At 44.3% G+C, this 288,358-nt stretch overlaps 1 protein-coding gene across 1 annotated transcript; it reads right to left on the minus strand.

Moving 5' to 3' along the window:
- Positions 1–71,140: 71,140 nt before the first annotated feature.
- Positions 71,141–208,103, minus strand: LOC134570838 (inactive rhomboid protein 1-like). Its single transcript, XM_063428821.1, has 2 exons — positions 207,957–208,103; positions 71,141–71,712 (listed from the first exon to the last, which is right to left on the minus strand). Exons 1-2 carry the CDS (start codon positions 208,074–208,076, stop codon positions 71,293–71,295), a joined length of 540 nt encoding a protein of 179 aa, XP_063284891.1. The 5' UTR covers positions 208,077–208,103; the 3' UTR covers positions 71,141–71,292.
- Positions 208,104–288,358: the final 80,255 nt, after the last annotated feature.

The raw sequence follows: 288,358 nt of genomic DNA on the forward strand, positions 1-288,358 counted from the left end.
TAGCTTAAGCTTTAGATTAAAAAAAATATTTTTTTCACTGTAATAGAAGAGCAGTTGCCTGCCTGCCAGCTTCTTTGTGAGGTTCACATTGGATAATGTGCCCACTTGCCCAGTGCCACCACTCATATCTGTTTTTACAATAGCTTAAGCTTTAGATTAAATTTTTTTCACTGTAATAGAAGAGCAGTTGCCTGCCTGCCAGCTTCTGTGTGAGGTTCACATTGGATACTGTGCCCACTTGCCCAGTGCCACCACTCATATCTGTTTTACAATAGGTTAAGCTTTAGATTTAAAAAAAATATTTTTTTCACTGTAATAGAAGAGCAGTTGCCTGCCTGCCAGCTTCTGTGTGAGGTTCACATTGGATACTGTGCCCACTTGCCCAGTGCCACCACTCATATCTGTTTTTACAATAGCTTAAGCTTTAGATTAAAATAAATATTTTTTTTCACTGTAATAGAAGAGCAGTTGCCTGCCTGCCAGCTTCTGTGTGAGGTTCACATTGGATACTGTGCCCACTTGCCCAGTGCCACCACTCATATCTGTTTTTACAATAGGTTAAGCTTTAGATTAAAAAAAATATTTTTTTCACTGTAATAGAAGAGCAGTTGCCTGCCTGCCAGCTTCTGTGTGAGGTTCACATTGGATACTGTGCCCACTTGCCCAGTGCCACCACTCATATCTGTTTTTACAATAGCTTAAGCTTTAGATTAAAAAAAATATTTTTTTCACTGTAATAGAAGAGCAGTTGCCTGCCTGCCAGCTTCTTTGTGAGGTTCACATTGGATAATGTGCCCACTTGCCCAGTGCCACCACTCATATCTGTTTTTACAATAGCTTAAGCTTTAGATTAAATTTTTTTCACTGTAATAGAAGAGCAGTTGCCTGCCTGCCAGCTTCTGTGTGAGGTTCACATTGGATACTGTGCCCACTTGCCCAGTGCCACCACTCATATCTGTTTTTACAATAGGTTAAGCTTTAGATTAAAAAAAAATATTTTTTTCACTGTAATAGAAGAGCAGTTGCCTGCCTGCCAGCTTCTGTGTGAGGTTCACATTGGATACTGTGCCCACTTGCCCAGTGCCACCACTCATATCTGTTTTTACAATAGGTTAAGCTTTAGATTTAAAAGAAATATTTTTTTTTCACTGTAATAGAAGAGCAGTTGCCTGCCTGCCAGCTTCTGTGTGAGGTTCACATTGGATACTGTGCCCACTTGCCCAGTGCCAAAACTCATATCTGTTTTTACAATAGCTTAAGCTTTAGATTAAAATAAATATTTTTTTCCACTGTAATAGAAGAGCAGTTGCCTGCCTGCCAGCTTCTGTGTGAGGTTCACATTGGATACTGTGCCCACTTGCCCAGTGCCAAAACTCATATCTGTTTTTACAATAGCTTAAGCTTTAGATTTAAAAAATATATATTTTTTTTCACTGTAATAGAAGAGCAGTTGCCTGCCTGCCAGCTTCTGTGTGAGGTTCACATTGGATACTGTGCCCACTTGCCCAGTGCCACCACTCATATCTGTTTTTACAATAGGTTAAGCTTTAGATTTAAAAGAAATAATTATTTTCACTGTAATAGAAGAGCAGTTGCCTGCCTGCCAGCTTCTGTGTGAGGTTCACATTGGATACTGTGCCCACTTGCCCAGTGCCACCACTCATATCTGTTTTTACAATAGCTTAAGCTTTAGATTAAAATAAATATTTTTTTCACTGTAATAGAAGAGCAGTTGCCTGCCTGCCAGCTTCTGTGTGAGGATCACATTGGATACTGTGCCCACTTGCCCAGTGCCACCACTCATATCTGTTTTTACAATAGCTTAAGCTTTAGATTAAAAAACATATTTTTTTTCACTGTAATAGAAGAGCAGTTGCCTGCCTGCCAGCTTCTGTGTGGGGTTCACATTGGATACTGTGCCCACTTGCCCAGTGCCACCACTCATATCTGTTTTTACAATAGGTTAAACTTTAGATTTAAAAGAAATAATTTTTTTTCACTGTAATAGAAGAGCAGTTGCCTGCCTGCCAGCTTCTGTGTGAGGTTCACATTGGATACCGTGCCCACTTGCCCAGTGCCACAACTCATATCTGTTTTTACAATAGCTTAAGCTTTAGATTAAAATAAATATTTTTTTTCACTGTAATAGAAGAGCAGTTGCCTGCCTGCCAGCTTCTGTGTGAGGTTCACATTGGATACTGTGCCCACTTGCCCAGTGCCACCACTCATATCTGTTTTTACAATAGGATAAGCTTTAGATTTAAAAGAAATGTATTTTTTTTCACTGTAATAGAAGAGCAGTTGCCTGCCTGCCAGCTTCTGTGTGAGGTTCACATTGGATACTGTGCCCACTTGCCCAGTGCCACCACTCATATCTGTTTTTACAATAGGTTAAGCTTTAGATTTAAAAGAAATAATTATTTTCACTGTAATAGAAGAGCAGTTGCCTGCCTGCCAGCTTCTGTGTGAGGTTCACATTGGATACTGTGCCAACTTGCCCAGTGCCACCACTCATATCTGTTTTTACAATAGCTTAAGCTTTAGATTTAAAATAAATAATTTTTTTTCACTGTAATAGAAGAGCAGTTAGTTGTCTGCAAGCGTCTGGGTGTCAGGCCTCCTTCAGCGTGTGCTCTGCAGACCTGTGCCAGCGTACTTTGACAGTTGCCAATCATATCTGGTGTTTCTTTAGCGTGCTGTTACAAAGAAAAAAGGTTTCCAGTGTAAGCTAATAGCAGCCAGTCAGTGTCCTTCAAGCGGCTCTGTCAGGCCTACAGTGTGTGCTCTCCAGAACTGTTCAAGTGCACATTGCCAATCATATCTGGTGTATCTATAGCGTGCTTTTAAAACCAAAATTTTGTTTCTACTGTAATAGAAGAGCAGTTGCCTGCCTGCCAGCTTCTGTGTGAGGTTCACATTGGATAGTGTGCCCACTTGCCCAGTGCCACCACTCATATCTGTTTTTTACAATAGCTTAAGCTTTAGATTAAATTTTTTTTCACTGTAATAGAAGAGCAGTTGCCTGCCTGCCAGCTTCTGTGTGAGGTTCACATCGGATACTGTGCCCACTTGCCCAGTGCCACCACTCATATCTGTTTTTACAATAGCTTAAGCTTTAGATTTAAAATAAATATTTTTTTCACTGTAATAGAAGAGCAGTTGCCTGCCTGCCAGCTTCTGTGTGAGGTTCACATTGGATACTATGCCCACTTGCCCAGTGCCACCACTCATATCTGTTTTTACAATAGGTTAAGCTTTAGATTAAAATAAATATTTTTTTTCACTGTAATAGAAGAGCAGTTGCCTGCCTGCCAGCTTCTGTGTGAGGTTCACATTGGATACTGTGCCCACTTGCCCAGTGCCACCACTCATATCTGTTTTTAAAATAGCTTAAGCTTTAGATTAAAATAAATACTTTTTTTCACTGTAATAGAAGAGCAGTTGCCTGCCTGCCAGCTTCTGTGTGAGGTTCACATTGGATAATGTGCCCACTTGCCCAGTGCCACCACTCATATCTGTTTTTACAATAGGTTAAGCTTTAGATTTAAAATGAATAATTTTTTTTCACAGTAATAGAAGAGCAGTTGCCTGCCTGCCAGCTTCTGTGTGAGGTTCACATTGGATACTGTGCCCACTTGCCCAGTGCCACCACTCATATCTGTTTTTACAATAGGTTAAGCTTTAGATTAAAAAAAAATATTTTTTTCACTGTAATAGAAGAGCAGTTGCCTGCCTGCCAGCTTCTGTGTGAGGTTCACATTGGATACTGTGCCCACTTGCCCAGTGCCACCACTCATATCTGTTTTTACAATAGGTTAAGCTTTAGATTTAAAAGAAATATTTTTTTTCACTGTAATAGAAGAGCAGTTGCCTGCCTGCCAGCTTCTGTGTGAGGTTCACATTGGATACTGTGCCCACTTGCCCAGTGCCACCACTCATATCTGTTTTTACAATAGCTTAAGCTTTAGATTAAAATAAATATTTTTTTTCACTGTAATAGAAGAGCAGTTGCCTGCCTGCCAGCTTCTGTGTGAGGTTCACATTGGATACTGTGCCCACTTGCCCAGTGCCACCACTCATATCTGTTTTTACAATAGGTTAAGCTTTAGATTTAAAAGAAATATTTTTTTTTCACTGTAATAGAAGAGCAGTTGCCTGCCTGCCAGCTTCTGTGTGAGGTTCACATTGGATACTGTGCCCACTTGCACAGTGCCACCACTCATATCTGTTTTTACAATAGCTTAAGCTTTAGATTAAAATAAATATTTTTTTTCACTGTAATAGAAGAGCAGTTGCCTGCCTGCCAGCTTCTGTGTGAGGTTCACATTGGATACTGTGCCCACTTGCCCAGTGCCACCACTAATATCTGTTTTTACAATAGCTTAAGCTTTAGATTAAAATAAATATTTGTTTCCACTGTAATAGAAGAGCAGTTGCCTGCCTGCCAGCTTCTGTGTGAGGTTCACATTGGATACTGTGCCCACTTGCCCAGTGCCAAAACTCATATCTGTTTTTACAATAGCTTAAGCTTTAGATTTAAAAAATATATATTTTTTTTCACTGTAATAGAAGAGCAGTTGCCTGCCTGCCAGCTTCTGTGTGAGGTTCACATTGGATACTGTGCCCACTTGCCCAGTGCCACCACTCATATCTGTTTTTACAGTAGCTTAAGCTTTAGATTAAAAAAAACTAGTTTTTTTCACTGTAATAGAAGAGCAGTTGCCTGCCTGCCTGCCAGCTTCTGTGTGAGGTTCACATTGGATACTGTGCCCACTTGCCCAGTGCCACCACTCATATCTGTTTTTACAATAGGTTAAGCTTTAGATTAAAAAAAAATATTTTTTTCACTGTAATAGAAGAGCAGTTGCCTGCCTGACAGCTTCTGTGTGAGGTTCACATTGGATACTGTGCCCACTTGCCCAGTGCCACCACTCATATCTGTTTTTACAATAGGTTAAGCTTTAGATTTAAAAGAAATATTTTTTTTTCACTGTAATAGAAGAGCAGTTGCCTGCCTGCCAGCTTCTGTGTGAGGTTCACATTGGATACTGTGCCCACTTGCCCAGTGCCACCACTCATATCTGTTTTTACAATAGTTTAAGCTTTAGATTAAAATAAATACTTTTTTTCACTGTAATAGAAGAGCAGTTGCCTGCCTGCCAGCTTCTGTGTGAGGTTCACATTGGATACTGTGCCCACTTGCCCAGTGCCACCACTCATATCTGTTTTTACAATAGGTTAAGCTTTAGATTTAAAAGAAATATTTTTTTTTCACTGTAATAGAAGAGCAGTTGCCTGCCTGCCAGCTTCTGTGTGAGGTTCACATTGGATACTGTGCCCACTTGCCCAGTGCCACCACTCATATCTGTTTTTACAATAGCTTAAGCTTTAGATTAAAATAAATATTTTTTTCACTGTAATAGAAGAGCAGTTGCCTGCCTGCCAGCTTCTGTGTGAGGTTCACATTGGATACTGTGCCCACTTGCCCAGTGCCACCACTCATATCTGTTTTTACAATAGCTTAAGCTTTTGATTTAAAAAAAAAAATGTTTTCACTGTAATAGAAGAGCAGTTGCCTGCCTGCCACCTTCTGCGTGAGGTTCACATTGGATACTGTGCCCACTTGCCCAGTGCCACCACTCATATCTGTTTTTACAATAGCTTAAGCTTTAGATTTAAAAGAAATAATTTTTTTTCACTGTAATACAAGAGCAGTTGCCTGCCTGCCAGCTTCTGTGTGAGGTTCACATTGGATACTGTGCCCACTTGCCCAGTGCCACCACTCATATCTGTTTTTACAATAGCTTAAGCTTTAGATTTAAAATAAATATTTTTTTTTCACTGTAATAGAAGAGCAGTTAGTTGTCTGCAAGCTTCTGAGTGTCAGGCCTCCTTCAGCATGTGCTCTGCAGACCTGTGCCAGCGTACTTTGACAGTTGCCAATCATATCTGGTGTCTCTTTAGCGTGCTTTTACAAAGAAAAAAGGTTTCCAGTGTAAGCAAATAGCAGCCAGTCAGTGTCCTTCAAGCGGCTCTGTCAGGCCTACAGTGTGTGCTCTCCAGAACTGTTCAAGTGCACATTGCCAATCATATCTGGTGTCTCTATAGCGTGCTTTTAAAACCAAAATTTTGTTTCCTCTGTAATAGAAGAGCAGTTGCCTGCCTGCCAGCTTCTGTGTGAGGTTCACAGTGGATACTGTGCCCTCTTGCCCAGTGCCACCACTCATATTGTGGTGGAATCTCTGTAAAAATAAATTTAGTAGGCCGAGATTACCACGTGGCATGTGTACGTGCATATGCTGACGTATCGATCAGTTAGTTGCACGTGGCAAGATACGATCAGTAGTGTACGGAGCATGTGCGAGAATACAGGATGTAGTATTCCCCTCCTCCATTGTGCTGGACAGGCCATGCGGTCAAGCAGGAAGTTAATTCTAATTTGTGTTGATTGGTCAAGAGAATGTGCGGGTGGAGCTTAATATGGGAGGAGTTATATGCCTATATAAGGAGCCTGCACTATTGTCCGGGGCTCAGAACTTGCTGTATTTTGGTGACATTAGTCCCTCTGAGTCCCGATCGGTGAACCGAATAAAGAATCTCTTCCTTTAGAGGGAGTAATGGTAACAGAGGAAGTGTAAGAGAAGACAGGTACTATCCAGCAGCGCAAAGGTCCCGCGATAGAGAAGGTAGGGACTTTGTAGGATTGGCTGACACGGTCATGGAGGACTATTGATACCCACCGGGCTCCATCCCCCTTGGTCGAGCGGAGCCTATGGTCGATGTATCAATAGGGGGAAAAAGGAGTGCATTCATGATCGACACTGGTGCTGAACATTCGGTGGTGACTAACCTAGTTGCTCCTCCATCTGGAAGAACTATTACCGTAATAGGAGCAACTGGAAGAAGTGCTGCAAAACCGGTTCTTAAAAGTCGACTCTGTACATTGGGAGGCCACGTAGTAAAACATCAGTTCCTTTACATGCCTGAATGTCCAGTCCAATTGTTGGGACGTGATTTGCTATCTAAATTACAAGCGCAGATTACGTTCCTACCAAACGGAACAACATCCTTAAAGTTTAATGGACCTTCAGGTATTATGACATTATCCGTACCAAAGGAAGAAGAGTGGCGACTTTATACAGCGTTGACTAGCCAAAACCCTAGGAGTGATGAATCCTTATTCAACATACCAGGAGTTTGGGCAGAGAACAACCCACCAGGACTGGCCCGCAATATTCCACCTTTTAAGATCGAACTAAAACTTGGGGTTTATCCAGTGAGCCTACGGCAATATCACATCCCGCAGAAGGCTAAGAAGAACATTCAATCTTATCTGGATAAGTTCATACGGTATGGTATCCTAAAATTCTGTACTTCCCCCTGGAACACCCCATTGCTGCCTGTTCAAAAGCCCGGTACAGATGAGTATCGACCTGTGCAGGACTTGAGAGCAGTCAATGATGCGGTTGTTAGTATACATCCAGTTGTACCCAATCCGTATAACCTGCTTGCTTTAATTCCGGGCGGGGCAACCTATTTTACAGTCTTAGACCTCAAAGATGCCTTCTTTTGCCTCCGAATTGCCGCAGAAAGCCAATGTATCTTCGCTTTCCAATGGGAAAACGCTGTAACGGGCTCAAAACGCCAAATGACCTGGACAAGACTGCCCCAAGGGTTTAAAAATTCACCTACCCTATTTGGTTCAGCTCTAAGTCAAGATCTACTGGATTTCGAGTCCATCCCAGGAGAGTGTGTATTGTTACAATATGTAGACGACTTGTTGATAGCAGCAGTTACAAAGGAAATATGTCAGCAAGCAACGCACGATCTACTACACATTCTCTGGAAGGCAGGATACAAGGTGTCTAGAAAGAAGGCTCAGTTGTGTTTGCCAACTGTCAAATATCTGAGATTCCATATCTCTGAAGGTCAAAGAATTATGGGGCCAGAGAGAAAAGAAGCTGTGTGCCAAATACCGATACCCAAGAATAGAAGACAAGTGCGAGAATTCTTGGGGGCAGCAGGCTTCTGTAGGATATGGATTCCCAGTTACGCGATACTGGCAAAACCTCTGTATGCAGCTATCAAAGGTACAGAGCACGACCCCTTCTTATGGACTCAAGAACAACAGACGGCATTTGAAGATGTGAAGAAGGCTTTGATGAGTGCCCCAGCATTAGGCCTGCCTGATCATACACGACCATTCTACCTGTATGTACACGAGCAAAGAAGAATGGCTGTGGGAGTATTGACACAGTACTTGGGATCATGGCAAAGACCTGTTGCCTATATGTCTAAACAATTGGATGCAGTGGCCAGCGGACTTCCACCTTGTCTAAGAGCCGTAGCTGCAGCCGCCCTGCTAGTAGCTGAAGCCGATAAACTCACTCTGGGTCAAGAACTTTCTGTACGAGTCCCACATGCAGTACAGACGTTGTTGGATTACAAAGGAAATCATTGGTTTAGTAACAGCCGTATGACCAAGTATCACTCAATGTTGTGTGAAAACCCAAGAGTGCATTTAGAGACTGTAAATACCTTAAATCCAGCTACCCTTTTGCCACAACCTACTGAAAGTCAACATGATTGTTTGGAGGTGATGGATGAAGTATTTTCAAGTAGACCAGATCTTCGTGATTTTCCTATCCAGAACCCCGATGTTCAATATTACACAGACGGCAGTAGTTATGTGAAAGAAGGGATCCGCTATGCAGAATATGCAGTAACAACAATAGACAAGGTGATAGAAGCTCGGCCACTGGCAAAAGGAACATCAGCACAAAAGGCAGAATTGATAGCACTGACACGAGCGTTACAATTGGCTGAAGGTTTAAGAGTGAACATCTACACGGACTCCAAGTATGCGTTTTTAACCACTCATGCCCACGGAGCTTTGTATAAAGAAAGAGGACTATTGAATTCAGAAGGCAAAGAAATCAAGTACGCAGCTGAAATCCTACAACTATTGGAAGCAGTGTGGGAGCCGAAAGAAGTCGGTATCATACATTGTCGAGCGCATCTGAGAGGAGATGGTGACGTGACCAAAGGAAATCGGATGGCAGATAATGCAGCTAAGCGTGCCGCTGAATCAGGAAGACAGGAATATGTGGAGCATATAGCTGCTCTTATACCAACTCCACTGTCTCAATGGACTCCAGTTTATACAGCTCAAGAAGAGGAGTGGTTAAAGACTGAACCTGGAAAGTATTTGGAGAACAAATGGTATCAGTTAGAAGATGGGAGAATAGTCATTCCAGCATCACTAGCGGTAGAAATTGTCCAAAACTATCACAACGGGACACATTCTGGGAGAGATAGTACAGAAGAATCTCTCAGAAAACATTTCTACATACCAAGATTGTCCAACTTGACTCAGGCCATTGTACGAAGATGTGTAACGTGTGCTAAAAATAATGCAAGGCAAGGACCAGTAAAGCCACCAGGAGTTCAGTTTATGGGGGGACTCCCCATGTCCGTTCTACAAATTGACTATACAGCAATGCCTAAATCTGGTGGACATCGCTACCTACTGGTAGTTGTGTGCACCTATTCAGGCTGGGTAGAAGCATGTCCTACTCGTACAGAGAAAGCAGGAGAAGTTGTGAGATTCCTGCTACGAGAAATAATACCCCGATATGGACTACCCTGCTCTATAGGATCGGACAATGGTCCAGCTTTTGTTCATCAGTGCCTACAACAACTGACTCATATGCTTGGTATAAAGTGGAGGCTTCATACGGCATATAGACCCCAGAGTTCTGGTAAGGTAGAGAGAATGAATAGAACTATTAAGAACCAGTTGGCAAAAATGTGTCAGGAAACCCAACTTAAGTGGAACGTTCTTTTGCCCATAGCTCTATTGCGAATCCGCAGTACACCTACCAGAAGGATGGGCCTCTCTCCTTTTGAAATCATGTATGGGCGACCACCTCCCGTACTTGGTAACTTAAGGGGGTTTTGAGTCAGTTGGGAGAAGGAATTACCCGGCAGCAGGTTGTAGAGTTGGGTAAGACTATGGAGGAGGTACAGAAATGGGTACAAGATAGATTACCTGTGAATATTTATCCCCCAGTTCATAGTTACCACCCAGGAGACCAAGTGTGGATTAAAGAGTGGAATAATGTACCGTTAGGGCCCAAGTGGAGAGGTCCTTATGTTGTTCTTTTGTCTACCCCTACAGCGATAAAAGTGGCCGAAGTGACTCCGTGGATACATCACTCCAGGGTTAAACCAGCAGCGGTCGATTCTTGGCAAGCTACAGCAGATCCAGAGAATCCCTGCAAGATCCGGTTAAAGCGCACGACTCAGTCGGAGTGACGAGGAACCTTGTGGATTACAAATTTTATTGTTTCAGAGATTGGTAAGTGAGTGAGAAGGCCATAATAAAGCCTGTCCGCTCACCAACGTGTAGTTTAAATGTCAGGAAAAGTCTCGAAGAGAACCCTGTGAAGACGAGCAGAACTCCATTCCCTGCAGCCCTTACATCCTGGAAGCTGAGGTGCCATCGCACGGACGAAGACTGAGGATGATGACGAAAGATGTGTTTTTGATAATGTTTTTATATGTGTATTTTTATATTCAGGAAGGTAGAGGTACCAACACTCCTAGCTGTGAGGTATGCATTAAGACTACAAGAACAGGTAACCATATTTCCCAGACCTTATTTGGCATTCGCAATACGAGTGTAAAGGAGATGTATCAAGATGTAGATACTTAAATATAGAATATAGTGTGTGCCATTTAGGAGTAGGAGAACTTCAGTCCAGAGTATCAACCCCGTACAATTTGGTTGATTCTCAGGAATGGAGATCCTCAGGGGACCCTAATTAAGAAAACGGTATTAGAATCCATACATTCTTCGGGTGTTCTGCTATTTGATGCATGTAAGGCGATATCAAGTGGTAGAAAGCCGTGGAATGTATGTGGGGATCTTAGATGGGAGAGAACGTATGGGTCTAACGATAAATATATTTGTCCCAGCAGTAAAAATAAATATGTGAGTCCTAGATGCCCAAATAGAGATTATAACTTTCGCCCATATTGGTCTTGTGTGGGGTGGGCAACTTGGGGACAGACAGCAGACAAGGACATGATTGTGACTAAGTTGCCTACCAATCCATACTGTAAGTCTATGGAATGCAATCCAGTCCATATACTGATAAATAACCCCGATAAGTTCTTAGACAAGTATGGTAATTTATTTGGGTTTCAAATATATGGGATGGGTTTAGACCCTGGGACAGTACTGTTTATAGGGATAGAGACCGATACGGTAACCTCCCAAACTCATCAGGTATACCATTCCTTCTATGAAGAAATGAGTATAGATAATAAGATCCCCCATAATGCTAAAAACCTGTTCATTGATTTAGCTGAAAGTATTGCCGGTAGTCTTAATGTTACCAACTGCTATGTGTGTGGAGGTACTAACATGGGAGACCAATGGCCTTGGGAAGCAAAGGAGGTAATGTCCGGTTCTGAGGCAGTTGAACAATTAATATCTTCACAAGCCGATTATCATATGAGTGTTAGAGGTAAATCTGAGTGGAGATTAAAGACCTCCATCATAGGTTATGTTTGCATAGCGAGGAAAGGAATGATGTATAATACTTCTGTAGGAGAGTTAACTTGTCTAGGGCAAAAAGCTTATGATGATGATACAAAGAATACAACTTTGTGGTCGGCTTCAAATGTCTCAGAACCATCTAACCCGTTTGCAAGATATGCCAATTTAAAGGACGTGTGGTTTGATTTATCCATCACATCTAGTTGGAGAGCCCCAGCAAATTTGTACTGGATCTGTGGTAAGAAAGCCTATTCGGAGTTGCCACAGGACTGGGAAGGGGCATGTGTGTTGGGTATGCTCAAACCATCCTTCTTCTTGTTACCTATTGAAACAGGTGAGACTTTAGGTGTTAAAGTGTATGATGTGAATCATAGGAAGAAAAGGGGACCCATAGAGATAGGCGCCTGGGAAGATGATGAATGGCCTCCCCAGCGTATTATAGATTACTATGGGCCAGCCACGTGGGCAGAGGATGGTACCTTTGGATATAGAACCCCAATTCATATGCTCAACCGTATTATAAGGTTACAGGCGGTGGTTGAGATTATTACTAATGAGACCTCACAAGCGCTCAATCTTCTAGCGAAGCATAATACCAGGATGAGGACAGCAGTATACCAAAATAGATTAGCCTTGGATTACCTATTGGCAGTAGATGGAGGTGTATGTGGGAAGTTTAACCTGAGCAATTGCTGTCTTCAAATAGATGACGAAGGGCAAGCAATAGCTGAGCTTACTAGTCATATGGTTAAACTAGCACATGTGCCTACTCAGGTATGGAAAGGGTACAATCCAAGTAGTTGGTTTGGTAGCTGGTATGAGCAGTTTGGAGGGCTTAAGGCATTGGTAGGTGGAGTCCTACTGATTTTAATGTTGTGTCTACTCCTGCCATGTCTTATACCCTTAGTAGTTAGGTCTGTGCAAAGCCTGATAGAAAATATAGCAGAGAGGAAGGCTGCTGCACAGATAATGGCAATTTATAAATATAAGGCTCTAGATCAGGGAGAACCAATGCAGGAAGATGAGTATTGAAAGAATCACATCATAGACAAGTCTGGTCTGGTTCATGGTAACTTGCGGTGTATGCAAACCAAGGTTAAGTGATGCCTCAAGTAATTGTGAAATATCAAGAGGCATCAAAGGGGGGAATGTGGTGGAATCTCTGTAAAAATAAATTTAGTAGGCTGAGATTACCACGTGGCATGTGTACGTGCATATGCTGACGTATCGATCAGTTAGTTGCACGTGGCAAGATACGATCAGTAGTGTATGGAGCATGTGCGAGAATACAGGATGTAGTATTCCCCTCCTCCATTGTGCTGGACAGGCCATGCGGTCAAGCAGGAAGTTAATTCTAATTTGTGTTGATTGGTCAAGAGAATGTGCGGGTGGAGCTTAATATGGGAGGAGTTATATGCCTATATAAGGAGCCTGCACTATTGTCTGGGGCTCAGAACTTGCTGTATTTTGGTGACATTAGTCCCTCTGATTCCCGATCGGTGAACCGAATAAAGAATCTCTTCCTTCCTGAAGAAACCTGTGTCCATCTCTCTGTGCTTGGCTTCCGTCAGTTTCTCCGGTATCAATATCTGTTTTTACAATAGCTTAAGCTTTAGATTTAAAATAAATAAATAAATTTTTTTCACTGTAATAGAAGAGCAGTTTGTTATCTGCAAGCGTGTGGGTGTCAGGCCTCCTTCAGCGTGTGCTCTGCAGACCTGTGCCAGCGTACTTTGACAGTTGCCAATCATATCTGGTGTCTCTTTAGCGTGCTTTTACAAAGAAAAAAGGTTTCCAGTGTAAGCTAATAGCAGCCAGTCAGTGTCCTTCAAGCGGCTCTGTCAGGCCTACAGTGTGTGCTCTCCAGAACTGTTCAAGTGCACATTGCCAATCATATCTGGTGTCTCTATAGCGTGCTTTTAAAACCAAAATTTGTTTTTCACTGTTATAGATTGAATAGCAGTTACTTGTCTTCAAGCGGGTGTGTCAGGCCTACAGTGTGTGCTCTGCAGAACTGTTACAGTTCACATTGCCTATCATATCTGGTCTCACAGTAGCTTGCACGCATAGTACCACTAATCCCCCAAAAAATGACAGGCAGAGGCAGGCCACCCCGCAGGCGCTGTCGTGGTCATGGTGCTGTGATTCCCTTTTGCCCTAGAATAATGCCCAGTTTTCAGAAGCCACGTACCCTGAACTTGAAAAGTTCTGAGGACATAGTTGACTGGCTAACACAGGACACCCAATCTTGTACAGCCTCCGCTCGGAACCTTGATGCACCATCCTCCTCCAGCTTAGCTTCAGGCACCTCTCAAGATACCACTCACCCGTCTGCCGCCACCACCAAAACTAGCACCACAGCCGCTTTACTTGGTATGTCAGAGGAGTTATTCACACACCCGTTTGAAGAAATGAGTGATGCGCAACCATTATTGCTAGAGAATGTAGATAACAGGGATATGTCTCAGGCAGGCAGCATTAAACACATGGAGGTACGGTGTGATGATGATGATGTTGTACCCGCTGCTGCTTCCTTTTCTGAGTTGTCAGATACAAGCGAAGCGGTTGATGATGACGATGCGTCCATGGATGTCACGTGGGTGCCCGCTCGGCAAGAAGAAGAACAGGGCGAAAGTTCAGATGGGGAGACAGAGAGGAGGAGGAGGAGACGAGTTGGAAGCAGGGGGGGGTCGTCGCAAGGAGCTAGTGGCACAGTCAGACAGCATGCATCGGCACCCGGGGTCAGCCCGACAGCACGCCAAACAACGCATGCTGTGTCCACCACCAGAATGCCGTCATTGCAGAGCTCAGCAGTGTGGCATTTTTTTGTGTGTCTGCCTCTGACAACAGCGATGCCATTTGCAACCTGTGCCAAAGGAAACTGAGTCGTGGGAGGTCCAACACCCACCTAGGTACAACTGCTTTGCGTAGGCACATGATCTCACATCACAAACGCCTATGGGATCAACACATAAGTACAAGCAGCACGCCTACTCTAAGCCGCCATCCTCCTCCTGGTCCTGCATCTTCAGCCACGTCAACCACTGCTGTCCTCCTTCGCCCCTCTCAACCATCCGCCACTCCGTCTCCCGCCTTGAGCAGTTCCCGCTTATCTGCCCACAGTCATGTGTCTGTCAAGGACATGTTTGAGCGTAAGAAGCCAATGTCACCAAGTCACCCCCTTGCCCAGCGTCTGACAGCTGGCTTGTCCGAACTATTAGCCCGCCAGCTTTTACCATACAATCTGGTTGAGTCTGAGGCGTTCAAAAAATTTGTAGCTATTGGGACACCGCAGTGGAAGGTACCCGGCCGGAATTTCTTTTCACAAAAGGCAATCCCCAACCTGTACTCGATTGTGCAAAAGGAAGTCATGGCATGTCTGGCACACAGTGTTGGGGCAAGGGTCCATCTGACCACTGATACCTGGTCTGCAAAGCATGGTCAGGGCAGGTATATCACCTACACTGCGCATTGGGTAAACCTGCTGACGGCTGACAAGCAAGGAATGCGTGGCATTGCAGAGGAGTTGGTGACACCGCCACGACTTGCAGGCAGTCCTGCTGCCACCTCCTCAACTCCTCCTACTCCATCCTCTTCCATAACCTCCTCGGCTGAGTCCTCTTGTGCTGCTGCGTCTTGCTCCACATCAACGGCACCCCCCAGCTCCCCAGGTACTATTCCACATCCCGGATACGTCAGTGTCACGCCGTCTTGGGTTTGACTTGCTTGAAAGCAGAGAGTCACACCGGACAAGCACTCCTGTCCGCCCTGAACGCACAGGTGGAAAAGTGGCTGACTCCGCAGCAACTGTATATCGGCAAAGTGGTGTGTGACAACGGAAAAAATTTGATAGCGGCATTGAAGTTGGGCAAGTTGACACATGTGCCGTGCATGGCACATGTGTGTAATCTGATCGTACAACGCTTTGTGCATAAGTACACAGGCTTACAGGACGTCCTGAAGCAGGCCAGGAAGGTGTGTGGCCATTTCAGGCGTTCCTACACGGCCATGGCTCACTTTGCCGATATCCATCGGCGTAACAACATGCCAGTGAGGCGCTTGATTTGCGACAGCCCTACACGTTGGAATTCAACACTCCTAATGTTCGACCGCCTACTCCAACAAGAAAAAGCTGTTAATGAATATTTGTATGACCGGGGTGCTAGGACAGCCTCTGGGGAGCTGGTAATTTTTTGCCACATTACTGGACGCTCATGCGCAATGCCTGTAGGCTCATGCGTCCTTTTGAGGAGGTGACAAACCTAGTCAGTCGCAACGAAGGCACCATCAGCGACATCATACCATTTGTTTTCTTCCTGGAGCGTGCCCTGCGAAGAGTGCTGGATCAGGCCGTAGATGAGCGTGAAGAGGAAGAGGAAGAGTTGTGGTCACCATCACCACCAGAAACAGCCTTATCAGCATCGCTTGCTGTACCTGCGGCAACGCTGGAAGAGGATTGTGAGGAAGAGGAGTCAGAGGAGGAATGTAGCTTTGAGGAGGAGGATGAGGAGCAAGACCAAACACAACAAGCATCCCAGGGTGCTCGTTGTCACCTATCTGGTACCCGTGGTGTTGTACGTGGCTGGGGGGGAAGAACATATCTTCAATGACATCAGTGAGGAGGAGGAACGGGAAATGAGTAGCTCGGCATCCAACCTTGTGCAAATGGGGTCTTTCATGCTGTCCTGCCTGTTGAGGGACCCTCGTATAAAAAGGCTGAAGGAGAACGACCTGTACTGGGTGTCCACGCTACTAGACCCCCGGTATAAGCAGAAAGTGGCGGAAATGTTACCGAATTACAACAAGTCAGAAAGGATGCAGCATTTGCAAAATAAATTAAAAAGTATGCTTTACACAGCGTATAAGGGTGATGTCACAGCACAACGGGAATCTAACAGGGGGAGAGGTGTAAGTCATCCTCCTCCTCCCACGACCACGCCGGCAAGGACAGGACGCTTTAAAGACGTGTTGTTGATGGATCGCCACAGCCCTTCGGGATCCACCCTCAGAGAGCGACTCGACCGACAGGTAGCAGACTACCTCGCCTTAACTGCAGATATCGACACTCTGAGGAGCGATGACTACTGGGTGTGCAGGCTTGACCTGTGGCCTGAGCTATCCCAATTTGCGATAGAACTTCTGGCCTGCCCCGCTTCAAGTGTCCTGTCAGAAAGGACCTTCAGTGCAGCAGGAGGTATTGTAACTGAGAAGAGAAGTCGCCTAGGTCAAAAAAGTCTAGATTACCTCACCTTTATTAAGATGAATGAGGGATGGATCCCGAAGGGACTGACACTGGGCGATACATTCGATTAAAAAAGGCCTGATGAGATGAGCTGCCTTGGGCTAAAAATGGTCCATACGCTGCTGTATTTTTTATTTTTTTTAAATTCTTTATTTTTGCGGTGCTTTGCATGACAGTAAAACAGTACATTGCAAGTCAGAATTTCCAGTATATAGCATCAACATATTTATCTTGCATCTTGTGAGACCACCAATTATATAATTTTATAAAATACAAGCAATAACTTGGATCATTAACCGCTTAACCTGTGTTATTTGTGTGTTTGAGTCGTATATTCGGTGCATGTATCCGCGTTCCGTGTGTGAAGTAGTTATGGAGTATGTGGTGCCTCCATGGTTATGACACTTGGGTGTGCCTGTATGTGTCGGTATGGTGTCCCGTGGGCATATTGATGGGTGTGTACTAGTGAGTGACTTCTGAAGCGTGTGGGCTGTCCAGTGCTGCCTCCTGCCGTGAGTGTGGTCTCTGCCTCACGTGATCGAAACTCCTAACCTAGGGAGTCAAGGGGGGGGGGGTCGTGGTAAGAGTGTAGCAGTCACTCCATTAAGCATTTGTGGTATGTCCCCGTCTTAGGTGTACCAGTCGTGCGAGAGGGGGTCCCGTTGAGCCTGTGGTGTCAGTCAAGTACGGTCCATGTCAGGGTTAGGCCTGTCGATTGTTGTACGTGTGTCAGTCTTCTAGTAGGGATCGCAACAACATAAACAGTAAACCGTTTAAACGTCCTTTTGTAACTCAGGTATGGTGTGAAGTTAGATAGGTTTCTCCTGACCTATGCTTTTGTATGCAATTCTTGACTCGTTTTAGACTTCACAAACCCTCGAGCTTAAAGCTCTACACCCACTAAGAGTGCAGGACAAACCCTAATCTTTGCAGAATAATGTACGTTGCCATATTGTGGTGGAATCTCGGTAAAAATAAATTTAGTAGGCCGAGATTACCACGTGGCATGTGTACGTGCATATGCTGACGTATCGATCAGTTGGTTGCACGAGGCAAGATACGATCAGTAGTGTACGGAGCATGTGCAAGAATACAGGATGTAGTATTCCCCTCCTCCATTGTGCTGGACAAGCCATGCGGTCAAGCAGGAAGTTAATTCTTATTTGTATTGATTGGTCAAGAGAATGTGCGGGTGGAGCTTAATATGGGAGGAGTTATGTGCCTATATAAGGAGCCTGCACTATTGTCCGGGGCTCAGAACTTGTTGTATTTTGGTGACGTTAGTCCCTCTGAGTCCCGATCGGTGATCCAATAAAGAATCTCTTCCTTCCTGAAGAAACCTGTGTCCATCTCTCTGTGCTTCGCTTCCGTCAGTTTCTCCGGTATCATTTGGTGCATTGGCCGGGAAGCTCATCGTTCAACGGTAGCTGAGAGGCAGAGGCGTGAGACGGTCTATCTTTGCCCACGTTCTCTACGGCTGCACCCCTGAACTTCTGCGTGGACCTCCCTTCGTCTCGGCGCCACTGGTCTGTTGTCCAGGAGATCATCGGCCTCTACGTAAGAAGTGCTGGGGTGTCCCCGTCGATGAGTGTGAACTCAGGTTCAGGAACGAGGAGGTAAGACAACTGCTGTTTTAGACGGCAGACCCACTAGGGGTATACCGATTGTGCGGTAGGCCCATCAGGGTTTTGAATTGTGTATGGAATCTGCCCCCTCTGTCGGAGGGAAGGAGCGAAGGCGCACCGCTCGATCGAACGCTCTTTAGTCAGACCGTTTGATTTTGTTAGTCAGGCGGGGCTCTGGTGTAAATAGCCCTAGCCGGACACCGGTGTCTTGTCTAGACTAGCGTTCTAGGGTGTATATTTTGTTCGCTAGGCCGGAGGGACCGGGAGACTAAGCGGCGTCTGTGTAAATTCGGTTCGCTAGCTCTCAACCTATCTTGGCTAAGTGGGAAGGCGTGTAAATTTGGAACCCACTAGATTTTTTATAGTAATCGACTAAGAGGCGTCTGTGTAAATTCGGTCCTCTAGCTCGCTATATGTGGTGCTTGGGCAGTGTGGCTAACCAAAACGTATGTAGATAGTTTTTGGTAGTCCATTCAAGGTACTGGCCAATAGTTTAGTTGGGAATTGTAACTGTGATAAAGATTGTTTAGTAAAGTGTATATCTTGTTAGATAGCGCGAGCTCAGCCGTCTAGCGAGAGTGTTAATAGTGTGTTGCTGTATTATAGTGCACGGTACCATAACCCTGTATATTTACTGACACTGTATATAAGTACTAATCATTGTCGTCCATTGCATGTTTAACACCATAACCACTAATAATTGTATTGTGACCTTAAATTGTGCTTTGACCTATGCTAACCGTACTGTAACCGCTATTTGTAAAAGACAATGTTACTGGGGTGTGTTATAGACGGGTAATTCGTATATAGAGAATTATAGCGTGGGTGACTGTATAGTTTCGCCAAAGGGCATAATATTGATTATCTAGTGACTGGTGTAACAGCTGTGTGTGTACGGGAATTCCCTGAGTGTTTATTGTGTTATTGTGTACGCTTCACTTGGTAACTGTACCACGTGGTGCTGTTGCCAGAGGAAACGGGTGTGACTGTTGAATAGTACGCGTGCATAGTATTCGTTGTCAACGACGTTCCATTGATAAGTATGGGCGCGTCGCAGTCAACGATTCCGGATCCCTTAGGTTGTATGGTGAAGAATTTTAAAAAGGGATTCAAAACTTGTGATTTTGGGGTTAAAATGTCTCCTGTACGTTTGGTCACTTTGTGTACTAGGGAGTGGCCTACTTTGGTTGCGGCATGGCCGCCACGTGGCAGTTTGGATCCAACTCTGGTACAGCGCTTACACGTGGCTGTATCAGGTAGGCCTGAACTTTACGGGCAGTTTCCTTATATTGATTGTTGGAGACAGGCCGTAAATGACTCGCCAAAATGGATTCAGACATGCCACGAGGAGCAATGTCGCCTCATGGTGGCTAGGACTTGTTTGTCCACTAGGACTGGTGTTAGGCCCATTTTGGACACGCCCCCTGAGTCCGAGATCCCTTTGCCGCCCCCTTACTTTCCGTTAAGAGGAAGTGACGCAAATGCAGGAAGTCCTGCACCCCTTCCCTCATTGCCCTCATCTACTTCCGCTTCCTCCTCCAGTACAGAATCCACCCCCTCTCGTACTAAATCTCCCCTTCCGGAACCAGAGCCAACCCCCATTAAATCTGAATATCCTGATTTGGCGCCACTTCAGACTTCCGGTCAAGCTTCTTCTAGCTCGGCTCGAAGTGTTTTATTTACTACCTTTTCCCAAAACCAAGCTCCCACATCCTCATGTTTTATTACCCCCCGACCGGAACCTCTAACTGACGCCCCTCCACGTAGCCCCATACTAACCCGACAACTGACTGGTACCCAACAATTAAAACATTATCAGATGCCTCTTCGTCTGAATCCCGGGTCAGCTTATATCGATGCCGCAGGTCAAATGGCACATGCTGACCCAGTCGAATAAGGTGTATATAAGGTGTATAAGGTGTATATGAACAGGGAAACAGAAAGTAAGAAAGAGGAAGAGCGCAAGATGCGTAGAAAGGCAGATATGCTAGCGGTAGCATCGCAGGCGTAGATAGACAGGGCCCAGATAGAGGCGATAGTAAGTGGAATGAGGAACCTCTAAGTAGAAATCAGTGCGCATACTGTAGGGAAGAAGGGCATTGGAGAAATGAGTGTCCTCGAAGAGAACAGTGTGAGAGAGACAGACCTAGGACAGGTTATGGAAACTTTAGAGGCAGAGCGAGAGGTAGAGGAGGCCCCAGAGGGAGTAATGGTAATAGAGGGAGCAATGGGAACAGAGGAAGTGTTAGGGAAGATAGGTATTTCCCAGCAGCGCAAAGGTCCCGCGATAGAGAAGGCAGGGACTTTGTAGGATTGGCTGACACGGTCATGGAGGACTATTGATACCGACCGGGCTCCATCCCCCTTGGTCGAGCGGAGCCTATGGTCGATGTATCAATAGGGGGAAAAAGGAGTGCGTTCATGATCGACACTGGTGCTGAACATTCAGTGGTGACTAATCTAGTTGCTCCTCCATCTGGAAGGACTATTACTGTAATAGGAGCAACTGGAAGAAGTGCTGAAAAACCGGTTCTTAAAAGTCGACTCTGTACATTGGGAGGCCACGTAGTAAAACATCAATTCCTTTATATGCCTGAATGTCCAGTCCAATTGCTGGGACGTGATATGCTATCAAAATTACAAGCGCAGATTACGTTCCTACCAAATGGAACAACATCCTTAAAGTTTAATGGACCTTCAGGTATTATGACATTATCCGTACCAAAGGAAGAAGAGTGGCGACTTTATACAGCGTTGACTAGCCAAAACCCTAGGAGTGATGAGTCCTTATTCAACATACCAGGAGTTTGGGCAGAGAACAACCCACCAGGACTGGCCCGCAATATTCCACCTATTAAAATTGAACTAAAACTTGGGGTTTATCCAGTGAGCCTAAGACAATATCACATCCCGCAGAAGGCTAAGAAGAACATACAATCTTATCTGGATAAGTTCATACGGTATGGTATCCTAAAATTCTGTACTTCCCCCTGGAACACCCCATTGCTGCCTGTTCAAAAGCCCGGTACAGATGAGTATCGACCTGTGCAGGACTTGAGAGCAGTCAATGATGCGGTTGTTAGTATACATCCAGTTGTACCCAATCCATATAACCTGCTTGCTTTAATTCCAGGCGGGGCTACTTACTTTACAGTCTTAGACCTCAAAGATGCTTTCTTTTGCCTCCGAATTGCCGCAAAAAGTCAATGTATCTTCGCTTTCCAATGGGAGAACGCTGTAACGGGCTCAAAACGCCAAATGACCTGGACAAGACTGCCCCAAGGGTTTAAAAATTCACCTACCCTATTTGGTTCAGCTCTAAGTCAAGATCTACTGGATTTCGAGTCCATCCCAGGAGAGTGTGTATTGTTACAGTATGTAGATGACTTGTTGATAGCAGCAGTTACAAAAGAAATATGTCAGCAAGCAACGCACGATCTACTACACATTCTCTGGAAGGCAGGATACAAGGTGTCTAGAAAGAAGGCTCAGTTGTGTTTGCCAACTGTCAAATATCTGGGATTCCATATCTCTGAAGGTCAAAGAATTATGGGGCCAGAGAGAAAAGAAGCTGTGTGCCAAATACCGATACCCAAAAATAGAAGACAAGTGCGAGAATTCTTGGGGGCAGCAGGCTTCTGTAGGATATGGATTCCCAGCTACGCGATACTGGCAAAACCTCTGTACGCAGCTATCAAAGGTACAGAGCACGACCCCTTCTTATGGACTCAAGAACAGCAAACGGCATTTGAAGATGTGAAGAAGGCTTTGATGAGTGCCCCAGCATTAGGTCTACCTGATCACACACGACCATTCTACCTGTATGTACATGAGCAAAGAAGAATGGCTGTGGGAGTATTGACACAGTACTTGGGATCATGGCAAAGACCTGTTGCCTACATGTCTAAACAACTGGATGCAGTGGCCAGCGGACTTCCACCTTGTCTAAGAGCCGTAGCTGCAGCCGCCCTGCTAGTAGCTGAAGCTGATAAACTCACTCTGGGTCAAGAACTTTATGTACGAGTCCCACATGCAGTACAGACGTTGTTGGATTACAAAGGAAATCATTGGTTTAGTAATAGCCGTATGACCAAGTATCAAGCAATGTTGTGTGAAAACCCAAGAGTGCATTTAGAGACTGTAAACACCTTAAATCCAGCTACCCTTTTGCCACAACCTACTGAAAGTCAACATGATTGTTTGGAAGTAATGGATGAAGTATTCTCAAGTAGACCAGATCTTCGTGATTTTCCCATCCAGAACCCCGATGTTCAATATTATACCGACGGCAGTAGTTATGTGAAAGAAGGGATCCGCTATGCAGGATATGCAGTAACAACAATAGACAAGGTGATAGAAGCTCGGCCACTGGCGAAAGGAACATCAGCACAAAAGGCAGAATTGATAGCACTGACACGAGCGTTACAATTGGCTGAAGGTTTAAGAGTGAACATCTATACGGACTCCAAGTATGCGTTTTTAACCACTCATGCCCACGGAGCTTTGTATAAAGAAAGAGGACTACTGAATTCAGAAGGCAAAGAAATCAAGTACGCAGCTGAAATCCTACAACTATTGGAAGCAGTGTGGGAGCCGAAAGAAGTCGGTATCATACATTGCCGAGCGCATCTGAGAGGAGATGGTGATGTAACTAAAGGAAATCGGATGGCAGACAGTACAGCTAAGCGTGCCGCTGAATCGGGAAGACAGGAATGTGGGGCATATAGCTGCTCTTATACCAACTCCACTGTCTCAATGGACTCCAGTTTATACAGCTCAAGAAGAGGAGTGGTTAAAGACTGAACCTGGAAAGTATTTGGAGAACAAATGGTATCAGTTAGAAGATGGAAGAATAGTCATTCCAGCATCACTAGCGGTAGAAATTGTCCAAAATTATCACAACGGGACACATTCTGGGAGAGACAGCACAGAAGAATCTCTCAGAAAACATTTCTACATACCAAGATTGTCCAACTTGACTCAGGCCATTGTACGAAGATGTGTAACGTGTGCTAAAAATAATGCAAGACAAGGACCAGTAAAGCCACCAGGAGTCCAGTTTATGGGGGGACTCCCCATGTCCGATTTACAAATTGACTATACAGTGATGCCTAAATCGGGTGGACATCGTTACCTGTTGGTAATTGTGTGCACCTATTCAGGCTGGGTAGAAGCATGTCCTACTCGTACAGAGAAAGCAGGAGAAGTTGTGAGATTCCTGCTACGAGAAATAATACCCCGATATGGACTACCCTGCTCTATAGGATCGGACAATGGTCCAGCTTTTGTTCATCAGTGCCTACAACAACTGACTCATATGCTTGGTATAAAGTGGAGGCTTCATACGGCATATAGACCCCAGAGTTCTGGTAAGGTAGAGAGTATGAATAGAACTATTAAGAATCAGTTGGCTAAAATGTGTCAGGAAACCCAACTTAAGTGGAACGTTCTCTTACCCATAGCTTTATTGCGAATCCGCAGTACCCCTACCAGAAGGATGGGCCTCTCTCCTTTTGAAATCATGTATGGGCGACCACCTCCCGTACTTGGTAACTTTTTTTTTGAATTTGACAATTTTTATTTTGTGGTCAAGGGTAAGGGATACAGAAGGCAAGATGGGATGGGGTTCAGTGTATATTCATACTCATTATTTCAATAAAGTTATACATAAGGGTAGGAGGGTACAGAAGGCAAGAGGGAGACAAGGGGGGTTATTCACATATCCATGTTCAACTTTTCCCCATAAAGGGGATTTCCTGCCCAGATGTGTACGTATATTGTCTATTAGTTCGTGCTAGGGCTATCATTGGTCGTAAGTAATTTCTTAGTAAAGTAAGCCATCCCTGTTTCTGTGTGTGCTGTGTCTTCTTTGTGGTTCGGGCTGGTGTGGATTATGGGTGTAGGGCAGTCTTCATTATCGGTGGTGGACATGTAGGGTTCAGAAGGTCGGGTTGTGAGGGAGTTAAGTATGAAGCATGTGGATTCGGTGGGTGTGTGGTTACAGAGCTTGTTTGGTCATATCAGTGTGTGTAGTCTCAGTGTAGGTGCTATGTGGGTGTGATGCGTGCGTGTTGTGTGTGTGTGTGTACGAGCCAGTATGTGCATTGCTAGGTCGCCTCCTATCGGGGAGACTTTTCATTTGAGAGGGTTCTGTCGCCAGTGTTTCAATGAGGGTCTGGTGGTTTGTTTCGGTCCCATAGATTCCATGCTTCAATCCAATAGGGATTCGTTCTGCTGGATTTCCGTGCCATTATTTCATACGTTTTGGATGTTTCCACTGCTGTGATGCATTGGGTGATCGTTGGGGCTTTAGATTGTTTCCAATGTCTACTAATAGTGGCAAGGGCCGCTATACAGATGTGGTATAATAGATATTTAGTGTGTATATGCTGCGTTGGAGGTAATAGTAATAGTAGGAATGTTTCTGGCGTGAGGGAGACACGTAGTTTGGTACAGTTCGTTATTAATTCTAGGACTTGTGTCCAAAATTGCAGCAATGACGGGCAGTGCCACCAGATATGCAGAAAGGTACCTCGGTCTTTTTGACATCGCCAGCATACATCTTTCGCCTTCGGGTAGCTGTGTTTGAGTATTGTTGGGACTAGGTACCATCTATATAGTATTTTGCGGGAGAGTTCCATGTGTGTTGTGCACAGGGTAAGTTTTTTGTTAGCGTGAAATATGGTTCTCCATTGGTCTTGTGTGAATTTACGACCAATGTCCCTTTCCCATGATTTTTGGAAGGAGGTCTGAGCCACCGGAGTTTCGGAGGTTGTGGAGGCATAGATCTGTGAGATGAGTTTCGTTGCCGGCTTGGCTTTAGTGCATATTTGTACTAATTTGGCCCAATGTGGGTCCGTTGGTGTTGTGATATGTTGTGGCCTGTTGAGATTGATCCATGATTGCATCTGGATATAGGAGAAGATCGCTGTATTGGTTAACTTGTATTCTTCGCAGAGATCTGAGAGGGGTTTAAGGTGGTTTCCTTGTAGTATTTGTGATAGTGTGTATATGCCATGTCTCTGCCAGAGTTTGTGATTAAAGTCCGGAATCAGTTGCCGTATTGTTTCAATCGGGGTTGCTGTTGAAAAGGGTAGCGTTATCCCCTTCTTTCGGCAATAATCATCCCACACTGAGAGTGTTAGTTTGGTGGGAGGTAATAAGTCTGACGGTTTCGGTCTGAGGCTGTTCGGGAGCCATGCTAGTGCTGGAAGGGAGATCCCTTTGGCATGATGTCTCTCCATTTCCTCCCAAGTCAGGGGGATTTGTCGGTGTGACGCTGCAATAAGTGGGGTCATGTTGGCTGCTCTGTAGTATTTCTCTATATCCGGTAGGCCCATTCCGCCCTGATCATGGGGCTTGTACATCGTGGTCATAGCCACTCTTGGCTTCTTGTAGTCCCATATATACCTGTTTATACTGCGTTGCAGGTCCTTTAAGTAGGTTTTGTTGAGTTTGAGTGGGAGCGAGCGGAATAAGTATTGGATTTTTGGCATGATCACCATTTTAACAGAGGCTATCCTGCCTGTCCACGATATATATTTCCCCTTCCAACTGTGCAGCAGAGCCTTAATTTCTTTGTGTAGTTTGGTATAGTTTGCTTTGAATAGGGTATTGGTCGATGGGGTGAAGTAAATTCCAAGGAATTTAACATGGTCATGTCTCCAGTCATATTTAAAGTTCTCCTGAAGAGCCGTTAGGGCTGGTTTCGGGATATGAATGCCTAGAGCTAGGGTTTTGGAGACATTTAGCTTGTAGTATGAACATGCACTGAAGCGGGATAGGATGTTGTGAAAGTTGGGTAAAGATATGTGCGGCTGCTCCAATGTGAGCAGGATGTCATCCGCAAAAAGTGACATCTTGTATTCTTGGCCTTTGGATTTTATCCCATGTATATTCGGGTCGTTTCTGATTAGTTGTGTGAGGGGTTCAAGCGCCAGTATGTATAGTAGTGGGGAGAGTGGGCAACCCTGTCTAGATCCGTTGGAAATGGTAAATGGTTTTGAGGCAAACCCACCATTGACTACCCTGGCTGTTGGTGTGGAGTATAGTGCTTGAATGGTGGCTAGGAACTGTGGTGGGAATTCGAATTTTCGAAGTACCGCATTCAGGAAGGGCCAGTGGAGCCTATCGAAGGCTTTTTCCGCATCAAGGGACAGCAGGACACTAGGGTTTCTGCTCTCTTGTATCGCATAGAGCAAGTCTAGGGTTTTCCTAGTGCCGTCTGTTCCCTGTCTGCCCCCGACAAACCCCACCTGGTCCTCCCGAATTAGTGAGGGTATTATTTGTGCTAGCCTGTTGGAGAAGATCTTTGCTATAATTTTAATGTCCGTATTTAGTAGGGAGATAGGGCGGAGGTTTTGGCTCCTGGTCGGGGGTTTCCCTGGCTTGGGAAGAGTGGCAACATGGGCCATCAGCATCTCTTGTGGTAGTTGCCCTACTTGTATGGCGTGATGGTAAACCTTTTGCAGGTAAGGAGCTAATATTGGTGCGAATTGCTTGTAATAGGCTGTAACGGAGCTCCGTGTACTCCGACCGAGTACCCTCCGTTGATGGATGCTCCTAGCGCTCTCAGAGGACTCCAAGCACTGCAGACGACACCACAACCACCGCAGGCTCCACAACCGCCGTAGCTTAACTGGAGCCGCGCCGTCTTCCTTCCACCCTGGATCGGCTTCTGTCCTCCAGGACCGTGTGGGGAAGACCTCTCCTCCAGGAGAGCGTAACAGGAACAAGCTCTTAAAAGAGCTAAGTGATTAAGAGCTCAGGGGAATATGCAGCGCATAGCAATCCCCAGTGTGATATAGCAGTTCCCTCCAATAACGAGACACGGCTACGTATTGAGGGTCAGAAGAGGTCTGAGGACTGGAACACCCAGCCTGCTTTTTATTAGGATCAGGTACATACAGGACACTCCCAGGGGGAGGATGAAATTGACCAATCACATGCATGGTAACACCCCCACGTCTCCTCCCCTCAGATAAACACATAACCTAATTAAAACATACATTATTTTACCCAAGTTCTGGATGTACCCCAAAAACAGGGGGTACAGCTTTAAATCTGGTATCCCCAAATAGCCCTTGTTCAGGGGAACAGTCTGTCCAAAAATCAGCCCATTCGGATGGATGGTTCGGGAGATACAGGGCTCCAAAGTTTTGACCGACCGCACAGACCAACTAGCCGAAAATAGTTCCATGAGTTTTGGCCTTGCGGTCGGTCTCCGTTCGCACGGTAAAATAGACGAAATTCTTGCCATCCATTCGCATCTTTGTGGTCGCTAGAATCCCCATACTAAGTTAAGTATAACTACCGAACGGCCGGTCGTTCGGTAGTTTCCGTGCGTAATTCTGGATGTCTGGAGGTCTTAGCGGTATTCGCCTGTTTGCGCTTCCGATTTCAGTTCCATGCGTTCACAGGCAAACACCGCTGTTCGCACGCAAGATGGCCGCGAACACGTGGAAAAGTCCCGAAATGGCGGCCACCTATTCAGAGCACAAAGAATTCGCATGAAATCATGCGAACGGCCGTATTCTCCAGTAATGTGATTCTTATGCAATATATTCGCCTAAATCTCCTGGCTGTTAGGTTATATTAGTAGTCCAAACCTACAGCATAGATAAAGGGAAAAAGACAGTCTAATACAAGCCCATATGCCTGAATACAGGGTTTGCAGTGCAATATAGTCCAGGACCATAGTCACAGGGGAGGAGGCAGGCAAGCAGGCCTCTCCAGGACAAAGTGGCGAAGGGCACTTCGTCACATAGGCATTGGTCATTCCGTCTGGGCCAGGGGATTTCCCTGATGGTAGTGAGGTGATAGTGTCTATGATTTCTTGTATAGTAATCTGGTGTTGTATGTCGTCTTTTTGGGTGGTGGAAAGTGTTGGGAGTTCTACCGTTTGGAGAAAGTCCTCTATTTCCCTGAGAGTCGGTTGATGCAAGTTGGGGTCTAGTTTAAGATTGTAGAGGGAGTGGTAGTAGTCTGCCATACAGTCATTGATGTCTTGCGGGTTATGTATTTTGTCTCCTGCGGTTGTGATCAGATGTGGTATTTTAGAGTTAGTCTGTTGTTTTTTAAGTAGGTTGGCTAAAAGTTTCCCTGCCCTGTTGCCTTGTGTGTACGTTCTCAATTTCAGTTTTGCTATGGTATGGGACGTTTTTTGGAATGTCAATGTGTTGATTTGGTTGGTGATGGCCACTATTTCTTTAGCTTGAGCCTCAGTAGGATTCAGCATGTGTGCAGAAGTGGTATCTCTCAGTTTCCTTAGTAGTTCCAAGTGTTCCTTTTCACGTTTACGTTTTAGGTGCGATGCCCGACTGATGAAATGGCCTCTCATGACTGTTTTATGGGCCTGCCATATTGAGAATATGGAGGCCTCTGCGTTGTCATTGGTCTCGAAGAAGTCTTCTAACTCAGACGTCATCGATGCTGTGAAGTCTTTGTCAAGGAGGAGGGATTCATTGAGGCGCCATGGTGGCTTTCCTCGGTGCAGGTAATTGTTGTTTAGTGTCATTGTCAGTGGGGCATGGTCAGACCATACTATGTTGCCTATAGAGCAATCTTCTATACGGGGAAGCAGGTTGCCAGAGGTTAGTATATGATCTATTCTTGAGTATGTTTTGTGCACTTGTGAGAAGAATGTGTAGTTCCTGTCCGTAGGGTGTTTTGTTCTCCAGACATCATATAAACTGTTTTCATGGATGAGTTTTGCAAATGCCTTATTGTTCGGGCCTAGTTTAAAGTGTTTGTCCGAAGTGCTTGGGGTTGTCGAGTCCAAACGGGTATCCATCGTGTGGTTGTAGTCCCCACATAGGATTTGGGGGTCGTTCGTGTCATTTGGTAGTTTATTGAGGACCTTGTGGAGAAAGTTGCGTTGGTGGTCGTTGGGGCTGTACAAGCATGCTAGGATGTATGGGTGGTCATTGATTCTACAGTGTAAGATAAGGTATCGTCCTTGGGCATCCTTCTTAATTCGTAGAGTTTCTACTGTTAGTGAGTTATGGAATAGTATAGAAACTCCTCTGGATTTAGAGGTGTGAGTTGCATGGTATTGCGTAGGGTAGTCTCTGCGGGCGAAGTTAGGGACCCTATTTGTTACGAAGTGCGTTTCTTGGACGCAAACCACATCTGCTTTGAGTCTTGTTATATCATCTAGTAGCATACGTCGTTTATGTGGTGTGTTGAGGCCTTTGGTATTATGTGAGTAGATTATCATGTTTGGTGGTATTTATTGTGGCGTGTGAGGGTTTTGTCTGTAAGTTCAGTAGTGTTGACTGGCTCTTGCGGGTGACTGTGATGATGAGGGGGTACTGGTGGTGGTGGTGTGGGCGGGGTTGGGGTGTTAAAGTAACACGGGTACTATTTACAGAGACCGTACGGTCTGGCACGCTACTCGCGCCGTGGGGTTAAGGAGCTAGAGCTTCCAAGTACGTGGCTAACGGGCTCCAGTATGTGTTTTGATGCGGAGCTGAAACCATGTGTAATAAAATGATAATATAAACCTGATAGTATAACATAATAACATTAGAAAATAACAGTAAATAACCTTGCGAGGTGGTAAATAAACAGCAATATGTCCTTCAACATTATAGGTTAATCTAAATTTTGCATGTCCTATTCTTTTGAGTGTCGCAAGTACACCCAGCTTCCCAAACCCTAGTGACGGCCTGCTGACCTGCGGGTGTCCCTTGGCATCATGGGGTGGTGAGAGCATATGGCCATTGATCTTCCCGTGCCCAAGGGTGTAGCGTTGTAGCTGAGGGCGAGGTACATGCCTGTCAATATGGTATGGTAAACGGTGCGTAGGCATCCTCCATTTGGAACCTCTTTACTGAGCCCCGGGCTTCTGTTATTGTGATTAGTGAGTAAGCTAGGTGTTTTAGCGATAAGAGTGTGCCTTTCGCAGTACTTATAAAGCAGATATAGTCTGTCTTAGATTTCTAAGCTTGGCATTCCCCTCTTTATATGCCTCCGCACACCCTACTTACAGCGGTAGTTTGCAATACAGTTACCTCGGGTCTAGGGGATAGTCTGGGGTGGGCAGCTCAATCTTTCGTCAGTATACTGCCTAGCTGGCCCCCCTGCAGCAGCCGGGCCTAACCCATGAGAGTCTGATGGGCTTCGGATGCTCGCAGGGGCACCCGGCCAGCGGCAAGTGCACATTAGTAGGGAGGACATGCTATATACGTGGCATAAAAACAGTATGCATATACATTTAAATAGCAACCTATTTGCAAAGAAACACTTGTGGTTAGTCAATGATACTTGCGGTAAGCGCCTTCAGCGCCTCCTGATAATTATGTCAGTTCATGTTTGTTGGTCTGTGGAGACTGCGGTCGGTGGAAAGGGTGTCCTCAGGAGGTTCCCTCAGTAGACCCCACTTTTCCATGAGTTGCGTGCCTTCCTCCGGGGATGATATGGCAAACGTTTTCCCTTGTCTTGACAGGATCAGTTTCGTGGGGAAGCCCCACCTGTAGCGTATTCCTTTGTTGCGGAGTATAGTGGTGGTCTGGGTGTAGTCTTTTCTCCGGCGTAGAGTAGCCGATGAGATATCCGCCATGAGGCGCACCGTTGGGAAATCTTCGTGCGGAGCGTCCCTGCTGCGATAGGAACGGAGGATCAGCTCCTTAATGTGGAAGTAGTGAGCTCGCAGAAGGACATCGCGTGGGATTGAGTCGGGTAAATTTTTAGGTTTCGCCACCCTGTGTATTCTGTCTATCAGGAGCATGTCCGCAGGAATATCTGGGGCATAGGCCTTCATGAGGCCTCGTGCATGTGCTTGCAGATCGTCTGGGAGGACTGACTCGGGCACTCCCCGGAGCCTTAGATTGTTTCTTCGAGCTCTATCCTCGTGGTCCGCCATGCGCATTTCAATTATTTCCATTTTGCAGCTTAACTCCTGGAGGTGCTGCGAAACTTCGGATTGTGTGGAGGCTAGCTCCTGGCATTGTTTTTCAACTACGGAGGTTCTGGTAGTGAGGTCCCTCACCTCCTTCTTTATCTGGTCAGCCGTCGTCTGCCATGTGGAGATCAATCTTGTTGCCATTGCTTCCATAGCTTGCTCGAATTTGCTCTGCGTTAAGTAGTCCACAGACTTAGGATTCTCCGGCCTTGTCGGTGTCGGGCTGGGAGTGGTGTCCTCCGCGCCCTCGTGTTCCGCCGTCCGCATAGTCTCTGCTGTAGAGGCGGTTTTGTGTCCGAAAAAGTTCAGTTTTTCTGCCTTGAGTGCAGCCTTCCTCGCTTTGGTTGATGCCATCAGTTTTTGATCAAATTATAGGTTTCAGCTCATTGAATATCGTTATTTAGCGGAGCCCTCGTGCCGGAGCAGAGATTCAGACGTCCATCTTGCTCGGCGGTTAGCCACGCCCCCCCGTACTTGGTAACTTAAGGGGGGACTTGAGTCAGTTGGGAGAAGGAATTACCCGGCAGCAGGTTGTAGAGTTGGGTAAGACTATGGAGGAGGTACAGAAATGGGTACAAGATAGATTACCTGTGAATATTTATCCCCCTGTTCATAGTTACCATCCAGGAGACCAAGTGTGGATTAAAGAGTGGAATAATGTACCGTTAGGGCCCAAGTGGAGAGGTCCTTATGTTGTTCTTTTGTCTACCCCTACAGCGATAAAAGTAGCCGAAGTGACTCCGTGGATACATCACTCCAGGGTTAAGCCAGCAGCAGTTGATTCTTGGCCAGTTACAGCAGATCCAGAGAATCCCTGCAAGATCCGGTTAAAACGCACGACTCAGTCGGAGTAACGAGGAACTTGTGTGGATTACAAAATTTTATTGTTTCAGGGATTTGGTGCGTGAGTGAGAAGGCCATAATAAAGCCTGTCCGCCCACCGACGTATAGTATATAAGCCAGGGAAAGTCTCGAAGGGACTCCTGTGACGACGAGCAGAACTCCATTCCCTGCAGCCCTTACACCTGGAAGCTGAGGTGCCTTCGCACGGACGAAGACTGAGGATGACGGCGAAAGATGTGTTCTTGATAATGTTTATTTATGTGTATTTTTATATTCAGGAAGGTAGAGGTACCGACACTCCTAGCTGTGAGGTATGCATTAAGACTACAAGAACAGGTAACCATATTTCCCAAACCCTAATTTGGCATTCACAATACGAGTGTAAAGGAGATGTATCAAGATGTAGATACCTAAATATAGAATATAGTGTGTGCCATTTAGGAATAGGAGAACCTAAGTGCTTCAGTCCGGAGTATCAACCTCGTACAATTTGGTTGACTCTCAGGAATGGAGATCCTCAGGGGACCCTAATTAATAAGACGGTGTTAGAATCCGTACATTCTTCGGGTGTTCTGCTATTTGATGCGTGTAAGGCGATATCAAGTGGTAGAAAGCCGTGGAATGTATGTGGGGATCTTAGATGGGAGAGGACGTATGGGTCTAACGATAAATATATTTGTCCCAGTAGTAAAAATAAATATGTGAGTCCTAGATGCCCAAATAGAGATTATAACTTTTGCCCATATTGGTCTTGTGTGGGGTGGGCAACTTGGGGACAGACAGTAGACAAAGACATGATAGTGACTAAGTTGCCTACCAGCCCATATTGTAAGTCTATGGAATGCAATCCAGTCCATATACTTATAAATAACCCCGACAAGTTCTTAGACAAGTATGGTAATTTATTTGGGTTTCAAATATATGGGACGGGTTTAGATCCTGGGACAGTATAGTTTATAGGGATAGAGACTGATACGGTATCCTCCCAAACTCATCAAGTATACCATTCCTTTTATGAAGAGATGAGTATAGATAATAAGATCCCCCATAATGCTAAAAACCTGTTCATTGATTTAGCCGAAAGTATTGCCGGTAGTCTTAATGTTACCAACTGCTATGTGTGTGGAGGTACTAACATGGAAGACCAATGGCCTTGGGAAGCAAAGGAGGTAATGTCCGGTTCTGAGGCAGTTGACCAATTAATATCTACACAAGCCGATTATCATATGAGTGTTAGAGGTAAATCTGAGTGGAGATTAAAGACCTCCATCATAGGTTATGTTTGCATAGCAAGGAAAGGAATAATGTATAATACTTCTGTAGGAGAATTAACTTGTCTAGGGCAAAAAGCTTATGATGATGATACGAAGAATACAACTTGGTGGTCGGCTTCAAATGTCTCAGAACCATCTAACCCGTTTGCTAGATACGCCAATTTAAAGGATGTGTGGTTTGATCTATCCATCACATCTACCTGGAGAGCCCCAGCAAATTTGTACTGGATCTGTGGTAAGAAAGCCTATTCGGAGTTGCCACAGGACTGGGAAGGGGCATGTGTGTTGGGTATGCTCAAACCATCCTTCTTCTTGTTACCTATTGAAACAGGTGAGACTTTGGGAGTTAAAGTGTATGATGTGAATCATAGGAAGAAAAGGGGACCCATAGAGATAGGCGCCTGGGAAGATAATGAATGGCCTCCCCAGCGTATTATAGATTATTATGGGCCAGCCACGTGGGCAGAAGATGGTACCTTTGGTTATAGAACCCCTATTTATATGCTCAACCGTATTATAAGATTACAGGCGGTGGTTGAGATTATTACTAACGAGACATCACAAGCGCTCAATCTTCTAGCGAAGCATAATACCAGGATGAGGACAGCGGTCTACCAAAATAGATTAGCCTTGGATTACCTTTTGGCAGTAGAGGGAGGTGTATGTGGGAAGTTTAACCTGAGCAATTGCTGTCTTCAAATAGATGACGAAGGGCAAGCAATAGCTGAGCTTACTAGCCATATGGTTACACTAGCGCATGTGCCTACTCAGGTATGGAAAGGGTATAATCCAAGTAGTTGGTTTGGTAGCTGGTATGAGTGGTTTGGAGGGCTTAAGGCAGTGGTAGGTGGAGTCCTGCTGATTTTAATGTTGTGTCTACTCCTGCCATGTCTTATACCCTTAGTAGTTAGGTCTGTGCAAAGCCTGATAGAAAATATAGCAGAGAGGAAGGCTGCTGCACAGATAATGGCAATTTATAAATATGAGGCTCTAGATCAGGGAGAACCAATGCAGGAAGATGAGTGTTGAAGATTCACATCATAAGATAAGTCTGGTTTGATTCAAGGTAACTTGCGGTGTATGCAAACTAAGGTTAAGTGATGCCTCAAGTAATTGTGAAATATCAAGAGGCATCAAAGGGGGGAATGTGGTGGAATCTCGGTAAAAATAAATTTAGTAGGCCGAGATTACCACGTGGCATGTGTACGTGCATATGCTGACGTATCGATCAGTTGGTTGCACGAGGCAAGATACGATCAGTAGTGTACGGAGCATGTGCAAGAATACAGGATGTAGTATTCCCCTCCTCCATTGTGCTGGACAAGCCATGCGGTCAAGCAGGAAGTTAATTCTTATTTGTATTGATTGGTCAAGAGAATGTGCGGGTGGAGCTTAATATGGGAGGAGTTATGTGCCTATATAAGGAGCCTGCACTATTGTCCGGGGCTCAGAACTTGTTGTATTTTGGTGACGTTAGTCCCTCTGAGTCCCGATCGGTGATCCAATAAAGAATCTCTTCCTTCCTGAAGAAACCTGTGTCCATCTCTCTGTGCTTCGCTTCCGTCAGTTTCTCCGGTATCATTATGGATACTTTGACGGTAGGTAATGGGTCGTATACAACCTGTACCTTTACTATGCTGCCCTCTTAAAGGCCGGCTACTGTTCAGTATTCTAGATTAGTCATCTATATAAGGTCAGCATTTAATGGGCTTTAGCAATAAATACATTTTGTCAGACCATTTAATCTTGTTTTTGTAGCTTGAAAGTAGTGAGGTGTGTTTATTAAATTTTAGTGCCCCTATTCAGCCTTAGGAGGGTAATGTCCCCTAGTCATGGGACACTGAGCTTGGCTTTAACCTCTATCAGATGTTTGGAGACCTTACAAACTGACAGCCACCGGCTCAAAAACAGGGTTCAGGAGAAAGAACAAGGTAATAAACAATTGTGATTTTCGTATTGAGTGTACGAACTGTAGGAATTATGGTAACGTTTCCAAAACGGCACTTGGTTACCAAAATTGGGCTCACAAAAAAAAAAAAATATATATATATATATTGTTGCCCTCAAGAACAATGAGGTACTATAAGAAATGTTAAACGTTCAATGAAAATAACTGCAGTCTTTAGACCTGAGGTAAAGGTGAGCGCTGGGAAGGTGTCCCTACTGTGCCTCATTGTCAGCCAGTCCCTTGAGGCTGTCTTGGGTACGAGGACCGAGGGCTTCTGTTCCGCGGTACAAACGTTGCGGTGCGCTCTGGGTCCCAATTGGTAGTAGAGGGTCTTGAGGGTGAGTTGGCGGTCGGTGGGTCCAGTCCCAAGGCCTGTATTATTGTGGGTGCCTCTTCCATGGAGGCAAGTGTGAGTTGGGATCCGTTCTGTGGTATCACCAGGGATCCGTGTGCCCCCCATCGATAGGTGATGTCTGCTGCCCTCAGTCTGTTGGTGACCCCCGGCTCCAACCAATTGACTGAAATCCTCCAAGATGGCACCAATATACCAGTGGTCTAAGCATCTTCCCACCTTGGCCTAAAAAGGGGAGGTGATTCCACAATTAAAAATCGCTGCCATATACACGTCCACTGATAGGAGACGCGGAAGGTATTAAACTGATATGAACAATACTAAACTCACCACTCCTATCTGGTGGCACATTAGCTTGCCCGCGCAGTGCCCCAAATTTCAAGTAAGAGGACCGACCAAGCATCTTCTTCCATCTCCCTGTTACATAAATCAATGCCATATCCATAGAAATTGTAGAGAATATCCAGGATAGTTTTACAGGGCCAAATCATGTCGCCTGTTGAAAGAGGTGACCTTGCTCGGGTCCCAGGTGTGCGGTTCCTAAAATGGCTGCCATATACATGTCCACTGATAGGAGACGAGGAAGGTATTAAACTGATATGAACATTTACTAAACTCACCACTCCGAGTGCTGTTATTTATTTAATTTTTTTGTGGTGAGGCTTTACAGGACAGAGTGCTTCTCCACGGGACATGTTAACTCACGGGCAGCTGGCTCATCAAGGAACAAGAGCAGCTTGCGATTCCTAAAATGTCTGCCATATACACGTCCACTGATAGGAGACGCGGAAGGTATTAAACTGATATGAACAATACTCCACTCCTATCAGTAGGTCCGTCCCATTGTGATTTATGCCCCCCCACCCACCGCGCAGGGATGGGGGCCGGGGGGAGGAAAGTAGGCCCCCCCCACAGTAGCTCCCCCCAGTGTGTATCATGGGCTTTGAGGACAGGTGTCAATCCATACCTGCCAAGTGACCCTATGTAGGGGGAACAGTCTCTAGTCTGCTCTGTGTCAGTGTGTATCATGGTCTCTGTGGACAGGGAACAGTCTCCATTCTGCTCTGTGTCAGTGTGTATCATGGTCTCTGTGGACAGGGAACAGTCTCTATTCTGCTCTGTGTCAGTGTGTATCATGGTCTCTGTGGACAGGGAACAGTCTCTATTCTGCTCTGTGTCAGTGTGTATCAGGGGCTTTGAGGACAGGTGTCAATCCATATCTGCCAAGTGACCCTATGTAGGAGGAACAGTCCCTATTCTGCTCTGTGTCAGTGTGTATCAGGGGTTTTGAGGACAGGTGTCAATCCATATCTGCCAAGTGACCCTATGTAGGGGGAACAGTCCCTATTCTGCTCTGTGTCAGTGTGTATCAGGGCTCATTAGGATAGGTGTCAATCCATATCTGCCAAGTGACCCTATGTAGGGGGGGCAGTCCCTATTCTGCTCTGTGTCAGTGTGTATCAGTGGCTTTGAGGACAGGTGTCAATCCATATCTGCCAAGTGACCCTATGTAGGGGGAACAGTCCCTATTCTGCTCTGTGTCAGTGTGTATCAGGGATGATTAGGATAGGTGTCAATCCATATCTGCCAAGTGACCCTATGTAGGGGGAACAGTCCATATTCTGCTCTGTGTCAGTGTGTATCAGGGGCTTTGAGGACAGGTGTCAATCCATACCTGCCAAGTGACCCTATGTAGGGGGAACAGTCTCTATTCTGCTCTGTGTCAGTGTGTATCATGGTCTCTGTGGACGGGGAACAGTCTCTATTCTGCTCTGTGTCAGTGTGTATCAGGGGCTTTGAGGACAGGTGTCAATCCATATCTGCCAAGTGACCCTATGTAGGGGGAACAGTCCCTATTCTGCTCTGTGTCAGTGTGTATCAGGGCTCATTAGGATAGGTGTCAATCCATATCTGCCAAGTGACCCTATGTAGGGGGGGCAGTCCCTATTCTGCTCTATGTCAGTGTGTATCAGTGGCTTTGAGGACAGGTGTCAATCCATATCTGCCAAGTGACCCTATGTAGGGGGAACAGTCCCTATTCTGCTCTGTGTCAGTGTGTATCAGGGATGATTAGGATAGGTGTCAATCCATATCTGCCAAGTGACCCTATGTAGGGGGAACAGTCCATATTCTGCTCTGTGTCAGTGTGTATCAGGGGCTTTGAGGACAGGTGTCAATCCATACCTGCCAAGTGACCCTATGTAGGGGGAACAGTCTCTATTCTGCTCTGTGTCAGTGTGTATCATGGTCTCTGTGGACGGGGAACAGTCTCTATTCTGCTCTGTGTCAGTGTGTATCAGGGGCTTTGAGGACAGGTGTCAATCCATATCTGCCAAGTGACCCTATGTAGGGGGAACAGTCTCTATTCTGCTCTGTGTCAGTGTGTATCATGGTCTCTGTGGACGGGGAACAGTCTCTATTCTGCTCTGTGTCAGTGTGTATCAGGGGCTTTGAGGACAGGTGTCAATCCATATCTGCCAAGTGACCGTATGTAGGAGGAACAGTCCATATTCTGCTCTGTGTCAGTGTGTATCAGGGGTTTTGAGGACAGGTGTCAATCCATATCTGCCAAGTGACCCTATGTAGGGGGAACAGTCCCTATTCTGCTCTGTGTCAGTGTGTATCAGGGATCCTTAGGATAGGTGTCAATCCATATCTGCCAAGTGACCCTATGTAGGGGGAACAGTCCCTATTCTGCTCTGTGTCAGTGTGTATCAGGGGTTTTGAGGACAGGTGTCAATCCATATCTGCCAAGTGACCCTATGTAGGGGGAACAGTCCCTATTCTGCTCTGTGTCAGTGTGTATCAGGGGTTTTGAGGACAGGTGTCAATCCATATCTGCCAAGTGACCCTATGTAGGGGGAACAGTCCCTATTCTGCTCTGTGTCAGTGTGTATCAGGGCTCATTAGGATAGGTGTCAATCCATATCTGCCAAGTGACCCTATGTAGGGGGGGCAGTCCCTATTCTGCTCTATGTCAGTGTGTATCAGTGGCTTTGAGGACAGGTGTCAATCCATATCTGCCAAGTGACCCTATGTAGGGGGAACAGTCCCTATTCTGCTCTGTGTCAGTGTGTATCAGGGATGATTAGGATAGGTGTCAATCCATATCTGCCAAGTGACCCTATGTAGGGGGAACAGTCCATATTCTGCTCTGTGTCAGTGTGTATCAGGGGCTTTGAGGACAGGTGTCAATCCATACCTGCCAAGTGACCCTATGTAGGGGGAACAGTCTCTATTCTGCTCTGTGTCAGTGTGTATCATGGTCTCTGTGGACGGGGAACAGTCTCTATTCTGCTCTGTGTCAGTGTGTATCAGGGGCTTTGAGGACAGGTGTCAATCCATATCTGCCAAGTGACCCTATGTAGGGGGAACAGTCTCTATTCTGCTCTGTGTCAGTGTGTATCATGGTCTCTGTGGACGGGGAACAGTCTCTATTCTGCTCTGTGTCAGTGTGTATCAGGGGCTTTGAGGACAGGTGTCAATCCATATCTGCCAAGTGACCGTATGTAGGAGGAACAGTCCATATTCTGCTCTGTGTCAGTGTGTATCAGGGGTTTTGAGGACAGGTGTCAATCCATATCTGCCAAGTGACCCTATGTAGGGGGAACAGTCCCTATTCTGCTCTGTGTCAGTGTGTATCAGGGATCCTTAGGATAGGTGTCAATCCATATCTGCCAAGTGACCCTATGTAGGGGGAACAGTCCCTATTCTGCTCTGTGTCAGTGTGTATCAGGGGTTTTGAGGACAGGTGTCAATCCATATCTGCCAAGTGACCCTATGTAGGGGGAACAGTCCCTATTCTGCTCTGTGTCAGTGTGTATCAGGGGTTTTGAGGACAGGTGTCAATCCATATCTGCCAAGTGACCCTATGTAGGGGGAACCGTCTCTATTCTGCTCTGTGTTAGTGTGTATCAGGGATCATTAGGATAGGTGTCAATCCATATCTGCCAAGTGACCCTTTGTAGGGGGAACAGTTCCTATTCTGCTCTGTGTCAGTGTGTATCAGGGATTTGACTATCTTTATTCAGATTCAAAAATTACAATTCCAGGAAAAATTTAACAAACATTGACAAAAACATGTTATGCACATCATAGAAACAACGTGAACCTCTTTAAAGCCACAAACTTAAGACAAAAAATACGTACACACAATGTGTAAGGGTTTGAAAGAATATTCTGAATCCTTACATGTTTACTTTATCGTTTGTTTGATTTTTGTGAACCATATATAAACTACAAGCAGCGTGAAAACTATAAAAACTCAAGTGGCCATGCTGATCAAATTAAAAAGTATGCTTTACACAGCGTATAAGGGTGATGTCACAGCACAACGGGAATCTAACAGGGGAAGAGGTGAAACTCATCCTCCCCCTCCCACGACCCCACCATATTTGCCAAGTGACCCTATGTAGGGGGAACAGTCTCTATTCTGCTCTGTGTCAGTGTGTATCAGGGGTTTTGAGGACAGGTGTCAATCCATATCTGCCAAGTGACCCTATGTAGGGGGAACAGTCCCTATTCTGCTCTGTGTGAGGAGGAGGAACGGGAAATGAGTAGCTCGGCATCCAACCTTGTGCAAATGGGGTCTTTCATGCTGTCGTGCCTGTTGAGGGACCCTCGTATAAAAAGGCTAAAGGAGAACGACCTGTGCTGGGTGTCCACGCTACTAGACCCCCGGTCTCTATTCTGCTCTGTGTCAGTGTGTATCATGGTCTCTGAGGACGGGGAACTGTCTCTATTCTGCTCTGTGTCAGTGTATCAGGGGCTTTGAGGACAGGTGTCAATGTTAGGTGATTTCTGCCCTTTATGGATTAAAAGCAGACTCTGCATCAGCTGTGTAATTTTCCATGGGAGTTTTGCCATGGATCCCCCTCCGGCATGCCACAGTCCAGGTGTTAGTCCCCTTGAAACAACTTTTCCATCACTTTTGTGGCCAGAAAGAGTCCCTGTTGGTTTTAAAATTCGCCTGCCCATTGAAGTCAATGGCGGTTCGCGAACATTTGAGGACAGGTGTCAATCCATATCTGCCAAGTGACCCTATGTAGGGGGAACAGTCCCTATTCTGCTCTGTGTCAGTGTGTATCAGGGGTTTTGAGGACAGGTGTGTAACGGCTACCCAGATAGAGAGAGGGTTTCTGCCGTTGAAGGTGTCCTTTTTCCCTGCAAGCTGCTGTGGAGAAGTAGGCTGATGTAATCCCATCCACGATATCCAGAGTGAGGAGCAGGTTCAGCTGTAAACAGGAGCAGAATAATATTCCCAAATAATCCCCTTACAAGAACGAGACGAGGCTACGTTTTGAAGGGTCAAGATGAACTGAGGACTGGAACACCCAGCCTGCTTTTTATTAGAAATAGATACACACAGAACACTCCCAGGGGGAGGATGAAAACAACCAATAATACAGATGGTAACACCCCCACGTCTCCTCCCCTCAGATAACTACATAACCCAATTAAAATGTCCACATTTTTCCACCAGTTCTGGATGTACCCCAAAAACAGGGGGTACAGCTTTAAATCCGGTAGCGCTGGATAGCTCTCCTTCAGGGGGACAATATATCCAAAAATCACCCCATTCGGATGTACAGTTCGGGAGATACAACGTTCCAAAGTTTTGACCGACCGCACAGACCAACTAGCCGAAATTAGTTCCATGAGTTTTGGCCTTGCGGTCGGTCTCCGTTCGCACGGTAAAAAGGTATGATACTCTGGCCATCCATGCGAATCGCGGGGTTCGCTGGAATCCCCATAGATGATTGCATATAACTACCGAACGAGGGGACGTTCGGTAGTTTCCGTACGAACTTATGGAGGTCTGGAGGATTCAGCGGTGTTCGCCTGTTTGCGTATCCGTTTTCAGTTCCATGCGGTTACAGGCAAACACCGCTGTTCGCACACAAGATGGCCGCGAACACGTGGAAAGTCCCGAAATGGCGGCCACCTCTGCATTACACGTGAAATTCGCACGGAACCAGACGAACAGAGGAATGGAACGAATGGATGTGTAAGTTGTAATTCCCTTGTTTGTTTCACATCCACCAGAGGTTGGTAGGGATCTGTTACACTGCTCCCCTTTTGTGGAACACTCCGGCAGACCCGGATTGATCCTTTTCGGGTCAACTTGGGGCTGTCCGGTCCTTTGTTAGGGCAATAGTTCTGTTTGTCTGGACAGACCGTCCGCGTTCCCATTAAACTTGCCAGGGCGGTATTGGATGGAGAAATTGTATGGCTGTAGTGCGAGACTCCATCTCAGTAAGCGTCCATTATCTCCAGCTACTCTGTTCAGCCATACAAGGGGGTTATGATCAGTAATTAAGGTGAATTCTTGACCGTACAGATATGGGGTTAATTTCTTTAGGGCCCAGACCAGGGCTAAGCACTCTTTTTCCACTGCCGCGTAACTCACTTCTCTAGGTAACAGTTTTCTGCTGAGATACGCGACAGGGTGTTCGCCCCCGTCTTCGCCGACCTGGCTTAGCACTGCCCCCAGTCCGTACATGGACGCATCTGTGTGGACGACAAATCTTTTGTTAGGGACGGGGGCAGATAAAACAGGTGCATTGATCAAGGCTTGTTTCAAGGTTTGGAATGCTGTTTCACAGGCGGGAGACCACAGGACTACTCTAGGTAAATTCTTCTTTGTCAAATCTGTCAAGGGTTTGGCGATGGCGCTGTAGTCAGGGACAAATCTCCTGTAGTACCCTGCTGTCCCTAAAAATGCTAACACTTGTGTCTTAGTGTGGGGTGTGGGCCAATTGGCTACGGCCTCTACTTTAGCGGGTTCTGGTCGTTGTTTCCCACACCCCACCCGGTGTCCCAAATACTGGACTTCAGCCATGCCAAAGTTACACTTCTCCGGCTTTAGAGTTAGGCCGGCGGCCCTAATCTGATCCAACACAGTCTCTATGTGTTGTAGGTGTTCCCCCCAAGTCTCGCTATAGATCGCAATGTCATCCAGGTATGCGCAAGCGAAGTCCTGGAAGCCATCAAGAAGGCGGTCCACTAAGCGCTGAAAAGTAGCTGGGGCGTTTTTCATCCCGAAAGGCATGACCTTAAACTGGTACAGGCCAAACGGGGTGACAAACGCCGACTTAGGGATCGCGTCCTTGGCCAGGGGAATCTGCCAGTACCCCTTGCACAAGTCAATGGTGGTCAGATAGCGTCCCCTGGCAATGCGATCTAATAGCTCGTCTACTCGGGGCATGGGGTATGCGTCTGTCACAGTCCGGTCGTTGAGGCGTCGGTAATCGACACAGAACCGGGTCGTCCCGTCCTTTTTGGGGACTAGGACGACGGGAGATGCCCAGGGACTGTCGGATGGCTCTATAACCCCTAGTTTTAACATCTCCTGAATCTCCTTCCTCATCTCTTCTTTTACAGCCTCGGGAATTCTATAGGGGGTTTGTCGGAGCGGGGCTTGTCCTGGGGTTTCTACGTAATGGGTCGCTACAGGTGTGTAACCTGGCTCCTGGGAAAAGGTTAATCTCTTTTCAACTAGTAGTTGCTGGAGTTGTTCTCGTTCTGGGGGAGTTAATCGCTCCCCTAGCTGTACTGTATTAAGCAGAGTTTTGGACTCGGGGTTGGCTAATAGATCAGGGATGGGGAGACTGTCAGGGTCCTCAGTGGCGGGGATGCATATGGCGGCTATGTCTTCGGGCCGTTCTTGGTATTCCTTTAATAGGTTTATATGAAAGGACTTCTGTATCTTTTCGTCCTTGCTACTGGCAATGATATAGGTGGTGTCACAGACCTGGGCTACTACTTTGTAGGGGCCTTGCCAGGAGGTCTGCAATTTATTTCCTCGAACGGGTTTAAGTACTAGAACTTTCTGTCCTACCTGGAATGTTCTCAGCCTAGCGTTCCGATCGTACCAATGTTTCTGCCGACCCTGGGCCGCATGGAGATGATCCCGGGCCATCCGGGCTAACTGTTCCATACGGTCCCGCATTTCTAGCACATATGGTACGATGGGGACACCTTCGTGTTCCGTCTCTCCCTCCCAGTGCTCTCGGATGAGGTCGAGAGGGCCTCGCACCCTCCGTCCATAGAGCAGTTCAAAGGGAGAGAACCCAGTGGACTCCTGCGGTACCTCCCGGTAAGCAAACAGGAGGTGTGGCAAAAATCGCTCCCAGTCTCTGTATTCCGCCGTAAAGGTCCGTAGCAATTGCTTTAGGGTACCATTAAAGCGTTCACAGAGACCGTTAGTCTGGGGGTGGTACGGTGAACTAAGTAGGGGCTTAATACCACAGACCTTCCACAACTGCTGGGTTAAGTCTGCGGTAAACTGGGTCCCTCTGTCCGACAAGATTTCCTGGGGAAATCCTACTCTGGTGAATATCCCGACTAGCGCACTGGCGACAGTGTCAGCCTGGATATTCGTCAGAGCGACGGCTTCTGGGTAGCGGGTGGCATAGTCCACCACGGTAAGAATGTATTTCTTACCAGAGGGACTGGGGTTAGGTAGGGGTCCTACTAGATCGACTGCCACCCTGCTAAATGGTTCCTCGATCACAGGCATAGGGGACAGTCGAGCTTTCGGATGATCCCCTCTCTTCCCCACCCTCTGGCATATATCACACGTGCTACAGTAACGGCGCACGTCCTTCGAGATTCCTGGCCAAAAGAAGGTCTGAGTGATTCTGTAGGTTGTGCGGTTACCCCCTAGATGTCCTGCTAACGGAATGTCGTGGCCAATTCGGAGAAGCTCCAATCGGTACTTTCTAGGTACCACTAATTGGCGCTTCTGCGAAGGAGCACAGCCTCTCTTCCTGCCTTCGGTTAATCTGTATAATCTGTCCCCCTCCCATATAAAACGTTCCCGCTCATCCCCTCTATTGTCAGCTAGTTCTCGGTACTTTCGGAGGGTGGGGTCCTGTCTAGTTTCCCTCCCAAACTCCTCTGGGGTGTCCCAAGCTAGCGGTCTATCTGTAGTGTCACTGCTAGGTGTCTGTCGGTGGCTTACCTGGGTCTCCCGACCTGTTGGCGGATCGTCCTCGATACGGGTCTGTGAGCGGGTGGTCACGGGGCAAGCCGCAGCAGTAGTGGGTAAGAAGGCCGAGGCTAGAGGGCCAATATCATTGCCCAACACGACCTCAGCGGGTAGGTTGTCCATAATGCCCACCGTGGTCTTTCCTGACCCGACTCCCCAATCCAAGTGTACCCGGGCGGTGGGTAAGCGAAAAACAGCCCCCCCTGCGACCCGAACAGCAACAGTACGGTTAGACACAAGTTCTGGTTTCACCAGATGCTTTTGTATTAAGGTGATGGTAGCGCCAGTGTCCCTTAGGCCTTGTGCTATCTGTCCATTTACACGCACCTCCTGACGGTGGTGCTGGCGATTATCTGGGGAAGCCGCTTGTATGGGGTTGGCCTCATATAATATTCCCAGGCATTCCTCAGGGCTCCCTTCAATCTCCAGGCAATGAGCAGCAGCGGGGCGTGAAGATGGGCTTTCGGTGTTAGATGTGCGCCTCCAATTATTATTGGCTGATCCCAACGGGCAAACACGGGCAATATGTCCCAGGTTGCCGCAGCGATGACACGTCACTCTGTAGGATTCCCGGGGGTGGTTGTTAGACCCTTGAGGACGTGGAGGTCCTGGGGGTACCGGGGCCCGGAATTCTGTGCGTGCAGCGTGGGTTGGGTTGCGGGCCTCTGTTCTAGGTGCTGGTCGCGTAGTACCTTGGCTCACTTTTCTCGTTTCCACATATTCGTCCGCTAGTCGTGCTGCCTCATTTAAGTTGGCTGGGCGGCGATCTCTCACCCAATCCTGTGTATCTGCCGCCAAATCTTGGAAGAAATGTTCCATCAGGAACAATTGTAGCACTTCTTCTCCGGTGTTAGCATTGCACCCTTGCATCCAATGTGATGCCACCCTTTGTAGCTTGTTTGCCCATTCCATGTGGGAGTCCGCTGCCTTCTTTTTGGACTCCCGGAAGCGACGGCGATACGCCTCTGGGGTGACTGCGTATCGGGTGAGTAGTGCGGCTTTCACCCGCTGATATTGTGTGATATCTTCGGCCGTGAGTGCCCGAAAAGCCTCATTTGCTTTTCCTGAAAGTTTTCCAGCCAGAATAGTAACCCATTGGTCTGGGGGTATCTGGTGCAGTGAGCACTGCCGCTCAAAATCTGCCAAATACCCATCAATCTCTTCCTCATTTTCTGCAAACGCTTTAAATGCAGTAAATGGTATTTTCCTCCCTGCAGCAACGGGAGGAGGAGTAGGAACTATATGTGTACTAGCTTGTTGCGCCAATACATGTTCCGTGTCTTGCCTCCTCTTAGTCTCGATCTCCTCTTTTGCGTTCTTGAACAGTCTGTCTAATAGCTCCGTGGTCCTTTCCGGATATAATGCTAATCTTCGCTGTACAATAGCAGTGAGTACATCGTTCTCGCTGACCGGTGCAATAGGTTCAGTTACCTCCATGGATCTATCCATTTCGTCCAGCTCCAGTAGGTCAGCTATCAGCTCTCTCCTTGGTCTGTTACTAGCACTCCTACCACGATTTTCCAATAGATCTTTCAGTGTGGGTCTTTTCAGCTTGGCATACTGAGACTCCATTCAGCACTTGCTCCTTGGGCAAAAAGAACCATCCCACCGCTGCCAACCAATGTAACGGCTACCCAGATAGAGAGAGGGTTTCTGCCGTTGAAGGTGTCCTTTTTCCCTGCAAGCTGCTGTGGAGAAGTAGGCTGATGTAATCCCATCCACGATATCCAGAGTGAGGAGCAGGTTCAGCTGTAAACAGGAGCAGAATAATATTCCCAAATAATCCCCTTACAAGAACGAGACGAGGCTACGTTTTGAAGGGTCAAGATGAACTGAGGACTGGAACACCCAGCCTGCTTTTTATTAGAAATAGATACACACAGAACACTCCCAGGGGGAGGATGAAAACAACCAATAATACAGATGGTAACACCCCCACGTCTCCTCCCCTCAGATAACTACATAACCCAATTAAAATGTCCACATTTTTCCACCAGTTCTGGATGTACCCCAAAAACAGGGGGTACAGCTTTAAATCCGGTAGCGCTGGATAGCTCTCCTTCAGGGGGACAATATATCCAAAAATCACCCCATTCGGATGTACAGTTCGGGAGATACAACGTTCCAAAGTTTTGACCGACCGCACAGACCAACTAGCCGAAATTAGTTCCATGAGTTTTGGCCTTGCGGTCGGTCTCCGTTCGCACGGTAAAAAGGTATGATACTCTGGCCATCCATGCGAATCGCGGGGTTCGCTGGAATCCCCATAGATGATTGCATATAACTACCGAACGAGGGGACGTTCGGTAGTTTCCGTACGAACTTATGGAGGTCTGGAGGATTCAGCGGTGTTCGCCTGTTTGCGTATCCGTTTTCAGTTCCATGCGGTTACAGGCAAACACCGCTGTTCGCACACAAGATGGCCGCGAACACGTGGAAAGTCCCGAAATGGCGGCCACCTCTGCATTACACGTGAAATTCGCACGGAACCAGACGAACAGAGGAATGGAACGAATGGATGTGTAAGTTGTAATTCCCTTGTTTGTTTCACATCCACCAGAGGTTGGTAGGGATCTGTTACAAGGTGTCAATCCATATCTGCCAAGTGACCCTATGTAGGGGGAACCGTCTCTATTCTGCTCTGTGTTAGTGTGTATCAGGGATCATTAGGATAGGTGTCAATCCATATCTGCCAAGTGACCCTTTGTAGGGGGAACAGTTCCTATTCTGCTCTGTGTCAGTGTGTATCAGGGATTTGACTATCTTTATTCAGATTCAAAAATTACAATTCCAGGAAAAATTTAACAAACATTGACAAAAACATGTTATGCACATCATAGAAACAACGTGAACCTCTTTAAAGCCACAAACTTAAGACAAAAAATACGTACACACAATGTGTAAGGGTTTGAAAGAATATTCTGAATCCTTACATGTTTACTTTATCGTTTGTTTGATTTTTGTGAACCATATATAAACTACAAGCAGCGTGAAAACTATAAAAACTCAAGTGGCCATGCTGATCAAATTAAAAAGTATGCTTTACACAGCGTATAAGGGTGATGTCACAGCACAACGGGAATCTAACAGGGGAAGAGGTGAAACTCATCCTCCCCCTCCCACGACCCCACCATATTTGCCAAGTGACCCTATGTAGGGGGAACAGTCTCTATTCTGCTCTGTGTCAGTGTGTATCAGGGGTTTTGAGGACAGGTGTCAATCCATATCTGCCAAGTGACCCTATGTAGGGGGAACAGTCCCTATTCTGCTCTGTGTGAGGAGGAGGAACGGGAAATGAGTAGCTCGGCATCCAACCTTGTGCAAATGGGGTCTTTCATGCTGTCGTGCCTGTTGAGGGACCCTCGTATAAAAAGGCTAAAGGAGAACAACCTGTGCTGGGTGTCCACGCTACTAGACCCCCGGTCTCTATTCTGCTCTGTGTCAGTGTGTATCATGGTCTCTGAGGACGGGGAACTGTCTCTATTCTGCTCTGTGTCAGTGTATCAGGGGCTTTGAGGACAGGTGTCAATGTTAGGTGATTTCTGCCCTTTATGGATTAAAAGCAGACTCTGCATCAGCTGTGTAATTTTCCATGGGAGTTTTGCCATGGATCCCCCTCCGGCATGCCACAGTCCAGGTGTTAGTCCCCTTGAAACAACTTTTCCATCACTTTTGTGGCCAGAAAGAGTCCCTGTTGGTTTTAAAATTCGCCTGCCCATTGAAGTCAATGGCGGTTCGCGAACATTTGTGGAAGTTCGCGTTCGCCGTTCGCGAACCGAAAATTTCGGGTTCGCGACAACACTATTTGTTACACCTATTCACCCCAGAGTTAATATACCGGAGAGTGTTAAAGTATCTGAAGAGGAACCTATGCAATTAGGGGTTGCCAAACTCTCTGATAATTAAAAATGACATAGGAGAAGGGAGGGACTCTGCCTATATTGTGGTAGGAGAGACCATATGGTAAAGGAATGTCCTTTGCTCCCGGAAAACTCTTGCACCTAAGACCTTATAGGGGACTGGCCTTGGGTGTGATTTCTAAGTCTCCTACATTGCCTCCTAACCGACTGCTTCTCCCTGTTTCTTTACATATGGGAGAGAGTTGTATAGTTGAAAATATATACGCTCTGGTTGACTCTGGGGCAGCTGAGAATTTTATAGACTCTGGTTTTGTAAAAAAAAACAACATTCCCATCAGAGAGAAGGAGATACCCTTGGCCGTTGAGGCCATAGATGGTAGACCATTGATATCTCCAGTTGTAACTCATGAGACTGCACCGTTACCAGGGGAGGGCTGGCAGCCTTAGGCCTGGGGGGCAAATCCAGTCAAGTGGCCCATTGCACCAAGAGGAGAGTAAAACCACCTTTCCCATGTGATTGAAAGTGTGTGTGTGTGGGGGGGGGGGGGGGGAGGGGGGGAAGCAGTCACCTAAACAGACAATCAATGACAGGCACACACACTTGCTGATTTGGCACACACTAAAAAACACACACTCACTGACAGGCACAGAAGGACACATTGTTACAGGCATACTGACTCAGACAGACAGACATACTGACACACACAGGCATACTGGCTGACACAGACACAGACAAACTGGCACACACAGACAGACATACTCATACACACACACACAGACATACTGATGCGCACACACACAGACATACTGACACACACAGACATACTCATACACACAGACATACTCAGGCATACTGACTCAGACAGACAGACATACTGACACACACAGGCATACTGGCTGACACAGACAAATTGGCACACACACAGAGACATACTTGCACACAGACATACTGACACACACACAGAGATACATACTGGTACTCACACAGACACACACAGAAAGACACACTGTTACAGGCATACTGACTCAGACAGACAGACATACTGACACACACACACACACAGGCATACTGGCTGACACACACACAGACAAACTGGCACACACAGACAGACATACTCATACACACACACACAGACATACTGATGCGCACACACACAGACATACTGACACACACAGACATACTCATACACACAGACATACTCATACACACAGACATACTCATACACACAGACATACTCATACACACAGACATACTGACACACACAGACATACTGACACACATAGACATACTGACACACACAGACATACTGACACACACAGACATACTGACACACACAGACATACTCATACACACAGACATACTCATACACACAGACATACTCATACACACACACCCAAACTTTACACTTTTAAAACCAGTGGACAGGGGCTGAGTCAGGGGACAGGGCTGAGGAAGGGTGACGGGGCTGAGGAGAGGACAGGGGCTGAGGAGGGGGCATGGGCTGAGGAGGGGGCAGGGGCTGAGGAGGGGGCAGGGGCTGACTAAGGCTAAGGTGGGGACAGGGGCTGAGGTGGGGACAGGGGCTGAGGTGGGGACAGGGGCTGAGATGGGGACAGGGGCTGACTAAGGGGACAGGGGCTGACTAAGGGCACAGGGTTGAGGCAGGGGCTGAGGAGGGGGCAGGGGCTGACTAAGGGGACAGGGACTAAGGAGGGGAATAAAAAAAACACTAAAGTGTATTTCCCCCCCCTCCCTGAGTCTTACCTTAGGCCAGGGAGGGGTGGGCAGCAGCCAGCAGCAGCCAGTGAAGTCAGCCTCTCCTGATGTCAGGAGGAGGGGGAGTGACTTCCTCTGCTCTTCTCCCAGACTCCCCAGCGGTCCTGTGAGAAGAGCAGTGGAAGTCATGCCCCCTCCTCCTGACATCATCAGGAGAGGCCGGCCGACTCCACTGACTGCAGACTGCAGGAAGAGTGAGGTAAGTTGAAAAATCTGACTCCTCAGCCAGGAGCAGGGGATTCAGATTTTTCCTTTTTTTTGCTGGGTGTGGGCGGCCCTGGGTTTAGGGCGGCCTGGGGGGCAATTGCCCCACTGCCCCCCTTCCCAGCCCGCCCCTGAACGTTACACATGTACACAGGGGTTTTACACTATGAAACCATTCGGTTCCAGGTCATCATCTCTCCCTCTTCACAATTAGTGTTAGGGTATCCATGGTTACGTGCCCACAATCCCATTTTTGACTGGGAGACAGGGCAGATAAAATCATGGAGTGAAGCCTGCCACAAGTCATGTACTATTGAAGTCACGCCTGTGAATTCTATTAATGTTCCTACCATTCCTCCTTTGTCTACGGCTATACCCTCTCAGTACTTATCTCTAAAAACTGTCTTTGATAAAAGGGAAGCCGACAAATTACCGCCTCACAGACCCTACGATTGTGCTATTGACTTGTTGCCTGGCACTATACCTCCAAAGGGCAGGGTGTACCCTTTATCTGTTCAAGAAAACCGTGTCATGGAGGAATACATTAAGGTATCATTAGACAAGGGATTTATTAGGAGATCCTCTTCTCCGTCTGGAGCGGGGTTCTTCTTTGTATCGAAGAAAGAAGGTGATTTAAGACCTTGTATTGATTATAGAGGTCTAAATAAAATCACCATCAAAAATGCTTACCCTATACCATTAATAACAGAATTGTTTGACAGGCTCAAACATGCTACGGTATTCACCAAACTAGATCTTAGAGGAGCATACAATTTGATACGTATAAAAAAGGACCACGAATGGAAGACAGCATTCAACACTAGGTCAGGTCATTATGAGTATACCGTCATGCCATTTGGGCTTTGCAATGCCCCAGCAGTATTCCAAGAATTTATTAATGATGTCTTAAGAGACTTTATTCACTCGTTTGTTATTGTGTACTTGGACGACATTTTAATATATTCTACAAATCTACACGCTCATCACAGACATGTTACGACAGTTCTGAAGACCCTTCTTGCTAATGGTCTTTATTGTAAACTAGAAAAATGTCTATTCGACCAATCCGAAGTCCAGTTTTTGGGGTATTTGATTTCCGCTAAGGGTTTTTGTATGGATCCCCGGAAGCTCGCTGCTGTCATAGAATGGCCTCTGCCGCAAGGTCTGAAAGCCATCCAGCGTTTTCTGGGTTTCTCTAATTATTATAGACGTTTTATCAAAGGTTTTTCGTCTATTGTGGCACCTATTACTCGTATGACAAAAAAGGATGGCAATACTCGTGTCTGGTCTACCGAGGTACTTCAATCTTTTGACTTTCTTAAGACTACGTTCGCCTCTGCACCTATTTTACAGCATCCTGTCCCCTCATTGCCCTATATACTTGAAGTTGATGCTTCCGATATCGGGGTAGGTGCTGTCTTATCTCAAAGAGAGTCTCCTGAAAAGCCATTGCATCCTTGTGGCTTCTTTTCTAAACAAATGTCCAAAGCAGAGACGAATTATGATGTGGGTAATCGCAAACTCCTTGCTATCATTTTAGCACTCAAAGAATGGAGACATTTGTTAGAAGGCACTAAGGATCCCATCCTCATATTTACGGATCATAAGAACCTATCCTACCTTAGCGAAGCTAAAAGATTGTCTTCAGGCAGGCTAGGTGGTCACTGTTCTTGTCCCATTTCAATTATATAATCACCTTTAGTCCAGGTGATCGAAACACTAAAGCGGACGCTCTGTCCAGACAGTTTGAAACTATTGACAAACAGGAAATTGATGTTACTCCTGTCATTCCCCCAGACAGGATAATAGCAACTACTATATTGTCTATTTCCTCGTCCCTCTTGCAGGCCATACATGAGAAACAAAGCATGGCACCTAGCGAGAGGCCTAATGATAAATTGTTCGTTGACGTTCCCGAGAGACGGGATATTCTGTCACTATATCATGATACTAAGACTGCTGGACATCCTGGTATTTCCAAAACAGTGTCAGCTGTTTCTCTGTATTTTTGGTGGGATTCCTTACGAAAGGATGTCACTGACTATATAAGTGCTTGTACTACTTGTGCCTGTATGAAATCCTCTCGTTGAGTTCCTTGTGGGCTGTTGCATCCGTTACCCGTTCCCGAGAGGCCTTGGTCCAACCTATCAATGGATTTTATTGTTGAATTACCCCCTTCGAATGGTAACACAGTCATCCTGATGATAGTTGATCGGTTTTCCAAAATGGCTCACTTTGTGTCTCTTCGCAAGTTGCCCACATCCAAGGAACTGGCCCTTATCTTCGCTAGAGAAGTATTTCGGTTACATGGCATTCCCTTATCTATTGTGTCCGATAGGGGTAGCCAATTTATTTCCAGGTTCTGGAAAGCCTTTTGTTCATAAATGGGTATTTCTCTCTCGTTTTCTTCCGCTTACCATCCCCAGTCTAATGGAGCTGCTGAACGTGCCAACCAGTCTCTGGAGCAGTACCTCCGTTGTTTTGTGTCTCACCATCAGGACAATTGGTCTGACCTGCTACCTTGGGCTGAATTTGCTCGGAATAACGCCACTCATGATTCTTCTGGCAAAAGCCCTTTTTACGTCGTCTATGGCCAGCATCCCGTTGTTCTCCCGGCTGCATTCTCCTCACAGGGCATGCCAGTTCTGGATGAGCATTTGGCTGGTTTGCGTAATACTTGGTTGACTCTGCTGCTCGCCAGAAGGCTCAGGCTGACAAGCATCGCAGAGCGGCTCCTTCCTATGTTGTGGGGGACAGAGTTTTGCTTTCCACGCAGAATATTCACCTCCGGGTGCCTTCTATGAAATTGGCTCCCCACTTCATTGGTCCTTATCGTATTATACATAAGGTTAATCCCGTTTCTTATGCCTTGGGTCTGCCTAAGAATCTGCGCATACCTAATGTTTTTCACACCTCATTGTTGAAGCCTTACGTGTGCAACCGCTATACCCGGCATGCTTCCCCCTTCGCCCCCTCCTGTCTCTGTGGAGGGTCATGAGGAATTCGAAGTGTCTGCTGTTCTTGACTCTCGTTTCCTTAGGGGTCGGCTTCAGTACTTGGTACATTGGAAGGGTTATGGGCCTGAGGAGCGCAGTTGGATTTCTGCTGATGCTATTCAAGCTCCCCGCCTTGTGCGTTCTTTCCATTCACGTTTTCCTGCCAGACCTGGTCCTGCCCGCCCGGAGGGTGTGTCCTCGGGGGGGGTACTGTAGCGTTACTCACCTTTCCCAGGGGCCGGCCACGGTCCTCTCTTCAAGCCGCGCGCGGTCCTGCGGCTGCACGAGCCGCGCGCGGCTCATCCGACGCTTCTGGCAGGAAGGCGGGCAGTGACCGCGAGATGCAGGCACATGTCCCGCCTGAATCTAAGAGCGCGCCGTGAGTCTCGGGTGCGCTCTTAAAGAGACAGTGGGAGCCTAAATTGCCAAAAGGCTCCCATTGGCCCCTGTCATCCCACACACCCCATACACTTACCTTTTGGGGGTGTGGAAGTGACAGGAGCCAATCACATTAGTTTTGAAGCTACTTATACTTACCCTTTTCCCTTAGTTCCTTGCCCTATCGTGGTTTCTGTTTCAGTTCCCTTTAGCGCTTGTTGTGTTCAGTTGTGTTCCTCCGTATTTGACCTTGGCTTTGTATTCTGACTTCGTTTTCGCTTTATCCTTGTCTGTTCTGTTTGCCGGCTTGCTGATTCCTGTGTACCAGACCCCGGCTAGTTCTCGTTTTCGCTGTCTCTTTGTGCCCTTGACCTCGGATCGTTCCTGACTCTGTACTTCTCCTATATACGTCGAGTCCGGCCATTCTAAGGTCCGGTAGACGTATCTCTCCTCTGTGCTGTCTTCTGTTTAGCTGTATCCTGCGTGTAGGGGTATATTCTCGTTACAAAAATGAGGAGGAGGTGAAAGGGTTATGGATGGAGCTTTAAACACCGGTGGCGGAGCAGCCGGCAGTTCCTGAGGTGACTCAAGATGAGCCATGCGTTGTAGCAATGTCTGAAATGCTTGGACAAATTGGTCTAGCCTGTGATCCATATCCTCCACCCTGCTCTCACAGGATATCATTTGTTTACATAGTTCTGCAGGATCCATGTCCCTGTCGTTATGTCACGACAACTATACGATCCAACACACAGAACTATGTAACATCTACATAGAATAGGAAAACAGACAGAACATAAACCGGTCCTTAGAATGGCCGGGTTAATACTTTGAAAAATAGAGAATAGTCAAGTGAACGCCGAGGCAAGGGAGCCAGAAATACACAAGATCGATAAGAAAGCCAAGTCAGGGAAACCAGAAATTCGAATAGTCAGGAATAGCAGAAGTCAAAAACCAGGAATATCAATAACAAGACAGGAACGGAACGGAAACCGCGACAGGGCAATAAGCTAAGATTTTCTGGGCTTTAAAAACCCTTCCTTGGGCTGCGATTGGTCAGAGCTTGGCCTCTGACCCCAGAACGTGCATGTGCGTTGACGTTGTGACGTCACATGCACATTCGCGTAATTTTTGAAAGCTGGGCTACAAATGGACACGACCTTGCAGTCAACGCCATTTTGGCTTCTGCATGTGAAGGGGATGGCGCCCTAATGGTCCGGCTCCCAGCTCGATGCTGCACAGGTAATTCCTTAGTGTGGTCACACCAATCGGGTGTGACCACGAGCCGGGGCCCGTGACACTAGTGAAAAATTGTACTCATAGCCTCTGCCATTAACACCAACTTGGAATCACCAATATAAAGTTGTTGTTGTTGTTTTTTTTTGTTTACTATTTCAAGAAAGATAATACTTTTTTTAGTGGGAATGTTCAGAAATAAAAAAAAGAAACCGTTTTTCTCTTCTAGCTACTCTCACAAACTTTGAGTGACAGAGATGCCTCAATGCAAGTAAAATAGGTCATCCTTAAGCTGCAAAACAAATGAAAAATCCATCAGAGAGATAGACATTAGGAGTGGCTGAATCAACAATTTCGTACATTCTGAGAAAAAAAAAAAAGAATGCACTGTGAGCTCTGCAACACAAAAAGTGTTGCAACACAAAAAGTGTCCATGGAAAACAACAGTGGTGGATGATCATATGATCTTTTCCATGGTAAAGAAAACCCCCTTAACAACATCCAGCCAAGTAAATAACAATCTCCTGGAAGTAAGCATATCATTATCCAAATCTACCATAAAAAGAAGACTTCACAAAAGCAAATGTAGAGGGTGCATACTCAGGAGGAGGGTGCCACAATAATCTCTCCCGGCACTCTGTTAGTAAGTCAGAGCACATGAGGGGATCCCCAGCCTGTGTTCTGACACTGAGCTGCAAAGAGGTTAATAACCTCCCTGCCATATACACCCCACTTTGTCATAATATTATTTTTGCCACATACACCCCATTTTTGTCATAATACCTTCCCAGACATATACACCCCCGCCTTGTCATAATACCCTTCCTGCCATAAATCCACCATTTGGTCATAATTGTTACCCTGGTATATACCCTTCTGCATGTCATATAATACCCAGTCTGCTATAATACCCTCTCTGCCATAATACTCACTTACATATACCTCCATGTCATCAAGTTGCCCCATGCAATATCTCACACTAAGTTACAGACCCCAACCTACTCCGTCCCACCCAAGCACATACAACTGTTCCCCCATTGTAACAGACACATTACACACAGGCAGCAGCCAGTGGCGTACATACCAGGGTCGCAGGGGTCGCGGCTGCGACCGGGCCCGGCCCACCAGGGGGCCCGGCCACCCTGCGACCCAGGTATGTACCCACAGGGCCAGCCTCTTCTGCTGGGGGGCCCAGGAGCCGGCCACCTCCGGGCCCCCCGAGGCTGGCCCTGCTGTCACCCGGCTGGCTGTCGGGCGCGCGAGGGAGCACTGTCCCCTGGGTGCTCCCTCTTCAGCTCCCTCGCGCACCGCACTGAAACCGGAGCCGGAAGATGACGTCATCTTCCGGCTTCGGCATCAGTACGCGGCGCGCGAGGGAGCTGAAGAGGGAGCACACAGGGGACAGTGCTCCCTCGCGCGCCCGACAGCCAGCCGGGTGACAGCCTGGCCAGCAACACCACTGGACCCCAGGGAATTCCCCCAGCTCTCCCACAGGTAAGGAGGCTGGGGGGATTAAATAAAAAAAAAAGTTTGAGTGTGTTAGTGTTAGTGTGTGTGTTAGTGTTAGTGAGTGTGTGTGTGTGTTAGTGAGTGTGTTAGTGAGTGTGTTAGTGAGTGTGTTAGTGTAGTGAGTGTGTTAGTGTTAGTGAGTGTGTGTGTTAGTGAGTGTGTTAGTGTTAGTGAGTGTGTGTGTTAGTGTTAGTGAGTGTGTTAGTGTTAGTGAGTGTGTGTGTTAGTGAGTGTAACGGATCACCTGGCACCCCGACTTGGTACCTCCGTTAATGGATGCTCCTAGTGCTTCCTGAGGACTCCAAGCACTCTGGCAGACACCACAATCACCGAATCCGAGAAACCTTTAAATTCTCCCAAGCGTATGAATGCTGTAGACCATTGAATAGGAACCATACGAATAGGCTTGTACCCCTAGCAGTCAACTGGAACAGCATACAATAAATCCTTCCCCCAATAATGAGACGACACATCACTTTGAGGTTAAAACAGGAACTCTGGACTGGTTCATCCAGCCTGGCTTTTATTACACTAATCCACATACAGGCCACACCCAGGGGGAGGCATAAAATAACCAATCACATACATGGTTCAGCCCACACATCCCCTCCCCTCAGATAACATTAAACTCAATTATCCGGTACACTTTTTCAGCCAAGTTCTGGATGTACCCCAAAACCCGGGGGTACACCTTTAAATCCAGCATCGCTGGATAGCCCTTATTCAGGGGGACAACATATCCAAAATTCAAGTAATTCGGATGAATGGTTCGTGAGATATGGGGTTCCAAAGATTTGACCGACCGCATGGGTAAAGTATCCGAAAACAGTTCCATGCATTTTGGCCCTGCGGTCGGTCACAAACAAGGGAATGAAAACAGACGAATTGCCTGTGTTATAGAGCCTGGAGAGGGTTTGAATGAATTCCCTTGTTTATGGGGTTCTTTCTACCGAACGGCGGGTCATTCGGTAGTTTCCATACGAATTTCTGGAAGTATGGAGGTCTCAGCGGTGTTTGCCTAGTCAAGTGTCCGATTTTAGTTCCAGACACTCGACGGCAAAACACCGCTGTTCAGTAGTTTAAGATGGCCGCCGCCACGTGTTTGTTTCCCGAATGGCGGCCACCCAGAGGACAAAGAATACATTACACTGATTGCCAATTACCCGTTTGCAACATTGTTGCAAACTGTAATTGGAGGCACACTTATTCCTGGGTGGTCTGGTTGTTCGGTAGTTTCACTCAATATAATAAATGGAGTGATTCTACCGAACAATCAGATGAATGCTGCATACATATCCCAGGTTAAACTTAATACACATATAATATTACAGGCAGTACACTAGAATATGTATCACAGTCTTAAAGGGACAGTAGTCCCAAAAGTCCCAATATGTCCATAGATGCTGTTAAAAGGGCCAGTAGCAGCAATATACAGTACAATATGCCCCAAATAACCCAGGGGCCATAGTCAGCAGGTAGGAGGCTAGCAAACCGGCTTCTCCAGGGCCCAGTGGCGAGGTTGGTTTCGCCACAGTGAGTGTGTTAGTGAGTGTGTTAGTGTTAGTGAGTGTGTTAGTGTTAGTGAGTGTGTGTGTTAGTGTTAGTGAGTGTGTGTGTTAGTGTTAGTGAGTGTGTTAGTGTTAGTGAGTGTGTTAGTGTCAGTGAGTGTGTTAGTGTTAGTGAGTGTGTGTGTTAGTGAGTGTGTGTGTTAGTGAGTGTGTGTGTTAGTGAGTGTGTGTGTTAGTGAGTGAGTGTGTTAGTGAGTGAGTGTGTTAGTGAGTGTGTGTGTTAGTGTTAGTGAGTGTGTGTTAGTCAGTGTGTTAGTGAGTGTGTGTGTTCGTTTTAGTGAGTGTATGTGTTAGTGTTAGTGAGTGTGTGTGTTAGTGAGTGTGTGTGTTAGTGAGTTAGTGTTAGTGAGTGTGTGTGCTAGTGAGTGTGTGTGTTAGTGAGTGTGTTAGTGTTAGTGTTAGTGAGTGTGTTAGTGTTAGTGAGTGTGTGTGTTAGTGTTAGAGTGTGTGTGTTAGTGTTAGTGAGTGTGTGTGTTAGTGTTAGTGAGTGTGTGTGTTAGTGTTAGTGAGTGTGTGTGTTAGTGTTAGTGTGTGTTAGTGTGTGTGTTAGAGTGTGTGTGTTAGTGTGTGTGTCTGTTACTGAGTATGTTTGTGTGAGTCTGTCAGTAAATGTGTGCGTCTGTTCATGAGAGTGTGTGTGTGTGTGTCTTCAGCACTTACCTTTCTCCAGCGCCGGACTCCCTTAACGCTGGGGATCTCTCCGTCCCCATCCGCCTCTCAGCTCCGAATGCACATGCGTGGCAAGAGCCACGCGCGCATTCAAACCACCCATAGGAAAGCATTACTCAATGCTTTCCTATGGACGTTCAGCGTCTTCTCACTGTGATTTTCACATTGAGAATCGCAGAAAATCCTCTAGCGGCTGTCAAGGAGACAGCCACTAGAGGCTGGATTAACCCTCAGTGAAACATAGCAGTTTCTCTGAAACTGCTATGTTTTCAGCTGCAGGGTTAAAACTAGAGAGACCTGGCACCCAGACCACTTCATTGAGCTGATGTGATCTGGGTGTCTGTAGTGGTCCTTTAAGTGTATGTGTTTATGCATGCACTGACGTACATACCGCGGTCGCACAGGTCGCAGCCCTGCGACCAGGTGCCCGCCGCCATGTGTTGCGGCCCCAGCCTGCGCAGAGTAAGCGCTCGCGCGGGGGGAGGGGGGACCCCGGATCAGTTTTCGCACCGGGGCCCCATGGGTTGTGTGTACGCCACTGGCAGCAGCGTACATACCGCGGTCGCAGGGGTCGAAGCTCCAACCGGGTATCAGGCCTGCTGCCACATTTTGCTGCATATGGAGAGGGCCACCCAATGGACATGGATTGTAAGGGGGCCCGGTCTGCGCTGGGCGCTTTAAGAGCGCGACCGGGCCCCCTGTGATTACATCAGAGCTGGGAGGAAGTGACTGCACGTCACTCCTCCCAGCATGCTGAGAGCCCGCGCGGAAGGAAGAAGGAGGAGGGAGTCAGAGTGGGAACTCTGACTCCCATCAGGCTGAGCCCCCAATGGACCCCAGGGAAAGTAACAAGGTAGTGTATTTGTGTATGTGTCTCTGTATGTGTATGTGGCTCTGTATGTGTATATATGTGTGCCTCTGTATATGTGTGTGTCTCTGTATGTGTGTGTGTCTGTGTCTCTGTGTTTCTGTATGTTTGTATGTGTGTCTGTGTCTCTGTCTGTGTGTGTGTGTCTCTGTATGTATGTGTGTGTGTCTCTGTATGTATGTGTGTGTCTATGTATGCAGTGGCGTACACACAATCCATGGGGCCCCGTATGTATGTGTCTGTGTGTGTGTGCCTGTGCCTCTGTATGTATGTGTCTGTGTGTATATATGTATGTGTGTCTGTATGTAGGTGTCTGTTGAGGGATGTATGTGTGCGTGTGTCTGTCTGTTTGTGTGTGTGTCTGTATGTATGTATGTATGTGTCAGGGGAGATGGGGGGAGGCACGGATCGGGGGAGAGAGGGGAGGGAGCCCACTTATCAGTTTCACACCGGGGCCCCATGGATTGTTTGTACGCCACTGCACACAGACTCACATTCACGGATTACATATGCAATCACACACATTACACTTACATACACTGTCATAAATATACATTTTCACACAAGGGACAAGAACAGATATATAGTGGGAGGCAGTGAGCTGAAATATTCTTTATGGACTACATAGGAGTCTGTGCGCTCCCTGCTGTGAGCTGGCAGCTGGGATATGATGTCATCCTGGCATCGGCATTAATACTGGGTGTGTGAAGGAGCTGTGCAGGAAGAGCACAGAGATCCCGGTCGAGCAGCAACCGCTAGTCATCAGGGGGAGGATGCACTCCAGCCCTCACAGAGCAAGGATGGACCTCTTACTTACTAAATGTGTGTGTATGAATGTGATTTTTGCGTGTATGTCACTAATTATGTGTGTATGTGATTGTGTTTGTGTATGTCTGTGATTATGTGTGTGGTTAAGTGTGTATTTGTTTTGATTGTGTGTGTCTGTGACTATGTGTATGACTGTGGTTATGTAGAAGTATGTCTGCGATTGTGTGTGTATATGAATGTGTATGTGTTTAGCAATTAGCTCCCTTATTTGGTGTCCTTAAATATGTCAATTCCATATAAGGATAACACATGAGGGAGTTATCTACTAAACAACTGAAAGGTTAAAATGAAGGAAAAGGCTGTTTACATTAAGATATTTTAGCTGTTTAGTAGATAATTCCCTAAATTTTGAGATTCCATTTTCAAATATACCAAATTAGGGTGCTGTTTAGGAGATAACTCCCTTATTTGGTGTCCTTAAATATGTCAATCTCACTATGATAGCAAATAGGGGAGTTATCCGTTAAACAGCAGTAGAAGTTAAAAGGCGTTAGTCAGCCGAGAACAAGAAATCTGGGTGGCTAATGTGAATTCTTTGCAAATGTGTATCCCCTATTGAATATTATTAATGACCCCCAGTCTATTTGGGTTTATTGATGATGTGACAGAAGACAGAAGCTCAGAAGTTGATTGGACAGCACTTCACTTTACAGATGGACATTGACCCAAATCATACCGTGAAAGCAAAAGCAAAACGCAAAACAAAGACCCATGAACAAACAACTGAAGACCGTAAAGGCCTGGCAAAGGATCACAAAGAAGGAAACATATTGTTTGGTGATGTCCATGCATTCCAGATTTCATGCAGTAATTGCCTGCAAAGGATTCTCAACAAAGTATTAAAAAAAACAACAACAAAAAAACCTTTTATTCATGATTGTGTTAATTTGTTGGAGACCCTGATTGAAGGGGACTATATATGAAATGGTTGCAATTCCTAAACATTTCATAAAATATTTTTGTTCAATCCCTTGAATTAAAGTCAGAAGTCTGCACTTTAATTGCCCCTCTGTTGTTTCATTTCAAATCCATCCATCCAGAGTCAAAATTATGAAAATGGTGTCATTGTCCAAATATTTCTATATCTAACTGTAAGTGTGTATTACTGATGTAAAAAGCAGAACATGAAAGTACTAGGACATGCAGCAGGTCCAATGGTGCTGTATCTGATTCTGTGCAGTTGTCACAGCATACCCCTAACAGTACCTAACTGTGACAGACCCATCCCGCTGGACTAAACCTATTGGGTTCGTCTGATTTGCCCAGTACTTGTGGTCCCTGAGAGATCCTGCGGAGAGTTGTGACTTTGCACAACTAACAGTTCGAATACAGCAGAAACCAACGAAGCGCTAAAGCTACCAAAGCCTCGTGGTGGCCGACATCGGACAAAGGGCCACGTGGCGGCGGCCATTTTAACTTCGAATCCGCCGACCCGTACTATCGACGATACTTCGACAGTACAACGTAAGTCGAAGTACCGGTCCACTTCGAACAGGACGTAGACATTTTTAGGCCAACAAGTGACCGACCGTATAGCCCGAATCCAGGGAACTCTTTTGGGCACGAAACGGTATCTGCGGTCGGTCATAAACGGACTTTCGAGTAACTTTGGATTCACTGAAGGGATTGGTGTGATTTTTGAGACTGTTTATGATTTAAGTATGCTGAATCTGAATATGTGCCTTTTATGTGAATATGATGGATGGATTTGGAGTTATGAAAGTTGTATAAAAATATATTCTAAACTGCCTGTATAATAAGATTATGTGTCACACCAAGGGGAGGGAATGTGTGGGATGTACCATCGATGCCAGTGGTTGTTTTATGCCTCCCCTTGGGTGTGGCCTGTGTGTGTGAAATGCAAATAAAAGGCAGGCTGGCTGTTCCAGTCCTTAGTTCATGTTTTACCCTCATAATGGAGCTTGGTCTCGTTATTGGGGGAACCGGGAATACAAGTGACTAACGACTGTGTCTGGAGCTCGGAAGGTGGTACCGTAACAACTGGTGGCAAGCGACGGGATGATCTTCAACGCCCAAAGAAACCGCTACGACCAAGAATAAATGGAACTACAATACCAAAACCTGAGAAGAGCTACCTTAAAAGACTTATTGGAACAAAGGGGCGGACAGGCCAGTAACCTCAAGAAGAGGGACATTATTGCTTTATTGCTGGAAATGGATGGAGTACCAGCGGCAGAGGGAACCAATGGACCCGTGCCCAGACCCGTGCCACTGAGGCCGGCCCACCTGCTGTTGAGACCCAGGTAAGACTCTCTACCCCGACTTGTACCTTAGACCAGGCCCCGTTCGGCTGGGATACCCCAGAAATGTACGGGAAGGAAACTAGGGAGGACCCGACGTTAGCCAAGTACAGAGCCAGGGCCGACGCTGGGGAAGAAGGAGTAGGTGGGGAACACTACGAGTGGGTGGGGGATAGGCTGTACAGGATCCCGAAACCTTCCCCGAAACCGAATGCCCCTCCGCAGAAACGACAACTAGTAGTACCTGCAAAGTATCGGCAGGAGATTCTGCGGATTGGGCATGACGTGCCGTTAGCAGGTCATCTAGGTTCCCACCGCACAGCTCATAGAATCACCCAAAACTTTTTCTGGCCCAATTTTAACCGAGATGTGCGGATGTATTGTAGCACGTGCGACACTTGTCAACGGGTAGGTAAGCGGGGAGATCATCCAAAAGCTAGGCTACAGCCGATGCCTATCATTGGAGAGCCCTTTTCCCGCATAGCCGTTGACATTGTGGGTCCACTGGCCAGGGCTAGTCCATCCGGTAAGAAATATATTCTTACTGTGGTAGACTACGCCACCCGTTACCCAGAGGCAGTAGCGCTGTCTAATATAGAGGCAGAGACGGTTGCTGATGCCCTGGTTAAAGTCTTTACTAGGGTCGGGTTCCCTCAGGAGATCCTCTCTGATCAGGGAACCCAATTTACCGTTGTGCTCACCCAGCAGCTGTGGAAGGTGTGCGGCATCAACCCGCTACTTAGTTCACCCTATCACCCACAGACTAACGGTCTCTGCGAGCGATTTAATGGTACCCTCAAACAGATGCTGAGGACCTTTACTGACACCTGCAGAGACTGGGAGCGATTCCTGCCTCATCTGCTATTTGCATACAGAGAGGTGCCCCAGGAATCAACTGGGTTCTCCCCCTTTGAGTTACTCTATGGGAGAAGGGTTCGTGGACCCCTAGATCTCATTAGAGGACACTGGGAGGGGGAGACGGAGCAAGAAGGGACCCCCATAGTACCGTATGTGCTGGAACTCCGGGACCGTATGGAGAAACTATCCCTGATGGTAAGGGAAAATCTCCGGGCGGCCCAGGGGAAACAGAAACGATGGTACGATCGGGGTGCTCGACAGCGGGTCTTCCAGGTTGGGCAGAAGGTCCTAGTGCTCAAACCTGTGAAGGCAAACAAGATGCAAGCATCTTGGCAGGGCCCGTACAAGGTGTTAGCTCAGGTATGCGATACTACCTATCTCATAGCCAGCTGTTCGGATGAAAGGGTACAACGATCCTTTCATGTGAACATGCTCAAGGAGTATCAGGAACGACCCGAAGATGTTGCAGCAGTTTGTGCCCCAGCTACCGACGACCCCGAGAACTTACCTTTACCTGACTCTGAAACCAGACAAGTGCCATTTAGGCATGGCAGAAGTGCAGTACTTGGGTCACCGGGTGGGTTGTGGGAGCCAGAGACCCGAACCGGCCAAGGTGGAAGCAGTAGCTAACTGGCCCACACCTATCACCAAGACCCAAGTACTTGCCTTCCTAGGGACAGCGGGTTACTATCGACGTTTTGTCCCCGACTACAGCATGATTGCCAAGCCCCTAACTGATTTGACTAAAAAGAATTTACCTAGGCAGGTCCTGTGGTCTCCAGCTTGTGAAGCCGCGTTTCAAGCCCTGAAGCAGGCTCTTGTGAATGCCCCTGTCCTGGCTGCCCCAGTCCCTAACAAACGTTTTCTTGTCCACACAGACGCTTCCATGTATGGACTGGGGGCTGTGCTGAGCCAGGTCGGGGAGGATGGCGGAGAACACCCTGTCGCATATCTCAGCAGAAAGTTACTACCTCGAGAAGTGAGTTATGCGGCAGTAGAGAAAGAGTGTTTAGCCCTGGTCTGGGCACTGAAGAAACTGAGCCCCTACCTATACGGACAAGAATTTTCCCTCGTAACAGACCACAACCCCCTCGTCTGGCTTAACCGGGTCTCTGGGGACAATGGCAGACTGCTGAGGTGGAGTTTGGCCTTGCAGCCTTATAATTTCACTATCAGCTACCGGCCCGGTAAGCAGAATGGGAATGCGGATGGGTTATCCCGGCAAATAGACGTCCCTATTCTCTCTAAGTCCGGTCATCCCCAAGTTGACCCGCCACAGGGTCAAGCCGGGTCTGCCGGAGTGTTCCACAAGGAGGGAGCCATGTGACAGACCCATCCCGCTGGACTAAACCTATTGGGTTCGTCTGATTTGCCCAGTACTTGTGGTCCCTGAGAGATCCTGCGGAGAGTTGTGACTTTGCACAACTAACAGTTCGAATACAGCAGAAACCAACGAAGCGCTAAAGCTACCAAAGCCTCGTGGTGGCCGACATCGGACAAAGGGCCACGTGGCGGCGGCCATTTTAACTTCGAATCCGCCGACCCGTACTATCGACGATACTTCGACAGTACAACGTAAGTCGAAGTACCGGTCCACTTCGAACAGGACGTAGACATTTTTAGGCCAACAAGTGACCGACCGTATAGCCCGAATCCAGGGAACTCTTTTGGGCACGAAACGGTATCTGCGGTCGGTCATAAACGGACTTTCGAGTAACTTTGGATTCACTGAAGGGATTGGTGTGATTTTTGAGACTGTTTATGATTTAAGTATGCTGAATCTGAATATGTGCCTTTTATGTGAATATGATGGATGGATTTGGAGTTATGAAAGTTGTATAAAAATATATTCTAAACTGCCTGTATAATAAGATTATGTGTCACACCAAGGGGAGGGAATGTGTGGGATGTACCATCGATGCCAGTGGTTGTTTTATGCCTCCCCTTGGGTGTGGCCTGTGTGTGTGAAATGCAAATAAAAGGCAGGCTGGCTGTTCCAGTCCTTAGTTCATGTTTTACCCTCATAATGGAGCTTGGTCTCGTTATTGGGGGAACCGGGAATACAAGTGACTAACGACTGTGTCTGGAGCTCGGAAGGTGGTACCGTAACACTAACCACTACTACTACCACCACCACCTTTAGACAGAGCATAGTGGATGGTGAGGGTAGTGCCAATAGTTGACAGATAGAGGCGGTTTGGACAGGAATAGTCAGACACCTGATCTAGAAAATAGAATTGTTCTCTGATTTGTAATTATTTTTTTGTTTTATTTCAAATGTGGCAATAATATGATTGCAGGCAGGGTACAGATTCATTAAAGATGGATAATCAGTTCACAAAAGCTTTTATTTTCTTTAACAGTGTGCTGTGCAAACATAATAACATAACAGTAGTAGTAAATTCACAAAGCAGCAACCCATATTTTAACACAACCATAAGGCAGGGTGAAACCTCTACAATGACAGGCATTTTAGAAAAGGGGGAAAGAGGGGAGCAACAGCAGCAATACCTTTTCCAGTACTACCATCCATTGGAAAAGCAGGGAGTATGTTGACAGTCAGGTCAGTCATCAACAGAGGCAAGTTGGACAGGGACAGTTGGACTCCTGATCATCCCAGGGCTGTGTCCACCAGTCCACTCTTGATCATTATGTTGAATTTAATTTTAGCTTCATGTCAAAACAGCAGGATAGCAAAATCACCTGCCTGGTAGCCCAGATTTATGGAGTGCTGTAAATGGAAAGCCTTTCTTTCGTTGAAGGCATACGAATGGGCGGCCCGGGGTGTCTTTGTAGGGTGGTGTAGTGGAGAAGATCTGGACAACAGCCGCCAGAGGTGTGTTTAACCCTGCAATGCAAGCAGTGCTGTTTCTACAAAACTGCCATGTTTTTCAGTGTAAGGTTAAAAACTACAGGGTCACTGCACCCAGACCACTTCATTGAGACGGGATCGAACAAGGCTTCACAATGATACAAACAAAATTAGGAGTACCTGCAATGCCACATATTATTTGTATGTGAGTGCAAAAAATGAGTGCAAAAAATGTGAATGTGTGTGTATATATATATATATATATATATATATATATATATATGCATGCAGTGAGGGAAAAAGTATTTGATCCCTTGCTGATTTTGAATGTTTTTCCACTGACAAAGAAATGATCAGTGTATAATTCTAATGGAATGTGTATTTTAAACGTGAGAGACAGAATAACAATAAAAAAATCCAGAAAAACGCATTTCAAAAAAGTTATAAATTGGGGCGTGGCAGCCATCCTGATCAGACACGATTTCAGCTGGCTCCCTAAAAAACTTTAAAACAATCTGCCACTGAGGGGCGTGGCCAAGCAGCGCAACGAGCAAGACGTGTCTGTGTGGAGCTCCTGCTCATAACACACAAAAACTTACTAAAACGCCACAAAATCGCGGCACAAAGACCTCTGATTCGAGGAACAACTAGTGCTGAACCCCCCACAGAGAGATGGGGCGAAAAAACAAGAAACTCACCCGTATGGAGGGCTCCTTCCAACCCGACATCAGGCGGCAGCACCTTCCGCAGCCAAAAATAGTGCTGGACAGGGCCAACAGCGCCAGCAAGTCGTATGCGTCTAGTGAGGACGGAGACCCCCAGCCCAGGCACTTAGACACCGCAGTATACACACAAGGGGACTCCGACTCAGATGACTCACCCTCCACGAAAGGAGCCTTAACCAGGCCAACGGACCGGCACCCACCATATCTATGACATAAGCGTCTAACAACAATACCATTGTATACCCTTTACATAGTAAAGATTGCCATATGACAAGCAATACCAATTGGTCCCAGGGCGCACACACGAGTCATAGGCCAACGCCTTTAACCTCAGAGACCATTACTTCAACGAACTTTCATATCCTGATAACGTACATATCTGCTTACATAAATCTCAAACCAATGTTATACGCAAAGTTAAGCTTGTTCATAAAAAACTTGTGCCGACTTTCAGTATACCTGTTATGTCATGTTTAACTGGCTGGTATTTGCTATTGCGGCACTACCGGCACTATGTACTAATTTGTCTGCATTCAAAAATAAAGAATTATAAAAAAAAAAAACAATCTGCCACTAATCTGCTTCCCCAAGCCCCATCGATCCCAGAAAATCGACTCACAACATCCAGAAAAGCTCACAGCACCATCCGATGCTGTTCTTCCAGACCCCCAAACAACCCAGGCAACGGAGAAAACCTGCGGCCTACCGTGCCACGCCACATCTAAAATTTGGGGCCTACCTCGGCGGTAGCTACCCGGAGCACTCCCTCCTCGACCCTGAAACACTTGATATGGGTCGCCGGTCACAGAAGCAAACGGCTGGCACCAGCTTGCAGGTCAGGGACATAGGGGCGATGTTGCTCCGGTCCGAGCAACCGGAACCGGAATGGGCCGCGCACTCACCGAGCAGCGGATCGTCGGAATCAGCAGGGAGTGCGCCGACAACTTCAATGGCCCCCCCAGCAGAACACACACCTCAGCCTGAGCCCCAAGACGACTCAGCCCCCACTACTAAAGGGGACCTTAAGTCCCTACTAGTTCACATACAGAAATTGCTGGCAGCAGACGTGGCACTGGTAAGAGCTGACATCCAGCATGTTGTAGAAAGGGTCAGAGTCACAGAGGACGACATTAACAGTATCCAAGATACGGTGGGCACCCTTTAAAAATGCACTCCAGCAACTCCAGACAGAGCAGCATGGACTAGCAGCTCAGATGATGTACCTGGAGGATAGACAGCGCCGGACACATATTACAATCCGGGGTGTACCAGCCACAATTCTAACAGAGGAACTGCCACATTACACACGGCGCCTGCTTTCCACTATATTGACACCGACCATAGCAAAGAAAATCGTTTTAGATGGAATTTACCGAGTCATGAGCGCAGTCCGCATTCCACCCAACACACCTAGAGACGTAATTCTGCACGGTATAACCGTCCATGACAAAATACAAATTATGACCGCGCTGAAGGGGAAAACGCCACTGGACTTTGAAGGCTCCCAACTATTGTTTTTCCAGGCTGCTTGATCCAAGGAGACATCTGACTGCTATTTTGGGTTTAAGAAGGAATTTTCTTCTGGGTTTTTTGCCTTCTTTTGGATCAGCAGCAAAAACATATGTGAGGAAGGCTAAACTTGATGGACGCAAGTCTCTTTTCAGCTATGTAACTATGTAACTATATGTAACATTACAAGGGCCACTCTGCTGAGACGCAAGACACTCGGACCAGCAACTATGACACTCCGCAAAGCTGGAATTGCATATAGGTGGGGAAACACGGGGTCTCTGCTGGTTCACCATCAAGGGACTACACACACCCTTACATCCCTAGCGGGAGTACCAGCCTTCCTGAACGCACTGGGACTACAACCCCCATGAACCCACACCACATCAGCAAGCCAACCAGAGAACAGGGACCCAGAAGACGGAAACTTTCCTGTCACCCCAGCATGGGAACCGCAGACCCCAAACACCTGAACTTTCCCAAGCGCTCATACAAACCATCAATAACTCAAGCCCTACTGCCACTAAAGCCGACTGGGCTCTGCATGGGACTCCCATACCGACCCCCACCCGAAACCACCTTTACACATGTTCTTTTTATATGTTTTTTATGATATGTTCTCTACATATGTTCTTTATGCCTTTCAGTCTGGATATGGCATAGAATCTACGGGAGATGTCCACACACAACAGGGGCAAGCAGAACACCTTATAACCGACAATAGGGAGAAGCCAATCACAACTTAGCTCCCTTCTCCCGTCACCCCAAAGGTACGGGGACTTAGCAGGAGAGCCACAATGTGCAACATAAATGCAGGAGTTAAATACCCACATGTTACCCACCTGCACCCAAACACGACAAGACCCCCATAACGGGGCACATATAGGCCTTCAAACATATTCACCTGAACTAGCCTGACTCACACATACTTGTGCTCATACACGCACCATAACACCAAGATAGAAATAACGAGCACTCTCACACCCATACACTTGGAGTATCCCAGGGAATAACACAAGAACTATCACACTTGCCACAACCACACCTACCCAGGGGTATGTAATCACACCTGTCTGTTATGAATAATAGTGCTGACAACCTTCAAGTTCATGCTTTCTTTTCATGCTGAATGTCAAGTTACATGCAAAACAAAATGTTATATTACTGTACCACTAGGTTTGACGCACGAAAAATAAAGAATTAATAAAAAAAAAAGTATTTAATCATCAATCAAGATTTCTGTCTCCCAGGTGTCTTTTATACATATAACGAGTTAAGATTAGGAGCACTCTCTTAAAGGGAGTGCTTCTAATCTCAGCTTGTTACCTGTATAAAAGACACCTGTCCACAGAAGCAATCAATCAGATTCCAAACTCTCCACCATGACCAAGACCAAAGAGCTGTCCAAGGATGTCAGGGACAAGATTGTAGACCTACACAAGGCTGGAATGGGCTACAAGACCATTGCCAAGCAGCTTGGTGAGATGGTGACAACAGTTGGTGAGATTTTTCGCAAATGGAAGAAACACAAAATAATTGTCAGTCTCCCTTGGTCTGCTGCTCCATGCAAGATCTCACCTCGTGGAGTTTCAATGATCATGAGAACGGTGAGGAATCAGCCCAGAACTACATGGGAGGATCTTGTTAATGATCTCAAGGCAGCTGGGACCATAGTGACCAAGAAAACAATTGGTAACACACTAGGTCGTGAAGGACTGAAATCCTGCAGCGCCCACAAGGTCCCCCTGCTTAAGAAAGCACATGTACAGACTGGCTGAAAGTGTTGTGGTCAGATGAAATCAAAATCGTGCTCTTTGGCATCAACTCAACTCGCTGTGTTTGGAGGAGGAGGAATGCTGCCTATGACCCCAAGAACAAAATCCCCACCGTCAAACATGGAGGTGGAAACATTATGCTTTGGGGGATTTTCAGCTAAGGAGACAGGACAACTGCACCGCACCAAAGGGACAATGGACAGGGCCATGTACCATCAAATCTTGGGTGAGAACTTTCTTCCCTCAGCCAGAACATTGAAAATGGGTATTCCAACATGACAACGGAGTGGCCTAGCAGGTCTCCAGACCTTTATCCCATAGAAAATCTGTGGAGGGAGCTGAAGGTTCGAGTAGCCAAACGCCAGCCTCGAAACCTTAATGACTTGGAGAGGATCTGCAAAGAGGAGTGCGACAAAATCCCTCCTGACATGTGTGGAAACCTGGTGGCCAACTACAAGAAATGTCTGACCTCTGTGATTGCCAACAAGGGTTTTGCCACCAAGTACTATGTCAACTGGGTCAAAGTTCCTTTTTCACTCATTGACATGCAAATTATTTATAACTTTTTTGACATGCGTTTTTCTGGATATATATATATATTTTTTTGCTATTCTGCTTCACTGTTAAAATACACTACCATATCATAAGTTAAACATTGTGTTTATGTGTATGGAAATATTGTTTATATAGAAGTAAACTTCTAATGACATGTGTCAATGAAGTTGTGCATCAAGGTCATATTTCTCACAGAATTTATCTGTAAATGGAATACAGGTCAAATATTCACAAAAATCACACTTAATAGGGTAAAAATAAAATAATACTACTAGACCAGAGAATAGCCCAACAAATATTAAAAGGAATATAATAATTTGACATCTCTTGCGGTACATGTCAAACCTACCAAAACTAATATATGGGAGAAACGCAAAGGATAAGAAGAAACCACTGACAAAGCCAGAAAAATGAGCAAAATTGTCAATCCAAGGAAGAAGGCCAAAAGTAAAGAGGAAAATAACAACAGCAAACAGTTTGAAGAAGGCTCTCCATGGTCTTGCTAGAATTTGCCAGCTTTGAAAAAGTTCCACAAACAGGCACGCCAATATACCAAACTGTGATCCAGCAGGTCCAACCTAAATCATAAAATAAAATTAGTATTTGATACTACAGAAAACATGAAAAGCAGAATAAGAATATTTTTATTGACAGCAGCTAACTAAATTACACATAATGTGAAAGTAAACAATATTTGAAACATGGAAGTAAACTCCTTAAAACATGCAAAGTGTGCAAAGCTCTTTAAAGTGTCAAATGTAATTCAAATTAATATCTTCCAACATAGACAAGGTTATTTACTAAACTAACAATTGTTGTGAATCCCAAGTGAATTTCAAATTTAAGGTCAAAGTCTTCCAGTTTGGTTATTTATACATTCAGTTTTAAATTCACTTTCAGTTCTCAACAATTCTCACTTTAGTAGATAACCCCAGGAATGCATTTTTTTTTTATTTTAATTAAAACTGTCCCCACTGATGCACATTGAGGAAGCTGCATTTGCGCCCAGTGACATTTTTAACCCCTTAAGGACACATGACATGTGTGACATGTCATGATTCCCTTTTATTCCAGAAGTTTGGTCCTTAAGGGGTTAAAAGGTACCCTTGAGTATTTACCATAAAGGCTTTTGCACTTCTTTGCCTGTTTATGTTAAAGAGATTTGTTGCATTTATTCACTTGACTGAAGTACCAAGGAGTCAGAATTCTGTAAAGATATATATTTTTCTTCAATAGTTCTATTGAAGTTTTTAACAGACAATACAGAAAGGATATGAGGAACAGTACATGTGTGCTTACATAGTACATAATACAATATGTAATACTTATGTTTATAAGATCAATAAAATCAACATAATAAACCATATTATTTCACATCTCATATATTTATATATGAAACATAATTTAATATGAATAAAATCTACATAAACGTTTGATCAATTAAGAAATTGTTATTTTCTAAGTTCTGCATTACATTCTAACTCTGAATGTCATAATAGTGTTAACTGTTACTACATATCTGTGTTCAGTGATGTCTCACAAGTACAACAGTACCCACCATGTTATGGTGTTTTGCAAAGTTACACATTGAAATTTGCCAGATTGGTTGTGTTGCCTTTGAGACTGTATCGCGGCCCAGGAATGATAATTACCCCAATCACAACATACCATTTACAAAAGTAGACAACCCAAAGGTATTCAAAATTGGGTATGTCCAGTCTTTTTTAAATAATCATCACTGGACTAATACGGCTACAATCTCTACGATGTTTTAGGGTCATCCTTAATCCTGATTAAAGTCCCAGACGGGGACTGAAATGTTGAAACTTTTAAAAATTTGACAATAAAATCTAGCTTTTTAAATATTGAAAAGACTGAGTGGAAGCTTACCTATTGAGATACAGACACTCCTCACTTACCGACCGGGTTCCGTTCCTACGACCCGGTCGAGGAACAAATTGGTCGGTAAGTAAGGCGTTAAGGAATCCCCTGCTCTCGTACGTTTATCTATGTTTGGGGAAGTTTCCCCGAACATAGACATGCACACCAGATCAGGGAATCCCCACAACGGCTCGCACTTATGCCTGGTCGTAAGTGTGAGCCATCATAAAACAGGTAGGTTGCGAAATGAGAACCACCTGTACACACAACATACAAAATACACAATCCAGCGTCCTTGCTTATACACTAAACAATTATTCAAATCTCACAGATAGAGGGGCGGGGCGGGGCCGCCAGGCTGAACAGCAGCAGAACATCATGGCTCCTGGCATGGGCCCAGGAAAATGGCTAAAAAACAGCACACAAACTGCCATAAAGCTGAATTGCTCGACATATAATTGGAGAAAAACTCATAAGCTATCCGAAGATACCAAACTGAAACAAGTAATGAAATGGGAACACTGAGTTTACTAAAGCGAGCCTACGCGCCATAAAGAGCCTGGACGAGTGAGGCACCTGAAGGCACACGGATAATAACCCAACAGGCCAGGGTAGATGGATTTCCGGCTACAGTACCTCCACAGAGGACAAAGACACGGGGGGCGGCCCGGCCCCGCTTCCCCCCTGGCCGGTGGGGGTAATCCCAGCCACATGGGGAAGACACATTCCAGGGTGGGAGATACCGCGTGGAGACTACGCCGATCCCCTAAACAGGCAAAGGCCACCAGGCTGGGGCCCGCCTGAAGACTTACCCCAAAGGAGGGGGACCGCAGAGAACTTAATAATGGAGACTGACCTGGGCACTTCATGCAGGCCTTGGCGATACCGGGTACCGGATGGACCCCCCACGCTGAATTTCCGACCGCCAGAGGAGTGGGCACCTGAGCCTCTGGGTTTGAGGGGTCCCCAGAGAGCTTTAGTCCCTGATACCGCGAGCCCGGTGGGGCGGGAACAACGCTGACCTCCCTACGGACCGGTGGTCGAGGAGGATGGCCACCAGCTTCAAATATGTGCCCGGCACTGGGTGAGACAACAGAGTGTATGCTCTAAAAGGACTCACGTGAAGCTGGGGAGGTGCAGGGAGCAGACGCCCCGCAGACTTTTGTGGTGGGGTCCAGAGGCCAGTTTGCCCACAGTGCCGCGGGGGAGCTGGCAGGCGGGCGGAGGTCGGCAAGGGGAAGACGAAAGGAGGCCTGGCAACCCGGGGACAGTAGGATAGTGACGCAGTGAGAGACTCCTCTCAGACGGCCAAGCAGGCCGACATGGTGATCCAGTCATGCATAGTTACCATTTTTCACTTATTTTCTTGCACTCTGGTAAACGAACATTGAGCAATATAACTCACATTTTTCATTTCTACGTTCACATCTACTCAATAGTTAGCTGGCATATATATCCACTTAGTTTAACTATCACATGATATATTTTGAAAAGCTGCTTATTTAAACACGCACCAAAATGTCAATTTAATATCTAAAAGCGAAATATTAACTTTTTCTCGCTGACTTACATTGCCTGATTACTATATAACATTCTTGCCGCATGTGTTTAACGCTATATTGCTAGAACTTTGCTTCGTCGACAGTAATTACTTGGTGTTGAACTGCTTTAAAGCCAGACCAAACATTTAATGGGAGCCTTCCTGAGCTGATCTTCACTTCTTTAGCTAGGCTTTGTTATCAAATACAGCACTATCTGTTCAGTCATAGTTTAATGATCTGCCCTCTAGTTAAGCCATAGTTTAACTCATCGCTGCCAACATGTGTGGACGTACTATCGGGGTGCTGCACATTATCTAGTAGTGATGTACCGAACTGTCCGCCGGCGAACAGTTCCCGGCGAACTTAGCGTGTTCGCGTTCGCCGCGGCGGGCGGACACATGCGCAGTTCGATCCGTCCCCTATTCGTCATCATTGGGCAAACTTTGACCCTGTGCCTCTCGGTCAGCAGACACATTCCAGCCAATCAGCAGCACTCCCTCCCTTCCACACCCTCCAACCTCCCTCCCAGCATCCATTTTCGATTCATTCTGAAGATGCATGCTTAGTGAGAGGAGGGCAAGTTTAGCTGCTGCTGATTAGATAGGGAAATTGATAGCTAGGCTAGGGTATTCAGTGTCCACTACAATCCTGAAGGACTCATCTGATCTCTGCTGTAAGGACAGCACCCCAAAAAGCCCTTTTTAGGGCTAGAACATCAGGCTGCTTTTTTTTTTTTTTTTTTTCCTGTGTAATGTAATTGCAGGTGCCTGCCTGCCAGCTTCTGTGTGAGGTTCACATTGGATACTGTGCCCACTTGCCCAGTGCCAAAACTCATATCTGTTTTTACAATAGGTTAAGCTTTAGATTTAAAAGAAATAATTTTTTTTCACTGTAATAGAAGAGCAGTTGCCTGCCTGCCAGCTTCTGTGTCAGGCTGGATGCCTTGCCCATTTGCACAGTCAGTGCCACCACTCATATCTGTTTTTACAATAGCTTAAGCTTTAGATTTAAAATAAATATTTTTTTTTCACTGTAATAGAAGAGCAGTTGCCTGCCTGCCAGCTTCTGTGTCAGGCTGGATGCCTTGCCCATTTGCACAGTCAGTGCCACCACTCATATCTGTTTTTACAATAGCTTAAGCTTTAGATTTAAAATAAATAATTTTTTTTCACTGTAATAGAAGAGCAGTTAGTTGTCTGCAAGCGTCTGGGTGTCAGGCCTCCTTCAGCGTGTGCTCTGCAGACCTGTGCCAGCGTGCTTTGACAGTTGCCAATCATATCTGGTGTCTCTTTAGCGTGCTTTTACAAAGAAAAAAGGTTTCCAGTGTAAGCTAATAGCAGCCAGTCAGTGTCCTTCAAGCGGCTCTGTCAGGCCTTCCTTCAGCGTGTGCCCTGCACAACCCTGCCAGCGTGCTTTGACAGTTGCCAATCATATCTGGTGTCTCTTTAGCGTGCTTTTACAAAGAAAAAAGGTTTCCAGTGTAAGCTAATAGCAGCCAGTCAGTGTCCTTCAAGCGGCTCTATCAGGCCTTCCTTCAGCGTGTGCCCTGCACAACACTGCCAGCGTGCTTTGACAGTTGGCAATCATATCTGGTGTCTCTTTAGCGTGCTTTTACAAAGAAAAAAAGGTTTCCAGTGTAAGCTAATAGCAGCCAGTCAGTGTCCTTCAAGCGGCTCTGTCAGGCCTTCCTTCAGCGTGTGCCCTGCACAACCCTGACAGCGTGCTTTGACAGTTGCCAATCATATCTGGTGTCTCTTTAGCGTGCTTTTACAAAGAAAAAAGGTTTCCAGTGTAAGCTAATAGCAGCCAGTCAGTGTCCTTCAAGCGGCTCTGTCAGGCCTTCCTTCAGCGTGTGCCCTGCACAACCCTGCCAGCATGCTTTGACAGTTGCCACTCATATCTGGTGTCTCTATAGCGTGCTTTTACAAAGAAAAAAGGTTTCCAGTGTAAGCTAATAGCAGCCAGTCAGTGTCCTTCAAGCGGCTCTGTCAGGCCTTCCTTCAGCGTGTGCCCTGCACAACCATGCCAGCGTGCTTTGACAGTTGCCAATCATATCTGGTGTCTCTTTAGCGTACTTTTACAAAGAAAAAAGGTTTCCAGTGTAAGCTAATAGCAGCCAGTCAGTGTCCTTCAAGCGGCTCTGTCAGGCCTTCCTTCAGCGTGTGCCCTGCACAACACTGCCAGCGTGCTTTGACAGTTGCCAATCATATCTGGTGTCTCTTTAGCGTACTTTTACAAAGAAAAAAGGTTTCCAGTGTAAGCGAATAGCAGCCAGTCAGTGTCCTTCAAGCGGCTCTGTCAGGCCTTCCTTCAGCGTGTGCCCTGCACAACCCTGCCAGCGTACTTTGACAGTTGCCACTCATATCTGGTGTCTCTATAGCGTGCTTTTACAAAGAAAAAAGGTTTCCAGTGTAAGCTAATAGCAGCCAGTCAGTGTCCTTCAAGCGGCTCTGTCAGGCCTTCCTTCAGCGTGTGCCCTGCACAACCATGCCAGCGTGCTTTGACAGTTGCCAATCATATCTGGTGTCTCTTTAGCGTGCTTTTACAAAGAAAAAAGGTTTCCAGTGTAAGCTAATAGCAGCCAGTCAGTGTCCTTCAAGCGGCTCTGTCAGGCCTTCCTTCAGCGTGTGCCCTGCACAACCCTGACAGCGTGCTTTGACAGTTGCCAATCATATCTGGTGTCTCTTTAGCGTGCTTTGACAAAGAAAAAAGGTTTCCAGTGTAAGCTAATAGCAGCCAGTCAGTGTCCTTCAAGCGGCTCTGTCAGGCCTTCCTTCAGCGTGTGCCCTGCACAACCCTGCCAGCGTACTTTGACAGTTGCCAATCATATCTGGTGTCTCTTTAGCGTGCTTTGACAAAGAAAAAAGGTTTCCAGTGTAAGCTAATAGCAGCCAGTCAGTGTCCTTCAAGCGGCTCTGTCAGGCCTTCCTTCAGCGTGTGCCCTGCACAACCCTGCCAGCGTGCTTTGACAGTTGCCAATCATATCTGATGTCTCTTTAGCGTGCTTTTACAAAGAAAAAAGGTTTCCAGTGTAAGCTAATAGCAGCCAGTCAGTGTCCTTCAAGCGGCTCTGTCAGGCCTTCCTTCAGCGTGTGCCCTGCACAACACTGCCAGCGTGCTTTGACAGTTGGCAATCATATCTGGTGTCTCTTTAGCGTGCTTTTACAAAGAAAAAAGGTTTCCAGTGTAAGCTAATAGCAGCCAGTCAGTGTCCTTCAAGCGGCTCTGTCAGGCCTTCCTTCAGCGTGTGCCCTGCACAACCCTGCCAGCGTACTTTGACAGTTGCCACTCATATCTGGTGTCTCTATAGCGTGCTTTTACAAAGAAAAAAGGTTTCCAGCGTAAGCTAATAGCAGCCAGTCAGTGTCCTTCAAGCGGCTCTGTCAGGCCTACAGTGTGTGATCTCCAGAACTGTTCAAGTGCACATTGCCAATCATATCTGGTGTCTCTATAGCGTGCTTTTAAAACCAAAATTTGTTTTTCACTGTTATAGATTGAATAGCAGTTACTTGTCTTCAAGCGGGTGTGTCAGGCCTACAGTGTGTGCGCTGCAGAACTGTTACAGTTCACATTGCCAATCATATCTGGTCTCACAGTAGCTTGCACGCATAGTACCACTAATCCCCCAAAAAATGACAGGCAGGGGCTGTCGTGGTCGTGGTGCTGTGATTCCCTTTTGCCCTAGAATAATGCCCAGTTTTCAGAAGCCACGTACCCTGAACTTGAAAAGTTCTGAGGACATAGTTGACTGGCTAACACAGGACACCCAATCTTGTACAGCCTCCGCTCGGAACCTTGACGCACCATCCTCCTCCAGCTTAGCTTCAGGCACCTCTCAAGATACCACTCACCCGCCTGCCGCCACCACCAAAACTAGCACCACAGCCGCTTTACTTGGTATGTCAGAGGAGTTATTCACACACCCGTTTGAAGAAATGAGTGATGCGCAACCATTATTGCTAGAGGATGTGTCCACCACCAGAATGCCGTCATTGCAGAGCTCAGCAGTGTGGCATTTTTTGTGTGTGTCTGCCTCTGACAACAGCGATGTCATTTGCAACCTGTGCCAAAGGGAACTGAGTCGTGGGAGGTCCAACACCCACCTAGGTACAACTGCTTTGCGTAGGCACATGATCTCACATCACAAACGCCTATGGGATCAACACATGAGTACAAGCAGCATGCCTACTCTAAGCCGCCATCCTCCTCCTGGTCCAGCATCTTCAGCCACGTCAACCACTGCTGTCCTCCTTCCCCCTTCTCAACCATCCGTCACTCCGTCTCCCGCCTTGAGCAGTTCCCGCTCATCTGCCCACAGTCATGTGTCTGTCACGGACATGTTTGAGCGTAAGAAGCCAATGTCACCAAGTCACCCCCTTGCCCAGCGTCTGACAGCTGGCTTGTCCGAACTATTAGCCCGCCAGCTTTTACCATACAATCTGGTTGAGTCTGAGGCGTTCAAAAAATTTGTAGCTATTGGGACACCGCAGTGGAAGGTACCCGGCCGGAATTTCTTTTCACAAAAGGCAATCCCCAACCTGTACTCGATTGTGCAAAAGGAAGTCATGGCATGTCTGGCACACAGTGTTGGGGCAAGGGTCCATCTGACCACTGATACCTGGTCTGCAAAGCATGGTCAGGGCAGGTATATCACCTACACTGCGCATTGGGTAAACCTGCTGATGGTTGACAAGCAAGGAATGCGTGGCATTGCAGAGGAGTTGGTGACACCGCCACGACTTGCAGGCAGTCCTGCTGCCACCTCCTCTACTCCTCCTACTCCATCCTCTTCCATAACCTCCTCGGCTGAGTCCTCTTGTGCTGCTGCATCTTGCTCCACATCAACGGCACCCCCCCAGCTCCCCAGGTACTATTCCACATCCCGGATACGGCAGTGTCACGCTGTCTTGGGTTTGACTTGCTTGAAAGCAGAGAGTCACACGGGACAAGCACTCCTGTCCGCCCTGAACGCACAGGTGGAAAAGTGGCTGACTCCGCAGCAACTGGATATCGGCAAAGTGGTGTGTGACAACGGAAAAAATGTGATGGCGGCATTGAAGTTGGGCAAGATGACACATGTGCCGTGCATGGCACATGTGTGTAATCTGATCGTACAACGCTTTGTGCATAAGTACACAGGCTTACAGGACGTCCTGAAGCAGGCCAGGAAGGTGTGTGGCCATTTCAGGCATTCCTACATGGCCATGGCTCACTTTGCCGATATCCAGCGGCGAAACAACATGCCAGTGAGGCGCTTGATTTGCGACAGCCCTACACGTTGGAATTCAACACTCCTAATGTTCGACCGCCTGCTCCAACAAGAAAAAGCTGTTAATGAATATTTGTATGACCGGGGTGCTAGGACAGCCTCTGGGGAGCTGGGAATTTTTTTGCCACGTTACTGGACGCTCATGCGCAATGCCTGTAGGCTCATGCGTCCTTTTGAGGAGGTGACAAACCTAGTCAGTCGCAACGAAGGCACCATCAACGACATCATACCATTTGTTTTCTTCCTGGAGCGTGCCCTGCGAAGAGTGCTGGATCAGGCCGTAGATGAGCGTGAAGAGGAAGAGGAAGAGTTGTGGTCACCATCACCACCAGAAACAGCCTTATCAGCATCGCTTGCTGGACCTGCGGCAACGCTGGAAGAGGATTGTGAGGAAGAGGAGTCAGAGGAGGAATGTAGCTTTGAGGAGGAGGAGCAGGAGCAAGACCAAACACAACAGGCATCCCAGGGTGCTCGTTGTCACCTATCTGGTACCCGTGGTGTTGTACGTGGCTGGGGGGAAGAACATACCTTCAATGACATCAGTGAGGAGGAGGAACGGGAAATGAGTAGCTCGGCATCCAACCTTGTGCAAATGGGGTCTTTCATGCTGTCCTGCCTGTTGAGGGACCCTCGTATAAAAAGGCTGAAGGAGAACGACCTGTACTGGGTGTCCACGCTACTAGACCCCCGGTATAAGCAGAAAGTGGCGGAAATGTTACCGAATTACAACAAGTCAGAAAGGATGCAGCATTTGCAAAATAAATTAAAAAGTATGCTTTACACAGCGTATAAGGGTGATGTCACAGCACAACGGGAATCTAACAGGGGGAGAGGTGGAAGTCATCCTCCTCCTCCCACGACCACGCCGGCAAGGACAGGACGCTTTAAAGACGTGTTGTTGATGGAGGACATGCGGACCTTTTTAAGTCCTACGCATCGCCACAGCCCTTCGGGATCCACCCTCAGAGAGCGACTCGACCGACAGGTAGCAGACTACCTCGCCTTAATTGCAGATATCGACACTCTGAGGAGCGATGAACACCTTGACTACTGGGTGTGCAGGCTTGACCTGTGGCCTGAGCTATCCCAATTTGCGATAGAACTTCTGGCCTGCCCCGCTTCAAGTGTCCTGTCAGAAAGGACCTTCAGTGCAGCAGGAGGTATTGTCACTGAGAAGAGAAGTCGCCTAGGTCAAAAAAGTCTAGATTACCTCACCTTTATTAAGATGAATGAGGGATGGATCCCGAAGGGACTGACACTGGGCGATACATTCGATTAAAAAAGGCCTGATGAGATGAGCTGCCTTGGGCTAAAAATGGTCCACACGCTGCTGTATTTTTTATTTTTTTTAAATTCTTTATTTTTGCGGTGCTTTGCATGACAGTAAAACAGTACATTGCAAGTCAGAATTTCCAGTATATAGCATCAACATATTTATCTTGCATCTTGTGAGACTGCACCAATTATATAATTTTATAAAATACAAGCAATAACTTGGATCATTAACCGCTTAACCTGTGTTATTTGTGTGTTTGAGTCGTATATTCGGTGCTGGTATCCGCGTTCCGTGTGTGAAGTAGTTATGGAGTATGTGGTGCCTCCATGGTTATGACACTTGGGTGTGCCTGTATGTGTCGGTATGGTGTCCCGTGGGCATTTTGATGGGTGTGTAATAGTGAGTGACTTCTGAAGCGTGTGGGCTGTCCAGTGCTGCCTCCTGCCGTGAGTGTGGTCTCTGCCTCACGTGATCGAAACTCCTAACCTAGGGAGTCGCGGGGGGGGGGGGGGGTCGTGGTAAGAGTGTAGCAGTCACTCCATTAAGCGTTTGTGGTATGTCCCCGTCTTAGGTGTACCAGTCGTGCGAAAGTGGGTCCCGTAGAGCCTGTGGTGTCAGTCAAGTACGGTCCATGTCAGGGTTAGGCCTGTCGATTGTTGTACGTGTGTCAGTCTTCTAGTAGGGATCGCAACAACATAAACAATAAACCGTTTAAACGTCCTTTTGTAACTCAGGTATGGTGTGAAGTTAGATAGGTTTCTCCTGACCTATGCTTTTGTATGCAATTCTTGACTCGTTTTAGACTTCACAAACCCTCGAGCTTAAAGCTCTACACCCACTAAGAGTGCAGGACAAACCCTAATCTTTGCAGAATAATGTACGTTGCCATATGGACACTTTGACGGTAGGTAATGGGTCGTATACAACCTGTACCTTTACTATGCTGCCCTCTTAAAGGCCGGCTACTGTTCAGTATTCTAGATTAGTCATCTATATAAGGTCAGCATTTAATGGGCTTTAACAATATATACATTTTGTCAGACCATTTAATCTTGTTTTTGTAGCTTGAAAGTAGTGAGGTGTGTTTATTAAATTTTAGTGCCCCTATTCAGCCTTAGGAGGGTAATGTCCCCTAGTCATGGGACACTGAGCTTGGCTTTAACCTCTATCAGATGTTTGGAGACCTTACAAACTGACAGCCACCGGCTCAAAAACAGGGTTCAGGAGAAAGAACAAGGTAATAAACAACTGTGATTTTCGCATTGAGTGTACGAACTGTAGGGATTATGGTAACGTTTCCAAAACGGCACTTGGTTAACAAAATTGGGCTCACAAAAAAAAAAAAAATATATATATATATATATATATATATATATATATATTGTTGCCCCCAAGAACAATGGGGTACTATAAGAAATGTTAAACGTTCATTGAAAATAACTTTGCAGTCTTTAGACCTGAGGTAAAGGTGAGCGCTGGGAAGGTGTCCCTACTGTGCCCCATTGTCAGCCAGTCCCTTGAGGCTGTCTTGGGTCCGAGGACCGAGGGCTTCTGTTCCGCGGTACAAACGTTGCGGTGCGCTCTGGGTCCCAATTGGTAGTAGAGGGTCTTGAGGGTGAGTTGGCGGTCGGTGGGTCCAGTCCCAAGGCCTGTATTATTGTGGGTGCCTCTTCCATGGAGGCAAGTGTGAGTTGGGATCCGTTCTGTGGTATCACCAGGGATCCGTGTGCCCCCCATCGATAGGTGATGTCTGCTGCCCTCAGTCTGTTGGTGAGGGAGCTGAAGGTTTTGCGCCACATGAGGGTAGACTTTGTAAGATCCTGGAAAAAGGTTAGGCAAGCGCCCTCAAATATCAGGGGTGTTTTACCTTTTAATGCAGACATGACCTGAATCTTGTCGTGTACATTTGGGCACCTGAGTATCACATCTCTGGGTGTGTTTGAGCGTACCTTTGAGGACGTTGGCAGGCGGTAGATCTCCTCAGTGACCATCTTCTTGACCGTGGTGTGAGGCAGAATAGTGGCCAGAAGGCGCCTTGTGTAGTGCGGTAGTTCATCTGGCAAGATGGCTGCCGGGATGCCTCTAATTTTTATATTAGTGCGCCGATGGCGTTCCTCCATGGTTGTCTGCTGTGCCATTATGGCTCTTTGTTGCGCCTGAAGTTGGTGCATTGATTCTTGCAGCTCAGCTAGGTGAGTTTGCATGTCTGTAATGTGTTTTTCATTAGTGTGTACCCTGTTTATAGTGGCAGTGATGTCCTTTTTGATGGGGGCCAGTTCTGCCGCAAGGATTTTATGGAAGTCCGAAAATAGGATTTTTAAATCATGCCTGGATGTTGGGGTCATGTCTGCTGGAGGGTCTAGTTGGTGTTGTGGCCCTATGTGGGCTTCTGAGGTTGTTTCTGCCTCCGGTTGATCCGTGTGTTGGTAGTGGGGAGCCGTACGCGGCGTGTCCGCGGGAGTAGTTTTAGCCGGAGCAGGCCTTTGAAGCATGGTCCCTATGTCCCGGTTTTGTTCTATGGCTTGTGGGCGCTGTGAGCGGTGGCCCATGGCTGGTGTGTGTGCCGGATGGTCTGACCTTTGGAGGGAGGCTTCGTCCCGCGCTTGTCGCGCTCCGTAGCCGCCGAATAGTTTCTCCAGGTCTGGGATTGTGAGCGTGGGGTAGGCCCCAACCTTCCGTCTCCGCTTCTGCTGGGTGGAAACCGCAAAGAAGGGCATCGATCGGCTCGGGAGTAGGTAGGGAGTCCAGCTGGGGACTGGAGGAGGTTGGATCGGCTGAAGGTGTTGGGATTTTTAATAGATTGTGCCCGTTTACTGGGGAGCTTGTCGAGATGGCGCCCGTTTAGCTCGCTGGTTAAGCTCTGCCCCCCACGCGGCTGTATTTTAGCTCTGAATGACGTTTGACTTGCGTGACTTATCCGCCACCAACTAGGGTTCAAGCCGCCATGTTTTAGGGCACTTTCTGCCTGTGAAACAAACATCAATTTTTCTGGCCGCTGCTACAGCAGCGGCTGCAACAATACCAAATTTTTCAGGCATGTGTACATGCCTAATTTGTAGGCCCACTGGTGCAGCACTGTGGCTTCAAAAACCAAACCAAAAAAAAATCCTCCAAGATGGCACCAATATACCAGTGGTCTAAGCATCTTCCCACCTTGGCCTAAAAAGGGGAGGTGATTCCACAATTAAAAATCGCTGCCATATACACGTCCACTGATAGGAGACGTGGAAGGTATTAAACTGATATGAACAATACTAAACTCACCACTCCTATCTGGTGGCACATTAGCTTGCCCGCGCAGTGCCCCAAATTTCAAATAAGAGGACCGACCAAGCATCTTCTTCCATCTCCCTGTTACATAAATCAATGCCATATCCATAGAAATTGTAGAGAATATCCAGGATAGTTTTACAGGGCCAAATCATGTCGCCTGTTGAAGAGGTGACCTTGCTTGGGTCCCAGGTGTGCGGTTCCTAAAATGGCTGCCATATACATGTCCACTGATAGGAGACGCGGAAGGTATTAAACTGATATGAACATTTACTAAACTCACCACTCCGAGTGCTGTTATTTATTTAATTTTTTTGTGGTGAGGCTTTACAGGACAGAGTGCTTCTCCACGGGACATGTTAACTCACGGGCAGCTGACTCATCAAGGAACCAGAGCAGCTTGAACGAGGTGACCTTGCTCGAGTCCCAGGTGTGCGGTTCCTAAAATGGCTGCCATATACACGTCCACTAATAGGAGATGCGGAAGGTATTAAACTGATATGAACAATACTCCACTCCTATCAGTAGGTCCGTCCCATTGTGATTTATGCCCCCCACCCACCGCGCAGGGATGGGGGCCGGGTGGGAGGAAAGTAGCCCCCCCCATTGTGATTTATGGTCCCCACCCACCGCGCAGGGGTGGGGGCCGAGGGGGGGGAGGACAGTAGGTCCCCCCATTGTGATTTATGGCCCCCACACACCGCGGGGGAGGACAGTAGCTCCCCCCAGTGTGTATCATGGGCTTTGAGGACAGGTGTCAATCCATACCTGCCAAGTGACCCTATGTAGGGGGAACAGTCCCTATTCTGCTCTGTGTCCGTGTGTATCATGGTCTCTGTGGACAGGGAACAGTCTCTATTCTGCTCTGTGTCAGTGTGTATCATGGTCTCTGTTGACGGGGAACAGTCTCTATTCTGCTCTGTGTCAGTGTGTATCATGGTCTCTGTGGACAGGGAACAGTCTCTAGTCTGCTCTGTGTCAGTGTGTATCATGGTCTCTGTGGACGGGGAACAGTCTCTATTCTGCTCTGTGTCAGTGTGTATCATGGTCTCTGTGGACAGGGAACAGTCTCTATTCTGCTCTGTGTCAGTGTGTATCAGGGGCTTTGAGGACAGGTGTCAATCCATATCTGCCAAGTGACCCTATGTAGGGGGAACAGTCTCTATTCTGCTCTGTGTCAGTGTGTATCATGGTCTCTGTGGACGGGGAACAGTCTCTATTCTGCTCTGTGTCAGTGTGTATCAGGGGTTTTGAGGACAGGTGTCAATCCATATCTGCGCCAAGTGACCCTATGTAGGGGGAACAGTCTCTATTCTGCTCTGTGTCAGTGTGTATCAGGGTCTTTGAGGACAGGTGTCAATCCATACCTGCCAAGTGACCCTATGTAAGGGGAACAGTCTCTATTCTGCTCTGTGTCAGTGTGTATCATGGTCTCTGTGGACGGGGAACAGTCTCTATTCTGCTCAGTGTCAGTGTGTATCATGGTCTCTGTGGACAGGGAACAGTCTCTATTCTGCTCTGTGTCAGTGTGTATCAGGGGTTTTGAGGACAGGTGTCAATCCATATCTGCCAAGTGACCCTATGTAGGGGGAACAGTCTCTATTCTGCTCTGTGTCAGTGTGTATCAGGGTCTTTGAGGACAGGTGTCAATCCATACCTGCCAAGTGACCCTATGTAAGGGGAACAGTCTCTATTCTGCTCTGTGTCAGTGTGTATCATGGTCTCTGTGGACGGGGAACAGTCTCTATTCTGCTCTGTGTCAGTGTGTATCATGGTCTCTGTGGACAGGGAACAGTCTCTATTCTGCTCTGTGTCAGTGTGTATCAGGGGCTTTGAGGACAGGTGTCAATCCATACCTGCCAAGTGACCCTATGTAGGGGGAACAATCTCTATTCTGCTCTGTGTCAGTGTGTATCAGGGGTTTTGAGGACAGGTGTCAATCCATATCTGCCAAGTGACCCTATGTAGGAGGAACAGTCCATATTCTGCTCTGTGTCAGTGTGTATCAGGGGTTTTGAGGACAGGTGTCAATCCATATCTGCCAAGTGACCCTATGTAGGGGGAACAGTCCCTATTATGCTCTGTGTCAGTGTGTATCAGGGATCATTAGGATAGGTGTCAATCCATATCTGCCAAGTGACCCTATGTAGGGGGAACAGTCCCTATTCTGCTCTGTGTCAGTGTGTATTAGGGATTTTACTATCTTTATTCAGATTCAAAAATTACAATTCCAGGAAAAATTTAACAAACATTTACAAGAACATGTTATGCACATCATAGAAACAACGTGAACCTCTTTAAAGCCACAAACTTAAGACAAAAAATACGTACACACAATGTGTAAGGGTTTGAAAGAATATTCTGAATCCTTACATGTTTACTTTATCGTTTGTTTGATTTTTGTGAACCATATATAAACTACAAGCATGGATTGACAAAATTGGGGAGACCGAGCCCGGCAGCAACAGGCCCTGACACTTTGAACCAGCTGCTTTTGAAGTACTTTTATTGATTGATTCTAAAGAGGACTTTGGTGGCTTCAGGGTGACCTGAGAAATGCTGTCTTAATCTCAAATGGCTGTGATTTGTAACTGGAATAATACATATTTACATCATTTCCAATTGTTCAAGAGTTAAGGATTTTCTCATTTTATCAAAGGTTCCATACATTCCTTGTTATAGGACTATTTGTATGTATACGATTTTATTATTACTTGTACTGTTTGGGCGCGGTTTACCACTATTTTTCAAGCATGGATTGACACCTGTTCTCAAAACCCCTGATACACACTGACACAGAGCAGAATAGAGACCGGGGGTCTAGTAGCGTGGACACCCAGCACAGGTTGTTCTCCTTCAGTCTTTTTATACGAGGGTCCCTCAACAGGCACGACAGCATGAAAGACCCCATTTGCACAAGGTTGGATGCCGAGCTACTCATTTCCCGTTCCTCCTCACACAGAGCAGAATAGGGACTGTTCCCCCTACATAGGGTCACTTGGCAGATATGGATTGACACCTATCCTAATGATCCCTGATACACACTGACACAGAGCATAATAGGGACTGTTCCCCCTACATAGGGTCACTTGGCAGATATGGATTGACACCTGTCCTCAAAACCCCTGATACACACTGACACAGAGCAGAATAGGGACTGTTCCTCCTACATAGGGTCACTTGGCAGATATGGATTGACACCTGTCCTCAAAACCCCTGATACACACTGACACAGAGCAGAATAGGGATTGTTCCCCCTACATAGGGTCACTTGGCAGATATGGATTGACACCTGTCCTCAAAGCCCCTGATACACACTGACACCGAGCAGAATAGAGACTGTTCCCTGTCCACAGAGACCATGATACACACTGACACAGAGCAGAATAGAGACTGTTCCCCCTACATAGGGTCACTTGGCAGGTATGGATTGACACCTGTCCTCAAAGCCCCTGATACACACTGACACAGAGCAGAATAGAGACTGTTCCCTGTCCACAGAGACCATGATACACACAGACATAGAGCAGAATAGAGACTGTTCCCCGTCCACAGAGACCATGATACACACTGACACAGAGCAGAATAGAGACTGTTCCCCTTACATAGGGTCACTTGGCAGGTATGGATTGACACCTGTCCTCAAAGACCCTGATACACACTGACACAGAGCAGAATAGAGACTGTTCCCCCTACATAGGGTCACTTGGCAGATATGGATTGACACCTGTCCTCAAAACCCCTGATACACACTGACACAGAGCAGAATAGAGACTGTTCCCTGTCCACAGAGACCATGATACACACTGACACAGAGCAGAATAGAGACTGTTCCCCGTCCACAGAGACCATGATACACACTGACACAGAGCAGAATAGAGATTGTTCCCCCTACATAGGGTCACTTGGCAGGTATGGATTGACACCTGTCCTCAAAGCCCCTGATACACACTGACACAGAGCAGAATAGAGACTGTTCCCTGTCCAAAGAGACCATGATGCACACTGACACAGAGCAGAATAGAGACTGTTCCCCGTCCACAGAGACCATGATACACACTGACACAGAGCAGAATAGAGACTGTTCCCTGTCCACAGAGACCATGATACACACTGACACAGAGCAGAATAGAGACTGTTCCCCGTCCACAGAGACCATGATACACACTGACACAGAGCAGAATAGAGACTATTCCCCTTACATAGGGTCACTTGGCAGGTATGAATTGAAACCTGTCCTCAAAGCCCCTGATACACACTGACACAGAGCAGAATAGAGACTGTTCTCCCTACATAGGGTCACTTGGCAGATATGGATTGACACCTGTTCTTAAAGCCCCTGATACACACTGACACAGAGCAGAATAGAGACTGTTCCCCGTCCACAGAGACCATGATACACACTGACACAGAGCAGAATAGAGACTGTTCCCCCTACATAGGGTCACTTGGCAGGTATGGATTGACACCTGTCCTCAAAGCCCCTGATACACACTGACACAGAGCAGAATAGAGACTGTTCCCTGTCCACAGAGACCATGATACACACTGACACAGAGCAGAATAGAGACTGTTCCCCGTCCACAGAGACCATGATACACACTGACACAGAGCAGAATAGAGACTGTTCCCTGTCCACAGAGACCATGATACACACTGACACAAAGCAGAATAGAGACTGTTCCCCGTTCACAGAGACCATGATACACACTGACACAGAGCAGAATAGAGACTGTTCCCCGTCCACAGAGACCATGATACACACTGACACAGAGCAGAATAGGGACTGTTCTCCCTACATATCAGTTTAATACCTTCCGCGTCTCCTATCAGTGGACCTGTATATGGCAGCCATTTTAGGAACCGCACACCTGGGACCCGAGCAAGGTCACCTCTTCAACAGGCGACATGATTTGGCCCTGTAAAACTATCCTGGATATTCTCTACAATTTCTATGGATATGGCATTGATTTATGTAACAGGGAGATGGAAGAAGATGCTTGGTCGGTCCTCTTACTTGAAATGTGGGGCACTGCGCGGGCAAGCTTATGTGCCACCAGATAGGAGTGGTGAGTTTAGTATTGTTCATATCAGTTTAATACCTTCCGCGTCTGCTATCAGTGGACGTGTATATGGCAGCGATTTTTAATTGTGGAGTCACCTCCCCTTTTTAGGCCAAGGTGGGAAGATGCTTAGACCACTGGTATATTGGTGCCATCTTGGAGGATTTTTTTTTTTGTTTGGTTTTTTTTTTTTTTTTTTTTTTTTTTTTTAAATTCTTTATTTTGGTTGTGCACGGAATGAACAAACAGCCGGCGTGTGCCACAACAGCGACATCCGGTAGAATAGGTAAACATTGGTATGACATGTTATGGCATTTGATACACAGGCACATTTTTATAGTATTCAAAAACAGTAGTTCAGGTTCACGCTTGGTTTTAAATATGGTAGCATATTGCCCATGTCATGGAGAAACAGGTAGAGAAGAGACATATGAGGGGAGCATGGCTTGTGCATGAGAGTGTACATAGAAAGTTAAGTAATAGTAAAATAAACTAAACAGGATAACAGTACTCATTACTGGCGTATATGTGTTAGTGAGTTGCATGCTGTAGTCTAGGAGTGTGTAACACATAATGATTATTAGGTTGTTCCCGTCTTAAGTTTACATGCTATGTTCGTCTGTTTGGTTTTTGAAGCCACAGTGCTGCACCAGTGGGCCTACAAATTAGGCATGTACACATGCCTGAAAAATTTGGTATTGTTGCAGCCGCTGCTGTAGCAGCGGCCAGAAAAATTGATGTTTGTTTCACAGGCAGAAAGTGCCCTAAAACATGGCGGCTTGAACCCTAGTTGGTGGCGGATAAGTCACGCAAGTCAAACGTCATTCAGAGCTAAAATACAGCAGCGTGGGGGGGCGGAGCTTAACCAGCGAGCTAAACGGACGCCATCTCAACAAGCTCCCCAGTAAACGGGCACAATCTATTAAAAATCCCAACACCCTCAGCTGATCCAACCTCCTCCAGCCCCCAGCTGGAGTCCCTACCTACTCCCGAGCCGATCGATGCCCTTCTTTCCGGCTTCTACCCAGCAGAAGCGGAGACGGAAGATTGGGGCCTACCCCACGCTCACAATCCCAGACCTGGAGAAACTACTCGGCGGCTACGGAGCGCGACAAGCGCGGGACGAAGCCTCCCTCCAAAGGTCAGACCATCCGGCACACACACCAGCCATGGGCCGCCGCTCACAGCGCCCACAAGCCATAGAACAAAACCGGGACATAGGAACCATGCTTCAAAGGCCTGCTCCGGCTAAAACTACTCCCGCGGACACGCCGCGTACGGCGCCCCACTACCAACACACAGATCAACCGGAGGCAGAAACAACCTCAGAAGCCCACATAGGGCCACAACACCAACTAGACCCTCCAGCAGACATGACCCCAACATCCAGGCATGATTTAAAAATCCTATTTTCGGACTTCCATAAAATCCTTGCGGCAGAACTGGCCCCCATCAAAAAGGACATCACTGCCACTATAAACAGGGTACACACTAATGAAAATCACATTACAGACATGCAAACTCACCTAGCTGAGCTGCAAGAATCAATGCACCACCTTCAGGCGCAACAAAGAGCCATAATGGCACAGCAGACAACCATGGAGAAACGCCATCGGTGCACTAATATAAAAATTAGAGGCATCCCGGCAGCCATCTTGCCAGATGAACTACCGCACTACACAAGGCGCCTTCTGGCCACTATTCTGCCTCACACCACGGTCAAGAAGATGGTCACTGAGGAGATCTACCGCCTGCCTACGTCCTCAAAAGGTACGCTCAAACACACCCAGTGATGTGATACTCAGGTGCTCAAATGTACACGACAAGATTCAGGTCATGTCTGCATTAAAAGGTAAAACACCCCTGATATTTGAGGGCGCTAGCCTAACCTTTTTCCAGGATCTTACAAAGTCTACCCTCATGTGGCGCAAAACCTTCAGCTCCCTCACCAACAGACTGAGGGCAGCAGACATCACCTATCGATGGGGGGCACACGGATCCCTGGTGATACCACAGAACGGATCCCAACTCACACTTGCCTCCATGGAAGAGGCACCCACAATAATACAGGCCTTGGGACTGGACCCACCGACCGCCAACTCACCCTCAAGACCCTCTACTACCAATTGGGACCCAGAGCGCACCGCAACGTTTGTACCGCGGAACAGAAGCCCTCGATCCTCGGACCCAAGACAGCCTCAAGGGACTGGCTGACAATGAGGCACAGTAGGGACACCTTCCCAGCGCTCACCTTTACCTCAGGTCTAAAGACTGCAAAGTTATTTTCAATGAACGTTTAACATTTCTTATAGTACCCCATTGTTCTTGGGGGCAACAATATATATATATTTTTTTTTTTTGTGAGCCCAATTTTGGTAACCAAGTGCCGTTTTGGAAACGTTACCATAATTCCTACAGTTCGTACACTCAATACGAAAATCACAATTGTTTATTACCTTGTTCTTTCTCCTGAACCCTGTTTTTGAGCCGGTGGCTGTCAGTTTGTAAGGTCTCCAAACATCTGATAGAGGTTAAAGCCAAGCTCAGTGTCCCATGACTAGGGGACATTACCCTCCTAAGGCTGAATAGGGGCACTAAAATTTAATAAACACACCTCACTACTTTCAAGCTACAAAAACAAGATTAAATGGTCTGACAAAATGTATTTATTGCTAAAGCCCATTAAATGCTGACCTTATATAGATGACTAATCTAGAATACTGAACAGTAGCCGGCCTTTAAGAGGGCAGCATAGTAAAGGTACAGGTTGTATACGACCCATTACCTACCGTCAAAGTGTCCATATGGTAATGTACATTATTCTGCAAAGATTAGGGTTTGTCCTGCAATCTTAGTGGGTGTAGAGCTTTAAGCTCGAGGGTTTGTGAAGTCTAAAACGAGTCAAGAATTGCATACAAAAGCATAGGTCAGGAGAAACCTATCTAAATTCACACCATACCTGAGTTACAAAAGGACGTTTAAACGGTTTATTGTTTATGTTGTTGCGATCCCTACTAGAAGACTGACACACGTACAACAATCGACAGGCCTAACCCTGACATGGACCGTACTTGACTGACACCACAGGCTCTACGGGACCCACTTTCACACGACTGGTACACCTAAGACGGGGACATACCACAAACGCTTAATGGTGTGACTGCTACACTCTTACCACGACCCCCCCCCCCCCCCGCGACTCCCTAGGTTAGGAGTTTCGATCACGTGAGGCAGAGACCACACTCACGGCAGGAGGCAGCACTGGACAGCCCACACGCTTCAGAAGTCACTCACTAGTACACACCCATCAATATGCCCACGGGACACCATACCGACACATACAGGCACACCCAAGTGTCATAACCATGGAGGCACCACATACTCCATAACTACTTCACACACGGAACGCGGATACCAGCACCGAATATACGACTCAAACACACAAATAACACAGGTTAAGCGGTTAATGACCCGGATCCAAGTTATTGCTTGTATTTTATAAAATTATATAATTGGTGCAGTCTCACAAGATGCAAGATAAATATGTTGATGCTATATACTGGAAATTCTGACTTGCAATGTACTGTTTTACTGTCATGCAAAGCACCGCAAAAATAAAGAATTTAAAAAAAATAAAAAATACAGCAGCGTGTGGACCATTTTTAGCCCAAGGCAGCTCATCTCATCAGGCCTTTTTTAATCGAATGTATCGCCCAGTGTCAGTCCCTTCGGGATCCATCCCTCATTCATCTTAATAAAGGTGAGGTAATCTAGACTTTTTTGACCTAGGCGACTTCTCTTCTCAGTGACAATACCTCCTGCTGCACTGAAGGTCCTTTCTGACAGGACACTTGAAGCGGGGCAGGCCAGAAGTTCTATCGCAAATTGGGATAGCTCAGGCCACAGGTCAAGCCTGCACACCCAGTAGTCAAGGGGTTCATCGCTCCTCAGAGTGTCGATATCTGCAGTTAAGGCGAGGTAGTCTGCTACCTGTCGGTCGAGTCGCTCTCTGAGGGTGGATCCCGAAGGGCTGTGGCGATCCATCAACAACACGTCTTTAAAGCGTCCTGTCCTTGCCGGCGTGGTCGTGGGAGGAGGAGGATGACTTCCACCTCTCCCCCTGTTAGATTCCCGTTGTGCTGTGACATCACCCTTATACGCTGTGTAAAGCATACTTTTTAATTTATTTTGCAAATGCTGCATCCTTTCCGACTTGTTGTAATTGGGTAACATTTCCGCCACTTTCTGCTTATACCGGGGGTCTAGTAGCGTGGACACCCAGTACAGGTCGTTCTCCTTCAGCCTTTTTATACGAGGGTCCCTCAACAGGCAGGACAGCATGAAAGACCCCATTTGCACAAGGTTGGATGCCGAGCTACTCATTTCCCGTTCCTCCTCCTCACTGATGTCATTGAAGGTATGTTCTTCCCCCCAGCCACGTACAACACCACGGGTACCAGATAGGTGACAGCGAGCACCCTGGGATGCCTTTTGTGTTTGGTCTTGCTCCTCCTCCTCCTCCTCAAAGCTACATTCCTCCTCTGACTCCTCTTCCTCACAATCCTCTTCCAGCGTTGCCGCAGGTCCAGCAAGCGATGCTGATAAGGCTGTTTCTGGTGGTGATGGTGACCACAACTCTTCCTCTTCCTCTTCACGCTCATCTACGGCCTGATCCAGCACTCTTCGCAGGGCACGCTCCAGGAAGAAAACAAATTGTATGATGTCGCTGATGGTGCCTTCGTTGCGACTGACTAGGTTTGTCACCTCCTCAAAAGGACGCATGAGCCTACAGGCATTGCGCATGAGCGTCCAGTAACGTGGCAAAAAAATTCCCAGCTCCCCAGAGGCTGTCCTAGCACCCCAGTCATACAAATATTCATTAACAGCTTTTTCTTGTTGGAGCAGGCGGTCGAACATTAGGAGTGTTGAATTCCAACGTGTAGGGCTGTCGCAAATCAAGCGCCTCACTGGCATGTTGTTTCGCCGCTGGATATCGGCAAAGTGAGCCATGGCCGTGTAGGAATGCCTGAAATGGCCACACACCTTCCTGGCCTGCTTCAGGACGTCCTGTAAGCCTGTGTACTTATGCACAAAGCGTTGTACGATCAGATTACACACGTGTGCCATGCACGGCACATGTGTCAACTTGCCCAACTTCAATGCCGCTATCAAATTTTTTCCATTGTCACACACCACTTTGCCGATATCAGTTGCTGCGGAGTCAGCCACTTTTCCACCTGTGCGTTCAGGGCGGACAGGAGTGCTTGTCCGGTGTGACTCTCTGCTTTCAAGCAAGTCAAACCCAAGACGGCGTGACACTGCCGTATCCGGGATGTGGAATAGTACCTGGGGAGCTGGGGGGGTGCCGTTGATGTGGAGCAAGACGCAGCAGCACAAGAGGACTCAGCCGCGGAGGTTATGGAAGAGGATGTGGCAGCAGGACTGCCTGCAAGTCGTGGCGGTGTCACCAACTCCTCTGCAATGCCACGCATTCCTTGCTTGTCAGCCGTCAGCAGGTTTACCCAATGCGCAGTGTAGGTGATATACCTGCCCTGACCATGCTTTGCAGCCCAGGTATCAGTGGTCGATTTTGCACAATCGAGTACAGGTTGGGGATTGCCTTTTGTGAAAAGAAATTCCGGCCGGGTACCTTCCACTGCGGTGTCCCAATAGCTACAAATTTTTTGAACGCCTCAGACTCAACCAGATTGTATGGTAAAAGCTGGCGGGCTAATAGTTCGGACAAGCCAGCTGTCAGACGTTGGGCAAGGGGGTGACTTGGTGACATTTTCTTCTTACGCTCAAACATGTCCTTGACAGACACATGACTGTCGGCAGATGAGCTGGAACTGCTCAAGGCGGGAGACGGAGTGGCGGATGGTTGAGAAGGGGGAAGGAGGACAGCAGTGGTTGACGTGGCTGAAGATGCTGGACCAGAAGGAGGATGGCGGCTTAGAGTAGGCGTGCTGCTTGTACTCATGTGTTGATCCCATGGGCGTTTGTGATGTGAGATCATGTGCCTACGCAAAGCAGTTGTACCTAGGTGGGTGTTGGACCTCCCATGACTCAGTTTCCTTTGGCACAGGTTGCCAATGGCATCGCTGTTGTCAGAGGCAGACACACAAAAAAAATGCCACACTGCTGAGCTCTGCAATGACGGCATTCTGGTGGTGGACACAGCATGCGTTGATTGGCGTGCTGTCGGGCTGACTCCGGGTGCCGATGCATGCTGTCTGACTGTGCTACTAGCTCCTTGCGACGACCCCCCCCTGCTTCCAACTCGTCTCCTCCTCCTCCTCTCTGTCTCCCCATCTGAACTTTCGCCCTGTTCTTCTTCTTGCCGAGCGGGCACCCACGTGACATCCATGGACGCATCGTCATCATCAACCGCTTTGCTTGTATCTGACAACTCAGAAAAGGAAGCAGCAGCGGGTACAACATCATCATCATCACACCGTACCTCCATGTGTTTAATGCTGCCTGCCTGAGACATATCCCTGTTATCTACATCCTCTAGCAATAATGGTTGCGCATCACTCATTTCTTCAAACGGGTGTGTGAATAACTCCTCTGACATACCAAGTAAAGCGGCTGTGGTGCTAGTTTTGGTGGTGGCGGCAGGCGGGTGAGTGGTATCTTGAGAGGTGCCTGAAGCTAAGCTGGAGGAGGATGGTGCGTCAAGGTTCCGAGCGGAGGCTGTACAAGATTGGGTGTCCTGTGTTAGCCAGTCAACTATGTCCTCAGAACTTTTCAAGTTCAGGGTACGTGGCTTCTGAAAACTGGGCATTATTCTAGGGCAAAAGGGAATCACAGCACCACGACCACGACGGCCCCTGCGGGGTGGCCTGCCTCTGCCTGTCATTTTTGGGGGGATTAGTGGTACTATGCGTGCAAGCTACTGTGAGACCAGATATGATTGGCAATGTGAACTGTAACAGATCTGCAGAGCACACACTGTAGGCCTGACACACCCGCTTGAAGACAAGTAACTGCTATTCAATCTATAACAGTGAAAAACAAATTTTGGTTTTAAAAGCACGCTATAGAGACACCAGATATGATTGGCAATGTGCACTGGAACAGTTCTGGAGAGCACACGCTGAAGGAAGGACTGACAGAGCCGCTTGAAGGACACTGACTGGCTGCTATTAGCTTACACTAGAAACCTTTTTTCTTTGTAAAAGCACACTATGGAGACACCAGATATGATTGGCAACTGTCAAAGCACGCTGGCAGTGTTGTGCAGGGCACACGCTGAAGGAAGGCCTGACAGAGCCGCTTGAAGGACACTGACTGGCTGCTATTAGCTTACACTGGAAACCTTTTTTCTTTGTAAAAGCACGCTAAAGAGACACCAGATATGATTGGCAACTGTCAAAGCACGCTGGCAGGGTTGTGCAGGGCACACGCTGAAGGAAGGCCTGACAGAGCCGCTTGAAGGACACTGACTGGCTGCTATTAGCTTACACTGGAAACCTTTTTTCTTTGTAAAAGCACGCTATAGAGACACCAGATATGAGTGGCAACTGTCAAAGTACGCTGGCAGGGTTGTGCAGGGCACACGCTGAAGGAAGGCCTGACAGAGCCGCTTGAAGGACACTGACTGGCTGCTATTAGCTTACACTGGAAACCTTTTTTCTTTGTAAAAGCACGCTAGAGAGACACCAGATATGATTGGCAACTTTCAAAGCACGCTGGCAGGGTTGTGCAGGGCACACGCTGAAGGAAGGCCTCACAGAGCCGCTTGAAGGACACTGACTGGCTGCTATTAGCTTACACTGGAAACCTTTTTTCTTTGTAAAAGCACGCTAAAGAGACACCAGATATGATTGGCAACTGTCAAAGCACGCTGGCAGTGTTGTGCAGGGCACACGCTGAAGGAAGGCCTGACAGAGCCGCTTGAAGGACACTGACTGGCTGCTATTAGCTTACACTGGAAAACTTTTTTCTTTGTAAAAGCACGCTAAAGAGACACCAGATATGATTGGCAACTGTCAAAGCATGCTGGCAGGGTTGTGCAGGGCACACGCTGAAGGAAGGCCTGACAGAGCCGCTTGAAGGACACTGACTGGCTGCTATTAGCTTACACTGGAAACCTTTTTTCTTTGTAAAAGCACGCTATAGAGACACCATATATGAGTGGCAACTGTCAAAGTACGTTGGCAGGGTTGTGCAGGGCACACGCTGAAGGAAGGCCTGACAGAGCCGCTTGAAGGACACTGACTGGCTGCTATTAGCTTACACTGGAAACCTTTTTTCTTTGTAAAAGCACGCTAGAGAGACACCAGATATGATTGGCAACTGTCAAAGCACGCTGGCAGTGTTGTGCAGGGCACACGCTGAAGGAAGGCCTGACAGAGCCGCTTGAAGGACACTGACTGGCTGCTATTAGCTTACACTGGAAACCTTTTTTCTTTGTAAAAGCACGCTATAGAGACACCAGATATGAGTGGCAACTGTCAAAGTACGCTGGCAGTGTTGTGCAGGGCACACGCTGAAGGAAGGTCTGACAGAGCTGCTTGAAGGACACTGACTGGCTGCTATTAGCTTACACTGGAAACCTTTTTTCTTTGTAAAAGCACGCTAAAGAGACACCAGATATAATTGGCAACTGTCAAAACACGCTGGCAGTGTTGTGCAGGGCACACGCTGAAGGAAGGCCTGACAGAGCCGCTTGAAGGACACTGACTGGCTGCTATTAGCTTACACTGGAAACCTTTTTTCTTTGTAAAAGCACGCTAAAGAGACACCAGATATGATTGGCAACTGTCAAAGCACGCTGGCAGGGTTGTGCAGGGCACACGCTGAAGGAAGGCCTGACAGAGCCGCTTGAAGGACACTGACTGGCTGCTATTAGCTTACACTGGAAACCTTTTTTCTTTGTAAAAGCACGCTAAAGAGACACCAGATATGATTGGCAACTGTCAAACGCTGGCACAGGTCTGCAGAGCACACGCTGAAGGAAGCCTGACACCCAGACGCTTGCAGACAACTAACTGCTCTTCTAGTACAGTGAAAAAAAAATATTTATTTTAAATCTAAAGCTTAAGCTATTGTAAAAACAGATATGAGTGGTGGCACTGACTGTGCAAATGGGCAAGGCATCCACCCTGACAAAGAAGCTGGCAGGCAGGCAACTGCTCTTCTATTACAGTGAAAAAAAATATTTCTTTTAAATCTAAAGCTTAACCTATTGTAAAAACAGATATGAGTGGTGACACTGGGCAAGTGGGCACAGTATCCAGCTAAGTAGAGCTTGGTTGCTTCATCTAAGTGTTGCTTCTAAGTGTGTGTGTGGTTGGTGATATTCTGGAGAGTTTTACAGAAGCTTCAAGTGTCTAAGAGTTGTGCTAAGAGTTCTTTTTTTACTGTTACAGGTAAGATTCCTCTGTAGGAAAAGGTTACTGACTGTACAAGGTTTGATTTCCTGTTGGTAATTATAAGGCATTTGATTGGATTAGGTAGCTACTTGCTATTGATTGCTATCTAAATTAGCTATTGTTTGCTAATAAGCAGAGGTCTACCCAGGTGTTAAACATTCCTAGTGGGAGGTGATTTTAGGAGTATATAAGGGTAGTTGTCATTAGCTTGGCTAATAGAGCTTGGTTGCTTCATCTAAGTGTTGCTTCTAAGTGTGTGTGTGTGGTTGGAGATATTCTGGAGAGTTGTACAGAAGCTTCAACTGTCTAAGAGTTGTGCTAAGAGTTCTTTTTTACTGTTACAGGTAAGATTCATCTGTAGGAAAAGGTTACTGACTGCACAAGGTTTGATTTCCTGTTGGTAATTATAAGGCATTTGATTGGATTAGGTAGCTACTTGCTATTGATTGCTATTTAAATTAGCTATTGTTTGCTATAAGCAGAGGCCTACCCAGGTGTTAAACATTCCTAGTGGGAGGTGATTTTAGGAGTATATAAGGGTAGTTGTCATTAGCTTGGCTAATAGAGCTTGGTTGCTTCATCTAAGTGTTGCTTCTAAGTGTGTGTGTGTGTGGTTGGAGATATTCTGGAGAGTGTTGCTTCTAAGTGTGTGTGTGGTTGGAGATATTCTGGAGATAACCTGGAGGTAATCCGAGGTATTCAGGAGGATAAATAAAAAGTTAAGGTTTGTTTGATTTAAATTATTCACCTCATTGGAATGGCAGACTTAGTTCAGTGTAATAGTTGCTTTGCATTTGTTTCACGTTCCACTTTTTGGAGGTTTGGTTGTTGTCTAATCTGTAGACAGTTCTCTATCTTGCGGCAGGAGATTGTATTTTTGAAGTCTGAGATTTGTAAATTATCTGGTAAACAAACTCAGGCTGGAACTGCTGCAAAGCCACTGCCGCAGAGACATACTAGGAATGGCAGATTGATTACTGTAGGATCTGGTAGACTTGGAGTTGTGGATAAAAGGCATATTGCACAGTCTGTTGCTCTACATAATTCATTTTCTGCACTTTCAGAGTGTAGTGGTGTCGTGGAGAGAGGCACTGAGGCTAGTGGTGTTGTGCAGAGAGGCACTGAGGCTAGTGGTGCTGTGCAGAGAGGCACTGAGGCTAGTGGTGTTGTGCAGAGAGGCACTGAGGCTAGTGGTGTTGTGCAGAGAGGCACTGAGGCTAGTGGTGTTGTGCAGAGAGGCACTGAGGCTAGTGGTGTTGTGCAGAGAGGCACTGAGGCTAGTGGTGTTGTGCAGAGAGGCACTGAGGCTAGTGGTGTTGTGCAGAGAGGCACTGAGGCTAGTGGTGTTGTGCAGAGAGGCACTGAGGCTACTGGTGTTGTGCAGAGAGGCACTGTGGCTAGTGGTGTTGTGCAGAGAGGCACTGAGGCTAGTGGTGTTGTGCAGAGAGGCACTGAGGCTAGTGGTGTTGTGCAGAGAGGCACTGAGGCTAGTGGTGTTGTGCAGAGAGGCACTGAGGCTAGTGGTGATGTGCAGAGAGGCACTGAGGCTAGTGGTGTTGTGCAGAGAGGCACTGAGGCTAGTGGTGTTGTGCAGAGAGGCACTGAGGCTAGTGGTGTTGTGCAGAGAGGCACTGAGGCTAGTGGTGTTGTGCAGAGAGGCACTGAGGCTAGTGGTGTTGTGCAGAGAGGCACTGAGGCTAGTGGTGTTGTGCAGAGAGGCACTGAGGTTAGTGGTGTTGTGCAGAGAGGCACTGAGGTTAGTGGTGTTGTGAAGAGAGGCACTGAGGCTAGTGGTGTTGTGAAGAGAGGCATTGAGGCTAGTGGTGTTGTGAAGAGAGGCATTGAGGCTAGTGGTGTTGTGAAGAGAGGCATTGAGGCTAGTGGTGTTGTGCAGAGAGGCACTGAGGCTCGTGGTGTTGTGCAGAGAGGCTTGAAGACTATGGTGAGGCCTAATAGAAAGCAGTTGTTGGTGGGGGATTCCATCATAAGAGTTGTGGAGATGGACAATGGTGGTCTTGTGAGGTGTCTTCCCGGAGCTACTGCTCACAGAGACAGGAGACGTATCTGTAATATTGTTAAGCAAGCAAAGCAGGAAGGGGAATTGGATGTACTTGTCCATTTAGGGACAAATGACTTGGCTTGCAATGAGGTTTCAGAGGTTAAGGAAGTTTTTAGTGTTTTTGCCAATGATATACGGCAGGTTGCTTCCACATTGTCATTCTCTGAAGTTCTGCCTGTGCATAACACTCAGAATGACAGGCAGATGCGTATTAGGGACTTTAACTTGTGGCTTGGTGAATGGTGTCGGGAGCAAGGATTTGGCTTTATTGCTCATGGTAGCTCTGTTTGGAATGGAAATAAACTGTACAAAAAAGATGGTTTGCATCTTTCTCAAAAGGGAACAAATGTTCTCAGTGAGCAGTTCAGAGGTTTTGCTAGGATGTATTTAAACTAGGAGGGGGGGGGGGCAAAAGGGTGATAAAACATCAATCCAATTGTCCCCCAAAACAAGGACAGAAGGTGCCTGTAGCAAGTGTGTTAAAAAATGATAAGCTTAGAGTCATGTCTACAAATGCTCGCAGTTTAGGGAATAAGATCCATGAACTTGTGGCAATAATGGCAACTGATAGTGTAGATTTAGTCGCTGTTACTGAGACATGGTATAATGAGAAAAATGACTGGGACATAGCAATACCAGGGTACTCTTTATATAGAAAAGACAGGGAAGGCAAGAAAGGGGGAGGGGTGGCCCTGTATGTAAAGAATAGCATAAAATCTAGCCTAATAAAGGTTAGTGAGGCGAACATAGAGTCAGTTTGGGTTACATTAGAATTTGGTAATCACACAGTAACTCGTGTAGGTGTGATTTATAGGCCCCCAGGACAAATTGAAGAGTTAGATAATCTACTAGTTGAAGAAATAGCTAAAATGACAATGAAGGGGGAAGTTATCATCATGGGTGACTTTAATCTTCCTGATGTAAATTGGAAAACAAAAATAGCTACTTGTGCCAGGAGCACACATATTCTAAACTCCCTACTGGGATTGTCTCTAAAACAAGTCGTTGAGGAGCCAACTCGTAAAGAGGCCATACTAGATTTAGTGTTAACAAATGGAGATTTGGTACCAGATATTACTGTAGGTGAAAGTTTAGGATCCAGTGATCATCAGTCAGTGTGGTTTAATATAAGAACAGTGACTGAGTCACACCACACAAAAAGTTTTAGACTTTAGAAAAACAGACTTTTCCAAAATTAGAATATGTGTAAAGGAGTCATTATCAGACTGGAGCAATTTAAATGGAGTCCAAAAGAAATGGGATTATTTAAAAGTTGCACTACTGAAGGCAACAGAAAATTGCATTAGGCTTGTCAGTAAAAGCAAAAAATTCAAGAAACCACTGTGGTACTCCACAGATGTAGCCAAAATAGTAAAAAACAAAAAGTTAGCATTTAGTAATTATAAAAAAACCCAGAGTGAGGAAGACAGAATGACCTATAAGATTAGGCAGAAAGAGGCTAAGCAAGTTATAAGAGCTTCCAAATCACACACAGAAGAGAAAATAGCACAGTCAGTAAAAAAGGGGGACAAAACCTTTTTTAGATACATAAATGAGAAAAGAAAAGTAAAGCAAGGATTAGTTAGATTAAAAACAAAAGAAGGAAGGTATGTAGATGAGGATAAAGGTCTAGCTGACTGCCTCAATGAATATTTTTGTTCGGTATTTACAGATGAAAATGAAGGAAAGGGACCTCAGTTAAGAAAAAGGATTAATGAGTCATTTATTACACGTGAGTTTAAGAGGAAGAGGTTCTATTTCAACTGTCAAAAGTAAAGACAAATAAGTCAATGGGACCTGATGGAATACACCCAAAGCTATTAAAAGAACTTAGTGGTGTACTAGCAAAACCATTAACAGATTTATTTAACCAATCATTGATAACAGGAGTAGTCCCAGAAGATTGGAAGTTAGCGAATGTTGTGCCCATTCACAAGAAAGGTAATAGGGAGGAGTCGGGCAACTATAGGCCAGTAAGCCTAACTTCAGTAGTGGGGAAAGTGATGGAAACCATGTTAAAGGATAGGATTGTTGAACATCTAAAAACACATGGATTTCAAGATCAGAGACAACATGGGTTTACTTCAGGGAGATCATGCCAAACTAATCTTATTGATTTTTTTGATTGGGTAACTAAAATTATAGATCAGGGTGGTGCAGTAGACATTGCTTACCTCGATTTCAGTAAGGTTTTTGACACTGTTGCACATAGAAGGCTTATCAACAAACAACAATCTTTGAGTTTGGATTCCAATATTGTTGAATGGGTAAGGCAGTGGCTGAGTGACAGGCAACAGAGGGTTGTAGTCAATGGAGTATATTCGAAGCTTGGGCTTGTCACCAGTGGGGTACCTCAGGGATCTGTACTTGGACCCATTCTCTTTAATATTTTTATTAGTGATATTGCAGAAGGTCTTGATGGTAAGGTGTGTCTTTTTGCGGATGATACTAAGATATGTAACAGGGTTGATGTTCCAGGAGGGATAAGCCAAATGGAAAATGATTTAGATAAACTAGAAAAATGGTCAGAGTTGTGGCAACTGACATTTAATGTGGATAAGTGCAAGATAATGCATCTTGGACGTAAAAACCCAAGGGCAGAGTACAGAATATTTGATAGAGTCCTAACCTCAACATCTGAGGAAAGGGATTTAGGGGTGATTATTTCTGATGACTTAAAGGTAGGCAGACAATGTAATAGAGCAGCAGGAAATGCTAGCAGAATGCTTGGTTGTATAGGGAGAGGTATTAGCAGTAGAAAGAGGGAAGTGCTCATGCCATTGTACAGAACACTGGTGAGACCTCACTTGGAGTACTGTACACAGTACTGGAGACCCTATCTTCAGAAGGATATTGATACCTTAGAGAGAGTTCAAAGAAGGGCTACTAAACTGGTTCATGGATTGCAGGATAAAACTTACCAGGAAAGGTTAAAGGATCTTAACATGTATAGCATGGAGGAAAGACGAGACAGGGGGGATATGATAGAAACATTTATATATACATATTATATATATATACATATTATATATATGTAACGTCATACGTAATGTATTTTAATATTAATATTAGTATATAGATTAGTATTAAAATACACTTAGAGTGACGTTACATATATATAATATATATATTATATATATATATATATATATCATAGATATATACACATATATTATATATATATATATATATATACGTATAATTACAATAATAAATTAATAAAATAATAAAATAAATAATATATTTAAAATAAATACAAAATTTAAAATAAATTATATATTCATATGTAATTTCATTCTAACTGTATTTTGTTATTAATATATATATATATATATATATATATATATATATATATATATGTAACAAAATGCAATTAGAATGACATTCTATAAATATATATATATATATATATATATAAAATACAAATAACCGCAAATATATATATTGAGATGAATACATATAATTACATAAAAGATTACATTAGTATACACGTAGAATTTAAATACCTATAAATGCATATATATTAAAATTCTACGTGTATATTTAAGTAATCTTTTAACATAATTATGTCATTTGATTAATTAAAATTTGATTGACATGCCTGACAACACAGGGAGAAAGTGCAGAGAATTTAATTCGCAAGCACTATATTTGACCCTGTAACTCTCCAAGACACCATAAATCCTGTACATAGGGGGTACTGTTTTACTCGGGAGACTTCGCTGAACTCAAATATTAGTGTTTAAAACTGGTAAATTGTATTACAATGATGATATTTTAAGTAAAAGTGAGGTTTTTGGCATTTTTTACAAACAAACGGCACTTTTATGGACTATATTATTGTTGTAATATGTTTACCTGTTTTAAACACTAATATTTGTGTTTAGTGAAGTCTCCGGAGAATAACAGTACCCCCCATGTACAGGTTTCATGGTGTTTTGGAAAGTTAGAGAGTCACACATAAGGCTTGCATTTCATATTTTTGACATTGAAATTTGCCAGATTAGTTATGTTGCCTTTGAGACCGTATGGTAGCCCAGGAATAAGAATTACCCCCATGATGGCATACCATTTGCAAAAGTAGACAACCCAATGTATTGCAAATGGGGTATGTCCAGTCATTTTTAGTAGCCACTTAGTCACAAACACTGGCCAAATATTAGTTTTTTGCTTTTTTCACACAAAAACAAATATGAACGCTAACTTTGGATAGTGTTTGTGACTAAGTGGCTACTAAAAAAGACTAAACATGAGGCCACGCCGCCACCAGGATGGGGGGAGGAGCGATGACGTAGGACGTGCACGGAGGAGCACGTCCGCCTCGTGGAGATGCTGACGCGCTAGGGGAGTGAAGTAGCGAGAAGCCCCTGATGTCTCGTGCAGCCGCGTTTGAATCTGCCTAAGCTAAGCCGGGTAAGCCCGCAGCCCGCAGCCCGCAAGACAAATCCGTAAGTGGAAAAACCGCCGCTTGCCTGCAGCCCAGCCGAGCCTTACTTGCAGCTACTGCCGTACCCCAGCTTGACTCCAGCTTGATTTGCCATCCAGATACCGCCGACATTGCCGATGAGGTGAAAAGCTGTGCCGCCATCCGGGTACAGCCGACATTGCCGATATTGTCGACACTCCCGACGCTATGGGGGTTTGAGGCAGCGGAGAGCCTGACCTCAGTCTGAACGAACGAGTCTGACCGGTGGCGCCCAGACGAGGGCAACTGGAGATAAGACCCCCCTAATGGTAATTACAACACGCCAGACAAGTGAGTTTTGGGAGTCAGGAGAGCGAATTAGAAGACATAGAGGTATTATTGTAACTACTGAAAAACGGAGGGTCCGGTATTAAAATCGGAGCAAAAAAAAGGGGCAGTAAGCAGCATAAAAGGCTATAAAAAAGGGGAGCGCCTAGAGATTTTAAGGCTAGAAGTCGCAAGACAAAAAGGAAAAAGGACTTATAACTAAGGTCACACGAGCGATATCTTGAAGCAGTCGAAAACACAACATATAATACTGATATACAATAAACGGCATAAGACCGCCTAAGATATTTGACTAAGAATAAGAAGCACCCTTTTTTTTTTTTTTTCTCCTGTTTTTTTTTTGGGCACTCCTGTTGGAGACAGAAAGAAATACCTGGGAGGAGCAGAATAAGCAGAATAAGAGAGGTGAATTAGCCGGTGCTGCTGCGGCGGTCGGCAGAAAAGGGGGAATAATAAAGACTAAGTGAATCTGGATTAAGGAAGATATTAAGCTGTATAGCGCTTCTCATCATAAGTAAGCATAACGAAGCACCTGGTTAAAGAGGGATTAAAAGAGGAGAAGAAAAAGGAGAAGGAAGGGAGAAAGAGGTTTTTTTTTTTTTTTTTTTGCCATGGCATCAAGGAAAGGCCAAGACAGTAAACAGCTTACTAAAAGAGAGAGAAAAGAAACAAGAAGGCAAGACAGATAGGAGGCTCTCTTTTTCAGCGTCACAGTTAACTCAGAAACAGGAAATAGATCATCAGAATGCATCGGATTCTTCATCTCAATCTCCTAAAGAATCAGAGAATTTGTCACCAAAGAGCCTAACAAAAAAGAAATTGTCTGCGAAAGAATATAGTGCGGAAGAACTACACAGCTATCTTGAGTCTTGCTTTGAACGACAACTAGACAAGATTAAGACTGGAATCCATGAGGGTCTTATGGAATTTAAAACCGAGTTAATACAGTTGGAAAAAAAATGTAAGCAATATGAAGAAAAATTGGAAGCTCTGGAATTTCAGAAAGTCTCTGCAGAGGATAATATGAGAAAAGCAAATCAAAAAATAGCGGATTTGGAACTCAAAATTGCAGATCTGGAAGATAGGTCTCGACGTAATAATTTAAGAATTCGTGGTATTCCAGAATCTGTTAATAACGATACATTGCAAGAGCATATAACGGAGCTCTTTGTGCAATTAGGCATACAAATGACAAATCCATTACATTTTTTGGAAAGATGCCACAGAATTATGAAACCAGATTTCGTGGCACAAGGTGAGCCTAGGGACGTAATGATCTGCTGCTCGACATACAAAATGAAAGAACAAGCGTTAAAAGCTGCCAGACTCATCAAATTGAATGATCCATATAATAATATCATGATTTTTCCGGACATCTCATATTATACCAGGGTTAAAAGAAAACCGTTCGCACTATACACAAAGATTCTACGGCAGAAGAATATTAGATACTCTTGGAGGTATCCCTGCAAATTAATAATCTCTCATGAAGCAAGGACATACGCTTTCTCAGACGTCACGGCAATTGCAAAGTGGATTAGACAGCAGAACTTTGATCAGACTAATCTAACAGAGGGAGACAATGTATGAAATGGAGAAGAAAAACAGAATTCTATAGGGTTTTTTTTTTTTTTTTCTTAACTTAGAAGACATAAAAAAAAAGGAAAAAGAAAGAAATAGAAGGACACTATTGTTACCTTAACCCTGAAAATATAAATCAGCTATCAGATATCCTTGAGGCGATAGACATTCACATGGGACACTTTATTTGTTTATGTGTTATAAACCCTTATTGGTATTAGGAGGATAAATGGAAATTAGGGGGAACAAATGTAATACAGAGGTGAAGTTGGTGCATTATAAACTACAAATGGTAGTGGGAGGAAACGGTGCACAGAAGGATCAAAGGAAATATAGAGGCACTATAATAAGTACATGTATGTAAAAGAGAGTTGATTTAAGTGAGGTCACTTGATGTATACAAAGATATGAATATTTTAAAGAAATAAGAAATAAGAACACATTTGAATATTGAAGGGCACGGGTAGAAAGGGAATAGAAAGAGAATGATATTCACTTGAGACTGATTATTGTTTATGATTATAAATGGCACGGAATATAAAGGTGGAGGTACAAAATTTAGGCTAATAATGTTCACAAGGAAAAGGTATAAATTAAGGCTAATAATGTTCACAAGAAAAAGATACTGATAGATACTGATATGGGTAACAGAACGGAACATGGATGAGAGTAAAGATATAGAGAAGGATAAATGCTTACAAATTGAATATAAACAAAGATTTGATTTTTTTTTTTTTTTTTCCTCTCTCTCGCCCTCTTGTGAGATGATGTTTGATAGCAGCAGGATAACTAGGATTGCTTTTCTGAAAGTTAACTTGATGTAGGAAGGGAAGGGAAAAGTAAGAGAAAAAGGGGAAAAAGGAGAAGAAAGGGAAAACTCCCCAAAGAGGGCGGTTCAGCATCAAAATATTGATCCGGATTAGGATCTACTCGGAGGCCCTGTGAAAAAAAAAAAAAAAGAAAAAAAGGGGGTAATCACAGGACCATCCACACTTCCTTAAGGGATGTCTATTCGACATTTAGTGTCTTTTGTATGTGTTTTATGTTGTTTGGTTTGTTATAAGTTGACGCTGGGGGCTAGGAAATACAAAACTCAATTACATAGGGTAAAAGATAAGGTAATAAAATATCGAAAGAGAAGGAAAAAAGTAGGATCAGAAATATATGATTAGTGTTGTCTCAATAAATGCACAGGGCCTGAACTCTCCTCAAAAAAGGAGACTATTATTTGAACGGGCAAAAAAAGAGAATGCGCAAGTGGTAGGAGTACAAGAGACCCATTGGCGGAGAGATGATAAGATAACATTTAGTTCCAAAGATTTCTCCACCTCATTCTGTTCGTCGTATAAAGATAAAAAAAAGAGGGGAGTTGCTATTTTCTTTTCTTCGGCACTAAATCTCTCCACAAAGTACGTGAAAACGGACAAAATGGGTAGATGGATTATTTTTATAGGGACAATAGAAAATCAATTATATACAATAGCGAATATCTATGCCCCAAATACTTCCCAGATACCGTTCCTTCACAAGTTTTTTGCACAATTAGAAAAAATTAAGCAAGGGCGTATTATTGTCATGGGTGATTTTAACCTGACTATTGACCCTAACTTAGATAGAAGCTCGGAAAAGACCAAAAGTCCCTCTAGAAATAACATTAATTTGGCAAAAAAAATTCGTAATATTATTCAAAATGAAGGGCTTTATGATTGCTGGAGGATTTTTCATCCCTCAGAGAAAGATTTCACGTGTTTTAGTAAGACGCACTGTTCATACTCAAGAATAGATTTTATATTTGGAGATCGAAGCTTATTGGAACATGTGCAGTCTACAAATATAGGTACAGTCACGTGGTCGGATCATAACATGGTAAAAATTAAGCTAAAGAATAATATCTTAAAGCAAAGACCAGATTGGAAATTAAATAATAAGTTACTAATCACGAAAGTGAATAGGGAACAGATTGCCAATGAGATAGATATGTACTGGGAGGAGAATGACAATAACGAAGTGTCCTCGGACATAAAATGGTGCGCATTTAAAAGCGTTATCAGGGGCCATTTAATTAGTCTAGAAGCTAAAGATAAGAAAAATAGACAAGAATCCCTATCTAGTTTATATATTGAACTAAGTGAACGCCATAAGGAAAATATTGCTGCCCCGGGGAGAACCAGGTCAAATCAGATCAGGATCTTAGAAAATAAAATCAACGACATTTTGATGTCCAGAATAAATAGAAATCTACAGATTATGAGAATTAACTATTATTATAGGGGTAATAAGGCGGATAAGATCCTTACTAATAAAGTGAAGAATCAACAAAAAAATAAACTAATTACAAAAATAAAACAGGGAAACGATACTATATTGGACCCTAAGAAAATAGGAATGGTATTTAGAGATTATTATTATAATTTATATAACTTACCGACGATATCATCCCAAGAGGAGATAAATAATTACCTCCAGAGTATTCATATCCCTAGACTTAACGAGCTACAATTAGAGCAATTAAATGCAGAGATATCTCTGCAAGAAGTTCTGGATTCAATAGATTCTATGAAAAAAAATAAGGCTCCAGGCCCAGACGGGTTTACGGATTCTTTTTTTAAAATGTATAGGGACAGACTGGCCCCAGGGATGGCGGAATGTTATAACTTAGCGATCAACACCGGCAAATTACCTAAGGAAATGCTGGAAGCAAATATTACTCCGATTTTAAAAAATAATAAAAATCCAGAAGAAATAACGAATTATCGACCTATTGCCTTATTAAATAATGATTATAAAATCTATGCCTCAATTATTGCCAATAGAATTAAGAATATAATTTCTTTCCTGATTGCGGAGGATCAGGTAGGCTTTATACCAGGCAGGATGTCCTCAAATCATATCAGGAGGATATTAAATATATTTACTAAAATCCATGAGAATAAAACTCCTTTCTTAGTGATGGCCTTAGATGGAGAAAAGGCATTTGACAGGGTTGGTTGGAATTTTATGAACTCAACACTAAAAGCGTTTGGATTTGCTGGCCAGATCCTATCAGCGATAATGGCCTGTTATTCTTCACCATCTAGTAGGATAGTAGGAGGGGGGATTAAGTCAGAGTGGTTTACGCTATCAAATGGCACACGCCAAGGCTGCCCTCTTTCTCCTCTATTATACATCCTAACGGCGGAACCTCTGGCATATGAAATACGTAACAACACGGATATAACTGGGTTCAAAAAAAGGGATAAGGATTTTAAGATAAGTCAATATGCCGATGATACTTTGATAACGTTAACCAACCCCGGCAAGTCAGTTCCAGCTGCCATGCAGGTAATTGAAAGATATAGTTTCCTGTCAAATTATAAACTTAACGTTCAAAAAACACTGGCATTATCCTTCTATATGGAGGAAAGAGAATTGCAACAGCTAAAAGAACATTTTGCCTTCAAATGGGAAAAAAAGGGATTTGTATATCTTGGAATTAACATAGTGAAGGATCCAGAGAACACAATGAAGGCCAATATAATTCCCCTTATTAGAGAATGTATTCACTCTCTGAAACAATGGAACGCCTTGCAGCTATCATGGTGGGGAAGGGTTAATTTTGTTAAGGCATATGTCTTCCCTAAGTTTATTTACTTATTGAGGATGATTCCCTTACAGATTCATCCCCAACGCCTTAGACTTGTGAATAAACTATTTAGGGATTATATTTGGTCTGACAAGAAACCTAGAATTGGCCAGGATCTATATTTGAAGTATAAGGAAGGAGGGATCGGTTTTCCAAACATTTTTTTGTACCATCAAGCGGCACAGTTGATGCATACTCTGCCTTTAATTAGGCAGCACCCGTGCTCACAAGATTGGTTTAAAATAGAAGGGGCAGATATTACAGATCCATATAATTATATTAGATTAATGTGGCCGACAAGAAAGAACAGTAGAAATAAAAATATAAGCTGTAGGACGGATAATCCGATAACTAGATCGCTCTTAAAGTTTTGGCTACATCTCAAAAAACTTTTAGACATGAAAAACAAAGTCTTACCTGCTCTCACTTTTAAAAATTTAGACATATGGATGGAAAACATGGATACGTCCGAATGGACTAGATTTGGAGTAAAAAAACTAGCGGACCTTTTAGTAGATGGGAAGATTATGCCCTTTGCTGAGATACGCAGAATATATGGTATTTCGTTCTCACAATCGTTTAATTACATTAGAATCAAATGTTTTCTGCAAAGCGCCCTTGGAAGAAATATGTGCTCTTTCTCATTGTCTAAATTAAATGCGCTGATAGATTCAGAGAAAAATACTAAATTACTAACGAGATGCGTTGAGATTATAAAAATGATAAAAAGACCGGTCTACCCTATAGCGAAAAGCAAATGGGAAAGAGATTTGGCAATAAAAGTCGATATAAAGGAATGGTATAAGGCTTTACAATCAGTCTACTCCACGATACACTGTCTAAATATCAGGGAAGCACATTTTAAAATACTTAATAGATGGTATATGACTCCTAATAAGATTCAGAAATTCACAAAAGAGGGGACATCTAAATGTTGGAGATGTGGAAATGAGGGAGCAAATGAATTACATATATGGTGGGACTGTGCACCAATTAAGAAAGCCTGGATTCAATTAATGGATCACATAAATATATTTTTGGACTTGAACCATTCTTGGACCCCAGAAAATTTGCTTTTACATCTGAATCTACCGCAATTAACTAAAGATAAGAGAGATCTTTTGATTCAGGCTCTGATGGCCTTTAAAATGGCCATCGCCAAAAATTGGAAGGGGACAATAGTAGATCCTTGGCTACAAATCAAAGCATCTATTATTGTTCAATGTAAAATGGAAAGGGGAATAGCCTCTAATCTAAGTATTAATATTAGACAATATGAGATCTGGGATGATTGGCTAAAGGTCCTCGAGAATTAAATGTTGAAATATAAATACTGTGCGGCAATTAATCGGTAACTTCTGATTGGTAATTTCTGAAGGAGTGGAAATGTAATCTAATCTTATGTAATTTAAGGGTAGAGTTGAATGAATAGGGTAGGGTGGTCAACTTTGTTATATGTTTTCGAGTCTCTATGTATGTTTTTATTTATTGTACCTGTTTGTATGATATGTATGACATGTACGCAATGTATGATATGCTTATATGTGATGTTTATATAAAAGAAAAATTAATAATAAATACATTTAAAAAAAAAAAAAAAAAAAAAGACTAAACATACCCCACGTTCAATACCTTGGGTTGTCTACTTTTTCAAATGGAATGCCATTATGGGGGTAATTCTCAGGGTAAATCTGGCAAATTTCAATTTGAAAATGGAACGTTCTATATTTGACCCTGTAACTTTCCAAAACACCATAAAACCTGTTAATGGGGGGTACTGTTGTACTCGTGAGACATCGCTGATTACAAATATGTGCATTTTTATGCAGTATTATGACATTTACAGCTAAAATGTGAGGCGGAACTACAATTTTTTTTTAAAAAAAATTAAAATTTCTCACAGTTTTTTAAATTTTATTCATAATAAATTATGTTTCATATATAAATATTTGATATGAAATGAAAGCCCTGTTTCTCCTGAACAAAATGATATATAATAAGTGTGGGTGCACTTAATGTGACAGCAGTGAATTAAGGTTGAACAGAAATATAGCGCATATTCCAGTTTTTGTTTACGTTTTGTTTTGATCAGAACGTGTACTATTGACTCCGTCCTGAAGGGGTTAACTTATTATGTACAAAAGTCGGTTGTGGTGTGCCAAAACCGACGTTCGTGTAGGCCTGTAAATAAGAAAGGGGAAAAGAGAAAATTCTTAATGCAGCACTTTAATAATACATATACAATCATAATACAATAACCTTGTTATATTTGTTTAAAGGACCACTCTAGGCACCCAGACCACTTCAGCTTAATGAAGTGGTCTGGGTGCCAGGTCCTTCTAGGGTTAACCCATTTTTTCCTAAACATAGCGGTTTCAGAGAAACTGCTATGTTTATGAATGGGTTAAGCCTTCCCCCTATGTCCTCTAGTGGCTGTCTCAGAAAAGGGGGAATAATAAAGACTAAGTGAATCTGGATTAAGGAAGATATTAAGCTGTATAGCGCTTCTCATCATAAGTAAGCATAACGAAGCACCTGGTTAAAGAGGGATTAAAAGAGGAGAAGAAAAAGGAGAAGGAAGGGAGAAAGAGGTTTTTTTTTTTTTTTTTTTGCCATGGCATCAAGGAAAGGCCAAGACAGTAAACAGCTTACTAAAAGAGAGAGAAAAGAAACAAGAAGGCAAGACAGATAGGAGGCTCTCTTTTTCAGCGTCACAGTTAACTCAGAAACAGGAAATAGATCATCAGAATGCATCGGATTCTTCATCTCAATCTCCTAAAGAATCAGAGAATTTGTCACCAAAGAGCCTAACAAAAAAGAAATTGTCTGCGAAAGAATATAGTGCGGAAGAACTACACAGCTATCTTGAGTCTTGCTTTGAACGACAACTAGACAAGATTAAGACTGGAATCCATGAGGGTCTTATGGAATTTAAAACCGAGTTAATACAGTTGGAAAAAAAATGTAAGCAATATGAAGAAAAATTGGAAGCTCTGGAATTTCAGAAAGTCTCTGCAGAGGATAATATGAGAAAAGCAAATCAAAAAATAGCGGATTTGGAACTCAAAATTGCAGATCTGGAAGATAGGTCTCGACGTAATAATTTAAGAATTCGTGGTATTCCAGAATCTGTTAATAACGATACATTGCAAGAGCATATAACGGAGCTCTTTGTGCAATTAGGCATACAAATGACAAATCCATTACATTTTTTGGAAAGATGCCACAGAATTATGAAACCAGATTTCGTGGCACAAGGTGAGCCTAGGGACGTAATGATCTGCTGCTCGACATACAAAATGAAAGAACAAGCGTTAAAAGCTGCCAGACTCATCAAATTGAATGATCCATATAATAATATCATGATTTTTCCGGACATCTCATATTATACCAGGGTTAAAAGAAAACCGTTCGCACTATACACAAAGATTCTACGGCAGAAGAATATTAGATACTCTTGGAGGTATCCCTGCAAATTAATAATCTCTCATGAAGCAAGGACATACGCTTTCTCAGACGTCACGGCAATTGCAAAGTGGATTAGACAGCAGAACTTTGATCAGACTAATCTAACAGAGGGAGACAATGTATGAAATGGAGAAGAAAAACAGAATTCTATAGGGTTTTTTTTTTTTTTTTTTTTTTTTTAACTTAGAAGACATAAAAAAAAAGGAAAAAGAAAGAAATAGAAGGACACTATTGTTACCTTAACCCTGAAAATATAAATCAGCTATCAGATATCCTTGAGGCGATAGACATTCACATGGGACACTTTATTTGTTTATGTGTTATAAACCCTTATTGGTATTAGGAGGATAAATGGAAATTAGGGGGAACAAATGTAATACAGAGGTGAAGTTGGTGCATTATAAACTACAAATGGTAGTGGGAGGAAACGGTGCACAGAAGGATCAAAGGAAATATAGAGGCACTATAATAAGTACATGTATGTAAAAGAGAGTTGATTTAAGTGAGGTCACTTGATGTATACAAAGATATGAATATTTTAAAGAAATAAGAAATAAGAACACATTTGAATATTGAAGGGCACGGGTAGAAAGGGAATAGAAAGAGAATGATATTCACTAGAGACTGATTATTGTTTATGATTATAAATGGCACGGAATATAAAGGTGGAGGTACAAAATTTAGGCTAATAATGTTCACAAGGAAAAGGTATAAATTAAGGCTAATAATGTTCACAAGAAAAAGATACTGATAGATACTGATATGGGTAACAGAACGGAACATGGATGAGAGTAAAGATATAGAGAAGGATAAATGCTTACAAATTGAATATAAACAAAGATTTGATTTTTTTTTTTTTTTTTCCTCTCTCTCGCCCTCTTGTGAGATGATGTTTGATAGCAGCAGGATAACTAGGATTGCTTTTCTGAAAGTTAACTTGATGTAGGAAGGGAAGGGAAAAGTAAGAGAAAAAGGGGAAAAAGGAGAAGAAAGGGAAAACTCCCCAAAGAGGGCGGTTCAGCATCAAAATATTGATCCGGATTAGGATCTACTCGGAGGCCCTGTGAAAAAAAAAAAAAAAGAAAAAAAGGGGGTAATCACAGGACCATCCACACTTCCTTAAGGGATGTCTATTCGACATTTAGTGTCTTTTGTATGTGTTTTATGTTGTTTGGTTTGTTATAAGTTGACGCTGGGGGCTAGGAAATACAAAACTCAATTACATAGGGTAAAAGATAAGGTAATAAAATATCGAAAGAGAAGGAAAAAAGTAGGATCAGAAATATATGATTAGTGTTGTCTCAATAAATGCACAGGGCCTGAACTCTCCTCAAAAAAGGAGACTATTATTTGAACGGGCAAAAAAAGAGAATGCGCAAGTGGTAGGAGTACAAGAGACCCATTGGCGGAGAGATGATAAGATAACATTTAGTTCCAAAGATTTCTCCACCTCATTCTGTTCGTCGTATAAAGATAAAAAAAAGAGGGGAGTTGCTATTTTCTTTTCTTCGGCACTAAATCTCTCCACAAAGTACGTGAAAACGGACAAAATGGGTAGATGGATTATTTTTATAGGGACAATAGAAAATCAATTATATACAATAGCGAATATCTATGCCCCAAATACTTCCCAGATACCGTTCCTTCACAAGTTTTTTGCACAATTAGAAAAAATTAAGCAAGGGCGTATTATTGTCATGGGTGATTTTAACCTGACTATTGACCCTAACTTAGATAGAAGCTCGGAAAAGACCAAAAGTCCCTCTAGAAATAACATTAATTTGGCAAAAAAAATTCGTAATATTATTCAAAATGAAGGGCTTTATGATTGCTGGAGGATTTTTCATCCCTCAGAGAAAGATTTCACGTGTTTTAGTAAGACGCACTGTTCATACTCAAGAATAGATTTTATATTTGGAGATCGAAGCTTATTGGAACATGTGCAGTCTACAAATATAGGTACGGTCACGTGGTCGGATCATAACATGGTAAAAATTAAGCTAAAGAATAATATCTTAAAGCAAAGACCAGATTGGAAATTAAATAATAAGTTACTAATCACGAAAGTGAATAGGGAACAGATTGCCAATGAGATAGATATGTACTGGGAGGAGAATGACAATAACGAAGTGTCCTCGGACATAAAATGGTGCGCATTTAAAAGCGTTATCAGGGGCCATTTAATTAGTCTAGAAGCTAAAGATAAGAAAAATAGACAAGAATCCCTATCTAGTTTATATATTGAACTAAGTGAACGCCATAAGGAAAATATTGCTGCCCCGGGGAGAACCAGGTCAAATCAGATCAGGATCTTAGAAAATAAAATCAACGACATTTTGATGTCCAGAATAAATAGAAATCTACAGATTATGAGAATTAACTATTATTATAGGGGTAATAAGGCGGATAAGATCCTTACTAATAAAGTGAAGAATCAACAAAAAAATAAACTAATTACAAAAATAAAACAGGGAAACGATACTATATTGGACCCTAAGAAAATAGGAATGGTATTTAGAGATTATTATTATAATTTATATAACTTACCGACGATATCATCCCAAGAGGAGATAAATAATTACCTCCAGAGTATTCATATCCCTAGACTTAACGAGCTACAATTAGAGCAATTAAATGCAGAGATATCTCTGCAAGAAGTTCTGGATTCAATAGATTCTATGAAAAAAAATAAGGCTCCAGGCCCAGACGGGTTTACGGATTCTTTTTTTAAAATGTATAGGGACAGACTGGCCCCAGGGATGGCGGAATGTTATAACTTAGCGATCAACACCGGCAAATTACCTAAGGAAATGCTGGAAGCAAATATTACTCCGATTTTAAAAAATAATAAAAATCCAGAAGAAATAACGAATTATCGACCTATTGCCTTATTAAATAATGATTATAAAATCTATGCCTCAATTATTGCCAATAGAATTAAGAATATAATTTCTTTCCTGATTGCGGAGGATCAGGTAGGCTTTATACCAGGCAGGATGTCCTCAAATCATATCAGGAGGATATTAAATATATTTACTAAAATCCATGAGAATAAAACTCCTTTCTTAGTGATGGCCTTAGATGGAGAAAAGGCATTTGACAGGGTTGGTTGGAATTTTATGAACTCAACACTAAAAGCGTTTGGATTTGCTGGCCAGATCCTATCAGCGATAATGGCCTGTTATTCTTCACCATCTAGTAGGATAGTAGGAGGGGGGATTAAGTCAGAGTGGTTTACGCTATCAAATGGCACACGCCAAGGCTGCCCTCTTTCTCCTCTATTATACATCCTAACGGCGGAACCTCTGGCATATGAAATACGTAACAACACGGATATAACTGGGTTCAAAAAAAGGGATAAGGATTTTAAGATAAGTCAATATGCCGATGATACTTTGATAACGTTAACCAACCCCGGCAAGTCAGTTCCAGCTGCCATGCAGGTAATTGAAAGATATAGTTTCCTGTCAAATTATAAACTTAACGTTCAAAAAACACTGGCATTATCCTTCTATATGGAGGAAAGAGAATTGCAACAGCTAAAAGAACATTTTGCCTTCAAATGGGAAAAAAAGGGATTTGTATATCTTGGAATTAACATAGTGAAGGATCCAGAGAACACAATGAAGGCCAATATAATTCCCCTTATTAGAGAATGTATTCACTCTCTGAAACAATGGAACGCCTTGCAGCTATCATGGTGGGGAAGGGTTAATTTTGTTAAGGCATATGTCTTCCCTAAGTTTATTTACTTATTGAGGATGATTCCCTTACAGATTCATCCCCAACGCCTTAGACTTGTGAATAAACTATTTAGGGATTATATTTGGTCTGACAAGAAACCTAGAATTGGCCAGGATCTATATTTGAAGTATAAGGAAGGAGGGATCGGTTTTCCAAACATTTTTTTGTACCATCAAGCGGCACAGTTGATGCATACTCTGCCTTTAATTAGGCAGCACCCGTGCTCACAAGATTGGTTTAAAATAGAAGGGGCAGATATTACAGATCCATATAATTATATTAGATTAATGTGGCCGACAAGAAAGAACAGTAGAAATAAAAATATAAGCTGTAGGACGGATAATCCGATAACTAGATCGCTCTTAAAGTTTTGGCTACATCTCAAAAAACTTTTAGACATGAAAAACAAAGTCTTACCTGCTCTCACTTTTAAAAATTTAGACATATGGATGGAAAACATGGATACGTCCGAATGGACTAGATTTGGAGTAAAAAAACTAGCGGACCTTTTAGTAGATGGGAAGATTATGCCCTTTGCTGAGATACGCAGAATATATGGTATTTCGTTCTCACAATCGTTTAATTACATTAGAATCAAATGTTTTCTGCAAAGCGCCCTTGGAAGAAATATGTGCTCTTTCTCATTGTCTAAATTAAATGCGCTGATAGATTCAGAGAAAAATACTAAATTACTAACGAGATGCGTTGAGATTATAAAAATGATAAAAAGACCGGTCTACCCTATAGCGAAAAGCAAATGGGAAAGAGATTTGGCAATAAAAGTCGATATAAAGGAATGGTATAAGGCTTTACAATCAGTCTACTCCACGATACACTGTCTAAATATCAGGGAAGCACATTTTAAAATACTTAATAGATGGTATATGACTCCTAATAAGATTCAGAAATTCACAAAAGAGGGGACATCTAAATGTTGGAGATGTGGAAATGAGGGAGCAAATGAATTACATATATGGTGGGACTGTGCACCAATTAAGAAAGCCTGGATTCAATTAATGGATCACATAAATATATTTTTGGACTTGAACCATTCTTGGACCCCAGAAAATTTGCTTTTACATCTGAATCTACCGCAATTAACTAAAGATAAGAGAGATCTTTTGATTCAGGCTCTGATGGCCTTTAAAATGGCCATCGCCAAAAATTGGAAGGGGACAATAGTAGATCCTTGGCTACAAATCAAAGCATCTATTATTGTTCAATGTAAAATGGAAAGGGGAATAGCCTCTAATCTAAGTATTAATATTAGACAATATGAGATCTGGGATGATTGGCTAAAGGTCCTCGAGAATTAAATGTTGAAATATAAATACTGTGCGGCAATTAATCGGTAACTTCTGATTGGTAATTTCTGAAGGAGTGGAAATGTAATCTAATCTTATGTAATTTAAGGGTAGAGTTGAATGAATAGGGTAGGGTGGTCAACTTTGTTATATGTTTTCGAGTCTCTATGTATGTTTTTATTTATTGTACCTGTTTGTATGATATGTATGACATGTACGCAATGTATGATATGCTTATATGTGATGTTTATATAAAAGAAAAATTAATAATAAATACATTTAAAAAAAAAAAAAAAAAAAAAGACTAAACATACCCCACGTTCAATACCTTGGGTTGTCTACTTTTTCAAATGGAATGCCATTATGGGGGTAATTCTCAGGTTAAATCTGGCAAATTTCAATTTGAAAATGGAACGTTCTATATTTGACCCTGTAACTTTCCAAAACACCATAAAACCTGTTAATGGGGGGTACTGTTGTACTCGTGAGACATCGCTGATTACAAATATGTGCATTTTTATGCAGTATTATGACATTTACAGCTAAAATGTGAGGCGGAACTACAATTTTTTTAAAAAAAAAATTAAAATTTCTCACAGTTTTTTAAATTTTATTCATAATAAATTATGTTTCATATATAAATATTTGATATGAAATGAAAGCCCTGTTTCTCCTGAACAAAATGATATATAATAAGTGTGGGTGCACTTAATGTGACAGCAGTGAATTAAGGTTGAACAGAAATATAGCGCATATTCCAGTTTTTGTTTACGTTTTGTTTTGATCAGAACGTGTACTATTGACTCCGTCCTGAAGGGGTTAACTTATTATGTACAAAAGTCGGTTGTGGTGTGCCAAAACCGACGTTCGTGTAGGCCTGTAAATAAGAAAGGGGAAAAGAGAAAATTCTTAATGCAGCACTTTAATAATACATATACAATCATAATACAATAACCTTGTTATATTTGTTTAAAGGACCACTCTAGGCACCCAGACCACTTCAGCTTAATGAAGTGGTCTGGGTGCCAGGTCCTTCTAGGGTTAACCCATTTTTTCCTAAACATAGCGGTTTCAGAGAAACTGCTATGTTTATGAATGGGTTAAGCCTTCCCCCTATGTCCTCTAGTGGCTGTCTCATTGACAGCCGCTAGAGGCGCTTGCGTGCTTCTCACTGTGATTTTCACAGTGAGAGCACGCCAGCGTCCATAGGAAAGCATTATGAATGCTTTCCTATGTGACCGGCTGAATGCGCGCGCAGCTCTTGCCGCGCGTGCGCATTCAGCCGTCGGGGAGGAGAAGAGGCGGATCGGAGGAGGAGAGCAGGAGGTGAGCTCTCCGCCCAGCGCTGGAAAAAGGTAAGATTTAACCCCTTTCCCCTTTCCAGAGCCGGGCGGGAGGGGGTCCCTGAGGGTGGGGGCACCCTCAGGGCACTCTAGTGCCAGGAAAACGAGTATGTTTTCCTGGCACTAGAGTGGTCCTTTAATATTACTTAGCTAATTCTTTAAACACTTGTAATTCTTTTTCAAGTTTGGGTATATATCAGTTGTATGCAGCCGATTTCCACCTTCCCAGTCTTTTAATAATGTGTACTGGTATGTTACGGCTAGATGCTGCTGTTTCAGTACCTATACAGAATGAATGGCCAATAAAAGCTGAGGGGTTGCAATACATTTTTATAAACATTGTTCTTACATTAACCCCTTAAGACCGCAGCCAAATGTACAAGTTGTGAACCCAAAAAAATGTAAACAAACCACAGATTTTGACTATATGTCTGTTCAACAATAATTTACCTCTTTCATATTAAATGCACCCACACTTATCATATATCATTTTGTTCAGGGGAAACAGGGCTTTCATTTAACATCAAATATTTAGGTATGGAACATAACGTAATATGAATAAAATATAAAAAAATGAGAGAAAATATGATTTTTTAAAAATTTTCTTAGTTCTATGTGACATTCTAATTGTGAATGTCATAATACTGTTTGCTTTTACTGCAATAAAATACACATATTTGTATTCAGCGATGTCTCACGTGTAAAACAGTACCCCCTATGTACAGGTTTTATGGTGTTTTGGGAAGTTACAGGGTCAAATATAGCATGTTACACTTTTCAGTTTTTTCACATTGAAATTTGCCAGTTTGGTTATGTTGCCTTTGAGACTGTATGGTAGCCCAGGAATGAAAATTACCCCCATGATGGCATACCATTTGCAAAAGTAGACAACCCAAGGTATTGCAAATGGGGTATGTCCAGTCTTTTTTAGTAGCCACTTGGTCACAAACACTAGCCAAAGTTAACGTTAATATTTGTTTGTGTGTGAAAAATGCAAAAAACTAATTTGAAAGCCAATTTTGGCCAGTGTTTGTGACTAAGTGGCTACTAAAAAAGACTGAACATACCCCATTTGCAATACCTTGGGCTGTCTACTTTTGCAAATGGTATGCCATTATGGAGGTAATTCTTATTTCTGGGCTACTATACGGTCTCAAAGCCAACGTAACCAATCTGGCGAATTTCATTGTGAAAAAACTGAAACGCAAGCCTTATATTTGACTCTGTAACTTTTGAAAACACCATAAAACCTGTACATGAGGGGTACTGTTATACTCAGGAGACTTTGCTGAACACAAATATTTGTGTTTCAAAACAGTAAAAAGTATGACAGCAAAAATATCGTCAGTGTAAGTGCCGTTTGTGTGCGAAAAAGGCAATAAATTTCACTTTCCCTGACGATATCATTGTTGTAATAAATTTTACGGTTTTGAAACACAAATATTTGTATTCAGCGATGTCTCCCGAGTAAAACAGTACCCCCCATGTACAGGTTTTATAGTGTCTTGGAAAGTTATAGGGTTAAATATAGTGCTAGCAAATTAAATTCCCTATACTTTCGGCCTGGGTTGTTAGGCAGGTCCCGCTAATTGTAATTAATTAGGATACCTAATTATGTAAAATTATTACATAAATATATATGTAAAATTATTATATATACACGTGTGTGTATAAATATATATGTATATATATGTATATAATTTTTTTACTATTATTTTTATTTATATATAGGTATACATATAGAGATGTATACGTATATACTTGGGTATATACATATATATATATTATTTCGTTCTACGTGTATTTTGATATCTATATATATATATATATATATATATTATCAAAATACAGTTAGAATGAAATTACACACATATATATTTTTAATTATTTATTTTTTTATTTAAATTTTTTTTACGTATTTACATATTTTTTTATTATAATATATATATATATATAATTATAATTATGTATATATTTAATCAATATCCTTCTACGTGTATTTTGATATTAATATATATATATATAATTATATATATAAATATTAAAATACACTTAGTGTATGTGTAAATGTGTGCGTATATATATATATATTGTATATAGATCATATATATAATATATATATAAATGATGTAAGTGTATTTTATTTTTAACTTTAATTTTTTTTTTTTTTTTACATTAAGGGGTTAATAGGGGAGGAGAGGGGCAGAGACAGTGTCAGCCAGTGATTTTACATCACTGGCTGACACACAGGATCAGTGATCACAGTGACAGGCTGTCACTGTAATCACCTCCTGCAGATCGCGGTAATTGGCCACAGGGGGAGTGCCTGGGTGGCCAGGCATGCCCCCCACCGCGATCTGCAGGGGGATCCTGCCTGAAGTTACTATGGGTCAGCCAATAGGCTGACACATAGTAACTCTGATCGCAGTGACAGGCTGTCACTGCGATCAGATCGCAGGGAGAGGCTGTCTCTGCATTCAGATCGCAGAGACAGCCTCTCCCTGCGATCATACTCTGCAGATCGCGGTCACTGACCGCAGGGGGACTGCCTGGGGGGCCAGGCATGTCCCCCGACCGCGATCTGCTGCAGAGAATTCCGCCGGCTCCATGTGTCAGCCGATTTTAAAATCGGCTGACACATGGTAAATACCGATCGCAGTGACAGCCTGTCACTGCGATCGGAAGCTGCAGACCGCGGTCCCCAGGCACAGGGGGGCTGCCTGGGGGGCCAGGCATGCCCCCCGACCGCGATCTGCAGCGGCCATGTTCCGCCGGCCACGTGGGGGGCAAGACCGCCCAGGACGTACCATGCCGTCCTGCGGCGTTTAGAGCCGCCCAAATAAGGACGGCATGGTACGTCCTGCGGTCTTAAGGGGTTAAAAAAAAAATTGGAAGTTGTTTACGGGTTATCATGTGACATTAGTAGAGGAGTGGTTTTTAACTGACCTGGGGTATAGTTGTATGCAGTGGCGGATCAAGAGACTGATCTCGGGAGGGGCACTTTTATATCATTTTTTTTTTTTTTATTCTTTATTTTTGTAGTGCATAGTTTAGTTAACAAGCTCACCGTGACATTTTTAAGCGTAAATATACATTGAGGTTGAGAGCAAGATTGTTGTAAAATGTCAACAGTTCAGCACTTTTTTTTTTTTTAAATAACATGGAAAAACAATGATGAAAACTGTACAGTGCCTATGAATGATAATAAAACAAGGTTTGTTATAGCGATTACGTGCGTCATAGGCACTTATATTGAATGCAACTATTAATAACAAGCTTAGTCAAATATAGGCTAGTATACAACAGTATTGTGTAGTGTAACATGCTAAACTAGATATGCGCATAGCCAGACTAGTTGCGCTTTAGGTTATAGGTGTAAAGCTGTGCCTTAGTGAAGTTAGGAATTTTCATGCTTAAGGTACCAGGCTTAGGCTTAAGGTATTTAAGTGTAAAGATAAACCAACAGTTTCACCGCCAGTTTTAATCCTGTTTGGAGTACCACATTAAATAGGACTAGCCAGTAAAGTAATACAGATGCGGGTGCGCTAAACACACACACAAGATGTCATTGCCAAGAAAGAGAAAACTTTGCAAGGGGTGAAAGCAACGGCATATCATTTGTTGTCACATTACGTTTAGCCAGGGTGTAGAGGGTAGTTCTTGCGATATGAGGCATGGTGAGGAAGTCCAGCTAGTGCGAAAAAATGCCTAAAAACACAAAAGTTAGGCAGCTGCAGTATACGTGTGTATGTATAACCCCATTAGGTTGGCCTGTGTGGGTCATGTATGGAAGTCCCAGCAGTGGCAACTGTTGTCCGTGGTTAGTCCCGTAATGGCGGCACAGCTTTAGGCAGCGGGCTTGAGTTCAGCTTATTCCCAAGGCTGGGAAGTGTGAGTCCCGTGTATTGAGGGCGAAGGTGGCTGTAGCACTTGGATGGTTCTGTTGGGCGTCCTTCCAGCCCCAGGCCGGTTGATAGGCCAGCACCTTCGTGCCACGGACATGGGGGCTCCTAAGGTCCCAGTCTTCCCCTTTGGGGGGTTGGCTGGAGGTTGGTGGCCGCCCGCCTGTGTGGACAATGCCGTGGGGTTCTGCCCCTGGTGGCCTAGGTGATCTCTTAGGGTGAGGTGGTGCGAGTGATTTGAAGACATGAATGATCAAAGGGGGCCCACTCACCATCCTGTTCTCAGCCTCCCGGTCGGCCTTCTGATGTTGGGGCTTTACTGCTTCTTGTCGTGCCTCCAGCTTGGCCCAAAAGCGGGTGAAGAGTTCGTCCAGCCTCCTTTGGGTGATCTGTGCTGAGTTTAGAGGTTCCGGCTCGGAATGCTGGGAGTTTGCTCCTTGCATAGTAAGTTGGGCCGCCATTTTGTTTTATTCTGCTATTCTTATGTCTGGCGTTTATATGGGTCCTGGCTGGCTGGTGTGCAATGAATCAGGCTGTGTGGGTAGATTGAGCTCAGAGCTCACACAAGGCATGTCCAGCCGCCATGAAGTCCAGGCCCCGCCCCCACTTTTATATTATTTAAAGAAATAACCTACGCACAATAACCACTACAGCTCTGTGTAGTGGTTATGGTGCCAGGAGTGCCGGGACCCCCTCCTAGAGTAAGTATTCAAACCATTTAAGAACAGTTTGACAACTTACCTAGGATCTGCTGGGATATGGGGCTGTAGTAGGGCCCCATATCCCAGCACTGCATGAGCTGTGGTGTAATGTGAGGGGTGCCGTGTGTGTGTGGGGGGGGGGTCTGGTGTGTGAATGTGTAGGGTGTGTGGGGCAAAGTGTGTTTGTGGGGGGTAGTATGTGTATTTGTGGGCCGTGTATATGTGTGTGGTGCAATGTGTGAATGTGTATGGTGTGTGTATGGGGGGACAGTATGTGTGTGTGTGGGGGAAGTGTGTGTGTGTATGGGGGACTGTATGTGTGTGTGACAATGTGTGTGTGTGGGGCAGTGTATAGGTGTGTGGGGCAGTGTGTGAATGTGTATGGTGTGTGTATGGGGGGACAGTGTATGTGGGGGCAGTGTGAATATGGGGGACTGTGTGTATGTGTGGAAATGCGTGTGTGTGTGGCAGTGTGTATGGGTGGGCAGTGTGTTTGTGTGTGTGTGGGGGCAGTGTGTGTATGGGGGAAGTGTGTGAATGTGTGGTGAGGAGGGTAGGGTGGGCTTTTTGATAAGAAAAAAAAAAAAAAAATAATAATTTATACATTAAATACATTTATGTCCCCCCTCCCTTCTTACCTTTACTGGGAGGAGGGGGGCATTTCTCCATCCCTGGTGGTCTGGTGGGGAATCTCTGGTAGTCCCAGTGGTTAGAGTGAACTCTAGCCTGTAGCTCCAGGACTAGAATTCACTCTTGCAAGATTTGGAGCGTTGCCGTGGAAAACGCTCCATGCTCGTGAGAGAAGGACACGGAGGAGCTGTAGGCTGAGCTCCCGGGTCCTCTCTCACACCCTCCCCTGTCAGCTGCCAGTATGGTGCCTACGGACTGGGGAGGGAGATTTCTGATCTCCCTCCCCGGTCCGCAGGCACATTGCAGGGCTGGCACTTGGGCAGTGCAAGGCCTGCATTAGCCAGGAGGGGAGAATCTCGGGGGGGGGGGGGGGATTGCCCCATTGCCCCTCCCTTGGATCTGCCAGTGGTTGTATGTTGATAGGTGGTCCCATTTGATTTGTTTTGAATTGTCGTAGAGTTAGTTTGGGTCTCCTGCTTTGTTTAGATCTGCAATTTGCAACATGTTTTTTTCTATTATCGTTTGGTCATAAAAACCCATAGAATGCCAGATATATTGCAGTTTTAATTGTTATGTTTGTGTTTCGAAAGGTTTGGTATCTAACAGGTCTGATAATGCTCTGAACTTTTCTCTATCTATAGGTTGACGTTTTGTAGTTTTGGGTCTTTAGCAGGTGCAAAAGGCCCTGTCTAGAAAAGGTAACATTTCTGGGGAAATTGTGTGAAGTGTTCTTGCCTCCACCAGTAGTCTACAACTGGAGTGGGCAGAGTAACTGTTATTATTTATTTATATAGCACATTTAATTGCAACGTTGTTGCCCAAAGTGCTTCACAGTTACATTAAAACATACAGTTATAAAAACATTAGCAGGTGCAAAAGGCCCTGTCTATGAAATCACTTGCTGCTGCAGCCTGGCACAGGTCAGAGTATTTTTGCGGTTGCCATCTTCAAACGGACGTATTTTAAAAACTATAAATCCTACAGTGAAGAGGTTTATATTGTGAGAATCACAAGACCCAGACCTACATTTCGATGCATAGTATGTCTCTGCAATATTAACAATGAAGGCACAGTCGCAGTTTAGAAATTGCCCTTCAAATGTGAGCTTTGCAGAGTGGAGTTTCAATGAATGTCAATGGAAGGCGTGAGTTGCAAACAAATGGTCATATTGTGAAAACTATCAGGACAATGGCTTAGCCGTGGACATTTTTAGTGGCAGCAGGGATAGCTGAACGTTTTGATATAAGATTTGTGTAGGTGGGCCTGAAAATGAGGGAGTGGTGGCAGTTTAGAAATCATGTCCTGATTTTTCAGCTTTTGCCAGCTCCCACTCTAGCTTTGCCATTCATTCTTATGGGACAAATTTTGCCACAAGAACGACGATATTCCGAGAACCATTTGGCGAAACGTTCCACAAAGTAATAGCAATCCGATCGGGAACAATCTGCACGTTTTGGTATATTTTTGTCTATGTAGTGATAAAACTGAGGGAGGAGTTAGGGTGGCAAATTTGGCTATAATAATAATAATAATAATAACTAGAAAAGCTACAATTTCTGGGGAAATTGTGTGAAGTGTTCTTGCCTCCACCAGTAGTCTACAACTGGAGTGGGCGGAGAAAATTTTATCATTTATATAGCACATTTAATTGCAACTTTGTTGCACAGTTACATTAAACCATACATTTACAAAAACTCTAGCAGGTGTACAAAAGGCTTTGTCTATGACATCACTTGCTGCTGCAGCCTGGCACAGGTCAGAGTATTTTGGCGGTTGCCATCTTCAAACGGTCGTATTTTAAAAACTATAAATCCTACAGTGAAGAGGTTTATATTGTGAGAATCACAAGACCCAGACCTACATTTCGATGCATAGTATGTCTCTGCATTATTAACAATGAAGGCACAGTCGCAGTTTAGAAATTGCCCTTCAAATGTGAGCTTTGCAGAGTGGAGTTTCAATGAATGTCAATGGATGTCGTGAGTTGCAAACAAACGGTCATATTGTGAAAACTATCAGGACTATGGCTTAGCTGTTGACATTTTTAGTGGCAGCAGAGATAGATGAACATTTTGATATAAGATTTGTGTAGGTGGGCCTGAAAATGAGGGAGTGGTAGCAGTTTAGAAATCATGTCCTGATTTTTCAGCTTTTGCCAGCTCCCACTCTAGCTTTGCCATTCATTCCTATGGGACAAATTTCGCCACAAGAACGACGATATTCCGTGAACCATTCGGCGAAACGTTCCAAAAAGTAATAGTAATCCGATCGGGAACAATCTGCACTTTTTGGTAAATTTTTGTCTATGTAGTGTAAAAACTGTGGGAGGAGTTAGGGTGGCAAATTTGGCTATAATAAAAATAATAATATATATGTGAGATAACAGTAAGTGGTCTTGCTATGCAAGAACACTTAATAATAATAATAATATATATGTGAGATAACATTAAGTGGTCTTGCTATGCAAGAACACTTAACTAGAAAAGCTACAATTTCTGGGGAAATTGTGTGAAGTGTTCTTGCCTCCACCAGAAGTCTACAACTGGAGTGGGCGGAGGAACTGTTATCATTTATATAGCACATTTAATTGCAATGTTGTTGCACAGTTACATTAAACCATACATTGATAAAAACATTAGCAGATGTGCAAAAGGCTTTGTCTATGACATCACTTGCTACTGCAGCCTTGCTCAGGTCAGAGAATTTTGATGGTTGCCATCTTCAAATGGTCGTATTTTAAAAACTATAAATCCTACAGTGAAGAGCTTTATATTGTGAGAATCACAAGACCCAGACCTACATGTTGATGTATAGTATGTCTCTGAGATATTAACAATGAAGGCACAGTCGCAGTTTAGAAATTGCCCTTCAAATGTGAGCTTTGCAGAGTGGAGTTTCAATGAATGTCAATGGAAGGCGTGAGTTGCAAACAAATGGTCATATTGTGAAAACTATCAGGACTATGGCTTAGCCGTGGACATTTCTAGTGGCAACAGGGATAGCTGAACGTTTTGATATAAGATTTGTGTAGGTGGGCCCACTCTAGCTTTGCCATTCATTCCTATGGGACAAATTTCGCCACAAGAACGACGATATTCCGAGAACCATTCGCCGAAACGTTCCACAAAGTAATAGCAATCCGATCGGGAACAATCTGCACGTTTTGGTATATTTTTGTCTATGTAGTGTAAAAACTGTGGGAGGAGTTAGGGTGGCAAATTTGGCTATAATAATAATAAGAATAAGAATAACTAGAAAAGCTACAATTTCTGGGGAAATTGTGTGAAGTGTTCTTGCCTCCACCAGTAGTATACAACTAGAGTGGGCGGAGTAACTGTTATTATTTATTTATATAGCACATTTAATTGCAATGTTGTTGCCCAAAGTGCTTCACAGTTACATTAAAACATACAGTTGTAAAAACATTAGCAGGTGAAAAAGGCTTTGTCTATGACATCACTTGCTGCTGCAGCCTGGCACAGGTCAGAGAATTTTTGCAGTTGCCTTCTTCAAACGGTCATATTTTTTAAAACTATAAATCCAACAGCGAAGAGCTTTATACTTTGAGAATCATAAGACCCAGACGTACATTTTGATGTATAGTATGTCTCTGAGATATTAACAATGAAGGCACAGTCGCAGTTTAGAAATTGCCCTTCAAATGTGAGCTTTGCAGAGTGGAGTTTCAATGAATGTCAATGGACGGCATGAGTTGCAAACAAATGGTCATATTGTGAAAACTATCAGGACTATGGCTTAGCTGTGGACGTTTGTAGTGGCAGCAGGGATAGCTGAACGTTTTGATATAAGATTTGTGTAGGTGGGCCTGAAAATGAGGGAGTGGTGGCAGTTTAGAAATCATGTCCTGATTTTTCAGCTTTTGCCAGCTCCCACTCTAGCTTTGCCATTCATTCCTATGGGACAAATTTTGCCACAAGAACGACGATATTCCGAGAACCATTCGCCGAAACGTTCCACAAAGTAATAGCAATCCGATCGGGAACAATCTGCACGTTTTGGTATATTTTTGTCTATGTAGTGTAAAAACTGTGGGAGGAGTTAGGGTGGCAAATTTGGATATAATAATAATAAGAATAAGAATAACTAGAAAAGCTACAATTTCTGGGGAAATTGTGTGAAGTGTTCTTGCCTCCACCAGTAGTATACAACTAGAGTGGGCGGAGTAACTATTATTTATTTATATAGCACATTTAATTGCAATGTTGTTGCCCAAAGTGCTTCACAGTTACATTAAAACATACAGTTGTAAAAACATTAGCAGGTGAAAAAGGCTTTGTCTATGACATCACTTGCTGCTGCAGCCTGGCACAGGTCAGAGAATTTTTGCAGTTGCCTTCTTCAAACGGTCATATTTTTAAAACTATAAATCCAACAGCGAAGAGCTTTATACTTTGAGAATCACAAGACCCAGACCTACATTTTGATGTATAGTATGTCTCTGAGATATTAACAATGAAGGCACAGTCGCAGTTTAGAAATTGCCCTTCAAATGTGAGCTTTGCAGAGTGGAGTTTCAATGAATGTCAATGGACGGCATGAGTTGCAAACAAATGGTCATATTGTGAAAACTATCAGGACTATGGCTTAGCTGTGGACGTTTGTAGTGGCAGCAGGGATAGCTGAACGTTTTGATATAAGATTTGTGTAGGTGGGCCTGAAAATGAGGGAGTGGTGGCAGTTTAGAAATCATGTCCTGATTTTTCAGCTTTTGCCAGCTCCCACTCTAGCTTTGCCATTCATTCCTATGGGACAAATTTCGCCACAAGAACGACGATATTCCGAGAACCATTCGCCGAAACGTTCCACAAAGTAATAGCAATCCGATCGGGAACAATCTGCACGTTTTGGTATATTTTTGTCTATGTAGTGTAAAAACTGTGGGAGGAGTTAGGGTGGCAAATTTGGCTATAATAATAATAATAATATTTGGGGAAATTGTGTGAAGTGTTCTTGCCTCCACCAGTAGTCTACAACTGGAGTGGGCGGAGAAAATGTTATCATTTATATAGCACATTTAATTGCAACGTTGTTGCCCAAAGTGCTTCAGTTACATTAAAACATACAGTTATACAAACCATTAGCAGGTGTAGAAAAGGCTTTGTCTATGACATCACTTGCTGCTGCATCTTGGCACAGGTCAGAGTATTTTTGCAGTTGCCATCTTCAAACGGTCGTATTTAAAAAAAAACTATAAATCCTACAGTGAAGAGCTTTATATTGTGAGAATCACAAGACCCAGACCTACATTTTGATGTATAGTATGTCTCTGAGATATTAACAATGAAGGCACAGTCGCAGTTTCGAAATTGCCCTTCAAATGTGAGCTTTGCAGAGTGGAGTTTCAATGAATGTCAATGGAAGGCGTGAGTTGCAAACAAATGGTCATATTGTGAAAACTATCAGGACTATGGCTTAGCCGTGGACATTTCTAGTGGCAGCAGGGATAGCTGAACGTTTTGATATAAGATTTGTGTAGGTGGGCCTGAAAATGAGGGAGTGGTGGCAGTTTAGAAATCATGTCCTGATTTTTCAGCTTTTGCCAGCTCCCACTCTAGCTTTGCCATTCATTCCTATGGGACAAATTTCGCCACAAGAACGACGATATTCCGTGAACCATTCGGCGAAACGTTCCACAAAGTAATAGCAATCCGATCGGGAACAATCTGCACGTTTTGGTATATTTTTGTCTATGTAGTGTAAAAACTGTGGGAGGAGTTAGGGTGGCAAATTTGGCTATAATAAGAATAATAATAACTAGAAAAGGTACAATTTCTGGGGAAATTGTGTGAAGTGTTCTTGCCTCCACCAGTAGTCTACAACTGGAGTGGGCGAGTAACTGTTATTATTTATTTATATAGCACATTTAATTGCAACGTTGTTGCCCAAAGTGCTTCACAGTTACATTAAACCATACATTTATAAAAACTCTAGCAGGTGTACAAAAGGCTTTGTCTGTGACATCACTTGCTGCTGCAGCCTTGCACAGGTCAGAGTTTTTTGGCGGTTGCCATCTTCAAACGGTCGTATTTTAAAAACTATTAATCCTACAGTGAAGAGCTTTATATTGTGAGAATCACAAGACCCAGACCTACATTTTGATGTATAGTATGTCTCTGAGATATTAACAATGAAGGCACAGTCGCAGTTTAGAAATTGCCCTTCAAATGTGAGCTTTGCAGAGTGGAGTTTCAATGAATGTCAATGGACGGCATGAGTTGCAAACAAATGGTCATATTGTGAAAACTATCAGGACTATGGCTTAGCTGTGGACGTTTGTAGTGGCAGCAGGGATAGCTGAACGTTTTGATATAAGATTTGTGTAGGTGGGCCTGAAAATGAGGGAGTGGTGGCAGTTTAGAAATCATGTCCTGATTTTTCAGCTTTTGCCAGCTCCCACTCTAGCTTTGCCATTCATTCCTATGGGACAAATTTCGCCACAAGAACGACGATATTCCGAGAACCATTCGCCGAAACGTTCCACAAAGTAATAGCAATCCGATCGGGAACAATCTGCACGTTTTGGTATATTTTTGTCTATGTAGTGTAAAAACTGTGGGAGGAGTTAGGGTGGCAAATTTGGATATAATAATAATAAGAATAAGAATAACTAGAAAAGCTACAATTTCTGGGGAAATTGTGTGAAGTGTTCTTGCCTCCACCAGTAGTATACAACTAGAGTGGGCGGAGTAACTGTTATTATTTATTTATATAGCACATTTAATTGCAATGTTGTTGCCCAAAGTGCTTCACAGTTACATTAAAACATACAGTTGTAAAAACATTAGCAGGTGAAAAAGGCTTTGTCTATGACATCACTTGCTGCTGCAGCCTGGCACAGGTCAGAGAATTTTTGCAGTTGCCTTCTTCAAACGGTCATATTTATAAAACTATAAATCCAACAGCGAAGAGCTTTATACTTTGAGAATCACAAGACCCAGACCTACATTTTGATGTATAGTATGTCTCTGAGATATTAACAATGAAGGCACAGTCGCAGTTTAGAAATTGCCCTTCAAATGTGAGCTTTGCAGAGTGGAGTTTCAATGAATGTCAATGGACGGCATGAGTTGCAAACAAATGGTCATATTGTGAAAACTATCAGGACTATGGCTTAGCTGTGGACGTTTGTAGTGGCAGCAGGGATAGCTGAACGTTTTGATATAAGATTTGTGTAGGTGGGCCTGAAAATGAGGGAGTGGTGGCAGTTTAGAAATCATGTCCTGATTTTTCAGCTTTTGCCAGCTCCCACTCTAGCTTTGCCATTCATTCCTATGGGACAAATTTCGCCACAAGAACGACGATATTCCGAGAACCATTCGCCGAAACGTTCCACAAAGTAATAGCAATCCGATCGGGAACAATCTGCACGTTTTGGTATATTTTTGTCTATGTAGTGTAAAAACTGTGGGAGGAGTTAGGGTGGCAAATTTGGCTATAATAATAATAATAATATTTGGGGAAATTGTGTGAAGTGTTCTTGCCTCCACCAGTAGTCTACAACTGGAGTGGGCGGAGAAAATGTTATCATTTATATAGCACATTTAATTGCAACGTTGTTGCCCAAAGTGCTTCAGTTACATTAAAACATACAGTTATAGAAACCATTAGCAGGTGCATGTCTATGACATCACTTGCTGCTGCAGCCTTGCACAGGTCAGAGTATTTTTGCGGTTGCCATCTTCAAACGGTCGTATTTTAAAAACTATAAATCCTACAGGGAAGAGCTTTATATTGTGAGAATCACAAGACCCAGACCTACATTTTGATGTATAGTATGTCTCTGAGATATTAACAATGAAGGCACAGTCGCAGTTTAGAAATTGCCCTTCAAATGTGAGCTTTGCAGAGTGGAGTTTCAATGAATGTCAATGGACTGCGTGAGTTGCAAACAAATGGTCATATTGTGAAAACTATAAGGAATACGACTTAGCTGTGGACATTTTTAGTGGCAGCAGGGATAGCTGAACGTTTTGATATAAGATTTGTGTAGGTGGGCCTGAAAATGAGGGAGTGGTGGCAGTTTAGAAATCTTGTCCTGATTTTTCAGCTTTTGCCAGCTCCCACTCTAGCTTTGCCATTCATTCCTATGGGACAAATTTTGCCACAAGAACGACGATATTCCGTGAACCATTCGGCGAAATGTTCTACAAAGTAATAGCAATCCGATCGGGAACAATCTGCACGTTTTGGTAAATTTTCGGCTATGTAGTTTGAAAACTGTGGGAGGAGTTAGGGTGGCAAATTTGGCTATAATAAGAATAATAATAATAACTAGAAAAGCTACAATTTCTGGGGAAATTGTGTGAAGTGTTCTTGCCTCCATCAGTAGTCTACAACTAGAGTGGGCGGAGTAACTGTTAGTATTTATTTATATAGCACATTTAATTGCAATGTTGTTGCCCAAAGTGCTTCACAGTTACATTAAAACATACAGTTATAAAAAATTAGCAGGTGTAAAAGGCTTTGTCTATGACATCACTTGCTGCTGCAGCCTTGCACAGGTCAGAGTATTTTGGCGGTTGCCATCTTCAAACGGTCGTATTTTAAAAAACTATAAATCCTACAGTGAAGAGCTTTATATTGTGAGAATCACAAGACCCAGTCCTACATTTTGATGTATAGTATGTATCTGAGATATTAACAATGAAGGCACAGTCGCAGTTTAGATATTGCCCTTCAAATGTGAGCTTTGCAGAGTGGAGTTTCAATGAATGTCAATGGAAGGCGTGAGTTGCAAACAAATGGTCATATTGTGAAAACTATCAGGACTATGGCTTAGCCGTGGACATTTCTAGTGGCAGCAGGGATAGCTGAACGTTTTGATATAAGATTTGTGTAGGTGGGCCTGAAAATGAGGGAGTGGTGGCAGTTCAGAAATCATGTCCTGATTTTTCAGCTTTTGCCAGCTCCCACTCTAGCTTTGCCATTCATTCCTATGGGACAAATTTCGCCTCAAGAACGACGATATTCCGTGAACCATTCGGCGAAACGTTCCACAAAGTAATAGCAATCCGATCGGGAACAATCTGCACGTTTTGGTATATTTTTGTCTATGTAGTGTAAAAACTGTGGGAGGAGTTAGGGTGGAAAATTTGGCTATAATAAGAATAATAAGAATAATAATAATAATAATATATATGTGAGATAACATTAAGTGGTCTTGCTATGCAAGAACACTTAATAATAATAATAACTAGAAAAGCTACAATTTCTGGGGAAATTGTGTGAAGTGTTCTTGCCTCCACCAGTAGTCTACAACTGGAGTGGGCGGAGTAACTGTTATCATTTATATAGCACATTTAATTGCAACATTGTTGCACAGTTACATTAAAACATACATTTATAAAACCATTAGCAGGTGTGAAAAAGGCTTTGTCTATGACATCACTTGCTGCTGCAGCCTTGCACAGGTCAGAGTATTTTGGCGGTTGCCATCTTCAAACGGTCGTATTTTAAAAAACTATAAATCCTACAGTGAAGAGCTTTATATTGTGAGAATCACAAGACCCAGTCCTACATTTTGATGTATAGTATGTATCTGAGATATTAACAATGAAGGCACAGTCGCAGTTTAGATATTGCCCTTCAAATGTGAGCTTTGCAGAGTGGAGTTTCAATGAATGTCAATGGAAGGCGTGAGTTGCAAACAAATGGTCATATTGTGAAAACTATCAGGACTATGGCTTAGCCGTGGACATTTCTAGTGGCAGCAGGGATAGCTGAACGTTTTGATATAAGATTTGTGTAGGTGGGCCTGAAAATGAGGGAGTGGTGGCAGTTCAGAAATCATGTCCTGATTTTTCAGCTTTTGCCAGCTCCCACTCTAGCTTTGCCATTCATTCCTATGGGACAAATTTCGCCTCAAGAACGACGATATTCCGTGAACCATTCGGCGAAACGTTCCACAAAGTAATAGCAATCCGATCGGGAACAATCTGCACGTTTTGGTATATTTTTGTCTATGTAGTGTAAAAACTGTGGGAGGAGTTAGGGTGGAAAATTTGGCTATAATAAGAATAATAAGAATAATAATAATAATAATATATATGTGAGATAACATTAAGTGGTCTTGCTATGCAAGAACACTTAATAATAATAATAACTAGAAAAGCTACAATTTCTGGGGAAATTGTGTGAAGTGTTCTTGCCTCCACCAGTAGTCTACAACTGGAGTGGGCGGAGTAACTATTATCATTTATATAGCACATTTAATTGCAACATTGTTGCACAGTTACATTAAAACATACATTTATAAAACCATTAGCAGGTGTGAAAAAGGCTTTGTCTATGACATCACTTGCTGCTGCAGCCTTGCACAGGTCAGAGTATTTTGGCGGTTGCCATCTTCAAACGGTCGTATTTTAAAAAACTATAAATCCTACAGTGAAGAGCTTTATATTGTGAGAATCACAAGACCCAGACCTACATTTTGATGTATAGTATGTCTCTGAGATGTTAACAATGAAGGCACAGTCGCAGTTTAGAAATTGCCCTTCAAATGTGAGCTTTGCAGAGTGGAGTTTCAATGAATGTCAATGGACGGCGTGAGTTGCAAACAAATGGTCATTGTGGCGAAACCGACCTCGCCACGTGTCCTTGGAGGGGGCTGATTGCCCGCCTCTTGCCTTTGGACTATGGCCCTGGGAGATTGGGCCCTTTACAAACAGTATTCGGCCCTAACAGAGTGCATGTCACTCATTCTGGCCCTTTAAATACAGTGGGGCCATTCGGTACTTGCCCTGTGTGAGCAGTGATACCCCCCAGATAGCTATGCCATGGAGCCTATTCATATAATGAAAGACTATGGGAAAGACTTTGGCTCCATGGCAATTAAACTGTATTTGTGTGGTCTGCGTGCCATTCACCTAATAATGTGCACGCAGACCTGAGCTATCTGGGGATATGTTAAATGTCTGTGTTTAATGTATAAAATATGACTTTATGTATTTTAAAGAGTTTTATGTTGTTTTGCAACCATGTGGTTAATGGAGTCTGCCTTTAGTCCTGGGTAATTGGATTACTTCTCCAATTAACTCCAGGGCAGAAGGGAGGAAACCAGGGTGCATTGTGGGGATGTTTTTCTGCCAGCCAGAAAGGAACAAAAGATACTTTTAGTATCTTTTGAACCCCTGGTCGGATTCATGCCATTTTTTAATATGTTGTTCCCCTGAATGGATTGATTGTGGATATGTATTTTTATGTGAATGTGATGTATGGTTTTAAAGTTATGAAAGTTGTGTAAAAGTATATTTTACACTGTATGCATAATGGGATTATGTGTCACACTAAGGGGAGGGGATGTGTGGGAGGTAACATCTATGTCATTGGTTCTTTTATGCCTCCCCCTGGGTGTGGCCTGTATGTGTGAGTTGGAAATAAAAGCCAGGCTGGATGAGCCAGTCCAGAGTTCTATTTTTACCCTCAACTTGAGTCCTGTCTCTTATTGGGGGAATCTGCTACAAGGGATTGCTCTGCTAGGCATATTCCCTTGCTATAATCACTGAGCTCTTGTAAGAGCTTGTTCCTGCTTCGTTCTGAAGGGAGATAGCTGCAGCCTGCAGTGCTTATGGTGTCTGGTGGAGTGCTTGGAGTCCTCTGGAAGCGCTAGGAGCATCTTTCAACGGAGGTACCCAGTCGGGGTGCCAGGTGATCCGTTACAGTCATATTGTGAAAACTATCAGGACTATGGCTTAGCTGTGGACATTTCTAGTGGCAGCAGGGATAGCTGAACGTTTTGATATAAGATTTGTGTAGGTGGGCCTGAAAATGAGGGAGTGGTGGCAGTTTAGAAATCATGTCCTGATTTTTCAGCTTTTGCCAGCTCCCACTCTAGCTTTGCCATTCATTCCTATGGGACAAATTTCGCCACAAGAACGACGATATTCCGTGAACCATTCGGCGAAACGTTCCACAAAGTAATAGCAATCCGATCGGGAACAATCTGCACGTTTTGGTATATTTTTGTCTATGTAGTGTAAAAACTGTGGGAGGAGTTAGGGTGGCAAATTTGGCTATAATAAGAATAATAAGAATAATAATAATAATATATATGTGAGATAACATTAAGTGGTCTTGCTATGCAAGAACACTTAATAATATATATGTGAGATAACATTAAGTGGTCTTGCTATGCAAGAACACTTAATAACTAGAAAAGCTACAATTTCTGGGGAAATTGTGTGAAGTGTTCTTGCCTCCACCAGTAGTATACAACTAGAGTGGGCGGAGTAACTGTTATTATTTATTTATATAGCACATTTAATTGCAATGTTGTTGCCCAAAGTGCTTCACAGTTACATTAAAACATACAGTTGTAAAAACATTAGCAGGTGAAAAAGGCTTTGTCTATGACATCACTTGCTGCTGCAGCCTGGCACAGGTCAGAGAATTTTTGCAGTTGCCTTCTTCAAACGGTCATATTTTTAAAACTATAAATCCAACAGCGAAGAGCTTTATATTGTGAGAATCACAAGACCCAGACCTACATTTTGATGTATAGTATGTCTCTGAGATATTAACAATGAAGGCACAGTCGCAGTTTCGAAATTGCCCTTCAAATGTGAGCTTTGCAGAGTGGAGTTTCAATGAATGTCAATGGACGGCATGAGTTGCAACAAATGGTCATATTGTGAAAACTATTCGGACTATGGCTTAGCCGTGGACATTTTTAGTGACACCGCGGATAGCTAAACGTTTTGATATAAGATTTGTGTAGGTGGGCCTGAAAATGAGGGAGTGGTGGCAGTTTAGAAATCATGTCCTGATTTTTCAGCTTTTGCCAGCTCCCACTCTAGCTTTGCCATTTATTCCTATGGGACAAATTTCGCCACAAGAACGACGATATTCCGAGAACCATCCGGCGAAACGTTCCACAAAGTAATAGCAATCCGATCGGGAACAATCTGCACGTTTTGGTATATTTTTGTCTATGTAGTGTAAAAACTGTGGGAGGAGTTAGGGTGGCAAATTTGGCTATAATAAGAATAATAATAATAATAACTAGAAAAGCTACAATTTCTGGGGAAATTGTGTGAAGTGTTCTTGCCTCCACCAGTAGTCTATAACTGGAGTGGGCGGAGTAACTGTTATAATTTATATAGCACATTTAATTGCAACGTTGTTGCACAGTTACATTAAACCATACATTTATAAAAACTCTAGCAGGTGTACAAAAGGCTTTGTCTGTGACATCACTTGCTGCTGCAGCCTTGCACAGGTCAGAGTTTTTTGGCGGTTGCCATCTTCACACGGTCATATTTTTAAAACTATAAATCCAACAGCGAAGAGCTTTATACTTTGAGAATCACAAGACCCAGACCTACATTTTGATGTATAGTATGTCTCTGAGATATTAACAATGAAGGCACAGTCGCAGTTTAGAAATTGCCCTTCAAATGTGAGCTTTGCAGAGTGGAGTTTCAATGAATGTCAATGGACGGCATGAGTTGCAAACAAATGGTCATATTGTGAAAACTATAAGGACTATGGCTTAGCCGTGGACAATTTTAGTGGCAGCAGGGATAGCTGAACGTTTTGATATAAGATTTGTGTAGGTGGGCCTGAAAATGAGGGAGTGGTGGCAGTTTAGAAATCATGTCCTGATTTTTCAGCTTTTGCCAGCTCCAACTCTAGCTTTGCCATTCACTCCTATGGGACAAATTTCGCCACAAGAACGACGATATTCCGAGAACCATTCGCCGAAACATTCCACAAAGTAATAGCAATCCGATCGGGAACAATCTGCACGTTTTGGTATATTTTTGTCTATGTAGTGTAAAAACTGTGGGAGGAGTTAGGGTGGCAAATTTGGCTATAATAAGAATAATAATAATAATAATATATATGTGAGATAACATTAAGTGGTCTTGCTATGCAAGAACACTTAATAATAATAATATATATGTGAGATAACATTAAGTGGTCTTGCTTTGCAAGAACACTTAATAACTAGAAAAGCTACAATTTCTGGGGAAATTGTGTGAAGTGTTCTTGCCTCCACCAGTAGTCTACAACTGGAGTGGGCGGAGTAACTGTTATTTATTTATATAGCACATTTAATTGCAACGTTGTTGCCCAAAGTGCTTCACAGTTACATTAAAACATACAGTTATAAAAACTTTAGCAGGTGCAAAAGGCCCTGTCTATGACATCACTTGCTGCTGCAGCCTGGCACAGGTCAGAGTATTTTTGCGGTTGCCATCTTCAAACGGTTGTATTTTAAAAACTATAAATCCTACAGTGAAGAGCTTTATGTTGTAAAAACTGTGGGAGGAGTTAGGGTGGCAAATTTGGCTATAATAATAATAATAATATATATGTGAGATAACAGTAAGTGGTCTTGCTATGCAAGAACACTTAATAATAATAATAATAATATATATGTGAGATAACAGTAAGTGGTCTTGCTATGCAAGAACACTTAATAATAATAATATATATGTGAGATAACATTAAGTGGTCTTGCTATGCAAGAACACTTAATAATAATAATAATATATATGTGAGATAACATTAAGTGGTCTTGCTATGCAAGAACACTTAATAATAATAATAATATATATGTGAGATAACATTAAGTGGTCTTGCTTGTTTTCAAGAACACTTAATAATAATAATATATATGTGAGATAACAGTAAGTGGTCTTGCTATGCAAGAACACTTAATAATATATATGTGAGATAACATTAAGTGGTCTTGCTATGCAAGAACACTTAATAATAATAATATACATGCGAGATAACATTAAGTGGTCTTGCTATGCAAGAACACTTAATAATAATAATATATATGTGAGATAACATTAAGTGGTCTTGCTTTGCAAGAACACTTAATAATAATATATATGTGAGATAACATTAAATGGTCTTGCTATGCAAGAACACTTAATTAGAGAGAGTTCAGAGAAGGGCTACTAAACTGGTTCATGGATTGCAGGATAAAACTTACCAGGAAAGGTTAAAGGATCTTAACATGTATAGCTTGGAGGAAAGGCGAGACATGGGGGATATGATAGAAACATATAAATACATAAAGGGAATCAACACAGTAAAGGAGGAGACTATATTTAAAAGAAGAAAAACTACCACAACAATTAGAGGGACAAAGGTTTAAACATAATATCAGGGAGTATTACTTTACTGAGAGGGTAGTGGATGCATGGAATAGCCTTCCAGCTGAAGTGGTAGAGGTTAACACAGTAAAGGAGTTTAAGCATGCGTGGGATAGGCATAAGGCCATCCTAACTATAAGATAAGGCCAGGGACTAATGAAAGTATTTAGAAAATTGGGCAGACTAGATGGGCCGAATGGTTCTGCCGTCACACTCTATGTTTCTATGTTGGGAGAGGATGGAGGAGAACCTCAAGTAGTACGCATTGGGGAACCCATCTGGACCTGGTGATTTATGAGAGGGTACATTTTTTTATCACCATTTCTACCTCTGCCAGCTGTATGGGTGTTATCAAAGTTTCCATTTGTAGGGCAGACAAGGAGGGCAGTTTTACAGTCACTAAGAATGCATCTATCTCTTCTTTAGTGTGTTGGTGAACGTGCGGGTCTTTATTGACATTGTAGAGCTTAGTATAAAACTCTGCAAATTTATTGCTGATCTCTTGGGGTTTAACAACTTTCTTCCTATCGTCCAAGAGGATATGGGAAATTTTTGAATGAGCTTGTAGGTCTCTGAACCTGCTTGCTAATAGAGAGCTTGCTTTATTGCCCATTGTATATTCTCTTGTTCTAAGTTTGAGAAGGGTTCATGCGGTATTAGCCATATTAAAGTAATTTATCTTTTGGATCCTAGCAATAAGTTTGGCATCTGCTTGATTGTTGGGATTTAATAAATGGGAGGCAGATGCATCCCGCAATTTGCGCAGGAGGTCCAGTGTTTTTGTTTGAGAGAGTTTTGTGAGGAAGGAGGATTGTTTAACCCCTTAAGGACACATGACATATGTGACATGTCATGATTCCCTTTTATTCCAGAAGTTTGGTCCTTAAGGGGTTAATAAAGACTCCTCGGATGACAGCCTTATGGGCTTGCCACACTGAGGTTATGGGCATCTCGGAAGCGCTGTTAAGAGTAAAATACGTTGGCAATTCGGAATCGATTGTCTTTCAAAATTTGTCATCATTCCATATAGTGCAATTGAGCTTTCATGGGGTACAACCTCGAAATTTAAAATCATCTTTGAAGGTAGTGACAAGCAGGGTGTGGTCGGACCAAATAATGTCCCCCAAGGTGCAGAATGTAAGTAGCTTTAAAGAGGGGCCGTCAGGAGTAGCACGTGAATTTTGGAGTATGTTTGATGGCTTCGAGAATAATAGGAATAGCTCCTATCGGAGGGGTGCAACGTCCTCCAGCTGTCATACAAGTTGAATTAGAGTAAGAGTTTGGTCAACACCTTACATTGAGTTTTGAGTAATTTGTACTGACCTGTATTCTTTGGCACTGACGTATCTAATAGCGGGTCTATAACATGATTAATGTCTCCACAGACAATCAAGGTACCTCTCTGCACAGCTGCCATCCTACAGGGAGTGCAGAATTATTAGGCAAGTTGTATTTTTGAGGATTAATTTTATTATTGAACAACAACCATGTTCTCAATGAACCCCAAAAACTCATTAATATCAAAGCTGAATATTTTTGGAAGTAGTTTTTAGTTTGTTTTTAGTTATAGCTATTTTAGGGGGATATCTGTGTGTGCAGGTGACTATTACTGTGCATAATTATTAGGCAACTTAACAAAAAACAAATATATACCCATTTCAATTATTTATTTTTACCAGTGAAACCAATATAACATCTCAACATTCACAAATATACATTTCTGACATTCAAAAACATAACAAAAACAAATCAGTGACCAATATAGCCACCTTTCTTTGCAAGGACACTCAAAAGCCTGCCATCCATGGATTCTGTCAGTGTTTTGATCTGTTCACCATCAACATTGCGTGCAGCAGCAACCACAGCCTCCCAGACACTGTTCAGAGAGGTGTACTGTTTTCCCTCCTTGTAAATCTCACATTTGATGATGGACCACAGGTTCTCAATGGGGTTCAGATTAGGTGAACAAGGAGGCCATGTCATTAGATTTTCTTCTTTTATACCCTTTCTTGCCAGCCACGCTGTGGAGTACTTGGACGCGTGTGATGGAGCATTGTCCTGCATGAAAATCATGTTTTTCTTGAAGGATGCAGACTTCTTCCTGTACCACTGCTTGAAGAAGGTGTCTTCCAGAAACTGGCAGTAGGACTAGGAGTTGAGCTTGACTCCATCCCCAACCCGAAAAGGCCCCACAAGCTCATCTTTGATGATACCAGCCCAAACCAGTACTCCACCTCCACCTTGCTGGCGTCTGAGTCGGACTGGAGCTCTCTGCCCTTTACCAATCCATCCATCTGGCCCATCAAGACTCACTCTCATTTCATCAGTCCATAAAACCTTAGAAAAATCAGTCTTGAGATATTTCTTGGCCCAGTCTTGACGTTTCAGCTTGTGTGTCTTGTTCAGTGGTGGTCGTCTTTCAGCCTTTCTTACCTTGGCCATGTCTCTGAGTATTGCACACCTTGTGCTTTTGGGCACTCCAGTGATGTTGCAGCTCTGAAATATGGCCAAACTGGTGGCAAGTGGCATCTTGGCAGCTGCACGCTTGACTTTTCTCAGTTCATGGGCAGTTATTTTGCGCCTTGGTTTCTCCACACGCTTCTTGCGACCCTGTTGACTATTTTGAAAGAAACGCTTGATTGTTCGATGATCACGCTTCAGAAGCTTTGCAATTTTAAGAGTGCTGCATCCCTCTGCAAGATATCTCACTATTTTTTGACTTTTCTGAGCCTGTCAAGTCCTTCTTTTGACCCATTTTGCCAAAGGAAAGGAAGTTGCCTAATAATTATGCACACCTGATATAGGGTGTTGATGTCATTAGCCCACACCGCTTCTCATTACAGAGATGCACATCACCTAATATGCTTAATTGGTAGTAGGCTTTCGAGCCTATACAGCTTGGAGTAAGACAACATGCATAAAGAGGATGATGTGGTCAAAATACTCATTTGCCTAATACTTCTGCACTCCCTGTAGACAGTAAACCATTCCAAATATTTAACAAGTATACAAAGTGATCTGTGTTAACAGGCGCTTAAAATGATTTCCAAAATAAGGTGCTCTTAGTGCAGCAGCTCACACACAAAAAATAGGAACTCTCCAATCCTATTATAATCCAGTACAATAAATCCACTATATACACAACCAATATGTGATAGTGAGAGTGTGTAGCGCTTAGTAGTTAATCACTTACTCCCCGGCAATTTCTCAAGGGTATGTAAGGTATCTGAGTAATATCCAATCCTTTTGTTGTATGTTCCTCAAGAAAGAACAAAAAGAGAAAACAGGGAAAATTCGCCCTGGTGTTGAAATCCTTATAACTTTAGGTATCAGAAATAAAGGTGGAGGTATTCTTCTCACCTGAATAAGAGCCTGTAACCTGGCTCTGAGTATAATGGCCCGTGAGTCCTTTTTAGGGATGACTCTTTCCCCCTTTCCAGCAGGATAGAAGATATACCAGATGCATGTAACTTGATAAAGGTTTATTCATACGAACATTTAAAACCATTTAAAATACATACAACTACCAGGATATTGTATGTATTTTAAATGGTTTTAAATGTTCGTATGAATAAACCTTTATCAAGTTACATGCATCTGGTATATCTTCTATCCTGCTGGAAAGGGGGAAAGAGTCATCCCTAAAAAGGACTCACGGGCCATTATACTCAGAGCCAGGTTACAGGCTCTTATTCAGGTGAGAAGAATACCTCCACCTTTATTTCTGATACCTAAAGTTATAAGGATTTCAACACCAGGGCGAATTTTCCCTGTTTTCTCTTTTTGTTCTTTCTTGAGGAACATACAACAAAAGGATTGGATATTACTCAGATACCTTACATACCCTTGAGAAATTGCCGGGGAGTAAGTGATTAACTACTAAGCGCTACACACTCTCACTATCACATATTGGTTGTGTATATAGTGGATTTATTGTACTGCATTCCAAATATTTCTCTGGTTTTAAATCACTAAAGTACATTGTTTAGTAAGCAGACAAGGATCAAATACCCTCCCTATGAGTCTGAATTTTTTTCTAACATTTCAAGCGCAACAGTTCTGTGGATGTATATAGAAACCACTCTAGATTTGGAAATGTGGGCTGAATGGAATTGATGGGGGAAGTGTTTTATTCCAAATAGGGGAATGTTAGCCTTAGGAAAGTGGGCTTCTTGCAGGCACAGTAAATCTGCAGCCAATTTACGGGCCCCCTGGAGCAACATGTGCCATTTGTGGGGCATGTATAGCCCATGGACGTTATGGGAGTAAACCTTCAGCATGGGTAGAAATGTATAACAGCTAATTGGCATGGCAGACAGAATCTATGGGCCTTGGCCGATTCCCATTGTGGAAGTAAGTGGCTATAGTGCAGATCCAGACTTGTAGATCAGAATTTAGTAGTGCTAGGCAAGTGAGCATAGTTACATAGTTACATAGCTGAAAGACTTGCGTCCATCAAGTTCAGCCTTCCTCACATTTTTTTTTGCTGTTGATCCAAAAATAGGACTTGGAGCTTAGCGATACATTACCGCAATTATTTATTCGGCTGGGGTAAAACTGAGATGGAGATATGGGAGGGTTGAACTTATAAAAGGGTGTCATGAAATTAAAAAAACAAAAAACAAAATATATACATTTAGTCTGAGTTTGATGCAGGGCACTGGATTCAGTGCCATAGGGGGCTGAGGTCGGAGTTGGTGACAAAGAAGATGGCCTGAGTCAGCCTAAACAGCATGGTGCCAATGGTCAATATAATCTGAATAGCAAAATATAAGCGATAAACTGATACCAACACAGTTTAGAGTAGAAGTGCGTGCACCTCTTTTAAACATAGTGAGGCTATACTAAGGAGTAGAGTTGAGCAGTTCGGGTTTGTACCGAACATTACGGTTTTTGGACCCCGGACCCGAACACAGACATATCAGTGTATGTGCAGGGCAGCCAATCAACAATCGTTTGACTTGTGTGCCCTTAGAAGCCATCACAGCCATGCCTACTAATGGCATGGCTGTGATTGGCCAGTGCAGCATGTGATCCAGCCTTTATATATAAGCTGCAGTCACGTAGCGCCGCACATCACATGAGCTCTTATTAGTGTAGGGAGAGGATGCTGCAGCTGTGAGGGACATATTAGGAAAGAACTCTGGTGTTGAATCTGCAAACTATAGCGATTATTTTTGTGGGTGCTATACTACATTTTTGTACCCTGCCCTGAGACCAGTGCCACAGAGAGTGCAGTGCACTTGCAACTGCATGTGTGCCAGGCACATTACTTTAATCCTGTTCTGGTAGCTCATTGGGCAACATCTAGGCATTTTTAAATACTGCAATTTTTTGGGTGCTAAATAGTACATTTGCGTACTGTATTTCTTGCAGTCTCATAAAACCCTTAAATACTACTGTTACATTGTTGGTTTAAAGAATCTGACTTCTTGGTGCTAAATAGTACATTTGCCGCCTGCGGTGCACTTCATATCTGAGAGTCAAATAAAACCATCAAATACTGCTGTGACATTGCAGTTTGCCTAATAAAAAAAAAAATTGGTGCTAAAAAGTACATTTCTGGCCTGCACTTCATATCTGAGAGTCAAATAGAACCGTCAAATACTGTGCATAAATTGCAGTGTTAAACATTCAAATTTTTTAGGTGCTAAATAGTACATTTGGGGCCTGCACTTCGTATCTGAGAGTCAAATAGAACCGTCAAATACTGCTGTGACATAGCATTTTTAAAAATTCAAATTCTTTAGGTGCTAAAAAGAAAATTTGGGGCCTGCACTTCATATCTGAGAGTCAAATAGAACTGTAAAATACTGCTGTGACATTGCAGTTTGCCTAATTCAAATTCTTTAGGGGCTAAAAAGTAAATCTGGGGCCTGCATTTCATATCTGAGAGTCAAATAGAACCGTCAAATACTGCTGTGACATAGCAGTTTTAAAAATTCAAATTCTTTAGGTGCTAAATAGTAGATTTGTGGCAGGCACTTCATATATGAGAGTCAAATAGAACTGTCAAATACTGTGGTTACAGCGCAGTTTTAAAAATTCTAATTATTTAGGTGCTAAAAAGTAAATTTGGGGCCTGCACTTCATACCTGAGAGTCAAATAGAACCGTCAAATACTGCTGTGACATAGCAGTTTTAAAAATTTAAATTCTTTAGGTGCTAAATAGTAAATTTGGGGCCTGCACTTCACTATAAATATCATAATAATAATAATGATAATATCTGATTGTCAAATAGAACCGTCAAATACTGTGCTTAAAGCGCCATTTTAAACATTCAAATTTTTTAGGTGCTAAATGTCATTTGCGGCCTGCGGTGCACTTCATATCTGAGAGTCAAATAGAACCGTCAAATACTGTGCTTACATTGCAGTTTTAAACATTCAATTTTTTAGGTGCTAAATAGTACATTTGGGGTGTGAACTTTATATCTGAGAGTCAAATAGAACTGTCAAATACTGCTGTGACATAGCAGTTTCAAAAATTCTATTTTTTTTGTGCTAAATAGTACATTTGCGGCCTGCGGTGCATTTCTTGCAGTCCAATAAACTAAAAAAATAAAATAAAATAAAAAAAAATGTTGACTATTGGCGGTTACATTGTCGCCTGACATAAACCATCTGTTAGTTTGGTGGGTGAACGTAAAGAATGAGGAGAGCGTCAAATCAGGGACGTGGCCCTGGTCGTGGTGCTGCTGGTGTTGGTGGAGCTCCTGTTGCAAGGAGAGGACGTGGTCGATCTGTGCCAGCTACATGCACAAGTGTAACACCTTTCTCAGGTCCGAGTATGCGACAGAACCTTCAGCGTTATTTGGTAGGCCCAAATGCCGCTCTATGAATGGTGAGGCCAGAACAAGTACAGGCAATAGTAGATTGGACACAGACGATACACCTCCCACAGAGGACAGCTTGTCCTTGCCTGGCACACATGAGCTACTACATGCTGCAGTGCCTGCGCAACGACTGACGAGTTGCCCACATTCTAACTTGTGCTGATTACTGGGTGGCCACCCTGCTGGATCCCCGTTACAAGGACAACGTGCTGTCCTTAATTCCCTCACTGGAGCGTGATCGGAAGATGCGCAACTACAAGCACATGCTGGTAGACGTGCTGCTGAGGGCATTCCCAACTGACACCGGGGGCTGAGTGGAAGCACAAGGCGAAGGCAGAGGAGGAGGAAGAGGACGCCAACGCAGCTGGGGCACCGCAAGCACCTCAGAAGGCAGGGTTAGCATGGCCGAAATGTGGAAAAGCTTGGTCAGCATGCCACAACAACCAGCACCACCATCTGAAATGGAACATCTTAGCAGAAGGCAGCATTTCAGCAACATGGTGGAACAGTACGTGTGCACACGCCTACATGTACTGACTGATGGGTCTGCCCCATTCAAATTCTGGGTCTCCAAATTGGGCACATGGCCTGAGCTTCCCCTTTATGCCTTGAAGCCTGGCCTGCCCTGAAGTGTGTTTAGCACGGAAGGGTGCGTTATCACAGACAAGCGCAGCCGCCTGTCCACAGCCAACATGGACAAGCTCACATTTATTAAAATGAACCAGGCATGGATCCCACCAGACTTGTCTTTACCTTGTGCAAAATAGACATTTATACCGGCCTCACCCAGCCATTGTTATACTTATTCTTTGGTTTTTTTTTTTTTATATGTCCCAATATTTTGGGGGCTACCCCAATTAAAATAAAAAAAAAAAAAAAAAAAAAAAATATATATATATATATATATATATATATATGCAGATAGTAGATAGAGCACTCCAGAGGTCTTGTTTAAGATTATTTATTCGGTGTAGAAAAAATCAACGTTTCGACCCTCAGGTCTTGATAAAGACCTGAGGGTCGAAACGTTGATTTTTTCTACACCGAATAAATAATCTTAAACAAGACCTCTGGAGTGCTCTATCTACTATCTGCATACATATCCACGCTCTGCAGCACCGAGGCTTTTTTCATTTGAATCTATTTAAAGGTAGAGTGCCAGACTTTGAACATTTTATTTATATATATATATATATATATATATATATATATATGTAAACAGTGTTGGCTACCTCCTCCGCCTCCACCGCCACTTCCACGGTCACCGCCTCCTCAACCTATGGGCCACTTAGTATAAACTATGTACACAAGAGCAGAGGCTTGTGAAGGCCTTTTCTCCATGCATCAGGAGTTGAGCTCAGTTTGAACAATGAAAGAGAATACCCTGCACTCCAACCTTCTCTCAAATGGATAATTCTGGTGATCCTCCTGACAGCCATGCTTTAGATTTTGATTTATGTTCTTCCAAAGCTAAAATCAAAGATTCCATCTAGTGCTATTTTATGGCTCAGCTCTATTTTTAATTTTTATGTATTTAATGTTATTTTAAGTGATTTCCCTATCCACATTTGTTTGCAGGGCACTTGTCCTACTCTTATCCCCATTTTACTTCCTTTTGCAGCCCTCTAGCCCTTTCCAGGTCTTTTTTAGAGGCATTTTAGTGCCCAAAAGTTTGGGTCCCCATTGACTTCAATGGGGTTCGGGTTCAGGGTCAAGTTTGGGTCCAGTTCGAGCCCGAACTCAAACTTTTTGACGAAGTTCGCCAAACTCGGCTAACCCGAACATCCAGGTGTCCGCTCAACTCTACTAAGGAGCAAACAGCAACATTATACATATAAAGTAACATTAAACATCATCTTATACACTTTTAAGCAGCTTTATGTCGCGTTCCACTGAGCATTATTGATCAGGAATACTTGCAGAAAGTGTGTAAGTCCATTTAGGCAGGGGACCAGTCTTTTTTAATTCTCCTAGGTGACTTGGAGGTGTAAGCCACACCTGCAGGTGCAGAGGTTTGATGCCTTCTTCTACCATGTGAACTGTCATCGTGGTTCCATTCCTGGAGATCATTAGGCGGATAGGAAATCCCCAGTGGCACATGATCCTTTGCTCATGCAGAGTTTCTGTGATAGGCTGGTAAGTTTTGCGTAGTCGAAAAATCTATGCACATAGGTTTGCAGGTCTGCCGGGAGGACAGACTCGGGGACACTCCGCAGGCGGATGTTGCTTCACTAGGATCTGTCCTCGAGGTTCATGATCTTCGCTTCGCATTGGGTTAGCTGGGCGGTGAGGTGCTTAAATTTTTTCAGTAGTTGAGTTATGGGCCTCTACGAAGTTTTCCACTTTAGTCTCCACGTGGGCTGTGTTTGACCCCAAGTCTTGGAGGTCTTGTTTCAACTTCGCCCTGCTAGCTTGCCAGATAAAGATAAGCTTGTTGGATTGTTGCTCCAGGGCTTATCATATAAAGGCAGCTATGAGTGGTTCTGTGTCTAGCATGGGTTCTGCCTCCAATCCCAGGCTGCTCCCTCTGGAGTGGCCGGCACAATCTTGTCAGCCCACATCTGCGGTTTGCATTGCCAGGGCCGCCACCTTCCTCTGTGCAAAGAAATTAATCTTCTCCGGTTTATCTTGGTTGCGCCTTGTTTTATGTTGCGACATTTTCACAATATGCTGCAGTTTACTCTCAGGGGGACCTCAAGTTCACGGATTTGCCAAGCTCGTGGTGCAGAGCTAAAGGCTCAAGGGGCCATCTTTCTCTGCTTTCGGACATGCCCCCTTTAATTTGTATTTTAATATTAATAAATAGATTTTAATCACTACATTGGAGATTGTATCACTGTATGCCATAAACGCTAGAGCTGGTTTAAGCTCTATTAAATGTGAGTGCAACTAATATTGTATCATTTTATTTACTAAAATGAACATATTACACTATTAGTTTCTAGGGAAACACATACTTCACATGGGAAAATCATTACAGTACATATTGAGGACACAAAATATAAAACCAAACATCTGAATACTCAGGGGACATGGCACTTAGTGGCGATGTCCCGCCACATTGGCCCTTATAGAATTCAGATGGGCACTACATCCAGATCTAACCAAATATTTAGAGCAGTCCTTCAGATAACACCTACCTTGAAATACGTAAACCCTCCTTGAGATCTTACATTGGTTCTGTCAGTTCCTTCAGTCTCCCAAATTTGAGCTTCTGGTGGACATTTCTATTTCTTTGTTAACATTTAAGACTGTGCTTCTAATAACTTGTACGTCTGGACTCAGAGTTTCTGAATTGAGAGCCCTTTCTGCAGACAAGAGGTACAAGTCATTTTTCCAGGATAAGGTCATTCTCAGGATAGTACCGGAATTCAGAAAGAAAGTTATGTCATACTTCTGGCCTTCTTCTCTTCTTCTTCGGAAGACGAAAGAAATCTTCATCACTTGGATGTAGTTAGATTCTTATCAGTCTATCTAACCAGAATTTAGAGTTGGAGGAAAAAGGCTCTTCATTGTTCCAGGGGGACAGAATAAAGTTGAACAAGCATCCGTTAAAACTATTTCCAGATTGATTACCACAGCTATATCCAAAGATTAGGAGGCTAAGGAGATTCCGGTCCTTAGGGGATTAAAAGCCTTTTTCTAAAGTTAAAATCTCTTCAAGAGTAAGAGTGTTATTCAAGATATTATAAATGCCTTTTTGTTTTGCTATTTCATCTATTCTTCCTCTCTCCTTTCTTCACTCATCCTCCTCCTCTTTCCTGGAGCATTCCACTGACCTAATGGGGCAAATCTGTTTGTGAGATCTACCTGTGGGAGCTTAGGTGAGATTTTTTTTAATTTTGCTCTTTCTTCTTGGGTTTTGCAAGAGTGATTGGTTGGATATTGTGACCTTGAATTTTGTAGATTTTTACCTTTCAGCTGGTTAAGACAAGGGGATTTATTTCTAGGACTTCTTTTTTTGTGTCTATACATGTCACAAGAGTTGTACCCCAACAGGCAGGAAAGAGGAAACCCACAAAAGGTTGATCCAAAAGGCATATTACCGAGCCTTAGAGTGGTCGGACTTAACGTATTAATATAGGGAGAATCAAGGTCAAGGATACAGAAATACACAAAGTCAAGACAAAGCCGGGTCAGGATACCAGAATATACTAGTCAAATACGAAGGCGAAGTCAGGATACCAGAAATCACAAGGTCAATATGAAGTCGATAAAGATACCCCAACCACTAAAAAACAAAGACAGCAAACCTACCAAAAAGTGTGCCCTCTTACAACACCAAAAACAATAATGTAACAAATAAAGGAGTAGGGATGCAAAACCAGAGATACACTTCTAAGGTGCAGATATAAAAAAATATATATACAACCTTTCAATAACGAAGTAGGCGATATCTATAAAAATAAATCGCACATAGTGTATTACAGAATAAACATAGAGGACACGCAGGATGATAATGTGGAACTCACAAGATTGCAGTGATAATCAAGCCCATCATCCTCAGTCAGAAAATATCTTCAGAATATATGAAACACAATCTTCTATTTTTCCTTGTAAGGTAAAAGAGACCAAATAATAGTGCAGATGTAAATAAAATTTAACAGAATTTATTATTCAATGCACTTACAACAGGGTCCAAATAAAAACGCATAAAATCCACTCCGCAAGGTGGTAGTGACAGCATACAAAGTAAGTCCCCCAAATATTATAATCCGACGCGTTTCGTCTAGATGACTTCCTCAGGTATTCTGTTTCTCTGTTCTCAGGTCGCCGTTTAAATATGCCGCCAGAATACCGGAATGTGCTTCACCTGTGTGGATTCTCCGTCGTGTGCGTTTCAGTTTGGAACGCACTACATCCGTCCGGCGTCACTTCCGGTTCCGGTTTGGCTTTGTAACACTTCCGTGCGTTCCATGTTGGAACGCATAGGCGAAAAAACGGAACATAAAAGAAAAACCTATTTACATAGTTACAGTGAGATGTCCCATAATGAAAAGATATCCGGCTATTATTAGTATAAAGAAACTTGTATGGAAAATGTCTAACTAAAAAATGAATAGCTCAAAAAATGAATGGATAAAAATGAATGAATAAAATAAAAATGTTATGTATCTAATAATCATGGGACACCTTTTGACATCCATATCGAAAATGTGTATCATAATACTGTTTTTCCAAAAAACATACGTATCTATTATAAATATAAACCCAATATGAATATACATATGGGCACTCCAATACAAATATTTATTAATTGATATTGATACTCCAGTAGAAATAAAATGAATGAAAAAAATGAATAAATATAAAATTGTTGCTCCAAAAGATATTTCTGAAACTTAAAAGACAGAAATTAGAACCAGAACCAAAAATACATAATTATAAACAGAATAGTATCTTGTATCTAAAAAGAGAAAAAGAGAAAAAGACAGAAAGAAAGTAGGAAAGAATTTAAATTAATCCTGTAAGATCTATATCCATATTTAGGCCACTGTGCTTCCTTTTTATTACTGAATAAAAAGGAAGCACAGTGGATCTATAATTTAGGCACCCTTAAACAAGGCCTAAATATGGATATAGATCTTACAGGATTAATTTAAATTCTTTCCTACTTTCTTTCTGTCTTTTTCTCTTTTTCTCTTTTTAGATACAAGATACTATTCTGTTTATAATTATGTATTTTTGGTTCTGGTTCTAATTTCTGTCTTTTAAGTTTCAGAAATATCTTTTGGAGCAACAATTTTATATTTATTCATTTTTTTCATTCATTTTATTTCTACTGGAGTATCAATATCAATTAATAAATATTTGTATTGGAGTGCCCATATGTATATTCATATTGGGTTTATATTTATAATAGATACGTATGTTTTTTGGAAAAACAGTATTATGATACACATTTTCGATATGGATGTCAAAAGGTGTCCCATGATTATTACATACATAACATTTTTATTTTATTCATTCATTTTTATCCATTCATTTTTTGAGCTATACATTTTTTAGTTAGACATTTTCCATACAAGTTTCTTTATACTAATAATAGCCGGATATCTTTTCATTATGGGACATCTCACTGTAACTATGTAAATAGGTTTTTCTTTTATGTTCCGTTTTTTCGCCTATGCGTTCCAACATGGAACGCACGGAAGTGTTACATCGCCAAACCGGAACCGGAAGTGAAGCCGGACGGATGTAGTGCGTTCCAAACTGAAACGCACACGACGGAGAATCCACACAGGTGAAGCACATTCCGGTATTCTGGCGGCATATTTAAACGGCGACCTGAGAACAGAGAAACAGAATCCCTGAGGAAGTCATCTAGACGAAACGCGTCGGATTATACTATTTGGGGGACTTACTTTGTATGCTGTCACTACCACCTTGCGGAGTGGATTTTATGCGTTTTTATTTGGACCCTGTTGTAAGTGCATTGAATAATAAATTCTGTTAAATTTTATTTACATCTGCACTATTATTTGGTCTCTTTTACCTTACAAGGAAAAATAGAAGATTGTGTTTCATATATTCTGAAGATATTTTCTGACTGAGGATGATGGGCTTGATTATCACTGCAATCTTGTGAGTTCCACATTATCATCCTGCGTGTCCTCTATGTTTATTCTGTAATACACTATGTGCGATTTATTTTTATAGATATCGCCTACTTCGTTATTGAAAGGTTGTATATATATTTTTTTATATCTGCACCTTAGAAGTGTATCTCTGGTTTTGCATCCCTACTCCTTTATTTGTTACATCAATATGAAGTCGGGTCAGGATAACAGAAATGACAAGGTCAACGAAGCCAAGGTAATACACAGACAATTAGTGAATCACTAGGAGCACAAAGCGGGGATCTATACAGAAACCATGATAGGGCAATGAATGGGGGCTAAAACAAGCTTTAAATAGGCTTACCTATATTCTGAAAGGTCCACATCATCACTGAGACCCAAACTAGATTAGTATCGCAATGATGATGTGGTCACTTTAAGAGTAGACGTGACACGCCTATATTTATAGATTTCCTGCTGCGTGGTTCGGTTAGACCGCGTGGCAGGAGGAGGTCTGCGCGGCTCGAGGGAGGGGTGACTCCCTCAGTATGGCACGTGGCTGTGTGGAGCGGACGGACCAAGGGGCATGAGGGGGTCTGCGCGGCTCAAGGGAGGTGAGCTTCCCTCAGTGTGCTTGATGGAGGTAAGTAATGCCACAATGCGACAGTATCATCCTTCTAGGATGAAAAAGTGATTACCAAGAAAAAGTGTACATTTTATAAGTAATCAAACCGGTGTTTCTTTTAAAATCAAAGAACATATTACTGGTAACACTACACATGTAATGTATCTATTAACATGCAGTTGCGGTGTACAATATCTCGGTAGGACGAGCAGATCTCTAAAAACTAGGTTTTTAGAACACTGTAATAATACCAAGAAAAAAACTGCTCTCACTCAGTTACTATACACTGCAACCAATTTACTTTGTTTAGCTTTGAAAACTTTTTATGTATTGGTATTGAGAAGGTAACATTATATGAAAGAGGGGGGATTAAATTATGAAGTTACGTAGAAGAGAGGGCGTTTGGATTTACACTCTTAAAACAATGCATCCTACTGGTCCTAATGTCTATTTCAATTTCATTTGTCATTTATAAAATGTATTTTTATTCTATTTCAATTTTTATATACATTTTTTCATTATTGTTTTTTATGTTTGTTATAATAATTTTTGTTAAATATTTGTTTAATTTTTAATTTTTTGTTTCTATTTTTTTCATTATTTTTATTTTCCTATTTCTATTTTTCTTTCTATTTTATTATTATTCCTTTTATATACAATTAATTTGTGCATTTTATCCCCTTTTTCAGATGCATTTCTCCTATTTTACCAACAAGTACAAAATTATTGCATATTTTTTTTCTTTTAGACTGTTGCTTTTAAAGTGTTTAAATAATCTCTATTGTATATAAATCATTTTTATCTATCTTTACATGTGAATTATTTTATTTTAGACTATTATACTTGTCATCTTGAAATGTGCACGGAAACATAGGGTACAAATATGCAATAATCTACCCACAAGCTAAACCCACAAGCCCCTGCATTAAAATTATTACAAATTTGGGATTTGCCAAGGAACACAATTGGTCTGCCAAGCTTATCCTTTATGACTTTATCAGACCTGGCTGGTAAACCAGGGGTTTTGTTGGACTGAGAATGAGGTGTCATTAGAACAGAGATTAGTCGCGTGGGAGGTTGAAGAACACAAAATACAAGCTGGAGTCCTGAGGTCAGCGAAATGCCTACAGAACAACTCTGTATCCAGTTTACTCCAGTTAATGACAGTATTAAACTGGGCCAGAGTTGCTGCCGCTTTAGCTGAAAATGACCTATGATAGTGTGAAGAAAATGGACTTTTATTTGACATTTTCTTCTGTATTCGTTTGTTTCCTCCATTCACTGCATGAATATTGGATATTAGTTCGGTAGTTTGAAACTACCGAACACCGACCACCCTCCTGGCTCATTAAGTTTAAAAGAACCGTCGATTAAGTGCTCCCTGGGCGGCCCGCTATTCGTATAGCCGAACGCCACGTGGAAAAGAAAACGATGGCCATCTTGTTCGCACGAGGGGAGTCAGCGGGACTTGGTCGTCGAGTGTCTGGAACTAAAATCGGACACTCTACCTCACGAACCACCGCTGAAACTACCGAACGCCGGCTTCTCTTACTTACCGAACAGCCAGAAGAGCGGCATTCGGTAGTTTTGTTCGTACAGACAAGGGGAACAATCGCTCCTATAGGCCAGGAGGATCTATTCGGTATTTTGTTCATTTTTTGCCTTTTTCTTCATTGACCGACCGCACATGCTGAATTTGTGGAACTGTTTTGGGCAAGAGCCTCGTGTGTGATTGGTAAAACATGACTTCCAAACTTTTTAAGAACCCCTGAACCGATCTGAGTGAAATTTGGATATGTTTGTCCCCCAGATCGGGGCTATCAGGGGATATGTAATTTGTGGGGATACCTTGTGTGGACAGGGGTGTTCTAACTTTTGGGGAAATGGTGTGCCCTCTGCCTGCAGATAATTGATTTATTCCTTAACTTATCTCAATATCTCCCAGGCAGAGGGAAGGCGTGTATTACTGCAAAACTGTATAATGATTGGTTAATGTCTTTGTGTGCTGTGGGAGGTCCTCTTGCAGAAGGATTTCTCATAAAATTCAGTGTCTTTTCAATAAAGATCATTCCTGTTACACCCTTCAGGAAGTCTAGGCTCATGTTTGGGGAATATTCTATTTGCTGGGGAGAATCGTCTTGGAAGCTGCATTCATCTATACTATTCCTCTATTCCCTGCTGCAGCTATAATCACTTATGCTCAGCTGTTGGGAAAGGAATAGAAGACCGCAGTACCATAACCACTGCAGGTCTTAACAACTGGTGGCAAGCGACGGGATTGAATGGAACACAGAAAGACAACTGGTGAATGGCCCAGCAGTACGAGAAACTAAAAAGGACTACGCTAAAGGATCTACTGGAAGCCCGAGGTCAGGTGGCAAGCAACAAAAATAAAGCTACCCTCATAGCAGAACTGATGGAGGGCGACCAAACCAGCAGCATGGCGAATGTCAGCCGGGAGGAAGCAGAATTCCAACAGAAGGTGATGTGGAGGCTAAATCTATATGGGCCAAATCCCACACCTGAGATGGTGACGCAAGTCCTGACACAAGTGAGTGCAGAACGCAGAGCACAACAGGCGAGCTTAAACCAAGGAGACACCGCCTCCTTAGCTGGATCTTGTAGCGGAGACCTGATTTCCCACAGCTTAACTCCACCAATATATCCAAAGGATGCAGGAACAAGTAGTAATCCCAGAGAATATACAGCACAGTCAGCAATCAAATCCAATAATATCCCATCACCTTTCCCAATCACTGGACGACACACCGTATCAGGAGTAGAACTAACTTTTAATTTCAACATTCCTGCTTTTATGCACCAATCATACAGACGTTACCTCCCACACATCTCCTCCCTTTAGCTTAACAGATAATACGATTATACTGTACATATTTTTCCCCACTTTCCAGATGTACCCCAAATATGTGTGATATACCTTTACCCTGGTAGCCCTGATCTGGGTGAGCAACATATCCAAAAATCACCCAGATCAGACCAGGGGTTCGGGAGTTATAGGAAGGTAAAGTTTTGACCGACCGCATGGGTAAAGATGCCGAAATTAGTTCCATGAAATCTGGCCCTGCGGTCGGTCTCTATTCGTGCCCAAAAACTCCCGAAAGGCTATGCCACACATAATTGAGTCGGTAACCGGATGAATCCCCTAGTTCGTGGGATTCATCCTACCGAATGCCGGGCCGTTCGTGAGTTATTTTCGGTACTTTCTGCCGTTCTGGAGGTCTTAGCGGTGTTCGGCTAGTCGAGTGTCCGTTTTGAGTTCCAGACACTCGACGACCAAACACCGCTGTTTGTGGGGTTAAAATGGGCACCTCCACGTGTTCGCCTGCCGAAATGGCCGTGCTACATGAGGTAGATCTAGCCCAAGCAGAGGCGGACAACCGGGTGCACCACAGACAATGGGTCACCATAGATGGAAAAGAGGCAGAGGCACTACGAGACTCTGGGGCCACCCTTACTTTGGTGCAGCCTCACACCATATCTGCAAAGGCACGCACCAACAAGACTGTAGCAGTAGAAGTGGCAGGAGGCGCCATTCACAAGTTACCCACAGCACGGGTACAGTTAAATTGGGGCAGTGGAGCCAAGCAGATGGAGGTGGGCATTATGTCTGGACTACTGTTATCCGGGAGAAAAGTCCGGGGACCCCTGGACCTCATACGGGAGCACTGGGAGGGCAACACAGGAGAGGAAGGAATTCCAGTTCTGCCATACGTGCTGGAGTTCCGGGACCGCTTGCAGGCCCTAACCGAGTCAGTTCGGGAGAACCTGCAGGCGGCCCAGAAACGTCAAAAACAATGGTATGACCGGGGAGCAAGAGATAGGAACCTGGAAGTAGGGCAAAAAGTACTAGCCCTCAGACCTTTAGGATGTATCGGGCAGCCCAAAACTGGATACAGGGCTGCCAGGCCACAACGCTGGAGGAGGTGCTGCAACTCCTCTTGCTCGAACAATTCTTTGATCACACACCTGCAGACACCAGGGACTGGGTCAGAGACAGGAAGCCGGCCACAGTCGAGGAAGCAACCAAGCTGGCTCCAGGGCCTGACGGTATCCATCCACGTGTACTTAAGGAACTAAGTGTAGAAATAAGTGAACCTCTGTTTTTAATCTTTCAAGATTCTTTTCTTTCAGGAAGTGTTCCGGAGGATTGGAGGAAGGCAGATGTGGTTCCTATATTCAAAAAGGGTTCAAAATCCTTGCCTGGAAGTTATAGACCTGTGAACTTAACTTTTGTGGCTGGTAAACTATTTAAAAGGTTATTAAGGGATAATATTCAAGAATTCCTTGAGAAGAACATGGTTATCAGCAAAAATCAGCACGGTTTTATGAAGCACAGGTCATGTCAAACTAACTTGATTACATTCTACGAAGAAGTAAGAAGAAGTATAGATCAGGATGTTGAAGTGGATGTGATCTATTTGGATTTTGCCAAGGCATTTGATACAGTTCCACACAGAAGATTAGTGTTCAAACTCAAGGGAATCGGTCAGAACGCAGAGCACAACTTCGGTCGATCATTTTTCCAATTCAGTCTGTCTTGACAACCCATCAGCATTTCCATTCTGTTTTCCCAGGCGGTATTGTATATTAAAGTCAAAGGGCTGCAGCGCCAAACTCCAGCGCAGCAGCCTGGCATTGTCCCCTGCCACCCGGTTCAACCATTCTAACGGGTTGTGATTCGTGAGCAACGAAAATGGCTGTCCATACAAATAGGGTTGTAATTTCTTCAGGGCCCACACCACGGCCAGGCACTCATTTTCGATGGCCGCGTAGCTTACTTCCCTTGGTAGCAGTTTTCTATTGATGTAAGCCACAGGATGTTCTCCGCCATCGGCCCTTACTTGGCTCAGTACTGCCCCCAATCCAAACATAGAAGCGTCTGTGTGAACATTTACAAGTGCGCTCTTCAACTGTTGGAATGCCTGCTCACACTCCGGGGTCCAGGTGACCTGACGAGGAAGGTTCTTACGGGTAAGATCAGTAAGGGGTTTGGCCATGGCGCTATAGTTGGGCACAAACTTCCTATAATACCCGGCCGTCCCTAGAAACGCTAAGACCTGAGTTTTGGTTCTGGGGGTTGGCCACTGCGCTACGGCCTCTACCTTTGCGGGCTCTGGTTTCTGCATCCCGCAACCTACTCGGTGCCCGAGGTACTGAACCTCAGCTATTCCAATACTGCACTTGGCTGGCTTTAAATTTAACCCTGCCTCCCTAATTCTATCTATAACGGCTCCTATATGGGCCAGGTGCTCCTGCCAGGTATTGCTCAAGATGGCAATATCATCAAGGTAAGCACAGGTATAGTCCTGGAACCCATCTAGGAGTCGGTCTACCATCCGCTGGAAGGTGGCCGGGGTGTTCTTCATCCCAAACGGCATTACCTTAAATTGTTATATGCCGAATGGGGTGACAAACGCCGACTTAGGGATAGCATCTGGGGCTAAGGGAATCTGCCAATACCCCTTACAAAGATCAATTGTAGTGAGGTATTGGCCCCTGGCCATCCGTTCCAGCAATTCATCTATCCTAGGCATAGGGTATGCGTCGGATACTGTTTTCTCATTTAATCTCCGGTAGTCCACACAGAAACGGGTGGTACCATCTCTTTTAGGTACGAGGACTACCGGAGACGCCCAGGGGCTGTCAGAGGGTTCAATCACCCCTAGTTGGAGCATCTCCTTGATCTCCTGGTGCATGTGTTCCCGCACCGCCTCTGGTATGCGGTATGGGGTTTGGCGCATAGGTAACTGACCTGGGGTTTCTACGCGGTGAGTCACCAGGGGCGTGTAGCCTGGTACATTAGAGAAGGATTCTCGCTTTTCTTTCAACAACTGTTGCACCTCACTACGCTCCTGTGGACTCAGCCTCTCCCCCAGCTTAACCTCAGTTTGGTCACTACCTGATATTCCGTCTTCTAGCAAGTCTGGAAGGGGAAGGTTGTCAAATTCTTCAGAGGGGGGTGCACAAATGGCGGTCACCTCGTCAGAGTGTACCCGGTAGGGTTTTAGCATGTTCACGTGAATCATGCGTCGCCCCCCTGAGCCAGTACAGGTAGCCAATTATATAGGTGGTGTCGCAGCGCTGCTCCAGCACCTTATAAGGGCCCTGCCAGGCGGCCTGTAGCTTGTCATGCCGGACAGGTTTTAAAATTAAAACTTTCTGTCCTACCTGAAAGCTACGGTCCCTGGCGTTCCGATCATACCATGTGCGCTGATGTGTCTGCGCCGCCTGGAGGTTCTCCCGTACTGCTCAGGTTAGTTCCTCCAGTCGGTTCCGAAACTCCAGTACATAAGGTATGATGGGAGTACCTGTGGCACTGTGCTCTCCCTCCCAGTGCTCCTTAATAAGATCTAGGGGACCTCGGACCTGCCTCCCATATAATAATTCAAACTGGGAGAACCCCGTGGATTCCTGCGGCACCTCCCGATAAGCAAAAAGCGGGTGGGGTAGGAATCTTTCCCAGTCCCGATGGGTTTCTGCGAACATTCGGAGCATCTCTTTCAATGTTCCATTAAACCGTTCGCAGAGCCCATTGGTCTGGGGGTGATATGGGGCACTGATTATTGGCCTCATGTCACAAAATTTCCATAGTTGCTGAGTGACCTTGGCAGTGAACTGAGTGCCCTGATCGGAGAGAATCTCCCAGGGTAATCCTACCAGGGAGAAAATCTTCATGAGGGCCTCAGCCACCGTTTCTGCATGAATATTAGTTAGGGCTACCGCCTCGGGATACTTGGTAGCATAGTCTACCACTGTCAATATGTATTTCTTGCCCGAGGGGCTAGCCTTCTTTAAGGGACCTACTATGTCCACTGCTATGCGGCTAAACGGCTCCTCCACTATGGGTAGGGGGTGTAACTTGGCTTTCCTGCGATCTCCCCTTTTCCCTACCCTCTGGCAGGTATCGCAGGTACCGCAATACCTCCGGGCCTCCTGACTTATTCCTGGCCAGAAGAAACTCTGTGTCAATCGATACCGGGTACGACTGACCCCTAGGTGTCCGGATAGCGGTATGTCATGTGCTATCCGGAGTAACTCTGCTCGGTACCTCTGGGGCACCACTAATTGAAACAAAATGACTGGGTCTGCTCCTTCTACCTTTTTCTCGGTCTCTCTATATAAGAGCTTCCCCTCCCATAAGAAACTCTCTCCGCCTGACCCTGCCACCCCTGTGCTTATCTTGTCCCTGTACACCTGTAATGTAGGATCTGTGGCTACCTCGGCTTCAAATTTGCTAGGTGGGGCCCAAGGTATACATTCTATAGGGGGGGAAGGATCTCTTACCTGAACCTCCGGGTGTGAGTTGTAGTCCTGGGTGCGGGCCTGTTGGCGTGTGACCACGGGGTCAGCCTCTCCAACCACTGGAGTCTGAGGTTCATATGCCAAGGTCAGTTTCCCCAAATCATTCCCCAACAAAACTTCCGCTGGGAGTTGTGGCATCAGTCCCACTTCCACGTTCCCATGACCCACCCCCAATTTAAATGCACTCGGGCGGTGGGTAGCCGGTATACAGCTCCCCCGGCTACCCTTACAGCTTCAGTCCTGCTGGTTCTTGCTTCCGCGGGGATTAGGTGGCTCTTTACCAAGGTGATAGTGGCTCCAGAATCTCGAAGCCCTTGCACTGCTTTTCCCTCCACATAAACGGTCTGCCGATGATGTTGGCGTTTTTCTTCGTGTGCCTGTAGAGGATCTGCCTCATGGAGCACTTCCCACTGTTCCACTGTGGTTGCGGGTAGTCCGGCATCGTATGGCATTGCAGCTTCTGCTTGGTAATAATGTGCTGCTGCTCTGGATGGTGGTGGTGGTGGACCGGGACGGATCCATGTGGAGCGATCTCGCTGTTGTGGACAGTCTCTTTTAAAATGTCCCCAGCGCTGGCATTGATGGCACTTGACGTTGTTAGATTGTCTAAATTGGGGTTGAGTGACTGCAGGTGGTGGAAGCTGGCATGGTGCAGGTGCTGTACTAGACGGATAGGATGGTGTTATATTTGGTTGGGTTATAACTTTACCCAGTACTGTTTTCTGTTGCCTTCTAGCATCTAGATAATCATCTGCCTTTCGCGCTGCTTCAGTGAAGTTGGTAGGATTGTGATCCCTCACCCACTCCAGTCTCTTCGGGGCGTGGGTTCATATCCCACCGCTGCCACCAATGTAGCGGAGCTGATTTCCCACAGCTTAACTCCACCAATATATCCAGAGGATGCAGGAACAAGTAGTAAATCCCAGAGAATATACAGCACAGTCAGCAATCAAATCCAATAATATCCCATAACCTTTCCCAATCACTGGACGACACACAGTATCAGGAGTAGAACTAACTTTTAATGGCAACATTCCTGCTTTTATGAGATTCTCCCATGCAAGGGAGGGATTCACATTAATTACACCTTACACCAATCATACAGACGTTACCTCCCACACATCTCCTCCCTTTAGCTTAACAGATAATACGATTATACTGTACATATTTTTCCCCACTTTCCAGATGTACCCCAAATATGTGTGATATACCTTTAAAATAGGTACCCCCTGGTAGCCCTGATCTGGGTGAGCAACATATCCAAAAATCACCCAGATCAGACCAGGGGTTCGGGAGTTATAGGAAGGTAAAGTTTTGACCGACCGCATGGGTAAAGATGCCGAAATTAGTTCCATGAAATCTGGCCCTGCGGTCGGTCTCTATTCGTGCCCCAAAACTCGCGAAAGGCTATGCCACACATAATGGAGTCGGTAACCGGATGAATCCCCTAGTTCGTGGGATTCATCCTACCGAATGCCGGGCTGTTCGTGAGTTATTTTCTGTACTTTCTGCCGTTCTGGAGGTCTTAGCGGTGTTCGGCTAGTCGAGTGTCCGTTTTGAGTTCCAGACACTCGACGACCAAACATCGCTGTTTGTGGGGTTAAAATGGGCACCTCCACGTGTTCGCCTGCCGAAATGGCCGTGCTACATGAGGTAGATCTAGCCCAAGCAGAGGCGGACAACCGGGTGCACCACAGACAATGGGTCACCATAGATGGAAAAGAGGCAGAGGCACTACGAGACTCTGGGGCCACCCTTACTTTGATGCAGCCTCACACCATATCTGCAAAGGCACGCACCAACAAGACTGTAGCAGTAGAAGTGGCAGGAGGCGCCATTCACAAGTTACCCACAGCACGGGTACAGTTAAATTGGGGCAGTGGAGCCAAGCAGATGGAGGTGGGCATTATGTCTGGACTACTGTTATCCGGGAGAAAAGTCCGGGGACCCCTGGACCTCATACGGGAGCACTGGGAGGGCAACACAGGAGAGGAAGGAATTCCAGTTCTGCCATACGTGCTGGAGTTCCGGGACCGCTTGCAGGCCCTAACCGAGTCAGTTCGGGAGAACCTGCAGGCGGCCCAGAAACGTCAAAAACAATGGTATGACCGGGGAGCAAGAGATAGGAACCTGGAAGTAGGGCAAAAAGTACTAGCCCTCAGACCTTTAGGATGTATCGGGCAGCCCAAAACTGGATACAGGGCTGCCAGGCCACAACGCTGGAGGAGGTGCTGCAACTCCTCTTGCTCGAACAATTCTTTGATCACACACCTGCAGACACCAGGGACTGGGTCAGAGACAGGAAGCCGGCCACAGTCGAGGAAGCAACCAAGCTGGCTCCAGGGCCTGACGGTATCCATCCACGTGTACTTAAGGAACTAAGTGTAGAAATAAGTGAACCTCTGTTTTTAATCTTTCAAGATTCTTTTCTTTCAGGAAGTGTTCCGGAGGATTGGAGGAAGGCAGATGTGGTTCCTATATTCAAAAAGGGTTCAAAATCCTTGCCTGGAAGTTATAGACCTGTGAACTTAACTTTTGTGGCTGGTAAACTATTTAAAAGGTTATTAAGGGATAATATTCAAGAATTCCTTGAGAAGAACATGGTTATCAGCAAAAATCAGCACGGTTTTATGAAGCACAGGTCATGTCAAACTAACTTGATTACATTCTACGAAGAAGTAAGAAGAAGTATAGATCAGGATGTTGAAGTGGATGTGATCTATTTGGATTTTGCCAAGGCATTTGATACAGTTCCACACAGAAGATTAGTGTTCAAACTCAAGGGAATCGGTCAGAACGCAGAGCACAACTTCGGTCGATCATTTTTCCAATTCAGTCTGTCTTGACAACCCATCAGCATTTCCATTCTGTTTTCCCAGGCGGTATTGTATATTAAAGTCAAAGGGCTGCAGCGCCAAACTCCAGCGCAGCAGCCTGGCATTGTCCCCTGCCACCCGGTTCAACCATTCTAACGGGTTGTGATTCGTGAGCAACGAAAATGGCTGTCCATACAAATAGGGTTGTAATTTCTTCAGGGCCCACACCACGGCCAGGCACTCATTTTCGATGGCCGCGTAGCTTACTTCCCTTGGTAGCAGTTTTCTATTGATGTAAGCCACAGGATGTTCTCCGCCATCGGCCCTTACTTGGCTCAGTACTGCCCCCAATCCAAACATAGAAGCGTCTGTGTGAACATTTACAAGTGCGCTCTTCAACTGTTGGAATGCCTGCTCACACTCCGGGGTCCAGGTGACCTGACGAGGAAGGTTCTTACGGGTAAGATCAGTAAGGGGTTTGGCCATGGCGCTATAGTTGGGCACAAACTTCCTATAATACCCGGCCGTCCCTAGAAACGCTAAGACCTGAGTTTTGGTTCTGGGGGTTGGCCACTGCGCTACGGCCTCTACCTTTGCGGGCTCTGGTTTCTGCATCCCGCAACCTACTCGGTGCCCGAGGTACTGAACCTCAGCTATTCCAATACTGCACTTGGCTGGCTTTAAATTTAACCCTGCCTCCCTAATTCTATCTATAACGGCTCCTATATGGGCCAGGTGCTCCTGCCAGGTATTGCTCAAGATGGCAATATCATCAAGGTAAGCACAGGTATAGTCCTGGAACCCATCTAGGAGTCGGTCTACCATCCGCTGGAAGGTGGCCGGGGTGTTCTTCATCCCAAACGGCATTACCTTAAATTGTTATATGCCGAATGGGGTGACAAACGCCGACTTAGGGATAGCATCTGGGGCTAAGGGAATCTGCCAATACCCCTTACAAAGATCAATTGTAGTGAGGTATTGGCCCCTGGCCATCCGTTCCAGCAATTCATCTATCCTAGGCATAGGGTATGCGTCGGATACTGTTTTCTCATTTAATCTCCGGTAGTCCACACAGAAACGGGTGGTACCATCTCTTTTAGGTACGAGGACTACCGGAGACGCCCAGGGGCTGTCAGAGGGTTCAATCACCCCTAGTTGGAGCATCTCCTTGATCTCCTGGTGCATGTGTTCCCGCACCGCCTCTGGTATGCGGTATGGGGTTTGGCGCATAGGTAACTGACCTGGGGTTTCTACGCGGTGAGTCACCAGGGGCGTGTAGCCTGGTACATTAGAGAAGGATTCTCGCTTTTCTTTCAACAACTGTTGCACCTCACTACGCTCCTGTGGACTCAGCCTCTCCCCCAGCTTAACCTCAGTTTGGTCACTACCTGATATTCCGTCTTCTAGCAAGTCTGGAAGGGGAAGGTTGTCAAATTCTTCAGAGGGGGGTGCACAAATGGCGGTCACCTCGTCAGAGCGTACCCGGTAGGGTTTTAGCATGTTCACGTGAATCATGCGTCGCCCCCCTGAGCCAGTACAGGTAGCCAATTATATAGGTGGTGTTGCAGCGCTGCTCCAGCACCTTATAAGGGCCCTGCCAGGCGGCCTGTAGCTTGTCATGCCGGACAGGTTTTAAAATTAAAACTTTCTGTCCTACCTGAAAGCTACGGTCCCTGGCGTTCCGATCATACCATGTGCGCTGATGTGTCTGCGCCGCCTGGAGGTTCTCCCGTACTGCTCAGGTTAGTTCCTCCAGTCGGTTCCGAAACTCCAGTACATAAGGTATGATGGGAGTACCTGTGGCACTGTGCTCTCCCTCCCAGTGCTCCTTAATAAGATCTAGGGGACCTCGGACCTGCCTCCCATATAATAATTCAAACTGGGAGAACCCCGTGGATTCCTGCGGCACCTCCCGATAAGCAAAAAGCGGGTGGGGTAGGAATCTTTCCCAGTCCCGATGGGTTTCTGCGAACATTCGGAGCATCTCTTTCAATGTTCCATTAAACCGTTCGCAGAGCCCATTGGTCTGGGGGTGATATGGGGCACTGATTATTGGCCTCATGTCACAAAATTTCCATAGTTGCTGAGTGACCTTGGCAGTGAACTGAGTGCCCTGATCGGAGAGAATCTCCCAGGGTAATCCTACCAGGGAGAAAATCTTCATGAGGGCCTCAGCCACCGTTTCTGCATGAATATTAGTTAGGGCTACCGCCTCGGGATACTTGGTAGCATAGTCTACCACTGTCAATATGTATTTCTTGCCCGAGGGGCTAGCCTTCTTTAAGGGACCTACTATGTCCACTGCTATGCGGCTAAACGGCTCCTCCACTATGGGTAGGGGGTGTAACTTGGCTTTCCTGCGATCTCCCCTTTTCCCTACCCTCTGGCAGGTATCGCAGGTACCGCAATACCTCCGGGCCTCCTGACTTATTCCTGGCCAGAAGAAACTCTGTGTCAATCGATACCGGGTACGACTGACCCCTAGGTGTCCGGATAGCGGTATGTCATGTGCTATCCGGAGTAACTCTGCTCGGTACCTCTGGGGCACCACTAATTGAAACAAAATGACTGGGTCTGCTCCTTCTACCTTTTTCTCGGTCTCTCTATATAAGAGCTTCCCCTCCCATAAGAAACTCTCTCCGCCTGACCCTGCCACCCCTGTGCTTATCTTGTCCCTGTACACCTGTAATGTAGGATCTGTGGCTACCTCGGCTTCAAATTTGCTAGGTGGGGCCCAAGGTATACATTCTATAGGGGGGGAAGGATCTCTTACCTGAACCTCCGGGTGTGAGTTGTAGTCCTGGGTGCGGGCCTGTTGGCGTGTGACCACGGGGTCAGCCTCTCCAACCACTGGAGTCTGAGGTTCATATGCCAAGGTCAGTTTCCCCAAATCATTCCCCAACAAAACTTCCGCTGGGAGTTGTGGCATCAGTCCCACTTCCACGTTCCCATGACCCACCCCCAATTTAAATGCACTCGGGCGGTGGGTAGCCGGTATACAGCTCCCCCGGCTACCCTTACAGCTTCAGTCCTGCTGGTTCTTGCTTCCGCGGGGATTAGGTGGCTCTTTACCAAGGTGATAGTGGCTCCAGAATCTCGAAGCCCTTGCACTGCTTTTCCCTCCACATAAACGGTCTGCCGATGATGTTGGCGTTTTTCTTCGTGTGCCTGTAGAGGATCTGCCTCATGGAGCACTTCCCACTGTTCCACTGTGGTTGCGGGTAGTCCGGCATCGTATGGCATTGCAGCTTCTGCTTGGTAATAATGTGCTGCTGCTCTGGATGGTGGTGGTGGTGGACCGGGACGGATCCATGTGGAGCGATCTCGCTGTTGTGGACAGTCTCTTTTAAAATGTCCCCAGCGCTGGCATTGATGGCACTTGACGTTGTTAGATTGTCTAAATTGGGGTTGAGTGACTGCAGGTGGTGGAAGCTGGCATGGTGCAGGTGCTGTACTAGACGGATAGGATGGTGTTATATTTGGTTGGGTTATAACTTTACCCAGTACTGTTTTCTGTTGCCTTCTAGCATCTAGATAATCATCTGCCTTTCGCGCTGCTTCAGTGAAGTTGGTAGGATTGTGATCCCTCACCCACTCCAGTCTCTTCGGGGCGTGGGTTCATATCCCACCGCTGCCACCAATGTAGCGGAGCTGATTTCCCACAGCTTAACTCCACCAATATATCCAGAGGATGCAGGAACAAGTAGTAAATCCCAGAGAATATACAGCACAGTCAGCAATCAAATCCAATAATATCCCATAACCTTTCCCAATCACTGGACGACACACAGTATCAGGAGTAGAACTAACTTTTAATGGCAACATTCCTGCTTTTATGAGATTCTCCCATGCAAGGGAGGGATTCACATTAATTACACCTTACACCAATCATACAGACGTTACCTCCCACACATCTCCTCCCTTTAGCTTAACAGATAATACGATTATACTGTACATATTTTTCCCCACTTTCCAGATGTACCCCAAATATGTGTGATATACCTTTAAAATAGGTACCCCCTGGTAGCCCTGATCTGGGTGAGCAACATATCCAAAAATCACCCAGATCAGACCAGGGGTTCGGGAGTTATAGGAAGGTAAAGTTTTGACCGACCGCATGGGTAAAGATGCCGAAATTAGTTCCATGAAATCTGGCCCTGCGGTCGGTCTCTATTCGTGCCCCAAAACTCGCGAAAGGCTATGCCACACATAATGGAGTCGGTAACCGGATGAATCCCCTAGTTCGTGGGATTCATCCTACCGAATGCCGGGCTGTTCGTGAGTTATTTTCTGTACTTTCTGCCGTTCTGGAGGTCTTAGCGGTGTTCGGCTAGTCGAGTGTCCGTTTTGAGTTCCAGACACTCGACGACCAAACATCGCTGTTTGTGGGGTTAAAATGGGCACCTCCACGTGTTCGCCTGCCGAAATGGCCGTGCTACATGAGGTAGATCTAGCCCAAGCAGAGGCGGACAACCGGGTGCACCACAGACAATGGGTCACCATAGATGGAAAAGAGGCAGAGGCACTACGAGACTCTGGGGCCACCCTTACTTTGGTGCAGCCTCACACCATATCTGCAAAGGCACGCACCAACAAGACTGTAGCAGTACAAGTGGCAGGAGGCGCCATTCACAAGTTACCCACAGCACGGGTACAGTTAAATTGGGGCAGTGGAGCCAAGCAGATGGAGGTGGGCATTATGTCTGGACTACTGTTATCCGGGAGAAAAGTCCGGGGACCCCTGGACCTCATACGGGAGCACTGGGAGGGCAACACAGGAGAGGAAGGAATTCCAGTTCTGCCATACGTGCTGGAGTTCCGGGACCGCTTGCAGGCCCTAACCGAGTCAGTTCGGGAGAACCTGCAGGCGGCCCAGAAACGTCAAAAACAATGGTATGACCGGGGAGCAAGAGATAGGAACCTGGAAGTAGGGCAAAAAGTACTAGCCCTCAGACCTTTAGGATGTATCGGGCAGCCCAAAACTGGATACAGGGCTGCCAGGCCACAACGCTGGAGGAGGTGCTGCAACTCCTCTTGCTCGAACAATTCTTTGATCACACACCTGCAGACACCAGGGACTGGGTCAGAGACAGGAAGCCGGCCACAGTCGAGGAAGCAACCAAGCTGGCTCCAGGGCCTGACGGTATCCATCCACGTGTACTTAAGGAACTAAGTGTAGAAATAAGTGAACCTCTGTTTTTAATCTTTCAAGATTCTTTTCTTTCAGGAAGTGTTCCGGAGGATTGGAGGAAGGCAGATGTGGTTCCTATATTCAAAAAGGGTTCAAAATCCTTGCCTGGAAGTTATAGACCTGTGAACTTAACTTTTGTGGCTGGTAAACTATTTAAAAGGTTATTAAGGGATAATATTCAAGAATTCCTTGAGAAGAACATGGTTATCAGCAAAAATCAGCACGGTTTTATGAAGCACAGGTCATGTCAAACTAACTTGATTACATTCTACGAAGAAGTAAGAAGAAGTATAGATCAGGATGTTGAAGTGGATGTGATCTATTTGGATTTTGCCAAGGCATTTGATACAGTTCCACACAGAAGATTAGTGTTCAAACTCAAGGGAATCGGTCAGAACGCAGAGCACAACTTCGGTCGATCATTTTTCCAATTCAGTCTGTCTTGACAACCCATCAGCATTTCCATTCTGTTTTCCCAGGCGGTATTGTATATTAAAGTCAAAGGGCTGCAGCGCCAAACTCCAGCGCAGCAGCCTGGCATTGTCCCCTGCCACCCGGTTCAACCATTCTAACGGGTTGTGATTCGTGAGCAACGAAAATGGCTGTCCATACAAATAGGGTTGTAATTTCTTCAGGGCCCACACCACGGCCAGGCACTCATTTTCGATGGCCGCGTAGCTTACTTCCCTTGGTAGCAGTTTTCTATTGATGTAAGCCACAGGATGTTCTCCGCCATCGGCCCTTACTTGGCTCAGTACTGCCCCCAATCCAAACATAGAAGCGTCTGTGTGAACATTTACAAGTGCGCTCTTCAACTGTTGGAATGCCTGCTCACACTCCGGGGTCCAGGTGACCTGACGAGGAAGGTTCTTACGGGTAAGATCAGTAAGGGGTTTGGCCATGGCGCTATAGTTGGGCACAAACTTCCTATAATACCCGGCCGTCCCTAGAAACGCTAAGACCTGAGTTTTGGTTCTGGGGGTTGGCCACTGCGCTACGGCCTCTACCTTTGCGGGCTCTGGTTTCTGCATCCCGCAACCTACTCGGTGCCCGAGGTACTGAACCTCAGCTATTCCAATACTGCACTTGGCTGGCTTTAAATTTAACCCTGCCTCCCTAATTCTATCTATAACGGCTCCTATATGGGCCAGGTGCTCCTGCCAGGTATTGCTCAAGATGGCAATATCATCAAGGTAAGCACAGGTATAGTCCTGGAACCCATCTAGGAGTCGGTCTACCATCCGCTGGAAGGTGGCCGGGGTGTTCTTCATCCCAAACGGCATTACCTTAAATTGTTATATGCCGAATGGGGTGACAAACGCCGACTTAGGGATAGCATCTGGGGCTAAGGGAATCTGCCAATACCCCTTACAAAGATCAATTGTAGTGAGGTATTGGCCCCTGGCCATCCGTTCCAGCAATTCATCTATCCTAGGCATAGGGTATGCGTCGGATACTGTTTTCTCATTTAATCTCCGGTAGTCCACACAGAAACGGGTGGTACCATCTCTTTTAGGTACGAGGACTACCGGAGACGCCCAGGGGCTGTCAGAGGGTTCAATCACCCCTAGTTGGAGCATCTCCTTGATCTCCTGGTGCATGTGTTCCCGCACCGCCTCTGGTATGCGGTATGGGGTTTGGCGCATAGGTAACTGACCTGGGGTTTCTACGCGGTGAGTCACCAGGGGCGTGTAGCCTGGTACATTAGAGAAGGATTCTCGCTTTTCTTTCAACAACTGTTGCACCTCACTACGCTCCTGTGGACTCAGCCTCTCCCCCAGCTTAACCTCAGTTTGGTCACTACCTGATATTCCGTCTTCTAGCAAGTCTGGAAGGGGAAGGTTGTCAAATTCTTCAGAGGGGGGTGCACAAATGGCGGTCACCTCGTCAGAGCGTACCCGGTAGGGTTTTAGCATGTTCACGTGAATCATGCGTCGCCCCCCTGAGCCAGTACAGGTAGCCAATTATATAGGTGGTGTCGCAGCGCTGCTCCAGCACCTTATAAGGGCCCTGCCAGGCGGCCTGTAGCTTGTCATGCCGGACAGGTTTTAAAATTAAAACTTTCTGTCCTACCTGAAAGCTACGGTCCCTGGCGTTCCGATCATACCATGTGCGCTGATGTGTCTGCGCCGCCTGGAGGTTCTCCCGTACTGCTCAGGTTAGTTCCTCCAGTCGGTTCCGAAACTCCAGTACATAAGGTATGATGGGAGTACCTGTGGCACTGTGCTCTCCCTCCCAGTGCTCCTTAATAAGATCTAGGGGACCTCGGACCTGCCTCCCATATAATAATTCAAACTGGGAGAACCCCGTGGATTCCTGCGGCACCTCCCGATAAGCAAAAAGCGGGTGGGGTAGGAATCTTTCCCAGTCCCGATGGGTTTCTGCGAACATTCGGAGCATCTCTTTCAATGTTCCATTAAACCGTTCGCAGAGCCCATTGGTCTGGGGGTGATATGGGGCACTGATTATTGGCCTCATGTCACAAAATTTCCATAGTTGCTGAGTGACCTTGGCAGTGAACTGAGTGCCCTGATCGGAGAGAATCTCCCAGGGTAATCCTACCAGGGAGAAAATCTTCATGAGGGCCTCAGCCACCGTTTCTGCATGAATATTAGTTAGGGCTACCGCCTCGGGATACTTGGTAGCATAGTCTACCACTGTCAATATGTATTTCTTGCCCGAGGGGCTAGCCTTCTTTAAGGGACCTACTATGTCCACTGCTATGCGGCTAAACGGCTCCTCCACTATGGGTAGGGGGTGTAACTTGGCTTTCCTGCGATCTCCCCTTTTCCCTACCCTCTGGCAGGTATCGCAGGTACCGCAATACCTCCGGGCCTCCTGACTTATTCCTGGCCAGAAGAAACTCTGTGTCAATCGATACCGGGTACGACTGACCCCTAGGTGTCCGGATAGCGGTATGTCATGTGCTATCCGGAGTAACTCTGCTCGGTACCTCTGGGGCACCACTAATTGAAACAAAATGACTGGGTCTGCTCCTTCTACCTTTTTCTCGGTCTCTCTATATAAGAGCTTCCCCTCCCATAAGAAACTCTCTCCGCCTGACCCTGCCACCCCTGTGCTTATCTTGTCCCTGTACACCTGTAATGTAGGATCTGTGGCTACCTCGGCTTCAAATTTGCTAGGTGGGGCCCAAGGTATACATTCTATAGGGGGGGAAGGATCTCTTACCTGAACCTCCGGGTGTGAGTTGTAGTCCTGGGTGCGGGCCTGTTGGCGTGTGACCACGGGGTCAGCCTCTCCAACCACTGGAGTCTGAGGTTCATATGCCAAGGTCAGTTTCCCCAAATCATTCCCCAACAAAACTTCCGCTGGGAGTTGTGGCATCAGTCCCACTTCCACGTTCCCATGACCCACCCCCAATTTAAATGCACTCGGGCGGTGGGTAGCCGGTATACAGCTCCCCCGGCTACCCTTACAGCTTCAGTCCTGCTGGTTCTTGCTTCCGCGGGGATTAGGTGGCTCTTTACCAAGGTGATAGTGGCTCCAGAATCTCGAAGCCCTTGCACTGCTTTTCCCTCCACATAAACGGTCTGCCGATGATGTTGGCGTTTTTCTTCGTGTGCCTGTAGAGGATCTGCCTCATGGAGCACTTCCCACTGTTCCACTGTGGTTGCGGGTAGTCCGGCATCGTATGGCATTGCAGCTTCTGCTTGGTAATAATGTGCTGCTGCTCTGGATGGTGGTGGTGGTGGACCGGGACGGATCCATGTGGAGCGATCTCGCTGTTGTGGACAGTCTCTTTTAAAATGTCCCCAGCGCTGGCATTGATGGCACTTGACGTTGTTAGATTGTCTAAATTGGGGTTGAGTGACTGCAGGTGGTGGAAGCTGGCATGGTGCAGGTGCTGTACTAGACGGATAGGATGGTGTTATATTTGGTTGGGTTATAACTTTACCCAGTACTGTTTTCTGTTGCCTTCTAGCATCTAGATAATCATCTGCCTTTCGCGCTGCTTCAGTGAAGTTGGTAGGATTGTGATCCCTCACCCACTCCAGTCTCTTCGGGGCGTGGGTTCATATCCCACCGCTGCCACCAATGTAGCGGAGCTGATTTCCCACAGCTTAACTCCACCAATATATCCAGAGGATGCAGGAACAAGTAGTAAATCCCAGAGAATATACAGCACAGTCAGCAATCAAATCCAATAATATCCCATAACCTTTCCCAATCACTGGACGACACACAGTATCAGGAGTAGAACTAACTTTTAATGGCAACATTCCTGCTTTTATGAGATTCTCCCATGCAAGGGAGGGATTCACATTAATTACACCTTACACCAATCATACAGACGTTACCTCCCACACATCTCCTCCCTTTAGCTTAACAGATAATACGATTATACTGTACATATTTTTCCCCACTTTCCAGATGTACCCCAAATATGTGTGATATACCTTTAAAATAGGTACCCCCTGGTAGCCCTGATCTGGGTGAGCAACATATCCAAAAATCACCCAGATCAGACCAGGGGTTCGGGAGTTATAGGAAGGTAAAGTTTTGACCGACCGCATGGGTAAAGATGCCGAAATTAGTTCCATGAAATCTGGCCCTGCGGTCGGTCTCTATTCGTGCCCCAAAACTCGCGAAAGGCTATGCCACACATAATGGAGTCGGTAACCGGATGAATCCCCTAGTTCGTGGGATTCATCCTACCGAATGCCGGGCTGTTCGTGAGTTATTTTCTGTACTTTCTGCCGTTCTGGAGGTCTTAGCGGTGTTCGGCTAGTCGAGTGTCCGTTTTGAGTTCCAGACACTCGACGACCAAACATCGCTGTTTGTGGGGTTAAAATGGGCACCTCCACGTGTTCGCCTGCCGAAATGGCCGTGCTACATGAGGTAGATCTAGCCCAAGCAGAGGCGGACAACCGGGTGCACCACAGACAATGGGTCACCATAGATGGAAAAGAGGCAGAGGCACTACGAGACTCTGGGGCCACCCTTACTTTGGTGCAGCCTCACACCATATCTGCAAAGGCACGCACCAACAAGACTGTAGCAGTACAAGTGGCAGGAGGCGCCATTCACAAGTTACCCACAGCACGGGTACAGTTAAATTGGGGCAGTGGAGCCAAGCAGATGGAGGTGGGCATTATGTCTGGACTACTGTTATCCGGGAGAAAAGTCCGGGGACCCCTGGACCTCATACGGGAGCACTGGGAGGGCAACACAGGAGAGGAAGGAATTCCAGTTCTGCCATACGTGCTGGAGTTCCGGGACCGCTTGCAGGCCCTAACCGAGTCAGTTCGGGAGAACCTGCAGGCGGCCCAGAAACGTCAAAAACAATGGTATGACCGGGGAGCAAGAGATAGGAACCTGGAAGTAGGGCAAAAAGTACTAGCCCTCAGACCTTTAGGATGTATCGGGCAGCCCAAAACTGGATACAGGGCTGCCAGGCCACAACGCTGGAGGAGGTGCTGCAACTCCTCTTGCTCGAACAATTCTTTGATCACACACCTGCAGACACCAGGGACTGGGTCAGAGACAGGAAGCCGGCCACAGTCGAGGAAGCAACCAAGCTGGCTCCAGGGCCTGACGGTATCCATCCACGTGTACTTAAGGAACTAAGTGTAGAAATAAGTGAACCTCTGTTTTTAATCTTTCAAGATTCTTTTCTTTCAGGAAGTGTTCCGGAGGATTGGAGGAAGGCAGATGTGGTTCCTATATTCAAAAAGGGTTCAAAATCCTTGCCTGGAAGTTATAGACCTGTGAACTTAACTTTTGTGGCTGGTAAACTATTTAAAAGGTTATTAAGGGATAATATTCAAGAATTCCTTGAGAAGAACATGGTTATCAGCAAAAATCAGCACGGTTTTATGAAGCACAGGTCATGTCAAACTAACTTGATTGCATTCTACGAAGAAGTAAGAAGAAGTATAGATCAGGATGTTGAAGTGGATGTGATCTATTTGGATTTTGCCAAGGCATTTGATACAGTTCCACACAGTTCATACAGATGCCTCTATGTTTGGGCTGGGAGCCGTGCTGAGCCAAGTGGGGGAAGATGGCATGGAACACCCGGTGGCATACCTCAGCCGTAAGTGACAAACCCAACTTGATCGGGAGGTCAGCTATGCCACCGTGGAAAAAGAATGCCTGGCGCTAGTATGGGCCAAAATAAACTTCAACCGTACCTTTATGGCCGTGCTTTTACCCTTCTTACTGACCACAATCCCCTCATTTGGCTCAACCGAGTCTCTGGAGACAATCCCCGGTTGCTGCACTGGAGTTTAGCGTTACAGCCCTACAATTTTACACTGCAGTACCGCCCGGGCAAGCAGAACGGCAATTCCCACCAGACCGACTTGGATGTTTAATTATACTACCCAGACATCCCCTAGCCAACCCGGCAGGGTCTAGGCGGGTATGCCGACCCATGGAACTAAGGGGGAGTATTGTGAAGAAAATGGACTTTTATTTGACATTTACTTCTGTATTCGTTTGTTTCCTCCATTCACTGCATGAATATTGGATATTAGTTTGGTAGTTTGAAACTACCGAACACCGACCACCCTCCTGGCTCATTAAGTTCAAAAGAACCGTCGATTAAGTGCTCCCTGGGCGGCCGCTGTTCGTATAGCCGAATGCCACGTGGAAAAGGAAACGGCGGCCATCTTGTTCGCATGAGGGGAGTCAGCGGGACTTGGTCGCCGAGTGTCTGGAACTAAAAATCGAACACTCGACCTCACGAACGACCGCTGAAACTACCAAACAGCCAGAAGAGCGGCATTTGGTAGTTTTGTTCGAACAGACAAGGGGAACAATCGCTCCTATTAGCCAGGAGGATCTATTTGGTATTTTGTTCGTTTTTTGCCTTTTTCTTAATTGACCGACCGCACACGCTGAATTCGTGGAACTGTTTTGGGCTGGAGCCTCGTGTGTGGTTGGTAAAACATGACTTCCACACTTTTTTTTTTTTTTAAATTTTTTATTGTTTTATCACATCGTATCAACAAAACAAATAGATTGTATCCATTCAAAAAAGTATCATTATAATAAATTATTGTACAAAAATATAATACAATACAATACAGTACAATACAATACAATACAATACATTAATCGCTGAGATTAACCCTGGTAATAACTTAGTCGATCTCAGGGAGTAAGTTTAGTTTAAACCTATGGAGTAACCTACTGTGCACTAAAACTCCTCTTACAGTTAAAGCATAATACCCAGCGAACCACATAACGTTTCCCATGCCGACGGGATTACTGGGATAGCCAGTTCCTTAACTTTAATTTTTCGTGGGTATTTTTTTTTTTTATATTATATGCATGAAAAACCCTCGGAAATAGGTTAATTCATGCATACTTGTACACTCAAGTTCCGCCTAACCCTCTCCTTTAATTTTCTCCAACCAGAAGGCATTATATACCTTCTTTGGATCTCTTCCTTGAACCCTGTCCAACTGCCCTTCCATTCCAAGTTGAAACCTGACTTGGGAAATCACCCTGTCCAAGGAAATTGGAGAAGAGCTCTTCCAGTTGCGTGCTATACTTAATTTGGCCGCTATCATGAAGTGAATATAGATTGCCTTTTCTTTTTGCTTTAGTGAATCGATATTAAGGTGGAGTAAGGCATTCTCAGGTAGCTTTGGAATGGACACGCATAAAAGGTTCTCTAAATAATTAAATAATTCCTGCCACAACTTGCCTACGATCTCACATTCCCACCAGATATGCAGGAAGGTACCCAAGTCCCTTTTGCATCTCCAACATATCGGTGAGCTTGAACTATACATGCTAGCTATTCTTGTGGGCACGAGGTACCATCTGTTAATAACTTTAAACAGAGTTTCTAATAAATTCAGACAGTGTATAGTTTCACAAGCGCGGGGTAATATTGCACACCATAGTTCTTTGTTTATTATTATGTTTAAATCTTTCTCCCACTTTTGTTTTGCGATGATAACCTGAGGAGCCTCTAATTTCAGTATAGCATTCATTGCCTTGGAGGAAACTTTCTCTATTTGTTTATAGTTTAAAAGTGAGCAGATCAATTTGGTTCCTTCTTGGGGGTGTCTTATAATGTTTTGGGTTAAATAGTTTTTCACTCTCAAAAATGTAAATAGTTCCTTATTTGACAGTTGAAATTCTTGCATTAATTGTGAGAAGGTTTTCATTTTTTCGTTGTTATACAAATTATCTATTTGAGTTATCCCTTTTTGGATCCAACTTTTTATACTTAAATCTTTAATATAATATGGGAGTAGTTCCACTTTAAGATTGTTTGTAATTTTATTCTCCATATTAGCTTTTCTTTTTATTACTTTCCAGAATTCTAATATTGAATCTATACACAAGTTAGATTGCCTAATAGCCCGTAGTTTCGGGTCTGTATACCTATACCAAAGAATAGCGCTCAATTCCTTTACTTGGCAGCTCTCACTTTCTAAGATATACCATCCTTCCCTTGTTACACTATTCAATTGAGTTCTGTATATATGAAAAAAATTGTTTGCTAGATAAATATCAATAATACTTGGAAAGGCCACGCCTCCATCTTTAATTTTTTGAGCCAATAGAGTTTTGTTAATTCGCGGTCTCTTATTCTTCCAGATGAAGTTATTAATCTTATTTTGAATCATGTCCAACCATGGTCTGGGGATTTTTAAGGGGATCATTCGAAACATGTATGCCCATTTGGGTAAAAGGTAGGCTTTTATAAGGTTCATTCTTCCCCACCATGTAATTTCAATTTTTTTCCATTTATTCAGTGCATTCATCATGTTTCTAAGACAACTTAGAAAATTAACCTGCACTAGATCTGAGGCTTTCTTTGTCAGTAATATACCTAAATATGGAGTGCTGGTATTAACCCAATTAAAGATATAGTTGTCCTTTATATGATTTCTGCTTGCTGTATCTAGGTTAATATCTAGAATTATAGATTTATTTTCATTTAATTTATAGTTCGAAACTTCGCTAAATCTCTTGACAGTTTTCATAAAAGCAGTAATAGATGTAACTGGCTTAGGGTAAGTATCAGATCATATGCATATAGTTTTAATTTCAGCTCTCTTTGTTTCGTGGTGATTCCACTTATTAGATTGTTTGATCTTATATTTATCGCCAAAATCTCCATGGTTATTATATACAAGATTGGAGAGAGCGGGCATCCCTGTCTTGTCCCGTTATGGAGATTAAACCAGTCAGCACATATATTAGGGCCTACTGTCCTAGCCGAGGGACCAGAATACAGGGACATTATGGCTCTATGTATCCAACCCTGGTAGCCGAATTTCAGCAAGGATTTACTCATGAATTCCCAGTCGACCCTGTCAAAAGCTTTTTCTGCGTCGACAGTTAGAATTGTCATAGGTGTTTCTGTTCTATTAGCTAGATCTATAATATCTGTTATACATCTTGTATTATCTGAAGAAATTCTTCCCGGAACAAATCCTATTTGGTCAGGGTCGATAATATTGACTAAGGTCGGTTTTATTCTGTTTGCTATTATTGCGGAAAAAATCTTCACATCGGTATTTATAAGGGAAATTGGCCTGTAGTTTTCCACCTCTCCCGGGTCTTTATTCTGTTTCGGAATGGGTAATATATTTGCACTCAGCATTTCCTTTGGGAATTGTCCCCTATCGACAATGTTATTAAATAAATCTGCTAGATGTTTTATAGGTAAATCTCCGAAAGTTTTATAAAATAGATTTGAAAATCCATCTGGGCCTGGGGTTTTATTGTTGTCCAGCTTTTTGATGACCTCTTCCACCTCTTGTGCCGTTATTAAGTTATTAAGACTTGTTTTTTGATTCTCTAATATTACTGGAGTATTAATACCATCTAAATAATTATCTATCTCCTTATCCTGAGTTGCTAGAGAATATAGTTCGCTGTAATAGGAGTTAAAGCATTGGCCTATGGATTTGGGGGAGATGTGTTCCTCTTCGTTCCTCTTTATTCTAGTTATTTTATTGGAGGCGATTTTTCCTCTCAGCTTCTTAGTTAACAGTTTATCTGCTCTATTACCTGTGCTGTATTCTTTCAGCTTCAGTTTCCCCAATATCTTTATATTTTTCTCAATTTTGATTTGATTAATTTGATTTTTGATCTCAGCAATCGCCTCCGAGTTCTCTCTTGAGGGTGTTTGTTTGTTCTCTTTAGATTTTTTCTCTAATTTATCTAATAGGGGAGCTAATTCTTCTCTTTTGGACTTTTTAAGGTACGATTCTATACTTATTAAACTACCTCTTATTGTGGCTTTAAAGGTACACCAGTTGTTAGGATGTGAAGTTTCGTCGGGTTGATTATCTATAAAAAATCTTTCTATCTGGAATCTAAGAGCCTCTTGTTTTTTTTCCTTATGGAGTATATAATCATTAATTCTCCATGTCGTACTATTTTTAGTATTCCACTGATCTTTCATAATCCATATGTTGATACTATGGTCCGACCATGTATTGTTCCTGATATCACTTTTCACTAAGTTTTCTAGTGCGTTTATATCCCCCCAAACCATATCAATGCGCGAATATGAGTAATGGACTCTAGAGAAAAAAGTGTATTCCAGTTTCTCTGGATATGAAGATCTCCATAGGTCAAAACAATCAAACTCGTTCTTTATATTTCTAAGATTTTTTGCCATTTTAACTATTGCTCTGTTCACTTGAGTATTGAGGCTAAGTTTCTTGTCTAAAACCGGATCCAACACGCAGTTGAAATCACCTGCCATCAAATATACTCCTGTCTTGATCGTTTCTGCCTGTTCCAAAATCCTTCTCAGTGTAACCACAGGAAAAGCATTTGGCAGGTAGATGTTGACTAGAGTATATTTAATTTTGTTTAGTTTACAAATAATAATTAAAAATCTACCTTCACTATCCACGTACTGGTAGATTAATTCGAATTTCACTGTATTTGCCACTATTATAGCAACCCCCCTTTTCTTACTATCGCTAAGCGAAGCCTGGAACACGTGTGGAAATCTACCCCCCCCCCCCCATTTTACATTATCCCTCAGTCTCCAGTGCGTCTCTTGCAAAAAAACAACATCTATCTTTTGGTTGACCAAAAAATCATATACTAATGCTTTTTTAGAAGGAGAGTTCAGGCCCTGAGTGTTAACTGATATCATTTTAACCATATTCCCCGCAGAAGTCTCCCATCATCCCCGACAGCATGTTCAACACTAACAACAAAACAAAACAAATACTAAAACATTCATACCCTTCCTTTCTAGTTGTACACCAGATAGGAAAAAATGGCCTCTCACCCGTCAAAAAGGGTGGAGCCATTTTTTCGATAGGTGAATTTGGAATTTTCACCTTATCGGTTGTTGTGTCTCAACCACGGACACATGGCTGGGAACAAAAAGAGAATGCCCTTAAGTGAGAGATACAGTTATTAGTTATATACCTGAGTGAGTTAACGTATTTTCTTACAGAGAGAGGAGGAAAAAAAATAAAAATTACCTATTTTCTGTCTAATCATACAACATCATATCTATATTATCCTACTTTTTTGCTACCTCTTATACCTTAAGTTTTGCTTACTCTCCTTTCCCCTCTTTTTTTCTTTTTCTTTAAATATCCAAAAGCCTGTTTATATCTCTTATCGATTTTGTGAATAGTGCACCTTTTACCCAGAAATTTCTTAGAGGAGAAGAAAAAAAAAAAAAAAAAAAAAAGAAGATTATATATACATATATATATATATATATATATATATATTGAAAATTAAAAAAAATACCCCAAGGCCTATTTCTATTACATAATTCTATTTCGTTCTTGTCTTTTTATTGTTAACAGTTGTGCCCCTTCAGGGCTATTTACCGGTGATTTTGTGGTTCCTAATAATTAAATTGTTTTTATCTTCTTCACACCAATGTGTTTTGTAAACCATGCTCCTTGTCCCTATTCTATGGGTACTACATAATGTGCCAGGCCCTTTCCAAAAGCCTTTTTATATCTTTAACTTCTTATCGATTTTGTGAATAGTGCACCTTTTACCCAAAAATTTCTTAGTGGGAGAAAAAAAAAAAAACTCTATTTCTACTACATATTATCTATTTCTTCCATTAACGTTTTATCTTTAACCATTAAGCCCTGTTAAGGCCATTTACTAGTGCTTTTGTGCTTTATACTATTTTACGTGCTTTTATCTTCTTTCACCCTCTTATGTTTTGTAAACCATACTCCTTATCTTTAAACTATAGGTACAGCATACTGTATGAGTAGTAATCTTTTAAATAAAAAAAATAAAAATAAAAAAAAATAAGTTGTTCAATTATTGTTTGATCTTTGTTAGTTCCATCCAACTGTTCAATGATTCTTTAGAGTCAAAGTTTTCAACTTTTCCATTCCAGAACACCCTTAGTGTTGAAGGGAAGCCCCATCTATAATTGATATTTTTCTGTCTCAGGGTCGGTAGTAAATCTTTAAAGGTTTTTCGCCACGTTCTAGTTGAGAATGATAGATCTTGAAATATGGTTAGATTCTTAAACCTTTCCTCCATTGTCTGCTTATTCCTCATAGCTGCCATTATTCGTTCTTTTGTTTTGTAAGAATGAAATTTTACCATTACATCCCTTACGAAAGTCTCCGAAGCGTTGTAGGGTTTAGGCAGTCGATGGCACCGGTCTGTCAGATAATCATGGATGTCCCCATCTGGTATCAAATTTTTAAAGAATTCCAGGAGAAATCCTTCAAGTTTTTCGTTGGAAACCTCTTCTGGAATGTTTCTTATTCTGATGTTAGCTCTTCTGGATCTATCTTCCAGATCGCAGATTTTAGTTTCAAGTACTCCTATTTTGTTTGTAAGTCCTGCAATCGTTTCTTGACTTATGTTGTATTTTTTTTCTAATTTTTTGAAGTTTTCCTCCATTTCAGCTAGTTTGACTTGAATCGTTTTAAATTCCTGCTTTAATTCTCTCGTATTAGCCGTCATGTCTTCACCTATGGCTCTGTGGAATTTCTCCAGGTTTTTTGTCAGTATATCTTCTGTCATAGGTGTTTTTAATTGAGCCTCTTTATTTAAGCTGTAATTTGTTTCCATATTCTCTTCAGAGTCTTCTAGGTTAATTTGAGGCTTTTGTTGTGAAGGTGAAAAATACCCCGAGAGTCTTTTATCAGGCTGGAACTCTTTCCTTTCTTTTTTCTTCCTCTCTTCTTGAGATTTTTTTGTAGCCATGTCTTTCTTTGTTAGACCTTTTCCTTAGGTTCTAGATATTTGGTGTCCTTGCCTTTATATGGAGGATGTTAGCGGAGGATGTTAGTGGAGGGGGTTAATATGGCAGGTGTAGCAGGATTTGACCAAAAAAAAAACACGACCAGATACTTAATTTTTAGAGTTTATATGAAGCAGTGTTTTGCTCTTTACTCTTTTACTCTGTTAGGTATTTCTAATAGCCCACTTGTCCTCTATGGCAGTTGGAATACCTCAGGCTTTGTTCAGGGTTGGTAGTTTAATAGAAATAAATTCCCACTTCAAATCGCTTAATATAGTTTATATAGATAGCTTGACAGAAAGTATGTTGGTGAGGGCAAAAAAAACGAAAAATAATTGTATCTTTTTCTCCCTTTTCTTATTTTTCTTAACGCTACCCTTGGTAATTACCCTCGGTAATGCCCTTGGTAGCTTGGTAGCTTGGTAGCTTGATAGCTTTAGTCTTTCAAACCCCCCTCTTTAGCCACTTTCACTCATTGTACCTTCTCTCTGTAGTTCGTCCCTGCTGGTCTGGTTTTATTTATTTTTTTTGCCGCTGTCGCTCTGATCAGTCTGGTCGGTCTCCCTGTGGACTCCTCCTCCCCTCCTTCACCTCCGTTCACAGCTACCTTGTTGTTGTTGTCCGGTTTGCTGCGTAGCTGATCGGCAAATTATTAAAGCATACCGTACTAAACAAAACAGCGTTCGATCAGCATCTCTCTCTCGTATCACTTTTGTCCCGCTCACGCTCACGCTCTCTGCATCTCACTCGCGGGCATTCTTGGTCCCGCCTCACGACGTCAACGCCTTCACGTCATCCGTCATCCGTCAACATCATCATTCTAACGTTGAAAAAACGACTTCCACACTTTTTAAGAACCCCTGAACCGATCTGGGTAAAATTTGGATATGTTTGTCCCCCAGATCGGGGCTATGTAATTTGTGGGGATACCTTGTGGGGAAAGGGGTGTTCTAACTTTTGGGGAAATTGTGTGCCCTCTGCCTGGAGATAATTGATTTATTCCTTAACTTATCTCAATATCTCCCAGGCAGAGGGAAGGCATGTATTACTGCAAAACTGTATAATGATTGGTTAATGTCTTTGTTTGCTGTGGGAGGTCCTCTTGCAGAAGGATTTCTCATAAAAGTCAGTGTCTTTTCAATAAAGATCATTCCTGTTACACCCTTCATGAAGTCTAGGCTCATGTTTGGGGAATATTCTATTTGCTGGGGAGAATCGTCTTGGAAGCTACATTCATCTACACTATTCCTCTACTCGCTGCTGCAGATATAATCACTTATGCTCAGCTGTTGGGAAAGGAATAGAGGACCGCAGTACCATAACCACTGCAGGTCTTAACAGATAGTCATAGAAGGCATATCTGCCGTATTTGTGCCCCAGGTCCACCAGCTTGTGCATATAAGTATTGAATTATTCTCCCCTCTGTGGCAAATTGGATCTATAGATCCCAAACGCCAGTACAAATTCGGGGATGGTAAGTTTCTTACGGAGTCTGGGATCTCTGGCCTTGAGGACTACCGATAATCTCCATAAGCATATGTTTTATTCTCCACGATATCCTGGGAAGCAATAAGTAGTGAGACCAAATTCACATCCTTACCCTCCAGGATATCTTTACGGATCTGAGGAGGCACCATATGGGCTGGTGTAATCATGAGTGTATCGATTTGTGATATAGGGACAGCAACATTACCCTGTAAAATAGCTGTAGCAGACATTAGGGATGTAGCATCGGATCAAGTTGGGTTTGTCACCAAGCGGCCATATTCTAATCTGTCGGTTACTTTAATTTGGCCCATAGAAGATAGTTAATCATGGTCTGTAAGTCAGGCATGTTGATGTTTCCGCTAGACCCCTTCCCTGCATCAGAGTTGTCGGTGTGTGTGCATTAATCTGAACAACTCTGCTTTCCTGGCATTTGCCGGGAATGGAATGCTTATTTTCCTGAGTTTGGCTTGGTATAGTCCAGGACCTGCTATATGAAGGACTGGCCGATTCATGTCTCCTAGATGGTGAACCCGACCCAGCTGGGGTGCTAGGGAGTGAAAGCTCATCTCCCCCTTCCGGAGCTTGTGACATACTAAAATGAGAATTGGAATTAGGATTTTATCTCCGGGTACTGGCTGCTAAATAGTGCCAAGTGGTGAAGACATTCAGGTGACAGGTAAGGCCCTACTAATGCCAAGCGGCATGAGAGGCTCTATCTATGAGTTGGACCGAGGGGTTATTTACCATGGAACGTAGTGGTGGGATGTTGGCCTCTCTGTGACATTAAGAGAAAAATTACATTGGGTGTGACAAGTGAGGCCCTCTCTATGTAACTTGCAAGGCGGCTAGCAATGCGTTGGACCGAGGGGCTAATACCTCCGAGTATGAGGATGGGTGTTGGCCTCGCAGGACCACTAGTATGAGACATAGAAGGCCTTAGAAAGCTAAATATGGAAACTATTTCCCTGACAGCCAGTAATTCCTTTAGTCTAAGGGACTAATATAAACAGGTTCGAATATAAGCCACTGGGGAACGTACTTGTATGACTGAATTTGAATTCGTAAGCCAAAGGATTGAAGGTTCAGTGGTTAGTGGTGCAACTACGGGTACATGGAAGGGAGAATCATGCCTGAGATAAAATGAACCGTAATACAACAGTATTCCAAAGGAGTAACGGGCATACCTGGTTATTAGACAGAACCCAATATGGAAGTTCAGATTCTCAGGACAAGGCCTATCAATTGTAGTATCGGATATGTGGGCAGCGTCAGCGCGACAACGACGAGACACTGTATGCAAGTCTGAGTAGTGACAACAGATTACATGACTTATGCCCAGACCCCTAAGGTGGTCCAAAGTCCTTTTTAACTATCAGTATAAGCGTATTCGATATATAAGCAAGACAATATGCCTTCCAATAGGAACTAGTTAGGCTCAGAATAACCCACAACCGTAATGTTATTTGTGAAGCGTCACAATAATCCTACCAGTGTAGCAACAGTGAAGCTTAAACTTATACTTTAACAATATACAAGTAGATGTAGCCCACCATTAGTGCTAGGGGAATATGTGTACATTCAAGTGATATACACTATATTGACGTGAGCAAGCAACCGGGATGTGTGTATACTAGGAGGGAGGGGGAAAAGGAGTATGTACTCCTCCTAATAATATATACCAGCAGCTGTTTAAAAGTGTTGTCAAGTGAGCCAGTGCTGCTTATCCACGTACCAATTAATAAGCAGAAAATACACTTGTGCTTCTGATTTGGCTAATGTTTCATGAACTGCAAACTTACAGCTGCAAACCTATCCAGCATCAGATAGAGATGACCCACACTTCATGACAAGGTGGAGCAAAAAGCAGGGCTGCCACCAGAAATGTTGGGGCCCCTGACAAAGCACAAGGTCTGGGCCCCCACACCCTGCCCCCCGCCCCCCAATGAATGCAGTGTGTGTTAGTGTAATGAATGCAGTGTGTGTGTCAGTGTTATGAATGCAGTGTGTGTGTCAGTGTAACGAATGCAGTGTGTGTGTCAGTGTAACAAATGCAGTGTGTGTCAGTGTAATGAATGCAGTGTGTGTGAGTGCAATGAATGCAGAGTGTGTGAGTGCAATGAATGCAGAGTGTGTAAGTGCAATAAATGCTGTGTGTGAGTGCAATGAATGCAGAGTGTGTCAGTGTAATGAATGCAGTGTGTGTGTCAGTGTAATGAATGCAGTGTGTGTGTCAGTGTAACGAATGCAGTGTGTGTGTCAGTGTAACAAATGCAGTGTGTGTCAGTGTAATGAATGCAGTGTGTGTGAGTGCAATGAATGCAGTGTGTGTGAGTGCAATGAATGCAGAGTGTGTGTCAGTGCAATGAATGCAGAGTGTGTGTCAGTGCAATGAATGCAGAGTGTGTGTCAGTGCAATGAATGCAGAGTGTGTGTCAGTGCAATGAATGCAGAGTGTGTGTCAGTGTAATGAATGCAGAGTGTGTGTCAGTGTAGTGAATGCAGTGCGTGTGTCAGTGTAATGAATGCAGAGTGTGTGTGAGTGCAATGAAGGCAGTGTGTGTGAGTGCAATGAATGCAGAGTGTGTGTCAGTGCAATGAATGCAGAGTGTGTGTCAGTGCAATGAATGCAGTGTGTGTGTCAGTGCAATGAATGCAGAGTGTGTGTCAGTGTAATGAATGCAGAGTGTGTGTCAGTGTAATGAATGCAGAGTGTGTGTCAGTGTAGTGAATGCAGTGCGTGTGTTAGTGTAATGAATGCAGAGGGTGTGGTTGCAGTGTGTGTGTTAGTGTAGTGGATGCAGTGTGTGTTAGTGTAGTGGATGCAGTGTGTGTGTTAGTGTAGTTGATGCAGTGTGTGTGTCAGTGTTGTGGATGCAGTGTGTGTGTCAGTGTTGTGGATGCATAGTGTGTGTTAGTGTAATGAATGCAGAGTGTGTGGATGCAGTGTGTGTAAGTGTAGTGGATGCAGAGTGTTAGTGCAGTGAATGCAGAGTGTTAGTGCAGTGAATGCAGAGTGTGTGTTAGTGCAGTTGATGCATTGGTTTTAACCAATATTTTTTTTTTGGTTTCAGTAACATTTTTTCTACAAATCTACAGTACAGCGATGGGCACCAAGTTCACCCCCAGCTATGCCAATCTTTTTATGGCTTATTGAAAAGAAAACTACATCTCCCAAGGACATGGCTAGGGGGGAGAACTTGGTGTCCCATTTAAAGGTACATTTCAACATATATTTTATATTTGGACAGGTACACCTATGGATTTAGATGAATTTCTTAAATTCCTTAACAGCAACAATTGGGGAATAAAACTTACTTGCACCCAAAGTTATTCAGAGATTAATTTTCTAGATTGAAATATCTATATTAAAGATTCCTCAATCAAAACCAAAAATTATTTTAAACCAGTGGATAGCAACAGCTACTGTAGCGGAGTGCAGTATTCGAATCCACGATCTCCGCTGGTATAACAGGTAAATCCACAGTCAGCGCTGAAAAGTAAGGCAATATCCCAATCCTCCCAATAACCGGACGAAACACAGTTTGGGAGTCAACTAACTCGCTTTATTCACAAGCTGGCATATTTATACAGTTCCCCATGCAAGGGGTTTCCTTACAGAGGTTTCAGGGGATTTATCCCATCATGCAATATAATTCTCCCAACAGGCCTTGCTGCACGAGAAGGATACTCCCACTAAAATGGACGATTAAGTGGATTATCCCCTCGTGCAGCAAAACTGACAATTTACTTTAAAATACCGTTTCTGAGTTTTATTCGGTATACAGACTTAACCGAACGTTCGGTAGATAGCTGGGGTCTGAGCGCATCTTTTGAGAGAATACCGTTCAGCTCCCAGCTGAACTAACCGAACGCCGCAACAATTACAGTTATACATTGAAGTTCCCCTCAATCCGTCGATTATACTTAGGGGAACGTTCCTACCGAACACTGGGCTCCCGAACGGTCTGGAAGTCCAGCGGTGTTCGTGTCGTCGAGTAGCCGTTTTCAGTTCCAGGCGCTCGACGACCAAACACCGCTGAAGAATAGCGAATCCAAGATGGCCGACTGCCGCATGGTCGGTAGCCGAACGACGGCCACCTAGGAGAGCCTCTAATTACCGATTGCAACATTGTTGCAATCGGTTAACAAGCACCACACGCCTCTAAGTGTGTGGTCTATCAGGGGAGCCCGCATTCGTTCCACGAACAGCCCGGATAGCCACTGTTCGTCGAACGAAGTACTCGCATGTTGGTAGCTTACGGCTGCCAGCAGGCGAATTACAATAGTCCCAGATACACAGTAAAGTTACATATACCACACAGTACACATAGCAAAATATACACAGTACATAGTACGGACAACCTTTCTACATTACAGTCCAGAAGTGGCTATGTTTGCCACAATGCTCACCCAGAACCAAGCCGGCATACACAGTCTGATCCCAACGGATCGGCTTGGGGATGTCCGGAAGAGTACTCACAGATCACTTTTCAAGTTCAGTCTGTCTAGATAACCCGTCGGCGTTACCGTTTTGCTTCCCTGGGCAGTAATGGATCGTAAAGTCAAAGGGCTGCAGCGCCAAACTCCAGCGCAACAGCCTGGCATTGTCCCCAGCCACCCGGTTCAGCCACACCAACGGGTTGTGATCTGTGAGTAGGGAAAAAGGTTGTCCATACAAATAAGGCTGTAACTTTTTGTGAGCCCACACCACGGCCAGGCATTCTTTTTCAATGGCGGCGTAGCTTACTTCACGGGGCAACAACTTTCGGCTCAAGTAAGCTATGGGATGTTCTCCGCCATCTGCTCCCACTTGGCTCAGCACTGCTCCCAATCCAAACATTGAAGCGTCTGTATGGACAAGAAATCTTTTAGTTGGATCAGGAGCGGCAAGTACAGGAGCATTAGTTAAAGCAGTTTTGAGTTGTTGGAATGCCTGCTCACACTCTGGGGCCCAGACAACCTGTCGAGTAAGGTTCTTGCGGGTCAAGTCAGTCAGGGGTTTGGCCAGGGCACTGTAATTGGGCACAAATTTTCTATAGTATGCCGCAGTACCTAGGAATGCCAACACTTGGGTTTTGGTCCTGGGGTGGGCCACTTGGCTACGGCTTCAATTTTAGCTGGCTCGGGTTTCTGCTGCCCACACCCCACCCGTTGGCCCAAGTACTGCACCTCTGCCATCCCTAATGACACTTGCTGGGTTTCAGGGTTAACCCTGCCTCTCCAATACGATCTAGGATGGCCCCTATATGTTGTAAGAGTTCCTCCAAGGTCTGGCTAAATATGGCAATGTCGTCTAAGTACGCACATGCATAACCTTGGAAACCGTCCAGTAGCCGATCTACCATCCGCTGAAAGGTTGCCGGAGCGTTTTTCATCCCGAATGGCATGACCCTAAATTGGTACAGGCCAAATGGGGTGACAAACGCCGACTTGGGGATGGCATCATCGGCTAGTGGGATTTGCCAGTATCCCTTACACAAATCTATGGTAGTGAGATACTGGCCACGGGCCCTCTTATCTAGCAGCTCGTCTATCCGGGGCATCGGGTAGGCATCAGACACTGTTTTGTCATTGAGCCTCCGGTAGTCGACGCAGAAGCGCGTCGTGCCTTCCTTCTTAGGTACCAGCACTACTGGCGATGCCCAGGGGCTATCGGAAGGTTCGATAACCCCTAGCTGCAACATTTCGTCCAGCTCCGTCTTCATATGTGTCCTGACTGATTCAGGGACACGATATGGCGCCTGTCGCATAGGTAGCTGCCCCGGGGTTTCGACTCGGTGGGTGGCTAGTGGAGTGTACCCAGGCAAATTGGAGAAGGTAGCCCCTTTAGCTACGATCAGCTCTTGTACCTGAGCACGCTCTTGAGGGCTTAGCCACTCCCCCAGCTGAACCCCCCGGGACGGCTCTATCTGTTCTTCGTGTTCTAATAGGTCAGGTAGGGGGAGGTTCTCCTGATCCTCTGAGGCCGAGGCGCATATCGCCGCCACGTTGCTGGGTTTGGGCGCCCTTGATTCCAGGTGGGCTTGCCACGGTTTTGGTTACATTCACGGGCCATATGCCCCCACTGTTTGCATGAGTGGCATTGGATGTTGGCACGCCCGTTATACCTGGAGGGTGGGGGTAAATTTCCTTGGGAAGGACGAAACGGGGAGGCTGTGTGGGCTGGAGGTGGTATAGTGCTGGGTAGTCCCGTGGGTCAAGGGTAACTTTTGGCTATAGGTCCATGGTGTCTCCATGCATCAAAGTGTTGGTCGGCCAACCTAGCTGCTTCGGTTAGGGAGAGGGGTTTCCTGTCCCGCACCCATTCTTGTGCCTCTGGAGACAATCCATTAAAAAATTGCTCCAACAACATCAACTGACGCAATCCTTCCATGGTGGTGGCTTGGCTGGCCTGTATCCACCCTTGGGAGGCCTGGTCTAGCTTGTGGGCCCATTCAGCGTGAGAATCTCTCTCCGGTTTGCGCAGGTTTCTGAACTTGCGCCGGGATGCCTCTGGGGTAATGGCATACCTCTCTAATATCGCTCGCTTCACTTTCTCATAGTCCTTGCTGTCCGCACTGGGCACAGCGCGGTATGCTTCGGCTGCCCGACCTGCTAGCTTGCCTGCCAGTAGTGGAACCCATACTGCCCGCTCTAAGTCATGCAAATCACATAGTCTCTCAAAGTCCTGCAAGTACCCATCAATTTCATCCTTTTCCTCGCAAAATACTTTGAAGGCATGATAAGGAATTTGGGGTTTTACCTGGTTGTAGAGGGACCCAGTTGCGGACTCTGCTCGAGACAATGTATGCTGTGGGCTGTGTGCCATTACGTACTCTTGTACATTTGCCATCACCAGGTTCATCATGGTATCCGATATAGGCTGAGGCAAAAATTCTAGCCTGGTCCTCATTTCCCTCTGGTAGAGAGTTTCTTCCATGACTGCTGGGGGTGTAGCGCTGCGGGCTCGGTCTCCCTCCATCAGCTCGGCAATTAGTATAGCCTTGGGTTTGCTGCTGGCTATCTTACCCCTGGCTTCCAGCAGTTCTTTTAACGCTTGCCTCTTCAGCCTAGAGTAATCTGTCTCCATTCACTTCGGTAGTCAGTTCTTTCACTGTATTCTGCTTGCCATTCCCTTTTCTTATTCGGCAGTTATAATTGCACGAACTGTGCTTTTCGGCTGTAAGGTTGGATCCCGTCGCTTGCCACCAATTGTAGCGGAGTGCAGTATTCGAATCCACGATCTCCGCTGGTATAACAGGTAAATCCACAGTCAGCGCTGAAAAGTAAGGCAATATCCCAATCCTCCCAATAACCGGACGAAACACAGTTTGGGAGTCAACTAACTTGCTTTATTCACAAGCTGGCATATTTATACAGTTCCCCATGCAAGGGGTTTCCTTACAGAGGTTTCAGGGGATTTATCCCATCATGCAATATAATTCTCCCAACAGGCCTTGCTGCACGAGAAGGATACTCCCACTAAAATGGACGATTAAGTGGATTATCCCCTCGTGCAGCAAAACTGACAATTTACTTTAAAATACCGTTTCTGAGTTTTATTCGGTATACAGACTTAACCAAATGTTCGGTAGATAGCTGGGGTCTGAGCGCATCTTTTGAGAGAATACCGCTCAGCTCCCAGCTGAACTGACCGAACGCCGCAACAATTACAGTTATACATTGAAGTTCCCCTCAATCCGTCGATTATACTTAGGGGAACGTTCCTACCGAACACCGGGCTCCCGAACGGTCTGGAAGTCCAGCGGTGTTCGTGTTGTTGAATAGCCGTTTTCAGTTCCAGGCGCTCGACGACCAAACACCGCTGAAGAATAGCGAATCCAAGATGGCCGACCGCCGCATGGTCGGTAGCCGAATGACGGCCACCTAGGAGAGCCTCTAATTACCGATTGCAACATTGTTGCAATCGGTTAACAAGCGCCACACGCCTCTAAGTGTGTGGTCTATCAGGGGAGCCCGCATTCGTTCCACGAACAGCCCGGATAGCCACTGTTCGTCGAACGAAGTACTCGCATGCTGGTAGCTTACGGCTGCCAGCAGGCGAATTACCATAGTCCCAGATACACAGTAAAGTTACATATACCACACAGTACACATAGCAAAATACACACAGTACATAGTACGGACAACCTTTCTACATTACAGTCCAGAATTGGCTATGTTTGCCACAGCTACATAGAGAAAACTAGTTGTCACCACAAACTTTGGTTGACCAATGCTCCAAAGGGACAGTTCCTTATAATTAAAAGGAACTGCACAGATAGCGATTTCTAAGAGCAAGCAACATATTTAAAACAATTTGCTGAAAAAAGAAAAGAATCTCCGAAAAAAAAATAGAAGAAATAAGAACTCTACCTAGACAACAACTTCTTACGTATAAACCAAAAAATAAAACTCAGGGAAGGAATGACATACCTTTTATCTGTAACTACCATGGAAATACTAGAAAAGTACAACGAGCCATTAAGAAATATTGGCATATTTTTAAAGACGACCCTGTATTAAATAAAATTCTACCCCTCCAACCAAAAATTATCGACAGAGGAACAAAAAATCTAGTAAAAAGCTGATTGTGAACAGAAAAACCACCAATTTTTTATAAAGGTCTTTCAGGCTTCTATGGATGCGGAAACTGCCTTCCATGTAGAACAACAAATATCGGCCAGAGGAAGCATCTAATTTACTGAAATATTTATCATTCACAAATTGCGACATGATCTCTTCATGAGTAGGTAACTTAAAATGTTATCTTTTTATTGCTTTATTTAAATTGCGAGGATCCAGGCTAATATGTAATTTTCCATTTTTCTTATCTACTACTACCAGAGAATTTACCCATTCAGTTGGTTCATCTATTTTTGCAATGACCCCCATGCTTTCAATTCTATCAAGCTCTGCTTTGAGTTGGTCTTGAAGTGCAAATGGCACTTTTCTGCAGGTATGTACCACTTTATTAAAATTATATTTTGTTAATCATAATCTGATTTGTATATTTGCACAGTAAGATGTGGATTAACCATTCTTAATGGCTCTAATTCCCCTACCAAAGAGTGGACTTTATAAAATAAGTTGCCACCTTTAAAGATGGCGTCAAAGTAAAGCAGTATCCGGGTCAAGGACTGAATACGAACTTATCCGCGATGACGTCACCGACGCAAGTCACGTCGGAGGAACCCGGAAGTGACGTCACAACACGGAAGTGAATTGAAAATTTGCCCGGGAAAACCGGCAACACCGGACTTATTTAAAGAGTTTGAAACTGTCCGGACCATATGCACCTTGGAAGAAGACCTAGAGTCGAAACGCGTTGTGCCCTGTACTTTTATACTTTTTTATCACTTTGTGAAATTGTTATTTTATTGAATAAATCCCTTTAATCGTATCCATTTGGCTATTGGAGCTTTTGATGTGATCGGGGAGAAATCTGAAAAGTGGAACATCCTGAAAATCATAGTCTGCATGACCTTATGAAGAGCTGTTACAGTCTAAGCCTGCTACAATAGGCTTTGGAGATCGTGAGTGACCCAATACCAGACCATATTTATTCACCATTTTTGTTATACAGTATTATGCTATGTACAGTATTTGTTTTTAGATCGATCCGGCAGATCTTTGACAGGACTACCTATGTACAGATATAAGTATAACACTGTGGTTTCATATATATAGCACCCCCCTCCTGCTTTTATTCTTTTTCACCACTGGAGGTACCATTTTGTCTATCAAGATGGTGTGTTCACCTGGCAGACAACAGAGTCCATTAAATAAGTCACTATATTCTTCCAACAAGCCTTTATATTCTGGATCACTTCCAGTTTTTAGCACTAGTACTCTTTGCACCAGATTCAGTCTTTCACAAGATGATAAACCTAATATTGCTTAAACATTTTTTTGCACCACAATAAAAGATAGGGTGTGCACTTCAGTTTTATATGTCACTTTTGCTAAACATTTGCCTTTCACAGGTATATTTGCACCAGAGTATCCTGTAACCTTGATATTTGTCTCCTGTAGTGTTGGTCTTGGCTTCAACTGATTAAACATGATGTCATGATGTCCTTGCTCATAGAGGATTTCCTTGGGGAAACCGATCCTGGCAAATATCTTAACCAGTGCATCGACAACAGTGTCTGCCTGGATATTGGTAAGCGCGTTCGCGGTAAGTATATATTTCTTACCGCATGGACTAGGTTTCTGCAGGGGCCCTACTAGGTTGACTGCTATCTGGCTAAAGGGCTCTTTGATAATAGGCATGATATTAGTCGAGCTTTGGGGTGATCCCAACCTTTCTCTATGTGCCGACAGCTATAGCACGTTTCCCCCACATTCGGTAGCATCGGTTTGGATAAGGTGTTCGCAAGATCCATCTCCAGCAATGAGTGGATTATCTCCCTCTTGTGACGGTTATTCGCCGTTTGTCCGCGTTTCTCCAAGATATCCTTTAAGGTGGATCGCATCAGCTGCTCATATCGACTTCCCATCCGCTAGACGGTTACCGCATCCAAGATCAGCATCTTCCCTAAAGGGACAAGAACCATCCCAACCATACCAAACGTGGCGGCCACCCCAAGAGGATGAGGGGTTTTGCCGCCAGAGATGTTCTTTCCCCCTATTCAGAGTGATGCTTTCCAAATCCCAACGTTGGTATAGCTGTATAGCTCTTACAAGAGCAGGTATAGTGGTTCCCTACAAGCATGAGATGAGACTCTTGTTGAGGGAACTGATTTATTGGTAGCCACACTGGCCTTTTATGACAATCCCCCATTCCTCCATGCAAGAGGCACTCTTCTCTCGATCTGAGAGTAAACTACAGTATAAACATATACACAATCAGATTGGCTCTCAGATCCAGAACACTCCCATACATAATAAGATAATCCCTCCCCTGTGCCTGGGAGATAATTGGATCAGGAACTGTACTAATCTAATCCAATTATCTCCAAGCCCACAACCCATGGAAACCCCACAAATGTTACATTCCCTGATAGCCCCGATCTGGGTGACCAACATACAAAACTTTAGCATTTTATCTATATCCACTGTTTCCTTTCGTGTTTTTCATCTTTTTACTCCCCATTTTACTTTTTTGCTCACTACTTAGTTGATCTACAGTGCATGTTTTAGTAACTCTTTGGCCTGTGATTTAACAATTTCTGCTGCTCTACATAATGCTAATGCCTTTTCCAGATTCAAGTCTTGCTCTCTAAGTAGCCTTTCTCTCATTCCGTTATCTGGTATTCCACATACAATGCTGTCTTTTATTAATTAATCTATTAATTCTCCAAACTTACACGTGTTGCTGCGATTTCTCAGCTCATATACATTCTGATCAATCATTTCTCCTGGCTTCTGCATGCATGTCAAAAATCTGTGCCTTTCATAAGTGACATTCCTTTTAGGTATGGAATATTCTTCAAACTTATCCATTATTGGGATTAATTTTAGATTATCTCCTTCTGGAAACACAAAGTTATTTTACACTTCCAATGCTTCGTCACCCATTACATGCAGGAATAATGAGGATTTCATTTTCTCACTCTTTCAGCATCATTTGCAGAGAGATATAATTCAAATCTTTTGTAGCAGAATAGTATTTTATACCGGCTCCAGGCTGTCCGTACCTCCTTTTCCCCCACCTCATTGTTCCTTATGTGTGAAAGTTACAATAGCTGTGCAAGACATATTCCCCTTTGCTTTGAAACCTAAGGTTTCCCCTGTTCGTCAAAATCCATTCCCTTAAGTGGTTCCAACGGTTTTATTCATCAACCGAACAAATTATTGAACGGCAGACAACCCAGATATGGAGTGTGCAGCTCATTAACCCAGTTTACACCTCCATAAACCGCAATCACATGAACGCTCTTAGCGATCGGCTGGGTGGTCGCCGTTCGTATAGCCAAACACGTGGCGGCGGCAATCTTGGGACACAAACAAAGGCAAAGTCATAGAGTGCCTGGATCTAAAATCAGACACTTGAAGGCACGCATATTGATGGGACTTCCACCTCCAACTTCGACTGGAAGTACACGAACGAAGTGCTAGTCGGTAGAAATAATCTCCCGAACCAGATACGTACACTAACATTATGCATGAACGGATCTGTTTGATGATTTACAAGTTATTTGACTCATAAGATAGAATAGCCTAATGCTCTGGAACAGTTTTGGGCATACAGCCATGCATGCGGTCAGTCGAAAGTGACTTCCAAGGAATTCATGAACCCCTGCTCTGATCTGGGTGATTTTTGGATATGTTGTTAACCCAGATCAGAGCTATCCAGGTCTGTGTGCCATTTATGGGGATATGGGATACTTCTGGAATCTTGTAAAATATGTGGTTTTTCTGCCTGGGGATAATTGCGTTATTACATTATCTACCTCAATTATCTACCAGGCAGAGGGAAGGGCTTGTGCATACTGTATGGGAGTGTCTCCATGTATAACAATGTTTCATTGGCTTGTTAACTTTGTGTCCTGGTGCCCCAAGGTCCACCTGGGCATCAACCTTGTGGGGGGGAAAAAAAATCACATAAAAGGCAGTGTGCCATCATTAAAAGTCAGTTATTCCCCCAAAACCGAGTGTCGTCCAGTTACTGGGAAGGTGTTGGAAGAATCTAGTCTCGTCTTGCTGTATTTAGCTGTTCCCTTGGAGTAACTTCTTTGTTCCTGAGTACATCTTGGAGAAACCAGCGGAAAAGAGTTCCTGCTAGGACCAGTGCTCTGCTACATCTTTTTTTAAAATCTCCTGGTGGTGGTTGCAGAGCTTCCATCTTGTCCTACCTTGATTTTTGCAGACTTAATTCAGCTCTCAGCAAAATGGCAGCTTGTTGGAAATCTCCCCAGCAGACTTTTAGCACACCAAACTCTAGAGTAATCTCTCCCTTCAACCCTGTACTTCTGACACAATGTTGTATTTTCTGTGGTTCTTGCAGAATAATTAATGCTGACACTCACTTCATATGAACAGCTTTACTTCCATAAGTCACAAAACATAACTTGCCGAGTCACTGCTAAATTCACAACATTCACTAAGCCCTCCTACCCAGGGAATCCCCCTGCCTCTTAAAGCAACACAGTCCTTTAATATACACATATCACTACAATGGTTTTTGAGGTATGGATATGATAGATGAATAGAATCGGTTATTTTATTCTTAAAGCAATTTTGGTGTATATGTCATGCCCCTACAGTCTCACTACTCAATTTTCTGCCATTAAGGAAAGCCCAGCCCTAGTCACACCTCCCTGCATGTAATGTGCACAACCTTCTAAATACTTCCTGAAGAGTGAAATCTAATGCTTACACTTCCTTTACTGCACAGTCATTTATTTTTTTATTTTCTTATCTCCTGCTCTGTTTTTAGCGTACTGGACCTTGCAGGAGCATCCTGTATTTGATTAAATGTCAATTTACAGAGCAGTTGATAGAAACTTTTAAAGTAACAACTGATGTCAGTGTCATTCACAGATGTTGCTAGGGCTGCATGGACATCAACTAAAGTGATTTACTCCTAAATGGCAGACAATTGACTGTTGATTTTGCAGAGGCATAAGGTATGCACCAAAACTGCTTTATTAAGCTAAAGTTGTTTTGGTGACTTTTATATCCCTTTAAGTTAACATCAACATTTCAGTTTAAGCTTCTTGGAATATTTTTGGTGACGGTTTTTGGTGATGGTTTAAGCCAGTCCTCGTGGCCCACAAACAATCCAGGATTTATGTATTTCCCTTTTCTATTCCAATGCAGATACTGACAAAAAATGAGTTTTGGTGGGTTGTGAGGACTAGTTTGAGAGCCACTGAAATAAACAAACTCAGTCATCCATAAATGTGCAGATAAGCTCTAATTTATAAGTGCATTGGTTATCACACTATGCAATCTAAACAGTCAAACCAAACCAGAAAACATTAATTATAAAATAACACAGATATAGATAGATAGATAGATAGGTATCATTGCATACTGCACTTTTGGCATTATATATATATATATATATATATATATATATATATATATATATATATATATATATATATATATCCAGGATATGGTTCAGTATTCATTGGCTTTGCATATCGAGTTATGTACATATATTTTAGCAAGCAATCAAATTTGCTTAAACAGTTGCTATTAAAGTTACTCTGAAAAGTGATAGTTATGCTAGTTACATAGTTACATAGTTACATAGCTGAAAAGAGACTTGCGGCCATCAAGTTCAGCCTTCCTCACATATGTTTTTGCTGTTGATCCAAAAGAAGGCAAAAAACCTAGTCTGAAGCGCTTCCAATTTTGCAACAAACTAGGAATAAATTCCTTCTTGACCCCAAAATAGCAGTCAGATGTCTCCTTGGATCAAGCAGCTATTACCCCACTAATTAGAAATTATATCCCTGTAAGTTATGTTTTTGCAAGTATTTATCCAATTGCAGTTTAAACATCTGTATAGACTCTGACAAAACCACCTCTTCAGGCAGAGAATTCCATATCCTTATTGCTCGGTAAAAAAACCTTTTCTTTGCCTTAGATGAAATCTCATTTCTTCCAGCCTAACCTTTAGTGATGTCCCGGACTGTTCGCCGGTGAATAGTTCCCGGCGAACATCGCTTGTTCGCGTTCGCCACGGATGGCGAACACATGCGCTGTTCGGTCCGCCCCCTATTCGTCATCATTGAGTAAGCCAGCGTGTGTGTCAGGCTCGCAGCGTATACTGTGCCCACTTGCCCAGTGCCACCACTCATATCTGGTGTCACAATAGCTTGCATTTAACAAAAAAAAATCTTTTTGGACTGTAATATAATAGCAGTCAGTTTCCTTCACGAGTGTGCTTTCAGGGTCTGCCAGGGCACAGTGTCACACCAGTGCAACTCATATCTGGTGTAACAGTAGTGCACATTTAAAAAAAAAAAAAAAAAAAAAAAAAAAAAATTTGACTGTAATAGATTGAATAGCAGTTAGTTGTCTGCCAGCGTGTGTGTCAGGCTCGCAGCGTATACTGTGCCCACTTGCCCAGTGCCACCACTCATATCTGGTGTCACAATAGCTTGCATTTAACAAAAAAAAATCTTTTTGGACTGTAATATAATAGCAGTCAGTTTCCTTCACGAGTGTGCATTTCAGGGCCTGCCAGGGCACAGTGTCACACCAGTGCAATTCATATCTGGTGTAACAGTAGTGTACATTTAAAAGAAAAAAAAGTAAGCAGTCAGTTTCCTTCACTACTGTGCATTTCAGGGCGACAGAGAGGAGGAGGAGACGAGTTGGAAGCAGGGGGAGGTCGTCGCAAGGAGCTAGTGGCACAGTCAGACAACATGCATCGGCACCCGGGGTCAGCCAGACAGCACGCCAATCAACGCATGCTGTTGCCACCACCAGAATGCCGTCATTGCAGAGCTCAGCAGTGTGGCATTTTTTCGTGTGTCTGCCTCTGACAACAGTGATGCCATTTGAAACCTGTGCCAAAAGAAACTGAGTCATGGGAAGTCCAACACCCACCTAGGTACAACTGCTTTGCGAAGGCACATGATCGCACATCACAAATGCCTATGGAATCAACACATGAGTACAAGCAGCACACAAACTCAAAGCCGCCATCCTCCTCCTGGTCCAGCATCTTCCGCCACGTTAACCACTGCTGTCCTCCTTGCCCCCTCTCAACCATCTGCCCCTCCGTCTCTTGCCTTGAGCAGTTCCTGCTCATCTGCCCACAGTCAGGTGTCTATCAAGGACATGTTTGAGCGTAAGAAGCCAATGTCACAAAGTCACCCCATTGCCCGGCGTCTGACAGCTGGCTTGACTGAACTCTTAGCCCGCCAGCTTTTACCATACAAGGCGTTCAAAAAAATTGTAGCTATTGGGACACCGCAGTGGAAGGTACCCGCCCGAAATTTCTTTTCACAAAAGGCAATCCCCAACCTGTACTCGATTGTGCAAAAGGAAGTAATGGCATGTCTGGCACATAGTATTGGGGCAAGGGTCCATCTGACCACTGATACCTGGTCTGCAAAGCATGGTCAGGGCAGGTATATCACCTACACTGCGCATTGGGTAAACCTGCTGACGGCTGCATGGAATGCGTGGCTCTGCAGAGGAGTTGGTGACACCGCAACGACTTGCAGGCAGGCCTGCTGCCACCTCCTCTACTCCTCCTACTCCATCCTCTTCCATAACCTCCTCGGCTGAGTCCTCTTCTGCTGCTGCGTCTTGCTCCACATCAACGGCACCCCCCCAGCTCCCCAGATACTGTTCCACATCCCGGATACGGCGGTGTCACGCCATCTTGGGGTTGACTTGCCTGAAAGCAGAGAGTCACACCGGACCAGCACTCCTGTTCGCCCTGAATTTGAAGTAGGAGGACCGACCAAGCTGTTTTTCCATCTCCCGCTTCCTAAAATTGATGCCTTATATACACGTCCCGTGATAGGGGATTAAACTGATAGGAATAGTACTACAGTTTTTTTTTTTTTGAAAATCGGATTTTTATTAGCAAGTGAATACAGTAAGTATAGGGCTTGCAGGCCCTCATCAACCAAACAATGTAAGAATACAATAAAGTAGCATTATTCAAAGACAATATGGACAAATACAAAGTCAAATGTGTTTTCCGGACCAATACATAACAAGTAACATCATACAGTTGTATTTACATCCCATAGTGGGGGTTGCAGAGTGTCGTCGTATCGATATGTCATGGAGCTGAGTGCATCCGATTAGAGCTAGAGCTATATGGACACTGTAGCGTCCCTAGATACTCTAGGCTGTGGTTCTGTGATCGGTGTGTTTCTATAATAGTCGTCGATGACTGTGGGTTTTGTGATTCAGTGTGTAGAGTGGTGGTCCAACTAGGGGCCGTGTGTGTATGATCGTATAGTGTCGGCATGATACGAAGTACCTGATGTAGGGGTGTGGAGAACAGTGGAATGTGATCCGTATGATAACCACCATGTGCGAGCGCGGTCACGCCGTCCCGAGTGACCTTATGTATTGGGATGTAGTCAAGGGCGGGCTGGGCCGGGGGGCAGGGAGGCAATTGCCCCCCAGGCCGCCCGAAATTCTTTTAGGACCAGCCGCGGCGGGCCGGCCCTTTAAATGCTGCAGCCGCCGAGCGCTCTGCAAAGAGCGCTCAGACGGCTGCAGCAGCTTTTCCCTCCCTCCCCTCCCCTGTAGCGTGGCCGAGCTGCTTTCCGGTCCGCGGTGCCCGGCCGGAGTGATAGGAAGGTGCACACCGAGTGTGCACCTTCCTGTCAGTCCGGCCGGTTACAGGAAGCAGAAACTCCTGTTCCGCGCGGAGTTTGTTTCCTGTAACCGGCCGGACTGACAGGAAGGTGCACACTCGGTGTGCACCTTCCTATCACTCCGGCCGGGCACCGCGGACCGGAAAGCAGCTCGGCCACGCTACAGGGGAGGGGGTAAGAAGAAGGGAGGGGGGAGTAAGGGGAGGGGGGGAATAAGAAGAGGGGAGGGGGGATAAGAAGAGGGGAGGGGGGAATAAGGAGGGGGGAGAGTAAGAAGATGGGGAGAGTGAGGGGGGAATAAGAGGGGGGAGTAAGAAGAGGGGAGGGGGGAGTAAGAAGAGGGGATGGGGAGTAAGAAGAGGGGATGGGGAGTAAGAAGAGGGGATGGGGAGTAATAAGAGGGGAAGGGGAGAGTAAGAGGGGAGGGGGGAGTTAGAGGGGAGGTGGAGAGTGAGGTGGGGAGGGGGAGTAAGAGGAGGTGGGGAGTAAGAAGAGGGGAGGGGGAGTAAGAAGAAGGGGGAGTAAGAAGAGGGGAGGGGGGAGTTAGAGGGGAGGGGGGAGTTAGAGGGGAGGGGGGAGTTAGAGGGGAGGGGGGAGTTAGAGGGGAGGGGGAGAGTAGGAGGGGAGGGGGGAGTTAGAGGGGAGGGAGAGAGTGAGGGGGGAGTGAGGGGGGAGTAAGAAGAGGGGAGGGGGAGTAAGAGGAGGTGGGGAGTAAGAAGAAGGGGGAGTAAGAAGAAGGGGGAGTAAGAAGAGGGGAGGGGGGAGTAAGAGGGGAGGGGGGAGTAAGAAGAAGAGAGGGAGAGGGAGTAAGAAGAGGGAGAATAAGTAGAGGGGGGAGTAAGAAGAGGGGGCAGTAAGAAGGAGGGGAGATAAGAAAAAGGGGGGAAGAAAAGGGGGAGGTGGAGTAAGAAGAGGGAGAGGGGGAATAAGAAGAGGGGGAGGGAGGAGTAAGAAGGAGGGGAGATAAGAAAAATAAGGGGGGGAGTAAGAAGAGGGGGGAGTAAGAAGGGGGGAGATAAGAAAAAGAGGGGGTAAGAAGAAGGGGAAGTAAGAAGAAGAGGGGGAGTAAGAAGAAGAGGGGGAAGGGGAGTAAGAAGAGGGGGGAGTAAGAAGGAGGGGAGATAAGAAAAATAGGGGGGATGGGGAGGGGGAGTAAGAAGAGGGAGAGGGGGAATAAGAAGGAGGGGAGATAAGAAAAAGAAGGGGGTAAGAAGAAGGGGGGAGTAAGAAAAATAGGGGGGAGTAAGAAGAAGAAGGGGGAGTAAGAAGGAGGGGAGATAAGAAAAAGAGGGGGTAAGAAGAAGGGGGAGTAAGAAAAAGAGTGGGGAGTAAGAAGACGAAGGGGGAGTAAGAAGAAGAAGGGGGAGTAAGAAGACGAAGGGGGAGTAAGAAGGAGAGGGGGAAGTAAGAAGAAGAGGGGGAAGTAAGAAGAAGAGGGGGAAGTAAGAAGAAGAGGGGGGAAGTAAGAAGAAGAGGGGGAAGTAAGAAGAAGAGGGGGGAGTAAGAAGATGAGGGGGGAGTAAGAAGAGGGGGGAGTAAGAAGAAGAGGGGGGAGTAAGAAGAAGAGGGGGGGAGTAAGAAGAAGAGGGGGGAGTAAGAAGAAGAAGAAGAGGGGGTAAGAAGAAGAAGGTGGAGTAAGAAGAAGTAGGAGGGTTAAGAAGCTCTAAGGGACAGAAGGGACAGCTCTATAGGACAGGGGGCAAGACAGGGAGCTCTTTCACACTATGCGCACACACACACACACACACAATGCATCCCTATACATACACAGAAACACACAATGCATCCCTATACACACAGAAACACAACATGCTTCCCTTACACACAGAGAAACACACAATGCATCCATTACACACACACACAATGCAACCCTTACACACAAAGACAATGCATCCTTTGCACACATACACAGAAACAGACAATGCAAACACACACACACTGCTTTTCTTACATACACACAGAAACACAATGCATCTCTTACACTCAATGCACACACATACAGACACACACCTTGCATCCCTTACGCATACAAACACAGATTCACACAATGCATCCCTTACACACAACCAGAAACACATAATACATCCCTTATACACATATACACACTGCTTCCACTACACACAAATACACTGCATCACCTGCACAAACTAGGAATTAGGAGGGGAGTTCACTGATTGCACTGCACTCTCCTCCTGCCCAGACCCGTCTTGACCGCAGTGCAAGTGCCCTCTGCCCCTAATTTACAGTGGCTCACACTCACAACAAGCAGTGCCTGGAGCCCTTTGCAGAGACGGAAACAAAGAGGTTCTGCGGCAGCTGGCCGTCCTGCAAGCATTACATTAAACAGCTGTTCCCCATGCAGCCACAGGTGGCGTTGTGCTGGGAGACTGTGATTACTCTTCACTTCCTCCCAGCCTACAGAGCAGCGCATGGGGGAGAGAGAGGAGGAGGCATGATTTAATCTTACAATAAATCCTCTAAGCAAACCTTTATAAATTTGGGGGGGATCAGCTCTGTTTCCACAGTTTATTGGTGTTTACTCTGATGTCTGTATTAATATTGAGGGATGTCTAAGTAGTAACGTCAGTGTGTGTCAGCAGGGCCAGCCGTTGGGGTGGGCAAGCTGTGCGGTCACGCAGGGTGCCATGACAACAGAGGCACTCGGCGGCCAACACAGCTCACAAGTTGGGTACACCAGCATATTTAATTTAAACGATTCGTTGGTGGTCCACTAGTGCGCACCAGCAGTAGGTGCAGTCAGATCATATCCTCTCCCTCGTGGTTCCGGTGCTCAGTTAGTTAGTCGGAGCACAGGCTCAGAGATTCTCAGCCTGTGCTCTGACAACATTTAAAGTCAGAGCCGTGAAGGAGCGGGTATGGCAAAGAGCTACGGATTAGCATAACATCAATATCCGTTATAAAACCAGGAAAAGGTGGGCATGGATGGTGAACTGATTTGGTGGCGCAATGGGCCACTTGACTGGTTTTGCCCCCCAGGCCTAAGACTGCCAGCCCTCCCCTGGATGTAGTCTGCTTCACCTAGGAATGTCCAGGCGTCTGACGGTAGTCCGCCTCATATGTTGGGGTTATGTGTGATCGGCAGCAATGGGCAGGGAGTCGGGGATACTTGCGGTGTTTCCCTGAGGTTTCCCCATGTGAGGAGTGTTTGTGTTACTGGGTCTTCGTCTCCTCTCCTATTGCCTCTCGTTGCCCGCCATTTCAATTTTGCAGTATCCCCTTCCCGGTCCAGGATCACCCATTGTTTGGTCGTCTCCAGCTCGTGCCACTCCAGAATTCGTTGCAGCGTTGCCGCTTGGTGGTATTTTTTAAAATCGGGCAAGGCTAAGGTATTTTTTAAAATCGGGCAAGGAATTATATAAAATCGGAAATACTATCCATGTCTAAGCATGCATAGTATTTCATGACGTATTCTGGATCTTTCCCCCCTCCATACGTACTTAATGACCTCCGATTTCAGGGCCGAGAAGAATTTTGCCGGCGGGGCCATCGGTATAGTCTGAAATAGGTTGAGAGCCCTTGGGAGCACGTTCATTTTAAGGACCGCTATTCGGCCATGCCAGGTGATGTGTGGGTAGGACCATCTTTTTAGATCGGATTCAATGCTTTGCAGCAATGTCGCAAAGTTGCGCCGGTATATGTCTTGGGGGTTTGTGGTGATCCAGATGATCGTATAGTGCTCCTGTACACCACCGAAACGGAAAGAGTGGGCCGAGGGACAAGTAGTCTGCCGTGGACATGGTAATGTTCAGTGCTTCACATTTCGCTAGATTAAGCTTAAACCCTGAGATTTGGCCGAACCTCTCCATCTCCGAGAGTATACAAGGCAATGTGATCCTAGGCTGGGAAACAAAGAACAGAAGGTCGTCCGCGTATGTGGCCACCTTATGCTAAGTGTCCTGCCAGGTGTAGCCGTGGATGTCTTGACGGTCTCGGATTGCCTGTAGAAGCAGCTCCAACAAAAGTGCAAACAGGAGCGGCGAAGGAATAATACTACTTAACACACCACTCCTATCTGGTGGCACATTAGATTGCATGCGCAGTGCCCCAAATTTGAAGTAGGAGGACCGACCAAGCATCTTCTTCCATCTCCCGTTTCCTAAAATCGATGCCTTATATACACGTCCCCTGATAGGGGACGTAACAGGGATTAAACTGATAGGAATAGTACTACTTAACACACCACTCCTTTCTGGTGGCACATTAGATTGCACTCGCAGTGCCCCAAATTTGAAGTAGGAGGACCGACCAAGCATCTTTTTCCATCTCCCGCTTCCTGGGTGGAGGAAGAGAGACCTTCAATATCATCAGTGAGGACAAGGAACGGGACATGGCTAGCTTGGTATCCAACCTTGTGCAAATGGGTAGTTTGCGGTTGTGCAAATGGACTGTTTGCGGTTGTTTGCGTTGCATTAAACGGGGAGTTTGGTCTGTCACTGTGAAGCGGGCGTAACCCTTACGCTACCTGATCGATACAACATCATACCTGATGTTTTAAAGCACGTTATTCCAAACAATTTAGGAATGTTAGTTGATTTATTCTCTTTATGGATTAAAACCAGACTCTGCATCAACTATGTAATTTTCCATGGGAGTTTTGCCATGGATCCCCCTCCGGCATGCCACAGTCCAGGTGTTAGTCCCCTTGAAACAACTTTTCCATCACTATTGTGGCCAGAAAGAGTCCCTGTGGGTTTTAAAATTCGCCTGCCCATTGAAGTCTATGGCGGTTCGCCCGTTCGTGAACATTTGCGGAAGTTCGCGTTCGCCGTTCGCGAACCGAAAATGTTATGTTCACGACATCACTAGTGACCTTGTGTCCTATGTATAGCCCTGTTTATGAATAGATTTCCCAATAAAGGTTTGTACTGGCCCCGAATATATTTGTATAATGTTATCATATCCCCTCTCAGGCGCGGTTTTTCCAAACTAAAGAGATTTACATTTTTTAACCTTTCTTCGTAACCAAAATGCTCCATTCCTTTTATCAATTTTGTAGCTTGTCTCTGCACTTTTTCTAGTGCCATGATATCCTTCTTTAGAACAGGTGCCCAAAATTGCACAGCATATTCAAGGTGGGGTCTTACCTCCAAATCCCCTACAAAACGATGTGGAGGTGAAAGGGTTATGGACGGAGCTTTAAACACCGATGGCGGAGCAGCCGGCAGTTCCTGAGGTGACTCAAGATGAGCCATGAGTTGTAGCAATGTCTGAAATGCTTGGACAAATTGGTCTAGCCTGTGATCCATATCCTCCACCCTACTCTCACAGGATATCATATGTTTACATAGTTCTGCAGGATCCATGTCCCTGTCGTTATGTCACGACAACTATACGATCCAACACACAGAACTATATAACATCTACATAGAACAGGAAAACAGACAGAACATAAACCGGTCCTTAGAATGGCCGGGTTAATACTTTGAAAAATAGAGAATAGTCAAGTGAATGCCGAGGTCAAGGGAGCCAGAAATACACAAGATCGATAAGAAAGCCAAGTCAGGTGCCCAAAATTGCACAGCAATAATTCATCTATATCAGAAGCGATATAAAAACATAACTAGTAGTTTTGAATATAAGTACATTCTTAAATTTAAAAAGGCTTCATTACCTCTGCTCTGTATGGCAGGAAAATAGCACTAGCAAGGTTTCCAGTAATCCCACTTAAAATATAAATGATAGAAATTCTATGCCACCCAGCCAGCTTTTCCAGATCTCGAAGTATTGTCATTTGGAAACAGACGGAAACTAAGCAGTGTAAGATTCTGTAAATAGAAAAGAAAAAAACAAAAAACATAGCAAATTACATAAATAAAATGTTTACTGTTTAATGTTTTCCATACATCTTAACTGCCAATGTCTCTCTTTTCTAGTGGCTTAAAATAAAAAATAAAAAAGCAGTACGAGCTTTGAAACTTACAAACAACTGTGTTTGCTTGTTCAGTCATGTGTATATGTATATTTGATATACCCTTATGCATGTATGCTTATATATGTGACTGTGCATTTATATTTGTGTATGAGTTCAAGTGCACGTATGTATGTGTTTGTGTGTATATGTGTTCATGTGTATGCGTATACATATCCATATATATGTGTTCTATGTATGCGTAGGCACATTTATATATGTGTAGGTACGTGTATTGGTGTTTGTGTGGTGTGCATGTACATATATTTGGGCATTTGGTTGTATTTATATGTATATTGTTGCATGTACTTGTGTATACTTGTTCATATACACTACTTGTGTATGTGTATATGTACATGTGTATTAGTGTGTGTGTGTGTGTGTCTGTGTATGCTGGATATAGGCCTTCATGCATATTCTGTAACTCTTGGATGGGAATTCATGCAGTCTTAATATAAGTAATTAGTTTGTTTTTACTCTCCCCTTCTAGCACCATCTTCTGCACTGTTTGCTTGTTTTTGTTTTTTCTTTCTCTCCCTCCTCACTCTGTGATCTTCACAGAAGATATTAACGACTCTCTGCAAGAATGATGTCTATTTTCTATCAAACCTGTGTCTTATCTGCACTCATGTTACTCTAACCCCTGTATCACAACTCAAATTTGAATTCTATGTGTCGTCTTGCTCAGAAATGCTTTAGACATGAGAAAAGGAGCTTCTCCCAAAAGCTTGTCATTAAAAATTTATGTTAGTCCAATAAAAAAGTTATTACAAGATACAAATTGTAACTGTTTCTTAGATCACTGGACTAATATGGCTACAATCTTTACACACACATATATATATACATATCTATATCTATATCTATATATATATATTACATTGCTAAACACAACTATACACACCAGTCAAGCAATACAACTTGCTTTTCCCAACGACATCTCACTTTAACAGTGCTCTCACTACTGCAAGGGATTCTGAGTAGACATATGCAAATGTGCTCAACATAGAACCACATGGTTTTCATCCACACTACATTTCCCCACCACAACTCTTTTTGTGTGTATATATATATATATAATCCAAAATAATCGGAGCACTCAGAAAGGAAATTTTTTTGATTTGGACGGGAACCACTGATAACTTGGAACAAATGATTAATGAAATTAACTCCTCAGAACTTCCGGTGAAACTGACACTCACAGTGAATACCCAGATTATCCAATTTTTGGATGTCTCTGTATATAAAGAAAATGAGACTGGTAAATTGGGCTATACTCTCTATCGCAAGGAGACCGCGAGGAACACTCTACTCCACTTCAACAGTTATCATCCACTAAAGTTGAAAGAGTCACTCCCAATATCCCAGTATATGCGGGTGTTGAGATACAACAGTGATCTTACTAATCAAGCACACCAACTGCAAGAGATGACCAGGAGATTTCTGGCCAGAGGCTACAGCCGTGTAGTCCTTGAAAGAGCATTGGATAAAGCCAATAGACACATGACAAGGGAACCCATGGAGACTGCTAGAAATATGCCAAGTGCAACCAAGATGTACTTACCACTTACTCTTCACACTGGTACCCCACAAATTCAAAGAGCTATGCACAAATATTGGGGCATCTTAGGCTCTGACAAAAATCTACCATCAATTTTCTCTCAAAAACCCAATATTAGTTTAAGAAGAAACAAGAACCTGAGAGATCTTTTAGTCAAAAGTGATCCCATCCGATGTTATCAGAAATCCACAGGACCTACCAAGAAAGGCTGTTACCGTTGCAGTGGATGCGTCACCTGCAGCCACATGAATATAGGCAGCTCATTTGTCCACCACATAGTGGCATCCGAATCCCTATCACCCACTACATCTTATGCATGATAGACCACGTAATATATTTAATTACTTGTCCGTGTGGCCTGTCTTATGTTGGAAAAACGGACCTGACCCTTCGAGAAAGGATCCGAGGCCATAGATCTACCATCACCACTGCCTTTGTCTAAATAGATATTTTATCTTATTTTAGAGCCAATCAATACAGCTGGATAAATGGTCATGATATGCTAACGTGATATTAATCACACAAATACATTAATGATTATATTGATCCCAGCTGCAGATGGGATGCTATAACCATATATATATTCTTTAATAATTAAGATTTCTAAATATGAAATCAAACATGATTTATCCAGTCATATATCATGCTATTAATTTTAATTCATTTAAATTAATTAATTAAATGCCTGTATATTTACCAGTTATGTAGATATTTTCTCATCAGATATCCTCAGGTAGCTAAGTGTCAAGGAATGTTTCTCTCTGGAGTGTCTTGATTTTCTGAGTGTCCGATTCTGCCTGGATCTCTCTGAATCTCCCGAGAGTGTTGTAATGTCTCTCTCTTCAATCTTTGCCTCTCCCCCTCCCTCTCTTCCCTTGTCTTAACTTTTTAAAGGGAAAAATTCCTTAGGTGATAGGCAATCACAAATGTGGGGTGTGGTTCCCTTCTAGGTAACCAATTTAATATTCAGACTCTAGATGGCAGTATTGTTCCACTAGACATACCTATCCAGGAAAGAGTTAACTTTTCCTGGTGGCTATTTTTGACGTCATTTACGTTATCTTTATGGTGGCTATAACTTAAATCTTCTGTCAGATCAAAGGATTTCTTCGGACTTATCCAGACTATGCGTCTGCAAGTTCTGCTATAATTCCTAAAATTGATAGTTTGTGAACTAAGTTTCACCTTAAACTATAATGGGACGTTGTACAATATCGAAAGTAAAATTTAATTGTTTAATCTCCTCTGTCACCTAAGTCTGGCAATAGAATTTATTATATTCCATTAGTAATTAGACAGTCTGTCCATCCCCCGTTCTCAATGTCTTATCTCTTTGTTGCTTATATACACATTCCATTCAGCTTGGGCAAAGCAGTCAGTCAAAGAGAAAGGATAGAAATTTTGTGTCTTTGTTAACTTGAGAATAACAAAATGGAGTCTGGTCTGTTTAGCAATGACTTCAGAATATACACTTTGTATTTCTATCATAGCACAAATGTCTGCCGATATAAATACCCTGACAACCTTGTGATCAGCGTTACCTATAACCATTGTTCCTAGTAGATAATATCGTATAATGCATATTTTTCAAAATGTTCCTGATATCCTTATGATGTACATTTATCTCATTCATCACGACCTGCTTTAGTGGTATGTTCTTGAGGCCTCTGCCGTATAATGTTAGATCCTTTTGTTTTCTTTGGTTTTCTCATGTTTTCACGTGTACACATTTATCACTTTTCCACAGTTAGATCACTTATTATTTTTTCGGCATGTGTCCCTCTGTGACATCTCTCAACATACTAGAAATCCTCCGTTTGAATATGTTTCCATATTCATTTGTTTTTAATTATCACTTTATGATCCCCTTTCGGGATCTCGTAACTCTTTTGAACTATATGTTCTGATGCACGGGTTTTCCGGTATACTCACCATCCACACACGGAGTGTACACTCCATTGCTTAGCAACCACGTTGTAACTATCACGGAGTTTACACTCCATCTCTTAGCAACTATGACGCACGCACGCACGCACGTACGGCCCATGAGTCACGTGAGGTGGTGGAACACTTCCGGGTACGAGTAGCCGCACACACGAGATTGGTGAGTTGTCCCTTAACATTTTGTATTTAAACTGTGTCACTTCACACATTGTTTGATCTTGAAAAAGACCCTGAGGGGTCGAAACGTCGATTTGAAGATTTGATGTAATCGTTTGTCACATTAAACACAGAAAAAGAAGTCCTTTCTGAGTGCTCCGATTATTTTGGATTATATATTTTGGACGCCGGTAGCACCAAAGGCAAGAATCTGCTATAGCCAGTTAAGGGTGAGTGCCCAATCTATACCTTTTATATATATATATATATATATATATATATATATATATGTATATGTATATATATACATATATATATATATATATATATATATATATACATATATATATACATATATACATATATACATATATATATATATATATACACACACACACACACATACATATATAGCAAAAGGTAGTGATGGCAGCACTCACGGTCTTCAGTAAAAATCTTCTTTATTAAGGTTTAAAACATAGGATCTAGGATCAACGTTTCAGTCCACCCGTGGGACTTTCATCAGGATCAATGTAGTACATGGACTAAAATTTACAATATATAGGCAATACAATTAAGAAAAGACAATTAAAGAAATAAATAATTGAGGAAATAAACACACCCCAGGTTACTCGCATAGCCGACGGCGTCTAGTGGGTGTGGACTTTTTATTACAAACCATTTATTGTTTTTATTGTGTATTTTTATTTAATTTAATATATTTACTTTTTTACTACAATCCTACCTGTGGCATCCTACATTCAACATCCAGAGTTCCTGCTCCATTCAAAGAAGGGTATGTGTCCTCTTAAAGACACATGTGCTGTGTGACTTAGAGCCAAGTTCTAGGCTCTATATAAGGTGAGCAGTTTCATGTATTCACCTATATATATTGGTACTTCAGAATTACTACACTAGATGTTGGCATTTGTCACTTTTTTAGAGAGAGGATCAAAGTAATCACCATCTAAAGGATCCATGTTTCCTCATATACACGTCTGCTAGAGTGATCTGAGCCTGTCCTATTTAGGCTCAGAACCACGTGAGTGAACCCTTATTAAGTTACTTCACTCAACATTTTGTAAAACATCTTACACTATTGCTCTCTATACCCCCCCCCCCCCCCTTAGGTTACCGAGAGTTCCAAGGGGGATAAGTCATATATTTTTTTAGCGCTCCACCTTACACTGGGATTGGTTTTGTATATCACTCAGTAAATTCATCCAACTGACTTTGCAAGTGCCGGGTTGTGAGAGGACGGCACATTGGTGTTAGCAGCTCTACTAATCTTATTTTTTTAAATATCTCTGTAAGTGCCACTATACACAAATTCCACTATTTCGCTACTATTCTGGTCATTTGTCTGTTTGATGTGGGGTGAAGCCAGAAAAACTCCTGAAATTTGAAGCAGGATAAAGCATCAGCAGCCGCATTTTGTACACCGGGAACATGCGGGCAAGTAATAAAAAACTGATGAGTAGCTGCTAGTCAGGTCAGCCTCCTCACCAGTTTCATAATAACCACAGATTGGGAGCGACCCTTGTTGATAATGTGACAAGCTGCCTGGTTATCGAGAAAACACCTAACAGCTTGACCTCTCCATTATATCCCCCAAGTGAAGGCTGCAACTACCACTGGTAAAATGTCAAACAAAGAGTCAGCAAAATTTTGCAAAGAGTCAGCAAAATTGTGTAATTGGTTAGTTTCAGGGGACCAGGGGGCCTGGACCCACTCATTACCATAACCTATAGTACTGTCTGCATCTGTCCAAATGGCAGGGGATTTATCTGAGATGGACAGGATGAACATAGACTAGCTGTTCCATGATGACAGAAATAATTGCCACATAGTTATGTCAGCTTTTGCTTGGGAGTCTATGTCAATAACGCTATCATTGTCATATATAGCATGCAGCATGCATAATAGACGCAAGATAAAGGATCTGCCTTGGGGAAAAGGGATTGCAACTGTTTGCAAGTGCAAACATCTATTTAAACAAGCAGATAAACATTCCAGAAATTCTGCGGACTTTCTCTTCAGGTAACCTAGCTTTCAAAGATTGAGAATCGAGTACAATTCCCAGGAAGGTGATTTTTGTACCAGGCCCTTCAGTCTTGGCTTCAGAGATTGGTACACCCAGAGTGTGAAATAGATTTACCAACGTGCTAGAATAACTGGGGGTGAGGTAGGTTCTTCAATGGTCAAGAAATTGTTTAGGGAATCAATTACTCTGGGGCATCTGCAGTAGTTAAGCAGGAGCCTGCACAAGGTTTCCGCGAAGATATTGTTGTGCTATTTGGTGCCCCATCATTTTTTAATATTAAAAGAAAAACAATATGGATGTTGGTGAGCTTGGCCTGGACATTACGCAATGCTGTTTCAACAAAGGTCAAAGGAACTTTGTATTTTGTAACCTTAAGAAGTAAACAGGAGGAATACTTATCCACAGTTTAATTTGTGAGCTGTAGGTGTACAAGGGTAACGGGAACAATGGTTTATTACTCAATGGGACTTTACAATCCGAGATACTTAAGCTCACAGAGCTTCAAAGGGGTATACAAACTATGCAATTGTTTGTGCATAAACATCACAGGCAATCCAGAGTGTTTGTCAGCCATACAAACCCAAAGTCTGAGGTTGCTTCCATATTTTCAGGACATTAGAACTTAAATGAATCTATTGGAATCATGCATGATATACAAATGTAAACTAAATGTGTGATTGCTACGGTAATGTCTAAAACGGCATCCTTGACTGATTCGGGGGTAGAAGGTAATATAGATATACTGATATAATTAGATTCTATTTTTCTTTGTAAATATGAATATCAATCAGGTATTCATACAGATTAGATGGATACAGGATATAGACATATTGCATGATGATTAATATAACCAACCCTGTTTCAATTAAAGAATATACATAACCAAAGACAGATATTTAACGTAATTTGAAATATCCCCAGTATAGGTGAATTAAAGGTCAATTCATTTATTTAACCAGGTCATCAATGATCTAATTCAGGTCTTCATATCTAGGGAAATAGTGCCATCTATTGATGAAAAGTCCCTAAGGGCCACATTAATAATTAAATATTAAGATACGCCCATAACCAATCAAAAGCCAGATTTAAGTCCCAAGTACCGCCCATTTTCAAACAAGGAGAAAATAGAGGGCTAAGAAAGTAGGAGATTGATTGACTGAGGGCAATAGACTGAGTTACAGACCAGAGCACCCAGGGAGGAGAATCCCAAATTGAATGCCTTCATCCTAGACTCTTGGTAATGTATAAAGGTTTCTCTTTACTTTATATTAAATAAACAGGACTATTGAATGCCCTATGTGTCTATATTGTGAACTGATCCCTATTGATAGAACAGTTATATCTCATTCTACCTGCAGCCAGTGTCAGATATAACTTCCTAAGTCGGAACATTCTTGATTCCTTCTTTAGACGTAGATCAGTTCAATATATATATATACTAAGGCTATCAGGAACCTTATATAAACGTACTGTCGTTAAATTGATGGTATATACTTGGCAGGGTTGGTTGATATTTAACTAATTAATAAAATGACAATTGTATCATTAATGCAAGGGCTGTCATATGAATGATTCTGTATACTGGTTCTGCTGTGAAGTTTGTATTAGCTTGTATTGTCCTTTGCTGATAAAATTATAGATGAGACAAAGTGTAATGTTGACTCTTAGGCTTGTCAAGTAAACTAATTGACTTGTTGATAGAAACTCATATATAATAGGGATCGACCGATTATCGGTTTTATCCGATATAATCGGCCAATATTCGGTATTTCCGGCAATATCGGTATCGGCCAATAGAGATACCGATATTGCCGATAATACCTCCCAGGACCGCCAGGCTCGTTACAATATATTATATTATATATATGGGCTGAGCTGTGGGGGGGCGGGCAGCAAGCATTTACTCACCTCCCAGCAGCTCCTCCAGCTCCCCAGTGTAACTCTCGCGAGACCCGCGGCCGTCAGAGCGTTGCCATGGGTTACCATGGCAACGCTCCGCGCGGCACGCTGGCCGCTGCCATGGGTTACCATGGCAACGCTCCGCGCGGCACGCTGGCCGCGAGAGTTATACTGGGGAGCTGGAGGAGCTGCTGGGAGGTGAGTAAATGCTTGCTGCCTGCCCCCCCACAGCTCAGCCCATGCCACTGGACCACCAGGGACTGCCACAGCCCCCCTCCCTGGCCAGGCAACAAGCAGGGAGGGGGGACAACAAAAAATAATAATAATAAAAAAATAATGTAATAAAAAATGCTCCCTCACACACACACACACACACACACACACTCCATTCTATACACATACACATACACTACACAACACAACACACTGTGTATATAATTCAGTGTGTTTGTATAGTGTGTGTATATAAAGCAGTGTTTTTGTGTAGTGTTTGTTTGTATAGTGTGTGTATATAATGCCGTGTGTATATAATGCAGTGTGTGTATATAATGCAGTGTGTTTGTATAGTGTGTTTATATAATGCAGTGTGTGTAGTGTGTGTATATAATGCAGTGTGTTTGCATAGGGTGTGTGTATATAATGCAGTGTGTGTAGTGTGTATATAATGCAGAGTGTTTGCATAGTGTGTGTGTATATAATGCAGTGTGTTTGTGTGGTGTGTTTATATAATGCACACTACACAAACATGCTGCATTATATACACACTATACAAACACACACACTCTGCATTATATACACACAATTATATACACACGCACACTACACAAACACACACAGACTCTGCATTCATTATATACACATACTACACAAACACACACACACTTTGCATTTAGTATATACATCATTCACTTCATGCACACTACCCACACACTCTGCTTTCACTATATACACACTAGACAAATACACACTGCATCCACTACACACACTAGACAAACACACACTGCATCCACAACACACACACACACAGCATCCACAACACACACTGCATCCACAACACGCACTGCATCCACAACACACACTGCATCCACAACACACACTGCATCCACAACACAACACACACTGCATCCACAACACAACACACTGCATCCACAACACACACACAAACACACACAGCTCCCCTGTCTAAACACACTGCATCCACTACATTTGGCATGTATATTTTGTGCATTTACCTTAAGAAATAGTTTTTATTTTCCAAAATGGTAAATGTACAAAATATCGGCAAATTATATTGGCTATCGGCCTGAAAGTTCACAGAATATCGGTATCGGTTCTAAAAAATCAATATCGGTCGATCCCTAATATATAATATAGCAAATTGATTATAATTGTATTGTTTTGTTGCTTTGCATTTTATAGTGTGTATTATTAAATTTATATATATTTTAAGCAAAGTCTGTTTATTGGCCATCTGCCGTTCAAAAGTGTTTATATCACCGCTTAAAACAAAGAACTACAGGGTCCCTGAAGGCTCTATGTGTGTGTGAATCTCATCAGATATTATTCAATCTATATTCCATACATATAAAACCTTAGATTACCCAACAATATCCAACAACATAGGGCTACTTTTGGCCCCAAAAGTAAGCTTCGTAGCAAAATAGTACTGGTCTTCCTACTTAACCCCATGCAGATGCCACAGGGAGGGATGGAACGATAAGAGCTTGATTGCATTAGCTATGTCAGTTTTACATAACCATACTCGCCTGCCAACATTGATGATGGTGGCAATAGCAATGTCCACTTTAGCGTACTGAAGAGAGAAATACTAAGAAGGGATTAGTGAGTTTAGACTAGGTGTGGTGGAGGAATGAGGAACCGAAAAGTATTTTATTAAGCGTAGTTTATTCAAAAACTTTGCAGTAGTGATGCACAGTGGGCTGGTTCTCCTGCTAGAGAAGGGTAGCAGCGTGAAAGGGCCAATCATGAAGCCTAGATGGAGTTCTTTAGAGATAAGTAACGACATGGCTTGTGGGTTACTCAAGGCAGATTGGAGATTAGCACAATCAAGTGTCCCTGAGGGGATTGTGACTAATCCTGTGTGGAACCTGTGAGTGAACCCTTCGGTGAGAAATCAAATTAGGTGAGGTGAAGAGTGCTGTGACAAACAGTATTGCGAAGTGGTGACGTTAACTAGTGACAGTCATTGCCTAGGGAACAATCTATTTGGGCACATGGTTTTTGCATGTTCCCAGAAACTCAAACATGAAGCAATCTGCAGGTGCTGTACCCGCAGCCGCCAGCGTTAAATTCGTTGCAAATCTGAGATTTGCCCAAAAAGATAATGGGTCTCCCAAACTTCTTTTAGCTCCTGTTGTATGGGACTGGCAGACTGGGGTACGGAGGCTTGGCTGGTGGATGGAAGCTCAGCGTCGTTGGGGCACAGATTTGTTGCGTGAGTGGATAAAAACTGGCAAACTGCACAAGTTGGAACTTTTAGACTGGCAAAATACCTACAAAATAGTTCCGTATCAAGAGAACTCCAATCAGTTTTAATGCGGAACTGGACAAATGCGTTGGCTGCTTTTGCGGAAAATGACTTGCGAAAGTAAAAAAACTCAAGTCTGCCGTACTTATGCCCGAGGTCGACCAGCTTGTGCAAGTACAAGTCAAACTCTTCACGTCTTTGAGGAAAAACTGAACATATTACATCCCTAAACAACCCAAAAGCTTAAAACAAACTCCGGGATAGAACGTTTTTTGTTAAGCCTAGGGTCTCGTGTCTTCATAGCAACCGACAAGTCACCAAATGAGTACAACTTGTTGTCGATGGCATCCTGTGATGCTATCAGCAAGGACACCAGGTTGACATCTTTTCCCTCCAAATGTCCTTTCTCTGTTTCAGAGGAACTAGATGGGCTGGCGTGATTATGGTACTGGTGGAGGCTGAGGTCTGGTTAGCAACCATAAGAGTTACATAGTTACATAGCTGAAAAGAGACTTGCGTCCAGCCTTCCTCACATATGTTTTTGCTGTTGATCCAAAAGAAGGCAAAAAACCCAGTCTGAAGCGCTTCCAATTTTGCAACAAACTAGGAAAAAATGCCTTCTTGACTTAAAAAGTCAGATGTCTCCTTGGATCAAGCAGCTATTACCCCACTATTTAGAAATTATATCCCTGTATGTTATGTTTTTGCAAGTATTTATCCAATTGCAGTTTAAACATCTGTAATGACTCTGACAAAACCACCTCTTCAGGCAGAGAATTCCATATCCTTATTGCTCTTACTGTAAAAAAACCTTTTCTTTGCCTTAGATGAAATCTCTTTTCTTCCAGCCTAAATGTGTGACCTCGTGTCCTATGTATAGCCCTGTTTATGAATAGATTTCCAGATAATGGTTTGTACTGGCCCCAAATATATTTGTATAATGTTATCATACCCCCTCTCAGGCGCCGTTTTTCCAAACTAAGCAGATTTCAATTGTTTAACCTTTCTTCGTAACTAAAATGCTCCATTCCTTTTATCAAAGTTGTGGCTCGTCTCTGCACTTTTTCTAGTGCCATGATATCTTTCTTTAGAACAGGTGCCCAAAATTGCACAGCATATTCAAGGTGTGGTCTTACCAGCGATTTATAAAGAGGCAAAATTATATTTTCATTTCGAGAATTTATGCCCCTATTTATACATGACAAAACCTTACTGGCCTTAGCAACTGCAGATTGACATTGCATATTGCTGCCTAATTTGTTGTCTATAACAATTCCCAAATCCTTCTCGTTTGTGGTTATCCCTGGTTCACTACCATTTAAGGTGTAAATTGCTTGTGCATTCTTAACCTCGAAGTGCATAACTTTGCATTTCTCTTTGTTAAATTTAATCTGCCATTTTAGTGCCCAGTCCCCCAATCTATCCAAATCCCTCTGCAGCAAGGCATTAAATCGGCCGTAATCATCGGGATAGTCCATGATCTTAAAGAACTCGGACTTGCTGAATCCTCTTGCCTGGATGGGGAATCGTTCCTAGCCGGGGTACTAGGTAAAGATAGGTGGTCACCTTGAATGGACTCATTTCACATTCTAGGTAGGACGAATAGACAACGTGTAACATAGTGGTAATGATAGGTAAAGCAAAATTGGTGGACTGGCAGTAACTAATGCCAAGTGGCAAAATTTTATTATCAGGAGGTGAATTTGGTGAAACCTAGCTAGGCGCCGAGCAACGAGAGAGACTTTAACTAGGAATTGGCACACAGGTTTAAATACCATCTAGCGTAATGCCGGGGAGAATGCCTCAGGTGACCGATAAGCAATAGACAAAAAGGTTGGGCGTGACAGCTGAGGCCCTGACTATACCAATGAGCAAGGCACTAATTATGTATTGGACCAATGGGCGAATGTACCTCAAGATAAAGGGTGGGAGTAGGTCTTGCTGGACCACTGATTATGGCAGAGAAGCCCAGAAAGACGTACCTAGTTGGGCCTAGTCTATAGCTAGAGAAAATGCCAGTCAAGGTTACTACGTTACTATAGGGGTATCTAATTTAGTAGATCATTCTGCACTTTGGTAGAGTAACTGGACTTGTATATATGAGGTAGGAGCGGGAACAGGAGTATCTACTCCTGAAACTTGAATGACAGATGGGGTAGCGGGTAAACGAATACCTGGGACAAGACCTATGAGCAGATCAGACCTAAATATAACCATAAACGGATAACATGTATTTCATTAAACAGTTGAAACAATAGCCACTTACTAATACGTCTACCGGAAAAGTGACCTATAGTGTTAGCCCCCAAGAGCGGCAACTCTTGCAGGCTTGGGAGAAATAGCGTTAGAACCTATGTTAAGACAAATGAAGCAGTATTAACAAATACATGGAAGAGAACCTGTGGATAAACAAGATCTAATATACTCAACCAAATGACATGTATATCAACGAAAGTTTAAAAATGATAGCCAGCAAGAAAGACCTATAGAGTCAGCACTAGAAACGGAAACTCTTGCAGGCTTGTGTGGGTGAGCGTCAGAATCTATGTGGAGACAGGACTAAATCAACTACCAAAATAAGAAAGCAGGACTTTTTTTTTTTTTTTTTTTTTTAAGTAAGCAAAGCTTTTACCACATACCAATAGTTAAGATAAAGAAACACTTTAAACTTCTGATTTGGCTAACCAGAATTTTTTTTACTAATTCATACATAAAGCACAGTATTTTGAAAAGCTGAAATTCAGCCGAATGAGGGGAAATGACAGTGAAAGCCCTTACCTTTAATTGTAAGACTGCTTTAAAAAAGCCGAACTGAAAGTGCCAAACGTGGCACGAAATAGCAAAATACAAGCGAGCAGTGTTGCAAGCATGTTTGGGGGTAGCTCAGCAAGTTTAAATGTGCAGACTAACTACACAATGAGAACCCAGCGTGTATGCGGGCAGGGGGTGTCATGAACGCGGGGGGTCTGTGGCTCGATAGCTTGGTGCCGGGGGAAGGCGGTGAGTAGAAAAGAGACCGGGTTACTGATCCCAACGGCGTGCTGAGAGGTACCCATCAGGAAAACTCACTGTTAGTGATCAGACCTCATGCACCCAAACAGGCACCCAGCAGCAGCAGCAGGACCTCTGTGCAGGTGATCAGGACCTCCCACTGGCTTAACCCGGAAGTGAAAGACCTATGGCAACACTGGAACGCGAGTGCAGGTAAGGGGAGGAGGTCTGGGTTTAAATAGGCCGGACAACTCCTCCCACAACTACAGGCTGTTGCCTTTACATATTTATGTATAAAAAAATAAAAAAAAAAATATATATATATATATATATATATATATATATTTATGGTCAGGAACAAAAAGTCGATAGATTATAAATATGAATTTATACTAGCAAACACTTCATTTACATGAAAGTCAGTTTAAGTGTTCCGGTACCGACGAGAGCTTTGGCCTCTAATAAAGAAGGCCCAGCTATATTATTGTTATAATGAGAGAGAGCGGTGTTAAGGAAACTTTCCCATTGTTGCTGCAGGTAAGGGGGAGGGATTTTAGCTGGGTTTAAGTAGGGACATTAATCCCTCCCACAATTACAGGCTACCACCTTTTATTTGTGGTTGGGAACAAAAAGCCGGTAGAGTATAAATATGATTTTATACTAGCAAACACTATTTTACATGAAAGTTGGTTGAAGTGTGCCAGAACTGAGGAGAGGTTAGGCCTGTAATAAAGAGGGCTAAAAGATATTCTCAAACAACCATCATGACTATTACGTAGCCTAATCACCAAAAACTAATCTAACTTCTTTATCTGTTTGCATAACATACTTGCAGTGTATAGAAGATTCTGCGACCCATGTTTGTATAGTGTGAGTGGGTATATTGTTGCTTGAAGCTGCTGTAGCAGATCCTTTACTAAAGGAGTGAGCCGAAAACAGTGCCGAGTTGAGACCTAGATTAACAAATAATGTTCTTGTGTGCAACATGAATTTTTTTAGCTCGTAAGTGGTTCCCCGTGTAAGGTAAGTAAAGGGGAATTAGGGTTTACTGTAGTTAGAGTTTCCTTTAGTTTATGTAAACTTTTACCAAACACCCTTTTTGTTCCCCGTGGGTGATATGGGATTTGTACAGATTTACCTACTTGGCTTCTTTTAGTGACAGAATATAATAATTATTGTTTTTTTTATCTCATATTTTTAAGCCATGCTCCTAGGTAGGTTCTTTGTGACCGTAAATTTTATAGTTTATAGACCAACAGACCCCAGATAAGTAGCTACTTTGAGAACTATATTTATATGGGGTTCGAATAGGGCAGATTCTGAAAATACTAAAACAGCATGGAATTTGTTATTGTCAATAGGGAGACAATTAGGAATATTATCTATTTTCAATTTCAGAATCCCCTTTTGAAACACTTTTTACAGGGTATGTAAAAAACATGAAGGGTTTGTTGTTAGGAAAAATTGTTAACATATGGTTTTGGACCCCTATCAAGTATAATATGATTGTATGTATAAGCCAAATGTAGAGAAAAGTGGCAAAAGTTATGAAAGTGACCAATGTTTCAATAGAAAATACATTATATATGAAACTCAGAGACAAACTTCCTAAACAAATTTCATGCGCTAAGGTAAGTTTTCCTGTGTTAGAGGATAACCTAACTGCCTCATTAGTGATATGAACAGCTGACAGACTGTTTGTTAGGCATGTGCATGGGGAAAATTTTCGGTTCGGTTAAGGTTAATATAGGTAGTCCTCCAATAGTTCAGAGATATGGTCCACTTGTAAAGTAGCAAAGTATCCGTTCTCCAGTAATCCTTTATGGCATGCAGCAATCCTTGCATTTGCTCAAAGGCTGGAACGGCCTGTCTGAGCTTGTGGAGAGGCAAGTCCGGTGGAAGTAGATCCTAGTAGCTGAGCCTGAGGAGCCCGCGGTCTCGCGGAGGCAGCTCACACGTTAGCTCACACAATCAATCACCAAGCACCCTCTCTCTGGCCCAGTCTCCCTAAATACCGTCAGAGCTGTGTCAGAGGGGGGCGGGGTCCGGCTCCTCACAGTGCCGAACCCGGAAGTGTTACTCCATGACACCCCCCCCCAAAAAAAAAATGATCTTCCTACCTATTCCTCTCACCCTAAAAATAATGAGGGGGGGACCTTTAACTAAGAACCTGTAAAAAAAAAAAAGATAACTTACCATTCGATGTTTTCTTTCTTCTAAAATCTTTTTTCAGCCCTAAAAAAGCCAAATAAAAACCATAATAACAAACGCAATAAAAAAAAAAAAAAAAAACGAGCGCAAAAAAATAAAAAATTAAAATAAAAAATTATCCATCTTCACCCACGGAGGGCTCCACGCAGACTGAGCTCAGCAGGGCGGGGGAAGGCTTATAAAGCCTTGCCCCGCCCTGCAATTAGGCTCAGAGCACTCTGATTGGTGGGTTTAAGCCATCCAATCAGAGTGCTTTGACAGGTAAATGAAGAGACTGACAGGTAAGTCTCTAGTTCTTTGGAATTTTCCCATGCTGTGTAATTTGACTCATAACTCTCTGATTTGGTGGATTAAGTAACCAATCAGAGAGTTATGAGTCAAATTACACAGCGTGGGAAAATTCCAAATAACTTTCCCATGCTGTATAAAATGACACAGAGCACTCTGATTGGTGGATTTCAAACCAACCAGAGTGCTGTGACAGGTAAATGACTGACTGACTTACCTGTCAGTCTCTTCATTTACCTGTCAGAGCACTCTGATTGGATGGCTTAAACCCACCAATCAGAGTGCTCTGAGCCTAATTGCAGGGCGGGGCAAGGGTTTATAAGCCTTCCCTCGCCCTGCAGAGTTCTCCATGGGTGAAGATGGATTCTTTTTTTGAGCTTTTTTTTTTTTAATTGCGTTGGTTATTATGGTTTTTTATTTGGCCTTTTTTGGGGCTGAAAAAAGATTTTAGAAGAAAGAAAAAAATCAGATGGTAAGTTTTTTATTTTTTATTTTACAGTTTCTTAGTAAAAGGTCTCTCCCTCATTATTTTTAGGGTGAGGGGGGTAGGTAGGGGGATCATTTTTTTTGGGGGGGAGGGGGTGACTAGGGGTTTGGGGACCCCTAGTCACCTGGGGACGGGACATTTTTTTTAGGGCCCCCACCCGCCGTTCAGGGGTGGGGGCTGGGTGTGGAGGACAATAGGTACCACCCCATTGGTATTTAGGGCCCCCATCCACCGCTCAGGGGTGGGGGCCAGGGGGAAGGACATTAGGTCCCCCCCTTTATTAGTATTTAGGGCCCCCACCCACCGCTCAGGTAGTTATCTACTTATTCATTCCTGTCATTACACTGACTGGCCAAGTAACTTACATTTTATATGAATGTATGTTACTTGATTGTTGTAAGTGCTGCAAATGCTTACAGGTGAATCCTGACTATGTTTGTATACTTTTTATTTAAAATTGTATACAATGTAACATTTTTCTTCTTTCACTGGGTAAGTATATTAGTAATTAGGCAATACAGTACTTCGACACTTCGGGACCTCGGCAATTCGGCACTTCAGCAATTCGGACATTCGGAAGTTCCCGAATGTCCGAATTGCCCGAAATTTGTCCGAATTCCTATTCGGACCGAAACAAATTGCACATGTCTACTGTCTGTGAGACACATTACTGCATGTTCCTACCAGTTATGACCCCAGAGAAGTGCAGCCACAACTAATGGAAGTATTTCGAACAGTGCTGATGAGAAGTGAAAATCCAACTGCATCTGTCCAAACCACAGTTGAATCGTCTGAAATAGGTATGTATAAACAACGATAGACAAAAGGATGAAAAAAGACCAGCGCTAATATACCGAACTAAAAGATATATATATATATATATATATATATAAAAATACAAAGTGAACGTGGGCGACATACCTTATAACATAAGGCTTCCTCTAAGCCTTATAAACAACAGAGATGAGTCAAACATGGGGAATAAAGGTTGTCCCAGAAATTATAAAAACAGAGATATGTTATAACATAAATATATATAGCAATAGAAAGTTCAAATAAAAGTCCAACTGTGAATCCAAATTGTAAAACTGGAAGATAAACCCTCAAAGACTAAGGGTAGTTTCTCTGGAATGGGGTCAGATCAGAGTATTCTTGGCAGCCATATATGGAACAGAAAGAGAGAAATAATGGTGCAGAAAATCCCAGAATAACATAAAAGTAAATAAAAAGTCTATGGCCCTACTTACAATTGATAGGGCTTAGAACCTAGCCCTAGTCTGAATGGCGTACAGTGGTACAATCTCCACTTATAGGATAAGTGAGACTGTGTAGGTAGGCAGATGTATCATCGGTATGAAAATCATAAAATTTATAAAAGAGACAGCATTAGTGCTCACAGTATAAAAGGTACCAGGAGTATAGAATAATGAATAGTTACTCTAGTTACTTAAATGGGCAGACTAACTGCTCAATGTGTAGGTGTAAGCGGTATAATCCCCACTTTGGATTATTTGGAAGTAGTGCTCACAGGAACTTAAAATCGGATGCCAGGTAGACAATAATAAAAAAGTAAAATTGCACACTCACAGTGGAAAGAGGCCAAAATACCTTTATTAACATACAATGTAAAACAAACAGTTAAAATATCCACAACGTGTTTCAAAGTCGCTTTCTCAAGTGGAGGTAGAGAAATCATACCTGGCGGGCATAGGTTTACATAGAGAGTGTGGGTGTGATTTCTTTACATTTGGCTCCTAAATGACATCATAATTGATTTTAGGATTTTTTTTTCCCAAAGATTTAAAAAAGTCTAGAATGATAGTAGACCATTGTAGGGACTAGTGTATAAAATTCGGAAGCAAAACTAAGCTTCTAAAGGGGAGAAAATTACAAAAGTAGCAGGTCATGTGATAGCGGGCCATTTTAGATCATTTCTGTCAAGTGACTGCATGAAATGAGACATGGGAAACTTAGTGCGTTCTGGTTGCATCCACGGACTACATGAAAGAGGGAAGATTGTCCTAAAAGGGGCAGGAAGCTAGTAATGAATATCCTTCTATGAGAAAATGGAGGATATGGATCATTTAGACTCCACACGGTGGCAGACATGTTTTTGGATTCTTTACTAAGGAAACCCTATGTAGGAAACTAGGTAATTAAAGGGTTAAGCATAATTTTACTAAAAAATATGTAAAAAAGGCTATATTAGCAAATAAATGGATTTGAATAATAAAAACAATTTTATAAATCATCAAAAAAGAGGGAAATACATAATTATTATTGCCATTTATATAGTGCCAACAGATTCCGTAGCGTTTTACAATATTATGAGAGAGGGGATGTAACTATAAATAGGACAATTACAAGAAAACTTACAGGAAAAATAGGTTGAAGAGGACCCTGCTCAAACAAGCTTACAGTCTATAGGAGGTGGGGTATAAGACACGTTAGGACAGGAAATATCAATCAAAAAGGGTGGGAGTGAAGCAGAGCTGGAGGAGAGAGTAAAGCACTGCCCTATAGGAGAGAGTAAGAGACAGGTATGTAAGGTAGAGGTTACTATGGGAGGCCATAAGCTTTCCTAAAGAGATGGGTTTTAAGGCACTTCTTTAAGGATTGAAGACTTGGGGAGAGTCTGATGGGGGAAGGCAGACTATTCCATAGGAATGGAGTCGCCCGCGAGAAGTCCTGCAAGCACGAGTTGGCCGTACGGGTGCGAACAGCGGTCAGGAGGTGGTCATGAGCAGAGCGGAGGGAACGAGGAGGGGCATACCTATGGATCTGTGAAGAGATATAAGAGGGGCTAGAATTGTTCAGTCCTTTAAATCTATAGGTTAGCACTTTGAAATGACTGCTATAAGATACAGGGAGACAATGTAAGGACTGGCAGAGGGGTGAGGTGTGAGATGGCCGACTAGAGAGGAAAATCAGTCTGGCGGCGGCATTCATTATAGACTGTAGTGGGGCAATACGGCTTTTGGGGAGACCAATCAGGAGAGAGTTACAATAATCCATGCAGGAAACTACTAGCGCATGGACAGGCTCCTTAGTAGCATTTTGTGTAAGAAAGGGGCGGATGCGGGCTGTGTTTTTAAGTTGGAATCTACAGGATTTGGCAACAAACTGGATGTGAGGCTCAAAGGTGAGGCCAGAGTCAAGTATGACGCTAGGACAGCGTGCTTGCAAGGATGGACTTATGTGGATATCACTGACTTGAAGGGAGAGCGAGAGAGGAGGATCAGTATTAGGAGGAGGAAAGACAAGGAGTTCAGTTTTAGAGAGATTGAGCGGGAGGACATCCAGTCAGAGATGGAAGAAAGGCAAGTAGTGACACGTTGCAGGACGGCAGGGGAAAGGTCTGGGGAGGAGAGGTATATCTGAGTGTCATCAGCATACAGATGGAAGTGGAATCCAGAAGAGGCAATAAGTTTGCCAAGAGAGGCAGTATAAAGAGAAAATAGAAGGGGACCAAGGACAAATCCTTGGGGAACTCCAACAGAGACAGGACGAGGGGAGGAGGTATCCTTGGAAAAGGAGACGCTGAATGAGCATTGGGAGAGATAAGAGGAAAACCATGAGAGGACAGAGTCACAGAGACCGAGTGATTGAAGAGTGTGAAGGAAAAGAGCATGATCAACGTTGTCAAAGGCAGCAGAGAGGTCAAGGAGAATTAATATGGTGTAGTGACCTTTGGATTTAGCTGCGATTAGGCCATTAGTAACTTTGATAAGAGAAGTCTCAGTAGAGTGGAGAGGGCGGAAGCCAGACTGAAGAGGGTCAAGGAGAGAGTTGGAATTGAGGAAGCGAGACACACGGGTAAAGACAAGTCTTTCCAAAAGCTTTGATGAAAAAGGGATCAGGGATATGAGATGATAGTTAGATGGGGAGGATAGGTCAAGAGATGTTTTTTTTCAGGATAGGTACTACAGTGGCATGTTTAAGGTCAGCAGTAACAGTGCCAGAAGAGAGAGAGCAGTTGAAGATGTGTGTTCGGTAAGGCACAAGACAAGGAGAGAGAGATCTGATGAGGTGAGATGGGACAGGATCGATCGGGGGAAAGTGGTGAGGCGAGAGGAATGGAGAAGCCACCTCTTGTTCAGTAGCCGGGGAGAAAGTCTGAAGGGTAGGAAAGGCATGATTTACGTGTGGTTGAGAAAGAGAACAGCAAGGAGGGAAGAATTCTTTCCTTAGCTGTTCAATCTTGTCAGTAAAGTAGCATGCAAAGCAATCAGCTGTAAGGTTAATTTGGGGGGTGGCCACAGCAGGGGGGAGAAGAGAATTAAAGGTGTCAAAGAGAGGTCTGGGATTGCGGGAGCATGAACTAATGAGAGATGAAAAGTATGACTGTTTGGCGAGGGCAAGGGCTGTGCTGTATGAACGCAATATGAATCTATAATGGAGAAGGTCTGTCTGGGTGCGGGACTTCCTCCAGGAGCATTCAGTACAATGGGAGCAACTCTGTAGATAGCGTGTTAATTTAGTATTCCAAGGTTGGGGTCGTGTCCTCCTTGAGGTGCTTGTTTGGAGCGGGGCTGCAGCGTTCAAGACAGAGGTGAGGGTAGTGTTATATGTGGAGATGGTCAGTGAGGGACAGGAGAGGGAATGGATGAATAGCAGTTGTGAATCAATGTCAGCTGACAGCTGCTGGAGGTCAATAGAATTAAGGTTCCTCCTGAGTTGAGGGGGGTTAGGCTGAGGTTGCTGGGTGAGGGGATAATAGAGAGCAAGCAATAATTCATAATAACAGGTAATATACACCCTGTTCCAAATTATTATGCAAATTATATTTTTCTTATTTACCTAAATAATTGATGTAAATAACAGTCAGCATAATTCTCATGTTATCAATTATTAAGAGTACATTTCAAATTTTATTGAACAAACCTCCTAATGATAACAGTATTTTTTTTTAAACATAAACAACTTACAATGCACTGTTCCAAATTATTACGCACAGTAAGTTTTAAAACACTTTATAGGTTGTAAATTGTCATTTGTTGTGTTTGCAGCATACTTACTGAAATCAAAAGTTATTTCAAACTTATAACATTTTAACTTTTTAAACTTTTTAACAGGTTGCGTTACATTTTAACATAGGCCCCCTTATTTGATAGCAGCTTCACAAGTCTTGCATCCATTGAACTTGTGAGTTTTTGGATAATGTTGAATATGTTTGCAAGATGTCCGAATAGCCTCCTAGAGCTGCTTTTTGGATGTAAACTGCCTCCCACCCTCATAGATCTTTTGCTTGAGGATGCTCCCAATGTTCTCAATAGGAGTGAGGTCAGGGAAGGATGGAGGCCACACCATGACTTTCTCTCCTTTTATCCCCATATCAGCCATTGATGCAGATGTATTCTTTGCAGCATGAGATGGTGCATTGCCATGCATGAAGATGATTTTATTATGGAAAGCATAGTTATTCCTTCTGTACCAGGGAAGAAAGTGGTCAGTCAGAAACTCCACATACTTTGCAGAGGTCATCTTTACACCTTCGGGGACCCTAAAGGGGCCGACCAGCTCTCTTCCCATGATTCTGGCCCAAAACATGACTCCACCACCGATTTGCTGACGTCGCAGCCTTGTTGGAACAGGGTGGTCGTCCACCAACCATCCACTACTACATCCATCTGGACCATCCAGGGTTGCACGGCACTCATCAGTGAACAGGACTGCTTGAAAATTAGTCTTCATGTATTTTTCTGCCCAATGCAGCCGTTTCTGCTTGTGAGCATTGGTTAGTGGTGGCCAAATAGTAGGTTTATGCACAGTTGCAAGACTCTGGAGGACTCTATACCTTGATGTCCGTGGGACTCCAGAGGAACCAGCAGCATCAAATATCTGTTTGCTGCTATGGTATTTTAGCAACTGCTCTCTTGATCCGATGCATGGATATGGCAGAAATCTTCCTCAATGTGCCTTTATCTGCACGAACCCGTCTGTGTTCTAAATCAGCCAAAAATCTTTTAATAGTGCGATGATCACGCTTAAATTTTCGTAAATATCTAATGTTTTCATACCTCGTCCCAGGCATGGAACTATTTCACTCTTTTCGGCAGCAGATAGATCTTTTTTCTTCCCCATGTTGCATGAAAATGGTGCTCTGCTTAATAATGTGGAACACCCTCCTTTAGTAGTTTTACCTTAAATTGGGCTCACCTGGCAATCTAATTATCACAGGTGTCCGAGATTGTTTTCAGTGATCAAAAGAGCCCTGAGTCACAATGCCACCCATGAGTTAAACTGAAAAACAAAATATTTAATCTTTGTGACACTTAAATAGAATTTGCATAATAATTTGGAACAGGGTGTATATTTTAATATATATAAATAATTAATAATAACGTATCACATAGAGAATTAACAGAGATAGGGAAAACACATTGTTGACGTTGGGAAAGGATATACATATATGATTTAAAAAAAGGCAGTTATAAGAAATTAAAAAGATCAAAATCAACATTATGACCATCTGGCATAAGAGTTTTTAAAAGGAAAACCCAATACATCTCTTCTTTGCCTAGAATTTTCTTAAAATCACCACCTATTCAAGGAATTTTACATTCTTGTATACCTATACATTTTAAAAGGTTAAGGTTTTTGTTATATTGTAAAAAGTGTTTAGATACAGAATGGTTGGGATAACCCTTAGTAATATTCCGGCAGTACTCAGTGAATCTTGTTTTTAGGCAGCTAGAGGTCATTCCTACATATTGGAGGCCGCATGGGCACTCTAACAGGTATATGACATTTTAGTGTTGCAGACCTTTGACAGGATAGGATTTGTATTATTATTCGATGTAAAGTGAGTGGTTTTTGATCTTATGATGTGATCGGGATACGGGAGCAGTTTCTACATAAACGTAAGAATTGGCTTTTAGGAATTCTTTCAAGCCATGGTTTGTGATGACAACTAGATTGTTCAATTACTGTATTAGTGCATACTTTTAAAAAATGTTTTAGTGTTAATTGTGCCATTGTGGATACAAATATGAAGATCTAAAAAAATTAATACATTCTCTGTGTTTTGAAGTTAAAATGATACCATGGCTGCTGTAATTTAAATGATTTAAAAAAAATAATTTAGTTTATAAAATCTCCTTTCTCCTTTCTCCTTTTGTCTATCTCTGTACTCAATGCCTCTGGTGAGAGCTGCTTTTATACCAACTATCATTATGTCTATTTTTTTATTTTAGAAGCAATTTTACATTGACATTAATAATGCTTTTAACACCGAAGAAATTACACCCATCCAGATAAGATCAGATATGTACAGACAACAAGAACTTTTCATAAAACTAGAAAAAGCCTTAAAGGGACACTCCAGGCACCCAGACTTCTTCTGCCTATTGGAGTGGTCTGGGTGCCAACTCCCACTACTCCTAACCCTGCAAGTGTAATTATTGCCGTTTTTTATAAACTGCAATAATTACCTTGCAGGGTTAACTCCACCTCTAGTGGCTGTCTACTAGACAGCCACTAGAGGTCACTTCCTGATTTCTAGCAAAGATTTTCTTTGCTAGAGCGTCGCTGGACGTCCTCACGCTGTGTGAGGACCTCCAGCGTCGCTCATATCCCCATAGGAAAGCATTGAAATTCGTTTTCAATGCTTTCCTATGGGGAGACCTAATGCGCATGCGCATTAGGTCTCCCCGGCCGGTGCGCGGGATCAGTCTTGCCCACCGGAATCAGAGGGAGGAGCGGCGCGGAAGAGGAGGCAGCGACGAGGGACATCGCCGCTGCCTCAGGTAAGTGACTGAAGGGGTTTTCACCCCTTCAGTAACCGAAGAATGGGGGTGGGAGGGAGAGGGAACCTGCAGTGCCAGGAAAACGGATTGTTTTCCTGGCACTGGAGTTTCCCTTTAACAGAAATCAAACTAAATTGGGAAATAGCAACTCTTAAAAAATATATCGAACAAATTCCAATACCCCTGGAGGTCTGGGATTTTATAAACTATCTACCTCAGACCACTACGATGAGTATTTTATGAAAGAGTGGAATGACAAGTTAGAATTTTGTACTTTTGGAAACATTAATCATAAAAAAGAGCAAACAGCGATCTCTGTTGGACACTAACATTAATGACTTCAGAGATAAGCTTATGCCTTTCACTGAGACACAAGTCTGCAAACACATTATATATATATTTAATCAATATCATTGTATGTGTACTTTGATATGAATATATATATATATATATGTATATATATATATAATTATATATATTAATATTAAAATACACTTAGACAGTGTTTGTATATTTATGTACACACAAAGATGATATATAATAAATATATATTATCTAAGTATATATAATTAAATTTTACACTGTTTTAAACCATTTTTATTTTTTTTACAGACAGCAGGGGGAGTACCGAAGAGGAAGGGGAGGGGTCGAAGAGGAAGCAGGGGGACTCCCTGGGCTCCCAGGTGAGTCCCCGCACCGCGATTGGGTAAGTACATAGGATGCCGGGGACGTTCTATGCCGTCCCCCTGCGTTTAGAGCCAGGTCCCCATAGAACGTCCCCCGTCCTTAAGGGGTTAAAGACCTTGACAATATTAAAAAACACAAACATCAACCCTATAAGTTAACTCACCAAGAACAGCGAGCATTAAAAGAACTACAAGCAGACAAAGAAATTATTAAACCAGCAGATAAAGGTGGATGCTTAGCTATATTATCTAAAACCATGTACATAGACGAAGCACTCAGGCAACTAAATTATCAAAACGTCTATGATAAATTAACCCCAGATCCCGGCCCCAACATTACAAAAACTCTTTAAATACTGGAGTCTAATATTTTAACCAAAAAAGAATATGATTATTTAAATGCCATGTGTCCAATAATTCCTGTTATCTATTTCCTCCCAAAAATACACAAAAATTAGACCAATCCCCCAGGTAGACCTATTGTCTTTGGGATAAATTCCATATTAGCTAACCTATCAGAATATATAGATATCCTTCTCCAACCATCAGTAAAGCGTATGAGATCATATCTTAAAGACTATATGACACTGTTATGGATGTAAATTAGTGATAGTGAAATGTCTATTTACTGTGTATACCCGTATTCAATATTTACTCAAAATGGCTGCTAGGGCACCCCCTCCCACAGACTAACTACCTCGTGTTACATCTGTAGTAAAATCCCGGGATGATGGTGACATCACGCCTCGTAGGATGTGCATTAGATAAGACACTTAAAGGGACACTATAGTCACCTGAACAACTTTAGCTTAATGAAGCAGTTTTGGTGTATAGAACATGCCCCTGCAGCCTCACTGCTCAATCCTCTGCCATTTAGGAGTTAAATCCCTTTGTTTATGAACCCTAGTCACACCTCCCTGCATGTGACTTGCACAGCTTTCCATAAACACTTCCTGTAAAGAGAGCCCTATTTAGGCTTTCTTTATTGCAAGTTATGTTTAATTAAGATTTTCTTATCCCCTGCTATGTTAATAGCTTGCTAGACCCTGCAAGAGCCTCCTGTATGTGATTAAAGTTCCATTTAGAGATTAAGATACAATTATTTAAGGTAAATTACATCTGTTTGAAAGTGAGACCAGTTGTTTTTTTTCATGCAGGCTCTGTCAATCATAGCCAGGGGAGGTGTGGCTAGGGCTGCATAAACAGAAACAAGGTGATTTAACTCCTAAATGACAGTGAATTGAGCAGTGAAATTGCAGGGAAATGATCTATACACTAAAACTGCTTTATTTAGCTAAAGTAATGTAGGTGACTATAGTGTTCCTTTAACACCTAACCAATTGAAAATGCATTCTTTGTTATCTACATTTTTGCATATAATGTATTTTTGCATCTATAAAGGGGCTTGCCGCCCCCCTGATTAAACATTCTGAAGTTTTCATTAACCTGATATATGTGTCTCAGTGTGATTTATTTCAGAAGCGTGCACACATTTATTTTAACGATTTGTAAAGGAGCAGATACTCAAATAAACACTTGGTTTGATCCACAAAATTTGTCACCCAATGTGGGGCACCGGGTTTGTGACCCTTCCCGGTCTGCCGTCCTAGAAGACACCGGTGGCAGACCGTCAGTGACGGGAGAGAGTCTGATCGACTCTGAATATACGGTAATGACTGTTGCAGCACCTTGCCTATATATCCTGTCCCTGTGATTGGCCTGTCTCCGTGTCTACGTCAGCTGCTGGAGGGCACCAAAGACAGGTAGTTGCCCGCAGTTTCTTTTGTATAGTACCTGTATATTGACTATCTGCCTTCTGGTTGTGAATGTCTTTTGCATAGGGGAGGGTATTTCACGGACATTTTATAGCTTTACCACTACAGTGCCGTAAGCGTGTGGCCGGGGAATTGCATTTTATAGCTTTACCGCTACAGCACCGTAAGCGAGTGGCCGGGGTTTATTGTTAGCTTTAGCACAGTGAGACACTTAGCATTGTTCTTGATTTATATTAGGGGTTTGTGTTTTGCTTGCATTTATTGTGAAGGATTTGTGATTTGATTGTATCTGTATTTTGAACCTTCTAGTGTACATGTCTTTTCCTCTGCAATACGTGTAATGTGTACTGTGTAAGTCTATGTTTTGCTGCTTTTCCTTCCTATTCTGATGAGAGAAGTGTTTGGTCACACACTCCTCACCTCGCTCCTGTCCACCGCCACCACCTTGGGTGGGTGGACCCAGTGACTAGTCTACATTTGGGGAAGACGCATGCTGATTAAAATCTCTTGTGGCAGTCGAGCACTGTAGACGTTCCTTTCCCTGATTGTCTCTGTCTTGTGACGACTTGTGTAGAGAGGATGGGACAGGAGCATGCAAAGCCCATTAAGGGCTGGTTAGCCTGTGACATAGTCAGAGAGAGGGAGGGTGAAGGAGCAGTGGGGAAGGTGAAGAAGCTATGTAGCATTACTATGTCTTCCAGCGGGCGACTACAGCCAGAGGGCTGGCGCAAGCTGCTAAAGGAGAAAAAAGGGATTATTGTAGGACAATAAACTAGTACAGACAGCAGAGGCCTGGTTTAGGATGCTAGAGCCATTCAGCAGGAGGGGTGGGTAGAGGAAGAAATAGACGTCAGGGGAAGGACGTCTACAGTGCTCACCTATAATGGCGATTGGCACGGAGGGAAGGAGGTCAAGCCCAGTCCCTGTGACCCCCACCCACAGGGGTCACTTCCGCCCTTGCTTCCTGCTCCTGTCACTTCCGCCCTTGCTGCGCCCTTAGTTCCTGTCCCCGCCTCTTCCGCCTTTATTACCGCTTCCCTTCCCGAACCTATCACTTCCGTTCCCACCCCTAACATGGTGGCCCCCAGTATGTCTCTTCCCATTATGCCAGTCGTGACTGACGGACCCTTAGTATCCCTTGCTGATTCACCCATCCTCACTACCTATGGGGGAGTTCAGGTGCTGCCCACTTCACTCCAACCCCTACGTACCCTGTCCAGGTACGATACTAACGGAGCGGCCCAGGCCCCTAGTTCCTCTGAGATTGCCAGCTCTCATGGATATCAGATCCCAGTATGGTGGCTTTCTCTCCCAACCCCGTATCGAGAATCCTAGAGTTCCCCGGGACGAGAAACCCAAAGTCCAGTTTCTTACAGATGGGGCCCCTTTGATGTATGTTTCATTCACCCTGTCCCAGGCCGCAACTCTGGTGTGCTCTCTCCCAGATCCAGAGAAACAGCCCATGCCCTTCTACCGAAGGATTGCCCAGATTCAAAAGACCTATTCCGCGGCATGGCATGATTTGTTTAGCCTCTGTGAAATTAAACCAGGCAATGCATATTGGCCCATTATGGAGAGAAGCTTCTCCAAAGCTCGACTCACTAATGAGTCTGACTTCACCTCCAGTGTCGAACTCTGAACAACTTAAGCTGTGGGCTCAAGATAAATTAGCTGACCAGCTTACCTGTATTAACGATGTCATCCAGGATAAGACAGAATCTGTGGAGAAGTACCCCTCCAGGTTGTCCCAAATATTCTCTGACCTGGGTTTCAGTTTATACAACAAGGCCCATACCCAAATGCTCTCTGCAGCCTTCGTGGCAGGCCTTAAAGAATCTATTCAAAAAGTTTAATCCTGTCCCGCCCCGAGTACAGAATCATTCCTCTGGATGCCCTCCTGCTGGTTGCAAAGGGACTAGAGTCCTCCCAACTACCCCCACCTAGGAAGTCAGCCCCCTCATGTTCTCCCGCCCTGTACACCCACACCAACCTTCAAGACTCCCTGAGAGCCAGGCCCTAAGCCATCCTACGGGTCCGCCTCCTGTGCAGCAACAATCACAGAGAGGGTGTTATAACTGTGGTCAATCTGGTCATTTCAGGAGAGACTGTCCAGCTCCTAGAGCCCCTAGACAGTTCATGTGGGATGTGAGGCCGCCCCACCCCCCGCAAGTTATTCCCAGTACTCAGCCCCCAGTTACCCTACTGCCGGTTATTCCCCTTCCCCACCCAGCCAGCCTGCTGTCCAATATCCACTGCCTCCCCCTGCATCAGCCAGCTGCCCTTACACTGGCCCAGACCGTGCTCATCTTGATCTTGTACAATAGGTAACTAGCAAACCTGTGTCACCCACCCCTGTCATGGCAGTGTCTACAGGGGATAAGGGAGGGCCTCTAGCCACAGTAGTCCTGCCTATGGAAGGCCACCCAATCACTTTTTTAGTTGACACAGGCGCAGCCAAAAGCGTCCTTAGAGAACAAGACCTGCATGACTCTTCTTTCCTCTCCAATATTGAGGTTTAATGGGTAGGTGTAGATGGCACTCCCCGGAGTAGCCCACTAACTAAGCCTTTACAAGTGGGCACCTTCCTACCTGCCCAATTAACCTGTTAGGAGCAGATGTCTTTTCTGTTAGGAGCAGATGTCCTCCCCCCTGTTCACTACTGACACTTCAGCCCTCTGCTCCATACCCCTCCTGCTCCATATAGAGTCTCCTAAAAGGGATGTAAGGGTCCTAGAGGATCCCCCCCAGTGCTTTTGACAGAATTCCTGCCAAGTAGTGGTCCACTGGCCCAGATGACATTGGATGTCGCCAAGTCCCCCCCCCCCCCCCCCCCGCATAGTGGTGAAATTACTCCAAGGTGTCAAACCGCCCCATAAACCGCAATATCCTCTGAGGCCTGCCCAGTCCCTTGCTATCTCCAAACAAGTTGAAAGTCTGTTATAAAAAGTGCCCTGGTCAAATGTGAATCTCCCTGCAACACTCCCCTATTCCCTGTGAAGAAGAAGACTGAAAAGGGTGAGCCAGAAAAGTACAGGATGGTTCGAGACCTCAGAGCTAGCAACAATGCAACCGTTCTGGACAGCCCTATTGTACCTAACCCTCATACTCTCCTGTCAGGAGTTCCACCCACAGCAAAGTATTTTACAGTGGTGGATTTGGCTAATGCCTTCTTCAGTGTTTCTCTTCATCAGGGTTTCCCAATTAATTTTCCCCTTGGAACCCTTTGACATGGTATAGCAAAACTTTGGAACCCCAACAAAAATATGTGTGCCATAGAGTAGCGCAGCGCAGAGGAAACCTTTCAATGAGAATAGTGTAATGTTCTATTTTGCTGGCAAATTCTTTTTATATCTGGTTTAATTGTTGACAATTGTATCTGCATGTCTGCAGTTGCATCAAGTCGATTTTGATACTTTGTTTTTGTTGCAGAGTAGAGCGAGAATCCAGTTTCACATAAGTATGTGCTGGCGAATGGCAACAGAACTTTGATTGCCCGCTTGGACAATTCTGGGTATTCTTCACGTAAATCACCCCCAAAAAGAGAAACTTCTTTAACTTTTTGGCTTAGTTGACTATCAGAAGTTATATCAATCAGATTCTCAAAATCTACAACAGAAAAATTGGCTGGCTTGTCTTTTATGAATGGATTTCGAACCCAGTCATTATTGTTTTCATTCAAGAATGGAAAATACTGATTAATAGATGTGATTAAATGGCAAAGATGATCTACAATTTTATAACAGGACAGGAGGCTTCATATTTTGCATAATCTTTCTTTACTAAAACTCCAGCAGCACAGGTTTAACAATAACGTTTAGTGAAAAAAAACATTGCCATAGGGTATAAAAGGCCCTTCCTCTTGCATCATTTCCTCTTTCTTTGCTGCTCCAGTCAGACAGGTAAGAGTATTTTATTCTCTGCTATTGAATTTACATTTACACTGTCAGAGTTTTCTTTCTCTGCTCATTCTTACTATGGAATTTACATTTACACTGTCAGAGTTTTCTTTTTCTGCTCATTCTTACTATGGAATTTACATTTACTCTGTCAGAGCTTTCTTTCTCTGCTCATTCTTACTATGGAATTTACATTTACTCTGTCAGAGCTTCCTTCCTCTGCTCATACTTACTATGGAATCTACATTTACTCTGTCAGAGCTTCCTTTCTCTGCTCATTCTTACTATTGAATTTACATTTACTCTGTCAGAATCTTGTATTCTCTGCCCATTCTAACTATGGATTTACATTCACACTGGGTTTGATGGATTGTCTCTATATTTGATTATCACTATTTATTTTCTTAAATGTTTCCCTTTCTCCCCTATATCCCCACCTGTACTACCTTTGCTTCCCTCTCACTATCTCCCTGTCATTCATTTTGCGATTGCGGCAAGTTACCACGATCGCGCTTATCAAACCAGGGACTGGGGCATTGGTTAGGATCAGCGGGAGGGGGAGTGTGGGAATCCGCGTTACCGGCATTAAGATATGCACCTGAACGGCGGCCATTTTGGGTATCGCAGACCGCGAGATCCAAGGCGGCCAGCCACCTTCCCAGACCGTGATTCACACGGTCTGGAATGCTCTCATTTCTCCTACAGGGTTTTTCAATGCCTGTCAGGAGCTGTGATATACATAGCATCATGTGTATGTGTATATGTATATATACAGGGAGAACAGAATTATTAGGCAAATTAGTATTTTGACCACATCATCCTCTTTATGCATGTTGTCTTACTCCAAGCTGTATAGGCTCGAAAGCCTACTACCAATTAAGCATATTAGGTGATGTGCATCTCTGTAATGAGAAGGGGTGTGGTCTAATGACATCAACACCCTATATCAGATGTGCATAATTATTAGGCAACTTCCTTTCCTTTGGCAAAATGGGTCAAAAGAAGGACTTGACAGGCTCAGAAAAGTCAAAAATAGTGAGATATCTTGCAGAGGGATGCAGCACTCTTAAAATGGCAAAGCTTCTGAAGCGTGATCATCGAACAATCAAGCGTTTCATTCAAAATAGTCAACAGGGTCGCAAGAAGCGTGTGGAGAAACCAAGGCGCAAAATAACTGCCCATGAACTGAGAAAAGTCAAGCGTGCAGCTGCCAAGATGCCACTTGCCACCAGTTTGGCCATATTTCAGAGCTGCAACATCACTGGAGTGCCCAAAAGCACAAGGTGTGCAATACTCAGAGACATGGCCAAGGTAAGAAAGGCTGAAAGACGACCACCACTGAACAAGACACACAAGCTGAAACGTCAAGACTGGGCCAAGAAATATCTCAAGACTGATTTTTCTAAGGTTTTATGGACTGATGAAATGAGAGTGAGTCTTGATGGGCCAGATGGATGGATTGGTAAAGGGCAGAGAGCTCCAGTCCGACTCAGATGCCAGCAAGGTGGAGGTGGAGTACTGGTTTGGGCTGGTATCATCAAAGATGAGCTTGTGGGGCCTTTTTGGGTTGAGGATGGAGTCAAGCTCAACTCCCAGTCCTACTGCCAGTTTCTGGTAGACACCTTCTTCAAGCAGTGGTACAGGAAGAAGTCTGCATCCTTCAAGAAAAACATGATTTTCATGCAGGGCGATGAAATTTCACACGCGTCCAAGTACTCCACAGCGTGGCTGGCAAGAAAGGGTATAAAAGAAGAAAATCTAATGACATGGCCTCCTTGTTCACCTGATCTGAACCCCATTGAGAACCTGTGGTCCATCATCAAATGTGAGATTTACAAGGAGGGAAAACAGTACACCTCTCTGAACAGTGTCTGGGAGGCTGTGGTTGCTGCTGCACGCAATGTTGATGGTGAACAGATCAAAACACTGACAGAATCCATGGATGGCAGGCTTTTGAGTGTCCTTGCAAAGAAAGGTGGCTATATTGGTCACTGATTTGTTTTTGTTATGTTTTTGAATGTCAGAAATGTATATTTGTGAATGTTGAGATGTTATATTGGTTTCACTGGTAAAAATAAATAATTGAAATGGGTATATATTTGTTTTTTGTTAAGTTGCCTAATAATTATGCACAGTAATAGTCACCTGCACACACAGATATCCCCCTAAAATAGCTATAACTAAAAACAAACTAAAAACTACTTCCAAAAATATTCAGCTTTGATATTAATGAGTTTTTTGGGTTCATTGAGAACATGGTTGTTGTTCAATAATAAAATGAATCCTCAAAAATACAACTTGCCTAATAATTCTGCACTCCCTGTATATATATAAATGTTTCGCAATGTATTTCATGCATTAGGTTAGCTCAATGGGCTAATACATTAGCAGTACACTGTCCATACCTTATGGTTCACAGGTTCTATCCCCACTGAAGTAGATAAAATAAAAATCACTTATTTGGGTAACCAGAGAATGTGTTCACGGTTTTATATCTTGTGATCTATTAATTTCTGTGTATTTTTCGTATCCACTCTGGCGGACCGCAACTGCTAGCCGCGCTGTCGTTTTGGCGCGAACGGCGGCCATCTTAGATCTCGCATCTGCGAGACCCACGACGGTCATTTGCGCCCCTAGCGGTTATGACTCACACGTTGGATATGTATAGTTAGGTATTTCCATTAAACAATCATTTACTGTGGAACATTGCTGATAACAAACTGCACTGTACATTAACCATTACACTGCTGCGGAGTGTCTATACAGAGGTGACCCCTCTCAGTTGGGGGTGAACCCCATTCACGCTCCTGCCAATACCATGACAGGAGTGACCCCCTACGCTGGGTGACCCCCAAGCGGAGCCATACAGCACTCTGCAGGATTTATTCAGGAGTGACCCCCCTTTCAGATGGGGTGACCCCCTACAGACTCAAAGAGACACAGTGCACGCAGGTTCATCACCCTGCCATACACTAACAATATGACTCTATGCAGTGAATATCGGACACCCACACTACGACTGGGGTGATCCACGCACCTCCTTACCAAGGAGTGAGGAAATTGCAAATGTACAGGCTCCACAATTCATATATTGTTGGGTGAACCCCAAACCAAACAGGCCCTCCACCCTTGACGGGTGCGGCCCACTTATACGACCGCTCATCCCGGTCGCACAGAGGGTGACCCCCTCCTCAGGCCACTCGACCCCTTGCGACCTGAGGGTCTCGGGTCAGATAACACTGGGTGACCCCCAGTCATTAGTGGAAGCCGACTGTACTACTACTCACGTACTTCGGTACCTGACATTCTCCTGTCTTTCACAGAGAGGAATACTCCACTACTTCATAGTGGAGAAGGCTATTGCCACTGGTGCAGATCCCGAAAACAGACACCGACACCGCAATGGCTACTGAAACGGAAAACACTGACTTCTTTAGAGAAGTCCCCAGAATAAAACTATCCAAACTTTATTTTTCTGTGCACTTTATTATTGGGGTGACCTCCCTTACTACTGGGTTGACCCCCACACTCAAAGACGGGCATTCACCACTGTGCACTTTATTAATGCACTTTATTAACCCCCACAGGTTCAAGCGTCACAGTGCAAGCAGGCTCATCCCCTGCTATACAATTAAGAGTCACAATACAAGCAGGCTCATCACCTGCTATATCATTAAGAGCCACAGTGCAAGCAGGCTCATCACCTGCTATATCATTAAGAGTAGTGTTGTCGCGAACCCGAAATTTTTCTTCAATGGGCAGGCGAATTTTAAAAACAACAGGGACTCTTTCTGGACACAATAGTGATGGAAAAGTTGTTTCAAGGGGACTAACACCTGGACTGTGGCATGCCAGAGGGGGATCCATGGCAAAACTCCCATGGAAAATTGCACAGTTGATGCAGAGTCTGCTTTTAATCCATAAAGGGCAGAAATCACCTAACATTGACACCTGTCCTCAAAGCCCAGCCCTGATACACACTGACACAGAGCAGAATAGAGACTGTTCCCCCTACATAGGGTCACTTGGCAGATATGGATTGACACCTGTCCTCAAAACCCCTGATACACACTGACACAGAGCAGAATAGGGACTGTTCCCCCTACATAGGGTCACTTGGCAGATATGGATTGACACCTGTCCTCAAAACCCCTGATACACACTGACACAGAGCAGAATAGAGACTGTTCCCCCTACATAGGGTCACTTGGCAGATATGGATTGACACCTGTCCTCAAAACCCCTGATACACACTGACACAGAGCAGAATAGAGACTGTTCCCCCTACATAGGGTCACTTGGCAGATATGGATTGACACCTGTCCTAATGATCCCTGATACACACTGACACAGAGCAGAATAGAGACTGTTCCCCCTACATAGGGTCACTTGGCAGATATGGATTGACACCTGTCCTCAAAACCCCTGATACACACTGACACAGAGCAGAATAGAGACTGTTCACCGTCCACAGAGACCATGATACACACTGACACAGAGCAGAATAGAGACTGTTCCCCCTACATAGGGTCACTTGGCAGATATGGATTGACACCTGTCCTCAAAACCCCTGATACACACTGTCACAGAGCAGAATAGAGACTGTTCCCCCTACATAGGGTCACTTGGCAGATATGGATTGACACCTGTCCTCCAAACCCCTGATACACACTGACACAGAGCAGAATAGGGACTGTTCCCCCTACATAGGGTCACTTGGCAGATATGGATTGACACCTGTCCTCAAAACCCCTGATACACACTGACACAGAGCAGAATAGGGACTGTTCCCCCTACATAGGGTCACTTGGCAGGTATGGTCCTCAAAGCCCCTGATACACACTGGGGGGAGCTACTGTCCTCCCCAACCCCTGCGCGGTGGGTGGGGGCCATAAATCACAATGGGGGGGCCTACTTTCCTCCCCCCCGGCCCCCATCCCTGCGCGGTGGGTGGGGGGCATAAATCACAATGGGACGGACCAACTGATAGGAGTGGTGTATTGTTCATATCAGTTTAATACCTTCCGCGTCTCCTATCAGTGGACGTGTAAATGGCAGAGATTTTTAATTGTTGAATCACCTCCCCTTTTTAGGCCAAGGTGGGAAGATGCTTAGACCACTGGTATATTGGTGCCATCTTGGAGGATTTTAATTTTTGGTTTGGTTTTTGAAGCCACAGTGCTGCACCAGTGGGCCTAAAAATTAGGCATGTACACATGCCTGAAAAATTTGGTATTGTTGCAGCCGCTGCTGTAGCAGCGGCCAGAAAAATTGATGTTTGTTTCACAGGCAGAAAGTGCCCTAAAACATGGCGGCTTGAACCCTAGTTGGTGGCGGATAAGTCACGCAAGTCAAACGTCATTCAGAGCTAAAATACAGCAGCGTGTGGACCATTTTTAGCCCAATGCAGCTCATCTCATCAGGCCTTTTTTAATCGAATGTATCGCCCAGTGTCAGTCCCTTCGGGATCCATCCCTCATTCATCTTAATAAAGGTGAGGTAATCTAGACTTTTTTGACCTAGGCGACTTCTCTTCTCAGTGACAATACCTCCTGCTGCACTGAAGGTCCTTTCTGACAGGACACTTGAAGCGGGGCAGGCCAGAAGTTCTATCGCAAATTGGGATAGCTCAGGCCACAGGTCAAGCCTGCACACCCAGTAGTCAAGGGGTTCATCGCTCCTCAGAGTGTCGATATCTGCAGTTAAGGCGAGGTAGTCTGCTACCTGTCGGTCGAGTCGCTCTCTGAGGGTGGATCCCGAAGGGCTGTGGCGATGCATAGGACTTAAAAAGGTCCGCATGTCCTCCATCAACAACACGTCTTTAAAGCGTCCTGTCCTTGCCGGCGTGGTCGTGGGAGGAGGAGGAGGAGGATGACTTCCACCTCTCCCCCTGTTAGATTCCCGTTGTGCTGTGACATCACCCTTATACGCTGTGTAAAGCATACTTTTTAATTTATTTTGCAAATGCTGCATCCTTTCCGACTTGTTGTAATTGGGTAACATTTCCGCCACTTTCTGCTTATACCGGGGGTCTAGTAGCGTGGACACCCAGTACAGGTCGTTCTCCTTCAGCCTTTTTATACGAGGGTCCCTCAACAGGCAGGACAGCATGAAAGACCCCATTTGCACAAGGTTGGATGCCGAGCTACTCATTTCCCGTTCCTCCTCCTCACTGATGTCATTGAAGGTATGTTCTTCCCCCCAGCCACGTACAACACCACGGGTACCAGATAGGTGACAACGAGCACCCTGGGATGCCTGTTGTGTTTGGTCTTGCTCTTCCTCCTCCTCCTCAAAGCTACAATCCTCCTCTGACTCCTCTTCCTCACAATCCTCTTCCAGCGTTGCCGCAGGTCCAGCAAGCGATGCTGATAAGGCTGTTTCTGGTGGTGATGGTGACCACAACTCTTCCTCTTCCTCTTCACGCTCATCTACAGCCTGATCCAGCACTCTTCGCAGGGCACGCTCCATGAAGAAAACAAATGGTATGATGTCGCTGATGGTGCCTTCATTGCGACTGACTAGGTTTGTCACCTCCTCAAAAGGACGCATGAGCCTACAGGCATTGCGCATGAGCGTCCAGTAACGTGGCAAAAAAATTCCCAGCTCCCCAGAGGCTGTCCTAGCACTCCGGTCATACAAATATTCATTAACAGCTTTTTCTTGTTGGAGCAGGCGGTCGAACATTAGGAGTGTTGAATTCCAACGTGTAGGGCTGTCGCAAATCAAGCGCCTCACTGGCATGTTGTTTCGCCGCTGGATATCGGCAAAGTGAGCCATGGCCGTGTAGGAACGCCTGAAATGGCCACACACCTTCCTGGCCTGCTTCAGGACGTCCTGTAAGCCTGTGTACTTATGCACAAAGCGTTGTACGATCAGATTACACACATGTGCCATGCACGGCACATGTGTCAACTTGCCCAACTTCAATGCCGCTATCAAATTTTTTCCGTTGTCACACACCACTTTGCCGATATCCAGTTGCTGCGGAGTCAGCCACTTTTCCACCTGTGCGTTCAGGGCGGACAGGAGTGCTTGTCTGGTGTGACTCTCTGCTTTCAAGCAAGTCAAACCCAAGAAGGCGTGACACTGCCGTATCCGGGATGTGGAATAGTACCTGGGGAGCTGGGGGGGTGCCGTTGATGTGGAGCAAGAAGCAGCGGCACAAGAGGACTCAGCCGAGGAGGTTATGGAAGAGGATGGAGTAGGAGGAGTAGAGGAGGTGGCAGGACTGCCTGCAATTCGTGGCGGTGTCACCAACTCCTCTGCAATGCCACGCATTCCTTGCTTGTCAGCCGTCAGCAGGTTTACCCAATGCGCAGTGTAGGTGATATACCTGCCCTGACCATGCTTTGCAGACCAGGTATCAGTGGTCAGATGGACCCTTGCCCCAACACTGTGTGCCAGACATGCCATGACTTGCTTTTGCACAATCGAGTACAAGTTGGGGATTGCCTTTTGTGAAAAGAAATTCCGGCCGGGTACCTTCCACTGCGGTGTCCCAATAGCTACACATTTTTTGAACGCCTCAGACTCAACCAGATTGTATGGTAAAAGCTGGCGGGCTAATAGTTCGGACAAGCCAGCTGTCAGACGCTGGGCAAGGGGGTGACTTGGTGACATTGGCTTCTTACGCTCAAACATGTCCTTGACAGACACATGACTGTGGGCAGATGAGCGGGAACTGCTCAAGGCGGGAGACGGAGTGGCGGATGGTTGAGAGGGGGCAAGAAGGACAGCAGTGGTTGACGTGGCTGAAGATGCTGGACCAGGAGGAGGATGGCGGCTTAGAGTAGGCGTGCTGCTTGTACTCATGTGTTGATCCCATAGGCGTTTGTGATGCGAGATCATGTGCCTACGCAAAGCAGTTGTACCTAGGTGGGTGTTGGACCTCCCACGACTCAGTTTCCTTTGGCACAGGTTGCAAATGGCATCGCTGTTGTCTGAGCCAGACACACAAAAAAAATGCCACACTGCTGAGCTCTGCAATGACGGCATTCTGGTGGTGGACACAGCATGCGTTGATTGGCGTGCTGTCGGGCTGACCCCGGGTGCCGATGCATGCTGTCTGACTGTGCCACTGGCTCCTTGCAACGACCCCCCCCTGCTTCCAACTCGTCTCCTCCTCCTCCTCCTCTCTGTCTCCCCATCTGAACTTTCGCCCTGTTCTTCTTCTTGCCGAGCGGGCACCCACGTGACATCCATGGACGCATCGTCATCATCAACCGCTTCGCTTGTATCTGACAACTCAGAAAAGGAAGCAGCAGCGGGTACAACATCATCATCATCACACCGTACCTCCATGTGTTTAATGCTGCCTGCCTGAGACATATCCCTGTTATCTACATCCTCTAGCAATAATGGTTGCGCATCACTCATTTCTTCAAACGGGTGTGTGAATAACTCCTCTGACATACCAAGTAAAGCGGCTGTGGTGCTAGTTTTGGTGGTGGCGGCAGGCGGGTGAGTGCTATCTTGAGAGGTGCCTGAAGCTAAGCTGGAGGAGGATGGTGCGTCAAGGTTCCGAGCGGAGGCTGTACAAGATTGGGTGTCCTGTGTTAGCCAGTCAACTAAGTCCTCAGAACTTTTCAAGTTCAGGGTACGTGGCTTCTGAAAACTGGGCATTATTCTAGGGCAAAAGGGAATCACAGCACCACGACCACGACGGCCCCTGCGGGGTGGCCTGCCTCTGCCTGTCATTTTTTTGGGGATTAGTGGTACAATGCGTGCAAGCTACTGTGAGACCAGATATGATTGGCAATGTGCACTGGAACAGTTCTGCAGAGCACATGCTGAAGGAAGGACTGACAGAGCCGCTTGAAGACAAGTAACTGCTATTCAATCTATAACAGTGAAAAACAAATTTTGGTTTTAAAAGCACGCTATAGAGACACCAGATATGATTGGCAATGTGCACTGGAACAGTTCTGCAGAGCACACACTGTAGGCCTGAGACACCCGCTTGAAGACAAGTAACTGGTATTCAATCTATAACAGTGAAAAACAAATTTTGGTTTTAAAAGCACGCTATAGAGACACCAAATATGATTGGCAACTGTCAAAGCACGCTGGAACAGGTCTACAGAGCACACGCTGAAGTAGGCCTGAAACACAGACGCTTGCAGACAACTAACTGCTCTTCTATTACAGTGAAAAAAAAATATTTATTTTAAATGTAAAGCTTAACCAATTGTTAAAACAGATATGAGTGGTGGCACTGGGCAAGTAGGCACAGTATCCAATGTGAACCTCACACAGAAGCTGGCAGGCAGGCAACTGCTCTTCTATTACAGTGGAAACAAAATTTTGGTTGTAAAAGCACGCTATAGAGACACAAGATATGAGTGGCAACTGTCAAAGCACGCTGGCAGGGTTGTGCAGGGCACACGCTGAAGGAAGGCCTGACAGAGCCGCTTGAAGGACACTGACTGTCTGCTATTAGCTTACACTGGAAACCTTTTTTCTTTGTAAAAGCACGCTAAAGAGACACCAGATATGATTGGCAACTGTCAAAGCACGCTGGCACAGGTCTGCAGAGCACACGCTGAAGTAGGCCTGACACCCAGACGCTTGCAGACAACTAACTGCTCTTCTATTACAGTGAAAAAAAAATATTTATTTTAAATCTAAAGCTTAACCAATTGTTAAAACAGATATGAGTGGTGGCACTGGGCTAGTGGGCACAGTATCCAATGTGAACCTCACACAGAAGCTGGCAGGCAGGCAACTGCTCTTCTATTACAGTGAAAAAAACTATTTATTTAAAATCTAAAGCTTAACCAATTGTTAAAACAGATATGAGTGGTGGCACTGACTGTGCAAATGGGCAAGGCATCCAACCTGACACAGAAGCTGGCAGGCAGGCAACTGCTCTTCTATTACAGTGAAAAAAAAATATTTATTTTAAATCTAAAGCTTAACCAATTGTTAAAACAGATATGAGTGGTGGCACTGACTGTGCAAATGGGCAAGGCATCCAACCTCACACAGAAGCTGGCAGGCAGGCAACTGCTCTTCTATTACAGTGAAAAAAAATATTTATTTTAAATGTAAAGCTTAACCAATTGTTAAAACAGATATGAGTGGTGGCACTGGGCAAATAGGCACAGTATCCAATGTGAACCTCACACAGAAGCTGGCAGGCAGGCACCTGCAATTACATTACACAGGAAAAAAAAAAAAAAGCAGCCTGATGTTATAGCCCTAAAAAGGGCTTTTTGGGGTGCTGTCCTTACAGCAGAGATCAGATGAGTCCTTCAGGATTGTAGTGGACACTGAATACCCTAGCCTAGCTATCAATTTCCCTATCTAATCAGCAGCAGCTAAACTTTCCCTCCTCTCACTAAGCATGCATCTTCCGAATGAATCGAAAATGGATGCTGGGAGGGAGGTTGGAGGGTGTGGAAGGGAGGGAGTGCTGCTGATTGGCTGTAATGTGTCTGCTGACCGAGAGGCACAGGGTCAAAGTTTGCCCAATGATGACGAATAGGGGGCGGAACGAACTGCGCATGTGTCCGCCCGCCGCGGCGAACGCGAACATGCTAAGTTCGCCGGGAACTGTTCGCCGGCGGACAGTTCGGTACATCACTAATTAAGAGTCACAGTGCAAGCAGGCTCATCCCCTGCTATATCATTAAGAGTCACAGTGCAAGCAGGCTCATCCCCTGCTATATCATTAAGAGTCACAGTGCAAGCAGGCTCATCCCCTGCTATATCATTAAGAGTCACAGTGCAAGCAGGCTCATCCCCTGCTATATCATTAAGAGTCACAGTGCAAGCAGGCTCATCCCCTGCTATATCATTAAGAGTCACAGTGCAAGCAGGCTCATCCCCTGCTATATCATTAAGAGTTGCAGTGCACGCAGGCTCACCCCCTGCTATATCATTATATGACTCTATGCATGGTACCCACAATACTACTGGGGTGATCCACATACTCCTCAATGAGGAAGGGGAAAAGATTTGCAATAATCAGGCTCCAGCACTCGTCTGCAGACTTCTGTGCACTTTATTATTGGGATGAACCCCTTTACTACTGGGGTTATTCCCCCACTCGCAGATGCGCCTTCCACATGGAACTATGGCCGGAGGCGCTCTAGGTGTCCTAACACATTTACACATGTACCTAGACCGTATATATATAGATATATATACTCAACAGATGGAAAGGTCAACAGATGACCTCTCACTCAAGACTTTCAGCCTAGGTTAATTGCAGTGGCAACCTTAATGCAGACAACAATCACAAATAGGCTGGGTCAGGGTCTTGCAGAGACTGTGAACCATGGTACTCCATCTGCCTATGAATTCATGAGCTACTAGGCCCCGGGCCAAGCATCCATATACAAAGGACAAGTGCAAGTATTCCATCACGGACCCTCCAAATAATTACATCAAGCCTGGAAACAGAACCCCGATGTGCCGGAAAGTTATCCAAACAACCTAATAAGGAAATCTCTGGAGACTCCATGGATTTGACCACCGCACGGTCAGACAACACACAGAGATCGACAAAATGGGGGTTGCCAGGCCTTCATCCACGATCCATACAATTGTAGCCACAAAACCTAGGACAAGGAGACTGCGTGTTCGACTCAGGGTCACACGCCCTCACTCACTTCACCCCAACAACAGAACATTACTGAGAAACAGCTATACTCTTACATTCTCCGGTTTCAACGCTCTCATGGTGTAACCATGGGCAGCGGTCTACCTTGTTATGAAATAAGGAAGCTACCTCTTCTCGAGTAGGGAGGCTAGAATACTCCGGATGGCCGGAGGATAGGACATAGGATTCCTCTATACTCCTGGGCTGAACGACCCAGTAGGGTAACTTGGCTCCATGAACTAATGCTTAATCTGGATACCTGGTCGACCATTGGGGGTCGAAGTCCACATCTTCCAGTACCACCCCTCTACGGGTACTGGAGGACCACAAATCTCACATATGAGGAAACTTACACTTATTTCCAAGAAGCGCTGGGCATTCGCTCCAGACGTCACTGATTAACTCGGGGATAATTTTATGCTCACAGTAGTCGGGAGACTACCATCCTGGCACCGTCCTACAGCTTCCCCACACCTAGGTCGGTTCAATCATTCGGATTGGACGGACACATACCCGTCCAGGATAGTCACACCAGGGACCTATTTGTCCATTTTGTTTTCATCGACTGGACCAAACAAATCAATTCACATTTCTATTGTTAAGGTACGACCCATGGTACCCAAGAAACTTTTATAACCGGTCATGGCGCCCTTTGCCACAAGGGAATCCACTACCTCACCTATCTAGACGACAAGACGTTACTTACAACACACGTAATCGACAATCAGTCTCTAGGGCTGGAAGGCTCGCTGCATATACCCCTACCGGAGAACCATGATCTGGAGAAGAGACGGCCGGCGTCGAGATTACCGACAACCTACAGCTAGCCTGGGACAGATCCGATAGTTGTATTCTCCTACATTTGGACAATATCTCGGCAACCGACTACACAAAACACCTGGACGGAGTCTGGTATCGGACTCTAATAATATCGGAGGACATTTACCATTTCTAAATTACACGCAAGATTACCCTATGACTAGGGTTCCCTCAGGAGATTACCTATATCACTAACTGGGTTTCGTGACAACAACTGACAACGGGACTCCTTGGTCACCATCGCATCACGGAGATCTGAGTGACACGCACCTCGCCACTACAGCAGAATCGAAGGGGCTCCCGATCCTATTGACTCCATTCTGGGCTATCCACTGCCCTTCTACTGTCTCCCATCTTACGGACAACCCACAAGATACCATCGGAGACTTTGGCGGCTCACGTTCCACGACAGGACTTTTCGTTTGCTGCGAAGCGTCATACGCTCCAGAACCAGTATCGGAATACACTCGGTTATGGGTCTTAGTTGTGGTTCTCTCTATTCCTACGGGTTTGTCCTATGGATTTGGATACTCACTCCAACTAACCCTCGAGGAATCTCACAATCGAGACAGCCTCTCTCTCTCTCTTGGTATACTATACCTTTCACACCAGTTATCGCCACCACCTTACCGAGTGGGCATGTTAACCATTGCTCATATGGTTGCGGTGATCGATTGGTTATCGGTCATTCGGGTCATGGATGCGTCTCAGACATCCACGACACATCTTCCTTCATTGGCCGGGTCACGAGAAGAGAATTTCAGGGTGTTCTACTTCCTCGGACTCTTCACACATCCTGTGTTGTTCCATAGCGTTAAAAATGCAAAATATGAAGCCTCCTGTCCTGTTATAAAATTGTAGATTATGCTAGCGCAGTGTACCTATAATCTTAATTTTATTAAGGACAGGAGGCGAGTATTTTCCCACCCTGCTTTTTCCCTCCCTAATTATCATTCCTTGGGTTGTACTTCAATAAAAGATTTGAATTCAGGTGGTGTGGTTATCTCTTTATTACGTGGTTTATTTCATATCACATCACGACTGCTATCTGTTATGATTTCCTAATACATACAATTTGACTATATTAATGTCTCTATCATAGCTACCTATTTCGGTTAAAATATTCTTGTCTCATCTGATAAATTCCTTTTACGTAAAGTACTACGGAATAAACTGGCGTTTTATAAACAGTAATATTGATTATGCTAATAATAATAATAATAATAATGAGGACAAACAGTTAATTTCCAACTCCCTTTCACGTCTTTTGTTTCTTTTCAGTTTGATTCTTCTTCATGGATCAATACATGGGATCGTCTTCGCACTCTACGACAATCTTCCAGTTGGGATTTGGATCATATACAGTCTGATTCTTCGTCGTTATCATTATTTATTGGAATAGCAGGATATGTTTATGATTATCTCGCACCAAAGAAAGAGGAAATGATGCAAGAGGAAGGGCCTTTTATACCCTATGGCAATTTTTTTTCACTAAACGTTATTGTTAAACCTGTGCTGCTGGAGTTTTAGTAAAGAAAGATTATGCAAAATACTCGCCTGCTGTCCTTAATAAAATTAAGATTATAGGTACACTGCGCTAGCATAATCTACAATTTCATTGCGAATTTCATCTTCAAGTTCAATGTCTGATTCTTCAAGAAAATCCTTAAGTGTTGGCAAAGAGTTCAAATTATTTTGCTCAACAGATGAGGTCAAAAACTGCAGCTTACGCGACAGTGAAAATATTTTATCTCTTGCATTAAAAATACTAGTGTTTTTTCCTTGAGTAATAAACATACATCATTTAATTTTGTGAATATGTCTGCAAGATATGCTACTTTGGATAACCACAGAGTGTTTGTTAATCGATCAGATAATCCAAATGTATGATCCCGGAAATACGCAAACAACTTTTGACGCAATTCAAACATTTTAACAAGGAATTTTCCTCATGATAGCCAACGGACTTCTGAATGCAAAAGCAGAGCAGAGTGGTGACTACATATATCTTCACATATTATTTTAAATAGTCGTGACTGTAATGGTCGACTTTATATAAAATTAATAATCTGGACCGATTCATCTAGCACAGTTTTAAGTGAGATTTAAATATTTTTAGCTACCAGTGCATGTCTGTGAAGAACACAGTGAGAACTGGTGCTATTTTTTGCTACATTTCTTATTCGTGTCAGAGCACCTGCCACCTTCCCAACCATTGCTTTGGCACCATCACTGCACACATCTACACATTTGTCCCAATTTATACTGTGTGTGTTCATGAATTTCTGGATACAGTTAAATATGTTCTCACCAGTGGTATAAGTTTTCAAAGTTTCACACAGAAGCAAGTCTTCAATCTGTTTGTCAAAATGATATCTAACAAAAACTAACAAAACTGAAAGTCCTGCAACATCTGTGGTCTCGTCTAATTGCAGCGAGTACCCATCACATTGATGCAGTCGAGAAATTAGTTCAGTATGGATGTCATCAGCAAGATCATGAATACAGCGCAAAACTGTATTGTTGGAAAGTGGAACAGCTTCACATTTTTTTTACTCAACTTCTCACTTAAAATACATGACACTATTTATTTTGCACATGGTTTTATTAGTGATTCCCCAATTGTGTGTGCTTCTCCTGCAAGTGCTATGCGGTAATTCACTCTGTAAGAAGCCTCTGTGGCTTTTTCATTAGCATGTTGAAATTTTTTGCTCATAAATTTACTCTTCTGATACTCATTTAGCTTTCGCTTAAAAAAGGCAATGTCTTTATCTTTGTACTCTGCGTGGTGTTGCTCAAAATTACGACGTACTTTAGCAGGTGCTAATGACGGGTTTGGCAATATTTTATTGCACAGTATGCATTGTGCTTCAGGAAAATCTTAATTTCTGGCACTTGGGAATCCAAATGACAAGTAGCTATCATCATATTTTCTCTTTGTTTGAGAAAAAGATTGGCTAGCATTGTGTGCTTATTTTTTTTTTTTTTTTTTTTTTTTTACTTGTCACTTGTCTCAGCTATGTGAGGAACAGTAGATAAAACTATTTCGGGCATGTTTTCAGGATTTTTACTTGTATCTTCTTTCTCAGTTTCTATAAGTGCCGAACAAGTAGAAGTAATAATTTTTCTCTGAAGAGTTCCCGGCTTTAACCAGCCTTCCAAATTCATAATTGTTTATTGGTTAAAAAAAAAAAGATTTGAACACTTTGAAAAAATACAGATCTCACAACCTGACTGAAAAGGATGCTGATTTTGATAACGCTCAAGGGGGGAGAACTTAACTTATGCAGGATTTTTGAGCTAGACGTGGAGCAAAAAGATTTGAACACTTTCAAAAATACAGTTAACAATTTTTGGCCCCAGACAGAATCTCTCAATGCCCCTGACAGAGCCTTTTAATGTCCCTAGAAGAGTCTTTCAATTCCCCGACAGAGTCTTTCAGTGCCCCTGACATTGCCTTTTGATGTCCCTAGCAGAGTTTTTCAGTGCCCCTGACAGAGTCTTTCAGTGCCCCTGACAGAGCCTTTTAATGTCCATTTTGATGTCCCTAGCAGAGAATTTCAATGCCCCTGACAGTCTTTCAATGCCCCTGACAGAGTCTTTCAGTGCCCCTCAAAGAGTATTACAATGCCCCTGACAGAATCTTTCAATGCCCCTGACAGAGCCTTTGATGTCCCTAGCAGAGAATTTCAATGCCCCTGACAGAGTCTTTCAGTGCCCCTGACAGAGTCTTTCAATGCCCCTGATTTCAATGCCCCTGACAGAGTCTTTCGATGCCCCTGACAGAGGCTTTTGATGCCCCTGACAGAGCCTTTCAATGCCCCTGACAGAGCCTTTCGATGTCTCTATCTGGCAATAACAGAGCTTTTACTAACAGATCCACTCTCTATCACTCCTCTATCACAAGTGATAAAAAATGGCTGACAGCAGGGCTGGCTGACTGTTAGGCGGGCTGGCTGACTGCTGGGCTGGCTATCTCATAGACAAGCTAAATCCCTAAGTGGCTGGCTGATGGCAGGGCAGGTGGCAGGGCAGGATCTGACGGCAATGCGTTCTTATGACAAGGCTGATGGCTCGGCAGGGCGGGCTTAAGAAAGTGCGATCTCTGCTGTTTCCGACCTTCTGGGAACAGCAGGTAGCGGCGGCCATCTTGGATGTGGAAAAATGCAGTGGAACCCCAATTTTGTTCCTCGGAACACATATTGGGAAACTCTGCTCTACACCCTTCATGTCAATATCTGTTTGCATTTACTCATGACTGTCAGCAATACACCTGGACTGTCATGCCTCAAAGAGTACAAAACTCACCAAGTCAGTTTGCTTAAGCTATGGCTTCCATTTTAGACTCATGGAAAAAGACTCACACGGATGTGGTTCTCCTCTAATATGTGGATGACCTCCTCCTCTGTGCTGATTACCTTCCCATGGCTGAACGTACCTCAGAAGATCTACTTTGCAACCTTGCTGAACAAGGATGTAAGGCCTCCAAGAAGAAACTGCAATGGTGCCGGCCCTCGGTGGTCTTCTTGGGACATTGCCTCTCCCATCACCTCACAAGGGTGTAGGGTTTCCTAGCTATCTGCCCACCCATAGCCCATAAACCCCTTCATGCCTTCCTGGGCCTCATCACTTACTGCAGGGCCTGGATTCCAGATGCCTCCACCCTGATGCAGCCACTCTATGATGCCCTAAAGACAGAACCATTTTTTCAAACCCCTGAAGCCTTGTCCAGCTTCTTTGCTTTGCAACGTGCCATCTCCACTGCACCCTCCCTGGGCCTCCCTGGGCCTTCAAGTTGTTTGTGTCTGAAAGGTCATCACTCAGTCCCATGGTTCCTGCCAATGCCCCATTGGCTACTACTCATGCCAACTAGACCCCGTGGCAAGAGGGGGCCCCTCCTGTCTTCAAACAGTCTTCGCAGTGCAGACCCTCATTGACAAGACAAGTGATTTGATCCGTGGGCATAAACTAACCATTCTTGCACACCATGACATTGCTGCCATCCTCAATCAGGTCCAGCCAAAGCATCTCTAGGCTGCCCGCCATCTCCGCTTACAATGCTCCCTTCTGCTGCCAGATAATATATCTTTGCAGAGATGCTACTCCCTCAACCCGGCCTCTCTTCTGCCACTTCCCAGGGGGGGAATTCCCCACTACTGGTACAGCCTTGACATAGACCCAAACTCCATTATTCGCATGGAGGTGCGCAAGCCCCCTGTCCCCCACGATACCCAGCCTTTCCCCCATTGCACATTGTGGTTCAGAAACACCCCAGAACCCAAACCCCATTATGAAGAAGAACTGTTCCAACTGGTGGAGGTACGCCTTACTCTAACTGATCTGTTCTGTGACCTCAAAGGCAATTGTCTAGGCACAATCCTCCTGCCTATGGAGTCTGGTCACCTATATCACCACTGGGGTGTGGCTGTCCCTCACATTTCTTTCTCCAAGTCCCCACAGATTTCATGGAAATAACTTGGCCCACTGGCTAAATCATGGAGCACCGCAGACCAAACCCAGCTCTCTGAAGAGGGTGTCACCAAGCGAACTGTGAACTGCTGAGCAACTGGCTGCCCTCAATTCTACACATAAATATGCACTGATGTCCCTCCCACAGACCAGGACCAGGATCCAGATGCACCTCATGATTGCTTTGAACATATGAAAATGGAAACAACGCATCTCCCAATGGTGCATGAAACTGCCCTACTAGAACCTGACCTCACCCTGTTTGGTTATGGCTCCAGGTATGCTGATAAACAAGGAAGATATCACACCAGATTTGCCATCACTACAGTGGACACAGTGCTCGAAGCATCCCCACTTCCATCGTCCATGTCAGCCCAAGAAGCTGAGCTACAAGTTCTCACCACAGCATGCAGGATCGCTGAGGGAAAGCGCGCCAATATCTACACTGACTGATATGCACTAGGTGTGGCACATGACTTTGGACTAATCTGGAAGACAAGGGGATTCCTCACAGCAACGGCTATCAATTAGCTGATGGATGCCCTACTTCTCCCTGAAGAAGTGGCCATACTAAAGGTAAAGGCTCACGGAAGACGGAACTCGGAGGAAGCGCAGGGCAACTATATATCTGATGAAGCCGCCAAACAGGCTGCGTATGTGCCAAGGGAAGTGGACAGAAGAGTGTCTGCTGAAGAAAATCCCAGACTCATACTCACCATGCTGACCTTACGTACAGACCTCAAGCACCTGAAGGAACGACAAGCAGCTGCTGATCCTGAAGAAAGACAAAGCTGGAAAAAGAAAGGGGCAACCCTTAAAGATGGGATGTACTCCAACAATCTCAAGTTCTGCTTACCCAGAAGCATGTACTCAGCAGTGGTCCAGTGGGCTGCACACTTGTCCAAGACCCTTATGAATTCCCTGATTAGTAAATACTACAAAGCACCTGGGATCACCTCTCTGACAGACAGTTACTGCAGATCCTGCACTGTGTGCTAAATGCAACCCAGGCAGGGTGGTAAAAGCCCCTCCGAAACATCTGGCCAAACCCCATTAACCTTTCCAGAGGACCAGAGTTGACCACATCCAAATGCCAAAGAGTAGTAGTGGATATGTTCTCAGGATGGCCAGAAGCCTACCCAGTATATAACATGACAGCCAAGACTACCGCCAAACGCCCGCTCACCGAAGTAGTATGCAGATACGGGGTTCCCGAAGTTATAGAGAGGGACCAAGGCCCAGCCTTCACTGCATCAGTAACCAAAGAAGTCTGGGCAGCACTGGGGGTGACCCTTGCATTCCACACACCCCATCACCCACAGATTAGTGGCAAGGTAGAACGCATGAATGACACCTTAAAAGCCAGAATGTTTAAGATGGCCCAAGAAACAAACCTGCCCTGGCCAGAGAGTCTCTTCATAGCTCTGTTTAGTGTAAGGTACACACCGAGAGGGAGGTTTGCTCTATACCCTTATGAGATTCTGTTTGGTTCAGCCCCTAGACTTGGGTGCTATTTCCCGCAGCAACTTCAGCTCCACTCTGACATATTGGTTGATTATGTAACTGCCCTTTCCCGAGCGTTGACCAAAATCCATGCACAAGTGTTTTCTTCCATTCCAGATCCAGAGTCTGATAAAGGCACCCACCGTATCAGATCAGAGTGACCTTTTTTTTAGGGTTATTTTTATAGAACAAAAATAAAAATAACCCTTTCAGTACTGATTGCAGCTGCCTATATACTGTGATCAGTACATTTATATTATTTTTTGAGGGCGGGTAGTGGGTGTTAGGCAGGTAGATAATTAATTACCCCTTTAGTATATCACTTAATTAATTTGTCCCCCTAGAATGGCACGTCGCTACTCAGCCGAGGAGGCGTATGACATTTTGGCAGCCAGTGATAGTGACACTCTGCAAGACAGTGACACTATCACTGCTTCTGACATTGAGCCTCAGAGTGAGATCTCATGTGATGGTGCCAACCACCACTCACAAGAGGACGCTCAGAATGCCCAATGCCAGACGGAGACTGGGTGCCTCCAAAACATGATGGCCCCAGAAATACAGCCGTTCACTGTTACATCTGGCATCACTGTAACAGTGGACGACTGCGAGCCCATTCACGTTTTTGAGCTCTTTATGTCGGACGATGTATTTGAGCTCATGGGTCAGCAAACAAATTTGTTTGCCATGCAGTATCTCTCTGCACATCCGGGGTCCCATCATAGTCGCAGGAATATGTGGAGACGGATGTCACAGAGATAAAGCGGTTTTGGCTTTAACCCTAATGATGGGTATAGTTAAAAAGCCCAGTATCAGGTCCTACAGAAGCAAGCAACGCATCCTGGCTACCCCTCTTTTCCCTGAGGTTATGCAGAGGGATCGCTACCTGCAACTGCTGCGATTTAATGATAACTCACTGTGTCCCCCTAGAAATGACCCACTGTTTGACAGGCTCTATAAAATTTGGCCCTTTATCCAACTCCTGTCAAAAAAAATTCTGAAAATGATGTCCCCGATAAAGATATTTCAATTGACGAGTCCATTATGAAAATTTATAGGTCGACTGCTATTTAAGCAATATATTCCATCTAAGCGGTCCCGATATGGTGTTAAATTTTATCAATTATGCGACTCCTGTACTTGTTACACATGGGCGTTTCGCATTTACCAGGGGAAGGATAGACATCTTGACCCACCAGGATGCCCTAATTCTGTGCGTACAAGTGGCAAGATTGTTTGAGATCTAATCCTTCCCTTGTTAAATAAGGGATATGGGATGACAATTATTATACCAGTATACAATTATTTAAAAATGTATATTGCTTTGAAACCCTAGCCAGTGGCACAGTGAGTAAGAATCACATGGGTTTCCCCCAAACCCTGGCAAAAGGCAGAAGCAGTAGAGATTCCTCTTCAGCTCTCCACCAGGATGAGTTTCTTGCCCTTCGCTTCAGAGATAGGAAGGATAAATACATGCGATCTGCGATGCACGACGAAAGTACAGTGTCAATGTCTGTGAGAGGTAGCACTGAGCACCTGGAAAAGCCGAAGTGCAGTTGTGGTGGAATCTCGGTAAAAATAAATTTAGTAGGCCGAGATTACCACGTGGCATGTGTACGTGCATATGCTGACGTATCGATCAGTTAGTTGCACGTGGCAAGATACGATCAGTAGTGTACGGAGCATGTGCAAGAATACAGGATATAGTATTCCCCCTCCTCCATTGTGCTGGACAAGCCATGCGGTCAAACAGGAAGTTAATTCTTATTTGTGTTGATTGGTCAAGGGAATGTGCGGGTGGAGCTTAATATGGGAGGAGTTATATGCCTATATAAGGAGCCTGCACTATTGTCCGGGGCTCAGACTTTGCTGTATTTTGGTGACGCTAGTCCCTCTGAGTCCCGATCGGTGATCCAATAAAGAATCTCTTCCTTCCTGAAGAAACCTGTGTCCATCTCTCTGTGCTTGGCTTCCGTCAGTTTCTCCGGTATCATTTGGTGCATTGGCCGGGAAGCTCATCGTTCAACGGTAGCTGAGAGGCAGAGGCGTGAGACGGTCTATCTTTGCCCACGTTCTCTACGGCTGCACCCCTGAACTTCTGCGTGGACCTCCCTTCGTCTCGGCGCCACTGGTCTGTTGTCCAGGAGATCATCGGCCTCTACGTGAGAAGTGCTGGGGTGTCCCCGTCGATGAGTGTGAACTCAGGTTCAGGAACGAGGAGGTAAGACAACTGCTGTTTTAGACGGCAGGACCCGCTAGGGGTATACCGATTGTGCGGTAGGCCCAAAGGGGTTTTTGAATCTGTATCTGCCCCCTCTGTCGGAGGGAAGGAGCGAAGGCGCACCGCTCGATCGAACGCTCTTTAGTCAGACCGTTTGATTTGGTTAGTCAGGCGGGGCGCTCTGGTGTAAAATAGCCCTAGCCGGACACCGGTGTCTTGTCTAGACTAGCGTTCTAGGGTGTATATTTTGTTCGCTAGGTCGGAGGGACCGGGAGACTAAGCGGCGTCTGTGTAAATCCGGTTCGCTAGTTCTCATCCTATCTGGGCTAAGTGGGAAGGCGTGTAAATTTGGAACCCACTAGACTTTTGATAGTACGACTAAGAGGCGTCTGTGTAAATTCGGTCCTCTAGCTCGTTGTATAGTGCGACTAAGAGGCGTCTGTGTAAATTCGGTTCTCTAGCTCGCTATATATGTGGTGATTGGGCAGTGTGGCTAACCAAAACGTATGTAGATTGTTTTTAGGTAGTCCATTCAAGGTACTGGCCAATAGTTTAGTTGGGAATTGTAAATGTGTTAGCGATTGTTAGTAAAGTGTATATCTTGTTAGATAGCGCGAGCTCAGCCGTCTAGCGAGAGTGTTGATAGTGTGTTGCTGTATTATAGTGCACGGTACCATAACCCTGTATATTTACTGACATTGTATAATAAGTACTAATCATTGTCGTCAATTGCATGTTTTAACACCATAACCACTAATAATTGTATTGTGACCTTAACTTGTACTTTGACCTATGCTAACCGTACTGTAACCGCTATTTGTAAAAGACGATGTTACTGGGGTGTGTTATAGACGGGTAATTCGTATATAGAGAATTATAGCGTGGGTGACTGTATAGTTACGCCAAAGGGCATAATATTGATTATATAGTGACTGGTGTAGCAGCTGTGTGTGTACGGGAATTCCATGAGTGTTTATTGTTATTGTGTACGTTTCACTTGGTAACCGTACCACGTGGTGCTGTTGCCAAAGGAAACGGGTGTGACTGTTGAATAGTACGCGTGTATAGTAATCGTTGTCGACGACGTTCCATTGTTTAATATGGGTGCGTCGCAGTCAACGATTCCGGATCCCTTAGGATGTATGGTTAAGAATTTTAAAAAGGGATTCAAAGTTTGTGATTTTGGGGTAAAGATGTCTCCTGTACGTTTGGTCACTTTGTGCACTAGGGAGTGGCCTACTTTGGTTGCGGCATGGCCGCCACGTGGCAGTTTGGATCCAACTCTGGTACAGCGCTTACACGTGGCTGTATCAGGTAGGCCTGAACTTTACGGCCAGTTTCCTTATATTGACTGTTGGAGACAGGCCGTAAATGACTCGCCAAAATGGCTCCAGACATGCCACGAGGAGCAGTGTCGCCTCATGGTAGCTAGGACTTGTTCGTCCACTAGGACTGGTGTTAGGCCCATTTTGGACACGCCCCCTGAGTCCGAGATCCCTTTGCCGCCCCCTTACTTTCCGTTAAGAGGAAGTGACGCAAATCAGGAAGTCCTGCACCCCTCCCCTCATTACCCTCATCCACTTCCGCTTCCTCCTCCAGTACAGGATCCACCCCCCCTCGTACTAAATCTCCCCTTCCGGAACCAGAACCCACCCCCATTAAAAACGAATATCCTGATTTGGCGCCACTTCAGACTTCCGGTCAAGCTTCATCTAGCTCGGCCCGAAGTGTTTTATTTACGACCTTTTCCCAAAACCAACCTCCCACATCCCCATACCCTATCTCTCCCCGACCGGAACCCATGACTGACGCTTCCCTACGTAGCCCCATCCAAACCCGACAGTTGACTGGTGCCCAACAATTAAAGCACTATCAGATGCCTCTTCGCCTAAATCCCGGGTCAGCTTATATCGATGCCGCAGGACAAATGGCACACGCTGACCCAGTCTTCGTATATGTCCCATTTACCACTACCGACCTTTTAAACTGGAAGACCCATAATTCCTCGTATACTGAGAAACCACAAGCCATGACTGATCTGTTCACCTCAATAGTACAGACGCATAATCCGACATGGGCTGATTGCCAGCAGTTACTAATGACTTTATTTAACAATGAGGAAAGGACAAGAATAAATCAAGCAGCCATTAAAGCATTAGAAGATAGAGCCCGTGCTTTGAATCAAGCTAATCCAGCAGCATGGGCCGCAACACACTATCCCAACACTGATCCCGATTGGAACGTAAATGGTGCTGATATGGTTCAACTCAGAGCCTATAGAGACGCTATAATTGCTGGCATGAAAGCCGGAGGAAAGAAAGCCATTAACATGTCGAAGACAGTTGAGGTGATTCAGAAAAGCGATGAAGCGCCCAGTGTCTTTTATGACCGATTATTGGAGGCGTACCGCTTGTACACCCCCTTTAATCCGGAAGACGCAGACAATTCCCGAATGGTTAACTCCGCCTTTGTCAGCCAAGCATACGGAGATATTAAGCGCAAGCTACAAAAGTTAGAAGGGTTTGCAGGTATGTCCATCACCCAACTAATGGAGGTAGCAAATAAGGTCTATATGAACAGGGATACAGAAAATAAGAAAGAGGAGGAGCGCAAGATGCGTAAAAAGGCTGATATGCTAGCGGTAGCGATCGCAGGCGTAGATAGACGGGGCCCAGATAGAGGCGATAGTAGATGGAATGAGGAACCTCTAGGTAAAAATCAGTGCGCTTACTGTAGGGAAGAAGGGCATTGGAGAAATGAGTGTCCGCGAAGAGAACAGTCTGAGAGAGACAGACCTAGGTCAGGTTACGGAAACTTTAGAGGCAGAGCGAGAGGTAGAGGAGGCCCCGGAGGGAGTAATGGTTATAGAGGGAGTAATGGGAACAGAGGAAGTGTTAGGGAAGATAGGTATATTCCAGCAGCGCAAAGGTCCCGCGATAGAGAAGGTAGGGACTTCGTAGGATTGGCTGACACGGTCATGGAGGACTATTGATACCGACCGGGCTCCATCCCCCTTGGTCGAGCGGAGCCTATGGTCGATGTATCAATAGGGGGGAAAAGGAGTGCGTTCATGATCGACACTGGTGCCGAACATTCAGTGGTGACTAATCTAGTTGCTCCTCCATCTGGAAGGACTATTACTGTGATAGGAGCAACTGGAAGAAGTGCTGAAAGACCGGTTCTTAAAAGTCGACTCTGTACATTGGGAGGCCACGTAGTAAAACACCAATTCCTTTATATGCCTGAATGTCCAGTCCAATTGCTGGGACGTGATATGCTATCAAAATTACAAGCGCAGATTACGTTCCTACCAAATGGAACAACATCTTTAAAGTTTAATGGACCTTCAGGTATTATGACTTTATCCGTACCAAAGGAAGAAGAGTGGCGACTTTATACAGTGTTGACTAGCCAAAACCCTAGGAGTGATGAGACATTGTTTAACATACCAGGAGTTTGGGCAGAGAACAACCCACCAGGACTGGCCCGCAATATTCCACCTATAAAAATTGAACTGAAACATGGGGTTTATCCAGTGAGCCTAAGACAATACCACAACCCACAGAAGGCTAAGAAGAACATCCAATCCTATCTGGATAAGTTCATACGGTATGGTATCCTAAAATTCTGTACTTCCCCCTGGAACACCCCATTGCTGCCTGTTCAAAAGCCCGGTACAGATGAGTATCGACCTGTACAGGACTTAAGAGCAGTCAATGATGCGGTTGTTAGTATACATCCAGTTGTACCCAATCCATATAACCTGCTTGCTTTAATTCCGGGCGGGGCTACTTACTTCACAGTCTTAGATCTCAAAGATGCCTTCTTTTGCCTCCGAATTGCCGCAGAAAGTCAATGTATTTTCGCTTTCCAATGGGAGAACGCTGTAACGGGCTCAAAACGCCAAATGACTTGGACAAGACTGCCCCAAGGGTTTAAAAATTCACCTACCCTATTTGGTTCAGCCCTAAGTCAAGATCTATTGGATTTCGAGTCCATCCCAGGAGAGTGTGTCTTGTTACAATATGTAGATGACTTGTTGATAGCAGCAGTTACAAAAGAAATCTGTCAGCAAGCAACGCACGATCTACTACATATTCTCTGGAAGGCAGGATACAAGGTGTCTAGAAAGAAGGCTCAGTTGTGTTTGCCAACTGTCAAGTATCTGGGATTCCATATCTCTGAAGGTCAAAGAATTATGGGGCCAGAGAGAAAAGAAGCTGTCTGCCAAATACCAATACCCAAGAATAGAAGACAAGTGCGAGAATTCTTGGGGGCAGCAGGCTTCTGTAGGATATGGATTCCCAGCTATGCGATACTAGCAAAACCTCTGTACGCAGCCATCAAAGGTACAGAGCACGACCCCTTCTTATGGACCCAAGAACAGCAAACGGCATTTGAAGATGTGAAGAAGGCTTTGATGAGTGCCCCAGCATTAGGTCTACCTGATCACACACGACCATTCTACTTATATGTACACGAGCAAAGAAGAATGGCTGTGGGAGTATTGACACAGTACTTGGGATCATGGCAAAGACCTGTTGCCTACATGTCTAAGCAACTGGATGCAGTGGCCAGCGGACTTCCACCTTGTCTAAGAGCCGTAGCTGCAGCCGCCCTGCTAGTAGCTGAAGCCGATAAACTCACTCTGGGTCAAGAACTTTATGTACGAGTCCCACATGCAGTACAGACGTTGTTGGATTACAAAGGAAATCATTGGTTTAGTAACAGCCGTATGACCAAGTATCAAGCAATGTTGTGTGAAAACCCAAGAGTGCATTTAGAGACTGTAAACACCTTAAATCCAGCTACCCTTTTGCCACAACCTACTGAAAGTCAACATGATTGTTTGGAAGTAATGGATGAAGTATTCTCAAGTAGACCAGATCTTCGTGATTTTCCCATCCAGAACCCCGATGTTCAATATTATACCGACGGCAGTAGTTATGTAAAAGAAGGGATCCGCTATGCAGGATATGCAGTGACAACAATAGACAAGGTGATAGAAGCTCGGCCACTGGCGAAAGGAACATCAGCACAAAAGGCAGAATTAATAGCACTAACACGAGCGTTACAATTGGCTGAAGGTTTAAGAGTAAATATCTATACGGACTCTAAGTATGCGTTTTTAACCACTCATGCCCACGGAGCTTTGTATAAAGAAAGAGGACTACTGAATTCAGAAGGCAAAGAAATCAAATACGCAGCTGAAATCCTACAACTATTGGAAGCAGTGTGGGAGCCGAAAGAAGTCGGTATCATACATTGTCGAGCGCATCTGAGAGGAGATGGTGATGTAACCAAGGGAAATCGGATGGCAGATAGTGCAGCTAAGCGTGCTGCTGAATCAGGAAGACAGGAGTATGTGGGGCATATAGCTGCTCTAATACCAACCCCACTGTCTCAATGGACTCCAGTTTATACAGCTCAAGAAGAGGAGTGGTTAAAGACTGAACCGGGAAAGTATTTGGAGAACAAGTGGTATCAGCTAGAAGATGGGAGAATAGTTATACCAGCATCACTAGCGGTAGAAATTGTCCAAAATTATCACAACGGGACACATTCTGGGAGAGACAGTACTGAAGAATCTCTCAGGAAACATTTCTACATACCAAGATTGTCCAACTTGACTCAGGCCATTGTACGTAGATGTGTAACGTGTGCTAAGAATAATGCAAGACAAGGACCAGTAAAGCCACCAGGAGTCCAGTTTATGGGGGGACTCCCCATGTCCGATCTACAAATAGACTTTACAGTGATGCCTAAATCGGGTGGACATCGTTACCTGCTGGTAATTGTGTGCACCTATTCAGGCTGGGTAGAAGCATGTCCTACTCGTACAGAGAAAGCAGGAGAAGTTGTGAGATTCCTGCTACGAGAAATAATACCCCGATATGGACTACCCTGTTCTATAGGATCGGACAATGGTCCAGCTTTTGTTCACCAGTGCCTACAACAACTGACTCATATGCTTGGTATAAAGTGGAGGCTTCATACTGCATATAGACCCCAGAGTTCTGGTAAGGTAGAGAGAATGAATAGAACTATTAAGAACCAGTTGGCTAAAATGTGTCAGGAAACCCAACTTAAGTGGAACGTTCTCTTACCTATAGCTCTATTGCGAATCCGCAGTACCCCTACCAGAAGGATGGGCCTCTCTCCTTTTGAAATTATGTATGGGCGGCCACCTCCCGTACTTGGTAACTTAAGGGGGGATTTGAGTCAGTTGGGAGAAGGAATTACCCGGCAGCAGGTTGTAGAGTTGGGTAAGACTATGGAGGAGGTACAGAAATGGGTACAAGATAGATTACCTGTGAATATTTATCCCCCTGTTCATAGTTATCATCCAGGAGATCAAGTGTGGATTAAAGAGTGGAATAATGTACCGTTAGGGCCCAAGTGGAGAGGTCCTTATGTTGTTCTTTTGTCTACCCCTACAGCGATAAAAGTAGCAGAAGTGACTCCGTGGATACATCACTCCAGGGTTAAACCAGCAGCAGTCGATTCTTGGCAAGTTACAGCAGATCCAGAGAATCCCTGCAAGATCCGGTTGAAACGCACTACTCAGTCGGAGTAACGAGGAATTATCGTGGATTACAAATTTTATTGTTACAGGTGTGAGTGAGAAGGCCATAATAAAGCCTGTCCTCTTACCATCACATAGTGTATAAGCCAGGAAAGTCCCGAAGGGACACCTGTGAAGACGAGCAGAACTCCATTCCCTGCAGCCCTCACATCCTGGAAGCTGAGGTTCCATCGCACGGACGAAGACTGAGGATGACGGCGAAAGATGTGCTTTTGATTGTGTTTATTTATATGTGTTTTTATATTCAGGAAGGTAGAGGTACCGACACTCCTAGCTGTGAGGTATGCATTAAGACTACGAGAACAGGTAACCATATTTCCCAAACCCTAATTTGGCATTCACAATACGAGTGTAAAGGAGATGTATCGAGATGTAGATACTTAAATATAGATTATAGTGTGTGCCATTTAGGAGTAGGAGAACCTAAGTGCTTCAGTCCGGAGTATCAGCCTCGTACAATTTGGTTGACTCTCAGGAATGGAGATCCTCAGGGGACCCTAATTAATAAGACGGTGTTAGAATCCGTACATTCTTCGGGTGTCCTACTATTTGATGCGTGCAAAGCGATATCAAGTGGTAGAAAGCCGTGGAATGTATGTGGGGATCTTAGATGGGAGAGGACGTATGGGTCTAACGATAAATATATTTGTCCCAGTAGTAAAAATAAATATGTGAGTCCTAGATGCCCAAATAAAGACTATAACTTTTGTCCATATTGGTCTTGTGTGGGGTGGGCGACTTGGGGACAGACAGTAGACAAAGACATGATAGTGACTAAGTTGCCGACTAGCCCTTATTGTAAGTCTATGGAATGCAACCCAGTCCATATACTCATTAATAACCCCGACAAGTTCTTAGATAAGTATGGAAATTTATTTGGGTTTCAGATATACGGGACGGGTTTAGATCCTGGGACATTATTGTTTATAGGAATAGAGACTGATACGGTATCCTCCCAGACTCATCAAGTATATCATTCCTTTTATGAAGAGATGAGCATAGATAATAAGATCCCCCATAACGCTAAAAACCTGTTCATCGACCTAGCTGAAAGTATTGCCGGTAGTCTTAATGTTACCAACTGCTATGTGTGTGGAGGTACTAACATGGGAGACCAATGGCCTTGGGAAGCAAAGGAGGTAATGTCCGGTTCTGAGGGAGTTGACCAATTAATATCTACACAAGCCGATTATCATATGAGTGTTAGAGGTAAATCTGAGTGGAGATTAAAGACCTCCATCATAGGTTATGTTTGCATAGCAAGGAAAGGAATAATGTATAATACTTCTGTAGGAGAATTAACTTGTCTAGGGCAAAAAGCTTATGATGATGATACAAAGAATACAACTTGGTGGTCGGCTTCAAATGTCTCAGAACCATCAAACCCGTTTGCTAGATACGCCAATTTAAAGGACGTGTGGTTTGATCTATCCATCACATCTACCTGGAGAGCCCCAGCAAATTTGTACTGGATCTGTGGTAAGAAAGCCTATTCGGAGCTGCCACAGGACTGGGAAGGGGCATGTGTGTTGGGTATGCTCAAACCATCCTTCTTCTTGTTACCGATTGAAACAGGTGAGACTTTAGGTGTTAAAGTGTATGATGTGAATCATAGGAAGAAAAGGGGACCCATAGAGATAGGTACCTGGGAAGATAATGAATGGCCTCCCCAGCGTATCATAGATTATTATGGGCCAGCCACGTGGGCTGAGGATGGTACCTTTGGTTACAGAACCCCTATTTATATGCTCAACCGTATTATAAGATTACAGGCGGTGGTTGAGATTATCACTAATGAGACATCACAAGCGCTCAATCTTCTAGCGAAGCATAACACCAGGATGAGGACAGCAGTCTACCAAAATAGATTAGCCTTGGATTACCTATTGGCAGTAGAGGAAGGTGTATGTGGGAAGTTTAACCTAAGCAATTGCTGTCTTCAAATAGATGACGAAGGGCAAGCAATAGCTGAGCTTACTAGCCATATGGTTAAACTAGCGCATGTGCCTACTCAGGTATGGAAAGGGTACAATCCAAGTAGTTGGTTTGGTAGCTGGTATGAATGGTTTGGAGGGCTTAAGGCAGTGGTAGGTGGAGTCCTACTGATTTTACTGTTGTGTCTACTCCTACCGTGTCTTATACCCTTAGTAGTTAGGTCTGTGCAAAGCCTGATAGGAAGTATAGCAGAGAGAAAGGCTGCTGCACAGATAATGGCAATATATAAGTATAAGGCTCTAGATCAAGGAGAACAAATGCAGGAAGATGAGTGTTAAAAGATTCACATCATAAGATAAGTCTGGTCTGGTTCAAGGTAACTTGCGGTGTAAGCAAACCAAGGTTAAGTGATGCCTCAAGTAATTGTAAAATATCAAGAGGCATCAAAGGGGGGAATGTGGTGGAATCTCGGTAAAAATAAATTTAGTAGGCCGAGATTACCACGTGGCATGTGTACGTGCATATGCTGACGTATCGATCAGTTAGTTGCACGTGGCAAGATACGATCAGTAGTGTACGGAGCATGTGCAAGAATACAGGATATAGTATTCCCCCTCCTCCATTGTGCTGGACAAGCCATGCGGTCAAACAGGAAGTTAATTCTTATTTGTGTTGATTGGTCAAGGGAATGTGCGGGTGGAGCTTAATATGGGAGGAGTTATATGCCTATATAAGGAGCCTGCACTATTGTCCGGGGCTCAGACTTTGCTGTATTTTGGTGACGCTAGTCCCTCTGAGTCCCGATCGGTGATCCAATAAAGAATCTCTTCCTTCCTGAAGAAACCTGTGTCCATCTCTCTGTGCTTGGCTTCCGTCAGTTTCTCCGGTATCACAGTGTAGACTACAGCAAGTTTATGGGGGGGGAGGGGGGGGGAGTAGACTTGGCTGACCAATGCATACAGCCCTATCTGGTGAACCGAAAAACTAGGACCTGGTACAAGAAAATTGCAATCTACGTGAGCCAGATTGCAATTTTCAATGTCTATGTCCTCTTTAAAAAAAAAAAAAAAAATGGTCATTGGTAAGCTCTGCCCTTTCCTCGAAATCATACTAAGCCTTTTGTCCCCTGTGTTATTTTGTGTTATTTACCCAGCCCCCCAATCCCACTTTGGAATCAGAAGATCTCCAAAGACTTTGTGGCAAAAACTTCCCTTCCCGAATCCTACCCACCCCCAGTAAAAAAGCGCCGTGTTTGCTACAAGAAAGTAGTCAGAAAGGACTCCAGTTATTATTGCCCAACCTGCCCATCTCTACCCGCCCTCTGCATAACAGACTGTTTCAAAAGTCTACCATACAGAGCTGAAGTTCTGAATCACTGTTTGTTTGCTTGATTTCCCTGGATTTCTGACCTTGGCTTGTCCTGACTACGCTTTGTTAGCTACCTGTACCGACCCATTGGCTTGTTTTACTGACTACTCTGACTTCTGGATTACTCTGACCTTGGCCTGTCCCTGTTTACATTAGACATTCTAAAGTGGCTACACCAAACAACTCAAAATACTACATTTGTAGTACTTGAAATGTGACTTCCCAATAAACTAATCACAGGGTTAATGCTGCGATTAGCACTGAAAGGGTTAAAAAAATATTTTTTTTAACTTCACCAACTTTTCACACAGTAACTCTCTATGTGAGATCAAAGATCTCTCTGCCTTCCTCTGCCTTCAGATCAAAGTGTATGTGGGGGTTCTGTTATATTGCTGTGATATAATAAAAACCTGGAAACATGGTACATGTGGGTATTGTTATATTCAGAAGACAGTGTTAAATCAAAATACCTAGTCTCTCTTGCACTAATATCAGGATTATGAAATTTCCAGTGAAAATGCAATTTATCTGATTAAAAAGACAGAAATAAAAGTAGAAATTGATACACAGGCCCAGCATTTCTGTTAAAATGGCTAGACCAAACATCTCATATTATGCCATTTGTTATACTCTGGGCTGCCTACTTTTCAAAATGGTATGCCATAACGGTGGAAATGTTATTACCCAGGCTGCCATGCTCTCTGAAAAGCTGCATAGGCCCAGAAACTCACTTTGACAAACTTACAACCTGAAAGGGCATCTAATATTTTTGTCCCCGTGACTACCCCAAAAAACAGAAAATCTGGTACATGGGGCTATAGTTATATTTAGGAGACAATGTTAAATAAAACTAGTGAGGCTTTGTTGCAATAACTCATATCAGGAATATGAAATGTCCTGTGAAAAGTTATTTCAGGTGTGTGAAAAAGCACAAATAAAACTATAACCGCTATGTGGGCCCTTCATTTCTGATAAAGTGGTTAGGCCAAACATCTCAAATTATGCCATTTTTTATACTCTGGGTTGCCTACGTTTGAAAATGGTATGCCATAATAGTGGAAATGTTATTACCCAGGCTGCCATGCTCTTTCAAAGTAAAGATAGGCCCAAAAAATTACTTTGCCAAATCTCAATGTGAAAAAGCATAAATGGATAAGCCGTATATATGACCCTGTAACTTTCCAAAACCCCATAAAACCTATACATGGGGGGTACTGTGGCGCTCGTGAGACATCACTGAACAGAACTAGGGCAGTAAACTATATACTAACAATAATATTATCAGTGAAAGTACAATTACTATGTGAAAAATGCAAAAAAAAAAAAAAAAAAAAGGAAAGGAAAAGAAAACGAACACTAAATTTGGCTAGGGTTTGTGCCCATGTGGCTACTACAAAAGACTGGTCCATACCCCATTTTAAATACCCAGGGATGTCTACTTTTTCAAATGGTATGCCATGATGGGGGCAATTTTCATTTCTTGGCTGCCATACGGTCTCAAAAGCAACCTAGGCCCAGTAAACCAATCTGTCAAATTTCTATGTAGAAAAAAAAATAAAAAAATAAAAATGATAATGGACAAGCCGTATATCTTATATTCGACCCTGTAACTTTCCAAAACCCCATAAAACCTATACATGGGGGGTACTAATTTACTCGTGAGACATTTCTGAATACAAATATGTATGTTTTATTGCAGGAAAACCGAACAGTATTCTGACATTAACAGTTAAATTGCCATGCAGAAATTGAAAAACAACAACATTTCTTAATTCTTTTAAACTTTTTTGATTTTATTCATATAAAATGGAGTTCCATATGAATGTTTGATATGAAATGAATGCTCTGTTTCCCCTGAACAAAATGAGATATATTAAGTGTGGGTGCACTTAGTACGAAAGAGGTAAATTATTGTTGAACAGACATATAATCAACTTCTGTGGTTTGTTTACATTTTGTTTTGCTCACAACTTGTACATTTGGCTCAGTCCTCAAGGGGTTAATGCTGCACATTTAAATTGATTGTATTTTACCTATCTGTGAATAATGTTATTTGAAGTTTCTTTAATCCCACTTACCTGTCATTGTAACACCTACTGCAATTTGGGTGTGTGTATTTATGTGAATACAAATGTAATGTGCGTGTATGTGTATAAATAGACACACACCCCATGTATGTATGAGTGTGTGTGTGTATATATATATATATATATATATATATATATATATATATATATATATATATATATATATATATATATATATAGCTATATACAGGACCTCCCCAGCTGGACCATGCAGGGCCCGTGCTATCCGAGCGCCGGCCCTGCAGTATTCCATTACGGGCTGGTGAAGAACTCAAAGAGGAGGACCCAGTGGACCTCTATCTTGCAACTCCGCCGGGTTCCTCTTGCGAGATCCGGTCCCCGATCTCACCACTAGCACCACCAGGGTTGGCAGCAGGTCCCCCACTCCCAGGCTAAAGGTAAGAAGGGAGGAGGGGATGTGATGGAGCTCCCTGTACCCAGACTGGGTACCTCCACTCAGTACCGCTTCCTTGCTGGAACAAGGGACAAACCGCAGCACTTCAGCCCACAGTCGCTGTGGCTTGACTGGGGCCATAGAATCGCTCCTTCCTGGAGCCGAATGGGGAATTAGCTCTAGCTCTAGCCCCTGATAGCCCTGATCTGAGTGACCAATATATCCAAAAATTATCCAGATCAGGTGTTCAAAAATTCTATGGAAGTCATCATTTTGACAGACCGTGCACATGGTCCTGTCACGAGCGTGGGCTATAGGCCCAGCCGAGACAGTGGGGAGAGTGTGGAAGTGACAGGGTTAATGAAACCAGACCCCTGTTTTCCTGTTGCTAGTCCCAGCAACCACTCAATTAACCCCTGCAATCCCTTCTACACTAACCCCCTAGTACACACTTTACTGCCACCACCAAGACTTTAAACCCGGGCGTCTTAGGTTACCCCACACACAGGAGAATTATAGTATCACAGTTCTACTTTTACTGATCAAACACATCTAGTTAACCCTTTCTGGTAACGTGTTTACCTAAACTTTCCTCTGGAGAGTGAAGCTCATAGAGAACAGGGACACAAGCTGATTAAGTAAACATTTAATCTGACAAAAAAAATTCACAGTGCTGAGTACAAAATACAGAAATAAATGACATACAGATAAATTGCAAAACAGTACATAAAATAAAATAGCAGAAAACATTCCTTACATGTAGTTACCCCATATAGGATTCTTGTGGGAGTCTTAGATGGTATAGGTCTCCTAAAAGTTGCTGACCAAAGAAAAAATGAATAACTGAACTCTCCCTGGATAGTCCAGCACCCTCATTACATATCTAAACTAGTTGTTTCTCAGTGGGCAGACGATCAGAGGGGGCTGGTCTGGCAGTTTATTGCCCACTCTATGCAATTCCTTGTGTCCAGCTCTGGTGATGGCTATCTAGATGTTTTATGGTCTAGGCCTGTTGCATGATCAAAGACAACAATAAATGTCATCGCAAGGTTTACAAAAAAACAACTCTTAACATATCTCAACACACATCAAACACCAACTCATGCTTTTGGCATGACAGGTCCTATGCCCAAAACAGTTTAATGAAATCAGTGCTAAGGGTCGGTCAACTTCAGTAGTCTATTTACAGGTTTCCCTGCAGGGACCATAGTCTATGGGCAGGAGGCTGGCAAGCAGGCTCTTCCTGGAGCTCGTGGCAAATTCCGGTAAAAAGGGGAGTTTGTCACAGGGAATATAATGCCTCACACACACACAACACTCTCACACACCACCCTCACACACAACACTCTCTTACACACACACACATTACCCTCACACACACATGGCAAATTCCGGTAAAAAGGGGAGTTTGTCACAGGGGATATAATCCCACACAACACTCTCACACACCACCCTCCACTCTCTCACACATTACCCTCACACACTACATCCCCCCCCCCCACAAAAACACACTACCCCTCTCACATGCACACACACTACACCCCCAAACACCCACTGCACCCTTCACTCACACACATAGAAACCCCCCAACACACACACACACACACAGACAATACTTCCAAATATACACTGCTCACAAAAAATAAAGGGAACACAAAAATAACACATCCTAGATCTGAATTAATTAAATATTCTTCTGAAATACATTGTTTTTTACATAGTTGAATGTCACACAAAAATAAAAAAAATGGAAATCAAATTTTTCAACCCATGGAGGTCTGGATTTGGAGTCACACTCAAAATTAAAGTGGAAAAACACACTACAGGATGATCCAACTTTGATGTAATATCCTTAAAACAAGTCAAAATGAGGCTCAGTAGTGTGTGTGGCCTCCACGTGCCTGTATGACCTCCCTACAACGCCTGTGCATACTCCTGATGAGGTGGTGGATGGTCTCCTGAGGGATCTCCTCCCAGACCTGGATTAAAGCATCTGCCAACTCCTGGACAGTCTGTGGTGCAACATGACGTTGGTGGATGGAGCGAGACATGATGTCCCAGATGTGCTCAATTGGATTCAGGTCTGGGGAAAGGGCGGGTCAGTCCGTAGCATCAATGCCTTCATCTTGCAGGAACTGCTGACACACTCCAGTCACATGAGGTCTAGCATTGTCTTGCATTAGGAGGAACCCAGGGCCAACCGCACCAGCATATGGTCTCACAAGGGGTCTGAGGATCTCATCTCGGTACCTAATGGCAGTCAGGCTACCTCTGGCGAGCACCTGGAGGGCTGTGCGGCCCCCCAAAGAAATGCCACCCCACACCATTACTGACCCACTGCCAAACCGGTCATGCTGGAAGATGTTGCAGACAGCAGAACGTTCTCCACAGCGTCTCTAGACTCTGTCACGTCTGTCACATGTGCTCAATGTGAACCTGCTTACATCTGTGAAGAGCACAGGGCACCAGTGGCGTCTTTGCCAATCTTGCTGGTGTTCTCTGGCAAATGCCAAACGTCCTGCATGGTGTTGGGCTCTAAGCACAACCCCCATCTGTGGACGTCGTGCCCTCATACCAACCTCATGGAGTCCGTTTCTGACCGTTTGAGCAGACATATGCACATTTGTGGCCTGCTGGAGGTCATTTTGCAGGGCTCTGGCAGTGCTCCTCCTGTTCCTCCTTGCACAAAGACGCAGGTAGCGGTCCTGCTGCTGGGTTGTTGCCCTCCTCCACGTCTCCTGATGTACTGGCCTGTCTCCTCGTAGCGCCTCCATGCTCTGGACACTACGCTGACAGACACAGCAAACCTTCTTGCCACAGTTCGCATTGATGTGCCATCCTGGATGAGCTGCACTACCTGAGACACTTGTGTGAATTGTAGACTCCGTCTCATGCTACCACTAGAGTGAAAGCCCCACCAGCATTCAAAAGTGACCAAAACTCCCCATATGTCTAAATTATTTAACTCCTATAAGTCTGGGGGGAAGATGCCGGGGGAGTCTTTGTGTGCACAGATTGTTACGTTGCCAAAACCGGGAAAAACTCCTGACAGATGCTCTAACTTTAGGCCCATATCCCTCATTAACAATGATTCGAAAATTTATTCTAAAATACTAGCAAATAGATTAGCTAAATTGATAAACAATGATCAAATGGGGTTAGTTCAGGGCAGAAAGGCACCTGATGGAACGAGGAGGTTCATTAATTTAATTTGACACATCAACTCAACAAAAACTCCTTCTCTGCTCCTTTCATTGGACGCAGAGAAGGCGTTTGACAGGATACATTGGGGGTACCTTTGGAATACAATGAGCAGATTCAATTTACCATCATCTTTTATTACTGCCATTAAGGCACTACATAGTGAACCCACTGCCCATGTATCGGCCAATCAAGGACCTTTTCTTTATCTAATGGGACGCACCAGGGTTTCCCTTTGTCTCCGGTTCTTTTTGTTTTGGCGATGGAACCTTTGGCTGAATTAATTAGGACGACCCCAGAAATTGTAGGTATTAACATCAAGGGATCCACCCACAAAATAGGATTATTTGCAGGCGACATTCTAGCGCTCAAAAACCCAAAAGACTCCCTGAAATTTCTTAATACTATCCTGCTTCAGTTCGGGGAAGTATCATATTATAAGCTGAATGTATCTAAGACCCAGCCACCCCCCCCTTCCACTTGAACAAACTTGAAATGGATTAATTAAGATCATTATATTCATTTGACTGGAGGAGGGAATACTTAGAGTATTTAGGAATTAATCTATGCAAAAAGTTACCTAACATGCATATCCACAATTTAAAGAGAGCATGGCCGGACCTACAAAAAGGGATGAAGAGATGGGGTGGAATGGAGCTCTCATGGCTAGGGAGAATCGCCTCCATAAAAATTTTACAATTTATTTGGAATAACAAGTCCAGTAGAGTTAAGCTTACATCCCTGCAGCACCATAAACTTCATGGGGGTATTGGAGTTCCAAATATTCGAAAGTATTATTTTGCCACTAATACTGCAGTGGCTGTAAGCTTTAACAGCCAAATAAATAGGCAGAGAGGGATGGAGATAGAGGAATCCAACATTCTCCCATGCCAGCTCAGGGAACTACCCTGGTTAAACCCTACACGAAGGCCTGGAGCCACAAATTTTTTCCTGACAACTAAAACCACACTTAAAGCCTGGGATATAGTATTTAACAATAATTGCCACTCAGTGAAATTGTATAGAGCCATGCCAATTGAATCTCTAAGATATTACATGACATCTTTGGATTTAGAATTACTGAAGGGACACCATCTGCACAATATAGGTTACTTTTTCCATGGAAACTCTATTTTGTCATATGAAAGGTTACAATTTAAACATAAATTGCCGAATGAATGTAAGGACAAATGTGTGTTGGTGATTGAGAAGCTGAAAGAATTGTACAACATACCAGACACTGATAAAAATTATAAATCTTTATAAATATCGCCATTAGAAAAACTATGTTTGCATGACCCGAATAGGAAGGGCACTATTTCTATATGCTATCTACTACACAATGACAAACCAACAGTTAAATTGAAGCACATGTTGTCTTGGGAGACGGAGCTCAACTTTGACTTCTATGTGTCGTTTTGCTCAGAAATGCTTCAGACTTGAGAAAGGGAGGTTCTCCCGAAAGCTTTGTAACGGATCACCTGGCACCCCGACTGGGTACTGGATGCTCCTAGCGCTTACAGAGGGCTCCAAGCGCTCCGCCAGACCCCACAGCCACCGTAGACCCCACGAACCGCCGCAGCTTGGTTGGGGTCTCGCAGTCTCCTACCCACCCTGGACCTACGACAAGGCTCCAGGTTCCAGTGGGTGAACCTCTCCTCCAAGAGAGTGAAGCAGGAACAAGTTCTTAAAAGAGCTTAGTAATGATTAGCTAAGGGAGTATGCAGAGCATAGCAATCCCTTGTAGTGATATAGCAATTCCAGGACAGGACTCTAGATTGAGGGTGAAGTAGAACTCTCTGTACTGGCACATACAACCTCTTTTATTCACATTCTACAAACAAAGTACTGCCCACAGGTTTTGGAAGAACAACCAATCAACATATTACAACACAGCTAACACTCCCATTCATTACATCAGAAATCCTCCCCTCTGCCTGTGATACAATTATCTCAACACAATAGACTAACATAATTATCACAGGCAGGAAAATACAGTATTATAAAACATATCACTGGGACCCCAAAACATGCAATATCCCCATTAAAAAAAATAAAATATATATATATATATATATATATATATATATATATATATATAAATAATCGGAACCGGGGGAATCTGGGTGAACCACATATCCAAAATTCACCCAGATCCGTTCAGTAGTTTGGAAGATACGGTTTAATGCAGATTCCACAGAATATATACAGGCTATATGAAAAATAATTACTGTTAAATGTGTCCCCTGTTCTGTAGTTTAAAACTATGATGTCTTTGTGCACCAAATACCAGCGAGATGGCACCGTGTAGAAAAGTCAAAACAGTGTCTGTGAGTTAAAATGGCCGCCATCCATTGTTCTCACCATGTGCCTCTGATACTGTGGAGTTACTGGGTGGCCACCATTTCATGTATGTTCCCAGATGGTTCTTAAAGGGCCAGCAGCAGCATAATAAAATACAGTATGCCCAAATCAGTTCCTAGAAGGGCAATAACATCCCAGGGCCATAGTCCCAGGGCAGGAGGCTGGCAAACAGGCCCCTCCAAAAACCAGTGGCGAGGTCACTTTCGCCACAAGCTTGTCATTAAAAAATGATGTTAATCCAATAAAAAAGGTATTACAAGATACAAATTGTATCTGTTTTTTACATCTACATTACTGGACTAATACGGCTACAATCTCTACGTGAAATATATATATTTCACATAGAGATTGTAGCCGTATTAGCCCAGTGATGTAGATGTAAAAAAAAAAAAAGATAAAACTTGTATCTTGTAATATCTCTTTTATTGGACTAACATAATTTTTTAATGACAAGTTTTCGGGAGAACCTGAGATATATATGTATATGAAGTTTTTTATTTATATACACTATAGCACCCCTCACACAAACACCGTAGCCCTCACACACATACTGCATCCCCTATACACACATTCTGTACAGCCCCTAGCCACACATGGATTACATTACACCACAAACACAACATGACTAAAACCGACCTTATTACACAATACCACACCACAATCAACTCACTCTAAACACACACAATCCCACAAGCAGACTCCAAACACATGCACAACACTCTTTCCTCGCCCTTTTTTCTCCTGGTATACCATTTATAGAGACACCAGAGACAAGTTGCAAAAAAACACCTTTGCAGTTGTAACATCGCTGCAGTTTAGGTATTTCTGAGGGAAAAGCAAGTCTTATTGTGATGGGATTAAAGCATGGTCAAAATTTAGTAGGCTGAAATCTCCACATGGCATAGGCTAATTAGTATCTGGTTACAAACAGTTGGATGAGTCATCAGTATACTGAGCATGTGCAGGAATGCAGGAACTGAAATTGCACTTATTTCCTGTGTCTTGGATGAGCCATGTGGTTTGGCCAGATGTACAAGTCTATATTCTGCTCATTGATTGGTTAAGGGTATATGTTGGTGTAGCTATTCATGGGAGGAGTTATAGTGCTATATAAGGAATGTACACCATGTGTTGGTCTCTCAGATATTTTTGGAACAGGAGTTCATCTGAGGCCCGATGGGTATGTAAATAAAGACCTCTTATTTCCTGAAGACCTGCATCCATTTCTCTGTGTTTTGTTTCTGCTAGTTTACTCGGTAACATAATTGGTGCATTGGCGGGAAACTTTCATCGTACGGAAGCTGGCGCAGAGATTTGAGACGGTAAAGCTTTTTACCAACGTTCTCCACGGCAGCACCCTTGGACCTCTGCGTGGACCTCCTTTCGTCTCGGCGCCACTGGCCTTTTAACCAGGAGATCATCAGCTTCTGTGCAGTGAGTACCGGGGTGCCCCGTCGTTTGAATATGAACCCAGGGCAGGAAATAACAGGTAAGACTGATACCGTTAGAGCGGTAGACCCACAAGGGGTTTTATATTTGGAACCAGTTGTATGGAATTTCCCCCTTCCGTCTGGAAGGAAGAAGTGAAGGCGCACCACTTATCTGGACATTAGACGCTCTGTAGACAGCCTGTCTAATATAGGTGGTATTGGGTCAGACTGAAACTTGGTGTACATACTTCATGTCGGACACCGGTGTCCTATCTTGACTAGCATGCTAGGTGTAAATTTTGGTTGCTAGGTCAGGGGAGACTAAGCGGATATTGGTGTATATTCCGTCCGCTAGATTTCGCCCTATCTTGACTAAGTGTGCTTGCTTGTAAATCCAGCCACTAGATTATTGATAGCGTATAAATTCTGCCCTCTAGTTTGCTATATGTGGTGTCTGGGCAGCGAAGACTTATCGAATCTCTGGTGTACAAATAGATCGAAAGCTCTCGAGGTGCTGGCCAGTTAGAGTAGTTGGGATTATTGTAAATGTTGTTAAATATACTGTAGTTGGTGAATTGGTTAAATTGTATGTCCTGCTAGAAAGCTAGAGCTCTGCCGTCTAGTGGGAGTGTAAATTGTGTGTATAATTGTAAAATAGCGCATGGTACCATAACCACTGACATGTACCATAACCACTGACATTGTGTAAAAATTACTAACAATTGCTGTTTTATGTTATATGTATAATACCTTAACTGTTACTAACTGATCTGTGACTTTAAAACTGTACTATAACCACTTACTAATTGTACCATAACCACTGACTGTAAAGATGAGCTTACTAGAATGTGATATAGTCGGTTAGTTAAAAGTTGATTTATAGTACAGATAATTGTAGAGTTCATTTATAGTTATAGAGGTAAGTAGCTAATGTTTGTTAGATCTTTGTGAGTGGGACGCTGTGATATCACTGTATGTACGAGAATTCTCTGCGTGTTATCGTGTGTGTACGTTTGGCTTAGCAACTTTGCCACGTGGTACTGTTGCCAGGGAAACGAGTGTGACTGTTGAAAGTGTGTTTGGAGTTTTGTGTATCTTTGTATTAGACGCTCCGTTGCCAGTATGGGTGCGTCTGACTCAAAGATTGTTGATCCCTTATCATGCATGCTGAAGAACTTTACTAAGGGATATAAGGCTTGTGATTTTGGGGTAAAATTGTCCCCAAAACGTTTGACTACCTTATGTAGTAGAGAGTGGCCTATCCTGGTGACCGCGTGGCCACCACGTGGTAGCCTTGATCTTATTTTGGTACAACGTGTGCACGCGGCTGTATCAAGTAGGCCTGAATACAACGGGCAGATCCAGTGTTTGTATATGTCCCCTTCACTACGACTGATTTATTTAACTGGAAGACTCATAACTCTTCATATACTGACAAACCTCAAGTCATGACAGATTTGGTTACTTCTATTATCCAAACACAAAATCCCACCTGGGCCCATTGCCAGCAATTATTATTTACTTTATTTAATTGTGAGGAAAGGACCCGGATTAATCAAGCGGCTATTAAAGCGCTTGAGGAAATGGCCCATACTCAAAATCAGGCCAATCTAGTTGCGTGGGCTGCAGCCCAGTATCCAAATGTCGATCCAAATTGGAATGTGAATGGTGCTGACATGCCTCAACTAAGAGTTTATAGGAAAGCCATATTTGCTGGCATGAAGGCAGGAGGGAAGAAGGCAATTAATATGTCAAAAACGGCTGAGGTTTTGCAAAAGGTTGATGAGTCACCTTTTATGAGAGATTGTTGGAGTCGTATAGGTTGTATACTCCTCTTCAGGGGCGGACTGAGAACCCTCAGGGCCCCCGGGCAAAATAAATCAAGGGCCCCCATACTCCGCAGCAAGCGCCACCCATGTCCCGCCTCCATGCACCGCCTCCAGCCACACCCTACACAATCTTTAGACACAAGGAACAAAAGTGCAATAATCCCTTCGAGGCCCCAGTAGAGACTACAATTGAGGGCTAATGGGCCATGGAGGGGGGTCTTTCTAGCAGAGGCTATCTCAGTGTCCTTTAGAGAGTGTGTTAGAAAGAATCCCCTCCAGGCCCTATTAGAGACTACAATGGAGTCTAATAGGCTTGGAAGGGGGTCTTTCTAACAGAGGCCATCTCAGTGTCCCTGCTGGAAACAGTCGCCTCCAGGCCCCAGTAGAGACTACAATTGAGGGCTAATGGGCCATGGAGGGGGGGAGCATTCTAGCAGAGGCTATCTCAGTGTCCTTTAGAGAGTGTGCTAGAAAGAATTTCCTCCAGGTCCCATTAGAGACTACAATGGAGTCTAATGGGGCCTGGAGGGGGGTCTTTCCAACACTCTGGTTCCTATTCACAATATAGCAACACAACATAGCTCGCTGATACCTAGGCCAAGTTGGCTCCTCTTACCTTAATTACTTTTGCTGGCTGGCAGTCTGTGGGCTTGCTGGCAGGCTGTGGGCTTGCTGGCTACTGCCGGCAGGCTGTGGGCTTGCTGGCTGCAGCTGGCAGGCTGTGGGCTTGCTGGCTGCGGCTGGCAGGCTGTTGGATTGCTGGCTGCGGCTGGCAGGCTGTTGGATTGCTGGCTGCGGCTGGCAGGCTGTTGGATTGCTGGCTGCGGCTGGCAGGCTGTGGCTTGCTGGCTGTGGGCTTGCTGCCTGTATGCCTAACTGGTGGCCTGTGGGCTGGCTGGCTGGCTACTGGCCAGCCTGTGGGCTGGCTGGCTCGCTGGCTACTGGGGCACTTGTAGATTATTTAAAGAAATAATCCATGCACAATAACCACTACTGCTCTGTGTAGTCTTTATGGTGCCAGTAGGGCGGGGCCCCCCTCCCAGAGTAAGTAGTCAAACCGTTTAAGAACAGTTTGACAACTTACCTGGGGTCTGCTGGGATATGAGGCTGTAGTAGGGTATAGGAGCAGTGGTGCAATGTGTAAGGGGTTCAGTGTGTGTGAATGTGTAGGGTGTGTGGGGCAATGTGTGTATGAGGGGGCTGTGTATGTGTGTGGCGATGTTAGTATGGGGGGCTGTGTGTGTATGGGTGGGCAGTGTGTGAGGCAATGTGTGTAAATGTGTATGGTGTGTGTGTGTGGGGGCAGTGTGTGTGTATGGGGGCAGTGTGTGAATGTGTATGGTGTGTGGGGGCAGTGTGTTTATGGGGCTAGAGTTCACTCTCACCACTGCGACCACCAGGAATCCCTGGTGGTCACAGTGTTGAGAGTGAACTCTAGCCCGTAGCTCCAGGGCTAGAGTTTACTCTCGCAAGAGCCGTAACGTTGCCGTGGTAACCGCGGCAACGATCTGTGCTCGCGCAAGAAGGACCCAGAGGAGCTGCAGGCTGAGCTCCCGGGTCCTCTCTTCCTCCCTCCCCTGCTGGCTGCCCGCACGGTGCCTGCCCTCCTCTTACTCCCCTCTCCCCCTCTTCTTACCCCCCTTATTACTCCCCCCTCTTCTTACTCCCCCCTCTTCTTACCCCCCTCTTCTTACTCCCCCCTTCCTCTTTTTACTACCCCCTCCCCCCTCTTCTTACTCCCCCTCCCCCTCCCCCTCTTCTTACCCCCTCCCCCATCCCCCTCTTCTTACCTCCCTCCCCCTCTTCTTAACCCCGCTCTTCTTACCCCCTTCTTACTCCCCCCTCCCCCCTCTTCTTACTTACTCCACCCTCTTCTTACTCCCCCCTCTTCTTACTCTTCCCTCCCCCTCTAATTACTCCCCCTCCCCCTCTTCTTACTCCCCCTTCCTCTTTTTACTCCCCCCTCCCCCTCTTCTTACCCCCTTCTTACTTCCCCCTTCTTACTCCCCCCTCCCCCTCTTCTTACCCCCTTCTTCCTCCCCCCTCCCTTCTTCCTCCCCCCTCCCCCTCTTCTTACCCCCTTCTTACTCCCCCTCTCTTCTTACTCCCCCCCTCCTCTCTTCTTACCCCCTCTCTCTCTTCTTACCCCGCCTCCCTCTCTCTTCTTACCCCCCTTCCTCTCTTCTTACCCCCCTTCCTCTCTTCTTACCCCCCTTCCTCTCTCTTCTTACCCCCCCTTCCTCTCTCTTCTTACCCCCCTCCCTCTCTCTTCTTACCCCCCTCCCTCTCTCCTCCGCGGTAGTTAGTATACACCCAGTTGTACCCAACCCTTACAATCTGCTTGCTTTGATACCAGGTGGAGCAACCTACTTCACAGTGCTAGATCTTAAGGATGCTTTCTTTTGTCTTCGAATTGCTGCTAGAGTCAACATATCTTTGCTTTCCAATGGGAAAGCAGGTTCAAAGCGTCAGATGACCTGGACCAGACTACCTCAAGGGTTCAAGAATTCACCTACCCGGAGGAGGCGGCTGAGGCCCTCACAATCCGCGTGGCGTCTACCAACACGGCTGTGTCACACCAGGGCGAAATCCTACTTTCCATGCATCGCCACCTGGAAGATGTGGACAACAGAGGCAGGAGATGGAACATCCGCGTACGCGGCGTACCTGAAGCCGAAGGTACAGAAAACGCAGAAGAGGTACTAAGAGAGCTCTTTCAATCCCTCCTACAATCTCAACAGCCACGTCCCATAGAATTTGAGAGAGCACACAGGGCCCTAAGACCCAGAGCCCTGGAAGATGGGCTACGGGATCTCGTATGTTGCCTGCACTCCTTCCCAGTGAAGAACGCAATTATGGCCAAAGCACGCGGACGCCCAACTTGGCCCTACAGAGGGGCCCAGGTCTCATTATATAATGACCTTGCCCCCATCACCCTAGAGGCCCAACGCGCACTCCGCCCTGTGACTGCCTTGCTGAGGGACCATAATGTGACCTACAAATGGGGATTTCCTTTTGCCCTGGTGGCCAGACGACACAACGCCTGGTTCACCCTGAGATGGCCTGAAGAGGTACCGCAGTTCATGGCGGACCTTGGACTCCTCTCACCGACAGTCACTAACTGGATTCTGGGAACCTTGGGTCCCCCGCCACGACCGCAGAGAGGGCCCAGATGACCGCTTGTGGGTCCACCACCGACACGACACCCTGGGCGACGAGACGACCAGGCATCCCCGGAAGAATATCCACGATGTTTCCTCCGCAACAACGACCACCACCCTGAGCTCCTCAGCGTTTTCATCACCCCGACTCCTAGCGAAACCAATGCTGACCTATACTCCCTACGGCTGATCACCTGTGTGCTATGCATATCCTTGGTAACTGATTTGGCTATACTAACCACCACGCAGACCATCAGGTACTCCGGGTCCACGTATGGGGGATTTGGGAGGTGGGTACACGGGTCCCATTGTCTCCTGGGGGGGGGGCAGCACACCCTCGGATTTGGCTGACCTTACACTTATTCTCACTGATTGTATGCCGGGACTATACTGTCACATGGGGTGGGCAATTCCCCATTTTGGGTGGGGGCATGCGGACCGCTCACTTACACCCCTGGCTCCTGTGGATCCCCCCCAGAGGCACCATGCTTCACCCTCACCATATGAACTCCTTATCTTAGCTGATGAAGTTAACTTTCTGCTACCCTGGACTGGAGCAGTGGGGCTCCGGGGGGGTGGGAGGGGGGTGGTTGCTGGGCTCTCTAGCTTTGGGATCCCCTCCCTTTCCGCTTTATGTCCCCTTCCCACCCTCACTCCCTGACCGACGAACCAACGCTAACTAGGGCCTCAGCCCTGAAAGCCTTACACGTCTACACACCCTGACTCCCATGACCTGACATGGAACGACGATACCTGCTGACGGACCCTGTGCTAGACCCCCTACACTACGCTGCACCTCACCGATGGCCTGTAACCTAGGACCGATTCCCTTGCCGCATTATTTTGCAACACCAACTAGCCATGATCTCATCGATAGTTATTGCCACCACACTTACGCTCAGTCATACTACGGGGTTTTAACAGCCTGATTGCTCCCGTGACCACCTTGCTGCCCACTGATGGGCCCATACACCATGCCTCGGCCCCCCCCTAACCGCTATATGCGTTTGCATGACCTCACCTTACTTAGTCTCTCCCACGGGGACCGATGAGGGTAAAAGGCCGGGACATTACATATAGGACGTTACCGACGAACCGGACGGACATCAGTCGGACTTTAGGTGACAAGGGCTGGTCATATATTGACTATGAGAACCATAACCTAGGGGTATTGGCCATTATTGAGCTGGGGGTGGGGGAACCTGCTAACGCTAGCCAACCTCATCAAGGGGTAGATGGGCATTAAATAGAGCTTTTTGGGGTGGGGCTGCGCTCTCCTGCTGGGGGGAACACTACGGGGTATCAGGGTACTCTGGAACAATTATGCAACGTTGAGGTTTTTGGAAATGTTTTGTCTCTCCTCTACTCGTTTATCTTATATTCTTCTTATTTAATGTGCCGCAGTCAATGCAAACCGAACCTTATAATGTATGCGCCTTGTATTTATCAGCTGACCTAATTTCTCTCATTACAGTACTGAGGGGTGAGATGGAGTGGATGGATCCACATTCTTTACTTGAGCGGAGCTCGAGCCACGCTACCCACCTACTGACACTCGTGCTGAAATTTAAGTGACCAGACCACTGGTTCCCTCGACTTCTGAGCCGGCATCGGATCGAGCTCCCATCGGTGCTGGTCACTGCACGAGACCACTCCTCCCTGTCTGGAGAGGAACTGGACACGGGACACCCCCGGACCTGGTGAGGTTACTCACATGTAGGACACACTCACACCTTCTCTCTGAACACCACGACACTTAGCTACCCGAACCTCCAAAGACTCCGGAACCTGGTTCTCTGGCCCAGAATCACAGCCGTACACCCCCTTCTCTCTCTTCTCCCTCCTTCTCCCACTTTCTCTCCCTCCCCTTCCTACTCGTCCCCCTCTCCCAGCCCGGTGCAGTCTGGTGACGTAAGCGCGGGGCCCCCTCCCGAACCCACTGGGGTGTGGAGGACGCTCCGGAATCTGCACGACCCTGACGCTTCAAACCGCATACACACACGACATGGCCTACCGGAACATGCCCCTGAAGGTCATTACGCAAAATTGCAGAGGTCTTAACATTCCTGAACGCAGAACACAGTTGTTGAGGGAACTGAAGAAGAAACATGTCTCCCTGGCTATGCTTCAGGAGACACATTTCCAGGAAGGGAAATCTCCCACACTACAAAACCGGCATTACCCCAGTAACTATTTCTGCAACCACCCAACGGCCCACAAATCTGGAGTAGCCATAATATTGGCAGCTGACCTGGAATTTAAAGAATTGGATCGTATGCAGGACTCGCAGGGGAGATACCTATTCCTCAAGGCACCATAGCGGATAGGTTATATACCATAGCATCTATCTACGTGCCCAACCGACGGTAAAGCCCCCTTCCTCCGAAACACCCTGCATCAACTGGAAGATTTCACGGAGGGGGTGCTGCTTGTGGGAGGCGACTTCAACACCCCACTTGACCCTACGCTTGATTCGTCCACAGGTCACAGCTGTCTACCGCAACGCAGCATCCGATCCATCCAACAGTTGCTCGAGTCTCTGAGACTAGTGGATTGTTGGAGAACTCTTAACCCTACGGTGAAGGACTTCACCTATTACTCTGCTCTCCACAATCGCTATTCTCGAATCGATTATCTCTTTGTAACACAGGAAGGTCTCTCCTACCTACTCAACGCCAGGATTACACCAGCCACGTGGTCGGATCACGGCTCGGTTGAGATGGAGCTAAAAAAAACCTTGTTCAGACCCGCTGTTTGGACCTAGAGACTTAACAATGCTCTCCTACTGGACCCAGACACCAAGGACCAAGTCACTCAGGCGCTGGAGCATTACTTCAGGGATAATGATACCCCTGGAACGTCCCCAATCTCTATCTGGGAAGCTCATAAAAGCGTTATCCAAGGCACTCTTATACGTATCGCCTCACAGAAAAGGAAAATGCGCATGCATGAAATGTCCACTCTATATCAATCAATCTCGACCCTTGAACAACAACATAAACGCTCCCAGCTGAATGAAGTCTACGGGGACCTAATGGAACAACGGAGAAAACTTAGGGACCTCCTCACGAAACGGCATCATCGTGCTATTCAACGCACAAAAAGCTTTTACTACATACACGCTAATAAGGGGGGTAAATACCTGGCAAGACTACTGAGAGGCCCCGCGCCCTGCAGACAAATACGCAAAATACGCCTGGCATCGGGAGAGGTGACACCCTTCCCACAGAAGATTGCAGAGGAGTTTAGAGGTTTCTACGAGAAACTCTACAACATCCACACACGTGCTGGAAACGATAGGACCTCGCATGATCACGCCGGGACACAGACCTACCTGTCCGACACTATCACCCGTCGGATAGACCAGGACTCTGCCTCGATCCTGGACACGCCTATAAGTATAGAGGACCTAGCAACAGCCCTTAAAGTCACAAAAAATGGCAAGGCGCCGGGCCCAGATGGCTTCACGGCGGGATACTATAAAAACTTCTCGGGAACACTACTACCGTGGTTAGCCAAAGCACTCAATGCCGTGGGAGAGGATGGGAATTTGGGACTGGAATCTCTAGCAGCTACCATAACGGTACTACTTAAACCAGGGAAAGACCCATTGCAGTGCGGGAGTTACAGACCGATCTCACTGCTAAATGTTGATACTAAATTATTTACGAAAATCCTCGCGACCAGGCTTAACAAACTCCTCCCCGACTTAATCCATGTAGATCAGACAGGATTTATCCCGGGTCGTGAAGCCAGGGACAGCACCCTACGGCTCTTCTCCATCCAACACCATGCGAGGAAATCAGGGACCCGGTTGCTACTACTATCTACCGATGCGGAGAAAGCATTTGACCAGGTCAACTGGGTATATATGCTAACCACACTAAGACACATAGGCTGCGGACAAAGACTTCTCAAGTGGATAACCGCTCTATATAACAGACCGCGTGCAACCA

The sequence above is a fragment of the Pelobates fuscus genome, chromosome 8 (genome assembly GCF_036172605.1).
Source record: "Pelobates fuscus isolate aPelFus1 chromosome 8, aPelFus1.pri, whole genome shotgun sequence".
NCBI classification, from domain to species: Eukaryota; Metazoa; Chordata; class Amphibia; order Anura; family Pelobatidae; genus Pelobates; species Pelobates fuscus.

Excerpts from the sequence above, each read along its gene's own strand:
- LOC134570838 (XM_063428821.1), bottom strand. The coding sequence starts at position 208,076 with ATGACAATACTTCGAGATCTGGAAAAGCTGGCTGGGTGGCATAGAATT. Across the intron at positions 71,713-207,956 it reads TCCTGCCATACAGAGCAGAG|GTTGGACCTGCTGGATCACA; the intron begins GTAATGAAGCCT and ends TTTATGATTTAG.